The 247,848-nt window shown below is 44.5% G+C and overlaps 1 protein-coding gene and 2 long non-coding RNA genes across 3 annotated transcripts; 1 reads left to right on the top strand and 2 right to left on the bottom strand.

Moving 5' to 3' along the window:
- Positions 1 to 10,711: 10,711 nt before the first annotated feature.
- Positions 10,712 to 22,865, bottom strand: LOC122230011. The gene is made up of 4 exons (XR_006207247.1): positions 21,503 to 22,865; positions 16,085 to 16,317; positions 11,777 to 11,919; positions 10,712 to 11,674 (listed from the first exon to the last, which is right to left on the bottom strand). It is a non-coding gene; the product is annotated as an uncharacterized LOC122230011 (long non-coding RNA).
- Positions 22,866 to 22,968: 103 nt separating this feature from the next.
- On the bottom strand, positions 22,969 to 225,333 carry DGKG (diacylglycerol kinase gamma). The gene is made up of 25 exons (XM_042955649.1): positions 225,148 to 225,333; positions 181,260 to 181,568; positions 169,046 to 169,122; positions 160,787 to 160,949; positions 160,134 to 160,196; positions 152,015 to 152,185; positions 147,253 to 147,302; positions 143,259 to 143,333; positions 142,474 to 142,596; positions 137,714 to 137,831; positions 136,085 to 136,173; positions 132,959 to 133,075; positions 131,877 to 131,969; positions 130,073 to 130,132; positions 127,576 to 127,655; positions 126,356 to 126,430; positions 123,527 to 123,612; positions 119,019 to 119,108; positions 116,794 to 116,954; positions 108,053 to 108,117; positions 79,077 to 79,167; positions 58,497 to 58,674; positions 36,921 to 37,041; positions 34,354 to 34,414; positions 22,969 to 24,148 (listed from the first exon to the last, which is right to left on the bottom strand). Exons 2-25 carry the CDS (start codon positions 181,324 to 181,326, stop codon positions 24,050 to 24,052), a joined length of 2,373 nt encoding a protein of 790 aa, XP_042811583.1. The 5' UTR covers positions 181,327 to 181,568; positions 225,148 to 225,333; the 3' UTR covers positions 22,969 to 24,049.
- LOC122230012 lies at positions 125,122 to 126,723 on the top strand. The gene is made up of 2 exons (XR_006207248.1): positions 125,122 to 125,300; positions 126,112 to 126,723. It is a non-coding gene; the product is annotated as an uncharacterized LOC122230012 (long non-coding RNA).
- Positions 225,334 to 247,848: the final 22,515 nt, after the last annotated feature.

Here is a 247,848-nt window from a genome sequence, read left to right as displayed (position 1 = left end):
TGCCGCACCGAGTCGTTGGACTATTCAGTGAGATGGAGCATGAAGGTGTCCAGGGCCTAGTAGACATGGGCAGTGACACTGGTTTTGCATCATGGCTCTGCCACTTGCTGAGTGGGTGAATTTGAGCAAATTTAATCTCTCTGAGCCTTGGTTTTATCATCGCAAAATAGGGATACTAATGCAAGAAGGAGTAAATAGAATGTTCGAAAAGCATCTAGCAGAACGGGACAGATTCAATACATTGCCTCCCTCTTCTCTTCTCTGTATAAATTCAGGCACTAGGTGAACCTTTCATGACCACTACTGACCTTTGCAGTATTTCCTGGGAGGAATGACAGAGTTTCTAACATCTCGCTTCTCAAGGTAATATTTTCCTTTCTTGTAGATTTCACTAGTGTTTTCCTTGTAACTACTTTTCTCTGATGTCTAGTGTTTCTCTCCTCATCAATTTCTGAAGGCACTAAAGGAGATCTGCTGGATCTTAAGACAGAGCGCAGAATGCCTTGGCCAAGAATGTGTTCTTTGAATGGGACCTTGAAGAATGCCGAAGTATTCTTTGGCAGAGAAGGGGGTGTGTGAGATCACTGGGAGAATAGAATGATACAGGCACAAATATGCATGAATGTGTGACACGTTGTGGGGAAGGGGTGTAATGTGCCTGAAGCAATGGTTTGCAAAGCCACCCAGGTGTGCTGGCTCACAGCAATCATAAGTTTCTTATACAAAGAATACCATGATTTTTTCTGAAAAGGCAATCACGAAAGCATGTGGTATATAATTCTATCCACATGAACCCCAAAAATTTTATTAGTAGAAAATGGGAATTTATTTTTTGTGTACATATAAAACCGTAACATGAGCACGTTATCTGTCAAATAAACAAGTTACTGAAGGTGCATGATGGGCTGTTCCTGAGGCTTTTCCACAATTTTTCACCGGGGACTTGTTTTTTGGCTTTGCCGTCTGTCGGCTCTCACTAGAGATGGGCAGAGCTGCTGGTGCCAAAGGTTTAACAAAAGTTGATGGGAAAAAACTTAACATTGAGAAAATTGTATCTTTGAGCATAATTCGGACAAGACTCCATTATTCGATTTTAGTGAAGGAACATTTCTTTCCAAGTGATGGGACTTCTCAGGCTCCCCTGAAGTGTCGCCTGCAGGATGGGGAGAGCTGGGCTGGATGCTGGGGTGGGGGTAGGGAGAATGAGGTGGGGGGAGTGTGGAGGGGACGTAGGGCAGAGGAGGGCCAGTTTGGGGGGAGTTGGGTAGGGACTATATAGTGGACAGCTGAGGAGTGTGGATCGGATTCCTTGAGCAAGAGGGAGCTAAGGTAAGTTCTGGAGTAGAGGAGTGACAAGTGAAAAGGAGAGACTTGGAAAAGATACATCGAATGGGTGTGAAGGGTGGCTTGTAGTACATCAGAGCAGAGAGGAGAGAGAAAAATAGCTCAGAGGCCTGCTGAAGAGATGGGGGACAGGGAGGACCAAAAAAAACATTCGTTCTAGATGCCTCCTTGTCCTGGCCCAGAACCCTCCCAAGTGAAAATGAACAGGACTAGGTCTACCAGAAGAATGGGGAAGACTGGCTATGGGCTCCTGACACTCTGAATGTCTCCGAACGATTGGAATCAACCCAGCACGGCCTTCTGCTGCTGCTTTCTGCCTCTGCTAGCTTGCACAGTGGAGGGAGAACAGGGTTCTAAATTTCTCCAGTAAGTGACTAAGCTCACACAAGGCTGGGGAGGAGGCTCATATATGCTTACCTCCCTGACTCCCTCCCCCTCACACACCAGAAATTTCATCCAAGAGCCCTTCATCAAGCCTGACCGTGAATGGTAGAGGTCAGTTTTGAGCTCAAGTCCAGGGTTGACAAGGAACAGAATTCCGAAGGCTGTTACATTTGTTATTTTAAAAGATTTGGTACATTATTACTTGTAAGGGAGTAGGATCGGAAGTAGAAATTGTTCTTTCAACTGGCAGGCGTGCATTTCCCTCATGATACTTTAAAAAATTTTTAAATTTATGGCCTAATTCCAATCAGATATTTAATAGTCTCACTTTTTTACAGTTTCCCCCAAATTGTTTGTTTCTGTTAATTTTTAAATCAATCTTCTTAATTCACCAGATTGGGAATTTGGTCTTGGAAAAGTTTAAAAACCATTTCAAATTGTAAAATCATTATATACTCATTGTGTACAATTAGGAAAATACAAAAACGATTAAAAATTAACAGGCACCCATAATTCTAGAAATGAATACTGTTAACATTTAAACATATTTCTTCCCTGGCTTTTTTCTTCACTGTTTTACATAATGGAGATGTATTTTTTAATATATAACTTTGCATTTTGCCTAACATTATATTGGAGGCATGTCCCCAGGGCATTAAACACTCTTCATAAACTCCATTTTTAAGGTTTGCCTTGTATGCCTTCTTATGGCTATAGCATCATTTACTTGTTTCCCTCCTGTTGGAAATTAGGCTGTTTCCAAATTTTTGAGGTTAAAAACAACACTACCGTGACAATCACTCCCTCTCTCTCTCTCTCTGTCTCTCTCCCTGTGTGTGTGTGTGTGTGTGTATTTTAGTATAGGTATGACTGTTGGAGATCCAGCCAGACCTTGTTGCCTGGGGGTCCAGGACCACTTCCCACTGTGAATGACAGCTTCTGGCTGAAGGAAGGGGACACCAGGGGCATCCATCTGGCCCCCGGGAGAGGCAAGAATACCCAGAGCACAGGGCTGTTGTAAACACATCAGAGAGGTCTTGTAATTCCACTCTGTAATGGGGGAATCTAAAAGATAATTCATTTTCAAAGGAAACATAGAGGCTTTCAAAAAGTCTTTTGAATTGATTGGGTGAGTATTGTGTTGCTTTTACATGTGTTAAATTTTTAAAATTACATGTGTTAAAAAATAGAGGATCTAATGAGGTAGAGAATAGCAGTTGCTTTGAATAACAAACTAGTAGGAATAAGCAGACATTGGCTTCCTGAAGTTCTGTGCAGGCTGGCTTGCTTGGTGAAGCAGTACCCTGGGAAGCAGCTTTGGGGTCAGCAAATCAGAATTCTGATTCTAGCTGGGCTACCTTGGGCAAGTTGCTTGGCATCTCTGAGCCTTACATTCTCCACTTATGAAATGAAGCAGATGATGACACTAATATTTTTCACCCGCAGTTTGTTGAGAGGCTTAAAACACCAGCTAAGGGCCTATAAATGGCAGCTAAGACTGTGCCCTAAGAAGTGACTGAGGCTTGTTCTTGAACTGGAATTGTAGAAAGGTGTGCCTGACCTCAGGCCAGTTCAACCTGGAAGACTCACACTTACACAACATGGAGATGTAGCCGGGAGTCCTGGGTTATATTTTCAGAATCTGCTGCAGAGACTTAAGCCATCCCTCTTCAGGCATTTAATAAATGGTTTCATCTGTGTACCCTGGGTTTCCATAACTGATAGTTCGACGCTGTGTTGTTGTTGTTGTTTTTTGTCCCAGCCTGTAAGTAGGGACAGGGCTGGGCTAAGGGAACACTGAAACATTGCATTTCTGGGTCAGATGCCTCAAAACCCTGCAATCAAACCTGAGGCCATATTCGGAAACAACTGTATCCAATGACAGCTTATTATGGAAGGTTCTGAACTTCTAAGAATTCCTTAGTAGGAAACAAAATACAAAGATCTCTTCCTAATTTTCTGCCACTAGGAATTGTTTTTCTTCCTGACTTCTTCAATCATTCTGCATGTTTGTTAAAATGTAGGCACACTGATCCATGGTGTGTGTGATGCTTGAGTGGGCAGAAGGCTAGCTTCAGCAGGCCGGGGAGATGGAGGAAGTCTGGTTTAATGCACACACGTTTCTGGGAGGTATACTCTCCATTAATTAACCATGGAAATCAAGTAAAGTTTTCTGGTGTGAGTGTGCATCGATGTGTTTTCACAAGTTTGGCTCTTCCTAATCTCTGGAACGATGGTGAAGAGAATCTTATGATGACCTGGCATGTCTGGGATCCTGAGGCCCATGGGAGGGTTTTTTTGTTTTAAGATTTTATTTATTTAAAAAAAAAATTTTTTTTAACGTTTATTTATCTTTGAGAAGAGAGAGACAGAGCATGAGTGGGGGAGGAGAGAGAAAGAGGGAGACACAGAATCCGAAACAGGCTCCAGGCTCTGAGCTGTCAGCACAGAGCCCTACACGGTGCTCGAACTCACCGACCATGAGATCATGACCTGAGCAGAAGTCAGACGCTCAACCAACTGAGCCACCCAGGCACCTCTTAAGATTTTATTTTTAAGTAATCTCTACAACCAACATGGGGCTTGAATTCACAACCCCAAGATCACATGCTCTACCGATAGACACAGCCAGGCACCCCTGGAGGAGGAGGTTTTATTTAGAAATGTTTAAGGGGAATCTTAATATCCAGTCTTCATTTGCCCATGTCTCTGGGAAGGAAAGAGTTACACCTCCCGCCCCCACCATGGACATTTTATTTTTGCAGTTCTTTGAAGTGCCCTCAGAGAGCTAAGCATCAGGCTGAAGGCAGCTCTGTGTATCTTTGCAACAGATTAGAACATATTCACATTTTATTTGCTCACAGAACAAATATTTCCCTTGGAATGAAACCGAGGCAGTGAAGCAGGATCAGGCAGGACTAGCCACAAAAGACAGCACCCCCAACCCCCAGGGCCAGGCCGACTCAGGGCCTACACCCGTGGTTCTCCCTCTCACCTCATTGAGGCCCTATAGACCCATAGTGATTGATTAATTGAGTCATTTATTCATTTGGAAATAATGATTGAGCCCCCACCATGAACCAAGGACCGTGCAGGTTGCAGAAATAAAAAGAGAAACAGACTCTGTCCTCACGGGTCTCAGAGTCAAGTAGGGGAGATATGTTTGTATATGTATATCTCTAATCAAGGCGAAAGAGATACGTCTTCAGAACTCACGAGAGCCAATGTTTTGAGGTGGGTACTTATTCTGTTTGTGTGTTGGGGGTGCATAAGGGTTGGGGGACCAGTGGAAGGTGTGTGACACAGTTAGTGTGGTGTGTAGGTGCCTCTGTGTGTGCATGGGGGGGTATGTGTACATGCATGTGTTTGTGGTGTGGGGGTGCTGTGTATGTGTGCAAGGGAGTCAGTGTATATGTATGTGTTTAGTGATGGTGGTAAATATGGGTGTGAGTATGGGTGTGAATATGTATGCGGTAGTGGTGGTGATATGTATGCATGTGTGATGCTGCTGTGTATGTATGTGTATGTTGTGTGTGTGTGTGTGTGTGTGCACAGTCTACTTGTTTCTGTGGTGGTGGTAGGACTGAGAGAGGGAAGGCCTATTGTTAAAAGAAGGTGGGGAGGAGCTGGGTGGTGGTGACAGGGAGTGGGGAGGGCCCAGCAGGCAGAGGAACTGTGCCAGAAAAGGCCTGGGAATGAGAAGACTCTAGAAGGGATGTGTGAGGGGAGGGTGAACGGTCAGAAGTAAGCTAGAAGGGAGTATTTAATTCTGATAACTGCTTTTTGATCCAGACAATGGCAGTTTTGCTTTCCCCAGATGTCCCTTTTCCTGAGCTCACGCGAGGATCTTGGTTAAAGGAACCGTTTCCTTCCCTAAAGATCAACCCCAGCTAAGACTCAGTCCTCAGGACTGAATCTCTGAGCGCTGACTGGGCCCCTTCTCTACCTGGGCAGCTGCACTAGGCATGGTTCAGAGCTCTTCCAGCCTCCCGAGCTCTCAGAATAGCAAAAGCAGATTCTACTGGGCTTGGGGCTGAGGAGGTGTAAAGACTGGAATCCCTGAGGCAAAGGTCAGAAGAAGGTGCAGAGTCCATCTACCGACTGGAAAAGCAGGGGGATTGCTGGCTTCCTCCTAATTCACGGGCTACCCTGGCTAGATCTGCATTTTGTGGAGCTTTTTAAAGAACAAACAAGGAGGCAGATGGTAGGAGCTGGCTCCTTTTCTCAAATTTTGGTTTGCTTTTCATTACTTTTCCCTCTCTCGATAGGGACAAAGCTGCTGCATGATTAAAACTTGGCCAGATAAGAATGATTTCTTTCCATTTTATTAGGCAAGGAAAGCAAACCAACATTTACAGAAGATCTAATGTTTGCAAGATACATATCATCTTCATAGGTACTTCTGAGGTAAATATTATCATCCCCATCTTCTAGATGAGGAAGTCAGGGCTAAGAGAGGTAAGGTAACTAGCGCAAAATCACTCCAAAACCTCTGTGAGCTCCCCGTGACTGGTCACCTCGCTGACATTTGAATCCCAATCTGTTTGGCACTAACATTGGGCTCTTCTCATATGCTTGCGGAAGTTTAGGAGGAAGCAAGATACAGTGAAACGATGATGTGTTTTATTGTCAGATATGTAGGTTCAAACCCAAGGTCTTCCCTGTACTGCTTCCATATGTGAACTTCCATCCCTTCCTTCCTCATCAAATGTTCATCAAGGATCTATGCTATCTGTTGTCCAACACGGAGCCGGGAGCTGGGAACATGCTAGTTAACTCCACAGTCCCAGCCCTCCTAGACCTCCAGTCTGATGGCTAATGCAGACCATGAAACAGGCAATGACAACGTAGTCTGAGAAGGGCTATGATGGGGAAGCACCAGATTTGGTGGGAGCACCTAGAACTTCTACGTCTGCTACGGCAGCCACTCACCCCAGGCTAGTGCTGCCATATAAAATAAATACTGGGTTTTGAAGACTTGGGACAAAAAAATGATGTTAAGTATTTCATTAACTATTTCAGAGTATTTGAATTATTCATGTTATTTAAAATTATTTTAAGTATTTAAGTACTTGATTATTAAGTCATGAATACTTTTATATCGATTACGTGTTAAAATGATAATGTGTGGGAAATCCTGAATTAGATAAAGTAAGTTATTACAGTTCATTTCACCTGTTCCCTTTTACTCCTTTTATGTGCCTGCTAGAAAATTTAAGCTTACCTACGTGGCTCACATTATATTTCTATTGAACAGCTTTGTTCCAGAAGAATAAAAACATGGGATCAGATTTCTTATCTTAGCGCAACGATCCGAGAACATTTGCCATGTGACCTTCCCAGGAAGGTGCACAAGAGATGCAGAACATGTTCTCTCCCTTCTCATGTCATGGATGCCACTGTTCATTGTGGGACCCTTGGCCCTCTAACAACAGGGAGAAGGTATCTGGTGACAGCAGTAGGGCTTCTGGCTCAGCCTCCTTGAACATTTCTTAGTCTCTGGGTCCAGCATCTTGAGAAGTAACTGTTGTAATCCTTCCTTCCCCTCCCCTGCCCCCAAGCCCCAGGGCTGGCAATCAACTGAAATAGATGTTGCTTAACACCATGGCCCCCAGCTGTCTTTGCTTTTCTTTCTTGTAGCAAAAGAAAGCCATGTGAAATATATGGAGTGAAATCTGATGTTCAATATAGTCATTGGATTAAAAGAGAAGATGACCCATTGGATTAACAAGAAGGTCTTTTCCTACATTAGATTCAGGAAACTGGGAAAAGTCTTGGGAACGGACTAGTCCCACTCAGATGTGGGGCTATGAGAGATTAAGCGGTTTGCCTAGGGCAGCAGAGCCCCCAAGGTGGGTGGGGCCTGGAATCCAGTCTCCCCTTCCTTACCCACACCATGCTGCCCATTCTTCTCTGAGATGCTCCTTTTCCAGCTCCTTCCTCCCAGAGACTCCCCTTGTTCGGTGCTTCATCTTCTTCTGCTGTCTTCTCTCTCTGACCCAGTGTCTCCCCTTTAATGATACGGGGCGTCAGAAATAGGAGTCAAAAAGACCGAGACGGGGCTCAACGATGGGTGCACACTGACAAGACAAAATGGAACAGAAAAAAAAAAAGATTTTGAACAGACACTGGCAAACGAAGCCAGGGAGGCTGTCTTGGCCTTAACAGGAGTTCAAGTGAAAAGACAACATGGGTGTGTGTGGAGGAGCAAGGATTTGGAACCACAGACTCCGGGCTTGAGGCCTGGCCATGCGGCCTTGGAAAAACCTTAGCTTCCTCATCTCCAATCACCCTCCCTGGGCCGTGGTGAGGAGTCAATGAGACCGCGTTTCTGAAGGGACTTTGTGATCCGTGAAGCACCACCCCAATGGTAGTTACTAGCATTCGCTGGAAGGGAGAGATGTCAGCTGTGAGAGCAGGATGAATTAGCAGAGCCATTCGGCTGCCAAAGAAAGCGAATGCGGAGTCCAGAGCGAGGGACGTGGCTTTGCACTTGTCCGCCCTTTTCTGGGGCGCTGCGCTCAGCTCTGGGAATCACATTTTAAGAAGGATCTTTGGCAAACTGTTGTTGTTCTAGAGAAAGTTGTAAGAATAGCTTAGGGTCTGACAGTCACGACATATAAGGGATGATTTAAGGATTTAGAGGATGTTTAGTCTGGGTTGGGGGGAGAGAAAGAGTTAGGACTAGGTTACTGTTCTCAGATATCTGCACGCCGTCCCACAGAAGAGGTGACATGTATTTTGCATTGCCAGTGGCCAAGCCAGGGAGTCAATGGGATCGGAGTCAATGGGAGGCAGACTTCGGGTGCAATAGGAACCTATCCAAGTCTCAGAGAACTGCTCCTGAAGGGGCTTTCTGGGAAGATGGTGGGCTGCCTTTCAAAGAAGTCCTCAGGCAGAGGTGGCTGTGGGCAGGACAGGTGCTGTGGTGCGGGTCTTGCTCTGGCTGAGAGGTCAGACTCCCGGCTGTCTGCAAACCCTCCAATTCCCAGACCACCACTTTTCCTTCTAATCTCTCTGATGTTTTCTGATCTTCCATCACCACTCTGGCTGTCTTTGACTTTCTGTTGCCTCTGTGAATGCCTTTAGGGTTTTAGATTCAGAAATGTTTCTGTAATAATTGATAGGCTGGTTTAATGGAAGGTAGGAGGAAAGAGCATTTAAAAACAAAGGGAGTTTTGTTACTGTTAAAGGCACACAGTAACCTGTGAAGTGGGGGAAGGAGAGGAAACACAGTCCCATGTGTTAGAAAATCTTGTAAATGCGACAGCAAGTGGCTTATTCTTCGCTATTGTTTAAAATGCAAACACAAATGCTAAGGGCCTTTGTTCTTGAATGGACCAGCATTTTCCTTGTTTACACAATTCTTTCCCTAGCTACGGAGATTGGAGAGAATTCTCACTATAAGAGTTGTATATCATAAACCACTTTCCGGATTCATAACTTAAATGTTTTGCGGATTCGGTTATATCAAATTCTGGACAGGAGGGGTTTCCTTGATTTCTTGACTCCAGAAAAGCCATCCTCCTGGGGAAAATTTTTTCACGCATAGTTAGTGTTGCAGTGGGGAGGGTGAGAATGGAGCCGAATGTCCCCAGTTGAGCGGCTGTGGAGCTATTTCCAGTATTTCGTCCTGCCCCCGGGAGCAATTACGCATCTGTCTCACAGGGCCCCACCTCAAACATCCCAACCGTCATTTCAGAAACCTCCACCTAGACTCTAAGGCACAAAATAGAACTCGGGCAGATCCAGGTGGAAAGGGGAGGGGATGGGTAGGAGTGAGTAACATTTTGGTTAGGCTCCCTGAGGCCAGAGTCCTTGCCCAGCCCTGAGGGTGACAGCAGGGACGTGGAGAAGACAGACTTCAGGGCATGGGTTCTGGGTCTTTGGGAACACTGTTGGTCAACTGTGGCAGGAAGAACCTGGAGAGGCAAGGAGACAATGGCTCTTCAGATCCTGGGACTCCCCGGGAAGGCCAGGCTGGGCAGGGCAGTGGGGGCAGACAAGGCAGCCTCCTCCTGAGGCTGCTCCTTTGTAGCCTTTTACCGGAGGCTTCGGAGCTGAGCCCACACCTCCTTGCCTAGCCCCACCCGGGTGTGAGTCTGAACCCCTGGCTTGGGACCGCTCAGCCCGGAGACTAGCTGAAGGACTCTTCTCGGGGTCTACATTCTGGGGCGAGGGGCCGGCCACCTCTGATGTGAAGCCCATGGCCTCGCTTCATTCCAGACAGGCTTCCTTTCCAGATCTCTTCTATCTCACGGCGCTCTTCCACAGCCTCCAGTTTCTGAGTTGTTCCAAAGCCCTGGCTTGTCTCTGTCCTTCCAGTGGTCCTGTTCTCCCAGCAGGGTGCGGTGCGGTGGCCGCAAGGATGTATGTACCAACCCAGCTTATAAAAGATCAGATTTGAGGCTCCTACTCTCAGGATTTAGGAGGTCTGACAGGGGCCCAGGAATCTGGACCTCGGGTGTTTCTGAAGTAAGTAGTCCATGCCCCACCCCCTCCCTGCAGAAATACTAGTTTAAAGGAAAGAGCAAGAATATATGGGATATGAGACAAGAACTGGGTGACTTACTGTGTTACTTGTTGAGCAAGTTAACTACCGTTTCTGAGCCTTTGTTTCCTCATCTATAAAATGCTAATCACTTCAGAGGGGAGTTTTCAGATATCAGTGAAATGATGTGCATGAAATGTTTGGTAAAACCTTATTTAATAGGACTTTTGGCTTCCTCTCCCCCTTCTTCAGCACCAAGAAAGTGGTAACAGAGAGTTTCCATTCTTCCTAGTCCCGGCACATCAGTGGAACCCCTGGCAGTGCGCACCTGTGAATAGGCTACCCGGGAGTCTAGAGGACCATGCTCGTCTCCAGTGCTCTGTGGCTGATCAGACAACCCAGATTTCTCAAGCGGTGGCTTGAAAAGAAACCACCCCAGAGGTCAGAGGTCAGCTACCCGCTGTCACTTTTATTTGTAGTAAACCACAGAGTGAGGACACACATATATACGGTACATTACAGAACAATGTACGGCACTCAATGCAGGCAGACAGGCAGGCTCGAGCAGGCGGCCACCACTACGAACAGCATATCTATGGGTGGAAGAGGCTGTGGAGGTGGGTGGACCACGAGCGAAGGATCTGGACCCGGCACTGTGTTACCTAGTTACTGCCTCAGTCTCGGCTGGTAGAGTCTGCATTTATGGGCCGTGGTTGAGGTGCGTTAGGACCTTCTGCTTCAACCTATGCCCAGGGTCACCCCCAAACACTGAGGTTTAGCTAAGTTCTCTAAGAGGAAGTGGCGCTTTTCCACTGGTGGGAATGAGTTTTCTCCCAACATACTGGCAATGAGAAAGGGGAAGATAGGTCTGATACACAGAAGGGAAGATGTTTACACTTCAGGGATCAAGTATGTGTGTTTGTATATGTGTGTGTGTGTGTGTGTGTGTGTGTGCGTGTGTGTGTAAAGGTGGAGGGCTTATCAAAGAGTTTCCTCATAGAGTTTTTTTCATATTGGTCCCCCAAATCTGCTGATTTCTGAGCCTGATAAATCCTTAAGAAGGAAGAGAAGATTCTTGAAGCGGCCAGGAGTAGCCCTTCAGGGTAGCAGGGCTGGGGGAAACCTTGGGCCTGGTGGGAGACCCATAAGAACAAGGACCCTGCCCCCTCTCCTTTGGCCGCAGCATTTACCCCAGGTAAAGGCAAGATCAGTGAAGAGGGAAAGTCTTTGGAGCCCCCTTGTTTGGTAGACAGAGAAAGAGAGGCCCCAGAAGGCTAAAGGACATGCCCAAGGCCATGTGGCTGAGACAGGACTGTAGCCTACTCCCCATGTTGCGCTTGTTTCCCAGGCAGGGTTTCATCCCTCACACCATCCTGGCATGTGGAATGGCTCCCTTCCACAGCAGCCTCTATGGGACAGTTGCCAGACTTTTCCAAGACAGGAGGGTCTTGTTTTCTGTAGAGAAAGAAAAGCATCCATCAGAAACCGCACCTTAGCAGTGGCTTCTTTGGGATTATGATTTCTTGCTAACAATATCACTTTCTCTGAGGTATCTACCGAGTGTTGAGGGTGATGGTACACAGAGGCACAAAAGGTTGCTTCTTCTCATTCTGTGGAAGAGGGCAGCTGTGCTATAAGCTGGGTCAGCAACTTGCTGTAGGACCTTCTTCTCTTTAGTCGGATCTCCTGCCTCTTGTCATCTGGAGAAGAAAGGAAGGAAGAAAATGGTGCAGGTTTTGAAATCTGCCTCCTCGTCAGGCGACTCACCCGCTAGGCCCACTACCCACACTGCCTCTATCAGCTGCAAGCAATCTTGGCAGGTTTGTGCAGATCAAAAAGGGCAACATTTGGAGCATTAGGCCCTGTCCAAGTGTAGACCTGGGTTGCCTCCTAACCAGAGGCCTGGAAAAACGGCTCTGGAGAGGAATTCTGCATATAGTGGCATTGGAGCCAGAGCTGAATGACCACCATTTGTTATTCAACTACAATCGACAGAGCACTGACATTGTGCTATGCTAGCTACCAACTCTGTGTGCAAGGCTGAACTTGATGACATGGAAGGAAGAGCCTTTCCAACAATAGGGGGCTGACTCCAAAACTCCCTGCTCAATGGACTTTTTGTGTTAATTGAGGTAGTTGATCAGAAATCATGACTCCAGTAGGGTTATACTTGTGGGTTCTTTCTTATTCTCTTTTTGTTGATTTCACAGAAACTAAACCTACTTAATTGCTATGGTCTCTGGTCCTTTCTTTGTTCCTGGTTCTATTGTTTTCATACTGAAGCTCATATCCTCTGGTCTGGGATGTTTGGCTATGCTGTTTTGCATTAAACTCCTCAGTGGTTCTATACCCACAAAGGTGCTTTAGGCCTGAGACATGACCCAAAAGGAAAAGAAAAAGGAGCGTAGTATTGAACAGAGGGGTTTCAGTTAGGCATTGGAGATAATTTCTTGATGTGGAGAAGCTGTAAGACACTTGAATACATTCTGAAATTGGGCTCGGGATGATGTTCTCTGATCTTTCCTGGGCCTTTTCAGCACAGACTTGCCTGGAGATAACAAAGTGGGCAAATGTCCCCTTAAGATCCCTATGATCCTCTGATTTTATGTATGAAAGCTCTAAAAATAGAATCATAGGAGGAAAGGGAAGAGAAACATCATGAGAATAAAAGAAAAAGGAAAAAGTGGAAGAAGTGGGCATTGCAGGTGGGTGCAGGTTGCGAAAAGCAGCATGTGCTGGGAAATGGCTGAGAAAAAGCAAGACAGCCATGTTGAAATACGTTAAGAAGTTAGGATACAGTGCCTGGCAAATCAACATTGGTTAATAACACAGTATTTATGGATGAATAAATGAATAAATATGTGAACCGCCCTCTCTGGCCCCAACCCACAGGTGGGAAAACGGAGACATAATCTGACACTCGCTCAATTCCCTCCTGCTCCTTGGTGTCAGGTAGGAAGGGGTGCTGGCCCCAGGAGAGGAGTAGAATAATGCTGAGCAGGGAGAGGAGAGCGCATCTCCCCACCTGCCTGTGGGCAGGAAGCATCCTGGGGTTGGTCATAGCCTTGAAGCTCTGGAAGGAGAATGAGAAGGCACAGGCTGAGCTCCCTGTGTTGTCTGGCACTGCCCTGAGCTGTCCAGGCCTGGAGCCAGTGGGGAGGCACAGTGGAGCCCATCATGGCCAAGGGCCCCCTGGCTCCTCCCTCTCCTTTTCTTCCCTCAGCCACAAAAGAAGAACCAAATCCTTTCTCCTCTTGGGAGCCATGTAAAACACCCACTGAATTTGGAGGATGGACTCATGACCTTCCTTTACTTTCTCTCTCTCTCTCCTTGCTTCTCTTTGAGTTTCCAGAATGCAGTTCCCAAAAGTTTCCCCAAAGTTTCTTTCCTCCATCAAGAAAATGAAGTCTGGGGAAGGATAGGAGTTTTCGCCAAGTCCTCTGGAGGCAGGATCAATTTCCTGCCAATGAGAACACCTGAAAGATCTGCATAAATGTTTTATTTTTACCTTTGAGGGAAGACAGGAGTTTCCATCCATTCTGTCTCTCTCTGCTCTAGACCCTGCTCACAAACATCTCAGAAGGGACACCTGAGCTGTAGTCCTCAGAGATGTCGAGGAGGCTTCGGCCCTTATTGCTCTCATGGCTCCACTGCAGGGACGGAGGCCATACGGCCTCCTCATGGAAAAGAACTAAGACAAGGGGCTCAACACAAACAGGTGAGTTCTTTTAGATACTATTTCTCCCCCTCAGGAAAACTGTGCCAATTTGAATCACTGGGCTATAGGAAGGAACGCTGTGTTTCCTCCTCCCTGCTACAAAACTACTAATGAACAGGAGTACACATAGCCCTCTCTGTTCTGGGGAGATAGAGAAAAGAAAACTCACATTGCCTAGACAAGGCAAATGTGAGCATGCTCCCGGGAAGGCCTGCCAAGAGCTCTTATATAAGCTCCAGTGAGCTCATGTGTTTTCTCGCCCATCAGCGGATCCTGGGCTTCAGGGCCAGGGGTTAGGCTGGAGGAGGGAGCTCAGGAAAGACTGTGTTCTTCCAAAGAGGGGGCGCTCTGGGAAGAAAACATGTTCCTCCTCTCAGGAGGATGAAAACAATTTTCATTGCCGAGTCAGTCAACATAGACTTGCATTCCTTATGGCAGCAACGTCAGGACAGAAGAAGGTGGTGCTTGTTCTTATGAACCCCATGGGGGAAGCGGTGGTGTGGTGGGGTGTTTCATAAGTCAAAAGAAATGTAGATATGCACTGGGGCTATGGATGAGGAACCTTTTCCTCCCAATTTGTGGAAAGCCAGATGGGTGCTCAGTTTGGTCCACCAGCCACAGACTGGGTATCAGGCCTTAGTTTCCAGTCATTGCCACCATGTAGGCTGTTTTGAATTGGAAACGTATTTCACTTACTGAGACAGGCTGAACATTCTGGAACCTACTGTCACTCATTTTGCCTGCTTCCCTTTTGTTTGACGGAATCACTGAGCCGGCAGACTTTTGCAAGCAAACTACCCAACCACCTTGCCCACCCTCTTGCCCAGAACATCTGCAGGTAGCCTGCCCTGACCCCAGCACAGAGCAAATGGAATGATATCTGCTTCTTTTACTCTTTGCCTATTGAAAATGATATCTTACCCCACATAAGTGAGCCAACGCTTCTCAACCAAGCTTCCCAGACGTTCTCTCAGGAGTTGACACACTTCCAGTTCAGTTATGCCCCAGTGGAGGGGGAGGACCTGTCTGTGCATCTCAGCAGCTTACCCCACCCCCACCCCGCACCCACACCCAGTCTAGCGCCATGTTTCTCACAGGGTGAGGGCAATAACTACAGTTGTCTTTTATATGATTAAATGAATCTGCAGATACAGTGTTTTACCTGTCCCAAATAATACTGTGTGCCCAGTCTTTCTGTAACTATTAATGCTTTAAACAATTTTTATTTCAAAAATAAGAACACACATTGTTCAGGTAAATTTCTACCTCCCCCAAGTGCTTTGCATTTTCTCTCTGGCATCACTTAGTGCTTATAACACTTTCCCACTTTGTGTCTTTTGAGGATTTAGTTAATGTGCTGTTTCCTCTTTCCAGATCAATCGGGAACGATTTGAATACAGCTAAGACCTTCCTTGGGTTCCACCCAAAACTTTCTCTTCATGAGTGTGTGAGCGATGTCCTGATTAACTTCTTTTTTAGAATATTTATTTACTTTTGAGAGGGAGAGAGAGAGAACATGAGTTGGAGAGGGGTGGAGAGAGAGGGAGACAGAGAATTTCAAGCAGGCTCCAAGCTGCCAGCACAGAGCCTGGCATGGGGCTCGAACTCACAAGCCATGAAATCATGACCTGATCCGAAACCACGAATCGGATGCTTAACCAACGGAGCCACCCAGGGCCCCTGTCCTGATTAACTTCTATGTGTGACAACAGGATTCAGACAGTTGAGGAACAACCGAGCTTACCAGAGCACCCTGACATCTTCTGAGAGCAGAGTGTTTGATACACACAGCCTTTCACACGTAAGGAAGGATCCCTGATAATGATATATGCGTTGAGTATTTTGGTGTGAGATGTCATGACACCTGTAATTTACTTTCCAATACTTCAGTAAAAAAGTATGAAACAAATAAGGCAAAATGGTAAGAACTGTTGAATCTTAAGTGACAGGTAGAAGTGTTCTCATTATATTCATGACTCTATTTTTCTATGTGTTTGAAAATGTCCGTAATAAAGAGAAATTACTCCCAGATACCCTAATTCAAGGAAGTATGTTTAACCTGGGCAGGTGGTGGGAGCTTTAGGAGGCTGACAGGGAGATGGTGGGAGATGGGGATTACTTACTCTTCTTAGGTTTATTATCATTACCTTAATGCCTGGTGGGAGCAGAGAGTGATGACAGCAAACCCCAAACAGCAATTTTAATGATATCCTCTGTTCTTAACACCTTCCATGATGTATGTTGCTCTGAGTTAAAAGATCTAGTTAGTTCTCAATCCTTTCACCTCAAAGATGTTGGGGAGAGAGGAAATATTCATCAGGAAAATTTTTCTTTTCTTGAAGATCGTGCCATTTCCTGGTGACCTATTAGTACCAGTTTTCTTTAAAAAATAAAAAATAAAAAAGACAAAAAAGTCACTTCATTAATTACTTTGAAAGTACTGATGTTTAATCCCTCAGCAGAAAATGCACACTTCCTGGAATCTTTTTCTGGATTTCCATTTATATTGTGAGGTTTAGAAGTGCACTTCCTCTTGTCTCATCTAAGGTAAAAAGAAATGACCATTTTATCATCCCTCACCTCATAGTTCTTGCTAACGTTCCATTTTTAAAAACAATTTTTTTGTTTTTTTTGGAAAGGAAAAAGTTCAACATTTTTTTTTGCATCATTCCAGAAGCAGTCTTTTTACTCCAAATTATGATTCATCCAACAGATTTTTAAAAGGACATTTTGGATCTCTGTTCCACCTTTAGGTATCGGTTGCTAAATTCTGAGGCTTGACCACCTGACCTCATTTCACTTGCTCCTGATCTTTAATATGGTCTCTGTGTATCTTTTAAGATGATCTTTCATATTATGCGAACACCCTGATCTGGTGAGTTCTTTACCAGCTGTTCATTGTTGGCTGGATGCTGTCTGAGTAAGGTCCTAGGACACGGCCCAGCTGGCGCGTTGGAGAGAGGGCCTAAGAAGAAGGGAGGGTGAAGTGTGCACACACCTTCCACAGCCCAGGTCCACTCCTTCTCAATGAGCCTCTGTGGCTGGCCAAGTGAGTGCTGCTTCCCACCCCAGCTTCGTGGACTCAGATTTCCAGGTTGAGAAGGATGTCCGCTGAGTCGTGCACAAGGGATCGGTTTGGGGTGGTAAAATCCCTGCCACTACGCTTGAAGCTCAGAGTCATCAGCAGTGGCAGTGAGGTGCAAACATGGCTTTGAAGGCAGATACTGACAGATCTGAATCCTGGATCTGCTGCTATGAGATCTGCTCCGTTTCTCAGTCCTTGTTTGTCAAGTAGGGAACTGTATACCACCCACTTCAGGAGAGTTCCTGTGAAGTTTAGCAGTGGTCATAAAAGTAATAGGCTTTGGACTGCACAATAAATGATAGTATTTTAATAAGAGTTTCATTAATGCCTGGACATGTCCCACATATTACCATTAACTCAACTTTAAGCTGCTTTTTTTTTTAAAAGGATTTGTCAGTCCTTTCTTTCATTTTGAACTATAGTGCTCAGCTTCCTTGCCCAAATATCTGCTAAAAAACCCAGTTCTCCATGTCTTTTCATCTTCTGAATCTGTACCTTATTATGCTGATCTCTCACTGTGTTGTAACTCCGCTTCTGTGCTGCCTTTTTATTCTTTGTCCATTCTGACCTGATGGCTAAGAAGTAGATTGCAAATATTTCTGTCTTTCTGTCCAAGTTGAATTTCATATTTTCTGAATCATGAAACTGCCCTCCATGTGACCTAGAAAGCCCTTTGATGATCCATATTTAGCTGTGTCCATCATTCAACAGATGTCTGGGTAGTTAGAGGCCCCCATGACTCCCTCTACATCCTGTGGTTTCAAGTTCCTGAGCTGTTAGTTAAAAAGCTTTCATCACCTCTATCCCCCTTCCCCTATCCATTCCAGGATACAGGGACAGATACCCACTTTAGCTATTCATTCATTTAACAAATATTTACTCGTTACCTACTACGTGCTTGACACTGCGTTATATGTTCTCTTCTTTGCTTCCAAGTTGCATTTTCCTAACTTGACCAATTTACAGTTGTCCTCATGTTTTCTGATTATTTCTCTAGGATCTGCATTGAACATCCAGTCATATGGTCCCTCCTGGTTACAGTGTTTCCTGACCCTTGGGAGACTTGAAGGCTTAGCTGCAAACCCTGGTGCCTTGCTATGATGCACCTGCCACAGCATCCACAGATTTTAGGATAACGTAGGTTCATCGTGGGCTCCATCGAAGGGAGTTTAGCTAGCAGATGAGGCTGCAGGCCTTGGCTTGCCATTCTGCACCATGGACATGAAGAATAAAGTGGTAGCCAGGGTAGGTACCCAGCAAGTCAAGCAGCTTATTTCCAAAAACCCTTGGTTTTCTATGTCCCTGGATTCCTACAGAGATCCCCTTGAGGAAAGATGCCTGTCTGCTTTTTGAGCTCTCTGGATCTTCCCATTAGATAGCTTCTCTTGGCATCTGAAAGGCAGCCTGCCATTCTGTTCTCCTGTGGAATACAGATGGCCCAGCCCACGCCTATCACTAATGAGGATCACATGCAGAGCCTTCTTGCTGGAGGCTCCCTTCAACAACCCCAGCCCTCCTTCCTTGTGCAGGCCAGTCACCGTTGACCATGGCATTTATGTCTGAGAAGACAGCTTGCTGCTCTCCCACTCACAGAGTTGGGTAGAAAATCTATGAGGTAGCCCTGGGAAGTGCATCCCATTCACCTAGAATTGGAAACATTGAAGACTAAGTTTTGGCTGTCAATTTGATTGCAAAGTTGAGGTTTGAGGTTCCAGCTGTCCACAGAGGCTGTTGAGCTTAAATGTGAACAAGCACTGAGAGTTCTTCAGTAGGAACATGATTAGAGGGCTACACAGAGGTGGACCTGATAGATCAATTTGCCAACGCTGTGTAATCTCACCCAGAATGATAGTGGGATTGGAAACAGATAAGAATGTTAAAAGCACTAAAGTATAGTAGAAAAAACATACATTTTCGTGAGACAGATTCATGTCTTACTATCTGTTTGAACTTGGACAAGGTGGTTTACCTTTCTACGCACTAATACCTTTATCTGTGAAATAAGTACAATGCTCCTATCGTAGGCTGTTCTGAGGATTAAATGGGACAGCACATGGAGGCCTCAACGTGATGCCCTGTATCCAGTAAGCAATAAGTGGGCATTCCCTTTCCTGTCTCCATTTCCTGCTTTCTCTCTACAGTAAAAAAGTTGAAAGATACACTCCAGTATGATGGGACATCAAGGGGAGCTATAAACAATGGCTCCATGTGAAATTCTATACAATTCTGCTCTGTTGTTTTATGTAAAACTTGATTGCTATTTCACATGTGGGATAGTTTCTTTTTCCTTGTTATTGCAAGTCAGATGCAGGCCCGAAATTTGTGACTAGAACAGTTCCGCACTGCTACTATGGACCCCAACAGAAAAGCAAAATCTCTTTTAATTTGAATACTGAACCCCATTCCTTTAACACTCCAAGCTACTGAGAAGAGATAACTACCACTAGCTATCCTCGAGGATGTCAATGATTCTGGTCAATTTTGCCATGTATTAAGTGTGGTCTAACTGATCAGTACCCACCGATCCAGAAATCTCTCTAGGAGTCATTTTCATTCTTTCAGAAAACAAGGGACACTGAGGCATGCTGTTCAAAAGGAAGTAATAGATACTGTTTTAACATTGATGCTTACAAAAACAGTTCTGATTGCTTTTTGGACAAGGTAGATCAATCACTGCTAGTTCCCCACCCAACCAAGTCAAGGCCTATCCTATAAGAGCAGGTAACTCTTCTTCCCCCCAGAAAAAGCCCTTTCCATATTAGGCCAGTTCCAAGAGCAGTCATTCAATTGAATAAAAATCAACCTCTCTATAACTGCATTGTTTAGACCTGATTCTTTTCTCTGGAGCTACACAGATAAAGTCTGACCCCTGGAAGCTATCATGTTTCCCCCAATCCCTTCCTCACCCATGGGACAAAGAGTCCAGATCCTTGATTCTTACTTGAAGAATGTAGACGGGAACAATCACAGAGCAGAAACTAAACAGTGTCTTAAGAATGGAGACTACTTCTCCTAGAGAAGTACTTTTGGGAATATTATTACTGAGGATGGTTACTTGCATGTTCCTATCCCCACTGAGGACAAAAAGAAGAAATTGTGGGCATAAGGCAGTGTTTCTAATCTGTTGATGTTGACAGACAAGTAAAGGACTCTATGGTTCTTCATGGTGAGTTCTTAGTGTTAGGCCTCTCTCTGTCTCTCCCAGAAAGGGAGCTAGTACTTGATCACAGAATTCTGTTTTCATGGAGCATTTTATGGCTACTAGCATTTTGCAAAACACATCTTAGGAAATTATGGTCTCAGATATGCTGTGGGGACTTAGATGTTTGAAATAACTTCCTGATTGGTTATTGTTAGATCCTGGAACTGGTGGCCAGGGAACACTATGAAGTTTCCTTCCTTGGAGGTTTGGTAGACTCTTCCACCCTTCCTCCCTCCCCTCTCCCCTCCTCTCTACTTTTGATATTAGCATTAGGCACCCACTTGCCTGGGAGTGTTGAGATGTAGGCCTGGGACATAGGGAATCTGGAAGTCTAGATCCTTCCCATCCCCATGATTCTATTTTTATGGATCCAATTGTGGTGTGTTCCACGGAAGGTACAGCCTAGCTGGGACAGGAGGTAACTGAGGGTTTTGGCTAAGAGGAGAGGGGGCTAGAGATGGGAAAAGTTGATGCAATTATTTTTGTCAGGAATTGGAACCAAAGCAGCAGGAGAGAGTAAGTTTTAAGACTCTCTGGCAAAGTAACTTCCTAATCTGTCACTGAGTATGTGTAAAAAAGTGATTAGTGGGTCTCTATATTTATCATGATTACTCACAAATATGTAATTTGCATAATATATACAGCACATTAAGTACTATGTCACCTTATATAATGTGCATATGTATAATGTATATGCATGTTATGTAACGCCAGTCTGGAGGCTCTTCCAGATTCTGCCAAGTATTTCCTAATTTATTTGGCAATTTTAACATATCTTTTCCATCTGTGGAAAGAACTATCTTGAGAGGAGCTGGTCTCTGACCTGAAATATAATCATTCTACTAAGTCTATCTCCATTCTCAACTCACTGGAGGAAATCCACAAAGACCAAGCCATAATGAGATGCAACTCTTAGCTCAACAGTCCAGGGACAACACAATGTATTGAAGATTTTCTGTTTCATTATTTTTATTGCTGGTAGGGTAGAACTGTGGGGGCAGGTGAGAACATGTCTGTGGCATGGTCACAATTAGAATAAGATGAAGACTAAAGGACTGGATTTTGCCCTGCTTGCCTAACTGTGTGACTTTGAGAAGTCACTGAACCCTCATTAAGCTTAATTTTTCTCATTATTAAGATCGGGAGGGTAACACATTCTCTGTCAGCCTCTGAGGTTGCTGGGAAGATCACTAAGATGAGGTGCTCTACAGGAAAAAGCCATGGTCACAGTAGTTAAGGAATGAATTGCAACAGCACATTAAACAACACTGGACTTACCAAACTGGAAGTGCAATTCCACTGGTGTATTATACTGTGTGGTTCTAAGGAGGCCTTGGGACATGTCTCTCAAGCAACACTGCAAGTCTTATGCACTGGACTAGAGCAGGCCACGGCCACTCTGACTTGTGAATCACCGAGACTCAGTTCCACCTGTTGACAGTGCTATGTTTCAACAGCCTCAATCTTGGGGGATCAGACATGCAAAAATGTCTGTAAATGTCTCAGAATTAGTGAGCCCACACCTGCCTTTGTTTCGAAATCAAGTGGCTTCCAAGATAGTACCTGTTGTTATTCTGGAGCTTGCTGGTCCATCCCATCACCAAGGATCCCATCATTCAAGACATTCTCCAGACGGCCTGGTTTTCCCCTCACCCACTGTTTTGCACTATTAGGTCCAGCAGGATGGTCCTAGATGACTGCTTCCTTCACAGTTAGGATCAGGGTGTACACACAGTCTTAATTTCCCTTCCTTGTGCAAAGCTCCTGACCCAGTGCAAGATTAGAGAGAGCTCAGTGGAGCAATGTCTAGTGGGCCCACGTTTCCTCTTAAGAAATCTCAGAGGGGATGGCGGTCCAGTGGAGTGAAGGCGCCAAGGCAAATGTTTCTGTCTAGTAATGAAGTTCTACACAGACTTGCCCTCAGGAAAGGAGGGTGATGCTGGCACCAGGTGCAGGAAGCCCATTGGCCTCTGCCAAGATCCCTCTGGGTACTGGCTGGGAGCACCTTGAAGAAGGTGCCTCAGTCCATCTTGTGAGTCTCCACTGAGGTCATCCCTGCAGCCAGAGGTGTTTCCAGACTAGGAGGCCATGAGGACCATGATGAGTTGACAGGTGATAGAGTTTAATTTGATGATCTGTCTAGTGCCTTCAACCCAGACCAACTTCTTACCAGTTCAGGCCAGATAGAATCTCCGGGAAGCATCACGAGGCCCCTATTTTCTCACGTGGGCCTGTCCCATCCTCACATGGGCTACATGTTCATTCTTCCCTGGCAACCTGGACTCGAATGGAATCATTTCCCAGTGACCAGAAATGACCCTATTCTAAGATGTGTGGGTTCTTTTCCCTAATAAATATCCTCTTAGTGGCACTTATTCTCAAACCACATCAGCTAAGATACCACGGACAAGTCTATTAACTTTTCAGAGACTCGGTGCCTTTATCTGACAAATGAGAGAGTAAATTGTGTCTAGCGTATCTTTCATGGTTGTTTTGAGAATCCAGAATAGGAATTCTCAGTCTCTTTACAATAAAGAAGCTACTTTCACTTCCCTTAAATCTCATGATCACCATGGGGAAATGTGTCTTGACCATGAAATGGTGGAATGGGGGAGTGAAAACTTTCTTTTTCCTTCCCACTTTTCTGTTCCTATTCTACATATTTTTTTTTTTCAGTCAGGAGAAGTCCATCAGTAAATAAATATTTATATATATATATATATATATAAATATATATGCTACATATATGTACACACACATTAGATCATCAGAAGGGCCTTCAGCTCACACTCTGGGAGTGGTAGGTGCAAAGAGGCAGGTGGGAGCCACCTGATGGTTTGTCTCCTGGTCTTCTCAGCAAAGGGTCCTTCCTTCTCATCTTCTCTGCCTTCAGGAAATAGTCTGCCACCAGGGCTTGGAACTCAAACAGGAAACACGCTTTGGCTTGAAAAAGAAAGAAGCTGGGGGTGGTTTTTTTTCTTCCCTTTTTACACAATATTATGACACCAATTTGAAAAATAAATCCCAGTTTCTCTGCTTTCCCTCCCAGGTGTTCGCAGAACTAAGAAAATAAATACCACATCTAAGGTGTGCTGTACAGGCAGCTCTGGGGGCTCTTGGAGCCGTCTCCAAACAAACACACAGCCACCAGGAGAAGGCTTTGGGAAAATAACAAGTGCCCACTGACAGTGTGGAGAACCAAGAATGGAAACACAGCTTTCCACAGCCTTTCTGCCTCCTCAGCAAGTTCAGGCAGAAGTTGCTGCTTGAAGGACAACTAAGAAACCAACGTGCGCTTGCTGAGCCCTGCCAAGGGTTATGCTTTGAGAGTTGGAGGCCGTTTGTCTCTGTACAGAGGGACCTTTGTGTAAGTTCTCTGGAATGGGAGCGCTTTCCCTTGGCCACATCCGATCTCACCATAGGCAGGAAACCTGCAGCCTGCTTCCTTGTGAGCGTCCGTGAGGGACCTTGCAAGACTGGTTGGAAGAAAGGGGGACTTCTCCTTCAGTCTCAGAAAGTCCCACTCAAGGCCTTCTGGGAATGTGGAGGTTGCTGCAAGAGCCAACATCACCCTGGTGGGCCCTGGGTCCATTCAAAATTTTCTGGGGGTCCTGGCTCTGTTGGGGTGTGTCCTTTGTTGAAGAAGAGAGAATGAACGTATGGGAAGATGAAGATTTCTTCCTGAAGGGTGGCTTTGCTTCCACTGGTTAGAGATGAGTGTGCGTGTGTGCATGTGCGTGTGCGTGTGTGTGTGTGTGTGTGTGTGTGTATGTGTTACAGTTTCTTATTTTCTCTCTTGGTTTAACTGGCATTATGGCACGTTGTTTAGTCTTTTGAACGGCTCTTCCTCCTGAGTGAAAAGAAGCTGCTCTTCTGGGGAGGCCCCATCATCATAGGCGCTTGATTCTTGTGAGTAATTTTAATCTAAAAGCAAAGAGGCATAAATGAGTTAGTGACATGCAAATCCCAGTAGCCTATGAGAGAGTGAGTCGCAGAGGGAGGAAGGAAGGCCAGCTTTGGGTTGGAAGGAGCCCCATGCAGAAAGGACGACTGTCCTTGAACAGCTTCAAAATTGGCAACTGGACCCTCACTGGGCCTGGAGTTTGGCACTGCTGGAAGTGAGGGGCGGAAACACTGGGGAGAGACAGGTGTGAGCTTCCCACGTGGTGATCTGCTCGCACCTGTCTTGTGTCCTTGCTATTCATAGACTCTCAAAATGTCACAGCCGGAGGAGACCTCATGGTCCATCTCATTCAACCTTTCTGCAGGACAGACAAAGGAATGGAGGCCTGAGGCTCCCTTGAGCCTTGGATTAGCCTGGGGTCACACAGAGAGGGCAGTACAGCTAGAGCCCAGTTCTTCAGATTCCTAGCTTCCTCTGCTCCTGGCCCTTCCAGTCTAGGCACTGCAGAAATGTCAACTGGTAACTCATAGCCTAGAGGCTTCATTCTGACATCTGACCCAAGCAACATCATGTGGAAAGTTTCAAGTGACTCCCTTAGGTGTTTCCTCTTTTCTCAGCTTTCCAGGAAAAACCAACTTTCATTTTAAAAGCTTTTTTTTTTTTTTTAATTTTAGGTTTCTTTTTTCTTTCTTTTTTTTTTTTTTCCTCCTGCAAACTTTAAGTCAATGGGAAGTGAAAGACAGACACTGGTGAATTCTCATTTTTGCCTTTCTTCCCAACCTTATCCTCAGGGCATGGCTTCAGAACGTTAAATCTCTATCTGAATGTGGCCTGATGATGCTGCACATTACTGATCTGCATTATCAGTCCATCAGCATTTATCATGTGTGACACATGTCCAGGGTGGGAAGATGATATGGGAACAAGAGGCACTTAGGATTCAAGGACCTGGGTTTGGGTCCCAGATCTCCTGCTTCTTTCTTTGCTGTGAGACTCTGGACGAATCGTTTAACCTTCAAAGCCATGCTTGCTGAACTATACAATGAGGGTAGTAACGTTTGTCCCATTTTCCTCGCAAAGTTGCTGTGAAGATCAAATGGGGGACCGTCAACGAAATCCCACTTTAAGCTGTAAAATGGAATGTAATGCTTAAATAATTGTTATCTTACACTGGAGGAGAAAGATGTATATCAAAAGAAGCAATCTAGGAGCTCATTCTCGTGGTGTCTACATCATTGGAACTGACGGTGTGACCACAGATAACCAGAGAAGAATTCTTGCAGACAGAGACCCATCAATAAGTTTAAATTAATGTAGGATAGACCAAGTGGTGTCAAAAAGAAGTTAGATAAGGACTGAGAAGAGTCTGAAGGGAGCAACTGAGGAGGAATTCTAAGATTTGAAAGGAAGCGAAGGAAAATGTGTTGGTGAAAAGAGAAAGGGAAGGCACTGGATGAATGTATGACCTCGTTGAGTGTGGGGCAAAGGATGAGAAGGGAGGTCAGGGACACAGGTGGGGCAGTTACGCCAGGGCTTTAAAGGGGAGGGGGCAGAGGTTGGGTGTAATGTGAGGTAACAGGGAACCATGATAACTTTTAAGCTGGAGAATAACATGAGGAAGAAAAGAGTTCCAGGGAAATTATTCTACAGCTGTTGTCAGGGCAAGTTGGAGTGGGGGAGACTCTGGCTAAAAGGGTACTACTGCAAGCCAGGTTTAAATTTATAAGTCCCCAGGATATGGAAAGACAAGGATGAAACCAAAAGACATTGTGGATAATTAGCATAACCTGGGTGACAGAAGCTGAAGACGACTCTTAGGCTGGTTTTTACCACCCAGGAGCTCCAGAAGGGGAGGGTATCTTTATGTTTTGTGGCAGTTCCTAGACCAAGAATACATCAAGTACCATTTTGTGTTATGGGCTTTGTTACGGGCGCTATGTTTATTCCAGGATTCATGAAAGTGAGGCACAGACGAAGGACTCTCACAGAACTTGTCTGTGGCATGTAATTTAGCCCTAGCCGATCATGGTGACTTGGGGCACATGTCCTTGTGCTGCGGGAAGCCTTTTCTCATTCCAGAGCACCAGAGCCCCCTATGGGGAAGAACCCTATCACCGTGGTACTCCCTGAACCAGTGCACTGCCCTGGGAAGCACAGCACATGCCATGGAAGCGGTGATGGATGAGCACCAGGGGAGACTGAACTGGCAGTGGAGATGGCTATGCTTGGGGCAGACAGTGACAGCTGATGCACTGCCTACATTTCCCGCTGATAGAGCCCATTTTTTTTTTTTTTTTTTTTTTTTTTTTTTAGATAATGGAAGACCCTTACTTCTCCTTTTCCTTTCTCTAGCTGAGCAATTTATTTGCTTGTTAGCACCTCCAGGGCAAAGAGGAGGAAGTGAAACTCAGACCCCTCCCATTTGTTTTTTCAGCAGTTTTGACAAAGGTCTTGATGGGGTAGATCATCAACATGGAGATCCTGGCTAACATGAGATTTTGATGTGGCTTGCGGATTCTAGTGCTATATGTAACTGAGAATTCACTGTATGTACATGAACCAAAAGCAAGAAGTAGGAGATCATATTCTCATTTTGAGTTCAGGAGATGTCAGTTTTTATCCCCTTCTCCCCCATTTAGGAGAAGCTAGTGAGTTAACTTGTTCAGAGTCCACTGTAGGTAGTTGGATGTGGTGAAGCTTGCCTTTTCAACCCACGATAGAAAGACAGTATCCCATATCCCTGTAGTTAGAACCCAATTTTCTCTGCTAATTGGGCTGGTCAGGCAATTAACTGAAGTCTTCATGATTTTCTTAAAGACCTTTTATGAGATTTACAACATCTGACAAGCACAAGGAACAGCAGCCCCATTTTCTTAGTTTTCTGGTCTATTAGGGAGAGAACTGATACAGTAGGCACTTGTGTGATAGCTCGAAATTCACAAAACCACTGCAATATGTAATTTCTCCCTTAAAATGGGGTAAATTTAAAAATGTTACAGTGCCGGGTGTTGACTTTGTTTTGGGGGCCATTTCCTGCAAACCAGCACATTTTTATTACTTCAAGAGAAGAAATCAACTGAGGGACTCCTTCCATCAGGGCAGATGGTTCATATGATGTCCCACAAAATGTCCAATAACCGTAAGTATGGACTCATCCCAAATCATTTGGGAAACACTCCTGCCTAAAGAGAGGCTAGGGGAGATGGGTGGGGGCTTGCACAATCTTTCAGGTCTTAGCTGTTAACGGTTCTCTAAGTTCTTAGGATGCCTGGCTTCACAAGAATGTTTCCTGTCATCAGAGGCTTCCAGATGTAGCTGGAAAAACCTAGGTTTTGCTAGTGGTGGAGGAGAAATCTGGGATTTATTGGTAAGTCAGGAAGTTCGACTAGATTATTATTGATCCCGAGTGGGGTCCCTATGCCGGCAGCATCAGCATCCCCTGGGAACTTGCCAGAAATGCAAACTCTCAGGTATCCAGACTTACTGTATCAGAAACCCAGCAATCTGCATTTTAAACACCTTCTAGGTTATTTGGATGCACACTCAAGTTTGGGAATCACTGGACTAGATAACTAGAATCCCTTTCCACCTTGAGATCCTAACTGTGGGGGAATATTTTTAGCTTTAAGGTTCAAATTATGGTGTCTAACTATGATGGTAAAGAATGAGAGGTCATCTTACAGTACTGCAAGCACAAGGCAAGTTTTCTTAATAATACATATTTTATAGACATATATTTATATGCATGAACAAACATATGCTCATTTTGGAGAATTCAGGAAATATGAAAAATTTAAAAATCACCTAGGGGAAATTGCTGTTAATTTTGGGGTGTATTTTTTTCAATTTGTTTGTATGCTTGTATGTTTTTAGCAAATTGAAATCAGTTTCTTAATCTGTTTTCATTTATCATTATTTTACAAGCATTTCTGATATCATTAAATATTCATTAAATATGGTTTTCAGTGGCTGAAAATTATTCTATTTGATGAATCTCACTCACCTAGTTTTAATGTTTTCCTTAAATGTTGGGCTTCCCCACCCCCCACCCCCGTTTTTTTTGTTTTTGTTTTTTGTTTTTTTTACTGATAACCTGTATTTTACTTAAAATATATTCCTAAAAGAGTAATTGGGGGAAAAAAGGGTCAAAGGAAATGAACTGGACCAAATGCTTTCCAGAATGCTTTCCAGTTTATACTCTTATCTTACTCCTTGAGTGTGCTGGCCACACCACATCTCCACAGCAATGAATATTATCTTAAAAAAAACAACAACAAATTGTGCTCCTTTGACAAGTGAAACATGGCATGGTTTTCTCACTGTTTCAAGGTGAAATTCTTTCCTCCTTTTTTCTTAACTTATGATACTAAATTTTTAAAAAAGTCTTTTCAACGTTTATTTTTGACACAGAGAGAGAGAGAGAGAGGGAGAGAGAGAGAGCGCACGCATGAGTGGGGGAGGGGCAGAGAGAGAGGGAGACACAGAATCCGAAGCAGTCTCCAGGCTCTGAGCAGTCAGCACAGAGATGGACATGGGACTCGAACTCACAGACCACGAGATCAAGACCTGAGCTGAAGTCAGACGCTCAACCCACTGAGCCACCCAGGCGCCCAACGATACTAAATATTATTTCACAGCTTTGTTAGCCCATGGTATTACTTCTGTGAGCTGTCTGTTCACTATTGCATTGTTAGCATTTCCTCCTGGTTTCTAAGAGCTCTTTAGACATTATGGGAATTCACCTGCTCTCTGAGGTAGCCATTTAAAAAAGATCTTGTCCTTAGCCTTTAACATTTCTACACGAAGAGGCGTCTGGATAGCTTAGTTGGTTGAGCGTCGGACCCTTGATTTCAGCTTGGGTCATGATCCCAGCATCGTGGGATTGAGCCCTGGGTTGGGCTCTGCACTGAGTGTGGAGCCTGCTTCAGATTCTCTCTCTTCGTCCCTCTCCCTCACTGCATGCTCTCTCTCTAAAATAAAAATTAAAAAGAATAAAATTTCTACATTGATTCTTGACTTGTAGAATTTTAAATTTGTTAAAGTCTATGCTCACAGTGTCATTATAGTCATTTATGTGCCCCCTAGGTAGTCATAATTTTTAATTGGAATTTTTCTGTTTTTGTTTTTGGAGTATAGTTTGAGGTGAGAGGTTTCAGTGTATAAATAATGACATTTTCCCAAACAGGCAATTTTTTGGATACCGTTATGTTAAACAGTCCATTCCTTTCAAATTAATTTATGATCTTTCTTCTTTTTTTAATAGATTTTATGTGTACTGGGGTTTCTTAGGGCTCTCTTTGGCATTACTGATTTATCTGTCTAATATCATGCCAATTATTGTGGCTCTGTAACTATTTTAATACCTTGTGGGAAGTCCTTCCTTATAGCTGTTTCATAAAACACGTTAGCTATTGCATTGTTTGGTCAAGTTAAAAAAATAATTGCACTGGGATCTTGTTTGGGATCCCTGTTTAGAAACATGGGATGTTTTTAAATTTAAGTATATATTTTTTATATTAAGTCATAGTAGTATTCATCTTTTTTTTTACAATTCAATTTAATATTTTGTTTTGGTTGTTGCTATTATGATATCTTAATTTTTTTCTACTCTATTCTTGTGATTAGTTATTGCTAGAATATATAAAAGCTATTAACTTTTTGTCTATCTTTCCTTGTGGCTTCATTGAAATAATTTAATTTTTGGGGTTTTCAGTTGATTCTATTATCTTTCTATATTATCTGCATAGTATCATATTCGTATTATCATATGAATAATCATATTATATGCAAATAATGACAGTTTTGACTCTTTTCCAAATAGTTACATTTCTTTCTGTGGCATTTATATTGCATTGACAAAAACTTCCAAACAATATTAGCACACAATGTCTTGTCCAGGATTCTCTGATGTCTTACTAAGGGCTAAGTAAACATGTAAGTACAATGTTCATTATTAGTTTAAGATAAATATTTTTTATTATTTTGAGGGATTATTTTTCTGATTTTAGCTTTCTAAGGGTTTTTTTTTTCTTTAAAAATTGAAATTTTGGGGCGCCTGGGTGGCTCAGTCTGTTGGGTGTCTGACTTCAGCTAAGGTCATGATCTTGCAGTCTGTGGGTTTGAGCCCCTGTGAGTTTGAGCCCCATATCAGCTGTGCTGACAGCTCAGAGCCTGGAGCCTGCTTCAGATTCTGTTGTCTCTTTCTGCCCCTCCCCGACTCGTGCTCTGTCTTTCCCTCAAAAATAAACATTAAAAAAAAAACCCAAATAAAAATTTTTGTTCAGTTTTTGTATCTGTCCTAATTTCACAAAATGGACTGGGTGACTTTCTGTCTTGTTTATACTATGGAACAGTTTACACGAATATTTATTTCCTAATAGTATGGAAGAACTCACCAGTTAAGACCATGTTTTAAGATCATTTTGGATGTAATTCTTTGAAGACATTTTCTCTTTTATTAGTGGTTACCTAGAATTTTCATGAGATGTTCAAGCTTATTAGAATCAAGATGATTATATATTAAATAAGTCTTGTCTTATAATTAAAATAAACCATCACATTTATATTTATATTTTATATATTTTTATATTTTAATAACTCTGATCTCTGTTTTTCTCTTTAAAATCAGGCTTTCAAACATTTGGCATGTTTAAAGAACTAGTTCTCAATTTTCCTGCTTTTTAAATATGTCATTTCTACTTTTATCTTTATTATTTTCTTCCTTCTGCTTCTCCTCAGTTTGTGTTACTGTTGTTCTTCTAATATTGTAATTATTCATTACATGTCTTTCCTTTTTAAATGATGGAAGTATATGACACTTTGAATTTACTTCTAAATATAGTTCAGGCTACACTGTACAATTTTTGAATAGAACCTTCTGATTTTTATTATTTTTGAAACAGCCTATAATGGTGGTTTTGGTCTCCTTTTGAATCTATTATTCTTTAGGAGAATTTAAAAAAATCTCTGAGTGATTTGATTTCACTAATAATTTTACTAATAATTAGTTTGCTTCTATTACTAATATCTGGTTTTGTTGCCTTGTGGTCAAATAAAATAAGTTTTATGATTTTTCCTTCTGGATTTTACACAGATTTTTTTCTTTGTGAACTAAATACTCACTGGATCCTGGGGGGAAAAATGAGATAGTTAATTTGTTTATAGGCTACAGAGTTATTTCATCCACGAGTAGTGACATTTGTTTATTTTTGCTTCTTGACCTCAAAGGGCAAGCCAAAACAAATATTTTATTTTATTTTATTTTATTTTATTTTATTTTTATTTTATTTTATTTTAATTTTTTTTATTATATGAAATTTATTGTCAAATTAGTTTCCATACAACACCCAGTGCTCATCCCAAAAGATGCCCTCTTCCATGCCCATCACCTCCCCTCCCCTCCCTCCCACCCCCCCATCAACCCTCAGTTTGTTCTCAGTTTTTAAGAGTCTCTTATGCTTTGGCTCTCTCTCCCACTCTAATCTCTTTTTTTTTCTTTTTTTCCTTCCCCTCCCCCATGGGTTTCTGTTAAGTTTCTCAGGATCCACATAAGAGTGAAAACATATGGTATCTGTCTTTCTCTGTACGGCTTATTTCACTTAGCATAACACTTTCCAGTTCCATCCACATTGCTACAAAGGGTCATATTTCATTCTTTCTCATTGCCACGTAGTACTCCATTGTGTACATAAACCACAATTTCTTTATCCATTCATCAGTTGGTGGACATTTAGGCTTTTTCCACAATTTGGCTATTGTTGAGAGTGCTGCTATAAACATTGGGGTACAAGTGCTCCTATGCATCAGTACTCCTGTATCCCTCGAAACAAATATTTTAAAGACTCTCAATACTTGTCTCTCTGTCAACTTCTTATTCATCTATTTTTCTCAGAATATACATTTATACTGTTTTTCACAGTATATATTTTGATTCTGTTATTATACACCTAAAATTTTATGACTATTATATCTCAGAAATGAGTGTACCTTTTATCAAATAAAACGTGACTTTCTTTATTCCACTTCATGCTTTTGGCATGTTGGAAGGTTAGTTTTTCTAAAATTAATATACAAGTAATACATTGGTTTGTGAGCATAATTTGTTCTGAAAACATTCTTAGAATCCAAAGCACTCACGTATCAAAGCGAATTTCAAGAACCACTGGCTCAGTTGTGATCATGCGATGTTCGGTGTCATGTACCACTCGTATTGCAAGACATCACTTGCTTATCATGTTAAAATTTATTAGAAATGTTTGCTCGTCTTGCGGAACACTCACGGAACGAGTTACAATCCAAGGTTTTACTATAATTAATAATATCATTTCCTTACTTTTATTTTCTCTATGCTTGATAAAGGATAAAGTCAGAAGATATATATGTCCTTTTTTTTTTTGAGAGAGAGAGAGAGAGAGAGAGAGAGAGAGAGAGAGAAGGGCAGAGGGAGAAGGAGGGGGGGAGAGAGAATCTTAAGCAAGCTCCATGCTCAGTGTGGAGTCGGACATGGGGCTCGATCCCATGACCCAGGGATCTTGGCCTGAGCAGAAATCGAGAGTTGGATGCTCAACTGATTGAGCACCCAGGTGTCCCTGGCATCCTTATAATATGAAAAAGAGACACCAGGAGTGTGCACGCACAGAGAAAAAGCCATAGACATATGTCATATGAGGCCGTCTGCAAGTAAGGAAGAAAAGTCACACCAGAAGGCAACCTGGTCTTAGAGAACCAGCTCAAAGAACCTTGGTCTTAGACCTCCAGCTCCAGAGCCATGAGACAATACATTTCTGTCGTCGAAGCTGCCAGTCTGTGGTATTTTGTGACGGCAGCCTGAGCAGACGGATACATCTTTATGTGTGGATGTCCATGGACCGTACACCTTAAGATCACTGGGTCACAGTTTTTTTCACATGAGTTGAAATCTCTGAAGGGTGGCATGGAGAGAGGGTGGGGGTGGGGACAGGGGAAGCATTTGGCTATTTCAAAAACAAGTCCTTGCGGTAAGAGAAATGGCAGTCCAGTTTTCAGATATTGCTGAGTTAGGTGGGAGGGGGTTTGATTTCTTCCAGCCTTTTTTTAGAAGACAAGAGGAGTTTGGATAGATTTTTCTCAATTTAGCTCCATCAAAATTATAAGTAGTAGAAATTTCCTCCATCCTTTCTAATTCTAACAAAGTGGCAAGCTATTATTAGTTTTTGCTGTAGTGTGTTTTCATCTTTTTCTTAGTCTTCATAGAAGCCAGAAGACTGAGGTAAGGTTCTGCAGAAAAATTTCTCCTTTTGATACCCTTTTATAGAAGTTTGCCTTCCCTAGAGTCTGCCTCCAGGGGCCAGTTTTATAATCTGTAGAAGTCACATGGAAGAAAGAGTGATGGAAACACATCTACAATTCAGGCCTGGTAGGAATCTCATGCAACCCTTTCTCTAGTAGAAGAAAACTAGATGTTTTGAGGGCTCAGAATAGCAGGTTTTTGAGATGTCTGAATACTCCACAGTGAGGAGCTTAGAAACACTATTTTTGTCTCTTGAGGTTGGAGCATTCGTTATAGTACTGAAAGTGATATTAATGTAATATCCCAGTGAACGCCCTGGCCCTGAACACCAGGATGGTGGTTTCCCTTCACCATAGAGTTTTTAGCTGGGTTTTTAGCTAGGAAAGAAGGGCACACGGTCCCTGTGGGGCCATTATTATTGTGAGTGAGAACTCGCTGTCTCCGCTTGCAGTGGGGTTTCCAGGTAGGTGCACCTGTAGTGAAGCGTGTGCCCTGTAGGAATCTTCTCCCAGGGCCTCCAGTGGTCACAGCGGCTGGGCAGAAGTTCCAGCACAAGGGTGCAGATTTCGCTTCTACACAAGGAAGCCCTTTGTAACAATTTTGCTTCTTCCTCAACAAAGCAGGTCTCCTTTTGGGGTGGCAAGGCAAGTTCTCTGCCATTGCAATGACACAAGAGGAGACGCTCAAGGATACAGTAGATGAAGTCTTAGAATTCACCAACTACAAGTGTGAGCTCTCTGAAGACACCAACAGTGTCTCGTTCTGTTTTGGAACTGTTTTGGGTGTTCAATAAAGGCTTAGCAGGTACCTGAATGGGTGGATGAATAAAGTGGAAGACAGGCTATACTATCCCAAAGCCCCTGCAACTCTGAGAGTGAGTGATTTCATACTGTCGGTACCCAAATGGGGCCCAGGATAACACTTCTCCCCCTTAGTTCAATGATTGGCAGAACTCACTGTGCAAGGTGGCTGCATCCAGGGCTCTCCATCCACTTGCATTGGCAGCAACTTGCTTGTCCTGGAAAACCAAGAACCGAGAGAACACAGTGAGCTTTGCCTCTTCTGGAGGTGAAGAATTAGGGTGGTCCCCACAAAGGCAACAGATGTGGGAAGACCTTATCTGCCTACCTAGGAGTGGTTCGCTAAGACTCTGTTGGAGGGCTGGTTAAAAACAGATTTCTGAGCCCACTTCAGGAATTCCGACTAGGCACGTCTGGGGTCAGGCTCAGGGGCCTGCATTTTAATAAGCATCGTGGGCGATTCTGTTGCTTTGGTGTTCAGACTCCAGTTTGAGAAACACTGTCGTGGGTGAGCAGTGAAGTCCACGGAAGTCTGGGAAACAGTGGCCAACAAGTATGGCAGCACCACTGCTGAGCAGACCCTCAGTCAACAACCAGCCGGAGGGCCTGCAGATTGTGCCAGAAACTCCACAGTGAAGCGAAATGGGAAAGGGCCTGGTTTCTATGTTGAGTGAGAAGTTGCGTCATGTCAATGAGGTAACGTCTCCAACCTATACAAGGTACAGCTCAGGTCTGAGTGTTCTTGCCTTGCCCCTGCTCTTAACCATCCTCTCTTGTATGTCTTGAACAGCAGCACACTCTGTGCTGGCTCGGACTATGAACGTGGCTTAGCTGGGAAATGGGGTCATCAGGAATACTGTCCTCATGGGTAGGAGGGAAGGAGAGAAGACAGTGTTGCTTTCTTGCGTGGGGCAAAGCTTCTCTGGCATATGGATTCTTAAGAGGAGAGAGATGAGGTCTTTTGACTTCCTTCTGTAGAAGAGTTGTAAATTCGTACTACATCACCTCGAGGAGAAAAGGCAAGTCCTTTCGGAAGCCTCTGGTCTGGGCGAGCAGACAACAGTTGCCACCCACTGGCCAGGAAGCTCTCACCTGGGTTTGGCATCAGCCCTGTTCTTGAAGTTACAAAATGAGGGATATAGGCTATGTTTTGATGTAGACGATTCTCTCACTGATCCTGAGAATATTTAATAATAAAAAAAATAAGAAACCTAATAATAAAACAAATCACGAGAGGAGGGAGTGGCATTTTGGTTCTTGGGGCTGAGGAAGGTGTCTGGGAAATGCCCAGGAGGATGGGGATCCTGGCTCACCCCATCTGTTCCATCTAGAAATAGGCCTATTGAATATGAAGAAAAGATCCTCCCTCTTATACATGGCGTTTTTGATTCCTCTGGGACTAAGATGTTACATTCTCTGTGGCCTACGTCAGTTATGTCTTAGATGTGCTAACAGACTAGACCTACTCAGTGCTGGAGTCATGGACGGTGGACAGGGAAGGAAGTATGGGGATTTGTGTGGAAAACAGGGCCCCAGCACAGCAATAGCCCAGAGAAAAAAACAAACTAAGCTTTGGAGAATAATAGAAAAGACAAAGAAGACGCAGGGAGGGAATGAAGAAAAGAGTTTAGAGCTAAGGATGTCAGGGAACCAGCTCTCAGGGTCTTTTCTGAAGGATGTAGAGAGCAGCATTTCCCTAAAAGTGTGCTGAGGGTACTTGCCCAAGAGGTTTTGGGACAAAAGGGGTCTGTGGTCCAATAACTTTGGGAAGCCTGCATACTGTGGCCTTTCCAGGAGATCCCTAAGGCACACTAAAGGATTTGAACTGGAAAAACTGGATGGGAAAAGGAAGGGAATAAAGACTTCTGAAAGAATCAGGTGGGGAAGAATCTGATGAATTTTATTGATTAAACAGAAGTAACTGAAACCAAGGATCCCCTCTCTTAGACTCCATTTCTTCCAGGAGCCGGCAGTGACTGACCTGTGGGGTCCACACCCCACAGAAGCATCGCCTTCTTAGGCAATTAGGACAGATTTGCTGATGTTGATGGTTTGGCTCCACAAAGGTATACAGGAAATAGTATTCCTAATTTAAAAATTTTTTTTAACGTTTATTTATTTTTGAGACAGAGAGAGACAGAGCACGAACAGGGGAGGGGCAGAGAGAGAGGCAGACACAGAATCTGAAACAGGCTCCAGGCTCTGAGCTGTCAGCACAGAGCCCGACGCGGGGCTTGAACTCATGGACCGCGAGATCATGACCTGAGCCGAAGTCGGCCGCTTAACCGACTGAGCCACCCAGGTGTCCCAGGAAATAGTATTTCTAAGGCCACTATCCAAGAAAGGGCAAGCAGAAAACTGGTTTTTGTCACAGTGTGCCCTCTGCCATATATCTAGCATCTTAATTAGTGAAGATAAGAAAGGCAAAGAGTTGGACCTCTGGTTCTCTAGGCCTCATAATCCTCTATTAGCATTTAGAGAATTTCACCAATTCATTATAAGAGAATGGCAAACTGGTCGAGGTGGACCCTTTAATTGATGTCCTGCATGGTTGTATTGTACCTAGTTTGGGAAATGGTCTCTAAAGACATTCTTTATAAATGTTATCGAGCTTCTGTCCGTCACTCTCCCCGCACTGAAACCCAAAGATGGCTTCCTTGTCTTTGTAAGAATACGGAGGGAGGTGGGAAGACTCGGAGGCTGCTGGGTAATGAGGAAGCGTACCTGATGGTGACAGAGGAGCACTGGGCCAGCCTCCTGCCCGCACTCTTCAGGCCAGTGTAGATCTGCCCCATCTCCATGGCTCCCTCTAGCCCCACCACTTCGAGGAGCTGGTCACTGAGGTCTGCAGAGTGAGAAAAGCAGAAGCAGGGCATACATATCTCTCTGTTCCTCAGTATGGTTATGGTCAGAATGTCTGCACCTTAGATGACCAACTCACATCTGTCAATAACCCTTCCTCTCCCACCAAATAGCATTTTCGTACTCATTCTGAATAGGGAATTTCCCCAAAGGTCAATAAATGTACCATTTCATGAGCAGAAACCCAGTTCTAGCGAAAAAAGGTTTGGATTCGGAACATTAATATGCATCCGATGAAGAAGCTGGCATTTCAAGAAGCCTCTTCAAATGGAGGGTAATATAAATGATGAACCAGCTATTGCTGAAATGATTTTCAACCCCCCAGTGCAGCTAAAGACACACTGGTTTGGGATTAGGATAGGAAGGAATGTTGATGAAAGTCCTTATCCATAACTGGTTCAAGTTTCTTTTCTCTGAATGTCTGAATAACATCATGGCCCTACTGATGATGACTGATGATTAATTAACCTCAGATTTGGCCTGTGGTAAGCCAGTGGTGAGCCAACCTTCTTGGACATCCTTGGGGGAAATCAGTGACCTCCTTCAGGACACCAGGTGCCTAAGCTATGCCAAGGAAAAGAATATTTCACCTCAACCAAATTATTCTGAGGCCATGGTAGAAAAAGCGGGACAGAAAATATGTGTCTCAGGCTCAGAGTCACATAGGATTGATGGCCTCCCACAGTGGCAGTTACTTCTGATCCAGCACCTGGAAGAGGTCTTTTTCAGGGTTCCTGAGGTTTGGGCAGTGCCTGCCCGATTTCTTGTGAAAGCAATGGCAGGATCAAGGCTTGACGTTGGGAACAAGCCTCACTTTTACAACACAATTTTTATGTATTTAAAACAGAAGCAAAATAAAAAGGCAGATTGTTTAAAACCTTCCATTCTTTTCCCTACCGGGGCGAAGGTACTTTTCTCATAGATTGTAGCTAATTACCAATATCCTACTAATATCCACAAACTAGAAAATCAGCACTTTTATTTATTGCATAGATGGCTTTTGTCTAAGGTCCCTGCTGGTATTGTGTAATAGTGTTTGTTAAGATTGCCAAAGAGATGTTTAGGTTTGTCTATACTTTTTTGTTTAGAAGGTATTGTTTAAAAACATTCCCTTGATGGACGTTTTGCTAATGAAGACAGTTAAGCAAACCACTGAGCTGACCACAAATGTGTCAACACTGTTACAGTCTAACCTACTGATTATCACCGATGGACATTAGCTGCCAACAGATACACAGACGGTTCATCTTTCTGTCACAGGCACGTAAGCTTTCCCCTCTACTTCAGTCCATACTCCCATTCTCCTTCTCTGCTATCCCTTTTTTTCATATCTTGTGGAGATACTGTCTCCTTAAACTCTCCATCTCATGTGGGCTTGGAACAAGAAGCCATGAAAGGGCAGTGTTTGTTTAGGAGAACGCTGCAGGCTCTCTTAAGGAGTTTGGATCCAATAAACAACAAGTATCTAAACCTCTAGCCACGTAATTAGTTCCCTTCTTACCAAAGAACATTAAATAACCATTGGATAGTCTTAGCTTACTGTGTCATTTTAACACAGTGTCTGCAAAATCAGCATGGGCTATGAATGTGAGGTGGTGGTGGGGGGGGGGAGGGGGAGGAGGAGGAGGAGGAGGAGGAGGAGGAGGAGGAGGAGGAGGAGGGAAGAGAGAAACCAAGGAGTGTGTCTAGGGGTGAGGAGGGTGGGGAATTATACTGGGGTAGGAGAAAAAAGCAGCAGAACTTTTCAGAGGTTTCTCTAGTGGCAGAAAGACAGATGTCTTGTAAAATGTTGCTCTTTGTACCAGACTTTGGTATCTGACAGTGCTGTTATAGTTCAATGTTTTCCCTCCTTGAAACATTCCCTGGTAACAAAATGTTCTAAGAAGCAGGGGACTTAATAGACTCAAGTGTTTCAGCTTTTACAATGTCTTGGTCTTTTAACAAATTTTCCTGTTGAATGGCTTTAAGTTGTTATCACTTCCCACACATTACCTTGCAGCTATCACTTCCCACACATTACCTTGCTTCCTGGCTCTAGAAGAGAAGTAATGAAGGCTGATCTCATCCACATGGTGGGTGGGTGGGGGGGCGGGCAGAGGCTTACACACACGTGGGACTAAGGAGATAAATGCAGGGTAAGGGGCTAGGATCTCGGTATACACTTTGCCATTCTGATTTTGAATTTGTACTCTGAATCTTCCCTGGCATAAAGAGGCTAGGATGACTCCTGTCTACTACTGAAGAAAGCCTTGATTGCTTTTCTATTTCTCTGCCATTGCCTGGTTGATCTTTCTTTAAACTTCCTACAATGCCTACTAGGACGTTCTGAGATAAAGAAATCTATTTAACGTTGTTTCCCAAACTTATGGGACCATGAGGCTCTTCTTTTGTGTGATATCTATAAACAGTCTCTGGTAGTTTTCTTTGGAATACACTTTGGGATATTTTGGCATCGCTTAATTCCTTTTACTTCCTTTAGCACAGAGATACTTATGCACAAATTAAATTTGGAGTTAAAATGAAACAGAATAGAGTGTAAGTCAACATCTAAGCACATAGAACAATTAATGTTCAGAACTTAGAATCCAGGATCAGGACATCTGGTATACCAGGTGTCTGTTTTACCTGATACCCATGATTCTGAATGTGGTTTTGGCAATTCATATCATCTTCACATTGTCTTTACACTTTTAACTCATTAGTATTTAAGATGAAATGTCCATGCACTTTAGTAAAACAGGAATTCATTCATTCACTCACTCACTCACTCACTCACTCACTCACTCACTCACTCATAAGCTACTGAGTAGCAGCTGAATGCCAGACAAACACCAGGAATACAAAATGTTCTACTCCTAAAGGACTCTTGGCCAAGAGGGAGAAAATGTGTTAGGTGTAGAAAATGTTGTAATTGAACTATAGGGACAGAGAGGCCCGAGTAACCTATTCTGACTGGGCTAAGTGTGGGAGGAAGGTGTCACAGACATTTAAGGCACGTCTTGAAGGATGAATGCCAGGCAATTTGCTGGGTTGAGAAGGAGAAGGAGCAAAGATATTCCAGGGACAGAGGAACACATGTAGGGTTGGACAGTCACAGAATGCAGAAAGAAATTAATTTAGCAATAAGTCCGTTTGGTAATTTCACTGAAAAGTATAAAAAAATATTTCTACCTAAGGAGAATTACTATCTATCTATCTATCTATCTATCTATCTATCTATCTATCTAGATGACAGAACTGTAAACAGAGGGTCACTGGTCTGGTCACAAGTTTGTTGCAGCCACAGAGCTGGGCTTTTCAGCTTCGCTCTTGGTAACAAAGCCTTGTCATACACTCTCTGAGAAGGAAAAAAAAGATGGAGAATGGGAAAATGGAAAAAGGAGAATGTGGAAGCAAAGGAGGCACAGCAAGGACAACAACAGCAGCTCCAATCTGGCCCACTAGACTCAGCCTCCAGTATGTGATTTTATAAACGCAGATCTGCTCATGTCATCCCCATACCAAAAATCCTTCAGTGGCACCAATCATAACACCAAGTGCTGGCAAGAGAAGATGAAATGTGCATTCTTTCACACCTATAATGAAAGTGTAAATTGGCAAAAGCTTTTCAGAAAGAAATTTGACAATAAGAGTCTACAATTTTCATACTGTTGATTCATTAAATTCTTTTTTGGTATTGATCACAAGAAATCATTGACAGAATCCAAGTTCATACAAATATGAACATTGTGGCATCATTTATAACAGTGAAATCTCACCCTTTACTATTTCCATCTGTATGAGACTAGTTAAATAAAGTCTATGGTATCCATGACAATAGACTTATGCCACCATTAAGATATTTACAAAATCTCAAAAACATTAAATATGCATATAATGTTAAGTGTGAAGGTGACATATAAATGTATTTATGCACAGCATGCTTTCAGTTATGTAAGAATGTGCATAGGAGAAAAGGACAAATGCCCCTAAAATCTTAACAGTGGTGAGTTCTGGATAATTAGATTAAAGGTCATTGTTATTTTCTACTTGATTCTTTTCTACATTTTTCATATCTTCTCTACGTATGTATTAATGTTATAATTTAAAAGTCATTAAAAAAAAGTATCAGCTGACTGCTCTTCCTACTTGCAAATGTGATGTAAACTCCCTGGCTTCATGCCCCAGGCCTATCCCCTTCTGGCAAGAGGCTGCCTCTGCAGTTTGATTTCCTGACCCTGTGGGCTAGTACCTGCTCCAGACATACACAACATGTAGTTCTCCAGGTAAATCCTCCTGTTTCCCTCCTTTGTGCCTCTACACATGTCGTACCCCTGCCTGAAATGCCCTCTTCCACTCCTACTTGTTCATCGAAACTCAGCTCAAGTGTCATCAACTTCAAGAAGCCTCCCTTCACTCCCATGCCTGAAGTTTGGTTTAGATCCTTCTCCTCAAACTTTCCCAGCTAGACGTGGTCAAAGAAAGAACAAGGAGGTGTATTGGCAGTGGGTAAGAGATGGTTGTAATACTGACTGTAGCACAGGGTCTAGTTTGTTCTTTTTTTTTTTTTTTTTTTTTTTTTTTAATATATGAAATTTACTGTCAAATTGGTTTCCATACAACACCCAGTGCTCATCCCAAAAGGTGCCCTCCTCAATACCCATCACCCACCCTGTCCTCCCTCCCACCCTGCCCTCCCTCCCACCCCCCATCAACCCTCAGTTTGTTCTCAGTTTTTTAACAGTCTCTAATGCTTTGGCTCTCTCCCACTCTAACCTCTTTTTTTTTTTTTTTTTTTTTCCTTCCCCTCCCCCATGGGTTTCTGTTATGTTTCTCAGGATCCACATAAGAGTGAAACCATATGGTATCTGTCTTTCTTGCACAGGGTCTAGTTTGAACAGGACTAGAGACAAAGGACTGGAGGAAAAGGGAGAAGTGGGGTGAGAGGCATAAGGAGTTCTAGGAGCAGGTGTTCTGAGACAGCGGGAGACGGAGGGATGGAAAGAAGTGCTCTGAGCCATGCTAGTAGATCACAAGTCCCTCCTGTGGCCCCAGCTGGGCAGCTGAAGAAGATGGGCATTAGGGTCAAGGTGAAGTGAGGCTAGGTCAATGGTTCCCATACTTTGTCGCATGTTAACATTGCCTGGAGAGTTTTTATCAACAATGATGGCCTGATTGCATCTATTCCAGTTCAATCAGAATGTGTGGGCCTGGGAGGCCGGCATCAATGTTGGTTTTTAAAGATTCCCAGGTGATTCCAAAAGGCAGCACAGTTTGGGAACCACTGGGCTAGGTTGTTGGGTGGTTCTCAAAGTGTGGTCTTGTAGCAGCAGCAGCATCCGCGTCAACCAGGAACTTGTCAGAAACACAAATCCTCAGGCCCCACCCCAGACCTAATGAATCAGAAACTCCGGGGATTAGGCCCAGTGGTCTGTGTTCTAACAAGCCCTCTGGAAGATTCTGAGGCATGCTCAAGACTGAGAATCTGAGCCTTAGGCAATAAAAGTGCCCAAAATACATGCGAGAATTAGAGTGAAAAAGAATATCAACAAGTTACTTCCTGACTACTTTGATCTAGAGCTTTTTTCATTTGAAAATTAGGAGTTAGGAATAATAATAGTGACCTCAAGTGTGGTTATGAGATTAAATGGCAGAGTTGGACGTTAAAGTGCTTGGCCCTTTAGAGTGGGCACTAAAATCTATTAGTTTCACTTTCCTTTTCTGCCAGATTCAGCCTAACGACTCCCAATCGTCTGTTTATCTACCCTCTTAGAGCTGTGTACAAGTGTCCCCAAACCCTCACATTCAGGCTAAAACATTTAAAAAACCTTCAATGGTCCTCTGGTTTCACACCTCCACACAGAGACCTCAAATCCAGGTGAACTTTAGATTAAGTGGGCGACCCACTCAGTCTGTTTTTCCCTCCAATCTCTTCCCTCACTCTGCTCCTTTCCCTACTTCTTTGATCTCAACAGCCCCATTTTGCTTTTCTTTCCTTAGTCCTGCCCACTTTTGGGAGGAGGGGCTGGAGCTCAACACTGACAGGTAAAGCTGGCAGAACATTCAGAACTAAGGGGCACATCTGATCTGTCCACTCCCTTCTTCAGATGCATCAATGGCTCTGGAAGCCCAAGGAACGGTGTCTTGGCTCCTTAGTCAGGTGTGCAAGGTCATTTACTGGTTGGCCTTGTGTCATACACAGGTGTCTCTCTGCTTGGAGAACTCCTATTTGCCCTCTGGGGATGCGCCAGGCACCATGCTTCTTCCTTCTCCTATGCTCAGACAGTGGATCTCACCCAATGACAACTGTTTCTGAACATATTACTCTCCCAACTCCACTGAGAGTTGAATGCCAGGATGTTTTCCTGTTTTGTTTATCTTTGTAACCCTAGCAACTAGCCCAGCCCTTGGCATATAGAAGGTTCCCAATTAAATGTTTGTTGAATAGACTGAATAAGATACATGCTTTAGTGCCAAAGACCTTGACAGTTTGACCTGAAAGAAGAAAAAGATAGTGATTAAAAATAATAGTAACTACCTGTCTAGACTGAACTGGGTAACAGGTTTTCCATGAATTAATTTATTTCATCTGCATATATCAGGTAATGCTGACCCAGTCTGGTTTTTGCCTCTCTCTCTCTTTCTCTCTCTCTCTTTTAAATATTTTGAGAGAGGAGAGAGAGAAAGAACGAGTTGGGGAGGGACAGAGGGAGAGAGAGAATCCCAAGCAGGTTCCATGCATGCCTGGCGCAAAGCCTGACTCGGGGCTCAATCTGACTGTGAGATCATGACCTGAGCTGAAATCAAGAGTAGGATGCTTAATTGACGGAGTCACCCAGGAGGCCTTCCCCTCTCTTTCTTAATGCATAATTTTTATGATCATTCTCATCTTGGCTGCTGGCTCACATTAATGAAAGTTCAGTCGTTGAAAATGCAAGGGAAGCTCAGGATATATATACGTGTGTGGCATGATTCAGACTTCTAGCTTGCTGTGCCCTAGGGAAGCATGGGAGATCCTCAGCCTAACGGGATGCCTTGCTACCCTCAACCCCACTCCTACCTTGTTTCCCCTTCAGTCAGTACTCCGGGGTTCGGGTCTGAGAGCTGCAATGGGGAGCCCAGGGAGCCAAGCAACCCCCAGTGGATGTGCTGAAATCCTACATGATGGTACCCAGAGAGTTTCTGAACCATCCTGTCATATGGGCAAGGAAGCCTGCCCCACATCCTGGGGTACCTGTATAATCTAATAAAGCCTGTGGGTGCCATCCCTTTACCTGGGTCATAGTAGCACAGGTGAACTAGGATGTTAGGTATCATTTCTTTGGGCTGGATTCCTATCCACTTGGTGGGGTAACACTGGTTAGCTAATGCCCATCTGAAGCTCTTCCTGGCAGGGCTCTGTGTCTGACTAATTAGAAATGCAAAAAGGAGTTTGTCACTACTTAATAAATGGCTTCTGATAGACAACTAAGGAGTCCCAGGGTTCAAGGGAAATGGTGAGAAACACTACAGGGTCTTGAGTTTGGGGCTAACAGCTTCAGCTTAATCTCTGTGTCTACATAGGGCAGGTTATTTGTCTTTTCTGAGTCTGTTTGCTAAGCCTGCCATAACACAAGCCCATCGGGCTGGGTGGCTTAAAACAACACACATTTATTTTCTCACAGTTGTGTTGGCTGGACAGCTACGATCAAGGTGCTGGCAGAGTGGGTTTCCCCTGGGGCCTCTCTTCTAAACACGTGCATCCCCGATATGTCTGTCTGTGTGTCTAGACCTCCTCTTCTTTCAAGGACACCGGTCAGATTAGGTTAGGGCTGCCCTAACTGCCTCAGTCCATCTTAGTCACCTCTTTAAAGGTCCTGTCTCTGAATGCAGTCACCTTCTGAGGTAGAGGATTAGGGTTTCAACATAGGAATTCTGGGGGGGAGGCAAAATTCCCCCCAGGTCCCTGCCCATAGCAGACACAATAATAAAACCTACTTCATGAGTTATTTTGCGGACAAAAGAGGTACAGGATGTGAAGGAGCTCTGCAAACAGCAGGAAGAAATGTCCCTCCTCACTCTGTTAGGGAGAAGTTGACATGCAGTGGAGGGGGGGCGGGGGTGTGGGACTTTCTTACTCTCTTCAGAAGGAGAGGACACAAGTGGGGCTCTGCCTTGTGGTGGGGCCAGGTTCAGTCCCCACAGTCCAGACAGGTGAGTGGTAGCTGGTAGGCCTCTCTCAAACTTGGCCTGCCAAGGCGTGTCACGTGTCACCTTGGGCTCCTCTCCTGCCTCCAAATTTCCATGGAAATGGGCCACGTGCCCTTGGTGGTTCAGGCACCCAGAGCCTTAAAAGCTAAGCACTGAGCAGATTGCCTCAGCTTCCCACTGGGTCTGGTCTGTGCAGATGAAGGACTGCTCCTGGCGAAAGAGCTTCAAAGCCAACTTAGAAGCCTGGCAACCTGAAAATAGCCTGGGGGTGGGGAGATGGAGAGCCCCACAAGGCTGTTTCTTGATTTTTGGGAAGGGAGGGGCTCTGGGGTTTCCTTGGGCACCAAAGGGTGGGTAAGGAAAGAGGCTTTAAGTGACGTATAGGATCTTCACCTGGACACATTCCCACCTGGCCTCTCAAAGCACCAGGCCCTTAGGGATCCCAACCATACCTGACCTGAAGAATAATCTAGGGCCATGCTTTTCCTCACGATCTTAGCTCGGACATGGGGTAGAGGCAGAAGGACCTTTGCCAGAAAAATAAGCAGGCAGGAGGCCTCATTCCCTGGCATTCTGTAAACCCAACATGAAGAATGTGCTCCTGAGACTAGCTGTGGGGCAGAGACCTACATCGGATACTACTGCTGGGCACCCACAAGTGTCATTACCTCAGGAGAAGTCACTTAGCTTTTCTGAGTCTGTCTTTTATCTGGAAAATGTAGATACAGTAACCCACTGGCAGGGTTGTGGTGAGGTGTAGAAGTGATGCAATCAGAGGCCCTGCACAGAGAGCACACAGAAAGCCCTTAAGAAACAGCGGCTGTTACGGGGATTTTATGTTTCCTTAGAAAGGGGCGACCTCAGAATATCCTGTCTTTGCTACATGGTGAGTGGCCTTCTGTGGATGGTAATTGACATGACCCAGAGAAGGTATTGCAGGAGGCATAAGAAAGAGGGAGAGGAAGATATGGAAGGTGGGTAAGAGAGGAGAAGGTAGGGGGAGAATGAAGTGCTGAGGAGAAGAAAAGCAGATGTACCGTGAAGGCCAGAGGTACTGTGACCTTGAACTTTTAGGATGACTGTCCTTCCTGGCAAATGAAGCATCTCTATTACCACTCTTTGACTCTAAAGCAGGAGATTCAGCATTTTATTTGCAAATGAGTTCCTTTAGTTCCTTTTCTTCACGTGTGTGTGTGTGTGTGTGTGTGTGTGTGTGAGAGAGAGAGAGAGAGAGAGAGAGAGAGAGAGAGAAAGAGAGAGAGGAAGAGAGAGAGAGAGAGAGAGAGATGGAGGGAGGGGGAGAAAGAAAGAGAGAGAGAGAAAGAGAAAGATACGACCTCATAGTGATCCACTATTCCTGGCCTGAGCAAGGAAGAGTAGGGTTGGATCTGGAGATACTTCAGGCATAGTGTTGATACCCCTGCTAGTGAAGCACCTCCTTTGAGGGGAGTGTCCTTTGTGTCCTGCTGTTGTCATACTGGCTTGCAGGTTTCTTCTACTCCCAGGGGTCTGTTTAAAGCCCAATAAAAGTGTCCAGAGAGTGTTGAGTGGTCTTTGCCTCTGGAAAATCCAGATGGAAGCAGATCGGAAGGAGAAGCAGCCTAGAGCCTCTGCTTTCTAAAGAGGAGAGGCTGTAGGCTCGGAGGGAAAGGGAATGTGTTGATCTAGCAGGCAGGCGCTGGGATTTCTGTCTCTGCTCTGGCTGTCTAGTTGTGTGGCCCTGGGCAAGTCACTTTCCTCCTCAGGGCCTCTATTTTCCCTGATTTGGCATAGGGGCATTCTACCCTTCAAGTCTGTTGGAGCTGTTCCAACAAAAGTAGAGTCTGGATTTCCTGACTGTCTGGGTCAAGAACAGATTGGCAGCAATCTTTACCACTCCTTACACTGTGCAGAAGTCAGAACATTCTGTGCAACCCTACACTGAGGCGAGAGAAAGAGTAAGCGCGGGCACACGCGGGCTCACAATGGCCATTGTTGTTGGTTCCTGAAAGCCTGCTGTGTGGTGGGGTGGGGAGGGAAGAGTGGGGCCTCCATTCTGTGTGGCTTTCTCTTCCTGGGTGAGGCAGGGCTCTGAAGAAAGCTCTGTATTTTGTGGAAGGGGGCATCTAATCCTCTCTATGCATACGGGTCAGGTGCTTCAGAAGGGGAGAGGCAGTGTGCTGGAGAATTCCTCAGGAAGAAATGATCTCCTAGAAATGGCTCTGAAGCAAGCCTCTGACATCATCATGGAGTGAGAAGGTCTTTTAAGGTCTGGGAGGCAGTGGAGGTACAGGGAATCTTGACCTGGTGGTCCCAATGAAGTCATGAAGAAAATGACCATTACTGAGCACAGACTCTAGGCCAGGCAGGCCTAGAGCTTTACAAAGGTTATGCTTTTAACCCTCACGGCAACTCTGTTAGATAGCAACTATTATCTCGACATAAAAAACTCCTGAGGCTCAGTGGGGTTGAGAAGCTTGCCTAACGTCACAAAGCTGGCGTGTGGTACAGCTGGAATTCAAACCAAGGCTTGTTTGACTCCAAAAATAAGCTCTGAATAAAGAACTCAAGGCAGAGACAAAATACCTTAGAGTGACAGGGTGTCTGAGGGCAGGGAAGTGAGCATGGAGGGGGTGAGCCTCTTCTTGGCTCTTCTCAGGGAAGACTTCTTGGCTGCACAATCTTATTAAATGGAATGATGACTTTCTCGGCTTGAATGTCAAATGCTATTGTTGGTATGTTGTTGGTAATTGTTGGTGTATTGTCTGGCTTTACTTTGCTCATGGAGCTTGAGAAGCTCCAGGTACAGTGGATGTAATGAAATCAATCAATTAGTGGTGAGATTTTCCAGTTCAACTCAAACCTGATTCTCACGCATGACACATACAAGGTACGTTGCAGACATCTACACCCACCAGGCTAATCACAGCTCAGAGAGATAAGCACACCACCCACCTGCCCCAGAAAGGCAAAAGCAGAGAGTTGTGATCAGAGAGACTTTTTCTGGTTGTTGGGTCAGGATTGGCCAGAAACGGGGGGGTGGGGGTGGGTGGGGGAGGGTATTGTGGTGTATATGGAGAGAATGCCATGTTTGGAATACCAGGACTTGGCTCTAGTCCCAGATCCATCAATCAGTGTGGCCTTGGACAGGTCAATTGACCTCCCTGAGCCTCATTTTTCTAATTATAAAGTGTTTCTCAAGGGTGTTGTAAGGGATTAAGATGAGATGAGGAGTATAAAGTATTTCTCACATCTAGTGTTAAATTCAAATAGATGCTTAACAAGTATGGGGCAAATCGGCCTGAAAACGGATCAAGCGTGAGGGAGGTGGAAAAGACACAGGTTCCAGTGTAAGGCGTCCATTCTGTGAATGTGTTGGGGGCGGGGGCGGCGGTCTGCTGTGGAGGCTGACGGGAGAGGGCGGGGTGTGTGGGCAGAAGCTGGGATCCTGTTGGCTGGTTTGTGGGGAGGGAGGAACCACGCACGTGGCAGCGCCCCCTCTGTCTGACCCCTACTCCTGTTGGCTTTTGTTCCTTCTTCCTTTGGGCCACAGCCTCCCGGTTCCGGACCTGAGAGCTGTAAGCCTGCATCATGCATTAGCCTCTGAACAGGTCTCCTGCCACCAGTCCCCTTTCCTGTCCCCTAACCCAAACTGCATACTACTCTCCCATCCTATTGCTCCGGGCTTACACCCCGTCACCTCTTCCTCTCTTCCTATTATTCGAGGATCATGAACCAATTCTGTGGCACATTACTCCAGGGTCTCTATCTCTCTGGCCTTCCCTTGTGCTACCTCTACACGCTAGTGCTCCAGCCCCCCTTCCCCTCTTCTCCCTCACCGTCTTTTCAAATCCTTGCCAGCTTCAAGTACAGCACACACACATCGCACCTTGCTCATTCATTCATTCATGCATCCACTTATTCTTACATCAGATATTTCCCGATCACCTCCTAGATGCATGGCACAGTACTGACAGCTGGGGATCAAGTTCCTAAGGAAAGCCTTTTATTTTCTTGCCTCCCACACTCGTATGATACTGTTTATGCCACTCCATGGCACTTGCCTATCATACCAGTGTTAACACTACTGTTCTGCATAGATCTCCTGTAGGTAGACTGTGAACTACTGGAGGTCAGGACACATCCCACTCTTGGTTGCATCTTCCATAGCACCTGGAACACTGACAGTACTTGAAGGCAGGTTTGAATCCAGGCTCTATCATGTACACCTTTCTTGGGCCGCTTATCCCCATTAACCTCAGTGTCCTCAGCCGTAAAGTGGATTAAATACAGATGATGTCTGACTTGCAATTTTTTTGACTTTATAGAGACGCAAAAGCCATACATTCAGTAGAAACCATATCTCAAATTTTGAATCCCAGGCCAGTGATGTGAGGTACCATACTGTCTCATGATGCCGGGCAGGGGCAGCAAACCACAGCTCCCAGCCAGCCACACGATCACAGGGTACACAACTGATACATGACAACCCTTCCATACCCAAAGAGCCATTCTGGTTTTCAGTTTCAGTACAGGATTCATTACATTACAAGAGATAGTTCACACTTCATTATAAAATAGGCTTTGTGTGAGATGGTTTTGCCCAGCTGTAGGGTAATGTAAGTGTTCTAAGCACGTTTAAGGTAGGCTATGCTGCGATGTGGGTTAGGTAGGTTAGGTGTCGTTAACGCATTTTGAACTTACAGTATTTTCAGTTTACAATGGGATTACTAGGATGCAACCCTGTCGTAAGTCCAGGAAGATCTGTAATTAAATATGCAACCCCAGAAGTAAGTGCTCAGTAAAGAACACCTCAGTACGTATTTATCGATAAATTGAGGACATGAAACACTTCGTACCCAAATTAGGAACGGATCAAGGGCACCAGTGTTCAGGCTGTGTGGAATGTGTGGCCAGCATGGAGTTCTGCTGTCGGCTGGGTCTTAGGAGACACCTGATATTAAATGGCTAAAAAGCTGCTACAGAGAAACAGGGTCTGGTGTGTGGGCCAAGATGGGGCAAACAGAAGAGGAAAAAATCTAAGGTAGTCTAGGCCCTCTAGTCTAGAAGTTTCCTCTGCATGTGAAAAATGAAAGGTTCAATGGCTTTGTGGTTCTGTTTTGAGCAGCAAACTTCCTAAGGCAGGAATTAAGTAGAAGTTTGACTGCAGCTTGACCCTGTGTGAACAAGTTTCCCCCATCCTAGAGATGATGAGGCAGCCTCCAGAGGCACATTCTATCTTGCCAACCCCTCCCAGGTCTTGGTTGGGGATGGGGTGGGGAAGAGGAGGAGACACAGCTGGAGTCAGAGCCCTCTTGATTCAGAAGTCAGCTGAAGAAGAATAAAGGGTTGCTTTTGTTTAATTTCCAGTGAATTTAGTTGGGTCAGGGACAGCCAGAAATGAGGGGGCTGGGGCAGGTACTCTGGTGTGTGCAGAAAGAATTCCACCTTGAAAGACTAGGACTTGGGCTCTAGTTCCAGATCCACCAATTTGTGTGACCCATTGGGCAGGTCCATTAATCTCTCTGGGTCTCATTTTCCTAATCCATAAGGTTTCTTCTTGGCATTCTCAGGGGGGAGCCGCTAGGCTCACCAGTGCAGTGCTTCTCAAACTTCAACACACACATGATCACCAAAGGTTCTTGTGGAAACCCAGATTCGGCTCCAGCAGGTCTGGCCTAGGACCCGAGAGTCTACATTTCTGACACTGTCGGGTGATGCCCTTGCTGCCGGTTGTGGACCATATGAGGTTCTAGTGCAGAAATTGGGCAAATCCAGCCCGATGCTAGTTTGTGTAAATAAAGTTGTATTGCAGCACGGCCACGTCCATTCATTTGTGTATTGTCCATGGCTGCTTTCACACTAAGTGGACAGAGTCAGATAGTTGCATCAGAGACCTTATGGCCCACAAAGCCTAACTATTTTAATAGTTACTATGTGACCCTTTACAGGAAAAGTTTGCCGATCCCTGCTCTAGTGTACTGGGAACTGGCCCGTGTGAGCTAAAGGACCTGCACTTCAGTATGGGTTTCGCCAAGGGCAAGCCACTTTACCTTGCTGGTCCTCACTTTCCTTATCTAGAGGCACAATGATCTCTAGATTTCTAAGAGACCTGGGATTCTGGGATTTCAATGCTACATAGAAAACATTCTAGTTTCTATAGAAACGGGCTTCTGAGAACTAGGCTGTGTGGCCTTCATTTGGAAGCTGCAAAAAAGCATACCTGGTCCACCCCGCAGATCCCCCAGACAGCCCTGCCAGGTGCCCTGAGAGCCACACCTCATGTAGGGTCAGCGGGGAACAGACAGGGGCCTGGAGAAGGGAAGAGCGAGGATTGGAAGGTGGACCCCCCCACCCCCAGCCTCCTGTACAGGCTGATGCTGGCACAGGGGCCCTGGAACATCGTGCCCTAGCACCCACCACACACACAAATTCCACTTTGCTGAGGGATCAACTCAAACACTAACTCACCACTCCAGGTGCCCCTGACCCTGGGTGCTTCCAGTCAACTAATATTAACTAAGACCTTTTGAGGTCTCAGAGACTTTGTCAGGCACAAGAATGTAGAAGGAATTGCGACATCTGGAGCTGAAGAGCTCACGGTCAGGTGGCAGACACCATGTAAGGAGAGAATTGTAGGAGAGTTCCACAATCAGCCGTGAAGAGAAATGCGTGACTCTGGGTCTCCAGCTTGGGCCACAGGTGATGCCATTAACAAGGCAAGGAACATGGACAGGGGGCAGCAGGCTTTCAGAGAGATGGAAGGGTGTATAAAGAGGGAGAAGATAACACCTCATTTGGGGCATATTGATTCCGATGTGGACACCTGAAGGACTGAAGGACAATGCTGTAATTTCCTGTGAAAGGCAAAGCAGAGTTTCTCTGTAGGCCTGCAACGGGTTAAGAGGAATGACATGTATGTTGCCATGGTTACTTCCCAGCGCTGAGGGGAGTCCCACTACACACCCAAGTACCCCCGGCTCTTTAGGGATAACTCGCCTTGCTCTACCTCAGCCCCCAGGAGAGACCTTAGCCAGAAAGACCTCTGTGAAATGCACACTTGCTGGAAACATTTCTACTTTCTCTTAACCCCAGTGAGCAGTAAGTGGCTGACTACCGCTCATTATGACTATCTTTCCGGTCAGAGCTCCACCAAATTGGAAAATTGGGAACCTCCAACTCTGGACAGCTCCTGAACCCCACAGGCCACTTTCTGTCATGGTTTCATACAAGTGAAAAGGACGTGCTGAGAAACAAAGAACTCACAAGCTCACAATTATTTTCTTGGCTCATCTGAGCTCCGGCTCCTCACCTGGGAAAGTGAGTCTGAGATGGCTGGCTGGCGGCCCATGCCATCGCTTTGAGATTTAGGGGATGGTCCACACATCAGTGAAAATCTACACGGGCACAGCGTGGAGGCAGAGAGAACGATGTGTGCCTGTAAAGTAGTAGGGTCAACCAAAGTGACCCTTCCCAGGCAAGACCTCTGCATCTGGGCAGATCTATGATGAGGAACTTGCCAGGAGGGGGCCTGTGTGTTGCCTGCTCAGTTGGTTTGAATGAGGCATATCCGTGAGCTACACTGGCTGGCTGGTCTCGCTGGGGTTCGGGGTAGACATGTGACTCTCCTTCTTGGCATTTATCTCGGATCCTAATCACGTGCCTGTGGATTATTTTATTGAGGCCTGGCTCCCATACTCCCTAAGGGCTATAGGGACTGTGTTTTTGCTCATCATTGTTCCCTGGTGCCTGGCACTTGATAGGTACTCCGTAAGTGTGTGCTGAATAAATGATAGAAAGCCTGTCTCCACTGCTGGAAAACTGACGTGAAAGTCTGAGGAGATTTGCCCTCTCCGTTTGGAACCTTGTCTAGGATACCCTGTGTGCAGTTCAAGTGGGATGCACTAAGAAATCTCTGAGAAAAAATGTTGTTTTAATATCAGATAGACAGAGGAGCGTAGGTGTGGGTGATACAGCCTGAAGGCTATTGCTGGTTTAAGGCTAAAGGTTGGATTGGGGCAGACGTGAAGCTCAGTGAAGAATTGGGAGAAAATGTGTAGGAAGTCCCCTCATTCGTATATAGGGTGGGGCTAGAGGGAAACAATGGTGGAGCTCCCCAGGGCTTTGCACGGACTGATCCAGCTTTGTGTCATGCCCTTGGTGCTTCACCTGGATTCAAGACTTGGCACCCTTGTCTTTATCTTGATTCACTGGAGAGCCAACTCAGGGGTGACTTCCACACTGGAAGTAATAGCCATATGAACTCAAGCACAGTGCCAACAAATAACCCTAGAGTTATAGGTTGTCAGAGCCACAGGTAATTGAAAGATAATCTAGACCTCATTTCTGAAGCAGAGGTTAATAGAGTGAAGCTCTAAATCTGGCCCCTTTCTTATCACATACTAAATATTTATCACCCTCCATTTATCACTTAACAATAATTCTGATTACTATTGATCAAATGCTCACCATGTTCCAGGCATTCTCCTAAATGCTCTACATGGATGATCTCATTTAACTCTCAAAACAATGCTGAGGGAGAGAGACTGTAATTGTGTCCACTTTGTATGGATTGAAATGGAGGCTTGGAGAGGTTAAATGACTTAACCAATGTCACATGGCTGATGGTGGGAAGGCCTGGGTCTTTCAACTTCTAGTTCAGTGTTTAGTCCCTTATCCTACCTACACTGACTCCAAGTCCTCAAGATATATCTGAATTACTTATTTGCAGATCGCTTGCACATCTTACTTATTAACTGAGTTTCTAATGGTATCATGAGATGAAACTCTCAGCTTCACAAATACTCACATATAACTCTTTAAAATACATTCCTTTTTTTTTTTCCCTCCAAGATTGTCTATTAAGTGCCTGTTCCTGTCCAGCTCCAGAATCTACTGACTGCTGTGCTGGCAGACCAAAGGCAAGATTCCTTCCCCTTCTTCCCTACTCCCTCCCTCCAAAAAGCATTTCTGTAGAACAATGTGAGCCAGGTAGGTAGGATGTTAGGCTTTGAAGGGAACATAAAGATGAAGACCACATGCTCACCATTTTCCAGGCACTTGCAAGAGAAAGAAATGACAAGGCAACCCATAATCAGAGTACTGTCAAGACAGGAAGCTTAAGTGCTCTAGGAATTCAGAGGCTGGATTCACTTCCAGAGGTGCCACCAGAAAAGAGGCAGCCTTTGACACAGGCCTTAAAGGAGGAGCAGAATTTCCACAAGTATCTGTGGAGCTTTTCCTTGGACTGGCATATAAACATTTCCTGTTTTCTCAGTGCCTGGCTTGTACAATACACACAGTAGGACCTCAGAGAAATTTTCTGGTTGGACACTAGCCATTTGGGGCTAGCTAGGAATCATGGTCTTGGTTCTGATGCTACCACTGAACATAAATTGTATAAGTCCTACCCCTTCTCTGGGTCTTTGTTTTTCCCCAGCTATGAAATAGGGATGTGGAAGGGAGTGGGTATGACCTTACTCATGGGTTCTGGTTAGGATCACAATAAGCTAATATATGCAAAACTATTTGCAAGCCAAAATGAAAGATTTGACAAATGGAGGAGACTCTCTGTCACTATTCTTATTGGTGTTATAAAAACTAAAAAGAACCGATGTCCATGTACTGCTTATTATCCAACAACCTTTTTTTTTTGGACTAACTACACTGGGTCAAGCAGTGGGGATACAAAGAGGAAATAACAGCCAGCCTCCATGTTTGGAACATGAAAGGTCTAGGAGATGCTGGTACAGTTGATGGTATAAGTTTAATGTGCTAGGACAAAGGCTGGGCTGGACTCTGGCAGGAGCTCTGCTCCTTTTTAGTGATAGTAAAGGTAGATGGCAATGCTAAAGATAAGAACTTCAAAATCAGAAATTCAACTGGTATGCTCCAGAATAAAACTAGGATTAAGGGTGAGGGAATTTCTTTTTAAGAGCTTCTACTATGTTCCAGACACTTTCACATCTATTATCCTCATGACAAGTTAGGTATTTTTATGCCCATTTTACAGATGAGGAAGCTGAGACTCAAGGAAGTTGGCTTTATAAAACCAGAAAGTGTAAAGCCTAAATGTAAACCCAAGTCATTCAATTGCAAGCTTGGTGATTTTCCCAGGACTCATTGTGTTCTAAACTATGCAATGTTTTCATAGAACTCATCCCATGCTCATCTTGAATGACCTTATTTCTTGGATTACTTTTCTAAGGAGAAAGACTGATCTGTGATGACAGAGGTTTGACAGTAACCTCTTCTACTGTCATTTCCTCTTACACCTCCTAAGATAAGTTGCTTCCCTCTGATTGCGCTTTCCTGACTTTTTCTTCACCTCCAATCCCAATGAAATTGCCAAGGAGTAAAGAATCCCAGCAAATGAACAGCCTATATAGAGAGATACTTGCCTTCTCAGCGGCTGGCCTATAAAATGTGAAACAAAACACACTGAAAGATGAAAGGAACCTGCCATACAATTTCGCTCAAAGAGCCCACCTAGACCACAACCTGTCCATTCCTTAATTTTGCAAAGCCGTGAAGAACCCATGATCTATAGGAGTCTATGTGCTTGTCACACTTGTCCATTTTACAGATAACAAACTGAAACCCACAAGAGTGAAAGACCTGCCCAACGTCACACACTAGTGAGAGGCAGAGTATGGATTGGAACCCAGGTCTCTTGACTCTCAGGCCGATGCTTTTCTACTAAAATAGGTTGTCTCTTTAGCTTCCTGCCCCCTCCCCCCATTTAACATCTCAACGTAAATGAGATCATGGCCCTTTCAAAAGGAAGCTCAATGCTGCTGTCTCTGTAAAGCCCAGAAGCCAGGCTCCCCTTTGGACTCTGCTCTGATCAGCTTATGTCTTCATCTAAAGAACAGGAAGTAGCTTCAGTTTTAGCTCTGATAGCACATTCTGGGGGTGGGAAAAGGGGATTTGGGGAAGAGAGTTCCTGTAGATGATGGTCAAGAGCAATCAGCAGACACATTACCCTTGCTTAAAGGGGAAGATACACGATCAAATATGTAAGGAGAAGATAAGGGTTTTATCTTTGAGTCCTAAGCAGAACACATCCTCAGCAAGAGCTTCCCCATGCCGTGGATGGGGGTAAGGGGAGGATTCTCCCACGATTCTGTTCTAATGGAACGGGTTGTCAGGGTGGGAGTTAGGGTACGAGCACCAGGGTGGGAAAGTCTGCATAAACTTTCTATAACCTCCAGTGCTTCCCCCACCCTCTGCCAGCACCCACAACTTCCCCTGCCAAGGGAGGAAGGAGGAACACATTATTCAGTTTAATAATTTATACAAATTGAAAAGTTTACTGGGTAAAATAAAGGGGACTTAGGAGAGCAACGGAGAAATTAAAATTCCTGAGTCCTCTCTCAAAGGGTGGAGGTGTGGAGATGATACCCCTTGACGACCTTGACTTGGAATATAACAATCTGATTGTGTAACAGATGGGTCCCAAATAAGCAAGTAACTCCTCCCTTTGTTGGTCAGCCAAGTTTTGTCTCCTATGGTAAGATCACATCCAATCTGAGCATTTGCAGCCTGGGACATCAAAGAACACAGACCCAGATCCACTGATACTTTGTCTACGTTAGTGGTTCTCAAGTCTGGCAGCCCATCAGAGTTGTCTGGGGTGCTCATTACAAATTTAGATTCCCAGGAACCAACACAGAGACTATTGGGTAGATCTGGGCTAGGGCCCAGGCATCTTCATTTTCAACAAGCAGGCCTGGTCTAAGAACCAATGATCTGGTTCGACCCCATTCATTTAGCTACCAAAATTTTACATGAGATGCTGGTTTTACAGCAAAGAAAGCTGAGATGCCAAAAATAGGTTAGTGCCAGTACTTGGACTGGAACCCAGTCTCCTGGCTCTTGATGTGGTATCTCTGTCAACACCTCCACACATGGCTTTCCTCCCTCAGCTCACCAGTCCATTGAGAACCCCTGAGGATCAGGGTGGCCATTCATCCAATCCATAGAAGATTCAGAGCTGCCCAGGTACTCTGATTGAGTTCCTACCTGGTTCATTGGTGGAAATGGCTGGTAAGGGGTAGGGATATATATCCTGGTGGGTTAATAGGGGAAGGTCCAGCTGATGGCTTCTAAGGCATCTGACCATTGCTCTGGTCAGAAAGAACAGTCAGTCCATAGAAGCAACCTGCTGCATCAGAGGAGCCAGGGGGGCTGGGCTGACAGGGGAGAGTAGTGGCAGATGAAGTCGCTGAGGTAACATGAGGCCTGACCATCTAGGGCCCTTTAGGCCACATATAGATCTCTGGCTTTTGCTCTGAGCCACTGCAGGATTTTGAGCCAGAGAATGGCATAATCTGACATATTTTCCCAGGGGTACTCTGATGCAATAGTGAGAACAGACTCTACAGGGACGGGGTAGAAGCAAGGAATCCAGTTAGGGGGATTTGTAGTGATCCAGGGGACAGCAGATGGTGGCTCAGATCAAGGTGGCAGAAATGCAGTGGTGAGAAGCGACGGGACCCTGGATGTTTTTTAAAAGTAGAGCTAACAGGTTTTCTGATAGACTAGATATGAGATGTGAGATAAAAGGGTGCCGAGTGTTTCCGCTCGAGCAATGGGCAGGCTGGAGTTAACATCAACAGAAATGGAGAAGTCTCTGGGTGGAGAAGTTTTGTGGGAGGGACATCAGGAGTTCAGTTTTAGATATGCTGAGTCACTGACACTCACGTGGTATTTAAATAAAGTCTCACGCCTGGATGAGGTCATCAAGAGACTGAGTACAGACAGAAAAGAGGGTTGAGTCCCTTGCCTGTGGACCGCCGGCACCAAGAGGTTAGAGAGATGGGGAATCAGAGAAAGAGACTGAAAAGGGGTAACCAGTGGGGTAGCTGGAAAACAGGAAGATGTGGAATCCTGGAAGCCAAGTGAACAGTATTTTCAGGAACAAGGAGAGATTGGGTCAAATGCTGCTGATGAGTGAAGTAAGATCAAGTTTGAGAAGTGACCACTGGGTTTAGTTATGCGAGGACACGGGTAACCTAGAGAGCAGCATTTGACTCCTGACCTCACAGATCCCCAGTTTGATCACTGACTGTCATTTAGGGATCCCTTATTGTTATCTTCTCTTCTCAATTAGGTGGTAGATTTTGCAACAACAGGGATAAGTCAGCATGGCCCCAAATGGGTCCTTGTTGGGCTGTAGGACCTTCTAGAGCCTGCTGTTGGTCCTGATACAGTTTGCTAATAGGCCCACCTGAATACTCCTCTCACTGGGACACTGACCTAGAGCAATTTTCCTCATGCCTTGCTTACCTTGGATGCAGAATTTCAGTTCCTTGGGGTCAGTGACGACTTTCCTGCTTTCCCGTATTACAGCCCGGTTCTTCTTGGTTTCTCCCCAGAGATTGGTGCCTCCGTACATGCTGGGAATGTTGAGAATGGCAATGCCTTCAAGGAAGATGTTGCTCAGGTCTACCCCAACCCCGTCACACTGAGGGACAGAGAGAAAAGGTCACTTGTTAGTGTTCTCAGTGTATCCCAACCCAAGGCTGTGTGTGTGTGTGTGTGTGTGTGTGTGTGTGTGTCTCTGTGTGTGTATGTGTGTGTGTGTGTGTGTGTGTGTGTGTGTGTGTGTGTGTACACGTGTGTGTATGCACATGCGCATGTGTGGTGGGGGCTCTCGTGAAGGGCGTGACAGGCCCTCAGCTACCTGCCTGCCTCTGTCAGATGCTGAATCCTGGGCAAAGCTGACGAGCCCTAATGCTTTGGCCACTGTAGTGGACTGGGGGAGATGCGATCCTGGTCGGCTCTGAGGACTAGAAGGGCCCAGAGGTCTTCCATAGATCTAGGGGGGCTTCAGGGATGATTCACAAGAAAACTGCAAACCTGTTCTCATTATCATCTCATTATCATCAATTCTGTCTTTGCATAACCACTGTGAAGATATGGTGGGACGCTGAGCCCAGAACCTTAATGCACAGTAGATTTTCAACAAAGGACAGAGAAATTCACCTCACCCCCTCCCTTTTTATCCCCCCTGTGAGAAGCACAAGACTTTAAGACTTGGAAGGCTTTCAGATAGCATGGAGAATAAATACAGTCAACGGTATTGTAATAGCACTGTATGGTGACAGATGGTAGCTATGTTTGTGATGAACACAGCGTAAGGTACAGAGTTGTTGAATCACTATGTTGTACACCTGAAACTAATGTAACACTGTGTGTCAACCACACTTCAATAACAAAGGAAAAAAGATCTGGAAGCCTTTCAGAATTCGCCTGTCTCCTGTATCTGCATTTTAAGTGCAATTTTGGCATATGTGCTTGCTGACGCAGCAGAGTTTCTCTATCCAATCTCCACCACCCTCATCCCCCGCCAGGTACAAAAGGCCAGAAGGCTTGAATCTGCCTGTCTCACATATCTATAATCAGTCTACTTTTGGCATACTGTTTACCAATGCAGCAAGAAATATATTAGCTCTGATCTTTGTTCCTCAGGATTGGAGGTAGTTTACTTCATTTACAGAAGGAAAAAAAACTAGACCCAGAGAGGTGAGCTAAGTTATTCAAGGTTGTACAGCTGATGATATAAAAAAGCAGGGCTTCAAAGTTAGGGAATTTGACTGTAAAGCCCAAGGTCTTTATCTTACTTATTGTGAGGCAGGAAAAATGCAAAGTATGCAATAAAAATCCACTGTCTTTGAGGTTACCTACAAATCTAAACTTCCAGAGATTTCTCAACAGAGGAGGAACAGGAAGGCTTGGCTTGTTGCCATTTACATTTGCTTACCTCTTGATTTCTTCAAAACTCTAATTTATGGCACCCTATCATCTCCATGGCTTGTCCCCCAACTATGAAATGGAATGCAGTGAGCTTCTTTGGTAATCAGAAACTCACTTCTTCGCTGGGAAATTCTGATTATTTGAAAGGTTGCTTCGTTATGTTGAACCAGATTCTCTTCCTGCTTCTACCTATTGGTCCTATTCTCCCTGCTAAAGCCAGACAGATTGACCCTCCTTTCTCCTCCATGGGGACAGCCCACCAAATACAAGATGACAATCATCACCATCACTGTTCATACGTACTAAGCACTGCCATATGCCAGGTTAAGCTTTCGTACACATCTCACGTATTACCTTAATAATCTTGGCTATCCCCTGTTTATATGTGTGGAAATGGAGACAAACAAGTGGTTAAGTAACTTGCCCAAAGTCACACAACGTACAAATGTAAGCACATAGATTTGATGGCAGGCAGTCAGAGGCTAAGTCCTAAGGGCTCCACCATTAAGTTGTGCACCCTCTGGGTTGAACACTGTCAACTCTCTCAGCCCCTCCTGTGGGCTTTGGTTTTCAGACTCTCCCCATCCTGGTTGCCCCATTCTGCACAGACTGTTGTTTGCCACCCTCCTATTCTGTATGTCCTCCAACACTGAAAAATAACACCAACCACAAGATCTGATGGCACAGGAGGCCATGGCAGGATCACTTCCTGGGGCTGGGTTCCTCTAACACTATCATTTCCCAGAAATGAGATACTGAGGGAAGCCCAGGTAAGGGTGCAACACATGTCCCTCTTTATCATTATCCTTATGGTGAAATATGACCACAGTTGCACTAGCTCTTTTGTTAGCAGCTAGATGACAGCAGAATCACTTCAGCTTGAATGGTGGTTGTCTCAGACACTCGGACCCTCATCCCATTATCTACTTCTCAGCCAGCTCTTCCCTATTGTGAACGTGTATAGGTATTTTTTGGTAAGTTTATTTATTTATTTTGGGAAATAGTTGGGGGGGGGAGGCGGCGGGAGGAGAGGGGGAGAGAGAGAGAGAGAGAGAGAGAGAGAGAGAGAGAGAGAGAGAGAGAATCCAAGCAGTCTCCATGCTGTCAGTGCAGAGCCCGATGCAGGGCTCATGAACTGTGAGATCTCATGAACTGTGAGATCATGACCTGAGCTGAAACCAAGAGTCAGATGCTTAACCAACTGAGGCACCCTGTGCCCCATGTAGGTATTTTTAAAAATAACTTAGACATAGGGCTTTATATTGATGTCAATCAATTTCATCTGGTTCTTAGCCTAAGCCCCCTCTGTCCATCTGGTTTATTTTAAATCCTTATTCTATGACCCCTTGCCATAGCCTTTGTATCATTTGGGGGTTAAGTCATTAAAACATGTATGTAAAGGGCAAAAGCAGGGACCAAGCCCTCTCTCTGGTCAGTTTAAGACAGCAGACACTGCTTAAACAGCCCACGAGGTGTGGCTGCCCTACCGGGGCTACATCCTCTGGACTGTCAGTCTATTTTTCATTACAATGTAGAATCATGGATATTAAAAATGAGAATGCTTTAAAAGAACATGTCCCATCTTTCATAAATGAGGGCCAGAGAAGTTTAGGAACTTGCCTGTGGTCACTCAACTTACTAATGGTGGAGCCAGATTAGTATCTAGGTCTCCAGACCTAAATCCTGTATTTTCTCCATGAAAGCATAAGACTGTGCTGAGATCCAATGGCATTTCCTAAATGACCACCCTACAACCTCTACCAGAAAAGGAATAAGAGGACGCATATTAAATCACTAATACCTGTGTGCAAAGGGCAAAGAGTTGGTTAATAATTTATTCCAGAAACTTGCCAGGGACTGGCATGTCTCCTTTTCTACTTTTCTGAAAACTGGGACATCTGTCCATTTGCCTCTCATTGGATCAATCCCACTCTGTTTTCTAGATTTGTCAAAGTGGCCCCTGAATGACGTGTATATAGGTTTGTCCAGCAACTTGGATTCCAGTGTATGTATTTTCCAAGGCCAGTTAGTTCTCTACTGCTCTGTGTTGGGCTGTGGTATCCACCTTTAGCATCTGGCCTTCCATTTTTTGTTAGGGCTACTCTCTCTTGAAAAAGATAAAAACTCTTTTGGAGGCAAAGTCCTAATGAGCTATCCTTTCCATGTTCTTTTTTGCTTCAAACATCATCTAACATTCTGCTTGGCCTCCAACTTCAAGTTGAGTTGCTTTTGTGCATTCACACCTGGCTGCATGCCCACACTTTGCTTTTGCACGTATGTGTACAGTCCCCTGAAAGCATCAGCTCAACCCAGTGCTCCCTGCGACTGTCATGGTTATTTTTACAACTCTTTTCCTTTTTCTTCCCAATAGAATTAATGAATTGTTCAAAATTTATTTTGGAATATCCTCTATTCCTTCCATCCTTTACACACACATACACACACACACACACACACACGTATATATATATGGATATTAAAAAGTATGTGTGTATATATACATATATATATATATATATATATATATATATATATACATACACATACATACATACTCTGCACCCAACTGTGTCTTCCTATATCCATAACACCTCTGAGACAAAACGGCCACTTTCCTTCTTGGCTATAGTTACTTCCACATCATCTCAATCTACTTTTTGTTGGTTAAAATGTCCCTTCCCTTCCAGAGGTGATAATAATAGTATTAGCAGCTTATGTTTGGCAAGAGCTTCCTTGTGCACTGTGCTGGTCCCTCCCCTGCAGTCTCTCTCGAGACCCTCAGGGGCACCACTGCTACCCCCAAATGCCAGGGCCTTAAAGGAGGTAAGGTGCTTGCTCAAATCTACACAACTTGCCCCTCTATAGGCTGGCAGAGCTAGGATGCAAACCCAGGCAGTCAGATGCTATATCCCACTCTGGAGACGAAAGAGTCAATGAGGCAAATCGGGACTTTTGCTGATGCCAGACTTATAGCAAAATTAAACTCCAGCTGTTGTCTGAATAATTGAAATCTTCCCACCACTAAGTCTTGCAGAGTACTTAGAGCAGTGCCCGGCACATCGATGTTGGATACCAGCATTAGTTCTTGCCTCTGTGCCAGCTTTGTTAAAAAAAAAAAAAAAAAAAAAAGTATACCACTAGCACAGCCCTTGGCACATTGTATTCCAGAGTCATCTTTTTTTCCCTACTGCAGTTCTAAGTGTACCCTGTCCCCTCCATCGCCAGCCATAACCAGCTAGAAAGGTTAGCTATTAACTTGGTAAGTTGCTAACCTGTCTCCAGAAGAGCAAACAGTCCTCCCTCTGCTTTCTGATAGATTGCCCCCTTCCCCCATTATGTCTTGGGTCATGGGCAGACCGGGGCAAATAGAAGAGATGGGAGGAGCCTAGGGGCTGTTGGACAGTAGGTGCCCCCACCTTTGGAATGCACCTATTTGAAAAGTGAGAGGCAATGCAGTGTCTTGGAAAGAGCTCGCCTGGCCTTGAAGACAAAGAGATAATGGATTTAAATCTTGGCTCTGACTCTGGTGGCTGTGTGATCTCGCGATGGTTCCTTAACCTCTTGGAGCTTTAGTCTGTCATCTGTAAAATGGGGGTGGGGTGGTGGAGTAACTCTCACTTTAAGGGTTTGGTTGGTCTCTGGAAGGCAGTAGCATTCCATAACTGTCTACGTTGTTATTACAGTTAATAACAATATTAACTGTGCCACGAGGCATATTTCAGCCTGAAATCATTGTCCCCCTACCTGAGGCCTTGCTAGAAGAATTTTAATGGCCTCATGGCCCAACCCAAGCTTGTGAGGGCCTTGTCAGCCCATACCTGCATGTCCGTTCTCCGGGGTTCTTGGCCTAGACATCACACATTGATTTCTTTCAGAATCCCAAGCCCATGTAGGTCTTGGGAAAGTGGAAAGCTGCGGTGCCGGATTTGGGAAAGTGGAGCCGAGGGTGGTACACTGTCGGCTTAAATAGAACATCGGCCTGGGGCTGCTCCCGGGCGGGTTCCTGAGCTAAATCCTCCAACCAGTTCCATGACGTCATTGGGCCCCCTCCCCCTGCTCCGGCCCAGGGGATCCAGGGGAGAGCGCAAGGAGGGCGGCGGTCCCTGCGCGCACTTTAGCCTTCCCTAACCTAGGACTGGGCTACCAGGCTCCCCTCCAAGCCGAGGCTGCGCTGAACCCAGGTATTTATAGCCTGCTCTGGGGCCGAAACAGAGAGCTCTTGTCCCCGGCAGCGAGCGCACACACGCCCGAAGTCGTGCGCACAGTCACACTGCGACGGCGGGCCGCCTGGGTCCGAGGCGGCGATGCACGCACGGGGTGGGGCGGGGAGCTTCGAGTCCAGCTCAGCTCCTGCGCCCTTGGAAGCGGTTCAGGAATCTGCCGGAGCCCCGGCCCGGAGCGGTCCGCGCCCGCGCCCGCGCCCGCCTCCTCCCAGGCCGGACTGCGCCGTCCCGCAGCTGTCGGCGACGTTCAACACTGCCTCCCTTGCGAAGACAATACCCACAGTTCTGGTTTCTTTGTGAGCCGGGGTTGGTTTGTTTGGCGGGGGGCTGGCTAGTGCGTAAGCAACCAGAAGACTGGGTTAGGAAGCCGAAGCGCACGCTTCCGTACAAATGCAAGGCACTGCGAATACGTATTCATCTATCCCTCCCAACCGCGCTATGCCCCACTTCCCCCACCCCACCCCCCGGCCTTGATCTCTTGGATCCCTAAAATCCCCATCATTCTGGGCAGAACCAGCACCCGCCAGGATCTCCGTGCGCCCCGAGAGGGGCAGAGAGCCGAGGAGATGAGGGAGGCATTGATGCTTCCCTGCCCTGGCTGAGGGCTTTTCCGCGCCCCAGTGTCTGCCGGCCTCGTTGACCTGAAAAAGGCGGCGGATCTGAACCTCCTCCCTGCTGAGCGAGGCCGCCTCCATTTCAGCCCTGTCGATCCTATTTCTGAAGGTCCTCAGAGAAGGAGATCCCATAATTTACTTGATGACCTGTTTCAGTTTTTAGCAGCTAGGAAATTCTCCCTTCTTCTAACCTCGATTCACGGTGCCACGGATTTCGTCGAATTTTTCTGCTTTAGAACGCAGATTGTTTTTGTTTCATCCTCTTGCGGTTGGGCTGTGTCTGTCTGCTCTCTGGAATGACCCCTCCCAGGCCAGATAGGAGAGGTAACCCAGACCCCAAGGGCTCTGGGGCGTTATGTCCCCGTTAGACTTGACATTCTCTTTCTTGCTTTCCCTGCCACTGCCTTATCTTGATTTGTTCCTCCCATCTTTGAGGACTCCTTCTTAGTCTTTCTTTTTAAATCTTTTTTTATTATGGGTATTTTTAAGTCCTTAGGAAAGTAGAATGAGAAATCCCATGTACCCCAAATGTCACCTTCAGCAATTAGCAACTCACAGTTAATTTCCCCAGTTCATTTCCCCATCTCCATACTGAATTCTTTTATACGAAATTCTTGATAGTCTATCATTTCGTCTATACATACTTCTGTATTATGTTTAATGACGAGTCTTAAAAAAAAAGAATTACCCCAATATTATCATCACTCTTAAAAAGTAACAATTCCTTAATATCAATAAATCTCCGGTAGTTGTTCAAATTTCCTTGATAATCTCATTGTTAAAAATAATTGGTTTGCTAAAAGGTCTATAGATTTGTTTGATATGTCTCTTAGCTGTCTTTTGATCTATAAATTCCCTGTCCCTTTTTCCTTATATTTTAATATTTATTGAACGAAATGGGTCAATTGTGCATACAAGTCACTTCAGGATTATTGAAATGTAGATTCTGATTCTGGAGATCTGAGGTAAGGCCTGAGACTGCATCTGTGTGTGCTCCGGGGTGACCCTGATGCTGGTGTGAGGGACCACACTTTGAGAAGTAAGGCTGTAATGTTTCCCAGACTCTGGATTTTGCTGATTGCATATCTGAGATGTCTTTTAAACATATTCTCAGTTTATCTCCTGTAGGTCTGTTATATTGGTACTTCTAGGTTTAGAGGCTTGATCAGATTCAAGGTTGACATTTTACATCAAATGTAATCAATTAGTTAAATGTCTAAAGTTTGAGTACAGTTGACACTTGAGTTGACTTTTTGTCAAGACTACTTTATCAATGGGGGTATTTCCTAGTGCATCTCATTAGGAGGTTATAGTTTGCTTGTCTCTCTCTCTCTCTCTTTTTTTTTTTTTTTTTGTGATGTTCAGATTTTTAGTGGGTTCCAGTGTGGTCAACCTGAATCCTCCATTATAGAACTCTTAATTACTGGATGATGCTCTTTGTCTAGACCCATTATTATAGTCCCTTAGTGGAAGGATACCCTTGAGGACACCTAGTACCCCTTCTGTGCTTTTCTTTGGGATCTCTACAAATGTCATTTTCTCCATGAATTCTTCACCGTCCACTCTCAAAAAAAGGATCTCTCTCTCTTCCGAATCTGTGTTCTCATGGAATCAAAGTTTTAAAGGGTCATTCAGTCCAACCACTTCATTTTATAGATGAGAAAAATGGAAGTTAAATTGGAATGGCCCAATGTCACATAGCTAATCAGAATCAGCAGATCTGACATTAGACTTTTGGTCATTTGGATTGGCAACCAAGAGGTCATGAGTAATTTTTTAAAGAGCGATTTTGGCAGCTCGATGAGGGCCTAAGCATAGAATCTTAGCATGGTAAAACCAGATGGATATTAGATCTGGTAACCTCTAATTACCAAAATGAGAACAATGAGTCATACAGTTGGTAAGTGACCTTCCTAGATTACACAGCTAACTCTTGTAAGAGCTAGGGTTTAACTGGGGACTGCAGGGTGGGTAGGCATAGTAGTGAGGAAACAGAGTCAGAACAGCCATGTGGTTTGAGGGCAAATGGGGCTGGAGAGAGAAGATGGAATCTAAAGGGTAATATGATTGAGGAGAAGGGTTTTCATGGATGTTTGAGGCAGAGAAGATACTCAATGAATGAATACATGTTGGATAAATGCACAGAGGGAGGAGGACGTTGGGAGTACCTAGGGTAGAAGTAAATGGAGTGGAAAAGAAGTGGCGGACATTGGTCTGAGGAGGATACTGGAGTCCTTTCCTACTCTACTGAGTGAGAAATGGGGGCAGGGGTGTTTTTTGAAGAGTGAAGTAGGGAAGTACCGGGCAATGTCTAGGGAAAACAATATTTCAATTACAGTGGGGAGGAAGAGTGAGGGCTGAGGAAGAGGTGGATGATATCCAGACACACTTGAATAGGTTCTGAAGGGCTGAGAGGAGGATGAGCAGGAGGAGAGGGTGGCCTCACCTGATGCTGGGGCTCTATGTCAGAGCCTCAGATATACACTCAAGGTTGGCTGACATAAAGACCTGACCGAGATCCTCCACCCCCTTTTTTGAGGGAACAGGATGCTGAGGTATTAGGCAAAAAGAAAGCATCTGAACCACCCTGTACAGCCCCAGCCTCCTATAGGGCCCAGGTGAGAATGGGGGTGGTGCTCACTTACAGTGGGAAACATTACTGCGTTGGTAGGTAGGGAGGGTGTTCTCTGTGAATTGCCTTGGCAAGTTGGAATGTAAGTTATACTATGGGGAAGGCTAGGCACAGGTCCAAGGTGTCCTTTGGTTTGAAAAGAGGAAAGTTGCTGAGGAAGAGGGTGAGCTGGATCCTAGAAAAGGCCTGTCATGGTAGCTGAAACTGGTCTGCACATAGGCCACAGAGTTGGGCCTATCTGCTTTTATTTCTGGACTCATTCCCTAAACTGCCAGCCACCTCTTTTAAGCATGTTAAAATCCTACCTTTCCAGCTCAAAACCTATCTTTTCTATAAGGCTTTTCCCAATGCTCTCGGTAGAAACTGATCTTTTCCTTCTCTGAATTTTCATTGCTTTGCTTTTCTCTCAAATGTGGAATGCACATTCTGCTATGCATTATTCGCCTGTCCCCAGGAGACTTTCAGCTCCCAAAGGATAGGGCCCATATGTTACACAGCTCTATGTTTTCCATAGTACCTGGCATGCCTTATCCACATTAGATGTCCAATATAACTATTTGTTAATTGAAAGAAAGAATGCGTGGAGAAATCCCAAAATGGAAAGGTGTTCTTTAAAGAAACCTGACAAGGTTTCTTTCCTTCTAGATGAATTTCCACAACTTCCAAGGATGAATATATGGACCGAATAAAGTAGACATCTGAATGTCCAGGTTAGGGAGAGGGAAGGAAGGTTAATCCAAGTGTGAAAGAAGTAGTCCTCTGATCACAGCTAAGGGAAATCTATAGCTGAACAGCTTGTAACAAGAATAGGGCACATGGGGCCTGATTTACATGAGACATTAAGAAACAGAAGACAAAAGCATTTACTCATCTATCAAGAATGATGAAAACCTACTTACTCTGTGCTAGACCCTGGGGGATGGAGCAGAAATGGGACACAGTCCTTGTCTTCAAGGTGCTCACAGCAGGTCAATGCTAGAGGCAGTAGTGTGCTGCTAAGTGCTTAACAGCAGGATCTCCAGGAGAAAAAAAAAAAAAAAAAAGCAGCAGCAGCTCTGATCGTGGTGTTCATGGTACAAATACTCCCACTATGGCCAGTTTCAAGCTCCCAATGTGACATCACTGAAAGTTGGGTTGGAACTGATGCACCAGCAAGCAAGCTGAGAAGGAAGTAGATATCTACATATCTCCAGGGCCTATGGCCAGAACAGAGACATTTATTGGGAGTGAAAGAAAAGCAGCCAGGGCAAACAATGATGTCTGTTTTCCCCAGAGAAGAACTAAAGAGAATATTTTTAGTGTCAATAAGCTTATGTGTATCCCGAGGGAAGAGAAGGTGATAAATTGAGTGGTGTTACTGAGTGGTGATGGCATTATTGGAAACGTTGTCCAGTACTATCTATGTAAAAAAAAAAATAGCCTGGCATATGGGTAAATCTTACAAGATATGGCTTTCCCTGCACTCAGAGGGGCAGTGTTATGTAATATTAAGGTATATCGTTTATTGAGTAACTGTTATGAGCCAGGCACTTCATAAATCTTATGTCTAATCCTTACAACCCTGCAGTGTTGGTATTTGTAGCCTCATTTTTACAGATGAGGAAACATGGACTTAGTGAAACTAAGGAAGGTCCTTCTTTTCCGAATTTATCCAGGTTCATGGTAGCCTTCATGAGCCTGAAGATTCCTGCATGAAATGCAAATAATCAGCTCAAGAAGACAGTCCAACTTAGACACCATGTACCTGATGCCTGTTAACCTTGTGCTTTGTTACCTATGAGACCACTTTTTGAGTATTCTAGATACAAGGGAGTGGAGCCTTCATTTTAAGGAGGCCATTGAAAAAAATGGAGTCAATGGAGAGAAGAGTGGTCAGTATAGTCATGGGTCTGTATACTGAGTCACATGAGGAGCGGGGGATGTTTAGCTCAGTGAAAATAATAGATGATGTGGAAGATAGATCTTTAGCCCTATGTGGGGTACTTACATGTTCTGTAACTGGAGCAAGAAGGAATGTTCTATGTGCCGCCAGAGGGCATAAATAGGCCCAGTGGATGGGTGAGGAACTCAGTCATGCATCCCTCAAACACTTATTGTGCACCTGTTTTGTTCCAAGCACTGCGCTAAGCGCTGACAGGGGAAGGATATGGCGATGAACAGGACACACATCCTTGTTCAACACTGGGAAGAACTTTCTGAAAGTCCGAGCTGTCCAGCAATGGAACAGGGTTTTCAGGAAAAGTAGTGAGCTTCCTACCCTTGGAGTACCCAGGAAGAGGCTGGATGTGCACGTATCAGAATGTGCCAGAATGAATCTTTTTGTCGAGTGGTAAATAGGACTAAATCCCCTTCCAGTTTAGAGTCTACGTTCAGCCTTGCTTTGGCAGGCTGGAGCGCTGTACTGAAAATGTGTCATCGTGACCCCCCTCCCACCAGCTTCACCCACCCAGCTGCGTGCTCTGTGTTCTCTGACAGTGAGCTGTGGTGGGCCAGATAGACTGGAAAGTGGCTTCCAACTGTGACAGGGATGATGGAGTTTTGGCGGGTTTGTGTGGGCTCCAGGAATGCAGCATTGAAGCCATGTACACACAACCTGCTTAAGAACATCCCATGGGCAGAAAATGTTTTCTTCCTCTTCAGCCCTCCTCTGTTGCTGTGCCAGGCGGGCACAATGGTGCCTTTGAGAGGGGCAGCTGGAAGGGGGTGTTGGCAGGGAGGCTGGAAGTAGAACATTGCAGCTGGGGGGGGGGGGTACCAAATTCATTTCCAGGAGCGAGCCTGCGCTGGGTGCCAGTTTCCAAAACAAAACTGCTGTTTCTCAGAGCCCATGGTGGTGGGTTGCCTCAGAGTTGGACAGAAGGCAAAGCCATTTCCTATATACTGCTCCACCCTCCCCAAGTTAAAAAACAAAACAAAACAAAAAACCCCAAAACCGGTGTATTGAGGCATTCTGCTCTGGATGCAGATTAACAGGTTTCGCTGTCTGTCTGTGTTGCTCAGGCCAACTTGGGGTGAATAGAGCTTTCTGAAGGGTCCAGCTTTCTGGCGGACAGGGCAGGGCTGACTGCCATGGAGACAGGCAGGGCTCAGGGGCAGGTAGGCTTCTGGGCCGTAAGAGAGGGCTCCGAATGGAGACCCCTTCTTCTGCCTTTCAGGGTCACTTCCTCTGGTGCCACAGCTGCCTGGCACCATGACTCCCTCATGGGCTCTGCCCACTCACTGTCTTAACTCTCTTCGGTGGGAAAGAAGTGGGAGAACTCTGGCATTTCCTGCCCTGGGTTGACAGTTGTCTCAGACCCTCTGCTACTTTCAGAGGTCCCAGCAACCGCTCAGGGATGGGTGTGGGAGGACTTCCCACTCAAGGCAGTTAGAAGGCCCAAGTGCCAGGCGGCAAGCTCAGCCACCACCCTCTTTGTGTTTCAAATGCAGCAAGGTGGGTCCCTTTTATTTTGGTGGCTTTCAACAAGAGGGTATCGCTGGAGGCTGGTCAAGTGGTCATTTCCGTTAGTGTTTACGCTAATTATGGGACTTTTCACTCTTTGGTTCAATTTTATGATTAATAACTACAGAGCAATGACTTAATTTCAGGCACTGGGCTAGGCCTGGGGATACAGAATGGGTAAGACAGAGTCCTTGCTTCAGACAGCTGACTGCCTAATAGATATGCCAGATCCCGAATGGGAGCTCCACTCTCCAGGCATGTGCATTAGGCGGAAAGCAGAGTGTAATACAGAAGTCATTTCTTCCGGGGAATGCTGCGGCACTGTGGGGGCTCATCTAATCCTAGAGTTCTTAGTTATCTTTAGGAGACTCAGTTTCCTTGCATAAATAATGGCAATTATATACAACGTGTAGAGTTGTTTTAAGGATTAAATAAGGTGTGTATGAAGATGCCAGGATGGAGCTCGTTGCAAGGGTAAATGATTGCTGATCCTAATGGACTTGAGATATAACATGTATGTGTGCACATGGTATGTATCTGATCCTTTGTTAGATTATATACCCTTCCAGAAAGAGTCACTTCTTCTACCTTCTTAATTCCTCTTCTGTAGAAGACCAGGATCAGCCAATTTATGACCTCCCTAAGACAGATAAGGGCCAACAAGTCATACTTGTATATTCTCTGTCTGTTGCGATATTCTCTGTAATAGTCCCTGTCACATAACCCAGTTGTAGAAGCAGGAAAAGACTGGAATGCTTCTGTTCCCCGAGAACAGGCTCGAGGTTGTTGAATCTCCTGAGTGTGGAGAAGATGATGATTCTTTTCAATATTCTAAAAAGTCTAAGAGAAATGACACATATCCCACTGATAGAAACTCACAGTTGATCATTACTTAGATGATGCATGTGTTTGTAGATATGGCTTAGGGAAGTTATTCTTTCACTAAGGGACCTTGGTGGTGGAAAAATTAAGCTCACCGGGGCAGAGGTTAGCACAGCCATCTTCCAGGAACCTGTCGCGGGGGTGCCTCCTAACCTGACATACTGCCACCTGACCCCAACCCGGGTCATCTGAGACTGCTGAGGGCCTCATCTAGCCACCGTGCCTTGTATCTCCCACCGCTTTGTGAAAATACGCACATGAGAATTCATCCTTAAAAGTTATCCCAAGGTCCTTGGAAGACACAAAGTATGTGTAGCCAGGAGTCTGCAGACAAAGAAAATCAAAGCAATTCAAAAAGAACAAAGGAAATGGAAAAGAACAAGAGAATAAAAGCATATGGATGAATGGAGGCTTGGAGTGAAATATAGGGTACACATTTGTGGGATGAAAAAGAGGGGTTGTTTAAGAGAGGGAAAAAGTTATGTGGCTGAAACTGCAAGAAAACAGTGGGATTCTGTAAGAGAAAATTGACAGAAATCATTTCTTCTTATTCGGCTGAGAGATTTTAAGGATCAGTGAAGGAAACCTGTGGCCAGCACATGGCTGAAAGAGGCGGAGAGGGAGGATGGAGCTGTGTTGAAAAATGGGTAAAGATGTAAGGAATCAAAGAAACATAGAGGTCGTTCTAGAATCCTGATTTAAAAAAATCTTTTTAATGTTTACTTATTTTTGAGAGAGAGTGCGCAAGAGGAGGAAGGGCAGAGAGAGGAAGACACAGAATCCCAAGCAGGCTCCAGGCTCTGAGCTGTCAGCACACAGCCTGACATGGGGCTCAAACCCACGAACTGCGAGATCATGACCTGAGCCGAAGTCGGACGCTTAACCGACTGAGCCACTCAAGTGCCCCTAGAATCCTGATTTTAAAGAAACGAGAGCTAATATTACTACAGGGTTAAAACATGGCCTGCAGTATAACAGTGCTGAACTGACTGCTGAGATTGTGGGCTGCTTTTCTTTTCTGCTCCTCTATAGTTTAAAGTTCTACCATGAATTTGGGTTGCTTTTACAATCAGGAGAAGAGTTGCCCCTGTAGCAGGAGGGAGCAGGAAGGAACTGAGGTAGGGACACCAGCAGTGTTGAGGACAGGGTGATGGTCAGGAAGCAATGTGAGATGGTCAGAGCTGCCTTGGATGGTCTCACTGTGAGGATGGTGCCGGAGTGATGGAGCCACTGGCCTTGACCAAGGAAGGGAACAGACTAGAAGGAGGATGTCTTGCTAAGGCCCACCGCAGCCGTCCTTTGACTCTAAGGCTTAATGCGTAATCAGGTTACCACCTTTTTATTTTCCAGGAATTCGAAATCCATTTGAATGCTCTTCTCACCTCTCCTTTCCCTGGGAGCATGTTTTCATTTCATCTCCCTTGGATTTACAGCTGGGTCGATGGGCTGAGCGTTTGGCCAGTTCCCACCTTCACTACTCCAAGCTCTGAAGGGCTCTACTCGCCCAGACTGAGAAGGTTTCAATGCCAGAAGAGGCCACAGTGCTTGTAGATTTCTTCCCTCTCATTTAAGAGTGTGCGATATTGTAGGTGGATACTGAGGCAGAGTAAGAATGCCCCCAGTCGAAACTTGTGCCACCTAACTGGCCCGGGTGAGCTTGGCCAAGCTACTTAACCTGTAAAGTTCTTGATTTCACTCTTTTGAAAAATAATGGCCCTTGAATGGATTGGAGTAGCTAAAGGTATCTGCCCAATCCTAAAATAACCTGATGCATCATTTATTAACTCCTTTACATGTACATGGCTTGCCAAATGTTAGTTTTAGAATTTAGGATTCTCATAGACAAAGCCCATACCATGATGAGGATCAGCTATCCCTACCACAGTGCCCAGCACACTCCCTTTTGTAAAATTAAATGTTCAAAACTTCAGATGAAATTCGCATAAGACAGAATTAACCATTTTGAAGTGTATAATTCAGTGGCATTTAGTACTTCCACTCACACTGTCTTTTCAAAGTGTTAGAAGAACAGTCACTTGGGTGGGTTCCATTTTGTTGTAATAACGAAATGCTGCACTGCGCCTCCGTGCTTGCTTAGCCTCTTGTGAGCTCACGTGCAGGAAATTCTCTAGGTCTGGGTTCCTGGGTCACGTGATCTACAGATGTGCTTTCAGTTGAGTGTATATTGCTAAACCCCTCTGTCAAATGGTCACCACTTGCATTTCCATGGCGGCGGCTACGGTTCCCATTTCTGCTCCTCCTCCCCATATCTGGGGGCAGGGGCGATGAGGGGGTGGGGTGGGATGGGGTATGGATGCCACAGAACAGGTAAAAGTAGCGAACTAGCTCTATCAGCATCAGCATGGAGAGATCTCAGGAACATCATGGTGCATGAAAAAGGCAAGTTGTGGGGCACAAAAGGATTGCGGGGGAACTGAGTTCTATCTGTAATATTTTATTCCTTTGATTAAAACATACTTGAAGGGAATAAAACAAAATACTGACAAATATTTCTAAGTGTGGGGGGGAAATGGGAGTATTTGATATATCATTCCCAAGACTTTGTTGCATTAAAAAAATTCCTCAATTAAACGTTGTGGCGGGAGGGAGGAGGGGGAACCTGATGTGCGGATTCCCAAAATATACTGGATAACATTTTTTTTGAGCAGCTTCCAAATTTGGATTCACTTTTCCCCATGCAGAAATTCATATTAGTGGAGCCAGCTAGCCTTCCCTTGTGAACATTGTTTTAAAGTAGATAAAATATCAAGGAATTTTGGAAGTTCTTATTTTTAGCCAGGAAAATGAAAAATTTCCACAGCATGTAAAATAAGTGCTCGAGTTGAAGCCTGCCTGGTTGGCTCCACCTAGCTATGATCACGTCTAAGAACCTTTTTCCAAAGCTATTCTGGGCCTGGGGTGGGGGAGGTGACTCACTGGGTCCCTCCCTCACCCCAGCCCCTATCTGTTTATTCAGGTGAAATCAGATGAAAATGAACCTTAATGGCAGCTTTGGGAGGGAGGGAGAAGTCAGAGACTAAGAGACCCTGAGAGAAGCCTGAGACCAGGGATGATGACAGTCATGTGGGTGACATGCTGGCTTCTTAATTAGCGTCAACCACAATTTACGGAGCACCCATTTTCCAGGAACAACACTAGCGTTCATAGTTGCCAGAAAGGAAGCATTTAGAGCGAGCATTTGCAATATTTGTTATCTTCTTTTTTTGATAAAGGTAAAAATCTCATGCCTACTTTAAAGGCTATCTGAAATGTCAAAATAAATAAAAGCGTATGAATAAAAGGAGATCACACATGCCCCATACTTAGTTGAGAATCTGGGTTCTAAACTGAAGTGCCAGGACTTCCTTGAAAGTCCTGGGTCTTGGGCAAATCTGCATTTGAAGCCTGATCTGACCATACATAAGCTGTAGACCTCAAGGGAGCTCCTTGCCTTCTCTCAGCTTCAATCCCCTACTCTGGAAAGGTGATGACACCTGCCACTTAGGGCTGCTTTGCAGATTCTGTGAGGCAGTTAGTTCCATTGCTAGTTTAAAAAAAAAAAAAACAACAATCATGAAAACTTTAATCTGGATAACAGCCTTGGGAAGTAGCCTAACCCCTTCCCCCCCATTTTGTAGATAAGAATACTGAGGCCCAGACACACCGTTCAGCAAGTTACTTGACCTAATTACAGAGCTGGGCTAACCTCCTGGTCTTGTCTGGGCCAGGCGCCTTTCACTGCACCCGCCCTGGCCGAGTGTCCACGGCTGAGCAGGAGATCTAGCGTTACCTTCTCCCCTGCCTGAGTCTCTGAGCGGCTCAAAACAGCATCTAGAGTGATCTGCCTAATGCGGTTCCCCAGGACCCCTGGGTCTAATTTCCTTAGCACTAGTCAAGTGAGTATACTATATTAACCAGCTGTTGTGTGTTCTGTCGACTGGGCTGTAAGCTTTCCGAGAAGCAACCAAGTCTCCTAGTCCTTCTCAACAAGCCATTAGCCTCAGAGAAACAGGTGGTGTTTCCTGTGAGAGACTTTTAATGGAGACCTTTCCTGTGTAATCTCAGGTTAGCTTTTGAGTTTTACCACCCTGATTTTTACCAGCGTCTCTCTCTCTCTCTCTCTCTCTCTCTCTCTCTCTCTCTCTCTCTCTCTCTCTCTCTCACACACACACACACACACACACACAGAGCAACTACATAGACTTTACTATCTGTTCCCCTCAACCCCTTAGCAGTTTGTGCTCTCAAGTTACTGACCCTCTCAGCCTCAGCTTCCTGACCCATAAAGATGTGAATATTTGGCCTCAATGTTTGATGGATCAAAATAAAATGAGATGCCGCATGGGAAAGCGTTCTGCAAACTTTAAGGCATAACTCTGACTCCTATGGTCCAGCATGAACTGATTCCTTTCTCAAATGAGGTTAGGACTGTGTCTTCCGTTCTTTTAAAGCATTTCTCAGCAGACCCACCTGGCTGCCTCAGCAAAGACAGAACCAAATGGGCCCACATTCAACAAAGGAGGAAAAACCTGTGTATCCGTGCTGAAGCATTCACTGAGTTTCTAGCACTTTTAAGGTAAATCTCTATTGGGTTCAAACAAAACTCATTCCAGGAGACCTCGAATCTTCGCTCTCACAAGTTTCCAGCAATAGAATCTTAGTCAAGTTACTTGATGTATCTGAGCTTCGGTTTCTTTATTTAAAAAAATGTGACGAGGGGCACCTGGGTGGCTCAATTGGTTAAGTGTTTGACTTCGGCTCAGGTCACGATCTCACAGTTTGTTGAGTTTGAGCCCCGTGTTGAGCTCTGTGCTGACAGCTCAGAGCCTGGAGCCTGCTTCAGATTCTGTGTCTCCCACTGTCTGGCCCTTCCCTTCTTGTGCTGTCCCTCAAAAATAAATATATAAACATTTAAAAAAAATGTGATGATATTTGCCTCACTGGGTTATTGTGTCAAACGAGGACACATTACAGTAGGCAGCAGAAGCATGTGACCTTTTCCTCTCCCCTTTGCACTTTTCTTTGTTTTTACCCTCCTAAACTTCCGGGCCTCAACTTGCTTTTCCATGAAATGGGGATAATAATACCCAACCTACGCAGCTCATAGGGTTGCTGTGGGACAATGTAATAAAAGCCGAGCTAGGGGTTTGAAAGTGGTGACGTGTAGTATAAACACCTGTGTGGAGTTATTCTTGGGACCACTGACCTTGAACTGATGAGTGTGCTGGTCCTCGTGGGCCTGGGCTGTTGTGTGTAGCGGCCACATTTAGCAGGTCACTTAACCAGCTTCTCTTACTGCTCTGCCCGAGGCTCCTGATGCTCTCATAGCTACCTCTGGTGCCCTGCAACCCCTGTCACTCACATGCCTTGCTCCCTTCTGTCTCTCTGTCCCCCTCTGGATCACAAGTCTACCCACTGCTCTCTGGATGCAAAAAAAGGTGCCGGCCCCAATCCTGCGGGTGTTAGAAGCCGCCTGTCACAAGACCCCTCCCCCCCATTCCCCTCATGAATAAATACTAAAAAGACTCATTATGGGTAGATAAGGAAAACAGGAAATGCTCCCCAAAGTCCCCAACAACCCACAGCATGAACTATCCCACCCCCTCCAGAGGTCACCAGCATCTTTTGCAGGGAGGCCACTAGCCCCCCATGTGGTTGAGGAGGAGCCCTTGTTGTGTCTTGGCCCCAGAGGGAACCAGCAGCCGGGAGGGCGAGCTGCACAGGCAGGGGAGCCGAGCTGCTCTATTCTGGGCACAGTTTCAAGGCCAGCTGCAGGGAGAACAAGCAGTTGCTGTGTGCCTGCAGCTGGCAGTGGTTAGGCTGGGGCTGTCCCTCACTCGGGGTATATTTAAAGAGACCCCACCAGGCGATCATGCCAACGCGAGAAATGCACATACATTTCTGTTGGCCGGGCTCAGGCTCCGAGCCCAGCCCTGTCCTCCTCTGCAGCTCTCTCCCAGGCAGTGGATTCAGAGAGGTGGGCTAGCTCCTCAGCCTCTCCCCTGTGTAGCTGGTCCCACCTGGGGACACAGAGCCCTGGCTCCTGGGCCTTTCTGCCCTCCAACTGAGCCCTGAGCTGGCCAAAAGTTCTAGGGATTAGCCCTGACCAGATCCTCCCACTCTGGGATTGGTAACCCGGCAACGGAGGGGAGAGGCAGGCAGATGAGTCAAATAGAAGCCCAGAATCTCTGGCTTTGTGTTTTGTTTGTGAAAACTCCCTGTGCGCACAGGCTGCCTTCTGCAGGGAATGGTGGGGCTTTCCCACACTGCTTTAGGCCAAATGCTCCTCCTCAAAGTGGTGCCCAGGCCCAACTTGACTGCTAATTCAGGCTTAGGGACAAAGCTGGTGGGCCAGGGCGAGCCCACCCTGGCTGAACTCTTTGGCTGCCTCTTTCATTTGTTTTTCTCAAGTGAAAACAAGGCGACAGGCATGAATCCCACGAGAAGATGGTGTGGTAGCTGAGAACCATGGGCAAGGGAACCAACAGCCCGAGGACCCGCAGAGCAGAGGCAAGCTGCTGTGCATAGACCTTTGGCCTTTCAGGTGGCCAGAGACCAACGAAGCCCTCTCACAGTGGTGAAGAGACTTCTGAGGGGAACCCAGTAGGAGTAGGGTGAGCGGGTGGGAGGCGGGCAGCTTATCAACCAGGGGAGGGAAACCTCAGGCAAACTGTGTGAGGCAGGCTGCTAAAAGTGCCAGAAGAGTTAGCAACAGGATCAGCTACGTAATTTGAGGGGCCCGGTTCAAAATGAAAAGGCAGGGCCCTTTGTTAAAAAGTTTTCAAGAATTTCAAGATGGTGACAGAAGAGCATTGAGCTGAGGGCTCTTCTGAGCAGCTGCACAGTTTGCATGCCCACGAAGCCGACCCGGGGTACCTCTGAAGTCGGCTCCTTGAAGCAGCTGTGACAGTGGGGGCAGAGCAAGCTGGGGGGTGTCTGCTCCCAGGCTTTGACCAGCTTTGGGACATTGCCTCTCCCCACCAGCAGCTTGCCTTTCTGTGCTGGCGACAACTGAGTGTTCGCCTCTCTGCGAAGGGGCAACTGCAAGGCCACAGTGGGGGCAGGGCTGAGGACGGGAATGGACCTCTAGGCCCCAGAGCCCCAGGGGTTCTCTGGATGGGCCCAAAAGGGCAGGTCCAGTGGTTGGAACGGTGAGTGAGGCTGTAGCGGTGTTTGGGAATAGGATGGAGATATGACAAGTGGACTCCACTCTGGGTCACCTGTTCAGGACCCAGGGGATATGTCCTGAGGGTGTGTGTGACAGTCCAGGAGCAGAACTAAGCTCTGGAGAAGGCTTATTCCCACCTGAGGACTCACCTCCAACTCTATGTGGTCATGCAGCTTCTTGCAGGTGGCCGCAAAGGTCTCAGAGGTGCCAAATTCAAAGTACCACAGTTTGTTCTTCATCCTGCGCCACGAAGCAGAGAGCTGACTCAGTATCATGTGTTTGAAGTGGTCATGCAACACGGCTATGCTGTTGGGGCTGGGAGGCCCAAGCCCTCAGCTTTCCCCACTCCTGTGTTTTTAGCACTTGTTGATCAGATGATAGGGGTAGAGATTTTTCACCAACCGTTCCGGCAAAGAACTTAGAGAAAAACCCGTTCATTTCATAGACATCATGGCTACTCGGCTGAACCACCAACTGCTCTGAACTTCCTGGTCAGAGCAGGAGAAAGGTGTGTTTGCCTCTGGATCTGGATCAAGGGAAGGTTCTATGAAAATCAACCAGAGGCGACAAGTGACACCATTCTCTGATCATGGTCCTCTCTACTGCTAATGCAGAGGGACTTCAGGTAGAGCCCTCTCTTGAGTATAGCTGGGGTAGGAAGGGAAGATCAGACAGACTTTTGAGACTTGAGGTATATTCAGTCTTGGCACAGAGAAGAGATAGTCCCACACTAAACCCACCAACACATGTGCTACTTTGTCCATGCTCTGACTGAGGGAATCAGAATGGAGAGAATTAGACACAGATTTGCAGATAAAGTGAGAAGAGAAGAAAAAAACGGAGTTGTTTGGGAGCAAGAGTTCTCCCCCCACCACCTCTTCCTCAATTGTATTTGCTTAGGTTATGACAATATTTCATTTAGGGGTAGATCTTGTCATTTGCTTCAAAGTAAGAGCTCAACATTTAGAGCTTTACAATTTTTCAACATCTTCTTTAGTGGGGGAAGGAAAGGGATTCCCACGTAGCTGGGGGCTTTGCGAAGTCAGATGGTGTGTCCGGACACTTGATCATTTTGATCAGATCGTCTCAGCAAGTAGTGTGTCTGACTGAAGGTATTCTATTTCCATTCCCTCCCTCCCAACTGTCGTCCCATTATCAGGGGCTAGCTAAGAGAAGGGACACCTGTCCAGTTTATAAGATGGCAGATTTGGCCAGGGAAGGATTAAACAAAATCACATTTTTCTTGGCATGTTCTTCAGGAGAGAGGAAGCCACCTTGTGTGCTGGTGATCCTCTATCCTCAGATTTGTGAACTAAGAGGAAAAGAGCATTCTTTGAAGGGCAGAAGGCTCTTATTTCTTCCTCGTATTCCTTGGGGCATAGCAGATGACTCTTCAGAATAACAGACAACTTTTTATCTCTGCATTTCTCAAAGAGTCTGCCTGGAATGTGAAGATGCGACTGTGTTCTTCCATTGTATGATTCCTAAGGCCTAGTTGATGGAGCCTTTCTGACTCTACCTGTGCTTGAAAAGAAATGATAAATAATGAGGGAAATAAGAATAGGCAAGATTTAGGGAGTTACGCCTAATGTAGAAAGTCAACAGATTTGGGTATACTTGTAAGTAGACCAGTGCTACTCAACTAGTGTGCTGTAATCAGGCATGCCTGGAGTATCGATCCCCTCAGTCTTCGGGGTGGCCAAGTTGGAGCTGAGCCCCCACTGTCGTACTGGGCATTCTCATCTGTATGCTAACCAAGTGCTTTTGTTTTCCACGCGTGCCACGAAATGAAAAATATTGGGAAACACTGTTCTAGATCACTGGTTCTCTGTATGCACAGTAATGTGAATACAAATCACCTTCATTAAAATGCAACTTCTGATTCAGTTGTTCAGGACTGGGGCCTAAGAATTTTGTGTTTTCTAGCAAGCTGCTGGTGCTGGTCCAGGGAGCACACTTGGAGCTGTGAGGATGTGGAAACCACATTTGTGGTTCTGAAACATTGGTCTTCATAAGAATTGCCTGGAGAATGCAATTAAAATGCTGCTTCTTGGGCTTCTATCTGTAGAGAGTCTATGCGATAGATACGGGGCCCAGGAATATGCATTTTTATGAGTGGCCAGGGGATCATTATGTAGGTAGTCAGCTGTCAGGACTTTAAGAAACATTCCTCTAGATCTTAATGAAATGGCAGTCAAGGAACAGGACAGACGGATTAAGCCTGACAGGATTCTTCAGGGAGGATTAAATGAGGGCCAGTGCCTTTCAACAGACAATGATGGCGAAAGCCCCATGACAGGAAAAACACAGATTGTCATAAATGTCAAGGTTGAGCATTCCTCTCCAGCAGCGAAAGCATCTCTGTAGCCAAGAGACCTGCATTGTGATTCCATTTTCAAATATCATTTCTGGTCTGAATCATGACTTTTGAAAGTTATTGCCAGGAGATTTAGAGTTTTAATAAAAATTTCCGGAAGCCACCAGCTATTTTTGCCCAGAAGTGGCTCTTCTGATAATCTAATAAGGTTAAGAGGTCATGGTTAGGTCAGTGTAGCAGAATGACTGAGAGGATCAAACAGACTACTCATCTCCTGCTGGTAAGATGTCCATTGCTGCCTGTGTAATCTTTGGCAAGTGTTACGCCTTAGTTTCCTCATCTGTAAGATGGCAATACTAAAAAGATGTGCTTCAGAGGGTGAGAAGATTAAATCACTTTGCAAGTGATTGCAAAGCACTTCACATAATGCTTACTGCATAGCAAGCTCACCAAGAACGTTAGTCGCTTACATACTGGCTATTAATTCAGTGTCTTGAGTTGGCATGTTTGGATAACATAGTAGGGCAAAAATGACAGATCAGATTGGGTGGCTGTAGATATTATATGTGCAAATTTTTCTAGGACAAAAAAATGTGTGATCATATTTGTTGGATCATGTCTTGACGTTTAGTTATAAACATGTTCTCCACATGTTTATTCTGATAGATTTTTCTGGAGTTATAGACCATACTCTAATCCTTGGCTAATTATCTTGCCTGGTCCCACAACATCCAAAGACGTGATGTTGATTATGAATGTGCTTCTGAGAAAGTGAATGGTGTGACAAAATATTTATCAATTTGAGAAATTCATTGTGCTGGGGCACCCGGGTGGTTCAGTTGGGTAAGCATCCAACTCTTGATTTCTGCTCAGGTCATGATCTCATGGTTCGTGAGTTCGAGCCCTGGATCAGGCTCTGTGCCGATGGTGTGTAGCCTGCTTGGGATTCTCTGTCTCCCTCCCTTTCTCCCCCTCCCCCACTGGCTCTCGCTCTCTCTCAAAACAGATAAACATTAAAAAAAAGAGAGAGAGAGAGAATATAAGCTTCATGAAAGCAGGGATAAAAAAAAAAAAAAAAAGAAAGTCATTGTGCCAGAACTAGATGGGGGTGTACTAGGTACACTGAAGATAAAACACTGCACTTTGAGTGTTTTAGGTGAGCCAGGCACCTGGGAAGGACAGACAGGGAAAAAGCTCACACAGTTGTGGGCTAAGCCCTAAGCACTGGGAGTACCTAGGAAGAAGGACATCCGATTCTTGGGCCAGGGGCAATCAGAGAAAGCAATCCAGGGGCGTGATGGCAAGGTTGAGTTCTGAAGAATGTGGAAGAGAACAGGGAAGGTGGAGGAAGAGCACTCCAGGAAGAGGAAGAAGCCCAGGCAATGGCACAGGGCAAGAGAGAATATAAACTTGCTATAGATGCCCTGGAGCCCAAGGTGGGTGGGTTGGTGATTGGCCAGGTAAGGCTAGAGAGGCAGACAGGAGCACATTTGTGAAGGCTGAGAATGCCATGCTTAGGTGTTCGGGCTTTATCTTTAAGTCTACAGTGTGTCATGGAACATCCTTAACTGAGGCTGCTGGCGAGGGTTTGGGGGTGCAGGGTGGCAGTAATGACCTGATCAAATCTGTGCTTTTTAAAAATCACTCTGTCCCAAGTGTGGAGAGCGGCTTAGAAGGGCTGGGTACAGACTGGAGGCCTAGAGAGTAGTTTTCAGGTGGTGTAGAACAGAACAGAATTGGGAAGGTCAAGGAACAAAGGCAGTGACAGTAGAGTTATGGAGAAGAGAGTGCATTCACCAGCTAAAATTTAGGAGGTAGAACTGACAGAGCTGATTGGTTGTGAAGAGTGAATGAGAAAGAATGGTCACAGTGACGTCCAGATTTTTACCTTAGCATGAGATGGCAGGTGCCATTCACTGAGAGAGGGACGGAGGAAATCAATTCTCCGGTGGCAGCCCCCTTTGCAATTGAAGGACAGCACTTTTGTGTTTTGGCCTATCTATCCATGCATCCATCCATAGAACATCTGTTGAGCCATACTATGGGTGAGGCACTGTGTAAGCTTTGGAGGTAAGTGATGAATAAGGGTCTCTGGCCTCACAGAGCTTACATTCTTTGAATAGCTTCACCGAGACACTAACATTTGAACATTTAAACACAGAAGACTATGTGTCCTAAATTTAAGAGCTTTTACTTCTTTTTTAACTCAGGCACGGTTTAGTTAGAAGTGAATACATTCCATTCCCATGGCCTATACCCATGACCACTAAACATTTTACATATGCCATCTCTTTCAAGTCTCCGAAGAACCCTGTGGGGTAGATACTATTGCTACAAGTAAGGAAATTAAGATCCGGGGAAGATAAATAACTTGTCTACGGTTGCAAAGTGAGTTAGTGCAGAGTGGCACCCAACCCTGTCTGTGCCCCACTACCCTGCCCCTGTATCATAGCATGCTTTTGCAAACTCTGTGGTGTGGTGGCATGTGTTCCTGTTGCCCTTACTAGATTGCTGTGGTTCTCCTTCACCAGCTTGTTAAATGCATGTACTTGGGGACCTGGGGTGTTAGTGGTTACATTCCATCCTAGGAGATACTGCCTGATGCAGAGTGTCAGGCCCTCACAGCTCCCAGTGGCCAGGGGAGTTCTAGAGGAGTTTGAATTGAATCTGTCATAGGAAGCTCCTGGTTTTGAATCTACACAATCTCAGAGAGTCAGGGAGACCAGAACTGACCCTAGTAAAGCCACAAGCTCCTTGGACACCCTGTACATTTCCTTCTCTCAGCTCACCAGGAAATGGGGCAGGGGCAGTGCCCTTGAACCATCCCCAGCAGAGTGGAACAGGGAATGTTAGAAGGCAAACCAGTTTAGGAGACATGTAATATCATCTAGAACAGGTCTTGGTCTATGGAAGGCCCTCCTCCCCTAACCACATTAAGTTTGTTGACTGAATGTTGCCAATGTCCTCTCAGTAATCAAAACACTCTCTTCATAATGAAGCTCACTTATCTGGTTAATCAGAAAAATAGACACTAGCCTTCATTTGAGATCATCTAAAGGGAAATTATTTTGGTTGTCTCAATCCTAGCCACCAAAATGGTTGAAAGTATGAAGGCAGAGGCCATGGGGGTAGAGATGGAGAAAGGAAGAGCCTGCTACTGGGACAACGGTAAAGGTGCCTCCCAGAACCCTGCCTAATTGAGGTCAACCATTAATGGCGGGCCCTGAGGTGGAGCTTGGCTTCAAGCCAGGTGACATAACACAAAACTTTTCTTTATATATGTTGGTGTGTTGTTGCCAAGAATTTCACCGGTAGGCTTATCTGAGGCAGGGTTCCCTGCAGGTTCCTGGTTGCCCCTTTTCTCCACCTTCATAAGATCAGGAAGGAAACCAAACTCCCAGCCTATTTTCATTGCATACCAAGACACCAGGTGAGCAGTAACTAGGATTCTTAGGTTCTGTCTACACTGTCAGAGCAGATCTGTATAGCATGGAGGGCTGACAGGTTTCTTGTTGATCTGGAACCAGGCTTTGGCCTTTTGATTTTGTACTCTGCTAAGCATTTCACATATATTATCTCTTTTTGGTCTCAGGAGAACTCTATGAATAGGTACTGTTGCTCCCAATAAAAATTTCACAGATTGATGTATGCATTCTCCTTTGCCTCGTCTTCCCTTTTCTCCTTTTCCTTGATCAGCACCAGCACTTTCCCAAAGCCTTTGGTAAAACCCTGTAGGCATGTGATACTCTACAATTTGTAGCCCCTATCCCACCTTGCCAACCAGAGTCTGAATGCCAGTGTGCGGCCTTCTCTTTTGAAGATGTCTCCCCAGACACCTTACTGTCAGTTGGATGGTTATGGCACCGGTTTCTGTCTGTTTCACCTTCAGTTGTACAAGAACATGCATTTGGTGTTCTGCCACTTACTGGCTAGGTGAGTGACTTAAGTTCTTTGAAGCTTCATTTCTTGTATGAAATGGGAATATTGTTTTCTACCCAACAAAGTTGTGAAGCTCATGTGGCAAATATAGAGCACCAAGCAGTGTTTAATGCATGGTAAGTACTCACTAACTGTTCTTTCTTGTTGCTAGGAGATGCAATCACCGGGAGACTCATTCCCCTACTGCTGCAAGAGTAGGGGCAGGAGTAGGGTGGGGGGTGGGGGTCTACCCCAGGCAGCCACTATATTTGAAGAAAATGAAGCTAACCGTGTTTTTAATGACTTCTGGAATGTTTTTTCTGCATCTCTCTTCCTGAGTTTTTTTTGGCACATCATGTCTTTCCTTCTCATAATCACCTTTTAGCTGGAGATGACTAATCCTTAACCAGTTATCCTGAGGCTGGTTTCCATGTCCAAGAAATTCCTGGGTTCACTGTTGGGCTCTAAACTACCCAGCTGAGCCCGTGCTTGAGGCAGAAGAACCCTTGTCTGGGCTTCAGGGGCCTCTCAGTCACATGGAGGAGAGGCAAACAGCAGCAGTGACACCGTGGGTTGATTCTATTTTGGGGTTTTCTTAATCTCTCCCACCCCCCCGTTTTATAAGAAAATAACATCAATTGCACACTGGTAAGTTGAGTCTTTTCATTTGACAGATAAGGGCGAAATGAGACTAATTAAAAAATGTTCTTTAGTATTTGTCAGCAGTTTTGAGCTAGATTCAGTCATGATCCTGACAGCCTATGAATAGCCTGTTTTCAAGGATATCCACAAGTAAAACCAAGCTAGCTGCTGGGCATTTTTACCAGCAAAGGCAATGAGCTTCTGACGGCCCTTTTCTGATAATCTAGGAAGTTTTAAGGGCAATAGACTTTTGAAGTCATGAAAACATGAAAACATTTCTTTGGGCTTAGAAGGCTACAAAGAGGACACTACAGCTATTTCTAGAAATAGGAGCCCTTGAAGTGATGGTATTCCTCTTTGTGGTTTGGACTTTGATAATCAGGTTCCCTGAGTGGGTCATGACTCAAACAGTCAGTCAGGCCTTCTTTGTCAGTCTTGTGAAACAGATGCTACCCACAAGATGGTGTTCTGTGTTGTGTGGAGGGGGCGGACTGATGTGGTAGAGGGCGTGCTGGGCCAGTAGGCAGGAGGTCTGCCTTGCCGCCCTAGTTCTCATACACACTGGCACATGACACCATGGCTTACTCAGGATGTCCTGGCCTCAGTTTCCTCATTATAATGAAGGGCCTGGAATGGCTGATTTCTAAGGTTTCTCCAAGCTCCCTGAACAACGCAAGATGACACAACACGGGATAGGGTGAGAGAACCCAGGTGCTCCACGCTGTCGCCATGCAGGGGTGTGGACCCAAGTATTGACAGAACTGCCATCTTTTAAAGAGAAGCCAGAAATACGCGTTTTTATGTAAAATCTGATTATTAGAGGTGGCAATGAGTTCAATTTTTCAAAAGGCCAAAAACACACCTGGGGAAAACTATGCAATGTCAACAGGCTACTTTACTACATTCATTATAAATTTTCATAAGGTTCAGTTCAACTACAACACAAAGCAAATAATTTCAGTTAATTTACCCTTATGGGTCTGTTGAGTTACTGGTGGCATTATTGCTACCACTACTGAAGACAGTAGACTAGTGTCAGGTGACTAAAGCAAATGATAATCTAGCAAAATCAAGCAGATGGGATAGCCACACAGAAAGAGCAAATGCAATTTGAGTTGAATTATAATTGAATGATGAAGGTTAGTAATAATAGCGAGAATACTTTATCTGTTAACATTTTACACTATTTGAATTCCAAGTTTAGTAATGGTGTTAACTAAAGTTTAGATCAAAGGAAGGTTGAAAAAAAAAAAAAAAAGGAGCCGAGGCAGGTGGGCTTGGTTCTAAGGCCAGGATATTAAGTCCTATAAGGGGCCCGTGACCGTTACCTCACAGGTGCTGCAGAGGCCATCTGTGTCACCCGCACACCCAGCTGCCCTGGCCCATCAGAAAGCTTGTCACCACATCTAATCCAGCCTGCATGCTGTCCCCTGTTCTCACTGCTCACTGGAATGGGTACTCCATGACCCTCAGGCACGGAGCTGTGGATGGAAGAATCTTTTCTAAGAGGGGGCAGTGGCCCCTCTGGTATAAGGGAAAGTGAGCCCCCAGCAATCAGGAAGGAGGCTTTATAAATAGCTGTTTTTGTTCTCTGAGTGTGACTCTTGTGCCCACTGTTCCTGCCAACAGATTTGTCTTGGCTCAGTGTATTTCAGCTTCAAGGGGCAAGGTATTTGCTGGCTATTATCCACACTGGGGATCATGGCACTCAGAAAAATCTAGGGTGGTGAACAGATTGGAGCACTGGTGACCAGAGACCAGGAGGGGGTGGGCAGAAATGTGGGGAAAAAAAAGAGTGAAGAGCTCAAGAAAGGAGCTAAAGAAAACAGAAAGGCCAACAAAGGAGGAAGAACTTGCCTGGAATGTATTTTATAATACAAATATGGAATCCTCTTAATAACCTCTGAAGACACTTCTTAACTCATTTTCATGTGTAAAAAATTACCTGTAAAATCACAGATGACAGATCGTTTGCACTTAAGGGGTCTTTGGGGTCCGGGGATTCCCAGCCAGAAGATCACAGGTTCCAAGGAATCTTCCAAAGTATGAAAGGAGTCCATGAGTTGCTGTCAACATTTCTTAATGTGAAATAGTATTTGTGCATTTACTCATAATAAAGACTGCACAGGCTCACCAGTGGGTTAAAATTTTTTGCCATGGAATGGAAATAAACCAATTACATTGGTCACCTCTTGGTAACCAGAGGCACTGATTGAATAGTAAATGGATGTTGCCAAATAAAAATGGGAAAACAAATTATTACTTGAAACAGCTTTATGGCTGACAGAAATCTTATTCAATATGGCACCCATGGTGAAGAGTGATGAGGAATGAATAGGAATCGTGCACTATGTGATGGTAAAAGGGTACATGCAGAACTGCTAGTCCATACCAGCTCTGGATGGTGGTTCTCTTCTAAGCCAGAGCAGCCTTCTCATGGTACAGATTAGGAAGCTGAGACCAGTCCTTGGTAATCCACTGGCTGGAATCCAAGGCCCAGCTCCCAACTTCTAGTCCTTGTTTGTCCCTTACCTTTCCACCTGCCCTGGCTTCTGTTGCTGTGCCCCGGATACATCTGAGAGAAGTGGAAAAGTCAGCCAGAGGCACAGGGGCTCACGACTGCAAAGCTGCTGACCATTCTCCGTTGTGTTTGTGGACTGGCTTTATTCACATCTGGCACGGCCAAGAGACTGCAACTCTCTGGTTGCTCAGAGCCCCGTGGCATTCTTCGCCACAGAGTCTCTGGTCTGGGCCTCCTTATTGGCCTCCTCTCTCCATTCTTGTCCTAGCATAACAAAGGGCCAAACCCACTGGGCAGCCTCTCCACCATTTCAATGGAGTCTGGGGTCCAGAGCATCTACCCCTTCTGTACAGAGACCCTTCTCTTTCACACAAGACATTGTGTTTCCATGGAGTATGGACATATTTTCCTTTGGTAAGCTCTCCCCATTTCTGTCTGGCACCTGACAAAGTCTCTGCCTAAGGGCAGGACTCCAGCACGAAGCCTGACAAAGTCTGGGATCTGATCCTCCCCCAGTGCAGACCCAAGGACACACGTGTGTGTGTGTGTGTGCGCGCGCGCGTGCGCACGCGTGTGCAGGCATACACCCAGGCCAAGACAGGGAGACTTCTCTGATACTGTTACTGAGCACGCTCACAGTCATGGCCTCTCTGATGCAGCGGGGTCTCTAGAAGACCCAGAGCCCTACTTGAGATCTGCCACAGTGATGTGAATGCCACCATGTGGTCCTGCCACTTTGGGGGTGACCCTCAGGAGCGACAGCTGGTGAGGCAGCTAGGGTTTTTCTCCCCTGAGGGGCCTGACTCTCTGGAGTGTTTTTCCAATCAGTATCTGGCCTTGCCAAGAGAACATTGCTCCCTTCCCCCCTCCAAAAAATAAAATAAAATATTAAAAATTGCACAGAGTTTGGCTGTTTTTAGCAATCCTTTCTTCCTTTGAAGATTTATTCGTGGAATGAAAATCCCCCTCAGGCTTATTTGGCTGGCGCTAGAGGGCTCTAAATAAGCTTGCCCTCTCAGAAAGCAAAGTCAAATACCTGGACAAAAAGAAATCGTGCACCCGGAGGGAAAGGGGCAAAGGCAGGTGGGGATGTGTGTGTCTAAGGTTCTGTAATGATTGCTTTGCTGTTGTGTGCCTTTTTGACTCCGAACTATGCTTTACTAGCATTCACACATCCATCAGCAAGGGAAGCTGGTCTTTGAAGGCTGGGTGAGGACAGTTAAGGCCCAGGTGGGCAAGGATGGCTGGTTACAACATAAGCCCCCAACACCTAGAAAAGGCAGGCCACTTTGCCTCTGAGCTTGTGCTGAGGAAGGCCACTTCCTGGGTCCCCACCAACTAAGGCTAGAAACTAGAAACCATCCGGGTGAGCAGAGGAAGGCCCCAGAAACAGGTCCACCCCCACACCCTACTATGATTACCAGGTGGGTCCCTGAGAGAGACAGCAGAACTCTGCCTTGAGAATCATCTCCATCTGTTGAGAATCATCTCTGTCTCCACTTTCCCAGTGTTTATTGTGTGCTGGAACTGTGCTTGCTGTTTTACAAACCAAAGGGTCCCTCATGTGGTCCTCCCATCTACCCTCTGTGGTGGGTACTCTGGTGGTTGTTCTGAAGATGCGTTTGAGACTGTAGTTCCTTGAAAATACAAAGCTACACTGGAATGGCATCCTAGTATCTAAAGTGATGAATGCGCCTGCTCGCCCCTCTCTCTCCCACAACCAGCCTTTCTGAACATGAGGCCGTGCCAGATTTCTGATAGGTCAGGTTACAAAAGTTCCTTGGTTAAGCCAGTTGTTTGTCACTCTGAGCACATTTCCCCATAGAAACAATGTTATGTTGAGATTGGGTTCCCAGGCTAAGCTACAAGAGCCAATTAACCCATTATGTATCTAGCTTTGGGAGACAGCTTGCCAGAACAGACGCAGCTTTGGTTAGAAGCCAGAAAGGCCTGAGTTCAAGCCCCAGGTCAGTCACTCACTTGCCATGTAGTCTGGGGCAAGTCATTTCGTCTCTGTGCCATCGTTGCTTCATCTTGCATCGGGATGATATTGTCTACCTTGCAGGGCTGTTGGGAATATTGACTGAGAACGGGTCATATGATAACGCCGTCGAATAATGGCACAACTGAACTCCACGGCCACGTATAAAACTGGCTTTGTGGCCTCGTGAGTTCGGAGTTCCAACTTGAAATATAAGTGGTGCACCTTTCTTGTCAAATTTGGATTGGAGGACCCTTTCCTGGGAAAGGGACATGGTGACTCTTGTGCCCTCAAATCCCTGGTGACCACCCTAGAGTTCTTATCGGAATGAGGCTGGAGGTGCCAGAGGGAAGTGGGAAATAGCAGAGGTAGGGAGGTGAGTCGGGGCACAGCGTAAGTATGCATCGTATTTCTTCCTTCTGTTATAAAACTACATGATGATCTGGTTACTTCTTCCTAAGTTTCCTGTGCCTTCCATACCACCAACCAGCTGGACACCTCCTGGTCAGAGTTAAATACGGACTAACTAGTTCCCTCCTGGCTTCCTCTACCTTTTAAGTCATGAAATTGTTAGCAAGGCAAGCCAACGATTCATTAGATGGGGCAGATGCCTGGATAAATACCCCCTTCCCATCCCTATTTCTTCTTCTTCCTGTGCCAGTTTTCAAAATCTTAACTAGGAAAGCATCAGCCAGAGCCTCACTCTGCCTGAGAAGACTGTAGTATATACACTGCCAGCAAAATCCTTTCTATTTTGCCCTTTAGAAAAGCTCATCCATATGCTCTCGGCTTTGCTTCCACTCTGATGTTTGTGACTTCTGATACTTGTGTATGCACTCCTAACACCCACTGCAGTGGCTGTGATCATGTGAACCTGTCACCCTCACAAGCATAGCATTCTGCTTGCATGTTCGATCCTAATGAATCTCCATGGTCTCGGAGATCATGCCCGCTCCCCTGAGACACCCAACCTGCTTGCTCTGCCCCCTCACTGTGCAATTGGCAAATGTGTCCCCACTGTGGATGTGACCCCGCTGCTCCTCCCTGCCAGTTCCTCGGGAGAACTGCTTGGCACCTCCTCTGCCAGGCTTCTTATTTCTAGCTCACACCTGCTGCCCCTCCGTGGGCTGTGATTTTAGAGTTTCATTTGAACATTCTACTTTATCCCCTTTAAATCGCATTTGAAAGCACTCCTGTTTGGTCCTCAAGTCTCTGGCCAAAAATATTCCTCTTGGTTTATGTGACAAGCTCCTGATTCCTGGCCAGGGGCCTGTCATTCCAGCATTGAGATCCATGGTCCAGGAGAACAGTCATTCTCAGATCGGCTACAGAGCAGCTCTGTGTTCCCCATACATGCCTGTTTCTTCTAAAATTATGACTCATGGCTGAGGAAGAGACTTCAGCATCACCTCTGCCCCACATCCCTTAGTTTCCTACCTGAGACACCAAAGTCACTAGCAATACTGACCAGGATTCTTCTGGATGTGTTATTTGCTTCCCACACCCACAGGCATGAGGGAGAAACAGTCTATGGGTTATGTGAGTATGTGCACTCCTTTTGGTCTCTAATGCAGGGGTTTCACCGAAGTGAATTCAGCAAAATACTGATTTCAGATGATGCTCTGGGGTAGGGGAGTTCTATGGTCACATAAATTTGGGAAACTAAATATCTTGCTTTTGCAGGGTCTCAGTAGGTTATAATCTATATTAAAGGCTCTGTAATATCATACAGAAAAGAAATACAATAAACCTGGAATTTCCCAAGTGTATTTGATGATCATCCTCCTTTGAGTTTCCTTTTCACATCCCATGGAATGCACGTTAATCAATGCTACTTTGATACATGCTTGAAGCAGACAACCTGAGAAGCTACTTTATCGGCTCTCGTGAAACCTCATGATGAGTCTGTTGGCTGCCCTGCTTTCTCTTATCCGTAAGGTCCAAGTCTATTCTCCTTGGGTACAGTCTCATGCTTTAATTTTTTCTCCCAAATAGGGATGGGGCATTTCCTCTTTATTTCCATATCATATCTATCTATTGGTCAGACTCTGACTTTGCTTTATGTTCTCTTTGACCTTCTGAGTCCCTTTTCTTTCTGGATCATTTCTTTTAGGGCATCTAGAAACCCTTCATCAATGCAAAGACACTGATCTCTTAAGCTTCCTGAAGCCCATTCATTTGCTCCTGTGGTAGGAGACCAATTTATATGTGCAGTACCAGTAATTTGTGACCAAGGTCAAGCAAGAAAAATAAATAATAATTGTCCTCCACCACATCCCTAGGTATATTTCTTGAGCATCACTGTGACAACTTGGAGGCCCATGGATCTTATGAGGCCAGGAAAGGTGTTCATTTGACTTGCACTGTGGCTTTTAAAATTAGAAGCTTTAAAGATTATACACACACCTGGAGCCCAGCTTCTCTTGAGAAATCAGATTTATTAATACTTGGGTAGCTTTCCAACCTAGCAGCAATTGGCTGGAGCTGAGTGCTGGCTGCTTCCATTATACAGGGCACATACTCTCCAGTTTGCCAGAGTCCCCACCACTCCTGACAGCCTCACGCTCTCTCAATTCCCTCACTTACATTAACTGCCTGGCCTCTGCTGCCATTTGGATTTGTGACACCTCACAGAGACCTTTGTAGTTTCCTCCTGGACATTTTCCTAAGAGCTGCCTCAAATCTGTCTTCCCCACTTCCTTCCCCACCTGATTCTTCACACCTGAGCTGCTCGTGCCTTTGGTTATGAGTCCTAATATGTATCTAATGCCAAGGACTGAGGCTTGGTATTTGCACTGATCATGTATGCAGAAATAAAATATCATCCCAAGTCCACCTCTTCTGGAGAAAAACTATTTCCAGTTGTTTTGTGTTTATAGGTCAGGCACAACATGGTAGGTTTATCAACTATTTGAAAATCACAGAACATCAGGTAATGAACTTGTCCTTTAACTACTGAAGAAGGAGCTTAAGCTCATGTTTACCTTTCCCCTTAATTTTCCACTTTGCACAAATGATGGTTATTATGAATGCTACCATTCTATCAAGTCTTGATTATTAAGGGACAAATTACCCAGTCCTCAAATCTCTTTTTTTCTAACTCATTGGCTTATTGTTAACTGCTTCATTTTTCTTTAGTGTAGTTATCGCTAGTTTGGTGGAGAGCAAGATTGTAAGTACAAATCATGAACCAGGCCATTACTCAAATCAGAGGGTGTCCTGTTGTATTATCTTTACCTCAACCCTGCACATGTCTGCAGAAAGTCTGATGATGAGCAACCTCTATTCTCCTCCCTGCTCAAGTCCAGGGACAAGGTGATATAGAAGAGGAAAGGAACAACCTGATTACTTAGAATGCTAATTAATAGGACTGTATTGATAGCTCCAATAAAGGTTTCACTAAGACTTAACAGTTTGGGGTTTTAATTCACCCACAGTGTTCTTACCACCTCTTGCCCAGTGGTAATCCCAAGCTAGAAATTACAGACACACTTTCAGCCCATTGAGTTCAAAGGCAAGGTAAGGCACTTGGCTTGATTGGCACTTTGGAATGCTCTCCAAAAAGGTCCACTTTCGAGATTAAAGGGACTCTTCATTCAACAGAATAGAAGACATCTCGTTACTAGACAATGAGGAATTTCAATCTAAGTGTAGGTTCAATAAACATGACTATTTAGCAATTATTTAAGTCCCTGATGCTTTAGCAATCTGAGGGTATAAGTGCCTTCTTGGAATGAGGAGAGCCTCTCTTTCATTGAAGAGCATTAGAAGCTAGGGAAAATACTTTCTTAGTGAAAGGTGAAGTGGTAAAGCCAAAAGAAAAAGGAAATTAAACACTCCTACAATCTTCAAAGTAGAGATCTATAATCTTCAAAGCAGAGATGTGATGATCCCTCTCGCAGGGGTGTTTACAGAAGGATGCTTACGTTGGGAAGAGGGTAAAACCTCAAGTTCTGTCCAAAGCTTGGAGTCTGTAAGTTATTATTACAGATAAGAGTCTTTATCACTATACAGTGGAATGAGAGAGTCTACAGTGTACTTGCTTATGTACCGCTGCATGTTCTTACAAATTCCCATCATAATCAACAGCATGACACCAACACCTTGAAGATTTCAAATCCATTCATTTATCTACTCTAATTCTCAAAAGCATCACCTGAGATAATTGTAATTTCCATTTTACACACCGGGAAGTTAAAGAATCAGAGAAGTGCGTGAGTGACCTTCCCAAGGACAAAGAATAAGTAAGAGAAAGGGTGGGAGCTAAAACTCAGTCCTTCCGACTTTGGATGCAGTAAAAGAAGCCTAGTTATTAGTATCTACATTTCATGGAAGGGGAATACAGCCTAACATATGGAGTTGTAAAGCCATTTGCCCAGGGTTTCTGAAGAGATAATATACTTATTTCATCAGAGAGTTACTGAGTTTCCTGAGGAGTACAGAAAAAGGCTGCTTTCACAATTTCATCTGGCCAAGTAACAGATGCATTAGAATTGTCTTTAGTAAATGTTGATTTAAATGACGGATTAAAATTAATCACTCAAATATTTCTTGAGAATACCTATTGTTTTTCAATGGCTTTTTAATAAAACAGGTGCAAATATGAAAAGTTTAAGGAAAATATATCAGACTGAATATGCTAATCACATCAGCTGTACATATAAAGATGGATGCTGGTTTATCACAGAAATGCCCCTAATGCAAAAGGACGATAATTCTCCAAAGTTCTAATTAGTCAGTATAACAGAGGGATAATAAACTCTGATATTTTTTTCTTTGGAGATAAAAACAAAAAGCATTCCAAGCTAAATTAAAAATAATTTTTTAATGTTTATTTATTTTTGAGAGAGAGAGAGAGAGAGCGCGCACAAGCAGGGGAAGGGCAGAGAGAGAGGGAGACAAAGAATCTGTAGCAGGCTCCAGGCTCCAAGCTGTTAGCACAGAGCTGACGCAGGGCTCGAACCCACAAACCATGAGATCATGACCTGAGCCTAAGTCTGACACTTAACCGACTGAGCCACCTATGCTAAATTTAAAGGCCACCCGGGCCAACGTCTGCATGAGAGAATCTGAGGAACAGAGAATGACATCTGGAATTTTCGTCAATATGGATTTCTACTTCCACAACCTAACAGCGTGCTTCACCGTTCAGGGCTTGTGACACAAAGCTCCGTGGTTGGTTTCCACAGTTTTCCGGGCCCTTTTATGTACAAACTCCCTCAGATTAGCAGAACTGATTCTTGTTCCCTCTCTCCTGACAGCCCTCCTCCTTCTGTCTCCCTGAGGGTTACCTTCTCTGTCTCTGGGTCTCTCTCTGACACCCTGTACACCCATACATTTCAGTATAAAGTTCCCCCTGTTTCTAGGAGCCCTGAAATTTTGGCTCTGGAAATACTTCAAAAGATAATTCACTCCCTCACTGACCTATTCAAAAAGTATTTGCTGACTGACTCCCTTCCCATCCACTCACTCACCTGTAGGATAAAGTGCAAACTCCTGTGCAGAGTGTTGAGATCCTGCCACAGCGGTCTCCCACCTGCCTTTCCACCTCACCTCAGAACCATCAGCCCCTCTCCTCACATCCAGGGTCCTCTCACCCCTTTGCCCAGCCTGCATCTCTCCTCCTAGCATGCACCCAGCTCCTTCTTTACTCAGGGCATTCCCATTTCTCTCTCAATCTCACACTCAAATAGAACCTTCCTTCTGAAGTCTAATCCCACTTTCTTAGTTAGGTGCTTTCACAACACTCATTATTCTTATCTCCATGTTAAAACAAAGCCCGCCATATTAGATTTCCTTCTTTTGTGAGGGCTTGAGGGAGGGTTAGTGTGGTTGGTTAAACTGTCTTCTCCAGGAAGCTTTGTTGAAGTCCTAACCCCAGCACTTGTGAATGTGACTGTATTTGAAAATAGGGTCTTTGCAGATGTAATCAAGTTAAGATGATGTCATACTGGATTAGGGTGGGCCAAATCCAATGACTGGTGTCCTTATAAGAAGAGAGGAATCTGACAGAGACACAGAGATACAGAAGGAGGATGCATGTGAAGACGAAGGCAGAGACTGGAGTTTTGCAGCTACAAGCCAAGGAATGCCAAGAATTCCTGGCAACCACCAGAAGCAAGAAGAGAGGTATGGAACAGATTCTCCCTCAGAGCCTGGGAAGGAACCAATCCTGCTGACGCCTTGATTTCAGACTTTTAGCCTCCAGAATTGTGGAAGAATCAATTTCTGTTGTTGGAAGCCGCCCAGTTTGTGGTCATATGTCATGGCAGCCTTAGGAAACGAATACAGTTGGTGATAGCTTCTGTACAAGCTCATCTTCCCAACTAGCCCATGGGCTGCTGGAAATAGGGGCTGTGGTAATCCATATTTCCTCAGTCCCTACACAATACTGACACCAAATAGATGCTCAACACGTTTGGGCCAAATGAGGGAACATGCGCAGCAGCATTCTTCTGCTTTTTAGGTCAGTGGATCCCCAAAAACGGTTCACTTCTCTGAGTGAGCAAGCTTAGGAATGAGGTGGAGAAAGAACAGTGTAGCCTCAGAACAATGACGGATAGAAGACAAGGAGGAAAAAATCAAAGTGGGAAAAAATGTATCAAAAACCTTGTAGGTGGATTGTAAGAGAAAGTGGAGGCCAGGGCTGGGGTTGGTCAGGGAGGGAGTGTTTCGAATATTTTGGACTGTATTTGGAAACAAGCCATAGGTGATGATTAGGCCCCAGAAGGAGATGCCATACTAGACTGAGGAGTTAAGGGCAGAGTGGGCTAGGGGAGATCAGTGAAGCAAGCAAACGATAAGGCTGGACTGGTGTTTGGGAGATGTTTATAAAGGGTCCCAAAGGCAAGGCAGGCGACTTTAAATTCTATAAAATGGATTTTTATAGAATGGATAGCATGGATTGTGACAGCAGGTGCTTGTGCAACAGAAACAGGATAGACACATGGGCAGCTACCAAACTGGGGGCCTGAGAAGAAAGAGCATCGAGATGGCCAGGGGGCTGCTGAGGCAATCCTTAGCGGGGGCATCATGGGGACCAGCTGGGAGCTGAGGAACAATAGGAGGCAAAGGTCTCCTAGGGGACACCCCAGTTGCTTTTTGGGCGGGAAGCAGAGGACTCTCGTTTGGTGGGTACAATACGCTCACCCCTGGGGCTCAGAGAAGATGGTGCGTTTGTCATCCCAGATGAATGAGTCTGGCTTCTGTTTTTAGAAACCCTTTGCAAGATACTCCATAACTTCTCTCAATAACTCATTTTAGCCTTTAATGGGTCTCCAGGCCAGGAGATTCTTCCTTTCATCCAAAATAGCAATTCCTCACTTGAGAAGCACATTTCCCCCCCTCTCATTCTTTTCTGAGCCGAGATGAAAAGTAAGAAGGTGTGGTATTTCCTGTTGTGAGTCCTTCGCACACTTGAGGCCAAGTCCCAACACATTCTCTGCTCCTCCTCTCCAAAAAACAAAACAAAACAAAATATATTTTGGCTTATTTAAGGTTTTCTCATGGGGCCACTCATTGTCTCCGTGGTTCTTCTCTAGTCTCTTGCTTGGGTGCTTCCTTGGTCACGGGCACCAACCTGGGCATGCAGAGATGCAGGGAAGAGCAGCAGTATAAACGGAGGCTTCAGAGTCAGACGGAGGTTTTAATAGCAGCTCCCCTGTTACCTAGTTGTATGTTCTTGAGCAAGCTGCATCACCTCCCTGAGCCTCCATTTTCTCATCTGTACAATGGATCCATAATATTTACCTTACACTTGGAGAGCTGTGCCAGTTAAAAGTAAAGTACATGAAATGCCTGAAAACATTCAATAAACGATGGCTCCCACTGTCGGTGTAGGCTGGAGCCATCCTGATAACGTCGGGAAAAACCACCCTTCAAGGACTTTAATAAACACACTGAGAGTCTGTGTACTTAAACAACAACTCCACCATTACATAGTTCAGACGGCCACGCCTACTACCTCTGCTGGTCACGGAAAACACAAACTGGTCTTACTCTAGCACAGGAAAACGGAGCACAGGAGGAGGAACTGTGCTAAGAGATTCGCATTTTCAAATTTCCCTTCCACAAAAGTACAGCTGCAGAACAGATCAAGTGGTTCCTTCACCTGCAAAGGGACTTGAGTAGTGATGGCTTTAAAACTCTCATACTGACTGAACAAAATCATTGGGATTTTTTTTCTAATCAGAGAAGACTCTCCCTGCAGATAAACTCCCTCTAATCGGCTCCCTTATATCCACCTCCCTCCATAACCTGTAAATGCTACTGTGTTAACAGTGTTTTCAACCAGTGTATACAGTATGTTCTCAAGTAAGTAAAATTGTGCAGTGGGAGCAGAAAGAAATATGTTACAATGCTAACAGTGTTTATTTCCTGGGGGACAATATTATTTGTTTTTCCACACTAAGCCTTAATTACTTGTATAAAGAAAAACTGCTTAAGGAATGGTACGTGTAACTTTATAAAAACCTGTTATCACAAATATTTAAAAATATGTTTATCAAGTCAACTGCTGAAATGTGCCAAAATGATAATATTGTTTCTCAGTGATCGTGCTACGAGTGATTGGTTTTTCTTCAACTTTTCTAAATTTTACAAATTATTTACAATGCGATTTCAATGTATTATGTAATGGTACTTTATGATATAGTATTAAACTCCATAATGCTAAATGCATGCAAAAAATTTTATCAAGGTAAGTGAAGAGAAAAAAAGCATGTCATATATTGCTACAGTGATGATTCATATCCTATGACCAACAGATATTTATCTGTCCCTCTCAGAGAGTCATTAAATCGCAGAATTTTAAGGGTTTCTGAGTCATCTAAAATGACTATTGTTTGATGTAGGCTCTGTCTTTGTAATAAAGAGAATATTAATAATAATCTAGCATCAATGTGCCAAGCCTCTGTAATAAGCACTTTAAATGAACTGCTTCATTGAAACTTCAAAATAATGCTATGGTACTTAGGTAAGGTACTTGTAGTAGGCAGAATGATGTCCTGAAAATGCCCATGTTCTAATGCCTGGAAGCTGTGAATATGAATATGTTAGTTTATATGGCAAAAGGCAATCAAAGTTACAGGCGGAATTGAAATTGGTGGTCGGCTGATGTTGAGATGGATTTATCTGAGTACATTCAGTATCATCACAAGGATCATTTTAAGTGGAAGAGGGAGGCAGAAGGAGACTATAAGAAGGATGCCATGTCGAGAACAATTGGACTGGCCACTGCTGGCTTTAAAGATGGAAGGGGAGGCGGTGCCTGAGTGGCTTAGTCGGTTAAGCGTCCACCTTCAGCTCAGGTCATGATCTCACAGTTTGTGGGTTCGAGCCCCACATCGGGCTTTGTGCTGACAGCTTAGAGCCTGGACCCTACTTTGGATTCTGCGTCGCCCTCTCTCTGCCCCTCCCCCACTCACACTCTGTCTCTCAAAAATCAATAAACATTAAAAAATTTAAAAAAAAGATGCAAGGGGGCCACAGCTAAGGAATGCAGGCAACTTCTAGATACAAGAAAAGGTAAGGAAATGGATTCTCCCCTTAGAGCCTCCAGGAAGGAATGTAGCCCTGATGATGCCTTGAGTTTAGCCCAGTGAGACCTACTTCAGATTTCTGACCTCCAGCACTTAATATAATATGTTGTTTTAAGCCACAAAAATTGTGGTAATTTGCTACAGCATCCATAGGAAACAAATATAGTATTACATTCCAATTTTACAGGTGAGTAGACTGAGGCTTAGATGAGCAACTTGATTGAAGTGACATGTAATTCCAGCATTTATATCCAGATTGTTTGACAATAGCACCTGCACGCTTCGGCACTTGGCCCCACTGGAGCCCCAGATGTTTGTCCAGCACCTGCCTGAACATTTGATACCTGAAAATGCACTCCCTGGTGGTCCCCTGCACTTGAGGATGGTTCTAACTGGTAGAACTGATGTCCTATGTTTGGTGCTTAAAGGTCTTTCCAGTTATTTCCCCCATTGATCTATCATGCAAAATAACCTAATTCCTCCTTCATGAGAAATACTTTTTTAAATATTTGAGGTCAATAATCACTTCTCCCGAAGTCATCTCTTCTTTGGATGAAATAATCCCAGATTCAGCCTTTCCTTATAAGACATTAAATTCCAGCACTTTCCTGACCTCTTCCCTCTGGAAAGCATCCAGACTGTCAACACCCATTTGAGGACCTAGCCAGTTCTTACCTTGCTTTGAATTTGTGTGCTTTGATTTTCTTCCATGAGGTTATCACTCTGACCTTAACCCTTCTGAACTTGAGTATATATTACATCTTGAGCCCTTTGATGGAAATATTTCTAAAAATCAATCAATCAATCAATACTGATAATTTTTGGATTATCTGGCCTAAAGACTTGAAAACATAGCCTGCTTTCAAGTTCCTTTTGATATTATCACAAACTGATTCCACTCTTTGTTGACATGAATCATACCTTTCTTGTTTTAGCCTAGCAAGGGCTAGAAGAAAATGCCTGTTAAGCTATAATAAGGAACTGTTCTGGCAAAGCAGCAACTTTGTAAGGAGCCTCGAGATATCATAGGCTGCTCCTGTGTATCAGTCTGAGAAGTTGTGCTATCTGTTCCAATGCACGGGGGAGACAGGAGGAAAATGAAGGAAATGTGAAGATTCAATGTGATTTCATCAGATTATTTAAAATACTGTGAATTTTTTTAGGGCAGAGAGACCTGCTCACAAATATTCATAACAGCCTCCTCGAATCTTTGACCATTCACAGCTCTAAATGACCCATGTTGCTATTCCCTTGTTTCTGCAAAGAATCAAGAGCTGACTGTAAACAAATAAGACAGCCAAAAAACAAACAAACAAACAAAAACCCCAAAACCAAACCAAATCAAAACCCTGAACTTACGCAACTGCATAATGACGAATGCTTGGTGAAAAAAACATGAACCCATATTTCACTCATTTCACTCCCTGCATCTCTTCCAAGGAAGGGTGTGGGGAGGGTGGGGAATAAAACATTTTTGTGGGCTAGTATATAAACATTCCAGTAATTAAGTACGCTGCTCTGTCAGAACTGACTTGAAGAGTCAAAGGCACTTGAACACAAGACACAAGGTTTGCATTTCCTTTATAAATACTTATGGGAGTAAGAATAAAAATAGAAATGCCACAATCAACTTCATTTGGGGCTTTTCTGAATTCCAAATGTTTGAAAAAATCGTGTGATATATTGAGGGAAACAGGTGCAGACAGTTTGAACCTCCAGGTACTTAGGGCAGGTCTCTCTTGGGGTGCCAAGTAGTAGATAAGGAGGAGCAAAACCAAATTCAGGGCACAGAATGAAGCCGCCAATGGTGAGGATTTTCCACGCTGCTGTGTCACTGCTGTTGTACCTTTATGCTTTGGGAAAGTCAAACATCTGGGCTGTAACACTGGGCTACCTCACAGGGCTCCTGGAAAGGATAACTTAGAATGGTTTCATTTTTTTAGCTAAAAAAAGAAAATCTTATGTAAATGGTGATACAGTCTATGCTTGTGACTACAGAGCATACTACAGGTATTCAAGAGAGGAGGCCCTTTCATTTCCAGAATTGTATGATTTGAGCTTTGCCTGCCTCTATTTTCCCTCCCACAGAATATCTCTGTTAAATCCAAAGTAGGAGAAGAGGTGCTCAGTGGATGAGGCAAGAGTCAGCATGAATGGAGGATCATCACGTCTCCAGTGTCTGACTGCCCTTGGCCAACCCCCTACCCACCAATGGTGCACTCCATGGTTCCAGCTGGTAAGCCCTAGGTATCCGTGGAGTCCATGGCACCTGCAACTTCCCCTTACTCACTCCCACCCTGTTTCTCCTGTTACCATGTCAGCTGGGGGCCGTGACCCCAGTCTTGATCCTGTCTCTAGCCTGAACTTGGAATCTCTGGTATTCAGACCCCACACCTCTGCCTCTTGAACACTCATGGAGCCTGTAAAGGGAATTTTCTCTACAGATCCAATCCTATAGAACCCAAATCAATCCTGGGCAATTGATGCCATCCTCCCATCCCCTAGGAGAGGGATTTGGACAGATTCGATGTATCACAGATGGGGTCTCCTCCAACTTTTAGTTGGCCTCCAACTTTTCAGTTCAAGGGCCATTCCAATAAAGCAAAGACCACTGATCGAATCCCACTAGCCACTGTATCAGAAAAGCCTTTTATTGGCAATTTTTGGCGATGCTTTCCTCATGCTTGTCATTCAACAATTTTCAATAACATGTTTATTGATTACCTACTGTGTGCCATGAACTTACACATGATCTCATTATGCTTACAGCAAACTTGCAAGATTTTCAGGGGAGGAAGCAAAGGATTAAAGAGATTAAGTAACTTGCCCAAGGTCACACAGCTAGTAAGTGCCAGGGCCAAGTTTTGATGCCAATGTAGACTATACCCCGCTGCCTCATTCTATAAATATCTGTTAAGTGCTTAGTTATTTGCAAGATGTATTTCCAACCTCTTAAGGTCTCAGGCTACATTAGGGCTTCTGAGGGAACCCCTCATCAACTACTCCATGGGCCTGGTTCCAAGAAAGCTAACACTCCAGAATCTATTAATTACCCGAGGGCTTTTGGGAAAGGTGGTCAGCTTTTGGTAGGAATGAAGCACTGTTTCGGCCCCTTTGAAGGGCCTAACAGGAAATATCTTGCTTCAGCCTAAACTGCTGAGGGACATATTCAAGTGGATGGCACTCAACAGGTTTGGAATAACACATTCCTCAAGTGCTCTGAGTTTCTGACCAACAACGAAAAAATTCCACAGTTAGACTTCTCTTTCTGGATGCTCAACCACAGTGACATCGCAATTTGGTAGCTTTCATGTATATATCATATGTACACACATATAAAATGCCTCACAGAGAGTTAATCCAGAAACTTCATGGAGGACTGGTTCTTGGATATCAGGAAGACTTTAGTGGTATCATCAGCTCATCTGCTAATACTGACTACTGCCTGATTGAGGTACTGATAATCCCTTTCCTACTCCCTAGTTGAAGCCCTCTTTCCCCCATTCTTTTACCTTTATTGCAAACTTCCCCCATCCCTGTGAGTCCTAGCAAATGTGAGGTTACTGAAAAAATAAATTCTTCTCTCCTTGCCAGGGCCAGCTCATGGGAGTGAAATCTGCATAGCTGCAAGGAGCCCCACACTTAGAAGGGCTCTGTACTTGTTTTAATTAATGCTCTGCTGTCACTGACTTGGAATTCTTAATAATTTTGAACAAGGGATCCTGTATTTAACATTGCACTGGGTCACACAAATCACATAATCGGTGCTGCTCTGTGCTGTGGACATTGAGATAGGGAGAAGAGTCATACCACATAAGTTAAGAATGGATGGTGTACCTGTTGTCCCCTTTGGCACTCAGCAGGCATTTTCCCACGAGAGGCAATCCTCAGGTGGATAGAGTTGATAAAAGCTCTATCCTCCTTACCCTAATATTTTCATCTCTAAAATGGGGATAGCAGCACTTAATTTGCATGTTATTCTGTTGAGTGGGATCATGCATATAGTACCAATCAGAGTGTTTGATATTTGATAAATGAAATCCATGGGAGATATCAGGTACAGAAAACAGAGTTTGAACTCTGGAGGAGCTAACTTAGAATTGCATCAGCTCTGGCGCTTAAAAAGATGCATGACTTGGGGCGCCTGGGTGGCTCAGTTAGTTAAGTGTCTGACTTTGGCTCAGGTCATGATTTCATGGTTTGTGAGTTCAAGCCCCACAGTGGGCTCTCTGCTGTCAGCACAGGGCTGGCTTTGGATCCTCTGTCTCCCTATCTCTGCCCCTCCCCTTCTCAAGAATAAATAAACACTGGGGCACCTGGGTGGCTCAGTCGGTTAAGCGTCCAACTTTGGCTCAGGTCACGATCTTACGGTTTGTGAGTTCGAGCCCCGCATCGCATCAGGCTCCGTGCTGATGGCTCAGAGCCTGGAGCCTGCTTCAGATTCTGTGTCTCATTCTCTCTCTGCCCCTCCCCCACTTATGTTCTGCCTCTCTCCATCTCTCAAAAGTAAGTAAATGTAAAAAAAGTTTTTTAAAATAATAAATAAACATTTATTAAAAAAAAAAAAGATGTGACTTCAGGTGGGTGGCTTCTCCCAGCCTCAGTGTCTTTATCTGTAAAATGCCTTAATCTAATATTTGCCTTGTAGGGTGATCATGGGATTTCAGTAATCTAATGTATTTAAAGAGCCTAGTTTATCACCTGGCACCTGGTAAGAGCTCAAAAAATAGTTGGTTTGGTTCCCTTATAACACCATTTCTGTACTCTAAATTCATTTACAGGTGATGTAGGGATACAACCATTAATTAGTGTCTTATACTATCCAAATTCTTTTATGCTATGTGACCTACAAAATGGGACCTCCTTGTATGTGAAAATCACTTTGTAAAAAATATTTGAAGATTATTCTTCCTTCTTTGCTAGACTGTGAATTCCCTGAAGGCAAGAACCGGGTCTTATTTACCCTTGTAGCCTAGAACACCTTCTAACACATGTTAGAATCCTCATTTAAATCAAATCTGTCTTCTGTACGTGTATGCCAACTACAAGATGATAATTTTCATAATATTCCTAAGTTAACAATTAATTATTAGCCTGTCGATGATTAGGATGTACAGTGTACCAAATACAGCCCCATCTCTGCCGTTAAAGGCTTTTCTTTTCCTTGCCCATCACACATGGCTCATGTTCCTGCATCCTTGGGTCCGGTTCTTGCTCCGTTAACAAAGCTATTTCCAAGAGGGACATAACTCCGTTTTGTACAACCAGCTACCTTCTCTGGCAACAACCTGTGGGGAGAAGCCACTGGAGGAAGAATTTCCTAAAACCCCAACCAAAACTCAACCCCCATTTAAGATTCAAAGAAGCCTCAGAATGGTGACTTTTAGCCATTTGAAGGCTATGGGTCCCTGTGAGAGCCTTCTCATTGTTATGGACTTTCTCTCCTGAAAATTGTACTCAATGTCTTACATATAATTTCAAAGTGTTTTCAGAGCTCCTGCAGCCTTTGTACCTCAGGTTAAAAATTCTTGTGAGAAGAAAACTGAATGAGCAATGTGAAAAATTCGAGCTTCCTGATAAATGCTAGCCCTGTTCAAAACACACTGCCAAGTTCAAAACAAAACAAAGCAAAACAAAACAAGTTACAACACCCTAGATTGAACCTCAGGGTTATCCCTGAGGGCCCAGTCCTGCACCTTAATGGTAAGGGCATCCAGCCAAGCAGTGACTACTCTCTGGAAAACCTAAGTTCAGCCGAGTAAAATGAAGCCTTGTTTGATAATATCGTTTACATTTCCAAATCCCGGGTATCAAGCTTTCTTCCTATCCCTTGTGGCCCTTCCTAAGTTTAGCCGCTGGTGTAATGGGGTAACCATGGCAACAACCACCTGCCTATTTAAAACCATCTCCAAAGCTAAATAAGGAAGCCTGGGGAAAATGGCTGCTCGCCTGCCTCTCAGTGGACAAACTGGGCACTCCTGAGTATTTTCAACATGAGCAAGCAGGCACAGGAGAAGCAGCATGGACTCAAAGTTCTTACTGGGAAGGGTTCTAGGACCTGTGAAACAGGGCCCACCTCTATGCCACTATGTTTCCGCTTACTTGCAGATACATAGATTTGCACACAAATCTGGGTGCCTGGCATCCCAGGCCACCACACCACCTTGACCTCGACCAGGGCAAGGGTGTGCACCTCACTACAGAGTAGTCTTATTAATGGAACTGGGGGAGTGGGAAGGAAAAACGGTCACCAGATCACCAGGAAACGTGCAATTACAACTGTTTTTTCTCCCCTGATAGAAGTATCTTCCTAATTGTGTTAATCATGTGAATAACTGAAGATGACTCTATTTATGTCATATGTTGACCTATTGATTTCTGGGATATGGAGAAACTTCTCCCTTCCTCTGCTTCCTCACTCTCTACAAACTATAGGGGCTTTGCTTCCTCCCTGCCAAGAGACCAGCACAGCTTGCTCTACCCCAAGCATTCTGCCTTCTCTCACTCCTTGTTATCTTTTTGTACATTTGGTTCTTTTGGCCTGGACAGCCCTTCTCTTTTTTGTCCACCTGGCAAATACATCCTTGTTTTCTGGTCTTTGCATCTGTATGGTTGGAAGCCCCACCACACCAAATTCCGTGCCCTTGCTTTGTGTTCCTTCCCATAGGTTACCTCGATTCATATCACTTAACACAAGTCACTATGCATGTCTGCAGCACTGGATGGTCAGTCCCTACACATGGCTCTCCAAAACACCTACAGAACAGTGCCTGGCATAGAGTATATTTTCAAAAGCTAGTGTTGAATGGATGCATGAACAGAGCCCTTATGGATTTCACAAGCATATGGCATCTTAACAAGTACGTGTGTATGACTATGCATAAGGATACCCCTGTGAAAAGAGGACCCAAAAAGTCTACAGTGGACAGAAGAGAAAGAAGATTTAGTGTGGATGTGAGAGTGACACAGAAGGTCAGTTGATCTGTGAGTCTGTGTTTGCAATAAGAGTGGGGCTGGACCCACTCTTAACAATCACCTGTTAATAGTGATTTGTGAGTTGGGCACAAGCTGTGTGAGACAGCCAGATGGAATATTCCTGGGACAGAATGCCCACCCTAAGGAGACGATGAGTTCAGCTATTGGATCCCACAGATCACTTTTCCTGAAGCTGAAGTATGTTACATTAAAGACTTTCTTTTTCCCAGTTAACCTCCCAGGCATTGAGGTCAGGGGAAAGGAGTAGGGATGAAAATCGTGGCGCTCTTTGGGGGTGTGAGGCTTTAAATAGATGTCTTCAGACAAGGCTGGGCCTCTGCTGTGAAGAGGATCCTATCTGCTAACTAAGTCACTCCCTTCAGGCTCAGTCTGCATTCTTCCTACCCACCTGCTTGAGGGTGGGATGGGATCCAATGGTCATCTTGAAATGGCACAACAAAGAGGAAAAAAGATGGAGAACCAAAGAGAAGAAATAAAGAAGGAAGAATGGAGAAAGGTATTGCAACAATCCCAGGGGTAGCTATATGCCAGTCAAACTCACTTCTTGCAAATTCGCTCCTGCCAGCAAGAAGGGCTTAGTTTTGTTTGCAAAAGATCTGGTTTTCTCTCTTCTTGTATTTTTGGACCTAACATCCAGGCTACACACAGGGTGCACAGGCTGAGGCTGGAATGTGCTGGGCTCCAGGTCTCACAGCGCCAGCAGGGGCCTCCCTCTGCTGCCCCCTGCTGTCAGGGGACGCAGAGGCGCCGCCCTCCCGGCCCTCCGGGCTACCTCCCTTTGAGACCGAGAGAAGCTGAGGCCCCTGCCCTTCTGCTTGCCCCTCCCCAGAGAAATTCCAGGGGGCTGGGGCTGCAGGAGCTTTCCGTCTAGAGAAAGCAGCCAAGCCCCCGAAGAGGGTTCCAGTTAGCCAAGAGCAGATCCCCACCCCTCAAGGCGGGCACGCCACGCCCTCCTTGCCAGCCCCGCAATCCCTCCCTCTGCACAGCATCCTCTGGGAGGGGAGGGCAGGTTTCTGACAGTGTTTTCTGCTTGGAAATGGAAACCCTCCTTCCGGCGACAGCAACGTGGCAGGAAAGCGAAGTCCTTGGGCGGCCGGGCCAAGAACGTTTGGGTGAGAGCAGGTGGAGGCCTCTGTCTGGCCAGCGCCTCCAGGGGCGGGGAGGGGCCAGCGGGCAGTGCAGCCGGGGATGCAGCCTTAGGGCACTCTTACCTGCTGTTGAATTTTTCAGGGTGCTTCTCTCTCATCACGTGGAATCTGTGTGCAATGGAAGCATCCTGAAAGGGAAAGAGAGGAAAGCAGACACCTGGTTAGTGGTCATGACCCTGCAATGCGGAAAGGAAAGGAAGCACACAGGCTCTCACTAAAATCCCCCAAACCTGAGAGTCCATGTCAGAGAGCAGAACATGAGGCTCCCACAAAGGGTGAACACCAGGTCCAAGGTTAGGGGCTAAGGCCACCAATGCTGGTAGAGCCTATGTCAGGTGACTCCTTGCAGCTTCCCCTCTCTGCCACAGTTCAGGGTGAATGAAGGGGACAGCCGCTGCCCTTTGAGGAGAGGGAGGGTGTCTGGGTGTGGGGGCAGCTGCAGTGCAGAAGCCCGCGTGTGGAGCTGAGTGTGAATTTCTGGAAATGCCTTGCCATATTAACTCTTTTAAAAAAATACTTTTTATTTTGGAATATTTTAAGACTCACAAGAAGTTGCAAAAATAGTACAGAGAGTTCCTGTATCCCTTTCACCCAGCTTCCCCCAATAACATCTTATGTAACTACAGTACATTGTCAAAACCAGAAAACTGACGTCGGTAGGTGCTGTTATATATTAACTCTAATCATCCATATCAGTAGAAATAATTAGTGGCATTGAATAACAGGCTTTGTGGATAATAAAAATATGTTTAAACTTCTGGCTTCTGTTTCTTGATCTCCACAGAAAGGACTTTCCCCAAGGTCAAGAGGAGTCTCACTACCACACTCGATGGACACTTTGCTGTCCTCCTATTTGCACACGCCTTTGCTTTGCTACTGGCCACCTGCACCTCAGAGCTCAGTTAGGAAGACTCCCATGATGCCATGCTTCCAGGCTCTCCATCCCCTGACCAGAACTTCTCAACCCTGAGTCCATCTGCGGCCTACATTCATGGGCCATCTCGAGTTCTCATGCTTGTTTTTAGCATCTCTGATCCCTAGAACCAACCCTGAGCTTCGGACCTAAAATTGAGCTCATCTTTCCACCTCACACTTGGTCTTTCACCCTCATTAAGAGTCTCATCTTCCCGCAGGAGAATGTGTTCCGCCCCTTCGCCACTCAGTCCTCGTGTGAACACGCTGGGTGCAGGCGGTGGGCTTTAGAAATAAACAGGCGAATTGGGCTGGGGTGGGGAGTGACACAGAAACAAGGGAGCTGACTCAGACACGTGCAGGAAAAATGCTACAGAAACTCATTTACTGGACCGCGTGGCTAAAACAGAACTGAAATTCCATTTCAGTGGATGTGTATTAATTCCGTTTCTTGATGCAGACTCACAAAAGATAATTTCTGACTGTTGTCATTATTCTTTTCACATCAGGAGGTAGAGTTCAGTGAAGAAGCTTTTTTGGAGCATGCGCTGTGTGTGGTGAAGAAACTACAGGCTAATGGTGAAGACAGAAAGTCCAGAAGCAAGTTAGGGGGCAAAGAGGGGCTTCTGTAATACTTAGCAGAGGAGCCCAGCCAGCTAGGAGCCCACTACAGAGGCAAGTTGAAGATACGGGCTTGGTTTGTGGTTGGCAAACACTGCCTGCTGAAATAATGTTCTGGGAATTTAACATTCAAGCTCTAGTTATGGTTTCGTTTTTCCTTTAAGTCCCATGGAGGGTTGCAGGTCCTGGTTAGGCACCCACTGTGGACACGAGGTGGGCGATGCACAAAGGCCCTGAAGCGTCTATCCCTGGGGTGGGGGGTGGGGGGCGGCCTGTGCTCCTCCCCCAGGCAGCAAGGGCTTCGCTCTCCCTCCCGCGCTCTGAGCAAGTTTGTGAACACCCTGAATAAGATTCATGTGACATCTGTCAAATGCTTCTCTGGGATTCAAGAAAACATTTCATCTACTTGTGTTCCTTTGAAGCACTAATTTTCTTCTGTCAGGAAAAAAGAAAAGAAAGAAGGAAAACGAAAGAAAAAAGCCATCACATGTTGCCTGGCATGATTTGTACTTCACGACCCCCGCACCCCCCCCCCCCCCCCCTCCAACCCTCTGCCAGGACTGTTGTGACTGGCTCCTGATTTTCTTATTCTCCAGAATCTGTGCACAGGCTTCCTACTCTCTGCATAGTTCTGATTATTCGGAGTTGTTTTTTTTTTTTTTTTTTTTTTTTTTTTTTTTTAACTATGTTTTGCAAAGCTGTTTTTCACAGAGACCAGCCTTTACCATATTATTAGTTAAGCATGTGGTTCCAATATAATCGCTTGACAAATACACAGAGTAGCAGGGGAGAGCTGAGCAGTTCCTTTGCTGTTCAGTCTTGAAAAGGCCATGCTAATAAAGACTCTGACTCTGACCATGTTTCTCTACTTGGAGATTTACCTGTGCCTTCTGTTGAGTTCTGTGCCGGGCACTGAGCTGGGTGTATTTACATTCAATCGTGATTTCTTTTAAATTTTGGAAGCCAGTGCTACAATGAGTCAAAACCTTTCTTGGTAATAATGACAGCAAAATGAGACTTCTGTTCTGAAGGGACAAGGGGACCAGCATTGCAATGATGGCATTTCTGAAGGCCACACGCTCTGGGGGTCTTTCTACGAAGTTTTGGGTACAGAAAAGAAGATGGGTAGTGCTCTCCTGAGGTAAAACTAAAAATCCAAAAGATTTTTGCGCCCCTTCCAAATATAAGCAGCAGTCATTTGGACTCTGAGACATTTGGATGTCTGGGCCAGTGCTGTCCAAAAGAAATAAATAGAAAATTTCCCAGTAGCCACATTAAAAAAGTGAAAAGAAAAGGGTGAAATTAATTTTAATGATATATTTCATCAACAAATATTATCACTGCAACATGTAGTTAATATAAAAATTATTGAGATATTGGGACACTCGAGTCGGTTAAGTGTCTGACTCTTGATTTCAGCTCAGATCAGGATCTCACAGTGCATGAGTTCGAGCCCCACATCAGGCTCTGTGCCGACAGCGCAGATCCTGCTTGGGATTCTTCCTCTCTCTCTGTCCTTCCCCTGCCTGTACTCTCTCAAAATAAATAAACAAAACCTTAAAAAATGGAGATATTTAAAATTCTTTCCTACTACATTTTTGAAATTTGGTGTATGTTTTGTATTTATAGCATCTCTCAACTTAGACTAGGACCATTGCAAGCACACCATTGCCTCATGTGGCTGACGGCTACCATACCGGACAAATGCAGGTCTAAGTCACTTTGGCAGCTTACGTTGATAAAAAGACAAAGAAGATAATAAAAACACATGATTTGGAACCTGGATTGTTCTGAAAACTTACGGCATGTTGCAGGATGAAAAAGAGTGCAGACCCCTTGTCCAAGACATCTCTCAGTGAGTCCCGTTGTCTTAGTACCTGCATGGCTCTCACAGGTGACAGACAAGAACATGACACTGAGGAAACCCAAAAAGTTGCAGGGAAAATGATAACGTTTTGGTAAATTCCCCAATGGGGAGGAGGCTCATCATGGTGGAGACTTAGCTGGTGAAGCCTGAGAAATACAATCTGGAAGGTGGAAGATGGTGTGTGGGTTAGCGTGATGCCTGTGGCCTCTCCTTGGCCCCTGGGTTCCCCTAGCATCAGAAATAGATTTCATTGAATCAAGGGATTAGCTGTTCACTCCTCCTGTTAAGGCCCAGTGAAAGCAAAGCCTTTGAGGTATTTGGAGTTACACATACCCCAGGCATTATTTCACAGTCCCCAACTTCCTGTCACTGATACCTGGCCATCCTGACATTTCTGCAAATCCAAAAATAAAGACCAGGGACGAGGAGGCCAGAGAAGCCAGAGGAAGTAGCAGCCTGAATGACTATGTTTAAAATCTCCTGCCAATGGATGTTATCAGTTAGGGGGACTGAGAGGGCCAACTATCCCAGTTCTTCACTGGGAGTGGGCCGGCATGTAAGTAGGTGATAGAAATGTGGTGGCACTGAGGTCACAGTCACTCTCTAGATGGGCCAGGAGAGTGTGTGTCCTGTTTATCCCTCCATGTACTACATGGATTCTGTTGGCACCAAGGGGACCAGGTGAACTTGTCAGGGCAAAATCTTTACCACCTGGGGCCACCACAGCAGCAGTCATTGTCATTGCCTTCATACACACAAGGCAACAGACATCTGTTATCAGTTAAGATATTCCAGGTCCTTCAAAAGAGGCAAAGACTTTGCAAGGCTCTCTTTGCCAAAGGAATCTGACTCTAATTATCACAAGGAAGTAAATTGTGGGTTGGTTTACATACCTACTTCTCCTCTTACAAAGTTTGGGAAGTCAAACAGGGAGGAAGAGCTTCTGCAAATGTCAGCTCCAGATTCTGTTAGGGTTGCGTGTTGGCTACTTGTTTTCTCAAGAATTTCCCTTTCCAACTTTTAAAGAGCGAGCATACAAACCCAGCAAACATTTTATTGAGAGAAGCCTAAGGGTATACCAAGGAGATAAAAAACAGTCCTGGTTCCTCACTGATTCGCAATAGAATGTTAAATACACACAGGCTAAAGGTGTATGAAAACAATCATGAGGAAGATACCGTGAAGTTCTTTATAACTTGAAAGATGAACAGATTGGATTATTATAAGTCAGCCCCAGGCAAATAAATACCCTGCCCACTGAGTGTGATGGAGAATCTGTTTGTATGCATTTCCTTGGGGGACAATAAGATGGTCTTCTTTTCCTTCCTCCTGTCCCTCAACTTCCTTCCTTCCTACTTATTTGTAAGAATGAATTAAAACCATCATCATCATGACTCTTGGGATTACGGCTAGGTTATCTAGTTAATGTGAAGCTGTTTATTCCTTTTTGTTGTGTTTATCCATCTGGTCAGGAAATACTAAGTGAGTGAAATTTCTTGCATATGGCACCGTGTAGAGACAGACCAAGAGGTATCAGGAATCATGTTTTGGCAGCCAGAGTTGAGTGTGTTAAGAAAGAGAAGATGTGGGGCTAAAGACTCTGAAGGCAGCCATGGCTGTAAGCTGCCATCTAGAAGTTTCTAGTCAGGGCACCCAGCCCTGCTACTCAGCTCTCCCGTTTGTCTGGCTGCTTATAGAGCCTGGGTCCCCTCCTTTCTATCATTTTTCCCCTTCATCCAGCTCAGTTCCGGTTTCTGCTCCTGTGTAGGTCCACTTCCTTTGGCCATTCTTCTCTGTTCTGATGGGGTGTCTCCACTCACTGAAGACTTTGTTGGGACCATCCACATCAGAATTCTCTCAGAGGCCTGTTAAAAATGCCAACTCGAAGACCTGGCTCAAACCAACCAAATCAGAATACAAACTAGGATGTGTCATGGGGGCGGAATTTACATTTCTGACAAAGGGCACTGGTGAGCCCTCACACATTGGATGTTGAGACTCCCCCCACGGTGTTGCTGTGAGGGGAAGCATTTGAAGACAGAGGGGGCTGTGCAGAGGCCCCATGGCTCGTGGTCCACAGCTCAGTGAGCTCTGGTGCTCGACACTCACTCATGGTTCCAGCTCCACTCACCAGCTGCTACCTGTCTCCTTATTGTTCTAAGCTACAGTTCCTCCTGACAAAGTGCCAAAGGATAATGCCTATACCTACCAACAGGGAGCTGTACCTGCCATGCAGTAGGCACTCAATACCTGTTAGCAAGCTATGCCCTGGTTACTACAGGAAAAAGACACAAGTGTTGGTGAAACTGTAATGATGGGAAGCCCACACTCCAGAAGGCTCCTGAACGCCAGATCTGTCAGGCAGGTCCCACTGGCAACAGCTGAAGGCTGCGTGTTCCCACTGGGGGAAGTGGCGCCTGAGCTGGTGGTCCACAAAGGAGAGAGGCCTTTAAGCCAAGAAAAGGAGCGAGGGGTCCGCCTAGGTCACTGAGGGGACAGCTGGAAGAGGCCTAGGGAAAGGTGTCTCCCCCACCTGATGCCAGGAGAACTGCGGAGATAAACCCGATTGGGGCACAGAGTCCCCTTAATATGCTGCCAGTCCAATCATCCATCCTCTCAGACCCTGACCGTGGGTACAGCGATACCTCTGTCTTCTGTTGTAGTCACAGAAAACTAGTGCTGACTTAGGAGTCAGAAAATGAAAGCAAACCCCTCCATTTGACTCTCTGTTTCCTCACCCACAAAATGGAGAGAATACTGCCCTTCAGTGTAGTTGTAAGAATAAAAAAAAATCTATAAATATGGTAAATTTGAAATCCAGTAAATACAACATATTTTAAAACATCCTTCCCTCTGCCGTGGCTCCTCTCTTAGTCTTTTTTTTTTTAATTTTTTTACATTTATTTATTTTTGAGAGATAGAGTGAGACAAAGTGAGAGCAGGGGAGGGGCAGAGAGTGAGGGAGACAGAATCCGAAGGAGGCTCCAGGCTCTGAGCTGTCAGCACAGACGTGGGGCTTGAACCCATAAACCGTGAGATCGTGACCTGAGCCAAAGTCAGACACTCAACCTACTGAGCCACCCAGGTGCCATTCTCTTAGTCTTCTTATTAAAAAACAAAATCCTGGGGCTCCTGGGTGGCTCAGTCGGTTAAGCGTCCGACTTCGGCTCAGGTCACGATCTCATGGTCCGTGAGTTCGAGCCCCGCGTCAGGCTCTGTGCTGACAGCTCAGAGCCTGGAGCCTGCTTTGGATTCTGTGTCTCCCTCTCTCTCTCTGCTCCTCCCCCGTTCATGCTCTCTCTCTGTCTCAAAAATAAATAAACATTTTTAAAAAAAAGCATTAAAAAAAATAAAAAATAAAATAAAATAAAAATCCTTTCCTTAAACCTGCTCTTCCCCCAAGCTACCTATTATTTTCCCCTTCTACTTCCTTTTTCTTTTAAAGCCACCAACAATTTCAAAGGAGGCACAGGTGAGGATGGCTGACAAGCAAAGGTATCACACAATCTGGGCCTAGGTGGTTGGTTTGGAGGGACTCATTTGCATATGAAAGTGGGCAGCGTAACTGCAAAGGTGGGGAAACAGAGGAAAGACTGTAAGGCACGGGGTGCCTGTGTCATTCCCAGCCCTCACTAGTCGAGTGTCCTGAGGCCCCATCTGTAAAATGGGGACTGTGGGGACAATGATACCCACAAGACTGTGATGAGGATTGCAATATATAAGGTCTAGCGTAGAGGAGAGCACATAATAGGTGCTCAATAAATGCTAGTATCTTTGTTGCATCCCCCTCCGAAACCCCAGCTCTATCTATGGAATGGATGGTTCTCTTTTCTCCCCGATCCCATTCTCAACAGTTTGGGAAACAGTGTCCACACCAGTCCTCTTAGGCCCAGAAGCTGAGTTCAGTAAAACAAACTAACTGAGTTGTGCTAGATGTGCTGGGGGCTGGAGGAAGAAAGAGGAGTGTGGCACTGTTCTTGTGCTCTGTGTGTGTGTGTGTTGTGTGTGTGTGTGTGCTGGGGGTTGTGTTAGAGGGGTGTGTTGGGTGTATGTGTGTCAGGGGTGTTAGGGGTGTGTGTTGGGTGTATGTGTGTTGTGTGTGTGTTGTGTATACGTGTATTGGGTGTGTGTGTTAGGGGCATGTTTTGCGTGTAATGTGTGTTGGATGTGTGTGTGTGTGTGGGGTGTTAGGTATATGTGTGTTGTGTGTGTGTGTTTTGGGGGTATGTGTTAGAGGAGTGTGTTTGGTGTAAGCGTATCAGGAGTGTGTGTTAGGGGTGTATGCTGGGAGTATGTGTGTTGGGTGTGTTGGGGGGTGTGTATGTGTGTTGAGGATGTGTTAGGGGTGTGTGTTGGGTGTATGTGTGTTATGTGTGTGTATGTATGGTGTGTGTGTGTGTATGTACCTTGCAGGTGTGTGTGTGTGTGTGTGTGTGTGTGTGTGTGTGTGTGTGTTGGGGATGTGTGTTGGGAGTATACTAGGTGTATGTGTTAGGCGTGTGTGTTAGTGGGGTATATTGCGTATATGTGTGTTGGGTGTGTGTGGGGGGGTTGGGGTGTGTGTTGGGGGGTGTGTTGGGTGTATTATGTTGGGGTGTGTTTGTGTTGGGAGTGTGTGTTAGGGCAGTGTGTGTGTATTGGGTGTGTATGTGGGTGTGTGTTTGTGGGGGGTGTCTGTGTGTTGGGGGTGTTAGGGCAGTGTGTGTACATGTGTGTATTGGGTGTGTGTGGGGGGTGTCTGTGTGTTGGTTGTGTGTGTATGTGTTGGGGGTGTGTGTTAGGGCACAGTAAACCAATCCCTTCAACTTAGTGCAGAGACTGCACTGATGGGGTGAATGCAAAAGGCTATGGAAGCACCAAGGAGGAGCATGGAGCTCAGCTGAGAGGTCAGCTGGGAGGAGACACCCCCAGAGGTTCATGAGCACCTGGAGTGCAGGAATTCAGTTGAGCCCAGGTGAAAGAACAGAAGAGAAGGAATTCTGACAGCTAAGCCAGCCAAGCCAGCTTGGGACCACATGGTTCTCCTTGGAGGATCAGAATTCTCAATTCTGGAAGCTTGCATGAGAGTCTTCTCCTGACCTTGCCCCTTGGTTATTTCCTGGTGTTGCTTTTTTAAAACTGTTTCAAATCATCCTAAGGGTAAGTTTGTTTTTCAAAAAATTCCTTATTTTCTTTTGTTAGTTAAAATTATAGGGAAAATAATTTTCTCCATAACCTAGGGTTTGGGACCTTCAAGGTGTCTATGCCTAGGCCAGATGCAAGGATGCTTGGACCCAAGTTAAGACTGGGGGCAGCTGACAGAGGTAAAGAGCAGGGACTCAGAGGGGGACAACAGAAGACCAGAACCTTTTTGCCACCCAAACATTTCTCTTCCATGCAGAAAGGCAATCCTTGACCAACTCACCACACCAATGGAGAAATAGTTGTTCATGATGTTGTACGGGACCTGGTCCCCATTCTCCACCTCTTCTCTGGGGCTGACTTCCAGATGCCAGCGGTCTAGCATCACCAAGGGGCTCTGCTCGATGTCCTTCAGGATTTTTGTCAAGCTGCCCCCTTCATAACCTGTGGAGCATGGCATTACATTTGTCTCCAGAGCAAAAAGGCTAAGTTGTTGTTGATGTACAGGCAGCTGTCAGGGCAGGGAACCCTGTGGGCATCTGTGATCAGGAGACCCTCCCCCACCAACCAGTGTGTCTGGGGGCCAGAGAGAGTTATGTTCCCTGAGCCATGGAAAAGGACAGAACAATAGGGCATAGAAAGAAAATGGGAGATTTGGAAGCCAAAGTAGTCAGGGTAGTGGTGGGAGCTGGCCAAAGTTGGGCAGGCTTATGTAGCTAAAAGAAACCCTAGAGAATTATTGGGCTGGGTGGGAGAACACAGGACAACAAACGGTTCATTCCAGGACTTTGTCATGTTGCAGATGGACAGTATGATAGAGTTTTAAGATGGACCCCACTATCCCTTCCTACCCCAGCCCCTAGGTATATACCCTGCAAAAGTCCCAGGACTTATAAATAAGATAGGACAGTCACTGCCATGATTAGGCATCTTATATGGCACAGTTGACTTTAAGCAAGGGAGATTACCTGAGTGGGCCTGACCTAATCAACTGAGTCCTTAGAAAGGACTGGGCTGTTCCTTAAGAAATAGATTCAAAGCTTGAGAGGAATTCTCAAGGGAGAATTCTCTGATGCTGGCTTTGAAAATGGAGTAATTCATCTGTCAAGGAAAAAGGAAGCCGCAGGGATGTGATAGTGGTCCCAGCTAACAACCAGCAAGGAAATAGGGACTTCAGTCCTACAACCAAAAGACTCAATTCTGCCAACAACCTGAATGAGCTTAGCAAACTCTCTGTCCAGAAATTCCAGAGAAGAGCACAGCCTGTCCAACACCCTCATTTCAGGCTGGGAGGCCCTGAGCAGAGAACCCAGTCACGCTGTCACAGGCCTTCTGACTGACAGGACCATGAGCTGACAAATGGCTGTTTTAAGCCTCTATATTTATGATAATTTTTATGCAATAGAAAAGTCATATAGAAAGAGAATTGTAAGTCATGAGAGGTTAGTGGGAGAGTCAGTCTTTCCTTTCAGATAACACTTCTGTGTTCCTGCTTACCTTCAGGGCAACTTTGAAGAGTATTTCCACGTTGCTAGTTTGGTCAGCTCCCTAGGGATGCCTCACAAGATAGCAATGGTAGTCACCATGTAGTTAAGGGCCTGGGGGCTCTCTGGGAGCACAGGGCTGTGCTTACTGAATGAAATTTGTGCTGAGCTATGCTGCCTAGATGCACAGAGCATGGGGCTATATTCTGCTTCCTCCCCTGGAACAGAGGGGCTCTTCCCTAGCCTCAGTGTGTGGCTGAAGACATCAGTTCCTGCCGACTTCCTTTTGGGCTGGCTTCTGCTTGATCTACCCCTGCCACCAGGCATATACCCAGCTCCGAACACTGACCGCTGCCTGGCCTGGCCTTGAATTCTCTCTGAACGCATCAGCCATCTGGAATCCCACCCCTGTTCTGCCTGCCAGACTGCTCGGTCCCTTCCATGTGCTGCCCTGGCCTCCTCTGTTCTCTGGAGCATTCCCAGATCTATGGGTTCTGTTGCAGTTTACAGAGTTCTCTGTAGCTCTTGCCTCTTGTCCCATAAGCTGGTCACTAGTTTGAGATCCCCCACAGGGGGATTTCAAAAGGAGCGCCAATGGACGTGGAGCCTACGATGATCTGGATGCCCCTGGTAGCTGGCAATGTAGCTTTTCAGTTTGCATTCTGAATCCTAGTTCAGAAGAATAGCAATAATTTGCAGAGGAGGGAATTTTATTCAGAAAATGCCTAAGTGTGCCCCTACTCAAGCGAGTACTGTGGGGGGAGATAGATGAGACTATCCTAAAGCCAAGTATGTCCTTCCAGGGTAGGCAGGCTCTTCGCTGATAAGTTTCAGGGAGATAGTAGACATATTGAGGGGTAAATGCAGATCTCGGCAGGATGCGGAAGGCAAGGGAATGGTCACGGAGTAGATATGACTCTGTGGAATGTAATTATTAAAAGGGAAGTTGAGCCTAGCTCTGCAGAGCATCCCTTGAAATTGGAGTGCTTGTCCCCAGGATAGTGCCACCTGCATGCACACTCACCTCCTCCCCAGCGGAGACAGCGGGCCAGGTCATTTCCTGTTCCAAGAGGCAGGACAGCCACCGGTGGATGCTTTGCGAAGTTGGCCTTATCTGCAGCCCATGCAGAGGAAGAGAAAATCATATGCCACTGGATTACAGAAACTTTGGGTTATCTATCCTTGATCTTATGCTTCAACCCTTCCATAGCATTCTTTGCTTGAATAGCTCCATGATGGAGAGAGAACACACTACCTCCTAAAGCTGTCTCTTCCATCTGCAGCGTGTGAACCACTACTAAGGATTCTTTCATATTGAGCTGACGGTCTCCCTGTAACTTGCACCTGCTTATCCTCATTTCATCCAAATTCTGTCCTTTGGGGTGACAGCATACACCTTGAAAACAGTAGTTCCGTAATCATAACTAACACTTTCTCCATTTATCCCTCAGACCAACTCTGCAAGGTATTATTATTCTCCTCATAGATGAAGAAGCTGAGGTTCAGAGGGGGAAAGTAAGTCCAGAGTCAGGATCCAAATCCAGATCTCTGTGTTCCCAAGCCCAGTCCCCTCCTTGCTTCAGGGGCTAGGCAGGTGCATGGGCAGTAGAACAGCTGAGTCTGAGAAATCAGGGAATAGTGGGGCCTTTTGGAAAACTGAAGCTGCCTCAGGTAAAGTCACGCAGGTTCAAAGTTTAAAAATAATATTGCGTCTGACAAACAAAACCTCAAGGTGTCATTTGGCACCCAGGTACCAGTTTGTCACTTCCACCCACCCTACCCCAGACTTGAAAATACACAATTCCTAACCTTATCTCCCATGCTGGTTGTGAGGGAGCATCAGACTGAAACATCAGAGAAAACACAGCAGAACACGTGTGGCCTAATCTGGCTGCAGGTCTACAGCAACACGTTGGCCACCCTGAGAAAGCTGGAGCAGGCCCGGGCACCCACTGGGCTCCAGGGGGCGCCACTGACATAAACTGCGGCACGCTTTGGGGCCTGGGGATGTGAGTAACGCTGATTGAGCAGTGTGGGTGGGGGGAGGGGTGATGCAGGAATCAGCAAGTGAGGCTAATGCTAGGGCTGCCCCAGCAAAAGGGGAGTTCATAGGTCCCCCGCGTTCTCTGACTTATGCTGGAAATGGCGGAGCTCAGGCAAGACCTGGGGCTGAGATCATCACCTGGAGGTCTAAGTTGGGGGACAGAGCAAAGCGATGGACTCTGCCATGGTTCCCAGAACACACGGTCTGCATTTATGCCTCCCTGCCTTTGTACGAGCTGTGCCTTTTACTTGGAAGGCCCTTGTTTCCTTATGTCTGCTCCTTCTGTGGTCCCCATCTCAACAGGTCCCCATCTTCATGCATTGAGGCTAGAAACCCAGATGTCATCCTAGGTTTTTCCCTCTTCCTCACCCTGCTCAGTTTCCACATGCTCTTTCCTTAATAGATCTGTCCACCGTCTCTTCTAGCTATTCCTATGGCGATGCCTGAGCTCCCCGACATGATTCCTTCCTACTGGTCTTGAAGCAACTGCCTCCTCTCTGCCTTCTCAGCCTCAGTTCCCCCAGTGGCTCTCCACACCTTTAAGGCAGGCTGTCCCTGAGCTGGAGCCTGAGCACTGCAGTCCCCTGCTCTCTGCTTTCCTTCTGTCGTGGCTGCTCCCATCATCTCCAACATGGTACTGGGGTCTGCCTTCCACTCTAGCCTCCTCCTGCTTGACATGTCAACCATGCTTAAGTATTTTCAGTGCCTTAAGTCATAAGCTCTCTGTTGCTTAGGTGCTGCCTCTGGGGGACCCTCCCTGCTTGCCCTAGTCTGGGCTAGGTGCCTCTCCAGAGTGTTTCTTCAGCACCAGGAACAATCTCCCAATTGACTCTTGTAATTGATTACTCACTTCTTGCCTCAATGTGCTGTATCCTCCCTGGGGGAACTATATCTCATCCACCACAAGTATCTCTGCATACATTACAGAAGGCCTACTATGTACTGGTGCTGTGTTGGATGCTATGACTCTAATAGTGGGTCAAAGTGCCAAGACACAGGCTCTCATGATGCTTACAGTTGAGAGGGAGAGACAGATATTAATGAGGTCTTCATATAAATGAGGCATAATTTCACATTCATACTGGAAAGGGAAAAAGTGTGATCATATAATAAGGTGACTGAGGTTGGATCCTCTGAGGAAGCTACACTTTGGCTGAGATCTGAAGTAGAAGTTGACCAAGGAATGGCCAGGGAGCATACCAGACAGGAGGAACCACTTGTGCAAAGGCCCTGTGGTAGAAGGGAGACTGGTATATTCAAGGGTCCGAGAGAGGGACTGAGTGGCTGGAGTCCAGAGAGAGAAGAATGGAGGTAGGAAGTAAGACTGGAAGTAAGCAGCTGCTGCAGCAGCTTATAGACCATTACAGACCATTTGAAAGGTTTTTGTCCTTATCCTAAGAGTATTGGGAAGACACTGATGTACTTTACACACATCATGAACCCACTGACATTCAGGAAAGACCACTCTGGCTATAGAGTATAAACAGATCAATGGGAGGACCAACACAGGGTGGCAGAAGGCACTAAATAAGTAATTTAACATTCCTGAATGAATGAATGAATGAGCATCATGCAGTTATTCCTTCCATGACTGTTTCTTCTCTTCAGGTTGCCAGCCTGTTACATGACCTTTCTTCTTCCAGTTTTGGGCATAGACTTTCCCCCGTGTTCTCTGGAATAGCTATCTCATAGGAATAGCTAGAAGAGACAGTGATGAGATGGTGATGAGATGGTGAAGAGACAGTGAAGACAGATGAATTTTATAAAGTCACCAAAGCCTACATTCTCCTTCGTGATGGAGAGGGAACCATGTGAGCGGCTCCCAGGACTGTGGCCATCCACCCTTTGCTGATCAGCTTTTCCATCCTTGGCTCCCAGAGGATGCTTCCCCACTCCCACAAACAACTCCAGAGCCGGAGGTGACAGGAGAGCGTGGGTGCCTGTTTGGCAGGGTTGTGTCCATGGAAACTGAAGCCCCTGTGGGGAGCATAAGGCAGCAGGTGGGCCGGGTGTGGTCCCACCCTTCCTGGTGGTCTGCTTACGACCCCCAGAGGCACAGCCTTCCCTGCCCCAGTCAGGGTCTACCCATGCCCATCCCTGACTCCTCTCTTCCTCTCATCCTGATGGCTCCATCTTCCAATGCTATCCAGAAGCCAGCCGACCACTCCTCACCACTTCCTCTGTGTCTCCTGTTGTCCAAGCCTTGGTCACTTCTCACTTGGGTTGCTGCAGGTGCCTCCTGCAGGTCTCCCTGCTTCTGCCCTTTTCTCACGACCCGCTGTGTACTTTTGCTCGAAACCGTCCAGCATCTTGGGACATTTCTGGTATGAAAGCCGTATTCTGTTTACTGCCCTCCACGTCCTAGTGACCTGGCCCTGTGCTATCCCAGTTTCATCCTCTGCCATTCTTCCCTCACACGCTCCGTTCCAAGCACGCTCTGCAGTCCTGCTGCCTTCAGCAGCCTGGCTTTGCTCCTACCTCAGGGCCTTTGTATTTGCTGTTCCTCCTGCAGGCACTGCTATTTCCTCAAGTATCTGCATGGCTCACCTCTCCTCCAGGTTTCCATGCAAACATCATCTGCTATGTGATGTCTTCCCCAAACACTCAGTCTTAGATCGTAGACCACCCCCAACCTTACCCCCACTGGGCTCCTTGCCCCATCCCTGCTGTGTTTTTATCACCTTCTGCATGCTGTATGTTTCTCTTGTGTTTTGGTTTTTGTTTGTTTGTTTGCTTATTGCCTGTCTCTTCCGTCTAGAAAGGAAGCTCCGCAAGGGTGGGATTTCCATCTGTTTGTTCACTGTTGCATCTCCAGGGCCTGGACAGAGCATGGTACATGGAGGTGCATAGGCAGTATTTGTGGAAGGAGTGACAGACAATTCCACAGTTAGCCCCCATCATCTGCAGAGGATGAGATGTCCACGGACCCACAGATCCAGGCAGAGCTGGACTGAAACCCAGGCCTCCGGATTCCCAGCCTGGGCCCTCCCCACTGCCCTTCTAATCTAAGCATATTGGACACAGCCCAGTATGACCTTTCTTTGCTTGTACTGATCTGCACTTTCTAGACATGCTTTCTGGACTCAGGCTGCACGTGCTCAGCTCAAGGTGATTTGGCCAGGCTATGCACCTATGCTTGATTCTCTGGCCTTTATCCACTAACCCGGGTCTGCTTGGAGACCTAGTCCTGCCCTCCCTCTCCCCCTACCAGCTCCCCAATTTGGCCTGTCCTACCACCGTCCAAACCCCAGCCATGTTTATGAGGCAAGACCTGAAACTAAACAGTTAATCTGTACTTGTCCTTCCATTTCTTTTTTTCACCCAAGGTAGATACAATGGTCAAGCACTGTAGTCAAGCAATGGTCCAAGAGTGGAAACAAGGATGAACCAGACATGGCTCCGTTTCTCTTTCCTGTGTATTACCTTCCTCTGACTTTAAACATGCCTACAATAAATAAACTCTAAAGCCCCTCCCAGCCCTTTCTTACCAATGCAATCCAGAATCCAGCCAACTGTCCCATCTCCTCCACAGGCTAAAACACGGAAGTCTGGAGTATCACGGAAAAAGTTCAACCTGGGAAGTAAAAGGCCAAAGCGGTCTTATTTACTAGGTTGTGGTGGACATTTGACACTGCTTGAGTCAGGGTCTCCCCTGTTCCCTGGGAGTATGTTACGGCCCTGATTCCTTTTGGGGTTGAAAGGGTCACTTAGCATTCTAAAACCAGAACTTACAAGGGAAGCAGTACCACATAGAGAAGAATCCTGGGGAGCCGTCCTTGTATAAGGAGAATGTGACTCAACATTCAACACAAACAAATTGGTTTTCTAGAAAGTCTTTACTATTTGTGCAGAGGCAGCCATAGTTTGCTTATTTGGGCACCAATACAACCGACCCCCAACGATTGGACTCCTCTCTGGCTTTCCTGCCTGTTCTGTCCTCACAAACTGTCCTCTAATTCAGGTGCCCTGAACCAGTAGATATTCAGCCCACTGTCCTGAGGGCCCGGACCCAAGGGGAGTGAGCACCATCCTTCCGAGGCCTTCACCTTTTAGAGTAGGGCTCTTTTTTTTATGTTAATTTATTTTTGAGAGAGAGGGAAAGTGCAAGGGAGGGGCAGAGAGAGAAGGAACCAGAGGATCCAAAGCGGGCCCTGTGCTGTCAGCAGAGCCTGATATGGGGCTTGCACTCACAAACCATGAGATCATGACCTGAGCCAAAGTTGGACGCTTAACCGACTGAGCCACCCGGGCGCCCCTAGAGCAGGGCTCTTTACCTGGGGCCCAGAGGTCTGTAGATAGAAACCAGAGTGCCACGAACATGGAGGAGAAAATGTTACACTCTTACCTTTCCTAAGCCCTGAGATTTAGCCTCTCCTTCAATTATGAAAGTGGCCAACAAATCACAGAGGTATTAACACTACCTGCGACTTTGTTAGAAAGTCAAAACCACAGGTATTTTAATGTTTTATCACAGTTGTGGCAGCTGCCCCCTACTATCACTTATGCTCATCTCTGCTTTTAATTAATAATAGTTATTAGACCGGTCTCTGGATCTTGCCAAAAATGTGTTAGTAGATCACATATGTTCCCATGTCACATACTTGTGTTTTTAATAATTTTGATGACTGTCTTTTCAGTAGCATTAGTTTCCCTGGCAATCCTCTACGTTTCATTTTATACCCTAACAAGTATTCGGAGAAGAGGTCCATTGGCTTCATCAAACTGCCAGATGGGTTTCTGGCACAAAAAGGCACAAAATCTTTGCTTTAGAACAAGTGTCACCTGTGAGCACACCGGGGTGGGACTCGGGAACTGAAGATCAGAGGTTCCCCTTTTGCCCGGCCTGGCGGTCTGAAAAGACCCCTGGCTTTCTGAGTCACTGATGCGTCTGTGGGCGAATCAACATTTCCTCCCCTCCCCATCCCTTGCACAACTCTGCTCTCCTTTAGGAAACGAATTCTGGACGGAGGCTCCTTTCAGTTAAACAGCCTGCCTGGTGACAGACTGACCCAGCAAAGACACTCAGGGCACAGCAGCCCTGGAAGTAGCCACTGGGTTTGTCATGAGGGGCAAAAGCAATTTAGGGTGGATGAGGTGAAGCTAGAGTACTGCATTCAAGCATCACAATGCCCTAAAAGAGAGGGGGCTGGTAAAGGTACTTGCAGGCTGCCCTTCAGTCACAGGTCAGTAACTGCAATCGCAGTGACTATGATGGCACCCAGAGCAGCATAGGTGGGCCCTGTTTTGCAATTAGTTTTGCAGGTAAGTCATGGCTGACGTGCTGCACTTGAATTCATGTTACTTTCCCTCTTTTAACTGGGTATTGCCCCATCACAGCCATATAAATAACAGCTTTGTGGCAAACAACTGAAGACAGGGACACAGTCCCTTTTTATAGTCCCTCCCCGCCCCCACCCACTGAGGGTCTTGCCGAACTGTGAGTGGAAACGCAGGTTAGGAGGCTGGGCAAAGCAGCTGTCTTCTGGGAAGCCCAGCCCGGCCTGTACAGATCTGAGCACCTGGCATGGAGACAGGCTCGGGCTGGCCAGCAGATGTCTCTAGCGCACCAGTTCTGTCTGGGAAGAAGCCCTGTCTGGGTGCCTTCCAGCCCCAGGCCGGAGGGGCCTCTGATTACAGGGACCGCAGCCATCACATCCGTGCTGACACTAGGCCCAGCTCCTCCCACCAGAGCTGCACTCAGGCTGCCTGCCTCCTCTTATCACTCTCCCGCTCTGCTGGGCAGTGAAACAGCCAAGAGACACATTGCGGGAGAAGGGCCAGGGGCAGCTTAACAACCTCTAAACTGGATAATCCTGGAAAAAAAGTGATTTCACTGAATAACTAATTGCCCTGATCCTAAAATGCTCCCCCAACAGAACTTGCAGCAGAACTCTGAGTCAGCAGTATGGATTTCTGAGCTGCTGACAGTGACAGGAAAACTCTTTCCCCCTCCCTGATGACTCAGTATGAAGACACCAGCTAACACAGCCTTGCAGATAAGTTAACATAATTCACCAGCCCGCTCTTTCTGTCAATCAAATGAATGGCATATGTGCTTTTTTCTCTTTTACAGAAACAACAACTTTTCTCCGGGGTGGAGTAAAAGGAGGCGACTTCCCAGACTTAGCCATAAGGGGTGTTCCTGAGTATCTCCAGGAGCAAGTAAGAGTAGGTGGGAGGAAAAGAAGATGAAAAGGGTAAAATGGCAGGAAGGATAAGTCCACAGATGAAAGAGACACAAAGGGTGACCAAAGATAGGTATCTTCTTCAGAAATGAAGGGTGGAGGAGGAGAGATAAGAAGATTGCTTCTCCATACCCTGGAGTGGGCCCCCCATTGTCCAGGTTGAAAACTTGTTTGGGGTTGAGCAGATAGTGGAATTTCCGAAGGATTCTATGGGAAAAAAAAAAGAAAGAGGGAAAGAGAAACAGAGAAGAAGAATGTCATTGTGAGAAGTCACAGTAGGGCAAACACCTCTGGAGCCCACCCGTGGTGGGAATCTGGGTCCACTTAAACCCAAGAGGGGAGAAGACTGCATATAGGCCCTGCAGACCCTGAAGTCCCAGGTCCAGCCAGCATCATCCACATTCTCACGCCTTGGCTCAAGGCCTCCCCACCACGCAAGATCGTAGCATTCAACCCCGGACCTCTTGCCGAGAATAAAACCTCTATTCTTCTTAAAGCTTTATCCTTCTCCCAAACATTCTGGATGTTCTAGGTAGTGTGATTCTGCTCTTTGTGGACTACACAGGGGTATCAAGGAACTCTCTATGGAAAGCTCCCCCAAATCTTCGGATCAGGAGGACATGCAGGAGGTGGGGCTGGGCAGGGAAAGGCTAGGGGCAGGGACAGTGACCACCTCTGGGCTGGGTGTCAAGGTTGCAGCGAATCAGGTCAGCTCAGCAGGTGCCTTGCTCCTTGGACTAGGTAGGGGTTCTCACAGTTCTTGCTTCAACCCTACTTATTGTTTTTGTAAACCTGGATTCCAGATCACTGCATTGTCTGTCCATCATCTTGAGCTGAACAGGACAGGGTGTCAGAGCTGCCTTGCCCCTTTTCCCTCTCTCCTCTCACTCCCTTAGTGCTTCCAGGAGACTGGGCATTTTCTTCACTGATGAGGTGGTGCCCTGTTTTCTCAGGAGATGGACAGGCCAGGAGGTCCCAGTCAAGGGAGTCCCGCCCCACCTCTTAAATCAAGAAAGGACCTGGGAGGCTGAGAAGGAAACAGGCGTCTCAGAACTTGGTCCGACCCTGGGAGCCATGATAATGGCTGTGATGGGCCCTCGGCCAAGCATATGTCTACTTTAATCCTCACAATGCAGCTATGACAGGAGAAATTATTATCTCCAGTTACAGAGGAGGGAACCAAGGCACAGGGATGTTAAGCAGTCAGTTGAACCAGGTCATAAAGTGGTAAGTGGTAGGGCTGGGACTGAAACCCAGATCTGCCGGTCTCTGCAGTCCACCCTGTTGAGGGGAAGAAAAACCCTGAGTGAGGTGGTCTCAGCCTCTCCATTTTGAAAAAGAAGAGAACATACCTTTCTCCTTGTCTCCCTCCACTCTTGGGGTTCACCAAGACCAGCAGGGGGTGGGTACCCGGGGTGGGGATGATCTTATACTTAAAAGGTAAAAGAAAAAGAAATTAGCTCTTTTTCAGCCAGTAGGATGAATGAGAGGAGAGTTGACGCTAAGATGGCTTCCAGGAAAGGTGGATGGGAAGCACTTCCAGCATGGAGGAGAGGTAGTTGGGAGGTAGGTCTTTGTCCAGTGGCTGAGTTTTCTGAGGGGTGAAGCAGTTAAGTGTCTTTGACTCGAGTAGCCTTAAGTAGTGTTAATGGCGACAAGAGTTTGAGGCTGGGATCAGAGATGTGGCAATGGCACTGTAATTTCAGATCATTGAACGATGAATGGTATTGTGGCTATAAACACAAGATTATATATATATATTTTGTTTTAATTTATTTTTTAAGTAGGCTCTATGCCTAATGTGGGGCTTGAAATCACAACCCTGAGATCAAGAGTCTCACACTTCACTGACTGAGCCAGCCAGGCGCCCTACAAGCACAAGATTATATTTTGTGATGGATACAACTGAATATAATTTTAGAAGTTGTGGTCCTCTGGTCCTATACATCAATCAAATAACACTCATGAAGTTAACCATCATTTCCACCAGCACCTTCCAAATCCACATTCCCAGCCCCAGTTTTCCTCTTGAGCCCTAGTTCTACATTTCCTACTGTCCAATGGGTACCTTCAACCAAATGTCTCACCATCACTGCAAACTCACATGCCGGAACCTGACCTATCTTTCTTCCCCACAGAACTAGTCCTCTCTCCTGGCTCACTGTTTCTCTTAAACATACTATTTTCATTAATCTAGTCATCTAGGGAAGACCCTGCCCTGCCAATTATTTCCCTGGCTGTCCTTTTATCTCTGACAGCTGCCATGGTACCTACCCAGCCCAGACCTTTCCCATCTCAGGTAAGTCCCATACGTGGTTTCCTTCCTGGGCCATCAGTCATGCCACTCCTGCTCGGAAACCTTTAATGACACCTTGTTTCCCAGAGGATATAATCCAAATTTCCCAACCCGGCATCCAAGACATTTCAGCATAGCCCCAATCTACTGTTGCCCCCTATAACCCTCAGCTGTGTCCCAGCCAAGCCTGGCTTTTATCCTCAAGTGAGTGTATCTCCTGACTTCCCACTCTGTGGGGCTGCTCACTCTGGTTTCTCCTCCTCCTTGGTGTCCCGAAGAGCCCACTTCCTTCTTAAAAAGAACTTTTCATTCTCGGGGCCCAATTCAAGAGCTACTTCCTCTATGAAGCTTTCCTCGATCATTGCAACTGAAACCATTGCACTTGAAGTATGTAGTATCATCTGGGCTTCTCTTGTTGCCCATTCACATGGGTTTTGTTTCATGTTTTCTTAGGTAAATGTCTCAAAATATCAACTGGATTTGAAATGTCTCAGGAGCAGGGTGTGTGTGTGTGTATAACCCTCCCACCAAGCTCCCCATGACACCAGATATGGGAATGGGTACTTAATAAACGTTTGTGGATTCAGCTGAAGGACAGACTGATATGGAGATGTAGCCATATTCCATATTCAATGTGTGATGTCTACTTTTCCAGATCTCAAGCTAAAATTTCAGCAAACACAGCACCATGTTGTTTCAAATGGACAGTAGCATTCTTAGGATTTTTAAGAATCTTATCATCTGCCCAGATGACTGTATGATACCCAGAAGCATCTTGGAGCCTGAGGAGTAATTCTTTACCTCCGGGGATGATATTCAAAATACTTAACAACTTGTACAGCATGGGCATTCCCAATCAAAGCAGATGCAGGGTAACGAGATGGACGCCAGCTGTAAACAACTGGCTTACCTGCATTGTGTGTGTGTGTGTGTGTGTGTGTGTGTGTGTGCGTGTGCATGCACTCCAGCTGCCTTTCTGCCTTTCTAGGCATCTACAGCTCTCCCATTTATTAAAGTTTCTCCATCATTATTGTTTATCTTTTAATTTTCAAGACACATGAATCTGCATGTTCTCATTTAATCTTAGAGCATCTCTAGGAGGTGGGCAGTGCAGGGATTGCTACGCCCCTCCCTTTTCAAGGATAAAGAAGATCTTCTGAATCTGGTTAACTTTGTCTTGGCAGATCACATTCTAGACACAGCTTGAAAGTCTTGGAAAACCCACTGTATATTTCTTGGTCCACACTGCTGTTAGTATTGAGGTGTGCATATTGAAGTTTTATGTAACTTGTTCCTAAAAGGGTGATAAAATTTATTTGACCAGCAGTAGGATCAACCAACCTCCCCTTTTCACCACTTGCCAACAGTATGGTACTCAAAGATATTTACAGAAGCTGGAAATAAAGTGTCCTGCTGTGTGATGTAATAGATCAGATGAGAAAGCAAATGTTGAGATATACTTCTCTAGAATGCAAACCCTGTCCTCCCCCATCTCCCCAACAGCCTTGAACCCACTCAGAATGAGAGATGGGACTTGAGGCTTGTGGAGGTACCTGCATCACAAGTTCACCCTTGGCTGACACGCTGCCATCAGACTTCCCACCTTGCCTGTCCTGTGATGAGAGGAAAGACAAACACATTTTGGAAAAAAAAAAGTCAAATATAAAAAAAAAGTGATCAGAAGAAAAACAAATAGTTAATATAAAGAGAGAATACAAAACCAGTATAGAGTAGGGAGGAGTTTTTCAAAACAGGGCTTTGGATCGAAAAAAAAGAAATGCTTCCCTACGGGATTCTCTAAGACTCCCCAGGCCTCTATCATCGTTTGTTCTGACTTTAACTTCAAAACACTGGAACAGACCTAGGGAGAAGAAACGCTGAAATTGGCAGAAATCTACTTTGTTGATTTAGACGCTTGAGCTCTGGGAAGCAAGGTCTTAGATCTGGCTTCTCTGCTCAGCACTATCTAACTGATGTGATACTGAAGTAAGTTGTTTTGTTTAGTTTTGTATATCCTGGTTTTTTTTTTTTTTTTGTTTTCTTCAGTGTTTACTATTTATTTTATGGAGGTTTATTTCGTATGATATAGTAAAATGTTCCAATCTAAATCTCTGGCTTGATGAATTTCTGCATCCTTACATGCCTTGATAACTACTGCCTCTTCAGGCATCACTCCTGCCTTTTAAATTTCATAAATGAAATCCTAGGGAGTGTCTTTTTTTTGAGTCTAGCCTCTTTTGTTCAGCATTGTATCTTTGAGATTATCCATGTTTTTGCAGCTCAGCAGAGCTCTTCCCCACTGCAATGCAGTATTCCATTACACCGATATGCCTCAAATCCCTCTGTCAGCAGTCATTTAGATGGTTTCTAGTTTTTGACTGTTACGAACAAAACCAATATGAACATTCTTGTGCAGGTCTTTTGGTGGAATAAATGCTCATCTTCCGTTCTTCCTCCCTCCCTTTCTTCGAGCAAGTGGTGCAATTGGGTGGAGGAAGGGCAGAAGAGGGAGAGAGAATCCCGGGCAGGCTCCACAACCAGCACTGAGCCTGACCAGGGGCTTGATCTCATGACCATGAGATCATGACCTGAGCCAAAATCAAGAGTTGGACGCTTAACCGACTGAGCCACCTAGGTGCCCCTAAATGCGCACATTTCTCAGGCAAATACACAGGAGGACGTGTTGGGTCACAGAGTTTGTGTATTTCCAACCTACAAGATACTGCCAACTGGTTTTCCAAAGCGGTGTTTTTCCTTCAGCCTTTTAATGAAAAAGGAGTAGCAAGTCAAGTCAGGGATGAAATATGAGGGATCAGTGAGCCTCGGCAACATCTTCAAGACAGAAGGGGACAGTTAAGGTGTTTGGGGTTTGGTTTGGAAAGAGGAGTCTTCAACATAAGAGACAAAGTTTCAGATGGAGATAAGTGGACTTGAATTTTCCTGCTTTCATCTCCAAACAGGGTTGGGCCCCCCAAGTAGGAATCCTCAAGGCAGAGGAATTTCCACGTTTAGACATAAGAGACAGGCTGACAGGGACAAGGGGGACCCAGGAGGCCTCGCCATGTGCAGGTGGTGGCAGAAAGTCCTGTAACTGTGCTTTGCTGGAGAGGTGCTTAGAATGCATGCGCTTCCCTTGATGGGCCATTTCAGAGCATTCTAGGTGGCCAAGTTGCTTGGAACCAGTCAGAGGAGTTTTCTCTCATAATCTGATGAGTGTGGCAATGACCTTTCAAACTTGTAGTGAAAACACAAACCCTAGGAGTTGGGAGGAAGCCCTCGGAGGGATGCGACCCGCCTGAATGCCACCTACATCTGAAATGTGAACCCAGAGAAACCTGCTGGGGCAGCAACACTTACCCGGGTGACAGGGCATATTGAAGTGGGCAGCAAAATATGGTCTCTCAGTTCCCCACCATCACACAACGTTGATAATTCACATTTGCGATGAAACTAGAGGGGACAATGAAGATGAGAGTGAATGAAAGTGATCAAGGAAATATCAAGGGTGAGGGTTCAGAGGTTTGCTGGGGAGGCAGTTATGCAACACTCCCCCAAATCCTTATGCACTGCTGGCTTTGGCAGTATAGGGGTGTGTGTGTGTGTGTGTGTGTGTGTGTGTGTGTGTGTGTGTGTGTGGTGTGGCTAGGGGTGCCAAGTTGGCTACAGGCAGAGAAAGAAGACCAAGTGTTATACACGACTGCTGGAGTGAAATGGTCATGGGCAGGCCTGTGACCCTTCAGCAGGGCACCACTGTGTGGATTTCAGAACCCCCCTTGGACATTTGCTCCCCAGGCTCTGAGACTCTGTAAGGAAGGAGATCTTACTGAACAAACTCCCAGGAGCCTGGAAGTAAAACCCAAGATTCAACCTGTGTATTTTAAGAGATCTGCAGTCTGGTTTGGAGGCACATCCTTTTTGAAGCTGATACCTGGTCAAGGGGACAAGACATGGCACAGAGTTTGCTTTGGCGGGCAGGTCGGGCAGCTTGGGCAGCTCCAGGTGCCCAGAAGTTTGCGGACAATTGTGACCGGCAGAAGCAGGTGCAGGACCGTGGCCCCAGCAGTGGGGCTGCTGTAAGGAGTGTGCCATTCTCTGATGTCTTGAGGAGCAGGGGCCCTGCTGTCTCATTCCACCCCTACTCTGTGCTCCCAGCCCCAGATGACACCCAGAGGAAAATGTTAATGGTCTGGCTTGCTGCTCACAGCTGCCTGCTTCTTCCTAAGCAGCTTTCGCTTCCCTGGTTCTGGGGCTGGCCTCTCTCTGGGAAGCTTGGTGATTCACTGGAGGCACTGTTAGAGCATTGAACGGGGGCTCTGGGCCCCCAGTCTTGCTCCCCTAGCTCTGCTCATGCCCTCTGGTGGGATGTCCACTGCTCCCTGGCTGCGGCTTGAGCAAAAACACACTGGAAAGAAACAGGGCCACCCTGCTCGCCAACCCACCGTCATCCGGCACCACACGCAGTGCCGCGCGGTGACGCTCTGGTAGCACTTGATACTTTTGTGGCACCGGTCACACTTGACAGAAGAGTTCCCTTCCACCCACGCGTGCTGCATCACCTGCAGGAGGGAAGGGAAGGATACCAGGGAAGGCTGCAGAGCCACATCCCTGGGCCCTGAGCCTGAGGAGAAGGGTCTGGGAGGAGTGGGGACAGGGCGGAGGGGTTGCTTTCCCTTCAGTGGATGCACTTAGTGGATATGGGGCTGCTCTGCTGAAGTGCACTGACGTGGTCCCTCCCTGCTTAACCACCATCATCCTAATCAAAGTAGACAAAAAGCACCTGGCCTGCACTTTGAATAGCTCATTCACCCTGGTAGGTTAGCCTCTGAGCAGCATCCTGTCTGGCAGTCCATCTGTCTGTCTTGCAGAATGGTCTGCAAGTGTGATGTGCTTGTGCGCGCCCTCTTCTGGAAGGCAGTGTGATGCAGGGACGCGTGAAAGGGCTTGGGCTGCAGACAGAACTGGTTGGAGTCACCGATCTTCCACTTTGCTGCCAGGTGACCTTGGGCCAGTTCCTGCACCTCTCTGAGTCTCAGGACCCTCATCTGTAGAATTTGGCATGATAAGCCCACCTCTGGGTTTGCTGGGAGCATTTAAAAAGATAGCACACTTGGAAGAGCCTCTCTGGCACAATTCTGGCCCTTTGGAGGTGTTCAGTGAAGGATAAGACTCCCTCCCCGCTCCAGTCTTCTATAAGCCAGTGGCTCTCAGCTCATTAGAACCACCTGGGAGCTTCTAGAAGTCCTACTTACCCGCCCTCACTCCAGACCAAATCAATCAGAGTCTCTGAAGACCAGATTCATCAGTTTATTTTAAAGCACCCTGAATGATTATGAATAATGTGCAGCTAAGGTTGAGAAGCACTCTAGAAGGAAGTTAGAGAAAAGTCCAAAGAAATTAGTGTGGTTCAGCAGCCAGCGGCTTGCACATCTGCTTCCTGGACAGCTGGCTGTACCTGCACGCTGACCAGGAAATGCCACTAGGGCAACCCAGGAACGTGGGAAGCAGGCGGGGAAAATACGTGTTTGTGTGTGGATGTAAGTGGAGTCACAGTGGCCTATGACACCAGATTCTGGGAGCCTAAGCCCTCAGTTATCTCTGTCCAGCATTTCTACAGAGCTTCTCAAAATTGTCCTCGAGGGCACTCCAAACAGCAGATGTGGCCTCTGGAGGAATGTGAGGGCATAGCCTGAAGTGCCAACTACAAACAATATTAAAAACACATGGCGTATCTGCATAATACCATCCATATCTGCACTAAATAAAAGTTTTAAATTCCTTATCAATTAAGTTACTACATCCTCCCCCCGCCCAAAGGTTTTTGGTAAAATTGTTGCTCTAGAAGCTATGTCATGTTTTATTCTACAGCCTCTCACCTGCCACTGTGTACCCCTGAAGGTATAAAGAACCCAGTTTCCTAATCAATTTGTCATCTATCTGGTCACACTGAATTTGCTCTAAGAGTCCTATGATCTCCATTTTGGAGAGAAACATATGAGGCTTCAGAGAGGTTAAGGGACCGGCCTTAGGTTCCAAGGCTGGTAAGTGGCCAAGTAGGAGCCCATGGCTGTGTCCCATCACTACGCTGCCTTCTCCATCCTCTGTTGGGATCAGAAGAGTTGGCAATCTGGGTTGCCCTGGAGACTCAGGAGTTTGTGACTATGCCCTACTGGCCCGTCAGGGGCCTCCCTCTGTTTCGTATGTGGCAAGTGGCCAGAGTGTAGGCATAGGGCATGAGCTCAGGAGGTACACAGTGCATCCTGGTGAAAGGTATGAACATGAAAAGGGAGCGGTGTATGGAGTAGACAAGAGACCATGCGGTGTCTCATGGGGCATGCATGTGTATCCTGGAGGTGCCCTTCTCTCTCCCGAGTCCTTTTGTGGAGGGCTGGATGCCACTCCCTGCTGCTAATCATCTCCTGACTCAGGTTCAATGGTCTCTTCCCTCTACAGGAACTTAGAGTGCCCTTCCCTTACTAATACTAAGGAGAGTGTATTTCTACACTCTGTGAATGGCATCACCCAATGGCCAAGCTCAAAACTGGGAAGCCACTTCTGACCTCTTCTTCTCTCCCTCTCATCCCCTACATCCCCATCACCAAGTCCTGGTGGCGGTACCCCAAAATTATGTCTCAAACTCTCCCTTCATCTCCTCTACCTCAGCCAGGGAGACAGTCAAAATATCCAATAATCGGCATAACCAGGGGATACTCAGTAGAGACAGCCACCACGGTGCGACTGCGAATGTATTGAGTGTAGTGAGTGCAGAGTGCCCCCCACACCCTGTCAGGCCCTCAGTGAGGCACTGCCTCTTGCCTGAACTGTTGGAGGAGCTCTTTTCCCTCCTCTGATGTCTCTCTTGCACCATGGTGCCAGAGCAGTTAACCTAATTTGCAAACCCAATCATTTCTTCATGTGCTTAAAGCTCTTCAGTGGCCCCTTCATTGTGTAAGTGACCCCTTTCCAACTCCTCGGTTGGCCTCATAAGAACTTGCCCAGGCTGGACCTACCACTTTCAGAGCCCATCTCCTACCACGTCCCTACAAGCATCCTCTGTCCCAGTCCCACCAAACTGACTACAGGGTCTGGAATATGCCATGTCTCCATGCCTTGCACTCGAGGCTTCTTCTGCCTAGGGTGCCTTGAACTCCTTGATGCCTTGTGAAGTCCTCATGATGTGGGCTCAAGACACAACTCAAATGCCACTTCCTTTGTGGAAACTCCCCTGGCCTCCTCCTTGGTGCCTCCACTGTATGTCCCATATGGACCTACCGTTATCATATAGCTCACTTCTTTGTACTTTGCTTACATGTCTGTCTCTCTCCCACTAGCCTTCACAGTTCTGGAACAGGCTGGGGACCATCTTGTAACCTGCGAACCCCCTAGCACAGTGCTTGGAACATGGTGGGCACTGCGGAGATGCTGATGGATTGATGGATGAATGGGATGATTTAAGGGTGGTCCTTGAGGCAGAGAAGGGACTTGATAAAGCTTCCTGCTCAGGAATCTGTGGTGATGGACGTGTTGGCCAGGATGCAGCATGCAGTAGAACAACAGGTATCACTAACCTCACCGCCCCTTTTGGTTTTTGAGTATGTTTTGACACATCCAGGAATGTTTTTGGATACACAGCGTTCGTGGACAGTGTATTTACAATCTGAAAACAAAAAAAAACAAAAAGGAAAGTGCTTGTGAGTGTCCACTTTAGGGAGGGCTAGCCGTCTGCCCACCTCCACTCCAGCCCAGGCCCATGCCTCCCTCTGAGTGGCCAGTCAGAGGCAGGGGACATATGGAGTTGGCCTTCCTCATGGAAATCTGGCATAGTCTCCAGTTGCTTATTGAGAAGAGAGTCCACATTTCTCTCCCAGGCGCGTTTCTATACCCTCTATTCCAACACACTGCTTTCCATTGCAGAGAGTGAACGCAGCAAGAAAACATTCTCAGAAAGGCATTTTCTGCTAAGGAGAACATGAGGAGTCCACCTTCTCAGTATGCCAGTGCCATGTATGTTGGAAGTGCTGGAGAGGAAAGAGAAAGGCTGGGGTGTTCTAATTTTGGAGATTTGGAGTTAGGCAGGCCTAGGCCTGAACTCTGGCTCTGCCATTGGTAACCACACACATAATCTTGGGTAACTTTCTTCACGTGTCTGAAATTCAGGGTTTGGGGGACCAAACTGCCTTTCTCTTTGCAAGGCTTTTACAGCATTAACTGAGATAAGGTGTGTAAAGCACTATGTGTCTTGGTCAGAATAGCTATTCCACACATTATTATTGTGGTTGTTACTACTCTTTACTACTATGCAAACCATAGAGGCCCAGAGGCCTCGAACCCACCAGGAATAAGATGGGGTTCTTCTGTAAGAAGAGTGTCAGAGCTGGAAGGCCCGGGGGCCCCTCCACTAGCCCACTGATGCTGGCTCTCAGTTGGCACAGGGCCCTGCTTTGCTAAGGTGACTTTTGTGGCTGGGTCACTTGCTGCCTAGCTCATGTGTGCATGTTTAGATGAAACACTTTGGTGGCCCGAACAGCACCCAAGCGGCAGCTCACCAGGCTCTTGTGGGTCCAGGCGGAGTGTTCGCTACCTGTATGGTAAGGTGGCTGCACCCACAGGCCCTGGCCCCAAAAAGCCTTTGTACTGTAGCCTCTTCCCCTCTCCCTCTGCTCCCCTACTCCCTGTCTCCCTTCTCCTTCCTCCATCACCCCTTCTCCCTCCTTCCCCTCCATCTTTCTCCACTTCTTCTCTCCAGTCCCCTCCCCTCTTTTTTCGCCTTTGTTTTTTTCTCCTCTCCTGACTTTACTAAATGGATTATAAAGACAAACCAAAGGAGAGTCGTAAGTTCCATGCATTTACACAATACAGTCTTATGCTATTTATTAATGACCACCCCCTAGCTTCAGCAAAATAAACATTCACTAGCAAAACCCAATTAAAATCACTATGAGATGTTTTAAAATTGTGCGTGAACATTAATGATTTTTTTCTAGGGCTCAGCGGCCCATGACAGGACTCCACTAACAGGACATTATTTGTTCATTTGACTTGGGTAAGATGGAAATAGGACACAGAGCTCTTGCTTTATTTCCTGCTGTTGGACAATATAGGTGGTCCCTCAAGCCGAGAGGCAGAAGCACTTAGACTCTGCCTGGAATGGCTCAAGACGCTTCCTGGGGAAAGGGGCTTGAAGGAAGTTTACTCACAAACACAGCACAGGCCTTGCTTCCGAACGCCCATCAGCATGATGTGGCAGAAGTTGCAGTAGGTGGGTTTCTTGAAGTGTTTCATGGTCCAGGCATGTCTCCCGTCCCCCTTGGAGCCCTGCAGGGATACGAGGAATGAGATGCTGAGCAGGCAGCTCCATGCGAATGAAAGCCAGGGAGCGGCTCCTGTAGGTTTTTCTTTTTTCTAAGACTCTTCTCCTGTATGGGAAACAAGCTATTCACTTGTTTAACTGTTTTAGGGACTCTTTCAAAAGAAGCACAAATCAAAACAAAGTCCTTTGTTTTTAAAATGAGCAAATATTACACATTAGGAATGTGTGACTAGGAGTGTAGGTATGGGGGATAAAATAAGACCTCTCCTACATGGTTGGCCGAAGTGTAAGTCAGAAGAGACTTTTTATCTGTCTTCTATCTCTCCCTCTCTATCCATCCATCCATCCATCCATCCATCCATCATCATCCTTTAAATGTTTGTAACTTTTGACTTAAAAATTCCCCTTCTTGAGTTTTATCCTAAAGAAATAATTTTTGAAAGTCAGATGAACATTTCTGTGCTCTGCCAGATGTTTAATCCAGCCTTATTGGAAATTGGGGGCGGCTGGGGAGCTCAGTCCATTAAGCGCCCAACTCCTGATTTCAACTCATGTTGTGATCTCACGGTTCATGAGATTGGGCCCCATGTCGGGCTCTGTGCTGACAGTGTGGAGCCTGCTTGGGATTCCCTCTCTCCTTCTCTCTCTCTCTCAAAATAAATAAGTAAGCATTAAAAAAAATCTTTAATGAAAAATTGGAAATATCCTGAAGGTCTCAAAATTACCTGGAGGTTAGTTGTACATCCATATCATTTATCAGCCATCAAAAAGATACTAGTAAGAGTATCTAATGGCATGGGAATATGCTCATGATACAATGCTAAATGAAGAAACTAGAATGCAAAGTGGACAATATAATCTCAGTTTCATGCAATAAGATCTTTGATGAGAAGAAATGTCACTGGGCTGTCAACAGAGGTTAGCCACTGTTAGTACTACAGGTTTATTTTAATCTCTAATTTCTCCTTTCTTCTGCATTTTTCACATTTTCTACCATGAGCATGCACCAGTTTTATAATCAGGCAAAAGTAGTTTAGTGAAAACAACATGCTTCTCTCAACTTTCTGTACACAGATAAAATAGTAAAGAGGCAGAAATAGAGAGGGTTAAACCACTTCCTCCTGAACAGACAAATCCATCCTTACCCACTAGATAAGCCGAGCCTCACATAATCACACACCCTCCCTGAGACACCAGTTCTTCCAGCTTCTAGCTCTAGGAGCACAGTCTCATTGGAGGCCGTGGCTTCAGGAGTATGTCTCCATGTATGCTGTCCCTAAACTTTTCTCATGGGCTCCATCAAAAGACTAACACCCCTGGGCTGGTCTTAAGGGCAGTCAGAACTACTGTTATAAGGTGGGGAGGGCTGGCAGTCAGGGTGCCAGACTCATACCCCAGTTCCTACTTCTGGGCACCTCTGGTTTGGGCTGGTCACAGCAGCCAGATTCATTCCTGTGCCCAGATTGTGCTCCTTATGGTCCCTAGAAAAGCCCATCTGCCTTTCCAAATGCTGGTCTCCTCCTGGGGGAAGGCTAAGCATTTTTCATCTCACCACCTCAAAATCCTGCTTGGTTCAAGATCTGAGTTTTACAGAATTACAGTCTTTTTATCTAATGATTTCCACTTTTAGTAAACAGTTTTACTAATTGATTAAATGTTTCATAAAAAGATTGATTCATCTGCTCATTTGATAAACATCTAATTCAGAGAATTTTTGTATGAATTAAATGAAATAATGTAAGTAAAGCTACTAATCCAGTGCTTACCACAGTGTGAATTAAAACTTTTATTAAGGGGTGCCTGGGTGGCTCAGCTGGTTAAGTGTCCGACTTCGGCTCAGGTCATGATCTCGCAGTCTGTGGGTTCAAACCCTGTGTCGGGCTCTGTGCTAACAGCTCAGAGCCCAGAGCCTGCTTTGGATTCTATGTCTCCTCCTCTCTCTGCCCCTCCCATGCTCATGCTCTGTCTCTCTCTGTCTCTCCATAATAAATAAACATTAAAAAACTAAAAAAAAACCAAAAAACCCTTTTATTAAGTTTCTCTCAGTGTTAGACACTAGGGAACACAAAACAAGTGAAGTACCCATTTACCTGTCAGGAGGTAGACTTCTACCTATACAAGAAAGAAAAGAGAGAAAAAGAAAAGAAAGAAAAGAAAGAAAGAGGCCTTGGAAAAGTTGTATAAATAATCCAAGACCATAAAAAAACAAGCAACTGATTTAATAACTGGGGGTCTTGCTGGCCTGAGCCCTTTAGTCCCTCTCCCCTGCCTCTACAATCCAGGGTTTTCTTTCCTGGGCAGAAAGGAGATTACAGCACTCTTCAGCGGACCCCACTGCGCCTTCCTGTAGCCTGAATGATGGTCATTTTACCTGAAAATACCTTCATTAACTAAGCCAGCTGACTTTCCTTTTCTCAGATACTGTTTTCCTAGATACAGGATTAGAAGCGAAAGGACGGAGGGGAAGGCTAAAGCAACATTTCTGCTTGGGTTATAGCACCATCATGTGGCCTTTTCATTTCTACAGGCTGTGGGAGTAACCTCCCCGCGGTGAACCAGGGGCGAGGGTGTGGCTGCAACTTCCCCCGGACACAGCCTCTTTCTCACATGCATGTGTGCCATTCAGACATTTTCAGTGTCCACAAGTGGGTTTGGAAAGAGCCAAAGGAGCCATGTGATTTTTAAGACATTGAGGGATGCTTTCTTCAGAGTCCTGAGTATTAGATGCAAAAACTTACAATTTAGTGCATGTTTAGAATCAGATGCATAAAACTTTTGATCAATAAAAACCACATTGGCATTTGCTTTTGTCTGTCAATTTATTGATGTAAATTATGGTCTTCTACATGGCTGTTTTGGCATTTGGGGGAGATACTGGGGACAGTGTTGAAGAAATAGTCTGTCTCTCCCTCTTCCAGCCCTAAGACAGCGGCTCCATGCAGAGTCGTGTGGTGCCTTGGACTTACCAAGTCCAAAACAGAATAGAGAACAGAAATTGCTTCCTTGTGATTAAAGTGTTTCATTTTCATTCCCACATTTCAGAGAAAAAACCAGGTATGCTGGAACAACACCCAGGCAGGACTTCTACTTTGATCCACGTATTGATAGCAGAAAGTATGTCTTCCTTATCTGAGCACCTCATGTCCTAGCTCACGTGGGTTCTTGCCCATGGAATGTTCTTGGTAAAGAGTCACTGAATGACGTGTGCTCCTCCGAAATATGGAGGTTAGCCTCTGGTATTAACTAGGTGTGTGTCCTTGGCAAAATCCCTTTACCTCTCTGGCCCTCAGTTTGTAAAATGAAGGGATTAGACCACGGATCACCAGGATCTTCTCCAGCTCTGACTTTTTGGGTCCTAAGGAATAAGAAGGGAGTTGCATAGCTCCTGGGTCCTTGATTTCTAGTTAGCACTTGGAAAGACCTGGACGTGCCAAGATGACTGCAGGATTCTTTGTTCTTGAGTGTTGGGAACAGAGGCTCAGGTTCTGAACTGCAGTCCTGAATTGCAGAACTGTCACCTGGAGACATTATAGGTAGTGGCAGCCAGCTATAGGCTGACCCAGCTGAATGTGCCATTCTTCTCTCTGACATTTCAATAACCTCCAAGAAGTGTTGTCCACAACTGATGCGATGGTCCTGGTAAATGCTCAATGTCACGATGTGTACTTCTGGTTTTTATCCTTCCTACCTTGTGTATGGGTATCCTTCCTACCTTTTGCATTTCCCTTGCAAAATAAGCAGACTAGGTCAGATGCAGGCGTACATTATGCCTCTATATGTATCCCCTACTCAGATCAAACTGGGAGGTTTCTCTAATACACTCCGAACTTTGTCATTTAGGTCTTTGACCAAGCTTTTCTCCCAGCCATAAACTCTCTCTTCTATCATCTTCCATCTGCCAAATCATATCCATCCTTGAGAACCAGATCCAACATCCTCTAAAGTCTTTCTACCTGATCTTTACACTCAAGGATGAGATACTAGAATCCCACATGTACTTCCGGCCAGGGCAAACAACCTCCAAGGCTTCTCCCTCTTTCTCACTTCTAAGTGTGGGAGGTTTAGCAAGCGTGGGATCTTTGGAGTCAAGTGCAAATAAACTCTGCTTCCTCCTTTGCTCTTTAGGCCCCAAATCTCACTTTTCCATCTACATAAATTGGGGGAAAATATCTATCTTATCTGGTTGATTTGGTGGTTGAATAAGATACCATCACTGAATGTCCTCCACCTTCTGACAGATCGGTAGTTTTCCTTCCCTTCCTTCTCCTTTTCTTCCTTCCTCAACTCTCTTAGCATGTTTTAACCTAACTTGTGGAAAAGATGGTATTATCCCTTGATTTCTGCCCCCCCCCTTCCCGGTTGGGTATAAGCTTCTGGTGGATGAATACTATATCTGTGTCCCCTCCCAGCATTCAGAACAGTATCTTTACTTAGTTATAATTTAGAAAATGTCCTCTGTGAAATGAATGAATTATATGCCAGGCACTAATCAGTAAAAAGAGAGGACTTTTGGGCTGGTCTAGAGTATCTGGTGTGTCCATGGGGGTCTGGGGCAGAAGCCAAGGCCGTATACAGATGTTAACTTCCACGTGGAGCCTGATGCTTCTGAAAGGCAAGAGCTCTTTGAACTCAGGCTTGCTGACTTACAGAGTCATCCATGCCCAGCAGGACCAGCAGTGGGATGGTGGTCATCCCTCCGTGGACCCATTCCTCTAGAGACACAAAGCCGTCCCGGTCGTAGTCCATTCCTTGCAACATCTCCTTCAGTATCTGCAGAACCCAGAGAGCAACAATTGTCCACTTTCATCCTGCACTTCCCTGCCTCCCTCTGTCTCCTTCTTTCTCGTTTGCTCTGCCTTATCTTTGCCCTCTAATTCACAGTGAGCAGAGCAGTGAGGGGGCAAAAAGGGGTGAGGAGGCCAGTGTTCAGTGCCTGGCCCTGCCCTTCCCTGACTGTGTGGCCTTGTGCAAGCCACTCCTTTCTGGGTTCTGCTTTGCTCATCTGTAAAATGAAAATAACACTGCTATGCTTGGAGCACCGTAGTGAGGGCAAGAGAAAATGAATATAAAATGTCTAATCTAATATCTGACTCATAGGAGCCCCCCCAGTGTAATTATTATTATTAATATTACCTGGTGATTGAGAAAATCTTTAAAATTCTTTCTAGCTCTAAGTTCCTTGAACTCCTGTTATAAAAATTTAACTCCGGTGGAAAGGTTAGGGAGTATTATTAGGTATTACTATTTGAATTATGTCTTCAATTTTTCCTGTCAGAGAAGTGGAAGGTCAAGGTATAGGACCCTAGAGAAGTTGCCTATAAGAAACTAAGTCTGGGAGAGCATGCACAGTAAACATTTGTATCCAAGTCCTGAATCCTGCTTTTCATTTTGGAGGCTCACGTGGACGTCACCCCTTGCTTCTGGAAACTCACAGGCCTCAGCTCCGTGGGATCCCACTCCAGATACTGGGCAACGTGAAGCATCTGGCTGACAATACGATCCATCTCCTGGAAAACATCAAGAGGAGAGAACCACTGAAGATGTGTTTTCGAGAGCAAGTCTCAAAATCCAACCCCCAGCGAAGCTCCTGGGCAGGGGCGGAGCACAAGAAGCAACAGTGTAACTGTTCTGCTCTTTATTTATGCCTTGACTACAAAGGTCTATGGAGAGTAGATGCTCAAAGAAGCACAGAACATGGACATGTCAGAGGTATGGAGAAAGCTCACTGAACACCGACCTCCTCCTGGACCCACCTGGACTCACCTTTTTCCCCAATCCTGTGCTTTGACCCAGCATAGAGGGTACCCATGTTTTCCCCTTCTTTGTGACTGTAGCTCCCTAAATATTTATAAGCCAACACAATTCTCTCCTGTCTATTTTATCCCTCCTCATTCCCATAGCTTTAAAAAAAATTTTTTTTAACGTTTATTTATTTTTGAGACAGAGAGACAGAGCATGAACAGGGGAGGGCAGAGAGAGAGGGAGACACAGAATCTGAAGGAGGCTCCAGGCTCTGAGCTGTCAGCACAGAGCCCGACGCGGGGCTCGAACTCATGGACCGTGAGATCATGACCTGAGCCGAAGTCGGACGCTTACCCGACCAAGCCACCCAGGTGCCCATCCCATAGCTTTAGCAACTTGGGATCCATCTATACCCCTCAAGGGTCGGTTTCAGTTGGATATAGGGCCACTATGTTGGTTGTAGCTCAGGCACTATGATTTAGGTCACTTGGGGCATCTCCTCTGTTTCCTTTGCATCACATCCAGCCCTAATCCCAGGGCTCTGTGAATAGGAAATTTATAAGGGCTACATTTGCCTGGTGAGTGAGCCTTTTGTTTAGTACCAAGACCAGGCTTTATTTAAAACCTCACAGAATTGTTGGACGCTAATGAATTAGTACACCCAGTGTTGCACAGAAACACAGTGGACTGAGGAGGGGTTTGCATCTCTTGGGCACCATCGAAGATATTCAAAGTAAGATTGATCTGGGGAGACACATTGGTGAACCGAAGCAAAGTTCAAAAGTGTTACCTCTAGGGGTGCCTGGGTGGCTCAGTCATTTAAGTGTCTGACTTCAGCTCGGTCATGATCTCATGGTTCTTGAGTTTGAGCCCCACTTCAGGCTCTGGGCTGACAGCTCAGAGCCTGGAGCCTGCTTCAGATTCTGTGTCTCCCTCTCTCTCTGCCCCTCCCCTACTCGTTCTCTCTCTCTCTCTCACACACACAAATAAACATTAAAAAAAAAAATAAAAGTGCTACCTCCACCAGGTAGAATGCTGGGTCAAAATAAGCCATCTAAAGCCCAGCAGGGTTTTTAAAAATTGTATTTTATTTAAATTAAAAAAAATCCATCACAAAACTGCAGATGAGGCAGTAAATTGGGATAAGGAAGTGGGCAGAACAGTGGAGACAGGGCTCAGCAAAATTTCCAAAGAAAAAGAGCTTGCAGATCTAGCTGGCTCCAAGATTCATTGATTAATAAAACAATGTGATTCAGGAATCTAATTCAGAGAATTAGATTCAGTCTCGGCCTGTGTGAATGGGTGGGCATTTTCAGGAAGCATAGTAGGTAGATTTTAGGAAGACCTTGTTCCCCTGATGTCTACCCTGGTCAGGCCACATGTGGATACTTAAAGAGTCATGGAGGAGTGGGTTAAGTTCTGTGCCACACTTTAAGAAAGGCACTGACAGAGGCACCTGGGTGGCTCAGTCAGTTGGGCATCTGACTTCGGCTTAGGTCATGATCTTGCTGTTCACAAGTTTGAGCCCCATGTCAGGCTCCGTGCTTACAGCTCAGAGCCTGGAGCCTGCTTTGGATTCGTTGTTCCCCTCTCTCTTTCCCCCTCCCCCACCTGTCCACTCTCTCTCTTTCTCTCTCAAAGATAAATAAACATTAAAAAAAAAATGAATAGCACTGACAATCCAGAGCTTGGTCAGAGTGGTTATTTAAGCCTGCCTTATGAGAAACAGTGTGGAAATTGTGGAATTTGAGCTTAGAGAAGATCTTCGGGTAGATATGACAGTATCTTCAGAAACTGAAAGGCCTATTGTATAGGACTGGTATTCCACTGGTCAGCTGTCTTGGTCAGCTACCCAGGGCAGAAGTAAGCAGAGGGCTGTAGGGAAGGAGTTGAAGGCTGGCCTGTTTTGACCTCCCTGCTGGGTTGGGGGAAGGGGAGGGGAGCAAAGAATCCTGTTTTGTGTAGAAAATTTCTCTGGCAGACTAGAGGTGCCTTTTGTGCAGAAAGGACGCCCTCTCTAACAGTGCCCCCAGCAGTGCAATGGCTGTCCCAAGGGAGAAGGTGAACTCGCCATTCCTATGAGCTTTCACACACAGCCTGAGTATCCATCTTCCAAGGATCCTCCGTGGGAAGTTGAATCAGATATTTCTATTGGGACTCACTTCCATCTACCAATGCTGCCTTCTAAATAGATCTGGAACTTCACCACTTCTTACCAGCTGCAATGCTTCTACCCTGGTGCAAGCTACCATCATTTCTTGTCTTGTCTATTCCAACAGCCTGCTCACTGATATCTCTGCTTGAGTCCATACAGTCCGGTCTCAACAGAGCAGCTGGAGTGACCTGGTAAAACTGAAGTCATGTCACCCCTCTGCTCAAAATCTCCAGTGGTTCTCCACCTCTCCAGAGTAAAAAGACAAACTTTCCCAGTCACCTATATGGCTTGGTATGTTTTACAGACTCTCCCCGCAAGCACCCCTGGCCATCACTTGTCTGATCTCATCCCCTACTATTTCTCACTTTGACCTCCTCACTCTTCTGCTCCATCACTCTGGCCTCCTCATTAATCCACCTACATTCCAAGCCCCCTGAGGACCCCTGCACTGAGGCTCCCTCTGCCTGGAAGGTGTTTCATCTGGATATCTCCAGGACTTACTTCCTCACCTCCTACCAGTCCCTGTTCAAATGCTCCCTGGTGGAGACCTTCCTTGGCTCCTCAAGCTAAACCTGCAGCCCCTTCCCCCCAGTACTTCCTTCCCTCCTTTATCTGTCTTCCAGTACACACATCTCTCTAACACGTATCTTGCTATGCTTTGTAGTGTATGTGCTTGCACGATGATGAAAGTTTCACGAGGGCATGGATTTCTGTCCATTGGCTTCACCGATGTATCCCGGTGCTCGACGTGTGGCAGACACTCAACAAACGTGTGTCGATCCAATGCCTGAGTGTCTGTGATTCTCTGGCTGTTCCCTGGCAGGACACAACCCACAGCATTGCGATGTGGCTGCAGGAATGTCTTAAAGGCACCCTGGGGTTTAGAGGATGTTAGGATGATTTAGGTGGTCTAACGGACTTGTTTCCTTCCTTCCCCGCGGGACTGGTCTGACTCAGCCCCATGCCCCTCGCCCTCACAGCCTTTCTGTTAAGGAGTCCTGTCTCTGACACTGCTGGCCGTGAGCATGAGGCCTGTCTGATTCTTTTTGCCTTCTCTCCTCTCTGCTTTCTTCCTTCTCCATCCTTCCTTTCACCCCATGATCCTGTCCTATCCCTGCCTATTCCCGAGGGAGAGTGGGGGCGGGGCTCAGGCTTTCCCAGGTTCAATGGGATGGGACCATGTGCTCCGATCAGGAAGAACCAGACTCGTTGAGCTAATACCCCGGGCACAAGAGGAAGACTAGGAAGTTAAACTAGATAAGACACTAAAGCATCTCCCCATTTTGAGATTTTGTGATCCTGGGCTTCTAAAATGAAAAGGCCAGGTGGAGTTCACTCCCCCTCAGGCTGCTGCTATTCGAAGTGGTAGTGTGTGTGGGGGAGGAGTTCTACCATGACTTCTGTAGCCCATATTGACACACTGCTATTTCCATAAATATGGAACTGGGAATTTTTACTCTTCCTCTACTCGCTCCCCTCTCCCTGAGATTTTCTTGGTTTCAGGAGGGACATTTGGAGGGAGAACTTACCGCCTGGTCCAGGAGACCGTTCTCATCTGAATCATAGAGACGAAACATGACTGCAAGAGACACAGAGGTGAGGCTCGAGGTGTCCTCTGGGCACCAGGGACGAGCTGAGACTCTGATGCTGTCAGTCTTTAGATGAGTTCTGTCACTGGGGCGAAGGCTATTGCAGCCAGGTTACCCACCCTCCCAGGCGCAGAGTTTGACTTCTTACAGACAGGGTGGGAAGAGGGTGGAGAACCAAGCCGTCTGGCTTCCGGACCTGTCTAACCAATAACTGTGGCTGATGAGATCCAGGTCACGGTATGATTCCTGGTCGAGCATGCGTATCTCGCAGTATCACTGGAACATGACTCAAAGCAAATGCTCAGCTGATGGTGGGTAGAGGCACCCAAATTATAAATGGGATACTGCTTCCGTTGCACACGGAAAGGGTGTGGATTTAGGCAGACTCACATCTTGGCCTTGTCCTACCATCCCGGGCATCAAACAAGTCATTTAACTTTGTTTGGCCATGTTTGTTTATTTGTAAGATGGAGACTGTGATGTTTTCTTTCTCCTAGGTTGTTTTTTTTTTTTTTTAAATGAGGATTAACATGTAAACGATAGGCCAATTTTTGTCTCCATAATAATTTTTAGTTTTTCTAAATAAGATATAAACATAAAGTGTAAAGATATATACAAAACAATAAATATCTTAAAACCTTTAAAATGTTCATAAAAGAAACATGCCAAGTAAGACTACATACATAAAGTAAATATTTTTGCTGGCCTTTTCAATACTTAGAAAGGCTTTAGGAGAAGATTTTTGACAACGTAGCTCTCCTTAAAAAGATACCCAGAGAAGTTTAAATTGACGTGTTCTTTCTCTTAACATCCCCATAGCAAGCAGAGAAGTTCAACATTATTTTATTAACCTCATGATTTCAGGCCAGCTATGATTACTCCAAAAATCGATATTATGACATCTAAATGTTTTTGACCTCATTAAAGATTTTAGAAAGATTGAGCTTATATAATACAGACTTCTATTCCTGTGCCCTATTCCTAAGTCTCACAGTGCTTGGAATGTAGAAAGCACTCAACAGATATTATTCATTTTTCTTTCAATAATGAACATTTATATATGGCATTTAATAAGTACGATGTACTCTCCTATGCAGTTTATCGTTACTACTCATTTAATCCTCATTACCACCACTACAGAAGCTACTGTATTTATTTTTCTGAAACGTCAACATGTTATTCAGAAATATCCTCTATCATGTTCTAGCTGTAGGGAGGTGATGCAGGATAAGGAAGATCTGAGAGAGAAATTTGGGCAAAGTACTAAATTTTCATTTATTTTGGTCATCTAAAAGGTAGGGATCCTGTCTGTGATCTCAGAAGTAAGCAGAGTGGGGAGCACAGCTGAACACGTCTTCATTTTCCTCCAGTTCTAACTTCATCAGGCCTGCTTTCTCTGTGGAGCCTCCCCTAACTGCCCCTTCCTCCACATACCCACTCTGGACCTCTCAGCATGTACCCAAAGGTGACAACACTCCTGCTAAGTTGTCTGTGTGTTGCTACATCTTTCTGTATGTTTTAATATCCCTGCACTTTGTGCTTGTTCAGCTGTGTGATCCTGGTAGGAGCTGAGGTTCTTTAAAAGTAGGATCGTGGCCTTGGGATTCTCCGTGAAACTTCAGAATGTCCTGGTCAGAGGAACTCGGCATATGAGGCTGACTCACCAAGCAGATAAAGAAGGACAGACCTTCCCACGACTGTTGCTCCCAGACCCTGGGCAGGGGCAACTCTTAACACAGAGCTCTCTTGGTCCTAATATGCACTGATAGTAGAACTAGAAAGTGTAAGCACTCAGTTTTTCAGCAGCATGGCCTTGGGCAAGTCATTTACACTTTCTGCGCTTTCTGACATGTCAAATGAAAACAATCACACTGACCTAGGGTTATTGTGAGGTTAAAATGAGATAATGTATTTAAAATGATTAGCAGAGGGGTGCCTGAGTGGCTCAGTCAGTTAAGCGTCTGACTTCAACTCAGGTCATGATATCATGGTTGGTGGGTTTGAGCCCCGTGTCTCAGGCTCAGTGCTGACAGCTCAGAGCCTGGAGCCTGCTTCCAATTCTGTGTCTCTCTCTCTGCCCCTCTCCCACTCATGCTGTCTCTCTCTCTCTGTGTGTCTCAAAAATAAATAAATGTTGAAATAATTAAAAAAATAATAAAGTGATTAACAGATATAAGGTGTTCAACAATGAAAATTATTATTGTTAATGTATTGATAAAAGGTATGAGTTCAGGCTATAATTTCCAAAAAGATACATGTTTGGTTATTAAAAAGGAAAGCGTAAGTTGTTTTCAGTCATTAAAATCAGGGGAAGATTTGAATTTATTTGGTTTCATTAAAAAAACACAAGTAAGATTAAAAACTCAACAGGCCAAATGATCTGCAACAAAAAATTACAAGGAAAAAAATAAGCAGAAGATTAAAACAGAAGAAACATAAGAAGCAATGGCAATGTATAGACCAAGTTTGGATCCTGAGTCAAACAACTAAAAATATATAAGATAACTGGGAAAATGTGAACACTGGCAATATTTGATATATAAACGGTGAAATGAAATCAAGTCACTTATGTCAAAGGGTTTTAAAATGGAGCTGGGAGGTCATCAAGTAGATGGGCCCTACCCACATCCTAACTGGGTGGAACTGTGAACTCTGACTTGGGCCAAACTTCAAATATTCCAAGGACTCAATTCTAATACCTGTAACTTACTACAGTAAGAGTCTGCTTAGTGACAGCCTTAGTAACCAATTATATTCAGTCAAGATTCGTCTTCTGCCATCAACACCAATAAAAAAATTCTCTGTAAACAACATATACAAGCATTCCCTTTTGTCTTTAAAAACCCTCAACTTCTGTTCCCTCGGAAGGGCACTATTTGGCTTGCTGCCCAAATCTGTGTTCCCTGAACTGCTATTCTGAGGCCCTAAATAAGTGCTTTTGCTCTTATACTGGCCCTGCCTCTTTTCTCTCTGAACAGACAATAGTAAGGAGTCATTGTCTTTCAATGTGATAATGGTGCCGTGGTTATATTTAAGAAAAAGTCATATTTTTTGAATACTGAAATATTCATAGGTGAAATTATGTGATGTCTGAAATTTGCTTCGACATTTCCTGGGGCAGAGGGAATGCATGGGAGGTATAAATAAAGCATGATTGATTATAAATCAGTAATTACTGAAGGTGGCTGATGGGTACATGGAAGCTCATTGTACTTTATACTTTTATCTACGTTGGAAATTTTCTATAATAAAAAGTTTTTTAAAATGCAGTTTCTTGGGGTGCCTGGGTGGCTCAGTTGGTTAAGCGTCTGACTTCGGCTCAGGTCATGATCTCGCTGTTTCCGAGTTCCAGCCTTGCATTGGGCTCTGTGCTGACAGCTCAGAGCCTGGAGCCTGCTTTGGATCCTGTGTCTCCCTCTCTCTCTGCCCCTCCTACACTCATGCTCTGTCTCTATCGCACTCAAAAATAAATATTATCGAAAGAAAAAAATATATATAAAATAAAATAAAATAAAATGCAGTTTCTTTCTATTGCCATTACAAAGACCCAGTCTGAGAGCCACTAGTATGAAAACATCTTTCACATCCTCTCTGGTAACTATGAACAAATATAAGGCCTCAAAGTCCAGCTGAATCTCAGAAATAATTGGACATTTCACTTTAAACACTAGCCAAAAGAGACATAAATCTGCTATATTTGCTACCAAATTGGCACTTAAGGCTTGCAATTGTTAACACCTCAAAACCGTGGGTGGTTAGTGAACTGTTTCACTTTGGTTTGGGCGAGGGTTAACCTTTGCCAGATACTTCCCTGTTAATGTTTCAGTTTTGTTGACTCATCTTATTATTAACTGGAATTTTGACTTTTGCTATGATGTATTATGTTTTTCCCTTTAATGTCTACTAAAGTCCCAAAAAGAGCCAAAACAATACATCTTTTTTAACGAGGTCCTATTGTCTTCTGTTTTTAAAAGTCTGCCTGTAGGCTGATGGAGGCCAGTGAGCCCAACCCTGCAGTGAGTCTTACTAGGAGCCCACAGGCTGTTTCAGCTGCTGTGGGCTTTCCTTTCTGCTGCTGTGGGCCTTCCTTTCTGCCACCAGATATTATTCCCTCCCTGAAACCAACTTTAAGGAGCATTGTGAAACCAAGATCAACTCCCTTACCTAACTAGCTGTTTCTCTCTAGAGGCCAAAAAAATGTGGCGTAGGGGTGGGTGAAGAAATGAAAATAAGTTTTAATGAGATAGAGACTGATTAATTCTCAAGAAAAAAAAAAAGATTCCCTCATAAAGAGTTGTTTGGGCACAGAACAGGAGAAGGAAGACAAATACTGAATATCCTCCCTTGAAAAATAAGAGAAGGTGGCAGCTTTTTGGTTGGAGGCTTTCAGGAAGTTCCTTCAGCAAAGAAGGGGAGTCTTGACCCCTTGTAGAGACTTCTCCCCTTTCCAAATCCTGGTTCTCAATACCAAGGTCTCAGATGCGCTTCCCACTCTCCATACAACTGGTTCTGGTCCCAACGTGGATTCCAGGAAATGTTCAGATCACTGTTGGTGACAGGACAGAAACATCTTCCCCAAGCAGGCATCACCAGTACCCATGATCCCAGATCAATCTCCGTCTGACATGTTTAGAAGGAAGAACAAGACACTACATCTTCCTCTAGGAAAAACTTGATGCCCTTTGACAGGGTGGACACTTACATTCCAGCTTATCCTGAGGTCTCCCCGTCTCTAGCAGGGACAGGTAACACACGACATCCTTCAGGTACACTATAGGGGATTCTGAGCCTGGAGATGGAACAACAGGATTTCCCAGGAGGGTTGCAGCCACTTGGTCTTTTGCTGGCACCTGCTTCTCGGTGATCTTTGATTCTGCAATAGGCAAAAGGAAACCATCCAACGGCACTTAACGTTTAGTAAATATTAAACCTTGTTTGTTGCTCCATCATTTTCTTGGTAGAGAAAGTGTTGGTTACTTAAATATGATCAAATCAGTGGTCCTAGAAATCCAGTTTGTAGCATTCATACTCTATGAATGGAGCCCATTCTGACACTTTTAAGAATCTCTATCATTGTAAGAAATTCACCTATACCCTGTGAATTTTCAGAAAAGATGAGAATGATTTTTAGTAATATCAATACCCAACAGGTAAATGTCATTTTGCCTAATTTTTTGGGAACACTTACTCAATTTGTAGAGTTACTTTTGGCTGGGATTCCAAAATCCAGACAATTGGTCACATACCAGTACACCTTTTTACGGTTTTCTTCTCAAATACATTCAAAGATAAAGAAAAAGATGAACATTCAAAAGAGAAAACTGGGATCAACAATCGACAAATTTCCAGGCACTCGGAAGAATTCTGACTAGCCGCAAGCCTAATCTATTGGATTAAGAAAATGCAGAAAGTGGTTTATCATACCACAGGAATACGGTAAGTTATCCCTCTGGAGTTTTCCTTCTTTTAGGTTGGAAAACTCTGTCTTTCTTGTCTTCTAATCCAGAAATATGAGGTTATTGTTAATGAGAAAACTGGGCACCTATATTTTACTGTGTGAATTATACTTTTCTCAAGGCACTTTAAGGGATATCTCTCTTCCCCCCAGCCTCTCTAGATCCATGCCCATAAGAAATGATCTCTTAATAATTTCCAGAACGAGGGTAAATTTGCAGAAAACACAGGGAAAAGTAAGAGGAAGACTGGTAGTGAAAAATCCACTTAGGTGTTGTGCCACTAAGTGGTGGAGGTCTGAAGATATAGACAGAGGGAAAGACAGCCCTGATGTAATGGCTGCTTCCAGTAATGGAAGGCAATGCAACCGGTATACTTTTTATTCAGAAAGCCAAAGTGCCAAGCAAAGGCAAACAGTTCCTATCAGTCCAGTAGAGCTGTGCAACATGAAAGCCTACCTTATGAAACAGAGCTATAAAACAAGGACAGGAAACTCCATCTTGAAGTCTCAGAAAACCAGATCTTCAGAAACAATTTCCTACTGGACAAGAAAGACCCTCAGGAGGTTGAGAGAAGATATGTTAAATTGGAGCAGAGAGCCTCAGGGGTGAGCAAGGTGGGATAAAAATACAATAGGGTGAAATAAAAATAAGGATAGTAAGATGGGGGAAACTGCAATAAAATTACATATGCAACACAAGTATTAAAATCAGCACTGGAGGAAAAGTTATGAAAAAACATAACCTATAAGACAACTGTGAGAAATCCTTTGCACTAGGTAGCCCATTATACCTCAAGTTACTGTTACATCCTCAGATTATCCATCCATGAAAACACTATTATAATGACTTCTGTTTTGACTAAATTGGAGTAACACGACCAAATTTATCCTTCTACTGAAACAAAAAACTGGACAAAAGATATGAAACAATGGGCACTGAATGTGGTAGCACCAAATGGTGATCCCAAGAGACAGAATACAAATGAGATGATCCCCATAATTGCCACATCATACTGTTCAGAAAGAGTTTCTAGGCTGTAGCACTGGTAGGTGGAACCCAGGAAGATTCTGGAAGTCTCTCTGAGCTGAAGAGATAGAGCTTGAAGCCTGGGGAGCCCAAGGTGGCTAGAGTTCACAGAGCAGAGCACCAAAGAGGAAGAAGCTGCACAGAGAGAACTCCAGAGGTCTACAAAGGGTACTCTGTGAATAATCAGTGGAGAGTTCCGTTCCATTATTCAGCTGAGTAACAATGAGTACAGATGTGCGAGGAGACTACTGGAGGCTGGAGAAAGAGTCAGTATTAGAGGGAACAGTCCCTGGAATGCACAGAGAGCCAGGAATAGTGTCTATTCTCACCAACTAAGGTAGAAACCCCCATAACTCATGAATCATTGAGTACAGTACTCAGAAGAGTTTTGTTTTGATTGTTGGGTAAAATTAGCAAATGCCTTTCTGGTCCTGGCTAACAAACCTTTAAAAGCTTGACCTGAAAAGGTCAAACTATTTCCAAGTAGCCTAACTGTGCCCCAAAACAAAGCTCAAGAATTTTTATGGGAATATCAAAATATCCAATACCCAATGATGTAACATTTTCAATGGCTGGCATTTAATAAAAAACTGACAGGTATGCAAAGAAGAAAGGAAATATAAACAATAATAATGAGAAAAAGCAATTGAAATGACACAGATGATATAACAGACAAAAGCTGTAAAATAATTATTACAACTGTATTCCATATGTCCAAGAGGCTAGAGGAAAGATAGTACACTTTAAGTAGGAATATAAAAGATATTTAAAAATGCCTGTCTATATCAAGTGTCTAGATATGATGCGTGAAATGAAAAAAAAATGCACTGAATAGGACTTAGAGTGGATTAGACATTGCAGAAGAAAAGATTAGTCAATTTGAAGCACAGCAAAAGAAACCATCCAAAAAGACTAAAAAAAGAAAGAAAAAGAGCATCATATTGTGAGCTGTGGGACAACTTCAAGTAGTCAAATAAACATGTAGTTGGAATACCTAAAGAGGAAAGAAAGAAGTAGGAAAAAATTGAAGAAATAATGGCTAAAATTTTTCCAAATGTGTCGATATTTGATAAAAGCAATAGAACCTCAGATCCAAGATTCTCAATGAACCCCAAACACAATAAATATAAATAAAACTACATCAAGGTGGGTTGCCTAGGTGGCCCAGTTGGTTAAATGTCCGACTCTTGAACTTAGCTTAGGTCTTGATCTCATGGTCGTGAGTTCAAGCCCTGTGTTGAGCTCTGCACTGAGCATAAAGCCTACTTTAAAAACAACAACAACAAAAACCCCCAAAGCTACACCAAAAACATCATAATCAAACTGATTAAGATCAATGATAAAAAAAATCATAAAGGAAGCCAGAGGAAAAAAGGCACATTATGTAGAGAGAAACAAAGATAAGAATGACAGTAATTTTCTCATTGGAAAGAAAGTAAGCTGAAAGTCAGTGGAACAACATCTTTAAAACACTAAAGGAAAAAAAATTGTCAACCTAAAATTCCTTACTCAGTGAAATATCTTTAGAAAAAAAAGGCAAAATAAAATTTTTTCAGATGTACAAAACTGTATAGAGCTGCACTACAAGAAGTGGTAAAGAACATCTTTTTTGTAGAATTATATCATACAGAAACTTAGATTTACACACAAGAATAAAGAGCACTGAAACCGGTAACCACATGGGAAAATATAAAAAAATATTTTTCTTATTAGTTAAATCTCCTTAAAAGATAATTAACTATTAAAGCAAAAATAATAACAATGTGTTGTGCAGTTTATAATTTAACATATGTAGAAGTAAAATGTATGACAACAATAGCACAAAGGCCTAGATAAGAAATGGAGATATACTGCAATACATTTCTTATAGTATATGCAAAGTGGAATAATATTACTTGAATGTAGACTATGATAGTTAAAACAGTCACTATCTTAAACTATATTTAACATAGTTAAAATAATATAACAAAGTTATAGCTAATAAGATCAAAAAGGAGGCAAAATGAAATCATAAATAATTCAATTAATTAAAAGAAAACAGAAAAAGAACAAAAGGGGAAGAAAGGACAGATAGGAAAAGAAGAAAACAGATAGCAAGATGGTCCCTTTAAACCTAACCATATCAATTATCACAGTAAATGTAAACATTCTAAAACTCTAACTAAAAGGCAGAGATTGTCAGATTAGATAAACAACAACAACAAGAAGAACAACAACAAGACCCAACTACATGCTTCCAATAAGAAAGGCAGTTTAAATATAAAGCCAGGGGCGCCTGGGTGGCTCAGTCGGTAAAGCATCCGACTTCAGCTCAGGTCATGATCTTATGGCGTGAGTTTAAGCCTGGTGTCAGGCTCTGTGCTGACAGCTCAGAGCCTGGAGCCTGCTTTGGATTCTGTGTCTCCCTTTCTCTCTCTGACCCTTCCCCACTCATGCTCTGTCTCTCTCTCAAAAATAAATAAACATTAAAAAAATTTTAAGTATAAAGACACAAATACATGAAAAGAATGGAGAAAGATACCATTTTAACTATAGTTAACTAGAGTTGCTACATCAATTATGAACATAATTCTAATAAAGTAGATTTCAAAGCAAAGAGTATTACCAGGAATAAAGAGAATCATTTCATAATGCAGAAGTCAAATTATCATGAGAACATAACAATCCTAAACATTCCACTCCTAGATCTTTACCTAAAAGGAATGAAAGCTGCCCACACAAAGAGTTGTACAAGAATATTCACGTTGTATATGAAATAGTCTCAAACTGGAATCAACCCAAATGTCCATTAATAGATGAATGAATAAACAAACTGTGGAATATCTACTTATATACTAAAATACTAATCAGCATTAAAAATGTGTTAATTGTTGATGCACATGACAACATGGATACATTTAAAAATTATTACGCTGAGTGAAAGAAGCCACACCAAAAAGTGTACACACTGTATGATTCTACGTATATAAAATATGGAAAATGCAGTCCGATCTATGGTGACAGCAAGCAGATCAGTGATTGTATGGATCTAGGGGTGGGTGGCTAGGGAGGGTGGGAGAAAGAGACTATAAAGAAACTTTTGGGGATGACACGGTACTAGTTTTATAGATGTATACATATGCAAAAACTTACTAATTATACACTTGAAACATGTGCAATTAATTTTATGCCAATTAGAGCTCACCAAAGCTGTTTTAAAACATTATTACAGCCTTTTACAAAGATCTTTGGGTTACTAGGACTGTGATTGGATCTGGAGCCACTGTTCTAGTCTATGAGGTGTACTGTTCATTCCAGTCATGGAAATGCTGGGGAGCAGAACGACTGAGAGGCACATAGTCCTACTAACGTTTTCCTCCTCAAGCTACCTTATATGAAATACCCCTAACCCACAGTCATCTAAGTACATCCCTCAAGGGCCATCAGTAGTCAAAGACTAACACCCTCTTCCGGATTACATAGGTTCTGTCTAGGTGCCATGTCATAAACCCTTTTGCTTGAGTGTTCTTAGGCAGACCTGACTTATTCCACCTTTTGTCTTAGTCTCTGTATTACTTCTTGCCTTCCAGTTGGGCATAGTGGAAAGAACACCAACCTAGAGGCAGAGGACTAGGTTTCTCACTCTGGGTTTGTGTTAATGGGTGTGTGACCTTGCACAAGTGGGCTTACTCCCCACATCCAACCTCAGATTTTCATCTGTTGAAAGAGGGACTTGTATTAAAATGGGTGTTTACCAAAAGTCTTGAAGGACATGAAAAATGTTTGTGAGTATAATGGTAAGTGAAAAACAAAGCTGGTTCCAAAATTATATATATAGTCTGATTCCAATTCTGTAAAAAATTATAGAAAAAAATACATGTGTGTGTATGCATGTGTGTAATTGCACTGGTAAGTTATGGATGGTTTTGTTGTTTCCTTCTTTTTTTTTTGTATTCTTCAATTTTTTTTTTTTTTTTTTTTTTTTTTTTTTTTTTTTTTTTTTTTTTTTTTTTTACAATATGAATGTGTTACTTTTATAAACGGGAAAAACTAAGAAAAAAATTCCAAGGACAATATTCTGAGTTGCTGAAACATCTTAGGAGCCTGAGGAACTAAATTAAAACCAGGAGACTAAAGTTCACGTTGTTTATCCCAACTAGGCCTGGCCATTCATGGAAAGGTGCATTCAGGCCTTCCTAGCTGACGTCCTGACAATGACAGACAGATTGCTCAAGGTTCTGAGTCCATATCTGGACTCAGTGAAAGCCCCTCTCTGCTGTGTTTACAGACCCAACCATTAACCCACCTGGCTCTGGAAATGAATAACTTGAAGTGGGCTGTTCGAGATCCAAGCTTGGATATTGCTCTGATAAGCCTAAATAGGCCATATCAAATCAGAATTTAGTTTCCTCTGGCTTCTGCCTGGGCAACAGGAAAAGGCTGGGATTTTCAACAGATGGCCTGATCTAAGGTGATGCCAGAACTTGGCTCTTCCTTACTGGCAGAGGCTTCTCTCTGTGGTATCTGTCTGTCCCTACATTCCTGTTTCTCGCGAACAGGGGCATCTAATTAAGACATCCACGCAAAGTAGCCCCATAGGAAACGGATTTTCTACTTTAAATCTCAAGTCACTAAAAAAGATGAAAAGATGCTATATACCTCCTTGGGCCAGCAGTCAGATCATTACCCTTTCATTATTTGACCCCAGGAAACTGATACTCTCCATAAACAAGGAAAGTGGTACATCATAAATCACTTCTCCAGGTGTAAATCTCTGGAAGTTGCTCTCAGACCCAGAATGATACGAATGTTGCAAATTAACGTGGTGGTCAAATAAGACAGCCAAGTTCCATTATTACCACCTTTTCTCAAATATCATATAATGACAGTAGCTCTAATACATCCTTCCTTGGGGCCTCAGAAACCTCAGCCACTAAAACAAATCCTGTCCAGACAATTTGGAACCTCAGAAAATGAAGTATAGCTTCTCTCAGGTTCATCTTGAAGTTCCAGATACTCAGACTAAGAAAGCCTCTGGGTAAAGAGTTTGGGTCCAAACGCTTTTCATGGTTGTTTTAGCTGCTCAGAGTTTAGAATCCCAAGGTTTCACCCTTCTCTTCCCATCATGAGAATAAGCTATGTCATAACACGCCCCTGCTATTATTCCACATAAGATTTAAGACTTATTTATAACTTAAACCCATTTTACCAAGGGGTCATGAACCTAGCATGGCTGGGTGAGATGCTGGGGAGGGAGGGTGGGTGAGCCATACTTTGCAGAGTCTTGCCCTGATGCTGCCCCTGAAGGCCTCAGGAAGGCACCGACGCTTGTCATCCTTGCTTTGTGCAGTTCTGGGAAGACTGGAATTTGCTGAACTTACGGTTCAACGGCAACTCTCCTTTCCCAACCACGTTCTGCTTTTTATCCACAGTAAATTTTTGATCTCACCAGTCCTTCAGTTACACACTGAAAAATCCTTAATCCTTCTAGTTGCCCTTCTTGCCATGACTGGAAAAAAGATTAGAACTACATCTAATATCCACTTGAAATTCTCTCATCGTACCAAGTCCCTGGGAAATAAATCAAACTAATTTTAGCCGGCTTCCCCTTGCTCCTCCTCCTGACTTCCTTAAGCCGGTGCACACAAATACCTCCAATTCTCCCATCCAGGCCTTTGTGCTACAGTTATACATTTGATTTCTACATAAGTTATATTATAAACTGCACAACACAATGTCATTTAGTTTTTTTTGCTTCAATAGTTAATTACCTTTTAAGGAGATTTAACTAAGAAGACACATATTCTTTACATTTACCCATGTGGTTACCAGTTTCTCTTCATTCTCATGTGTAAACCCAGGTTTCCATCTGGAATAATTCTACTAAAAAGATGTTCTTTGCCATTTCTTATAGTGCATCTGGGCACACCCTTACCATCCACTGGTAGAGTCATCTGTACCTCAGCCCTACAGCTGCCTCTTTATACACACACACACACACACACACACACACACACTCTCTCTCTCTCTCTCTCTCTCTCTCTCTCTCTCAAACCCTCATCATATACTTTCTCCTGAGAAGGCTCCCCTTCTCCCCCTTCTGGCCAGGCAGACCCATCAGAAGTAAATATTGAATGAGCTTTCCTGTTTCAGGGCTAGTGAAGCATGAACCCGCATCAAGACTCAGAATCCCAGCACAGTTGAGTGGTGGGGGCCTCCAAGATGGAGGCAGACAAGATCTGCTCAAAGGACATACAATGACATGAAGACATGCTGCTGGGTATATCTCTCCCTCCTCCCAAGGATGAGGTATTCCCCAGTCCCCCTCAACACTGCAAATCATGTATTACAGAGACTTACCTGTATCAGGGGCACACGCCTCATCTGCTTTGGCACCATTATCCACATTCTGTATGTTGGCATCTGGGGAGTAAAAACAAGATTTAAGGACCAGCCTACGTTCTCCAGCTTCTTACAGAGGCAGGCAGGGGACCTTCCCATGGGGCCTGGATCACTAGACTTGTGTGTCTCTTTGAGTATCAGCTGGGTTCATGCTGATTTGTTGGGGCTGACTGTGTCTCCCTCACTATAGCCCAAACTCCAAGAAGACAGTGACCACAATTTACCTTCCTCTGGTCTCTGACACTCCTGGGTTCTTCCAGCCTGGGTACATGAGCTGAATGTGCTCCATCCAAAGGCTTCTTGCAGCCTTTGCAGAAGACTCTCTACCCCCTGCCACACATTACTTGATGCCTCCTCTCCCCCCCTCCACCCTCCCTTTTGAGCCTGGGTGCAGGAATTCTGCTCCTCTTTATTCCTCTGAGAAAGCGATTAGACAGCACTTCCTGTGAGACCCCATGGGGAAAGGAGTCCTGGAGTCCTGGTTCTCATTTCCACCCCGTAAGGAAGTTACTCTGCACAGGGTACCCCCTAGGAGTTCAGCCTGTGGCTGTGGCAAGTGCATTACAGCTGCAGCATCTCCCTTCCATCTTGGGGAATGTTGGTCTGTGTACCTGGGCCACTGGCCTCATTGCTGGCCCCCTCCGTTGGGTGGTCAGGGGTCTCCTGTCTGGGCTTCTGGCTGAAGGCCAGGAAGAGGTGCGTGCTCAGTGGCTGAGGAAGGTCCACCTCCAGGTATGCCCTCATGAACAGCTTGAAGACATCATAGCTAATTGGCTGAGGAAGAACAAAGAGGGAAAAAGTCAGTGCAGAGAAGCAAAGGGACAGAGAAGAAGGAGAGAAGAGAAACTTGGGGCCGGCGGCGGGGGTGGGGGGGGGGGGGCGCTGGCAGGTGAAAGAAATGAAAGGAAAGCAGAAAGAAGTGCAGTGATGGGTAAATGCTGGAATGAAAAGGTCAGTGGGTGATGGAGGATGACAGGCACAGGGAGCAGGGAACAGGATACAAGAAAGAGAAAACACTGATGGTTGCATGTTGGTGCTCACAGGAGGCTTCTGTAACAAGACGTGTCTAAAACTAAGTAGAAAGGGGTGATGGGGAGCAAGCACTGGGTGTGGAGGGTTCTGCCCACAAGCCGGACTTGGTCAGTGCCCTGGAATCCTAGTTAAGATGAAGGATGTAGCTGAAAACACGGTAGAAAGATGGGTCTTCTGTGGTATTTCCATTTGTTTGTGTTGTGAGGGATGGGATTCCTGAGTATTTGAGTCTCAGAAAACAGGAAAAGACAGGCTCCATCCTTCATTAGTTTCATAACTGACCTTCCCTGGATGAACCTCAAGATTAACAGGCGAGGGTATGTGTCTGGCTCAACTGCTCTCTAAACATGTCCTTGCGAAGGTTTTAGGCACTAGGAGAAGAGCAGGAAGCCAAGGACAGAAGGTAGAATCAAGAAATGTGCCAAAAACTAGAAGCTCTCCCTGCTGTATCTCTCCCACTACTGCCTGGCTTATGGTCCCAGGCTGGAAGCAACCATGCCAGAAAGGGCTGCTGTGCTCAGCAAACACTCAACAAAGACAGTTTGCAGTGAATCATCACTGGCTTGTGCCCTGATGGCATCAGATTCTTCATCAAATCGGCAGATGCTCCTGGAAATCACTGAGGAAGCTCTACTCTAAGATCTGCTGTGCAGGCTTTTGTAAATAACAACAGCCATGAGAATAAAATCCCTTTCTGGGAGCCTATTTGGTTCTCCTTTCAAAATGTTGATAGCATTTAACCCCTTGTCTCTTCTAGAAAATCTGAGAGCCTTCCCAGAACTACGAGCCACCTTGAATATACACAATTAGGTTTGGGATACAAAGTTTTGGCTCTAAAAACAGGGGATGCTCTCATGGTCCCAATGGGAGGGAGCTCACACAGCAGTTTCTACTTGTCCCAGGTGGGGCTATTCTACACATCTTCTTTACAGAGTGGAGGAAGCCTGATTTGGCCGGACAGAGGAAAACGCAGGCTCTTAGCAAGTTAAGGGATCTCAAACCAAATGGTGAACTCACATTTCTTGTGACAACTACCAATCAGTCTCTATCTCTCTGTCTTTTCTGCCCCTGAGTCTCTGGGTCTCTCTTTTATACTTTTTTGGTCCCTCTCTGTCTCCACAGCATCACCTCAGAATGTCTCTTCCTTACACATCCTCCTCTTTTTTACCAGTCTGTGACAGCAAAATCTTTTCCTCCTACTTTCCAAGTGGAGCCCACCCACTATGACCCTTGATTCCAGCCTCCCTGCATCTGGAGGCATCTCCCAGCATCTGCTTCTCTACCTGCAAGCACGTTCAAGGGCACTGCTCCAAAGAAATGGTTGGTTACTCGAATTACTGTCCTGTCTTTCTTCCCTTCCCCTTCAACGTTCTCCAGCCAGACCACACTAGCCTCGTCACCTCCTTAGTCCCATTTGCTCTGGGCTCTAGCCCATCACCTCTGAACCCACTCTCTTGAAGGTCATAGGTTCAGTTGTCTCTTTTCAGACTTGCTCATCTTCGGCTTCTCTGTAGCATTCCATCCTCTCTTCTTAAAACTTTCTGTTTTCTGTGGTGTTGTGCTATTTTGGTTCTCCTCATTCTCTGCTTTGATTTGACTATTTGCTGATGTTACTGTCCTTATTTTAAAAGGCTCTTTTTGCACTGTCTTTTCCTTCATACTATTTTAATTGGCAAGTACTGTTTCCAACATCCAGTTGACCCTTGAGCAACACAGGTTTGAACTGTGCAAGCCCACTTACATGCAGAATTTTTTCAATAAATACAGAACAATACTGTAAATGTATTTTCTCTTCCTTATGATTTCCTTAATGACATCTTCCATTCTTTAGCTTCCTTTATTGTACAATATAATACACTATATACAATACAAATAACATAGAAAATGTGTGTTAATCAATGTTTATGTTAAAAGTAGGGCTTCCAGTCAACAGGAGGCTATTTATAGTTAAGCTTTCAGGGAGTCAAAAGTTATACATGGATTTTCAACTGTGTGTGTGTGTGGGGGGGGGTCAGTGACCCTAACCCCCACATTACTCAAGGGTTAACTGTAGTTTTGAGCTCCAAAGTACCCTGTTAATCTTTTTTGGTTAGCATCAAACTGAGAACTATCAACATAAAATATTTCTGGAAAACAGACTATCCTAAATGATTTTTAAAAAGAGAAAGTTTAACTAAACAAAGTCTAACATAATGCTCTTAAAAAACCAAAGCTGAAAGGTCATCAAACAAGATCAGAGTGGGATTTAGGAGACTTCGTGACTGGTCTCAGCTCTACCACATTTCCTCTGCTTTGTGAACCTCAGTTTCTTTGACAGCAAATTGTGAGGGATGAACTAAAAGGTCTCAAGTTCTAAACTTTTATTATATTCCTCTCTGAACCAGCTCCTCTTCCTAACCCTGCTGTTTGTTAATGTCAACAATACCATCATTCTCCCGATATTCCAGGCTCAGCTTTGAACCCCCAGTCATCTGAGATTAGGTCTTGTCCCTTACTTCTGTTCATGGTTCTTCTGTAACATCAGTCACATTCAGTCTTTTCTGTGTGTCCACTGCCGATCTGCCACCACTCTGACAAGAAGGTCATTGAAGGCTCAATGTTCCTGGTTTCAGACTTCTGTTTCGGGCATCCTGCCTGGACCACTGTAATACTTCTCGAAGGCTTCCTTGCTTCCACCCCATCTGTCAGTCCTCTCATCTTATCCATCCTTGCCAAACTGATCTTACCAAAGCACAGTTCTGATCAGATTGCTTCTCTACTCAAAAACTTTCCATACCTTCTTATCACCACAGGAGAGGTTAGATCAGTTTTAAAATCATGTGCCCTTCTATAACATTTAAACATGCATCCCCATTTATCTTTACTTATAAATTATATACATGTACTATTGTGTTCCTCTAATACATTATAAAACATACACAAAAGAAGAAATTAGAAAATAGAAGTTAGATGAGATAAAAATCAATGCAAATAGAAAATCTAATTTGTAGTGTTCCCATATTCCAGTGGATCATCCTGTATACTCCTTGAGTCCTCTGGGATTCACAGCCCTCCCATAATTCCACTCCAACCTAGATTTGTAGCTACTTTAAGTACTGAGACCATTCTGGTATGTTCTCCTATAATTCCCTACGTGTACCTCCACATTCTATCCACACTGATCTCCATGTTCTTTCCTGATCAAGCATCCATGCATAACACATAATCTGCTTCCTTCTCTACCCTTTAAGAGGTTAAAATTCTAGCTACCCTTTAAGGTCCTGCCCACATGTCACCTCCTCTAGGAAGCCTAGTATGATCTCCTATACCTGAATTTCTGTACTTTTCCTCTTTGGTTCCTATCCTATCACACTTATATCTGCTGCCCTCTATTAATATATAGTTGTTTGTGACATATGTATCCTTAGTCCCTCAACTAGATCTGGAGCTCTAGGAAGGTAGTAAAATATCTTATTTCATCTAAGTATCTGCCACACCATCTACAATAGTGTTGCCTGAGAGGTATTTTAGTGGATGTTGGGTTTCTCATTGGTACACTTGGCTGTCACCAATTATTGTGGGTTCTATTCAGTAATTATATATATATATATATATATATATGCCTTTTAGATACAAGAAACACCTTGGGGAACACACCGAAGAAATACACATGGGTCCATACCTTCAAAGAGACTCAGGTATTAAAATAATTCTAGTACAGAATCAATAGTGGTGAGTGCCATAGGAAAAGAACAAACTGTTATGAGAACTTAGAAAACAATGATTGAACACATGTCCAACCATTCATGATCATATTCTGGGCAACAGGATGGCACAGAATAAGCCCAGAAACAAAGGTCTTTCATACCAGAACAGCCTAGATGTCCTCATGTCACTGAGGCTCTGAAAGTTCAGGGACTTGCCCCAGCCACCTAGCAGTAAAGGAAAACCAGAAGCCCAATCTTCTGACTCCCAGTTTAGAGCTCCTGTTACCATATCTGTTCGGGTCCCAGTGTTAACATACGGCTCCCTGCCACCCTCTCCGGGAACCTCAAGTACAGTAGGCAAAGAAATGTGACTGTGTGCCACTCTCAAAGTTATACCTGGGTTATGAGTAAGTTCTTTATGAGCATAAGCCAGGCTCAGAGTAGTTGCTAGTGAATGTGTGATAGGTAGAAAGTGGTGTTCTATGTCAAAACCAGATAAACAAACACTATGAGGCAGGTTAGCAATTCTCTGGGCTCTGGAATAACATGCTAGGCACTGTCATGGCACAGGCCTGGTTTTTTTTCCCCCCAGAAACTGCAACTTTCATGTAGGAGATAGCTGGACAATTGCTGTTTCTGCAATCTGTTTAAAGTGTTAATTCCTATACAGGTTAAGAAGGGAGGGGAACTAGATGGACAGCTTACTCTGCATTGGGCAGTTTACATACATGATCTCAAGTCTTAAAATAACAGTATGAGGTGGGACTATTACTGCCATTTTGTGGATGAAAAAAATTCTGAAAAGATAAATAACTTGTTCAAAGTCATAAAGCAAGTGATAGAGCTGGGTTTTGTGCTTAGATGTGTCTTGAGTCTAAGATCATAGGGCCACCAAGCCACCTTGCCCCTTCTGTTCCACTGTTCTTGTCTACTTTCTGGCTGTCTTCTGTTATACTCAGTTCTCCAGAGAATCACTCAGTGCTGATGGGCAAGGGCATGGCCAGATGCAGTGCTCCACTCTGCAAACTTTTTAAAAAAAAAATGTTTATTTGAGAGAGAGAGAGCAGAGGAGGGACAGAGAAAGAGGGAGGGAAAGAATCCCAAGCAGCCTCTGTGCTGACTTGGGGCTCAATCCCACAAACCGTGAGATCATGACCTGAGCCGAAATCAAGAGTACGATGCTTAACCGACTGAGCCAGCCAGGTGCCCCCAACCCCCAACTCTGCAAACTTTTATTCCTCGCCTTGCTTTCCTAGCCACCTGCCCCTTCCCACAACTAACTCATTCCTCCTTGAGACATTTTGGCAGCAGTAGGCCATCAAGCTCAAGAGAAATTAAATTCTTTTTGTTTCCCCAACCCCGTGCCGGGACATTACACCTACTAGAAGCCAGCCGTACTGTGAGGGAGAATAAAATCAGAATGACAGAACTTCCCTGGGACACAGCAGTGCCAGGCATACAAAGAGTGGGGGCCAGCATGATGGAGGCGGGGGTGGCAGCAGACTCCTAACAGCCAACCGCTCTCTGCTTCTGAAAGCTCCCTGTGGCCTTCACACCCTCTGTGGCCCTGACCAAATTGTTCCCCTCCCACTCGTCAGCCACATGGCTGACGGCTGATTAGCAGCCTCCACCCTTCTTTGTTCCTGTGTTTTGGAGCTGGGGGCTGGAGAGGTGGGTGGGAGGGGCAAGGAGTTTTTTGCTGGCTCCACCATCTTCTCCTCAGGAACGTTCTTTGCAAGGGTTCATTCTCAGTCTAGCCCCTGTGCTGGCAACCTTCTTCCTGCTTCATTCTCCTAATGATTGGTGCATTTTATCCAAAGCCCCTGCTCCGGTGTACTTTGAGGACATGTACTTTGTTGATTCACTGCCAGTGCCCAGCAGAGAAGGGGTTGACTCAAGGTTTGTTGAAAGGATGACAATACAAATAAATAAGTGGCCAGCATCATCCCAAGTTTGTCCTGCTGATCAGTCAGTTTTCTGCAATTAGCCTTCATAAAAGGACCCAGGAGCAGGGAAAAGGAAGTTGAGTTTAAAACATTCTGGGGAAAGGAGCCAGAAAGGAAATAATAGTAAGTACCCTTTTTTAAGTGTCCCATAAAGTATTAGATATTTCACAAAAATTATCTCATTCAATCCACTCTTCTGTAAATTTCAACATTTTTGTTTGGTTGTTGTTATCTTCAGGTCACAGAAAAGGAAACTAAGGTTCAGAAACGTGAAATATTATTTCAGGCCACATACTGGTTGGCAGCAAAGGTAGAAGTCTAACCTAAGACCATGTAACTCCAGGGTCATGGCTCTTAAACTTAAGCCTGCCAATAGGAAGTAAGTTCTGGAGGGCAGTAATCATGCTTTCTCATCTTTGTATCTTCTATAGTGCCCAACACAGTGCCTCGATGCTCAAGAAACATTAGATGAGTTGAATTTGAAAGTTGGGGATGTCTTCCATTCATTTGCTCATTCAACAAATATTTCTTCAGTGCCTGCTATGAGCCAGATATTCTTCTGGGCACTGGGGATACTGAAATGAACAAAAGTGCTCTAATGGGAGAAACAGACAATTAAAAAGTTATATAGCATGACAGATGGCGAGAAATACTAAGAAAGACAATAACATAGAATGGAAAGATAAGAAAGGAAAGAGGGCTTAAATTTTAAATACAGTAGGTGACATTCATTAAGAAGGTGACTTGAGCAAACGCTTGAAGGAGGTGAGGAAATAACGTGGATACTGAGGGAGAAACATTCCAGGAAAAGGCAAAGGCAAATGCAAAAGTACTGAGGTTACAGCAACCTTGGCTTGTTTGACGGCATCAAAGAGGCTAATATGGCTGGAAACCAATGAGGAGGAGAATAGCAAGAGATGAGGTTAGATGGTAATGACCTTGATTTTAACTCTGAGTAGGGGGTAGAGGGACCATGAGGGATTGTAGAGCAGAGCAGTGAGATGATCTGACTTAAGTGCTAACAGATTGCTCAGGATGTGTGCAAAGAATAGACTTTGAAGGTCAAGAGCAGAAGCAGGGAGCCTAGTTAGGTGACTATTACAATAATCTAGGCAAAATATGGTGGTGTCTCAGGTAAGTGGTGAGATGTGACTAGATTTTGGATATATTTTGAAGGTAGAAGTTAGGGTTTGCTGATAAACTGGATGTGGGATGTGAGAGGAAAAGTCAATGATGACTCCATAGTTGTAGACTGAAGAACTTGAAGAATGGAGTTATTTGCTGAAATGGGGAAGATTGCTGGCAAAATCAGCTTTACAGGGTAAGATCAACAGGCTCAGTTTAGCTCATGTTATTCTGAGATACCGATTTGATTGTTAAGTGGAAATGTCAAGTCAGAGGAGTAAAGGGAGAACCAGTGTCCTGAAATCCAAGTGAAGAAAGTGGAGGAGAATATGACCAACTGTGTCCAATGCTGTTAGGTAAAATGACTATTGAGTTTTAGCCACATGGAGTTCCTTCGCTATCTTCAGTAGTGGTTTTAGTGGAGAAGTGGGGGTTACACTCTGATTGAAGGGCTCTCAAAAAGTGGGAAGAAGAGAAATTGGAGGCAGTGACTATAGACAAATATCTCCAGTTGGAGAGAGAACTGGAATTGGAAGAATATTTTTTATATTGGACAAATAATAGTATGTTTATATGTTGATGAGAAAAACCTAACAAATAGTGGAAAGTTGATGTGAACAAGATATATAAACAGAGAAAGCAATGCCTGTCAATAGACCAGAAAAGGATGGGAATTAGTGTACACATGGAGGAGCTGAACTTAACTAGGAGCATGGAGAGTTCATCCCTAGTTTCAGGAAAAAAGATACAGAGGTAGGTGAGGGTCTCATGGAAGATCTCTTCTGATTGTTTCTATTTTCTCAGTGAAGGAGAAAGCATGGTTGATAACTGACAATGAAGACAGGAAAGTGGAAAGATTTGAAGAGAGAGGAGAAAGTATGAGGTAGTCTTCTAGGACAATGAGAGGGTGATTAAACTTGGCAAACATATAATTCCAGGGAGCACCAATACCTCACTTAAGATTTAAGATAAAATATGTTGAGAAGCAAGTTCTTCAAGATGAGTTAAACTTCTAAGAGGGGAACAAATTATGGAAAGGCTGGAAAATAGAGCTAAAGGCTTGAAATACAAACATTCTTACCTCATGTGGATCATATTGTTTGAGGCTCCCACCCTCATTAAACTCAGCCAAGACATCCTTTATCTTCTTGGAAGAATCTGGAGAGACATAATCCACATGTGAAATATTGGGAGCTGGGCCAAGTAAATTCTCTCTGTCTAACCTTGGTTATGATGGAGTAATCCCTCATTCCCAGGACTATACGGAAAAATGTCACCCTTATCTGTCTTTCTGCCCTCTTCTTTTTTCAGTATAGTCTCTCTCCTGCTGTATGAATTATCTTTCTAAAACACAAATGTGATCAGATCATGTTCCTGTTCAACATACTTCAGTGACTCTCAATTTTCCCGGGATTAAGCTTAACTCCCTTAGCTTGGTATACAAGTATGTAGGGATCTGTCTTAGTCTATTCTTTATCTCTTAATTTAACCTTCCACTCACCCCAATTTTCAAACACAAAACCACATTTCCAGAAATCCTTGAATACACTATGTACTCACTCATTCATTCTTGGAGTCTTTTCTCTATACTGTAAACTTCTTGGTACTCAGCTCAAATGTCAAATCCTCTGTAAAGTCTTCCTTTATCAGTTAGAATGGATTATTCCCTCTCCAGGCTCCCACATGACTTGTACATAATTTTGTAAGAGTACTTGTCATATACTGTTCTATTATTTATTAACTTGCCTTTCTTATACATCTCCTGCCTCAGTTCTGCCTTGAGAGCTGTATTTGGCTAGTGAGTCTCTCTACATCACACAATGTATTACACATAACTAGTGTTCAGGAAACCAATATACTAGATGATTGCATAAAATCTGAGCAGAAATTTTAAAACATTTAAAATGTTGTTGATTATAGAGGGTGAGATAGGCATTAAACCCAGTGATGCTCTGTCCTTGGTGCTGAAACAGAGACTCGGGATTCATGAAGCACGGTGATTTAGAAAATTCTGCTTTCCATAGGAAACAATAAACTCCCAAAGAAAATTTTGGCTTCTTCTTATTCTTTTGGGCTTTATTAGGAAATTGGGAGTCTAGAGAATGGAGTCAATAACTGTCATTACAAACACATTCTGAGTGTATCCTGTGTAGTTACCAGAAGTCAAGACATCAGAGAAACTAGGGTCTCTGTGCTCTCCTCGTCTTACAGTATTGTGGATAATGAAGAGCTTCCCAAGCTCCATTACTGCCACAATTTGAACATATGAGCAAAGGGCAATGTCATTAAAAACTGACATAATGTTCCGCGGTGTTCAGACTCTATGTACAGAGGGCTACACTCTCATAGGCCTATGTAAAGTAGATATGCTCATGCGCTGGGCTGTTCTCCGTGGCTCTGCTGACTTGGATTCAATCAAGCACAAGTTATAATCATTTCAGGACTGAGAAATACTGAAATGCCACAGGAAAATGTTGATGCTGCCTAAAAATGGACATTTCTTCCTGAAATTCAAAACAGATGTTGAAAAACTAATAGCTCAGTGAGATCCAGGCAGCTGATGTCATCAATTTGGGCTGTTTCCATTCAATTCAGAAAATGCTGTGGAGGGTGAGATGTTGCAAGGTACTGCTGATGAACTAGCTGGGGAGATGATCTGAATAATTGTCGTAATGATAGCTACTTCTTATTAGAAGCCTTTACTGCACATTCTCATATTCTCCCCTGCCAATCCATGCACATTTGGTTCAATTTTCTTCAGTTTACACATAAAGAAGCTGAAATTCAGAAAAATTAAGTGACTTGCCTAAGAGGGTTTTAATTCAGGTCTAGTTTGGTCCAAAGTCTATATTACTTTCCCTTAAGCACTATTTACTATTACTCCCCAAACACTTGCTAACACAAGGAAACGTGTAATTAATGCTGTAGCAGTAATACGAAGCTCTAGGAAGCAGAGAGAAGAGAAGTAGAATTAGCAGGAAAAAAGCAAAATTAGGATAACAGTAAGTTTGGGTGGGGACCAGGGATGTCCCATACAGAAGGCAGCATCTAATCTGTGGTGTAAAGAATGAGTGAGGTTTTGAAAGGCAGACATGAAATGAAAAGGATATTTTAAGAAGCGACAGGGTGAACAAAGATGCAGAGATGGGCATCACAAGACATGCAGGAAAAGTCAGAACCAGAGAGTAGTTTGGGGCCAGATTTGTGGGAGTCTTGAGTGCCAAGCTAAAGACATTGATTTGAAATTGTTGAAGATTTTCTGAATAGTGGAGTAACATAACCAAGTCTCTGTTTTCCTAAAGGCCACTCTGGCAACAGAATGGAAGAGAACTTAGAATTAAGCCAGAGCTCAGTTAACATTACCCATAAATTATATTCAAACATCCTATGGGCAGCTCAATTATTTAGAAAATACTACATTTTAGAATCTATTTTAATGGTAGATTTTAAGGTCAGCTAGAGTGGCCAAATCTGGGTGGCACTTCAAAGTGCAAATTGGGAAGCGTGGGTATCCCTGGTGTGGCTTATGCAAGAGTAGTATAGAGCCAGCATTTTGATTGAGAATCAGGGGGATGATTTCACTTGAATGTATACTCCTGGTATTATTGTCACATTTTGGAGATTCCACAGTTCACCCTAACAGAAATCCTTTGGTTCTAAAGTGCTATGGATCTATTTAGCAAACCCTGATTTATATTTAAATGAATGCTATACACACACATATATGTATATATACATGTATTTTCATCATATGTTCACATTCAAATAGACAGGTTTTAAAAAGAAAAACAGAGAAAGCATTTATTTTAAAATCTCTGATTAATAGCCTAAAATTAAATAGAAAAAAACAATCGAAGAGATTACTGGTTCTTAGATTTCCATGACAAGTGTTCTTTACCACACATTTACTTCAATTTTTCCATGGGCTTTAATGAGCTCATAGTATCAACACCTGTCTTGTTTTAAAAAGGGACACAATCTAATTCTCAAAGTTGAGACCCATTACTTTCGCCTGGGATATCCTTTGATATTTTATTAGTCTTATTCTCTACAGGTTTCTGGGCTGGGTTTCTATTTGCCTGAGGACCAAAAGGCTACTGCTCCATTCTGTTTCATCTTAAGACAGCTAAAAACAATGACAGACCTCTTCAGAGCATTCCTTGATCTTACTTTAGGCACCATCTGTGGGTCCAACTGCACAGCCTCAGGAGAGAGCTCCCTGTCAAAGCCTGTATGGTAACACTACCACCTGACTCAGAGGAGATCCAGTTCTGTTCCTAGTGTCTTTAATAGGGCCATGTCCACAATTCTTTGCAAGAACTCCTATTTTGTTGAGTGCTGACTGCATGTTAGGCACTGCTGTAATCATCTTATGTGTTTTATTTAAATCTCCACAACTATCCTTGAACGTAGTAATGGTCCTTATTTTAGAGAAGAAAAAACTGAGTCTTAAAAAATTTAAAAGATTATTTGAAGGGCACACAGCTAGTGAGTGAGTGACTCTGATATTTAGCATATCTGATAATGTGACACAGCTATTAGATTCACTGGCTACATGAACACTGGTCAATCAGAAGATAAGGCCCTCCATGACAATGATTATCAAACCTGGCTACATGTCAGAATCACCTGAGGAGCCCTATAAACATTGAAACACAGGCCTCACCTCAAAACAATTAAATCAGTATCTCTTTGGAAACTGAGGAATCAATATATTTTAAAGCTTCCTGGGGGTTCAAATGTACAGTCAAGGTTAAGAACTACTGTTCCATGAATGTAATTCTATTGTTAGAAATGAAGATTACCTTAAGAAGCAGCTAAACTCATTGGATAATTATTGCAAAAGGAAAAAAGTTTGTAACCCTGCTAAATCTGAAATCACCACACTTGGCAGACATTCTCCATTGTTCAAGTGGACAATGCTAAAGAACTTTACCCAACAGGTCAAGTTCTTCAGCTTCATGGCAAGGCAGGGATACCTTTTGCATTAACCCACACTGGCAGAACCATCAGCATGAAGTTTTACCCCAAGTCAGGGGTTAAGAAGGCTCTTTTCTGTGATCAAGGTCGTTAGTAGTAACAACTACCCTAAAAAGTTTCAATCCAAAATTGTCTCTTCATGCTTTATGTGCCAGAAGTTCTGGGACCATAACCAAACACTTGTTCCTAGTGTTTGAGCACATTCGAAGTCTTTTTAAGGAGAAAATTTGGCCCAACTCACAGGCACCTTCACTGCCACATTTGTGTGGGAGAGGGATGCCCTCCAACAGAACAAGCAGACAAATTAGGAGCTTTAGTGTTTACAGCAGAACGTCAGCTGTGCTGCCTGAACCAGAACCCAAAGTTTATGGACCATCTTCTCTTTAAGAACACTGAGTATTTGAAAACTAGTCAGGCTATTAAATTTTGAAATAACTATGAATCAACATTTTCAACTGTGAATCTGAAAACCCATAGATGAGAGTGAAATTCTGAGGTGCATAATAACTTTCCATTCCTCAAAGTTCCCTAAGAGCATCTCAGACTGAACATGCATAGGAACTGCCTGGGGATCTGATTCAGTAGGTCTGAGTCAGGGCCCAAAATTATACATTTCAAATAATACTCTAAGTGACACCAATTATGCAGATGCATGGACCTCACTTTTGAAGAGCAGGCCTTAAGCAACATTCTTGTATATTTGTGGCTAACTGGTCAGGCTTGCCTGTCACAACATAGACAAAAACATGATGCTGAACCTAGAGGAATATATTCCATAGATTCAGAAGACCTACATGACTCAACCCAGGGAAGGAAAGACACAGAGAGGGGAAAAGGGAAAGTTGGCAAATGAAAAGGAAAAAAAAAAAACAAAAAACCCAACAACCTAAATTTTCCTTCTTTCGAAGAAGGCAGGGATGTATGAGTAAGTTTTCTAAGTATTTCAAGGAGTCAAGAATACAGTGAGATGAACAAAAGCAAGAGCGGAGTTTCCCAAGCGTTCTGGAAAGATGGAGGATGATGTCAGAACAGATATGTCAGATCCAGGAGCATTGTATCAAAAGGCCCACATTTTTAGCCAAGAGGAACCAGGCCCCAAAGTAGAATGTGAGAAGCATGCGTAAGAAGCCCAGCTTCCTAAACATTGACAATCTCCCAGCTATACTTCTTCTCCTGTGCACTGTTTCTGCTCAGCATATAGCCCACTGCCTGGCATAAAATCAATGTTCAATACAGATTCATTGAATAAAAGAGGACTAGGAAAGGGATTAGGGTTATTGTGCTTTTCCCATACATCCCATATTTCTAGGGGAATATGGAGAAAAGCTAGACCAGTGGTTGTCAGCCCTGGCTGCATGGTGGAATCACCTGGGGAGCTTTAAACACTACTGATGCCCAGATCCTGGGATGGGGTATGGGTGGACAGGGCACTGGAAGAGTTCAAAGTCTCCCAAGTATTTCCATTGTGCAACCCAGGCTGAGGACCCCTGAGGCCCACCAAGCCAACTACTGAGGGGAACCAGTGGAAGTGATAACTCTGCTACAGTGCTACATACAGAATAAGAGAAACAGACTTTACATTGAAGCAGAGGGAATTTGGGCTGATATAAGAAAACCAGCTTTAGGATATGGAGATTTTCTGACATCATAAATGATCTGAATGACTGGTATGGCTTAGTTGTATAAGTAAAGTTGGTATTGCTAACAAAACTTACCATTTTTTCTCCAAGTAATTTGGCCTTATAAGTCATAGCCCAAATGAAGGTGGAGGAATGGATCAGACAGCCTGTACCTTCTTAACTAAAGGTACTAGAAGTGTGGTCCCTGGACCAGCAGCATCAGCATCACCTGAAAACTTGTCAGAAACCCAGCATGTCTGAACTATCCTAGACCTGCTGAGTCAGAATTGGCATTTTAAGAAGATCCCCAGGAGATTCAGATGCATATTTGAATCTGAGAGCCATTGTTCCACAGAAGTCTCTCCCTATCCATAATTCTGTGACTGCTTGTGGGTAGAATCTCAGTCATCATGAGGAAAAGAAGGCCAGTTATGCTGCAAGAGATGTGGGTAAGAAATAGCTGTGGTTTTCCTTCCAAGATGGAAGCAATGAGACATGACCCTCTACGGGCCCAGGACTCCATGAACATTTGATTAACTTTCACTCCTGTAGCCCATATAAATAGTAAGGTTTCAATGCAGCTTACTTAGAGCCTTACATTGTTCTATAAACCAGCCCTAAACATTTTCTCTGACTCCCACATTAACACTGACAGATTTGAATTTTGAGCTATAATTTACCTACATCTTAAAGTCAGAAACTTTGAGTTGATCTGATTATAATAAAATATATTTCTGAAGAGCACAATTTACTGATTCATTCTCTTTAAATGTACTTATTTTTTCTTTAAATGTACGTTAAAATTATATACCTTGGGCAAGTCACTGAGCTCTTCTGGACTCAGTGTGCTCATTCATAAAATGGGTAGGAGTTGCATTTGAGAATGGCTTAAAATTTCTCCCAGGTATAAAAAGTCTGCAACATCTAACAACCACGGGCTGATGTCTAACATTTTGGTATGATTTCTTGAAGAATTAAAAGTTAAAATTGATAGTTTAATTTTTTTTCCTTTTTTCCCTTTCTGAAAAAGCTGACAGCTTCTGTCCTTGACAAATCATGGAAAAATAATTGCCTCTCCCCAAATATCAGATTAAAAGGACAATAAGCCCATTATTATCTCTAGCTGAAGTTGTTAGGGGTCAGTAGGAGGCCTCCCCACATGCTCATGCCCTCTGAGGTTGAGAAGAAACCTGTTTCAACAGAGACTAAGTATTAGAAGGGCTAATGATGGTCATTTAGTCAAGTGGACACCCAGGGAAAGGAAACCCAATTGTTTTCAAGTCAATTCTATTCCATTTTGGGCAGGTTTGACCATTAGCCATCAATAAATTCCTTGCTTTAAGTCTTTCTTTGATAAATTTCTTCCCATTAGTCCTAGGGCTACTTTTGGAAGCCATTCAAAACTAAACACCTCCTCCCCACAACAGCACTTTTTATTTATTTTATTTCTTCCGTTCTCTTGCAAATAGGCATAGTACCTTCAGGCATTTCTTCATAACCCTGCTGGGAGGCCCCTCACCATGCTGGCGCCACTTCTCAAATAAGTTCCGGTTCATCCATATATCCATTGTAAACTGTGATGCCCAGGCATAAATTCAGCTCTCAAAGAGGTCTGATCAGGGTAGGATAGAATGTGGGTATCAGTTTGCCTTACTAGAAACTGTGAGTCTATTAGTACATTTTAAATTCACAATCAGTGGTTTGGTTAAATAAAATAATGTGTCAAAAGAAATCTCTGCAACCCCTGAAAACCACGCTTCTGAAAAGTACTGAACAATACGGGAACACCCCATGGCATACTGTGCGCTGGCTAGTGTCCAACGATCTCCCTGCTCCCGTGTGAACCACTCTCCCATGAGGCATGCAGTCCATTTCCCGGCCCTATTGCATCTGGGACAGGCCTGGGAGTGCTCTGACCAATGGAATGTGGAGACAGCTCTGTTCTAGGACCTCGGAGTCCAGGTGTTAAGAAGACCTTGGAGTGCTTTTATGCTCTTGGGAGTCCTGGGCCACATGTAAGAAGTCCAGGCCAGCCTGCTGGAAAAAGAGGCCACATGGAGAGGCCCTGGGAGAGGACAAAGCACTTGGAGGAAGAAATTCCAATGGGGAACACTGAGGTAACAGTATGGGAGTGAATAAGCCATGCTGGATCATGTGAGGCATCCCACCTGAAGCCCCAAACATCAGGGAGCAGGGACCAGTTATCCCAGCTGTGCCCTGTCCAGATTCCTGAGCCACAGAATGGGAAAAATAAACTGGCTGCTTCAACCCACCAAGTTTTGAAGTTGTTTTGATATAGCAGTAGATAACAGCACTGGATAGATAATTGTTAGGGTGAAGAGAACAGCATATGAAATAGGCTACCATGTCTGTTTTACACAGACACACACACACACACACACACACACACACACACACACGAGTAGTGGTTATCATTGGGAGACAGAATCATGGGTAGCTTTAAATGTCATCATTTTGTTTTTCATTTTTATGCTTGTTCTTATTTCATAACAAAAATAGTCTTAACATCACATTATTGTTTTTTTACAAACACTTTACACTACTGACTCACATTAATCTTACTATAGGTATGTTTCAACTATGTATGTGTGTGCCTGTGTACATATAAAATAAATATATACATATCCAAGGGCAGTTGTAACCTGGCTTCACCCCCAGAAGAAGGCCACCAGGGAAGGTACAGGGTTTACGTTGTATAAACAGAATATACAGGAGCCTCTCCTCCTGAAATCCTTGGCCTCTTGTACCTGGTAACCCCACTGGGGAAAGTTCTCAATTCTCAGGCTATGCACTTCAGATATTCCACCACTGCAAAGCTCCTGTTTATGTAGTTATGGAAGAGCAGTTGCTATGGCGATGTGATCTGACTGAACACCAGCATGTATCTAAAATTGGTAGAAATGCCTTTTTCAGGGTTTCCTCTGAGGATTAATCATTTTCCAAGAACTGTGGCTTTTTTCCCCTCTCCTGTTAGAACAACAGTGCCAGAGCACCTTGTCCGGTCCTGGCACAGGAACAAAAGGAGGAAGGGTCAAAGAAGAACAAAACGATGGTTGGGAAAAAAAGACCCAAACCACAAAGGAACCCCTTCCTACTAAACACTCTGGTGCCTTTTTACCCCCTGCCTCCCCTACTGCTTTGCCACATGTGGACTCCTCTGTCCCTCAACTCCCTCCACCCACTACTCTTTTCACCTTGTCATCTTTCCAGTTCTTCTGCCTTCTTCTGACTCCTTTCCCTTCTCTGACCCCTGGTTGTAGGCAGAGCCATGGCCCTGTTTCCCACCTTCTCACCTCTCTCCTCATGTTCTTGCTCTCTGAAGTGCCTTCACTCCTGTTGCTGCCTCCACACGATGATTCCAAGTCAGAGCTGTAGCCCAGCCCTCCTTCCCACTCGCTTCCCACTACCTCCCCTCCCAGGCCCACAGGACACTGCACTTGGAAAGCAGTGTCCTCCATGATGGGATCTTATTTACCATTCCAGTTCTTGCCCCAAATCCTCTCTCACCACCACCACCACCACCATGTGCTCTAGGTTCCCACTGTGGAACTTGCTTGCAGTTCTCTGAAGCTCCCATGATGACTCTCTCTCCTTCCTGCCTTCCCAAGCCACTTCCCCTGCCTGCAATGCCCTCCCCTTCCTCCCTCCTGCTAGTGTTTCTGGTGTTGGGAAACAGCACCTGCATCGGGAAGCCTCCCACCAGGCTAGGCTAGGTCTACTCCTCTGTGCTCCCCCCTGCTTAGCACCTGTCATACTGAATATCATTGTTTCAGGCCTACCTATCTTTCCCTCCTAGGCTGGGAGCTCTTTGAGGGCCGGGATTGTGTCTCACTCATTTGCTGGTTCCCTGCAGCCTAGCATGTATGAATACAAAAGTGGATGCGTCATCACCATCCCCAAATCACACTCCCCAACTGTCCCCACTAGCCTTGAATATGAATTCTCGTATTTTCCACAGATTCACAGTCTTCAGGGGTATCTTTTCTGGCTTCCTTTCATTCTGTAAATTTTGGTGATACCTTCTACCACAGTTTTCTACAGATCAGCATTTGTTCGTTGCCACATTCACTATCCGAGCCCCACTCCTCAGCTCAGACAAGATTTCCTCCAGAGGACCCTCCCCTATCTCCCTGATCTGGCAGATTCTATATTCAGGCTACCCCACACACAGCCACCAGATTCACGTTCTAAATGTTGCCACCTTGGTTCAAAACCCACACTCTGACCCAAGGCCTCCTGCTATCCCCATCCTTCCTATGGCCTCCTCCCCACCTTCCTCTCCTTCTTTCCATGTGATCCAGAAGTTCTCCTTACCACCCATACACACTTTCTCTCTTTGTGCCTCTCCCCTTCTGTTTCCATTGTTTCTACACCCTCCCTCACCATCTACTACTCACATTTTATTTTATTTATTTTTTTAATGTTTATTTATTTTTAGACAGAGAGAGACGGAGCATGAATGGGGGAGGGGCAGAGAGAGAGGGAGACACAGAATCCGAGGCAGGCTCCAGGCTCTGAGCTGTCAGCACAGAGCCTGATGTGGGGCTTGAACTCACGGATGGTGAGATCATGACCTGAGCTGAAGTCGGACGCACAACCGACTGAGCCACCAGGCGCCCCTACTACTCACATTTTAAAACTTCTGTCCTCCACAGAGTCCACCCAGCTAAATCCTCTGTGTGGGTTAAATTGTATCCCCTCCCCCCGCCCAGATTCATATGTTGAAGTCTTGACCCCCAGCACCTCAAAATGTGACCTTATCTGAAAATAACTACAGATGTAGTTAGTTAAAATGAAGTCATACTGGAATGGGGCAGGTCCAATCCAAGATGACGGTGTCCATAAAAAAAGGAAATTTGGATATGGAGACACACACACAGGGAGAACATCATGGAAAGACAGAGAGAAGACCGCTTTCTGCAAGCCAAGGAAAGAAGCCTAGAACACATTCTTCCCTCACAGCCCTCAGGAGGAATCAACCCTGCTGATATTTTGATTTTGCACTTGTAGCCTCCAGAACCATTAGGCACTTTCTATTGTCCTAAGCCACCCAGATTGTGGTACTCTGTCACAGTAGCCTAGAAACTAATACGCTCCCCATACCAATTTCCCCTAGCTTTAAATTCCCTTTTCATTTATACACTCAGTTCAGCCAGCTCTGCACCAGAGGTATTTGCCTGCTGCCCTAAACCTGCTCTCTGTTTGTGTTATGAGCACATTTCTGATTCTCTAACAAGATTCTGATTCCTCAAAAGCAAGCCTTTTCTTTGCGCTTCTTTTTCATTCCTGACAGGGCTGGTACTTTGCTGACCTACAGAACACGCTGAATTAAATGGAATGTACTCTGGAAGGTGATTCCTTGCTCCTTGTCAATACATTACAGAGTTTCTCTAAATCCACCAAGGTCAGACAAGAGGCCAGGGACTCCAGGCAGCCAGGTGGGAGACTGACCAGCAGTCCCACGGGGCCCCTGTTGGCCGTGGGGAACACATAGAGTCATGGGTGTTAGGCGTAGGAGGAACAACAGGAAGAGATAGTCTAGTCCAACCCTCTGATTTTAACGAAGAAGATACAGGCTCTGGGGGTTAAGGGCTGTCACATCAGAGAGAGCAAGAGATAGAGCTGGCACTTGAGCCCAACTTGTAGACTCCCAGACCAGTGCTGTGGGCCAGGGCTGCTTGCCCTGTGGGAGGTGGGGGGGGGGGCAGGCTGCCAAAGGACATACAAGGGCTACCCGGCAAAACCCTGTAGGGCAGGTCAACCTGCCATTGGCCTAGTGATTTACAAAAGCAGCCAATACAATTAATAAATGTGATGGGAGAGGTGACTGGAACAAAGGGGCAGGGCAGGTAGCACAGCCGAGAGTTCTGCAAAGCAAAGGGTCCTGTACAAAGCTGGTGCCACTGCATAATCACCACGGCGGCCATGTGTGTACAGAGCACAGTGGTCAGTTGATGCTCCAGCCTTGGCAAATCCCTGTCATGTCAGGATTAGGATTTGGAGGGCACAGCCCACACGTGAGCATGAGTCTCACTACCAATGTATCTTGATGCATTCCAATTGTTCCTGGGTGTAACTAATGAGAAACCAAGAACCCCAGTTAGTTGCAAGGCTAGGCTTATTCAGAACAAAGTCAGGAAAGAGACACACGTTGGAGTTCTGCATCTTACTGAAAAAAGGCATTGGGTCCAAGCACAAGAGGATGATAGGGCCAGTGATCAAGTAACAATGTAACCATACAGCCTGCGGCCTTTCAAAAATTATGCTACAACCAGGTTTTAATCACTTGAGAAAATACAATATTATGTTAAGCAGAAAATGTAGGGTAAAAAAAAAAGTTACTGTACACTCAGGAACTCAACCATGTAAAGCAATATGCACAGGAGGGGATTGTTCCAAAATGTTCATAGAGTTTGGCTGGGATTTTTAACCTACTCTTTATTTTTTCCCCTGTATATTCCAAATTTCTATGGCGAGTGTGTATCATTTATAGAGTGTAAAGATAATTGTTTTTATGTTTAAAGACACCGATCCTGTGTTTATAAGGAAATATAATCTGTCAGGCCCACTCTCATTCTCTGTGGCTTTGCAATGATTACACCACTCTGCCCTCCAGAAATGGTCTCCCCAACCAAGAGGAAATCCTGCCCCAGGTGGGTCCATCCATTTACTCACATTCTGAGTATTTCTGGAGTTGGTCAAATTCTTCTGGAGTAAGGGAGACCCACCGTTCTTCACTCATCTTTAACCTGGGTGTGAGTGCTTCAGGCCAGGGATGTTTTGTTCACCAGGGTGAAGCTGAGGCCCAGCCCAGGGCCTGGCTCACTGCAGGTACACGGTGGACAGGCCCTTCAGGAACTACAGAGGATGCACGTTGTCTATGGCAGTAGTGGGCACGTTTGAGCAGATGAGAGAAGGCCTGTGCTACTCTTCCAACAGCATGCTTCTATCCATAGTCAAGGTCTTCAGAAATCCTTGCTCCTCCTGGGCAGAAGTAGAAAAGACATCGTGAATGGGAGGGAATACGTAAGTTGCCCTTTCTTATAAAAGAAATCCCCAGTTGTTCTCTGGGGAAAGACCTATGAGAGGCAGTGGTTCCCACGGTGGGGTGGGGGTGGATGTCTCCTCAGGGAAGTCTGAAGAGGGCTTACAGACCAGACCAGCATAACTCCAGTTGGGTGGTCTGTGTGGACAGGTGGCCATACCCTCAACTCAGGAAATTTTAAATGTCTCCCAAGAGAGGCAATAGTAGGACCCCCTGAGGGCATCCTCAAGGCATGAAAACGCCTCAGGCTGTCAGATGCCTCATGAGCAAGTAGGGACAGTACATACGTGCATGATTTGAAAGGTAACTAGTCTCTCCACCATTACTGTGGACATTCAAATATCCCCACGGCTGGCTAACATCCTAGTAACTAAAGTGGTTTTCTTTCCTCTCAGAACCATACAAAAGTGGTTAGAGAGAAGACCTGCCACTGGCCCCTGTGCAGGGGAGCCTGAAGGAGGGAAAAGGGATGGGTTCAGACAGACACTTAGCATGTTTTCTTTTGGGCCCCTCCTAGCACAGTTGCTCTGGCAGTCATAACACCAGCCTCTAAGTCAGTTCAGCAGGGTGTGAAATTAATGCGATGGGCGAAGGCCAGCATTTAAAAACACAAAATAGAATAGGATAGAGTAGAATGGCATGAAATGGAGCTGAAAACAGGAATGTCTCCTTTCAGTTATACGTACACGTATATTGAGGTTTAAAAAATGTTGGAAAGCCACCAACCTAATAGGAGGAGAAATACAGATTGATGCTACCAAAGAAGAAGCTCAGTTTTAATAAAACTGGATCCATGGTGAAGGACTGGACATTGAGGCAAGTCTGGAAGCCTGGAGCCCATGAGGGACGGTGGAGGGTCTGGATGAGACGACCCAGTGAGGAGGTGGGTTTGTGCAGCTCTCTGGAGAAACTATAGACTTGGTTGGTGTGGACTGGAGGGCTAGCCAGGAACTAAGGGAAGACACCGGAAGGAGATTGTGGCTCTGGAAGGATGACCTTCCACCAATCAGAGCTCTCCGCCAGTAGGTCGGCAGGCATGGCAAGGAAGTAAGATGCCTGCATCCCCAGGAGCATCCAAGTTCCAGCTTCTCTCCTTAAAACATCCAATTCTCTCCTTAATTAATCCACTGCTCAACTAGATTCTGCTCCTTGGCACCTGCTCTTGCTAGGGTCCCTAGTAACACAATTGTTAAATCCACCAGTCATTTTTCAGGCCTTCCTTGCTTCATCCGCTTCTCTTTGCAGCCTTCGCCATGGCAGGAAACAGCCCCCTGGAAACAATCTTATCTTTCTGAGTCTTCCTCTTCAGTCTCCTTCCACTTCTCTTGCCGTTGTTAAATACTGGCATTTCCAAAATCCCAACCTCCGCCCTCTCCTTGTTCTGTGCCCCTTCCAGGAGGTACCCATTGCCGTGGCCTCAGCGACCACAGGCATGCTGCTCCAGCCCTACACTCTCCCCTCAATCCAGATCTGAATATCCAACTGTCCACTGTGACTCCCTCATGTGTCCCAAACCACCCCAAACCAGCACCTTCCCATGCCCCCAACTTGCCCTTCCTCTATATTCTGGTCATGCACTGAGAGGAGCCAGAACACAGGCCAGAAGCCTGGGGCTCAGCCTAAGCTTCTTTCCCATCCTCTCCTGCCAAACCCAGGTGCCGCGCTCAAGTGTGACTGTCCATTGTGTGTCCCCTCCCCTCTGTCAGGCCAGCTTCATTAACTCAGACCCTCATTTTCTCTTGCCCAGTCTCTACCAACAGCCTCCTGATGGACGCCGTGGTTTGGGTTTTACTCTCCTGCCCTTGGTACGTGCTAAATTGTCAACCAGATCACATCTCTCCCAGTAATAGAATTCTTCAGTGGCTTTCTATTGCCTATAGAATAAAACATGATCTTCTTTTTATGATACACAAAGCTTTTTATGATCTGCCCTCTGATTATCAGTTCAGTCCAAACGTGAGGGGTGACCTTTAGAAACATTTTCTGTAACACCAGGGAGTTCAATGTTACAACTGGTGTTACTACTGCTGCAGTTGTCATTTAGTGGACGCTTACTCCACACTATATGCTTTACATGTATTTGCCCATTTAGCCCTCCTAACAACCATGTAAATTAAGCATTGCCTTCCCTATTTTTAGAGGGGGAAAAATGAGACCAGGTGTTCAGTAATAAGTATGGTGAGAAGAAAGAAGGAACCCCCAAGGCTTTTAAGAATGCCTCTCTGGCCGTACCATTCTGCACACTTCTAGAAGCACAGAGTTAGCTCTAAGAGGATCGAGAGACGCGCTGCCCAATAGAACACTGTGGAACTCCAAGTCAGAAGGCAGGGCTTTGAATCTTGCTCCTCCTCCTATCAGCTATTTGACATTAGACAAATTTTGTGTTTCTTGACCCCTCGTTCCTTCACCTCAAAAATGGGGGTACTAATAAAAATCTCACTGAGCTAGTGTTGACATACGCAAAAACCAAACAAACAGAAAATCCCAAAACCTCACCTAACACAACGCCTAACACACAGTGAACTCTCAATATTTGGTTATCATTATCCTGTTGCAAACACAACACTTAGTAATATGATTTAAACAATCAGCTGATAGTAGTTGGGTACAAAGTCTTTGTGTTGTGCCATAGATTTCTGAGCTTGGCTTCTGATCTTCTCCTGCTTGAAGCTGTTGTAATTTTGTAATTACTCATCAAACTTTTACCCACTAGTTTGAGCATCCACTGATGATTCCTGCCTGAATTAATTATTATTATGATAGAAAACTTCTAATTCTATCATTCCTTCTATATTTATTAGTTTGGATTCTACTATAAAGAAGAGCTTTCTCTTCTCTATTTCTCCATACCAGTTTACTTATAGATATTTATTTATACTACAAACAATATAAATATATATAATATAAATATGTAAATATTTATATAAATAACTTTGAATGTATGTTATATTTACATATAATACAAACTTGTTTATATTAATGGATTCTTATTTTATTCAGAGGGTTATAATCCATTACAATCTTTATTTGTTTTGATTCAAATTGTCCCAGATTTGGCCAGTAGAGACTCATTCAAGTTGATTCCCTGTTCTTTAGACATAGTCCCATCATTCTTTGAGCACATCTTTATTTTCTGTTACTACAAAATGTTTCAGTCTCACCCTGTACTAACTGAGTTCTCGTCCTGAAATCAGTCCCCAAAGTACATACTTCTCCAAAGTACGGATTCCTTTCAGAGGAGAATGGAATTTGAAGCCAAATTTTGGGCACTAAGTGTGCTCATTGCTACTGGGTGTCTTTGCTTTTAGGCTTTATCAAGGCCAGAGCCAAGAAATATATGCAGGTATATATACATATCTCATCTCAGGCCAGCTGGCTGGCTGGCCATCCATGTTAAAAAAACCAAGTTGATCCTCAGACCTCCAACTATAGTCCAATTTTACATTATCAACTGTAGCCTCCCTCTCATTCTGTATTTTTGAGCTCCCTTCTCCAACAAACTTTGTTTCCATTATCTACAATATATTTATTTGCTCACTCTAAAAATATACAGAAAGTGGTTTCAGAATGTTAGCTACAACACTGTGAAAAACAAAAAAGAATTTAAGATTTCTTGACACTTCTTTTCAGCCAACAAAGCACGTCCTCAAAATACTATTTTCAAAAGTTACTTAGATTAGTTCTTACACACTCCTATTCATTTTTGTTTGTATTTCACTCTAAGGTTTTTTCCTCCATTCCCAATTGATTCTTTGTTTCCAAAGTCAGAATTATATAAAAGGTATCTTCAGAGAAGCCTTGCTTCCCCCATTTCTTTTACTGTATCCATCCCTCTCCTTTCCATCTTATTCCCACTCAACCCTTACAGTTTCTAACTCATCCTTCCTGTTTATTTTTGCACCGGTGAGCAGATACATGGATATTTTTTATTGCCCCTTCTTTATTACACAAAAGGTAGCATATTAACAATTGTCTTTTGCACACTTTTTTTTCACTTAACAATATATCCCATGAATCATCCCATATCTGGTCATAGAGATTTTCCTCATTTAGAACCAAATTTGATCCCAACACTTCACTTGCCTGAAAACCTTTGGTGGCTTCTCTTGGACCCTTTTGGGTAGGCTTTTCAGCCAGCTCCAGAAAAACCTTTACCTGTGGTACAGCTCACCTCCTCATCTTCACTCGAATTCTCTCCTGCCCCACATGCTCCATGTTCCTTCCAGCAAAATCATCCTGTGTCCTCCTAGCACCTAGCAAAGTACCCGGCACATGGCAGCATCTCATAAACATTAGCTAATGGACTGACAAACACACCATGCCTTTAATCTACCTGGAATGACCCTCTTTCCTTCCCATAACAAACTACTACCCATACCCGGTTCTAGATTAAAAGTTCCCTTCTCTTCTATAGCTTTTTCTGACTCTTTGAGCAAACTCCGCTGTTCTTCCAGCTGTGTTCCCTTAGAACATGCAGGTCCTCGGGGCGCCTGGGTGGCGCAGTCGGTTAAGCGTCCGACTTCAGCCAGGTCACGATCTCACGGTCCGTGAGTTTGAGCCCCGCGTCAGGCTCTGGGCTGATGGCTCAGAGCCTGGAGCCTGTTTCCGATTCTGTGTCTCCCTCTCTCTCTGCCCCTCCCCCGTTCATGCTCTGTCTCTCTCTGTCCCAAAAATAAATAAACGTTGAAAAAAAAAAAAAATTTAAAAAAAAAAAAAAAAAAAAAAAAAAAAAAGAACATGCAGGTCCTCTAACTTCTCTGTTGTGGTGGCTGGTGGGCCCGTGCAGGAGACAGACACTCAAACAGATAATTAACACACATGATGGGAAGTGTAGTGGTATGGACATGTACAAGGAACCGGGGGGCCATCTGGTAGTAGGCATGCCAGGTGGGGGTGGAAGAGACTCCTGAAGGAGCTGAGGAGGAGTAACGAGACAAAGGTGTATTTTGCAACAATTCCACAAATAACTCATGATCACTGTTGTTCCACGGTAGCTCAGCGCTTGGCTTCGTGGTGGAAGAAGCTGTACCATTTACCTCCACCAGGATAAGTCAGGGGCCTGGCACATGGCCTGACTCCCCAGACGGTCACTGCCGACCACCACGTTCGCTCAGGACGGCCCCTCTGGCTTTCCGCCTTTGGCAGAGATGGCAGCTCCCTCACATGAGGTTTGCTCCAGCTGACATCACTCAGCATTTCCCTTTCAGCAGCCCACTCAACACGCCCCTCTCAGAGGCTCTTTACAGTATGCACAGTCTTCTTATTACCACCCTGAATATCCTTCCTGAGAGGAAAAGAAAAGGTACTAGGGTTTTCTAAATAATGCTCAGATTGGGTGTTGTCAGCCTTGGATGGGAGAAGAGTGTGTTTTATGTCCCTATGGCTATGTCACTCTGAGCGCTTGCTTCGGCTCCCCGGGCCTCAGTTACCTTGTCTGTAAAATGAGGGGGTGGGGAGAACACACCTTCTAGCTCTGCAATTTCATATCCCGGATCAAATTCTATTTGTTCTGTACAGATGTCAGCATGGAAATCACAAGTCAGAAGGAAGACAGCACATTCAATGGATGTTGACTTGCACCCCAGGTCTCTCTATTCATCAGAATGAATCAGCCATAGCCAATTACCCAGAACAAACACCTCTTCATCTCCTCCCTGCTCTCATAAAAGCATTAATTCATGAATATGGCATCAGATTGGGGGAGCTTATTTATGTGCACACGATGAGCTATAACAAAACCATAATGAGTACTTTTTTCTAAGGGAAGAATGACTAAAAGCTAGAAAGATAAGAACTCCTCTCTCTTCCCAGACTTGTGACAAGTCACATTTTGGTAACTGTCCTATGTCTGGGCTTGTGCGCCTGCGGATCCTTCTTAAACTCTGTGACTCCTACGCTGCCTCTGGAGTTCAGTTCTAGTGTCACCTGCTCTAAGAAGCTCCCTTTAACTGCCTGGCCTGGGCTTGGCATGTCTTCTCTGCCCTTCAGTAGCTCCTCGGGCTTTTCTCCATTATGGCACTTGTCACACTGCAGTAGACTTGCCAACCCTTCCCTGTGAGACTCTGAACTCCATCGGGGCATAAACAGTGTCTGCCTGTCAGCTTTGTGGCTCTAGCTACTATAAGATTTCTTGGGGCTCATTTCTTGACCAGTAGAAAAGATGTTCTCAACCTTTTTTGACTGAGACCATTTGCACAAAGCAAAATATCCTACCATACCTGTTTGCATTCCCAATGGGAAAATAATTTTAATATTGAAATTCTAATTTTAACATTGAAATTGCAATTTCAATATTAAACTCTAAATTCAATATTAAAATTCTAATTTCAATATTAAAATTCTAAATTCAATATTAAAATTATAATTTTAATACTAAATAATGCATGCAATTTTAATCTTAAAATAATGACCTGTAAATTTGTAACTATAATCTATAAACTTACAATAGTCACTTTATTCAGCCTAGCCAATTTAGGAGTTTTTTTTTTTTTAACATTTATTTATTTTTGAGAGAGAGAGGGTGGTGGAGAGAGAGAGAGAGAGAGAGAGAGAGAGAGAGCGAGCAGAGGAGGGGCAGAAAGAGAAGGAGGCACAGAATCCGAAGCAGGCTCCGGGCTCTGAGATGTCAGCACAGAGCCTGACAAAGGGTTCGAAATCACGAACCGTGAGATCATGACCTGAGTCGAAGTAAGATGCTTGATGGACTGAGTCACCCATGTTAGGAGCTTTTAAAGTTGTTTGAATTCATTAATGAATTGCCACTTTCACAGTATAGTTTATCACATGGGGGTCCCTCCAAAACTCATGCCCATTTTGGTCCCTTCTCCTTGAGTCTGGGCTGTGCCTACGATTTGCTTTAACCGAAGGAATGCAGAAGTGACATTGTGCCAGAGTCAGGTCCAAGCCTGAAGAAGGCCCAACAGCTTCCACTTTTGTGTGCTTGGGAGCATTGAACACTGTGCTTGGGAACACAGTGGAAGGCTTCACATTACCTGGAGGAGAAGTGAGCCACCTAGCTGATGGTAAAAACTAAAGCCCCCCCTGGGCAATCCCATTGAAGCCATTCCAGCCAGCATGCAGTCACTTACGCTGTCCTTGCTGTGCTGCCGGACATGGAAGACAAGAAGCTGTTTTGGATTTTGCTGCCTTAATAGACATGATGTGGAGCAGAGATAAGCTGTCCCTGATGAGCTCTGTCTGAATTCCTGATGCACAGAATCATTCAGAACAGTAAAATGATTGTTGAGCCATTAGATTTGGAAGCAGTTAGTTATGTGGTCACAGATAACCAGGGCAACTACAGAAGCACTTTTGGGTGCAGAGTACATATGTACCTGTTTAGCAAGAGAATACACATGATTCAAGCTTGAACTGCAACCTGTTCATGTCTTAAAATCTAGTAATTGGGAAATTATAGGCCTAAAATATTTTTGAGGCAAGTGTATGTCACTACATGCTGTGAGGTTAACCAAATATCCTCCAAAAGCTAATATGATAATGATGAAGTTAAATGAACCCTAATTTCTAATTAAAAGGCAAGAATAGCAGTAGCTGAACACCACAACCAACTCAACGCAAGTCTGACACTGCAGGAAAGCAATGTCACTTTCCCGTAGGTCACAGGGTTCTAACCATCAAGCTGAGTGAGGAGGCAGTAAGTCGCTGAGTATTTAGAAGCAGCCAGACTCCACAGATAACCGAATTAGAGCTCCCTGGGGAACATAGTAACGGGATAATTTGAGTTTATGAACAGCAAATATGAGTAATCCCTAATAACTCATTTAATAAATTACCAGTGTATATTCCTTGTACAAACATAAAAATAGAAGTCTTGGGATTGTGTGCTATCTGTAACAACTTAGAGAGGACTTGCATTTAAGGACTTTGCACCTCATCTGCACCCTCAGACTACACATAAGAATCCCTGCTCTGGGGGCAGTGTGAAAATGTCAAGCTGGACAAAGCTGTCCAGGTGGTGGGGGGCGGGGGGGGGGTGCCGTGCAGGCTCCTGGGAGAAGCTGAGACCTGATACTCAAGGGGGGCTGCCTTTAGCACAGGCAGGCAGTGTCAGGCTGGGAGGCATTTACAGCCCAGGGGTATCATAGCTTGTGTGTGGGACACTCGTTCATTTAATTGTCCACCCATTCCACACTTCACTCCAACAGTATGCCATAGCAGCAACCTCCATTTATAGACTACCACACATCTGGTGCTTTGCATGCTTCATGCACAATAGCTACCAAACCCCGTGAGGGAGCTATTTTTTTATGCCCATTTTACAGCCCTAACAACAGTCCCAGAGTGATTCTCCCAAGTTCATCCATCAATAAGTGCCAGAACTATTATTTGTACCCAAGTCTGTTTGGTCCCGAAGCCCATGGTCTTTCCTTTCATTATGAGACAATAAAACAAGTAAGTGCCGGGCCCTGTGTTAGGTGCTGATACCATCAATAAGCCAACCATGGAGGACATAAACCCTCATCCTCAAATTGGAAGGTAAACTGGAAGCCAGAGGAAAAACCTTGGCCTGCTCCTGGGAAGCCAATAAATAGTATTTGAGGAAAATAACTACATTATATTAAACATGAACACAGAATAGAACAGAATGTAAACTATGCAGGAAGCTTGAAGTAAAACATGAGACTTCAAAAAAACTTGCTCTGGCACTTGGGTCATCTCTGTTCTTTCCACGTAGGAGAATGTAGTCTTGGCTTTGCTGCTGGGGGAGCTACAGTGGAAATGCTGAAGAAATGGCCTCACAAATAGCAACACCAAGACCTGATGTAGCTCCAGAGCTAAGGGATGTGAGGGGTGCTGGGGTGACGCAGGGAAAGGATCATGAGGGGAAATTACTACTTAGGGAAAATGACTCCTATCCAGTCTCAGGGGGCCTTCTTCCCAAAGCATTAAACACAAGTATGGCATTGAAATTAGACCAGAATTTAAATCCTGGCTCTACCACTTGCAATTATGTGACATTAAACAAGTTGTTCTTCATTTCTAAATGAAAATAATAGGGGCGCCTGGGTGGCTCAATTGGTTAAGCATCCAACTTCAGCTCAGGTCACAATTTCATGGCTTGTGAGTTTGAGTACCACGTTGGGCTCTGTGCCGACAGCTCAGAGCCTGGAGTCTGCTTTGGATTCTGTCTCCCTCTCTCTCTGCCCCTCCCCCACTCACATTCTGCCTCTCTCTCTCCCTCTCTCTCTCTCTCTCAAAAATAAATAAACATTTTTAAAAAAGAAAATAATAATGATAGTAACACATGTTTCACAGGGGGTTGGTATGAGAATTATTTGTATAATGTTTATGAGAGTCATAGCAAGTAAAATTTCCTGATAGTGGTTCTTCAGGCATGATCCTCACACAAGCAGTTACTGGCACTGCTGGGAACATGTAAAAAAAGAAAATTATTCGCACATACCATAGACCTACAGAAATTTAGGGTGGCCCCGTAATCTGTGTTTTACAGAGCCCTGGAGATTCCGACGCATGCCAGTGTTTTGTAACCACTGCTTTACTTTAATGTAATGGACAGGACTGAGAGGAGAAGCTTGGGATACCAGGAGCTATTCCTTCTTAAGAGAGACCTAAAGTAAAGCAGTCAGATCTCTCGGTTCTACTTTCCTGAGATAGGAAAACATCATAGGGAAGCCAGAGCCCCATGATTGCCAGATGCCTGTTATCCTGCCTTAGTTACTAAAATTCTCATGTTATGATTTATATTCCCTGCAGAATTTTCCCTTCTTTGCAATCTGGATCTATGTTTCATATTCCTCCATTTTGTGCCAAATGTATCATCTGGAGAGGGCACAGAACAGATAACAGGCGTTCCCTACCATAAAGTGAAGGGCAAAACCCAACAAACAGAAAATCCTGAGAGGGTGAGAATATGACAACTCTATTTCATGGTGCAGTTCACTGCTGTGTCAGAAAGGAAACTGTCAAGAGCTGGGACACCACAAGGCATGAGTATGCAGCTTGGCAGGTCTAGAAAAAGACAGCCTGTAAAAACACACTATGGTGTGCTGCATGCTTATGTTGGTGTGTGTTAACAATAACCACGGACAAAACCACACCAAAGAGACAACATTTGTATTTGGAACAGTGTGTGAAACCACATTTAGCTTGGAAAGGCCCAGCATACCAGGAGGAACTTGTGGTGAGCTGGGCCATGAGCATCCTCTATTTCATTCTCCTCTCCCTCCTCTGCTACTTACTGCCTCCCATTCTCTAATTCTCCTTTCTGTTTCTTTCCTCCCACTTCTTGCTCCCCAAGAAGCAAGAAACAACAGCTAAACAACAGCTGAACAACAGCTACTATTTATTGAGAATCTAATGCCTGTTCTACATGAACATAATCATCAAAATAATCTTTCAGAGGAAGAATTAGTATTGCCACCATATGTAGGATCAGACTCCTTGCAGGCAGCTGAGCCATCATTCAACCAAGTCGGCCTGAATGCAAAGCACATACTTCTGGTTTTCAGATGTAGGAAGATAATTAAAACCATTTCTAGATTGTAAACTGCCTGAGGATCAATTTTCTGGCTCATCTGAGGAGGCCAGGATTTTGTTTGTGGAAGGGTCTTCCTCCACCAACTTCATAGAATAACAATAAATGCATGGATAATCATGCAATAATAATTAAGCACCATGGACAACGGCACCCGGGGGCGCTTACACCTCATTCTGACTCCAGACTACATGTCCCTGCGTGGCCCTCTTCATCCCAGAGGTATCTAGGCCCCAGTTTAAGAAACACCTCATATATAATAGCTAACCTTTACAACATGCCAGACTGTTGCAACTAATTTATGTGAATTATCTGGTTGACTACTCATAACAACCCTATGAGGAAGATACAAATATCCTGCCTATTTTAAAGATGAGGAAACTGAAGCACAGAGTTTTAAGTAGCTTATCCTAGGTCATGTGGTTATTAACTGATGGGTGCACGACTCAAATCCAGGTAATTTGATGCTGGAGGTTGTTTTTCACCAGTATGCCACGTGACACAAGATAACAGGGGCACTAAAATCACACAGCAGTAATTGATGTCAGTCATCAAGAAAATACAAACACATCTATAACAAATATATTTTAAAATATAAATAGTCTTATTTGAATAAAGCACAGAATCTAAAACATTTCATAGGGGACTCATGAATTCCAGTTTCAGAAATACCACAGTTTGATGGAGTTTTGGAAACTAGGAAGAAAGACACATTAATTTCCCAAGAAAATCAGAGAAGGTGGAGTGGTATGGCCTGGAACCCTGGGGTCTACTGCTGGTTCTGACATTTAGTAGCCAGGTCACTTTGGTCAACTGACTTCTACTCTCTAGACCTCAAGTTCCTCATCTAGCAATTGCAGATAGTGGAGTCGTAATACTTAGGGTTCCTTCCAAGAGTAACTCCATTTTCCTTCCAGAAATGTTAGACACCAACTCTTTGCCATGACAGCATCTGTTGCCATCATTTTAGGCTGGGAGATGTCACTTGTTTTTATATTCATTTAAATTATACTTCATTGGATAGACACAATAGTAAGATACTACTGCCACAGTATCAAAACCAGGTAATATCCTTGTTGGTGAGAAAGCAAGAAAATGGAAACTCTCCAGCAGGGTTGGTATGGAAGTAAATTAGCCAATATAGCCCTATGTATCAATAGCCTCAAAATGTCCATTTCCCTGTAATTTTATTTGTGGCCGAACTGTTCATAATAACAGAAATTCCAAACAATTTAAATGTCTCACAGTATGGGACTGCTAAATACATTTTGGTACATGCATCTAATTAAATACTCTGAAATCACTGAAATGCAGTAAAGAATTTTAAAAAATCAAATCCATGGAGAAATGTCTCATACAGATTAAATATCAATAGCCAAAATTTAGTTAAACTATTAAAACTATAACTATTTGTAATAGGTGCTGAGCTGTGCCAACCAGATCTTCTTTCGGAAAGAAGGATTTATTGCCCCAGCTATTTGAGAGTGCTGCTGGCACACAGCTCTTAGCTGTCAAACCTTTTTAGGAATTGCCTTAGCTGGAAAGAGTTGCCTTGCCTGAGGTCATGCCCCCTCTCTGGACAACCCACATCCAATTCCTGAATGATACGAAGGGGAGGGGTATGAAGGCCCAGTCTTCTCAGCCAAAGGAAAACAACCCAGCAGGGCCTTCCCAGTCCAATTTCTTCCTTTGCCAAATCCTGCTCTGTCCCTTCCCCTCCTCAAGTGGTGATCCCAAGAGCACTCCCTTTGAAACTAATAGCCCTCCTGCACTGCAAGCTGCATCTCAGAATCTGTTCCCCAGGAAACTGGATCCACAACAACATGGAAATTAAGGGGAAAAAGCCCACATATTAAGTAACTTCTTGCTTAAAAAGAAAATGAAAACATGGAAGTATTACATGTCAATTTAGGAAATATGCCATTTGGTTATAACAATGCTTAAAGGACATGTGTGGCCTTAAATGGATTTCTTATAAAACCAGAAAGATGGAAAAAGGTGAACTAAACCTCAGCCCAAGAAGCCAGAAAAGGAAGAAAAGAAATCTAAATAAAGCTGAGGAGGGCAGTACTAAAGGCTGAAAGTAATGGGCTTGTACCCAAAACAAGACAACTGGACAGTTCGGAAATAAGAGCTCTTTTGGGGCCCCTGGGCGGCTCAGTCGGTTAAGCACCTGACTTCGGCTCAGGTCATGATCTCGCAGTTCATGAGTCCGAGCCCTGCATTGGGCTCTGTGCTGACAGCTCAGAGCCTGGAGGCTGTTTTGGATTCTGTGTCTCCTTCTCTCTCTGCCCCTCCCCTGCTCATGCTCTGTCTCTCTCAAAAATAAAATAAACATAAAAAATGCTTTTTAAAAAAGCTCTTTTATTGTTTTGAAAAAAACCCAATAAAATAAATCATTCTTTAGGGGGAGAGAAAGAGAGAGGTAGAGAGAGAAAGACTGAGGTAGAGGATGGGGAAGGAAAGGGGAAGGAAGGAAGGGCGGAGAAGAAAGAGAAAAACTGGCAATATTAGGAATGCAAAAGGGGGGGGGGCGCCTGGGTGGCTCAGTCGGTTGAGCAGCCGGCTTCGGCTCAGGTCATGATCTCGCAGTCTGTGAGTTCGAGCCCCGCGTAGGGCTCTGTGCTGACAGCTCAGAGCCTGGAGCCTGCTTTGGATTCTGTGTCCCCCTCTCTCTCTGCCCCTCCCCCACTCATGCTCTGTCTCTGTCTCAGAAATAAACAGGAATGCAAAAGGGGGCATAACTGTAAGTTAAAGAGATTTTATTAAATTATGAAAAAATAAGACAGCAACTTTATAGCACTACATGTGAAAAACAAGATGAGAAAATTCTGAGAAAACATAAATTATCAAAAGTGACTCAAAAAGTAGAAAAACCTGGGGCGTCTGGGTGGCTCTAGTCGGTTAAGCCTCTGACTTTGGCTCAGGTCATGATCTCACAGCTCATGAGTTCAAGCCCTGTGTCGGGCCCTGTGCTGACAGCTCAGAGCCTGGAGCCTGCTTCAGATTCTGTGTCTCCCTCACTCTCTGCCCTCCCCCCCCTTCTCAAAAATAAATAAACATTTTAAAAAAATTTTAAAAAAAGAGGTACAAAATCCCGACTAGTCAATAACAGATGAAACTGAATCAATATTCAAAGGTCTACTTGCCCCACTCTCCTGGTCTAGACAATATTACAGGCAAGTTCTAAGAATCATCAAGGAACAGATGATTAATTATCTTACATAAGTTGTTCCAGATGTTAAGTTACAGTTTATTTTATGAGGCCAGTATAACCCAGTTAACAAAAATGGAATAAGGAGAGCACAAATAAAAAATAAATTATAGACCAACCTCCTTACTAAATTAAGCAACTCCCACCATAAACCCCCCAGATTTGGTATACTATTAAAAGGACAATGCATGGAGTTTATTTCAGGAAAGCAACAAGATAGATCCAAATTATAAAGCCTATATAATTCACTATATTAACACAATGAAAGAGAAATTCATATGAACATCTTAATAAATTCAGAAAAAATATTTGATAAAATTCAATACCTAAGTATGATGGAAAAGCAAATACACACACACACACACACACACACACGAGGCACCTGGGTTGCTCACTCAGTTAAGCATCTGACTCTTAATTTCAGCTCAGGTTATGATCTCAGGGTCATGAGACTGAGCCCTGTTTGAGATTCTCTCTCTCTCTCTCTCTCTCTCTCTCTCTCTCAACCCCTCCCTCTGCCCCTGCCTCTAAAAAAAAAAAAAACAAAGAAAAGAAGAGGAAAGGAAAGGAGAGGAAAGGAAAGGAAAGGAAAGGAAAGGGAAGGAAAGGAAAGGAAAGGAAAGGAAAAGGAAAGGAAAGGAAAGAAAAAAAGACATCTCTAAGTGCATGAGAAGGTAAATGGAACATCCTTTACTTCACAATAGCTACTACCAAAACCCCACAGCAAACATCATACTTAAACGGCAAAGTATTAGAAACACTGCCATTAAAATCAAGGACAAGATAAGGATGCACGTTATGATATCTACTATTCAACAAACTACTAGAGGTCCTAGGCAATGCAATTAAATAAGAAATAAGAGGTGTACATATTAGAACAGAAAAGAGGAAGCTGTCATAATTTTTAAATGATAGGATAGTATAAAAACCAAGAGAATGAAACAAACTATTAAGGAATTTCAACAAAGTAATTGTATATAAAATCAATATTTAAAAAATGAATTGCTTTCCTTCACATGAGCAATAGCCATTTAGAAAATATAGCATAATAGAAAAAGATCTCTTTCAGACTGTTAAAAACTGAGAACAAACTGAGGGTTGATGGGGGGTGGGAGGGAGGGCAGGGTGGGAGGGAGGGCAGGGTGGGTGATGGGTATTGAGGAGGGCACCTTTTGGGATGAGCACTGGGTGTTGTATGGAAACCAATTTGACAGTAAATTTCATATATTAAAAAAAATAATAAAATAAAAAAAAAAAAATAGAATGAGTCTCTTGCAGACAGCAAAAAAAAAAAAAAAAAAAAAAAAAAAGAAAAAGATCTCTTTCAAAATTTTAATGAAAAGTGGAATGTTCTCAGAAATTAACAAGAAATGTGCAAGACCTTTATGAAAAAAAATCTATAAAAATTTACTGAAGGACATAAAGGAAAATCTGAATAAATGGAGAAATCTATTATTCGTAGAAAGGAAGGTTCAAGTTAGATCTGGTACTTACTATGTATGTGACCTTGGAAAAATTTTTAAATCTTAATCTATCTGAGCCCTAGAGTCCTCATGTGTAAAATGAGAATAATGGAATCTCCCTTATAGTTATTGTGACTATCAGAAGTAACAATAGAAGTAAAAAAAATTAAAAAATCTCAGAATCTTCTGCAACATTTTTAATAGTCAAATATATGTATGCAATCTCAAAAAAGACATATGAAAGGATGCACACAAAATATCATAATTAATACCTACAAGGCACATATAAAAATTAGAAGTTGAGTTTCCAGTATCTGTAATGTTGTAATTATTTTAAAAAGGGGGATATATTATTTGTATAATTTTTAAAATATAAAGGAGATTCCTCTTTTCCCCACTATTTTGGTCGGCTTCTTTCTCTTTTCTCTGGCATAACCCAAATCAATCTTCTCAAAGTTTTCTTACATTGGTTAGAGATTGGAGAACATTGACTTGAAGGTAGATGTACTTGAAGGTATTCATTCATACTACATATGGACATGTATTGTGTGTGGGCTTATAGTATGAACAACGTGCATTGTATGTCTTTTTGTACTTTATGAGTACTGTATGTGTATATGTGAATTTCAGTGTTTGTGAACTATGCATAGATGTATATACCACAAATACCCCTGAAATTTTCCTACACCAGAACTGTTATTCTGTACATCACAGTGTATTGTTTTTCAACTTGAAGTCCTGTTCTATCTTCTATTTATCTTTCCTACAAAGTTTGGTTAAAATAATGATGTTCAAAAGGCAATTATACTTGTACATTCACTCATCTCTTAGTATGTGTAAAATACTCTGCTAGGAGCTGTGGGGGCTTCAGAGATGAATAAGGAGTGATCTCAGTCTTCAGTGAGCTGACGGTCCAAGGGGGATGCCACAAAGCTGCCATAAAAGGTATAGTACCAGGCTGTATGAGCTAAGGGCTGTGGAGTTCAGAGACAGAAGAGCTCAGGGTACAATGATGCTCATGTGGTTGATTAGGAAGAATGAATGGAGGAAAAGACTCTCATTTACTAAACACACCTGTCATGCTTAGATTAGGGACAGGAATGGCTGAAATCAAAATGTCAAGACTCCTTTTTGTTTGCTCGTTTGCTTATTTTTGAGAGAGAGAGAGAGAGAGAGAGGTAGAGGGGAACAGAGGATCTGAAGCAGGCTCTTCACTGACAGCCCAGAGCCCAATGTGGGGCTCATAATCACAAACCGCAAGATCATGACCTGTGCTGAAGCTAGATGCTTAGCCAACTGAGCCACCCAGGCACCGCAAAATGTCAAGACTCCTAAACTAGGTCTAATTTAAGAGTTTCTTCATGCTATGAGATTATTTCTTACATTTTCAATTTCAATAAAAATTACAGTTAATGGATGCCTTAGCTCAAACTAATTAGGAGTGTACCATTTCATTTCCCCCATATCTTCCAAACTCATGAGTTGTCTTCATTTGTGTGTGTGTACGGGTTGGCAGTGGGTGAGATGTCAAGGGGCAAGTCCTGTGGGCTGTAAAGGGCTTCTCCTCCTGTTTTTTCACAATACAGGTTTCTGATGAGGAAAACAACGTGCCAACAGTATCCTACACCTGGAAATCTACATCCGTCAGAAAACAGAAAAGACTATCACCCTGGAGTCCAACAAACCCAAGTCCATACCTCACCCATGACATTTCCTGGATCTGTGGTCTTGAGCACATTAGTTACTCCTCCTTAATCTCTCTGAGCCCAAGTTTTCCTAGCTGGAAAATGGAAATAGTGGTATCACCTTATAGAGTAGGATTAGACATCATGAATAGAGACTTCCTAGCACACTGCCTGGCACATAATGCTCGATGGATGCCAACTGCCTTCCCTTCTTTATCAAATGCAGGCAATTGTGCCAACATTCCCTGATATCTTAAAACAAGTGCCCTCATATAGTGGAGAAAGGGGTTTAAGATGAGAGAAGGTATGAATTTAGGGATGGAAGGGAAAGATGATGCTTTCAGAGCTAGCTGTTTTAAAAGATGAAACATTATGGGGCGCCTGGGTGGCTCAGTTGGTTAAGTGTCCAACTCTTGATTCTGGCTCAGGTCATGATCTCACAGTTTGTGAGACTGAGCCCCACATCAGGCTCTGCACTGTTAATGCAGTTAGTGAGTGTTGCTTGGGATTCTCTCTCCCTCTCTCTCTGCCTCTCCCCGACTTGTGTATGTTCACTTGCTCTCTCTCTCTCGCTCTCTCTCTCAAAATAAATAAACTTAACAAAAAGATAAAACATTATAAATTTTACCTTCACCGCTAAAAGCAATTAGTCAATAAAGCAGAAGACTATGACATAGGCATTTTGTGGCAACTTTTGCTTGCAATGATTAGGAGTGACTGGATACATGAGCTGGATTGGGACACTGGGGGGGTTTGGAGAGAGCACAGAATTAGTCTTTTGGCTGAATGTATTTAATAAATCATCGGCTGGCCTCCCTGGGTGAATCACTCAACTAGACAAAAATACCCGACAGAAATCAGCCCCCACTAAAGAAGAAGAAGAAAGAAAAAAAATCATTTGATTTGATTGACATTGTTTTGAACAGAGCGTGAAATAACACACTGAGCTTAGTTTGGTCAGAAAGACATCCTGTTGCTGATGAAATCACATGCATTTATTCAGTCCTCCAACCATTTCCTAGGTGTGACTTTTAAATATATAAATAGATCTACTCTCAAACTTATCTTCCTCCTACCTCCACCTCCAAAATGAAATAACACAGACTTTCTTCACTTTTTCAATGGAAATGTCATTCTCCACATTCAGTGGGCTTGATAATGGGTATTATTTACCTTCGACCTCCTTCCTCCTCCCAAAATTTCAATACCAAATCAGAAACCAACTTAGCAATTCTTTTATATTATTTCTCAGCTCTGTTCCTTTCTTGTGATGGTACCCCCAATTTCTGACTAATTGGCTCCATCTTTGATCTTTATAATTGCCTCCCTCCATTTCAGCCCTCTCTGCACTTGAGTCCTTTACCCTACAAAACCCACCAGTTTCAATTATTTACTTTCTCAAGAACCAATACTTGCCTCTTACTGACTACCAGTTTGTGTTCAACTGCTTTTTCCAAGCATTCAAAGTCCTTTCTCATCTAATCTGAACTGATCTCCCACTAGTTTTAGGCAGACAGTGAAAAACCTGGGAATAGAGATGATGATGTCATCCACTCTTTCTGCTAACAGTCGGGATTCTGGGACAAAAAGGAAGCAAACAGTGTCAATACTGGCTATCACTTTCTGGGCTACGATTCACCATATGCTCAATCTTCTACCTCCTCAGTGCGGGGGGCATGGATCTCCCTACAGGCTGACGGGGAAGGGGATTGAAGAGCCAGGATAATACCATGAATATGTCCAAAGTGTGGAACTACTGGTAAAACAAAAACAAGCAGGAGAGGGGACATGCTTGGTGACAAATACACCAAGTGTTGTACTTGGTGTACTTGTATACCTGTGCTGTATACAACACAGGCACATGTGGTTACAAAGAGTACTAGAAGCTGTATTTATGCACTGACATGTATCCATGGTCACATGGCTTTGGATCCAAAATTGGTTTATAATGGGGATTCATGTCTCTGAAGACAGAGCACCTAGGATATCTCATGACTGAGCAGAAAAGATGAGGAACATATGTTATATCATTGTGAGGATTTTCGACAGGCCACTTGGCCACAAGAAGGAAATGGAGGGTGCATTCCTAGCCACCACTGTTCTGGCACAAGGGAAGCTGGAGCACAGAAAGGGAACCTGTACTAGCTGAATGTCTGCGGAAAGGCTCATTTGGCTAAAAGCAGAGAATCAGACTGGTGTTTTTTTATTTCCCTTGTTGACATGGAGTAAAGAAATTTAATTGAATAATGTCCTCTGGACCTCATTCTGACCAACAGATTTTCCTCGCGTTTTCAACAGAAACGTCATTCGCCACATTCAGGGGGCTTGATAATTGGTATTATTTACCTTTGACCTCCTTTCTCCTCCCAAAATTTCAATACCAAATCAGAAATGAACTTGCTAGGTGAAGTAGGCATAAGAGACATCTTGAGAGAAAGAAATACTCCTCACTCAGAGGTCATGATTGTCAAAGAGAAATCTGGTTGTAAAAAAATTAAAAAAAAAAAAAAGCCAAGAATGCTAAATTTACACGAGAGGAAAAAGGAATGATTCTTAAATAAATAAAAGTGCCTGTAAGACTAATGCATGGGTTCATATCTGAAAAGGACATTTACAAATAAAGAAAATGCATACAATCATGGAATATATAGGGGGTAGGAGTCAACATGGGGGAGAAACAGGAGGACCCAAAGTTCCCTCATCCCTCAAACACAGCAGTATTGAGGCCAGAAGACTTGGAATTCTAGGAATCTGGGCTACAGAGTGACAGAAACATCTCTAGGAGCCCACGGGGACAACTTGGGGGGCCATAGGTGCATGACTACAAACTGGGAGAGATAAAACGGGAAGCCTAGGCATGGCAGGGAGGGATCCCCTTCTGTGGAGAGACAAAAGGAAGAGAAAGAGAGGCTGTGGAAGGGTAGGATTATATTTGGACAAGAGAAAAACCATGGACTGGGGAATGGAAAAAACAGAGAAAGAACAATTTCTACCTCATTCTAGGCTTACAAGGCTTTCCCAGGACTAGGGCCAGCCACCCTGTTTGCGTGCCTGGGGAGGAGGGGAGCCAGCCCAGGGCTCAGCAGCAAGCTCAGAGGTGCAGTCAGAGAGAGCAGTCCCCTCCTTTGAGTGTGGTGGGAAGAAGGCATATAGCCGCTCCAAGGACAAAGGACCCTGCAGGTGCCCGCCAGCCAGAGGCCCTTTGTCAGCTGGCTGGGTGAAGTGGCACTACTCCAGAATTGGGGTGCTCAGAGTGGGATCCTTTAAGACATCCGGGTTTGAATCCATCAGAGCGCCTGGGAGGTGCGGGAGACTGTGGACCAGGTAAAACCGGCCCACTCGTGCCTGCGCAGCACTGTGAGGTTGGTCTGAAGACAGTGGTATGGGACACCCGATCCAGGTAGGAGAGACTGGGGTGTTGCCAGTTTTCTTCCCATCACCAACAAGATGGGGCTTCAGGGGACAGGACAATGGTCCACAGTGGAGGCAGAACCTGTCTACACCAAACCACACCCCTCCATGCCTGGTAACTGCTATCTACCAGAATGAGACTGACACTGCCTGAACCAGACAGTCCCTCCTCCAGACCAGTGCAGCCACTGGTTCCTAGGCACCATCAAATATCAGTAAAGCAGTTTTGCATTTTTCTGATTTGGTTCTTGGTCCATTCTTATTTGGGGTGTGTGTGTGTGTGTGTGTGTGTATTCCTTCCCTTTTTTCCTCTCATTTCTTCCCTTCTCTATTCTGGTTGTTTGGTTTGTTTAAGCAGACATTTTTTAATCTATTCTTTTTACCCCTTTTCTGTATCTCTTTCTTCTTTATTTTCCTCTCTCCCTCTCTCTGGATTAAGCAGTATAGTTTCTCTGATTCTCTGCCTGGTCAATTTTTTTTCTTCTTTTCTTTTTTTCCACTCCTGTCATTTTTCTCTTTGTATGGGATAAGGCTTCTTCCACCACCCCCTCCTTCTTATATTTTTTCCAGGGTTACTTCAATGAGCAAATCAAAGCACATCTGGTGGAAGGTCCAAACCACCATTAAGACTAGGGAGATAAAGCAACCAGAGTCACAACAGAGAACACACAACACATTCCAAAACACCTCCTGAAGGGCCAGGCCCTGGACAGTGTATGACCCCTTTTTCATATAGTAGTGCTCACAGATGCAGGACACATAACAAGCTATTAAAACACATAAAGGACAGAAAACTAGCCAAAATAACAAAAGGGAAGAATTCTCCTCAAAAGAAATTCCAGGAAGAAACGACAGCTAGAGAGTTGACCAAAACAGATATAAACAATATATCTGATCAAGAATTTAGAATAATGGTCATATGATTAATAACTGGGATTGAAAAAAGCATAGAAGACAACATAGAATCTATTGCTGCAGAGATCAAGGAACTAAGAAATAGTCACAACAAATTAAGAATGTTGTAAATGAGGTGTAAAATAAACTAGATGCAGTGACAGCAAAGATGGAGGAAGCAGGGGGGGAATAAGTGAAATAGAAGATAAAATTATGGAAAATGAAGTTAAGAAAAAGATAAGAAAATACTAGACCACAAGAAGAGAAGTATAGAACTAAGTGATTCAATGAAATGTAATATCTGTATCATAGGAGTTTCAGAAGAAGAAGAAGAGAGAGAAAGAGGTAGAAGGTTTACTTGAACAAATTACAGCTGAGAACTTCCCTAATCTGAGGAAGGAAGCAGACATTCAAATCTGGGAGGCACAGAGAACTCCCTTCAGATTCAACAAAAATAGGTCTTCTCCTGGCATATCATGGTGAAACTGGCAAAAGACAAAGATAAAGAGAAAATTCTGAAAGCAGCTAGGGACAAATGGGCCTTAACCTAACAAGGGCAGACACATAAGGGTAGTAGCAGAACTGTCCACTGAAACTTGGCAGGCCAGAAAGGAGTGGCAGGAAATCTCCAATGTGATGAATAGGAAAAATACGCAGCCAAGAATCCTTTAGCCAGCAAGGCCGTCATTCAGAATAGAAGGAGAGATAAAAGCTTTCCCAGACAAACAAAAACTGAAGCAGTTAATGACCACTAAACCAGCCATGCAAGGGAGACTCTGTGAGTGAAATGCTGCAAAGACTACAAAGGTCCAGAGACATCACCACAAACATGAAACCTACAGATAACACAATGACACTAAATCCTTATCTTTCAATAATAACTCTGAATATAAATGGACTAAATGCCCCAACCAAAAGACATAGGGTATTAGAATGGATTAAAAAATAAGATCCATCTATACGCTGTCTACAAGAGACTCACTTTAGACCTGACGACAACTTCAGATTGAAAGCGAGGGGATAGAGAACCATTTATCATGTTACTGGAAGTCAAAAGAAAGTTGGAGTAGCCATTTTTATATCAGACAAACTAGATTTTAAAATAAATACTGTAACAAGAGATGAAGAAGGGTATTATATCATAATTAAGGGGTCTATCCACCAAGAAGAGCTAACAATTATAAATGTTGAGGACCCCAATGTGGAAGGAAGCATCCAAATGTATAAATCAATTAATCACAAACATTAGCAATCTTATTAATAAGAATATGGTAACTGCAGGGGACTCCATTTACAGCAATGTACAGATCACCTAGGCAGAAAATCAATAAAGAAACAATGGCCTTGAATGATACACTGGACCAGATGGACTTGACAGATATATTCAAAACTTTTCATCCAAAAGCAGCAGAATACACATCCTTCTTGAGTGACACGGAACATTGTCCAACACAGATCACAAGCTGGGTCACAAAACAGCCCTCAATAAATATAAAAGAATTGAGATCATGCCGCGCATATTTTCAGATCACAATGCGATGAAACTTTAAATCAACCACAAGAAAAAATTTGGAAAGCCTCCAAATGCATGGAGGTTAAAGAACATCCTACTAAAGAATGAATGGGCCACCAGGCAATTAAAGAAGAAATTAATAAATATATGGAAGCAAATGAAAATGAAAACATGACAATCCAAACCCTTTGGAATGCAGCAAGGCAATCCTAAGAGGAAAATACATTGCAATCCAGGCCTATCTTAAGAAACAAGAAAAACCCCAAAACTTAACAGCACACCTAAAGGAACTAGATGAAGAACAGCAAAGAAACCCCAAGTCCAGCAGAAGAAGAGAAATAATAAAGATAAGAGCAGAAATAAACAATATAGAATCTATAAAAACCCCCACAGTAGAACAGATCAATGAAACCAAGAGCTGGTTTTTTGAAAAAATAAACAAAATTGATAAAGTCCTAGCCAGACTTCTCAAAAAGAAAAGAGAGAGGACGCAAACAGATAAAATCACAAATGAAAATGGACTTATCACAACCATTCCCCAGAAATACAATAATCAGAGAATACTATGAAAAATTAAATGACAACAAACTGGACAAATTCTTAGACACCCACACACTACCAAAACTCAAATGAGAAGAAATAGAAAATTTGAACAGACCCATAACTAGTGAAGAAATTGAATCAGTTATCAAAAATCTCCCAACAAATGAGTTCTGGGCCAGATGGCTTCCCAGGGGAATTCTACCAGACATTTAAAGTAGAGTTCATACCACCCCTTCTCAAGCTATTCCAAAAAATAGAAACAGAAGGAAAGCTTCCGGACTCATTCTATGAAGCCAATATTACCTTGATTCGCAAACCAGATAGAGACCCCATAAAAAAAGGCCAATATCCCTGATGAACATGGATGCAAAAATTCTCAACAAGATACTAGCAAATCGAATTCAACAGTATATTAAAAGAATTACTCACCATGATCAAATGGGATTCATTCCTGAGGTGCAGGGCTGGTTCAACATTTGCAAATCAATCAATGTGATACATCACATTAATAGAAGAAAGGATAAGAACCATATGATCCTGTCAATAGATGCAGAAAAAAGCATTTGACAAAATACAACATTTTTCTTAATAAAAACCCTCAAGAAAGTTGGGATAGAAGGAACATACCTTAACATTATAAAAGCCATATATGAAAACCCCATAGCTAATACCATTTTCAATGAGGAAAAACTGAGAGTTTTTCGCCCTGAGATCAGGAACATGACAGGGATGTCTACTATCACCACTGTTGTTTAACATAGTGTTGGAACTCCTAATCTTGGCAAAAAAATGACAAAAAAAATGAAATAAAAGGCATCCAAATTGGCAAAGAAGAAATCAACCTTCCACTTTTTGCAGATGACATAATACTTTACATGGAAAACCCGAAAGACTCCATCAAAAAGCTGCTAGAACTGATAGATGAATTCAGCAAAGTCACAGGATACAAAATCAATGTACACAAATCAGTTGCATTTCTATACATCAAAAATGAAGCAACAGAAAGAGAAATCATGAAATTGATCCCGTTTACAATTGCACCGAGAACCATAAACTACCTAGGAATAAACCTAACCAAAGATGTAAAATATCTGTATACCGAAAACTGTAGAAAACTTATGAAAGGAATTGAAGAAGACACAAAGAAATGGAAAAACATTCCATGCTCATGGATTGGAAGAACAAACATTGTTAAAATGCCAATGCTACCCAAAGCAATCTACACATTCAACACAATCACAATCAAAATCGCACTGGCATTTTTCTGAGACCTAGAACAAACAAGCCTAAAATTTGTATGGAATCACAAAAGACCCCGAATAGGCAATGTAATGTTGAAAAAGAAAACCAAAGTGGGAGGCATCACAATCCCAGCCTTTAGCCTCTACGACAAAGCTGTAGTCATCAAGGCAGTATGGTATTGGCACAAAAACAGACACATAAGCCAATGGAATGAGTACAGAACTCACAACTAGACTCACAAATGTATAGCCAACTAATCTTTGACAAAGCAGGAAAGAGTATCCAATGGAAAAAAGACAATCTCTTTAGCAAATGGTGCTGGGAGAACTGGACAGCAACATGAAGAAAAATGAAACTGGACCACTTTCTTACACCATACACAAAAGTAAACTCAAAATGGATAAAATACCTAAATATGAGACAGTAAACCAAACCCTAGAGGAGAAAACAGGCAACAACCTCTTTGACCTCAGCCACAGCAACTTCTTACTTGACATGTCTCCAAAGGCAAGGGAAATAAAAGCAAAAATGAACTATTGGAACCTTGTCAAGATAAAAAGCAAAGGAAACAATCAACAAAAATAAAAACAACCAATGGAATGGGAGAAGATATTTGCAAATGACATACTGGATAAAGGGTTAGTATCCAAAATCTATAAAGAACTTACCAAACTCAACACCCAAAAAACAAATAATCCAGTGAAGAAATGGGCAGAAGACATGCATAGACACTTTTCAAAAGAAGACACCCAGATGGTCAACAGACACATGAGAAGATGCTCAACATCACTCATCATCAGGGAAATACAAATCAAAACCACAATGAGATACCACCTCACACCTTTCAGAATGGCTAAAATTGACAACTCAGGAAACAAGAGATGTTGGTGAGGATGTGGAGAAACAGCAACCCTCTTGCACCATTGGTGGGAATGCAAACTGGTGCAGCCACTCTGGAGAACAGTGTGGAGGTTCCTCAAAAAATTAAAAATAGAATTACCCTATGATCCAGCAATAGCACTATTAGAAATTTATCCAAAGGATACAGGAGTACTGATTTATAGGGGCACATGTACCCTAATGTTTATAGCAGTGCTTTCAATGATAGCCAAATTATGGAAAGAGCCCAAATGTCCATCAGCTAACGAACGGATAAAGAAGATGTGGCTTATATATACAATGGAATACTACTTGGCAATGAGACAGAATGAAATCTTGCCATTTGCAACAACGTGGATGGAGCTGGAAGGTATTATGCTAAGTGAAGTAAGTCAGAGAAAGACAGATGTCATATGTTTTCACTCAAATGTGGAACTTGAGAAACTTAACAGTGTCGCAGACTATGAGTCTGGAGTTCTCTCTTGTCCAGCAAGAGAGCGGACACAGAATTGAATATGAGAGAGCTAATGTCCAGGAGGAAACAAGAGCCCCGAACAGGGGTTTCGTCTCCTTATTTATTGAGCTCACAAGATATTACCCACATGGTGAATGTGAAGAAAACAAGACCTTACATACGTGAACGTGGAGACAACAATCAGAGAGTAATCATTAACTTGTGTAAAAAGCAAAAGGTCGGGGAGACAAGTGGAGTTTGTGATCAAAGTACAATAGTATATTGGCATCAGATGGAAAGTACTTGTGATCCCATTACAGTATCTCGCTAGCTAACCTCGGGTGTTTTTGCCCCATGGTGGCGGCTTTCCACCCTAAGCTTTTTTCCAACTCATTTATGTAAGTAGAACCTATTTCCCCACAAACAGAAGACCATGGGGGAAGGGAAGGGGAAAAAATAGTTTCAAACAGAGTGGAAGGCAAACCATAAGACTCTTAAATATAGAGAACAAACTGATGGTTCATGGGGGGGCGGGGAGGGTGGGGAAGAGGGGAAAATGGGTGATGGGCATTGAGGAAGGCACTTGTTGGTATGAGCACTGGGTGTTGTATGTAAGCGATGAATCATGGGAAACTACTCCTGAAGCCAAGAGCACACTGTATACACTGTATGTTAGTTAACTTGACAATAAATTAAATTAAAAATAATAAACAATAAAATATATTAAAAATCATGCAACATATAGGAAGATGGCACAAATTTATACAAATTACATCATGAAAAAATAGCTCAGAATGATCTGAAATTACTAATACAAACAGCAACAACAAAAACCACCATATTGGCAAAAAAAAAAAAAAATTTGGACGAAGTTTGGGAAGTGGACTGAGTGGACTGGTTAATTTCTGAACGATAAGAGCAAAGAACAGTTTGGTCTATTGCTTAGGAACAAGGATGACCAGAAGAACTTTCAGTGATTACTGAACCACTCTTATTGATCTCTGAAGAATTTTGGAGAACAACAACAGCAATAATAAGCAATAATAATAATAAACAGCAATAATAAGAAGGTCTAAAAACAAGCTTATTTAATCTTATTTTCATTAGCAAAAAAGTGGAAGAATACAGATTCTACAAACTACAAATAGTGTGACCATAATATTAATCTTAGCCAAGAATCCAAATCATATTTTAAAATGATTTTAAAATAAAAATCACAAATAATTCCACTACCAACTACAACCAAAATTAACATTTTGCTGTAAATTCTTTCTAGAATTTCCCCGTGAATAGATGCATGCCCTTCTTTTGTTTTTAGGTTTTGACCTTTTTATCTCTTTTTTACTCCTTTCACTTAACAGAATATGGTGACTATTATTTGGTGTTACTAAACATTCTCTTACATATAATATCGTTTTCCATGGCTACATAGTACATTCTACACATACATATTTCATTATATAAATGAACCATAATTTATGAATTGTCCCCCATTTTATTTTCTATTACTCATTTCTAATATTTAGATACTATGACCGTTATTATTTCTGCTTTGAGGAATTTCCTGAGGTTTTATCTGTAACCTAATATACAACTGACTTTTGTAAATGTTCTTTGAACCCTGAAAAAAATTTTCATTCTCTGTATTTTGGATATTATGCAGCATATATTCAATGTCTTTTTTTCCTTAATTTTTTTAATGTGTATTTTTGAGAGACAGAGAAAGACAGAGCATAAGCAGGGGAGGGTCAGAGAGAGGGAGACACAGAATCTGAAGCAGGCTCCAGGCTCTGAGCTGTCAGCACAGAGCCCAACGCCAGGCTCGAACTGAAGGACTGCAAGATCATAACCTAAGCCAAAGTCAGACGCTTAACCGACTGAGCCACCCAGGCACCCCTCAATCTCTTTTTTTTTTTTACATGTTTATTTATTATTATTTTTTTTTTTTTGAGAGAGACAGAACACAAGCAGGGGAAGGGTAGAGAGAAAGGGAGACACAGAATCTGAAGCAGGCTCCAGACTCTAAGCTGTTAGCACAGAGCCCAACGTGGGTCTTGAACCTACAAACTGCAAGATTATGACCTGAGCCGAAGTCGGACGCTTAACCCACTGAGCCACCCAGGCACCCTGTAACTATTCAATCTTCATTCAGTATTCATTATATTACACAATTCCTGTATTTATATTATTTCTTGTTTGGTTGGTTGGTATATGAAAGCCTGAGCGTGGCATTTTAAAATCTTTCACCACTAGTATAGTTTGGGTGCAATATCAGTTAATGCAATCAACATTTATTAATGCATATATTTCCATGACAGTATATCTGCACTGCGAATTGGACTCTTTGTTTAGATAAAACAACCCTCATTGCCTTATTTAATGATCCTTGTCTTAGCTGCATTTTGTCTTCTATCAATGTCATGGTTTCTGCTTTCATGTTTGTTGCATCTGCCTGCTACCCTGTCTCAGCATTTTATTTTTAATCTTTGCACATCATTGTATTTCGGGGATGAACATGGTAAATAACATATGGTTGAATTTTATTTTCTGATACAAGATGAAGACCTTTATTAAAAATGGGTTATTTAGGGGCACCTGGGTGGCTCAGTCAGTTGGGCGTCTGACTCTTGATTTCAGCTCAGGTCATGATCCCAGGGTCACAGGATCAAGCTCCCCCATCCCCATTGGACTCCACACTGAGCCTGCTTAAGATTCTCTATCTCCCTCTCCCCAGTTCACACTCTTTTTCTCTAAAAAATTTTTAAAAATATATTTTAAAGCGACCACTTGTAAGCTGTTGTAAATAGGTATTGAAGTTCATCATTTTCATGGCCCTTTTAATTTTCAATGCTTCCTTGCCATCTCCTTTATTTTCTGTCTTGTTTCATATGCAATATGTTTTCTTAGACCCCTGGGTTTGGAAGACAGATTAGTGGAAAAAGAAATTCTATAACTATTATTTTTTAAAATTAAATGTCAAGAACAGAATGACTCTCATAGTTGAACCAAGGATTTCAGAACATTTTATTGTCATTGTCCCATCCTTTTCCATAGACTCCAGACAAACACCAGTCTTTTCAGGCTTTTAAAGTTGTCATCTGGGGCTTTAAATCCCAACTTGTTGTCTCATAAATTTTTGTGACAATGCATACCTTCTCTTTGAATATATTTTACTTTTGCATAAAGTTTTATTTTTTCTTTTTTGAGAGACAGCATATGCACGCATTTGAGCAGGTGAGAAGCAGAGGGAGGAGAAAGAGAATATTAATCAGGCTCCACAACTTGGGCTCGATCTCATGACCATGAGATCATGACCTACACCAAAATCTAGAGTTGGAGGCTTAACTGACTGAGTCACGCAGGCGCCCCTGCGTACAATTTTAAAACTGGATTCACAACAATAATTTAGACATCTCTTTTTAAATTGGCTTCAGTGCTAATTGCCTATCTTTTATAACATTACTTTCTCCAAATACTTGATTTGATTTTCAGTAAAACAAACTGTGCTCATTGGTTGCACCTAACAGGTTTTAACCTTATTGGGTTTTAGTTTCCTTGCAATCCCTCCATATTTCATTTGCATTTTTGCATACCATATTTCATTTTCATCTCTGCCTGTTCTCATTCTCTTCTGATTTGTAAAAGCCATGGTTCCTTGCCCTCTTCAGAGCATTCCAGTCTCCTAAAATATTTTTTTAGATCCAGCTGGAAGAGTTCATTTATTTTCATTCTGTATGCTATTCTTTGCACCCTTCTCTTGCATTTTCCTTAGTTCCTTTCTGTTTTACTCTTTACTCATTCTCAGAGAAGGAAGCATTCTACAGATTTGATGCTTGTCAAATAACACGTCCTGGATCTGATTCTCACCGAATGCTAAATTAACAGTGGCAGGTAGATATGCACACGTCTCAGGTGACATCAGGTTTCCAGAATATATTATCCTAGGGTAACTCTACTTGAATTTTATTTTCCTCTTAGTGCTAAGACAATTTCTACTTTTTGGAATTATCACAATACTTCACAAAATGATCAAAACTTCTCAACATTTCATAAGCATCTTAATAGATCTATATTCTTTATTCATCAATGTGAAATCCAATATATATCCATTGCATCAATTCCTTATATCCTTAAAATTCTTTACATACTCACTTGTTGTCGTCACTCAACAAGTGACATACTCACTTGTTGTTGAAGATTGATAGAGATACATTTGCCACTGCAGTTGTTTTGACAACTTTTATTTATTTTAGTATTTATGTTTTAGAATAAAAATATTCATGGGTGATATGCCTTCTAACAAATTATATCTCTTAGCGACAGTTAATGCATCATTTAATGTTTCCTGCATTAAATTCTATTTTGTCTAATCTTAATATTGCTCTCCTTTCTTTCTTTGGTTTGCATTTTCCTGGTATATTTATACTCTTTCCTTTTTTTTTTTTTTTAATCCTTTCTGTCCCACTTTGTCTTAAACAGCATATATTTAGAATCAGTTTTTGCCCGATCCATGTCTCTTTGTCTTTTAATAGAAATGATTAAGCCATTCACACTTAATGTGATAACATATTTGACCTCACTTCCATCATCTTATTTTGTACTTTCTTTTTTTATATACCCTTGCTATTTTCTTTATTAGTTGTTATCTTGGCCATACCATTCCAAATCTTTCTCCTAATTTTAAAGTTAAACACCCCATTTGTAGTCCTATATTCATCTACTCTCTTACTTAAAAATGTATTTAGTAATTGATACCTCTCACAGCACAAAATGAGAACTTTAGTATTTCAAGTGCTTTTTCCCCCTGGAGTAATCTCAGTTTTTAGACCCAGATTATTACCATTAAATTTTTCATCTATTTTTTAATTAAGAATTATTTTATATTTTGCATGTTTCATAATCATATTCATAACATTTAAACATTAAATTTGCTCAACTGGTTTCATTATTCACCTCCTATCTTTTATATCACATCAAATCCATCCCCAAATATTAATATTCATTAATTTCCCCGTTGATCAGAATATTTTGAATAAATGCTTTTTTCCCTAAAGGATTTCAGTGGTCTACTTTCTGTGAACTTCTTTTGTCTGACAATATCTTTTTTCCCCTCACATAATACTGACACAGTTCTGGGTCACAATCTTATTACCTCAAAACTCTGTACCTACACATCAACTTCCTTCTGACATTTAGTGTTACAAAATGTTTGACACACGCTTATTTTTTTAAATACTGGGTTTTTTTTCTGATTGCATACCAATAGATTTTTTTATCTTATAAATTAGCAACTTCTACCAGAATATATGTTTAATTTTCCCCAGTACACAATGAATATTTTGAATTGAAATCATAAAAATAGTCTTCTATACTTTTTATAACTCATCTTCCATTTTCTCTTCTCCTGAAAAATTCTATATTTTAATGTTTAATCTGTTGAATTATAGCTTCCATTTTTTTCACTCATTAGTTCGTTTATGTGTTTTCTATCCGAAGTGGAAGAATTTACAGTCATCTTTAGTGGTCTGCTTCCAGTTTAATTCTGCAAAACATTTTTCATTTTATTTTTACTTTTTTAATATTTATTTTATTTTTGAGAGAGAGAGACAGAGTACGAGCGGGGGAGGTGCAGAGAGAGAGGGAGACACAGAACTCGAAGCAGGCTCCAGGCTCCTAGCTGTCAGCACAGAGCCCGACATGAGGCTGGAACTCACAGACTCAGGGACCGTGAGACCATGACCTGAGCCGAAATCGGCTGCCCACCCAACTGAGCCACCCAGGTGCCTCACATTTTTCGTTTTAAAGGACGAAAAGTTTCCTAATCTCAGATTGCTCTCTTTTGATAGCTCCTGTTACATTCTTTTCAGTCTCTAAATAGAACTTGGAACTGTTTTAAAAACGTTTTCTCCTATTTTTTCAATAGTGTCTATTTTACATGGAGAAATTAGTTTTACATTCTCAGAGGTCTTCCTTATTCTGAACTGCTAAATACTGTTTTCATGAGCTTTGACCATGTGTTGACTGCGAGTGAGTCCCACAGCCCATAGCCATGTGTGCTGGCCAAAGTGTGTCTGAGGAGGCACAGACATGATTGAGATGCTGAGGTGGTGTTTCCCATCACCAACCTGCCTAGTACTATTATAGTCCCCTGCCACTTAAATACATATATACTTAAATACATATATACTATATGTATATATTAATATATATTATATACATTGTATGTTATATGTATTATGTATATAACATATTATTATATATCTTTTTTTTAAGTTTATTTATTTATTTTGAGAGAGTGAGAGGCAGAGAGAGAGAGAGAGAGAGAGATGGAGAGACAATCCCAAGCAGGCTCCAAGCTGTCAGCACAGAGCCCAACATGGGGCTTGAACCCACAAACCATGAGATCATGACCTGAGCCGAAATCAAAAGTCAGATGCTTAACCGACTGAGCCACCCAGGCACCCCCATATATATACCTTTTTAAATGGTGGTAAAATATACATAACATACAATTTATGTTTATTTCTGGTAGTAAAATATACGTGACATAAAATTTACCATTTAACTATTTTCAGGTATACAGCTCAGTGGCATTAAGTACATTCACACTTTTGTGCAACTACCCCCACCATCCATTCACAGAACTTTTTTCATCTTACAAAACTGAAACTCTGTACCGCTACATGAGAACACCTCATTCTTCCCTGGAAACTACCATTTTTAATGGAAACTCCACAGCCCATGGAAACTACCATTCTCTGTACTTTTGACTATACTAAATACCTCCTATGAGTGGAAAAGTACAGTATTTGTCCTTTTGTGACTGGTTTATTTCACTTAGCATAATGTCTTCAAGGTTCATCCATGTTGTAGCATACATGAGAATTCCATTCCCCTTTAAGGATGAACAACATTCCATTGTAGACACATACAACACTTTGCTTATCCATTTGTTCACTGATAGACACTTGGTTGCTTCCACCTTTTGGCTTGTGTGAACAATGCTGCTATAAATTTAGGTGTGCAAGTAACTCTTCATGTCCTTGCTTTCAATTCTTTTAGGTATATATCCAGAAGTGGAAATGATAGCTATATGGTATTCCTATTTTTAATTTTTTGAAGAATCATCGTACTGTTTTCCATAGTGGTTTCACCATTTTACAATCTCACCAATAGTGCACAAGGGTTCCAATTCTCACATCTTCATCAACATTTGCTATATTCTTTTCTTTTCTTTTCTTTTTTTTGACAATAGCTATCCTAATGGATATGAAGTAATATCTCATTATGGTTTGATTTGCATTTTCTTAATGATTGGTGATGTCGAGCATCTTTTCATGTACTTATTGGCCATTTGTGTGTCTCCTTTGGAGAAATGCTTTTCAAATCCTTTCTGAAGCGCATTTTTTAATTGGATTATTTGACTTTGTGTTGAGTTTGGGGAGTTCTCTATATATTCTGAATATCAACCCACTTTCAGATATGTGATTTGCAAATAATTTTCTCCCATTGTTTATAGTCCCCGTCACTTTACCCTCAAGAGTTGCTATTGAAATTCTTCTACTAGTTTCCTCTTTTTCATCTCCAGGCCAACTTTTCCTTCCACCCTCGTGACTTATGGGTTGGTTGAGCTTTCCCTTGATTCACTCTCACATATACTCTTTATAATGGACTGTCACATTTTTTTTAAGTATACTTATTTATTTTGAGAAAGAGAGAGCAAGCACAAGGGAGGGGCAGAAAGCGAGGGAAAGAGAGAATCCCAAGAAGTCTCTGCACTATTGTCACAGAGCCCGACATGGGGCTCAGTCTCATGAAATGTGAGATCACGACCTGAGCAGAAATCAAGAGTCGGACTCTCAACTGACTGAGCCGCCCAGGTGCCAAAATTTTCTGTTGTCAAAATTTTTGACATGTGGGTTACATGGTATCCTTTTTTGGCTGTCAGTACTATAATAAATATCCTCAAATACTTATATATTAATTTGGTCATTTCAATAAACAATTATGGGAGTAGGCATGAGTTAAATGGGTATTCTTCATTTCTTATTTTCAAGGCAGTATTTCTCAAAGGTAGTAAACCTGCACCAGAATCACTCTGAGCCTGAGCATTGGTAAAAAAAAAAAAAAAAAAAAAAATTGCTGGTTCTGGGCCCCTACTCCACATCTCTGAATCAGAATCTCTGATGGATAGTCTCCAGGCAAAAATAAAAATTCAAGAACTGCTAGGTTGATGGCTGCCATGTGAGCACTTGGAAGAGAAAGCAATGATTCCCTGGAACAAACCAAAGTTCACTCAGAAGTCATAGCAGGTGATTCTTACGTCTTTTTGACAGGTATATTAATTATGCAACTCAGAGACAGGATATTTGACAAAGCTTCCCATGAGCCTTGCAGGCATGAAGGAGAAACTGTTGAATGCAAAGACAGGGATAATGTGCATGCGAGATCATGACCGGAGTGCAGTGTCCACCGTGGGTTCTGACATGCCAAAGTAGGTTTTTAGAGAAAGTGTAATGCACCACAGGAGGTTTGCCAGAGAAGTTAAGGAATTAAAAACCCTATAGCAGAATCACTGAGAGAACTTCTTTAGCAATGATTTTTAACCCCGTTGAACACTCGTGTCACTTGAGGGTCCTTAAAAATACTCAGGCCCAGGTCCTAACGCCAGACGAATTAAATTAGCATCTCCAGGAGTAGAACCCAGAACTGACAGGTCTGCAATTCTCTCCAGTTGATTTTAATGTTCAACCGAAGTTGAGAACCACTGATCTAGAGAAAAGGACCTTGATTACAAATTTGTGGCGCTCCAATGTGGAAGAGGAAGACAAAAAAAAAAAAAAAAATCCATGCTTGATAATTCACCTGGCAGAAGTGACACTGAGAGTCTAGATGAGTCAGCAAATGGCTACTGGCATAGCTCACCTACCAAGCCCAGACTCTCAGTGCTGTGAGAAACTTCCTTCCCTTATCGAAGAGGCATGGATCTCTTTGACAGGAATCTTTCAGATATTGGCAATACGTATACCAAGATAAATGAAAACCGACTCCCACGATCTCATCAGCTCTTGTGGTTTCACTTGCCACTTATACTGATGATTCCCTAATCTGGGTCTCTAGCCACATAGCTCATCTGTCAACTACATCTCCACCTGGATCTCTCACTGACTCTTAAAATGGAACGTGCTCCAAACTGAATCATTATTAACCCTGTCTTTTCCCCTGCTCCTTGGTTCTCATGGTCACTGGAACCACTACCCTTCCAGGCACACAAGGTAGAAGCCCGAGAGCTACACTTGACTCATGTGCCTCCCTCACTCCCTCCACATCCACTTAATTACAAGTTCTTTCCTGATTCCTTCCTTCCATCTGTCCCACCTTGTTCAGTCCTCATATTACCTAAACTCCCATGGAAGCCTCCCAATGGGCAGCCCTGCTTCCTGTCTTCTCCCCTCCCAACACTGCAGCTAGAAGGATTGCTCTAATGTTAAAATCTGAGCACGTCAGTTCCCACTTAAATTTTCCCAGTGGCCCTCCACTTTCTATGAGAAAAGATCTACATTCTCTTGGTTGACAGACAAGACCCAAGTGCCCACATTTCCAGTCTCACCTCCCATCACTTCTTGAATCACAGTGTGCTCCAGCAACACGGAGCTGCAGACAAGAACTGCCTCTGAGCCATTGCTTACAGTTTCCTCTATTATCCACATTCACTTCTTCACTTCTACCCATCCTTTGAATTTCAAGTGAAGCTCATCTACTCCAGAGAGTAACGCCTGACCTCCTTGGTCTAATACTTTCCTAGGCTTGGGAGGTGACCCCTCCTCTAGAATCGCATCTAAAGATAATGGTACACAATTTCTGGCTCTGTTCCATCCAGTTCCCAGAAAACTGGTTGGTCTTATCCCCAGCAACTACTCCTACGCCTAGCACAGAGGGGATGTTCAGTATATATTTGCTGATCTAATGTTAGTCAAGTGATTGGGCGAATTTCCTCAGGAATGCACTTGCCAATAATTTGCATGATTTAAGAATTAGGAACAATGGAAGCTTTGGGGTAGAGAGGGAATTTCCCCAGCTACAGGAACATGTAACTACTGATTCCTAATGATTGATCAAAATCACTCTGTGATCAGCCAAAGGCTGCTGGACATCCTGGCATGAGAAAAAGGAGGGGACCAACTTCCACAGTGGGTGTCCTGGGGTCAGATTCTGAGGATCATGGACATATTTGCTGATGAAACTTTGGGTTGACAAAAGTGGGAAACTGGATGCGAACACCCACCCCACTTTGCATAGACCTCAAGGATTCTGGAAGGAATCTTCTAGTCCTTGCAGAGACTAAAACAGCTTTCTGTAGCTCTACTTTAACTGAAATACAGGGACACTGAGGCAGCTAGTAAAATGCTATGGGCCACCATACAAGAGCAGAGAAGTGGAGAAATACAGCAAGGAATGAAAACATCTGGGCCAAACATTTCAAGCATGTCAGCATCTAAGGGTCAAAGTGGCCTTGCTGACCTCTGGCTACTTGGAACTTTCATACCAGATCAGCCATGAGGGAAGCAACAACTCAGTTTCTGTGTAGATGACACTGTTTATGCCTTAAGTGAGGAGAGAACTGTCTATGCAGACCACCCAGAAAAGCAAGGTGCGCCCAAATGGCCAGCTGCACAGATGGGTCTGGAGTTTGTCAGCTGTGTGCCATTGAGTTTTACCTGTCCTCCCTTTTCTTGCCATAGTACACTCTTCGAGATCCATCCCATGGCCTCTGCTTTGACAAAATCATACTACTGAAATATGGTGGGTGATGTCTGTGCTGATTGTCTCACACTTGTGATTGGAATCAGGAGAGCTCATGGATATCAGCACAGTGTTTTCTCCTAAGTGTGGTACACATGCAAAGAACGGTTACTATTATTATGAGTTTTATTATTTCTTTTAAAAAGTCTTTTCTTACATGAACTTTTCTCTCTGTGCCCCTGTTCTGCCTTGAAGACCTTGTACAACTTGGAAAACAAGAGCCCTTAATCTCTCCCTTACTTTCTCCTTTTAAATCACAATGCCAGGAAAGAAAGATTTTCACTGAGGTATCAATGACTTACAAGGTTAATTCCAAGAGCAAAGTGGACACTTCCTATCAAAAACAAAGGCTGTGTGCTCCTTCAGAAATGAAGATGAGGAGAAGCTGTGCCCTGGGAAAAGCACTGGGGAAGAGTGGGAGACCTCAGCTCATGTTCCTGTCTTGGATGTGTGACCCCAAGCAGGATACTTCCTCTCTCGATGCAGGATTCCTCACTTTAAGATGAAAGCCTGGGATCAGGTTCTCTCTAGTCTCCTTCCCTGAGTTCATCTTCTATGATACTAGAGACTCTTAGATCTGCCTCAAATGAATACAAGTCTTTTGGCCTAACTGAATAATATCCTAGGGTTCTAAGACAACATGCAATTGAGACCACTGGACCACTCTCCTTAACCTATTCAGAATCATAAAGTTAGCCACTATCACCACCACCACCATTACCTCCAGAGCAAAGAAAGTTCTATTTTTTAAATACGAAATACAATGTGTTTCTTAAGTTGAGGGGCTGACGTTAAACCCCAGGGAATATTCTAGAATAGGATGTGTAATTATATTTTAGGACTGAAGTTGTGATCTCTAAGAACTAACAAGGGTTAACTGAAATTTAGGTTATGTCAGAATAACAAAATAACTTCTTTGACAAAGTTATTGGCAGGCAGATCAGGGAAATACCAGTGATAAGGAGTATCTGGACTTTATCAAAACCTTGTAAGATTCCTTTGATAATTTCTTGAAAAAGATGAAGAAATATGGGCTGGGTAATAGTATAAAAAGTTGCATAAACTTTCTGAAAGAGTGCTGGTTACTTATTGAATTAACATCTATCTTTAGGGAGCATATAGTAGAATGCCTCAGATCCTATAATATTCATCATTTTTATCGATGACTTAGTTGAAGAGGTCATGCTCATCAGATTTGGGGATGACAGGAAGCCAGCTGGAAGGAACAGCAAATACACTGGGTAACAGATTCAAAGCAGGAAATATTTGGGCTAGTTGGCACGGAAGACAAAATTGAACAAGATAAAATGAGTAATAAATGCAAGGGCTCCAGCTTCAGATCCCAGGGAGCCTCTGCACGAGCATGGGGGTGTGGGGCAGGTGATACACTTCAAGAGGAAGTTTAAAAGAGAGTTGTTGTTTTTTTTTTCAGTTGGTACTAAGCCCAACAGGTTATTATGGATATAGATCCCTAATTCAACCTTACAAAGTTTTAACAGAAATATGAAATGTGAAATGAAGGAGGTAATCATCTCTATTTGGTATTAATTAAGCCTCCCTTGAAATTTTGTATTTTATTCCTTAAGAACAAAGACAGGAAAACTGGAGCAAGGATGGTAACTATAGTTAAGACACTGAAGCCAATGGCCTATGAGGCAGGTGGAGCTGTGCAAAGGGCACAGGGAGGCTGGGGCCGGATCGTGCCATGAATTGGCTGTGAGATCCTAGCCAAGCCAATATTTCCCTCAGAGCTGGTGAGAGAACTCCCTAGGGAGAAGCATGGATGCTGGTGGTGGGTTCATTTGCTCTCCTCGGTTTTGCCCTCTGGTCAGATTATGCTATAGGTGGGTTCTTTTCTCCCTTGTCACTCATCCAGGGACAAGACCCTTAAGCCCCAAACCCCAAAATTTTACACTTAATATTCTATTAACATTTGTAAATTATACCAATTTCTTCCCTTGGGAAACCTTCAAAAATACCCCTCTTTGGGGGCACCTGGGTGGCTCAGTTGGTGAAGCGTCTGACTTCAGCTCCGGTCATGATCTCACAGTTTATGAGTTTGAGCCCTGCGTGGGGCTCTGTGCTGACAGCTCAGATCCTGGAGCCTGCTTCAGATTCTGTGTCTCCCTCTCTCTCTGCCCCTCTTCCCCCCTAAAATAAATAAACAGTAAAAAGTATTTTAAAAAATACCCTTCCTTTGGCTTCCAGGGAAGTCAAGCTGATGGCAGTTCACATCTACATTACCCCACACAACATTTACTGAGGTAAGCAAAAGGCTTAAGGCAAAAGGCTCTGAAATCACAGGACCCTGAGTTAAAACTCAGCCTCTCCTATTAGCTTCGTGAGTGCTTACCTAGACTTCCCTGAGACTTAGTTTTCCTGTCTGTAGAACAGGGTTAATACCAGGCTCATAATGATACGAAGATTAAGTGAGACAACGCATGTACAAAATATAGCACAATGTAGAGCACAGAGTAGGTGCCCAATAAATAGTATTCCAATATTACTACTACATTTACTACCACTATCCCTCCTCTTTCTTTCTCCCTACTCCCATTCTCCTTTGGAAGCCAGGAATTTCCAGATGAACATTCTATAGGAAATGTTCTATATGAGCATTTTCTTTCCTTTTAAAAAAATGTTTCTTTATTTTGAGAGACAGCATGCTACACGAGCGAGGGAGGGGCAGAGAGGCAGAGAGAGAATCCCAAGCAGGTTCCACTCTGTCAGCACAGAGCCTAATGCGGGGCTCGATCCCATGAACTATAAGATCATGACCTGAGCTGATACCTAGTCAGTCGCTTAACTGACTGACCACCCAGGTGCCCCATACATGCATTTTCTATTATGGTAGCCAGAAGGTATATGTACGTACTACGAATATGACTCATGTGATTGAAAAATGGAATTTTAAATTTTGTTTAATTTTAATGAATTAACTGCAAATGGAAATACTCCCATGTGGAAATAGCACAGCTCAAGACACCTTGCTGGTATGTTTCTGAGACTGCCTGGCCAGAGCAAATAAAGATGCATGGAATAAGAAATGCACATAAAGCACCCAGTACAGTCCCTGGAAATCTCTCTTATTTCTTCATTTACCACATTTAATTGTCTATAGCGCATAAGTTCTACCTCAGGTGCTGGCGGTACAGTGAGAGCTGTACCTTCAAAGAGCTCACAATTTAGAGAGGGGTATGCAGGTAAGTGATTTCGCCATAGCGAGGCAAGTGTGTGCACAGGTGCTATGGGTGAAGGGGGGACAGGTCTCTACCTCAGATGAGCAGTCAGGGGAGCCTTCCCAGAAGGATGGTTTAAGATCTGAGCAGTCTTATGTAGATTTCATAGTGGGGACTCAGTTAATATTTATGCAATTTACAACAACAGACTATATTCCAGGGCTATGAAACCCAGTGCTGGAGGTGGTGGCTATGAGGCAAACATTGTCTTATGGAAAACTCATACCTAGGGCCAACTTGTTGTCTTCAAAAATGTCCCCTTTGTGTCTTTTTGTATTGTCTAATTCTGTTTCTCTTCTGCAGCCATATCTTCTTCAACTGAGGACATTTTTTCAGATGATGAATATAACCTTATTTTTTATTGCTTTATTTGTAGTCACTAACCATAACTGATTTGGTAGGGGGCAGGGGGGCAGATGCACTCTGTTACATATAAGATAACATCAACTCCTACTGTGGTTTTGTTCTGGAATTCTGATACTTGGTACAAACAAATGGCTCTCTGAACATGGCCAGTATGTGAAGAAACTGTTACAGATTGGTTGGACTGGCTGAATCTGGCTGTGACAGTGACACACATTAACAGAAGTAAGAGTTATTCTAATTACTTCTACAGAGAAGTAGGATCTTTTGCACATTTCCACATTTTACACAGTTTGATTTGCCCAAGTCTAATATATGACCTCTAGCCAGAGAATTCTGCAACTGACAGCGGCTCACATAAAAGCAGGTAGAGCTTTATACTGTATGGTTTCCATAATCACATGTGTGAGTATAAGGCTGGATGATACCTGTGATTCCTTCTCCCAGGAGGCCAGGGGGATGCTCGTGTGGGGTGGTTTGGTCATGTGAGGCCCTTGGTCTGTTTGAGTCTCTAGAGGTCACCTGCTTTGACTGTGGCCGAGTTGCCTCTGATGGATGAAAGTGTAAATTAGTGTAGCCTTTTCAAAAAGCAGCTTGTCCTGTATATCAGGAGTCTCGAAACATTCATGCCCTTTGGCCCAGTGATTCTGCTTCTGGGAATCTATCCAAAGAAAGTATTTGGAAACGTGTGCAGCAGGGATGTTGTGCAGAGTTATTCGTAGCTGCTAAATGACTAACAGTGTAATAATATACAGCCATGAAAATGATGTTCACGAAGGACTTTTGCTATAACACTAATGGGGGTGTGTGTGTAGAGAAGCAATAGTTACAGAGGTTAAGCAACCACCCAGGACCCAGACAGCCTGGATTTAAATCTTGGGTCTGCCTCTTACTAGTGATGTGGTGTGGGCAAGTCTCCTGAACTCTATGGGGTTGATTATAATACTTGCCTCAGAAAGTCTTCTGAGGATTAAATGACACAATGAATATAAAACACTCAGCACCTAAAATATACAGTTACTAGATACTCAATGTTGGCTCACTATAGATTATATGATTTCAAGGCATAAAAATGGCTAGTAAAGAAATATGCCAATATAGTAACAGTGTGGAAATGGGTGGTGGAATCATGAGTGGTTTGACCCTTTGCACACTTTCCAACTTCCCAAACTTTCTGCATCCAACATGAATTACTTTCACACTGAAAGGGTATATCATAAAAGATGTAATACAATAAGATTTTTTCAAAAGAATTTATCACAACAAAATTGTACTTCTCTCTTCCTACCCACCCCTTCCAAGGCAGGAGCTGGGGGCAGCCTCCTCCCCCAGGGATTAGCAGGAGAGGGAAAGCCTGCTGATGTGTGGGTTCTTCCTCCCGCAGAGCCTCAGGCGTGCACAGCTGGGACCTCTGAGTGGCACCTGTTGAAAGTGCTCCATGTAGTGGGGGGGAAGGGGGGAGAGTTGGAACTGGTGTCCTTAGTAGTTCCTCCTATTTCTGAGAGTCTAGATTCCAAGATGCTCTGATATTTATCATTTTCATCTCATGTCTTGATTGATCTGAACCAAACACTGAACTGAAAGTGTAAGGTGGGAAAGACTCATCTACTTGCATCCCATCCCCAGACCCCTCCTAGAAAAATACCTGAAATAATGCCTACCGTGCTACACATAAACTAAGGGTGGCAAAGGAAAGACTTAGATCAGAGATACAACAGGGAAGTTAGCTTAGTTCCTGCTGCTTTATTTAATGAGTATAATTTATATTCAGAACGGAATCTCTGCCAAATACAGCCCTTTCAACAAGACAAACGGCAAAATCCCTCCCACGTTCGGACATATCCCTGGAACGAGGGGGTAGGTTATGAAGCACAAAGTAGGGGTGTGAGAGGGTATGCGTGTGTATGTGTGTATGTGTGTGTATGTGTGTGTGTGTGTGTGTGTGTGTGTGTACGTGACCAAACTGCGATGACATCTGCCCCTTCGATCTAACGTCCTTCACTGACAACGAGGGTGCCCTGTGCTCCAGCAAATGGGCCGTATTCTACACAAAGCATCTCAGGCACGGAAATCGCGAATTCGTTCTCCCCATTGGAACCTGAGGGGCAGTTCCCAGCCCTAGGTCCTGACCGCTGTCCCTCATCAGTGACTACCCCCGGTCCACATCTCCAGACCCAAGGCGCGCGGCCCCCAGACCCCGAAATGAAAGAATGACCAACAGCGCTCCCCGGCCCTCCCGGGACAGCGAGGTCATCGTATGCTAATGAAGCCAGAGGAGCGGGCCGCGCCTGCCCGGGAGCGCGTCGCGTCGGCGGGTTCTCAGCTCTCCCGCGCGCCACTGCGGCGCAGCCACAAATCACCGCGCGCTGCCGCTGCCGCAGACCCTCGGCCGCGGGGAGGGGGCGTCGTGGCCGCCACTGTGAGTGCCGCAGCTGGATCACTCACATCTGGGGACGCCTCCTCGCTCCCTTCGCAGGCTTTCCACTGCAGTGATGGCGGGGGTGCGGGCGGCGCCTCAGAGTCACCTGTAGGGCTTTTCGGAACTCCGCCGCCCCCTCCGCAAATTCTAGTTCATCCGTCCAGAGAAAGAAAATGTCAGAATATGCAAGGTGAGATGGACCAGTGGAGTTCTGCAAAGCCCCACAGGTGCTACGAGATGCGCGCCCTTCAGGACGCAAACACACACACGGACACACATGTGGTGACTCAGAGACTAAACAGGTCGGCTTTATATTCTCTCCCATCCCTCCTCTCCCTCCCTAGCTTGTATTTGTCAAGGTGTCCGCGCGCTCTCCAGCCTCCCTTCAAGCTCCCCTAGCCCAGAGGCTCTGCGGACTGTCCCAAAGTCCTGGAACCCCGCGGGACGGCCAGAGGCTTTGGCGACCAGACGTCAGTAAAAGTATCCCCGCTCCTGGCCGCCCTTGGGCACCCTGGCGCGCGAAGTGGCTACCAACGAAGCAAAGTACACCTAGAAGGGGGGAATCTGGCCAGCTGCTGGAGCCAAGTGCCCGGAGCAACGCTGCCTCCCGCCCGCACACCTTTGGGGCGTGCAAGCTCTTCCCAGTCGAAGCGAGAGGCGATGCCCCCGTGCCGCTCCCGCGCCCTCAGCCTCCCAGGGGTGCATCTCCTCCTGCAGGGGCTTTGCTGCAGGTGGCATCACCAGGGTGGGCGCAGTGGCCTCCCCCGCCGCTCCCTTCCCGGGCCGCGCGACCGGCGCCCGCTCCGCGCTCCTTTTCCAAGTTGTGGCCGCCCGCGCCCGCGAGCCCGAGCCCCCTCTGCCGCGCCGGCCGCCGTCTTACCTCACCATGCAACACTTGGTTGCGCGGTTCCCCGGGGCGCTCCTTCCTCGGGGCTTATTCCCTTACTTGGGAGGAAAGAGGAACCGAGAGGCAGGAAGGGGGACCGGGGCTGTGGTCTGGGCGCCTTCCCGCCAGCGCAGCCCTCTCGGGGAAGGGGACGGCCCGAGCGGGCGCCGCGGGGCTGGGGCGGCGGGACGGGGGCTATGCAGCGCCGGGTCCTGCGCCTGCTCGCGTATCCGCGGCTCCAAAGCAGTGCGTCCCGGCTGCCCGCTACTACGGCACTGCGGCGCCCCGCCCCTAGCCGCTCCGCGAGTCCGGCTGCCACTCTCCCGCGGAGCCCTGCCCCCGGGCGCAGAGCCCGCCCCGCACCCCCGCGCGCGCGCGCACACACACACGCGCCACACACAAACACGCGCGCACGCGCGCGCCACGCACACACGTGAATGCGGATCGGCTCGCTGCGACCCCGAGTCCCTTTGGCGCAACTTGGGCGCGCGCGCCGTTGGGGCTCTTCTCTCCGAGAGGGCTTAGGTCGGGGAAGACCAGTTAGAAGCTTAGGGGTTCCGGGAGGATGCAGCAGAGGTGGGCTGCGCGGGGCGCCAGAGGCCAGCTGACTCCGGGCACCGAGGACAACCGTTCGACAAATCGAATACCCACTGGGCATTTCCACATCCCAACCAAAGTCTAGGCTGCCTTAATATCCGACCAAATCAGAGAGGGGGAAATGCAAATTAAAAGTTCTCTCCGTTTCCTGGGAACTCAGTGTCTCTAACCTGCAAATCCCTGCCCCGGCCCGGAGCACGTTTTCTGACAGCTCTGGCCGTTGGTGGCAGCAGATTGATCGGTGCCTGTTCAATCTGAAAAGATTTCCCCCTCTGCGACTATTGTGGGGACCACCGCAGCCCGCCAGCGCTGACCTCTGATGGCCAGATCAGGTTTCAGGACTCAGAGTTGTTAATTCCCTTTCTCCTTTGCTTTTGGTTGACTGCGGACTGTTTTCCCGCACACCAAACAGACTGCTTCTCCTTTTAAAAATGTAGGAAAGTACAGAAAAGGGGCAGGGAGTGAGGGGTAAGGGATAACGGCCAGCACTGGCCACGGCACCCCGAGTTCTTGCTTCTTTTTCCATGACGTGCATGTCCGCATGGGGTGGTGGTGGTGGTAGTGACACTATCTTAGGCATGTCACGCCAGCAGGATGACTTCTGTCCATTTCACACCACATTTAGAGTCATCGGGAGGTTGGACTCTCATTTGTAAAATATGTAGAGTTTACCATTTTCCACAGCTGAGAATTCTTTTCCGCCAGCAGGCAGTGAAGGTCCTGGGGTCAGGACTGCAGCCAAGAAAAGCTTTCTGCAGATGCAGAGGCGCCAAGGGGCCTTGGGTGTCTGGGCATTTGGGGTAGAAGCCTCAGACATGAACGTCAAACAGCTCTGAGGACCCTGATGATCAGTGTCCATATTAGACCATCTGCAGGCAGGCTGATGGGACAGATGAGGAAGTGAGGTTCAGAGATTTCCCTGCAAGGTTCCACGGGGCAGTGAAGGCAGAGCCAATACCAGAACCCCATGTTCACACTTCATCCTATCATTCACCAGTCACACTTCATTCTATCACCCTGTTTGGTTCTCAATGCTCCCTTTTAGCTAGACTGATCTAATCCTAGTGAGGGTGCTCTTGGAGTTTTTCTTTTATCTTTTCTTGTTTCCCTTTCACTCACTGACTCATTCATTTCACAACTATGTATTAAGCTCCTACTGTGACTTCAGGCACTTTCCCTTGACTCTAATCCTGGGCTTTCCTTTGGAAGAAAGGAGAACCTAAAGACAGAAAAGGCTTAGAACTGTCCCTGTCCCTGGTAGAGGAGAAGGCTGGTCACAGGCTTACTGTGTATATTTTCACAGTGCTAGGTTGGAGGGATGTGAAAGACACGATCCTTGCCTTCTGAACTGCATTATTTGTGGAGGAAAACACTCACATGCATGTCACAAATAAAAATATTCTTGCTCTGTCTATTCCTGACTCCTTCTAAAGAAGGCACAACTGAGGGAGAGCTTATATTTGGCCGAGCATCATGATGAATTTGGGGATGCATTCTTTCAGGTAGAGGGTTTGCCTATTAGAGCAGGAAGGGAATACACTGGATGGGAAGAATGGAGAAGACATGAAAAGATAGTATGGAGGCCTGAATTGATCTGGGAGCTCACTGAGGAAGACTCAGGAGAAGAACTCCCTGAACAAAGATTTGGAGAACAGAAGTGCTTATGCTTACAGAGATTGGTAAATAGTTTGCTGAGAGAGGGGGATAGTGGGGTGGGGGAGGGGCGCTATGAAGTCTCTGCTGTGCACCCTTCTCATAACACAAATCATTTGTAGAGGCAATATTGTTCCACAATTTGTGAGTAGGCCCCTTTGGGGAACTCAGGGTGGAGCTGAGTTCAGCATCTGGGTTGATGCAGGGTGAGCACAGAGAAGCCTGTGTTGGACAGAGGGCTTGAAGGCAGCTGGCCACTAGGCTGCACGCTAATAAAATGTGGGGGAAGGGTTGTAACACAGGTCAAAGCAATGTGGAAGGCAGGGAGGGCTGGGGGTAGGAAGAAGCACCAAGAAGAATGGTTATCTTCACTGAGACATCAGGAAGAAGGTAAGATTTGTGTTTGAAGGGGTAGTGGGAATCTGACACAAAGATCAGCAGGACAAGGGCATCCTAGGCCGAGGGCAAGCAAAAGCATAGGAGAAGGACAATCCATGGGGAGTTCTGGGCCTTCAGTACAGGAAAGGAAAGTTGGGACCCTATTGTAGAGGGCCCCCAAGTGCCCTGCCCATGAGGTAGACTTCAGGCCATGAGTAATGAGGAGCTCTCAAAGGGCGACATTTTTTGTTGTTCTTGTTTGGTTTTGATAGGGAAGGGGCTGGGAAGTAAGCTGGGAAGCCTCTGATGCCAGCTGTCCCAAGAAGGGCCTTCCCCGTCAAAATAGAGAGTAGGGGAGGGCCTGGGCAAGGGAGATCCCATTGCTGCCCTCATGAGGAACCGGAGCCCGGGTGGTACCTGGGGCTCACAGCACAGGACACCCAGATGAGGGGCTAAAGTCCAGCCATGCTCCACTGGCCCAGCCTTACACCCTGGCAGGGCTGTGTCTGCCTGGAGAAAGGGATGCCTTCTCCCTCATTTGCACAGAGGCTTGGTGTGGGCTGACAGAGGCCCTGGTTGCTGAACTGTCTTTGCAAAGGCTGAAGCCACAGGGAAACAAGGGAGGATTTTTTGAGCATTTGCTGTGTGTGCAAATGCAAGGTAAAGTGGAAAGAGTCTTGAAGGCAGGAGTAGCCACGAGCCAGATCATGTCTCTGCTCTGCAGTGACACTCCAAGATGTGCCACAGGATAGAGGAAGAAGGTTGCTTCTTCCCCTCAGAGCATCTGCAATCTGTGCAGCTATAAAACAAACACTCAAAATGATTAAGAAGGAACAGAAGACAGTATAAAATCAAGTGCTAAGTTACACAGAGCAGATTCTCAGGGCTTGAGAAAGGAGATCTTCTCTAGGCTGGAACAGTCAAGTCTTCAGGGAGGAGGAGGTCTAGGCTTCCTGGTGGAGGTGTTTTGGCTGTAGGTTGGAGGAGAGAGCTGTGAGCGAGGGGCCAGGGGCAGGAAAGCTGGAGGCTTATGAGCGTGGGTTTTTAGCTCCTGTGGCCACTGTAATGCCATTCCCAGTCATAGCCCAAGCACTCAGATGAGTCACCCTCATTTCTGAGAGACAGGGCATTTTTGGATGTTTAACTGGCTCAACACTTAACGTTCCCTGAGACTTCAATGTTGGCAGTTCACACTTGCCGTGTTGCTCGGGGAACACATCATTCAAGCCGTCAGCTGATGCCTGATCTCCATTGCCAAGGCAAAGCCAGGGCCGAATCAGGTACCTGTGTCTGGAAATGTTTAAGCTGGACTGTCTCTGACAAGCTAAGTGAACAGCACATGACACTACACACAGCTGAGGCTGTGGAGGTGGGGTCCGTAACTGGGGCCTCGGAGACATGGGTGGGAACTGGTATTAGCCAAGTCCTGACCTTAGCTTTCCTCTTTGACTGTAAGGGCTGTGCTCGAGAGAGACTGTGGGAAGGATGGGGATGGAGGAACCAGGAGGCTCTGTTCCTGGTCACAGTTTATCATGTATGGGATTCGTGGATCCAGCCCTGGGAATGTAGGCAGGTCAGGCCCCTCTGTGGGCCTCAGCTTCCTTACTGGTAAAATAAGGAGGTTGGAAATGGTCTCTACAACCCCCTCTGACTCTGATATCCTAAGTACTGTCAACTGAACAACCTTTAAATCCTGCCCCATCCGCAGGCTGGGAACCCCTTCACAAGGCAAGCTGGGAAAATTCCCATGATGCGAACTGACAAGTTTGGGGGAAAGCAGAGGCAATAACCCACCAGGTGAAGAGTAATAAATAGACCATTTAGATGGAGCTGGAAAACCTGGGTCTGTGTCTAAGCCTCAGGCCCCTTTTCTATAAAGTGGGGTTATTAAGACTTGCACCACTGAGTGGGGTATTGATGAAATGAAGAAGCACGTGTGAAAATGCGTTATATATTTAGAATGCTCTGCAGAAAATGTATAGTTAATATAGTCTGTTCCCCTAAGACAGTCGTTTAAAAAAGAAAAAAAGCCTAGTTCTATCACTTACGCACTTGTCTGACTCCTAGGAAGCAACAATTTGGGTCAGCAGCTGTCTCTATGCTCCTAAGGATAGTATTATTTTAACATTAAAACGTAAGAAAGCTGCTGGGGAGGGGCGCCTAGGTGGCTCAGTTAGTTTAGCATCGGACTTCTGATCTGGTTCAGGTCGCGATCTCACAGTCTGTGAGTTCAAGTTCTGTGTCAGGCTCTGCGTTAACAGAGCGGAGCCTGCCTGGAATTCTCTCTCCCTCTCACTCTGCCCTATCCCACTCATGGTGTCTTTCTCTCTCTCAAAATAAATAAACTTAAAAAAAAAAAAAAAAGCTGCTGGAGGACTTCAGGGCTGAGTTAACAAGGCGGTGGTGAGTCTGCCCCCTACCTAAGAATTCCACACTGTCACTTGAGCCGCTCAGGTGGATTTCTCAGGAATTTTGACTGGATTTACCTGAATATAAAAAAGATACTCACCCATCCAAAATCCCGCTTTCATTATTGCCTGTCAGGAGAGAGATGGTGGGAAGAAGGGAAAGGAAGTGTGAATAAGCAGAGAGAAAAAGAAAGAGAAGAGCCTTTCTCCTTCCTGTTATATTTTGGGCACTGGATGCTAAACTTTATGCCTTAATGAGCTTGTAAAGAGGCTAATTTTGGTTCACACACATTACTCTGGGTCTGTTTTCCTCTATTCCCAGTCAGGAGACACTGCTGTAGAATTCTTCACTGTGTTCCCTGGAGGGGAAGCTTTCTGGGGGCCCCTGGGAAAAACCTCAGGGAGGAGAAGGTTCTCATTCCATAAATGACCATATGCTGCAAAGCATGCCCAACTCACAAAACTTTTGAGAGCATCAGTCCATTTATAGAAGTATTGGCCACTTCTTTATCTCTGTTAACCAGTTTAGGGGGGACAAAATGTCACAAGATGTTAGAAATGAAGGGAGGCCCCTAAGTGCTGGCATCTATCTCATCCATTCTTCCCATTTGCTGCTGCCAGAATTACTTTCTGAGAATATAAACCCCACAGCCCTCCCTTCACTGAAAAGCCTTTAAGGCTTCAGATTCTTCATCCCTAAAATGTACTAATGATACTTGTCATGCATACGTTTTTGTGGGGTTTAGAAGAAACATGTATAAGAAACTGAGTAGAGTGTCAGTCACCTAGTAAGCTCTCAATAAATGGAATTACTGTTATTATTGCTTTAGAATAAAATTGATATTACCTACAATGGCATTCAAGGCCTTCCGTGATGTGGTCCCAGCTTTTCCACCTACTCACACATCCGACAAGCCCTACAAGGACCCAGTATACCAACTGACTGACTTCATCATCCAAACCTACCTTGTACTCACCCCTCTGTGCATTCTACTCAGGCTGCTCCCATGGCCAAGAGAACTGCCTTTTTTCTTTCTGGCTCTTTCTATAGTGCCAAGTCTTACACCCACCCTACAGAAGTTGATTGTCCTGTTTCCTATCCATTGAAATTTGTTTATAATTTGTTCTGGCCCTTACAACAGGCTATCCCTCCCTATTCCTGGGCTCAGATCATCCTTAGACTACATCTTCATCATCTTCCTCATCCACAGGGTATTGTACATAATAGGGGATCAATAATATTGGATTGGATTTAAAGAAGGCAATTAAATGACCCTGTTGGCCCTGAGATTCTACCACCAAGGGAAGGTTTATTCTGGCTTCGAAATCTTCTAAAGAGCTACCACTCCCTGAGAACCTCCCATGTGCCAGCCACCAGATCAGCCTCACTTTACACGGACGATCGCTCAAGGTCTCCCGGCCAGTAAGCGGGGGAGCCCGTATTAGAAACCAGAAGCCTCAGCGTGCCGTCTCCACTTTCTCTAAGAGAGCTTCTCCCACTCTGAACCTGCCTTAATTCTCATTCTATCGCATTGTGAACAAATTGGACTGTATTATATAAAACTGGTTTATATAACCCTAAATACTGCCTGGCTGTATTTTTGGATATTTTTGTTTTGATTCTCCAAGTGGTTGTACAGCAATATAATCATAAATAAATAACCATTTATTAAGTGCATATGTGTTTAGCACTTTACACACACACACACACACACACACACACACACACATTATTTCTGCAAAGAAGATGTTATTAATCTCATTCTATAGAGAGTTTAATCGAGGCAGCTGCTGGCAGGGGAGGGCTAGGGGTATGGAATACTCAGGGTAGAGGCTATTTTCCAAGAGGTATAAAGTGGTTTTATGTTGTTTGTTTGTTTGTTGCTATTTTAATCACCAGCATAGCAGCTGAATCTCAGCCCTGAATGTCTGATGAATGAGTGATGGGGCTTCTTTCATGTCTCCAACCTACACTCTTAACCCTAAATCCCCCATGCAGACATATCCTGTGGAGTGACAGATAGTCACTGCTGCCTTCTCCCACCACTGAAAGAAAATGGGTGAAGGAAGGAGGGCCATGGTGCTGCACCAAGCAGAGAAAGGCTCAGCTGGTGACACCTCAGCCCCGTGGAGGTGATATGATGTCCCCTCCAGGAAGGCAAAGCTGTGGTCCTTTTATATCCCCTGGGTCAGACTCTACTGAGTGCTTGTTTAAAAAGACTTCCCTGGGGGGCACCTGGGGGGCTCAGTCAGTTGAGCTTGAGCTCCTGACTGGCTCAGGTGGTGGTTTCACGGTTCATGAGTTCAAGCTCCGCATAGGGCTCTCTGTTTTCATCATGGAGCCCGCTTCGGATCCTCTGTTCCCGCCCCCTTCTCTGTTCTTCCCCGCCCCCTACTCAAAAATAAATAAACATTAAAAACAAATTAAAAAGGGGTGCCTGGGTGGCTCAGTCGATTGAGCAACCGACTTTGGGTCAGGTCATGATCTCACGGTTTGTGAGTTCGAGCCCCGCATCAGGCTCTGTGCTGACAGCTCAGAGCCTGGATGCTGCTTCTGATTCTGTGTCTCCCTCTCTCTCTGCCCTTCCCCCATTCATGCTCTGTCTCAGAAATAAATAAACATAAAAAAAATTTATAAAAAAAAAAAAAACCACACCCCTGGGTTATCCCTACCTAGGACTCACTGAATCTACCTCCCTGGGGGCAGAGGCCAGAAACTTGCATTTCTAAAAAGCCCTGCAGGTGACTCACCGGGACCCTAAAGGCTGAGCACCAGAGCCTGTGCTGCTCCCCTGAAGGATCCCTTGTAACCTCTACAACCGGTCCTCACAAAATTGACTTTTTCTCAAGTATCAGCATCCATAATGAGTAAAAAGAAACCATTTATAATTTCACTTGATTGCTTCCCAGTGTTACCTCCTGTCCAAAAGCTACTGTGTAGTTTGGTACATTCCATATATTCCATATGTGTATTTTATGATGTTTAAAAGAAAAGCTGCCTTCCCGGTATGGCTTTATTGTTTCCTATTATTTTCCTGTGCAAATGTCTCAAGTTAGAGCCACATTGTCAGTTACTCTTCTTAACACGGTTCTGTGAGAGAGACGATGTATTCTGAATTTCAGACAACAATTTCATAAATAGACTTTTGGAACACAGCATGTTCCTAAGTAGGGAACTGTCTGATTTTAAAGTTTTTGTAGTTATTTGTCTCTAAGAAAAAAGGTTTTTTACAATTGGCCCTAGAAGGATGTGGGTTGGGGGGACTCTGAGTTTTTCCAAATCGACTTCTCACAGAGCTCTGACTATAGCTTGGGAGTTTATTTGATCTGTAAATTGTTTCTGTGTGTTTCTGGGAGCTTTGCCAATTTGGGACATGTACACTGAAGGTGTAGGAAGTGGATATTTTTTTCTCATTTGTGAATTTGTTCATTTAACAAATGCTTCTTGGGCACCTCCAATGTACCAGATGCTGTGCTGGGGATGCAGACACAGTAGTCTCATTCCCGAGAGACTCAGAGTCTAGTAGGTGGAGCAAACATTACAGACCATGCAGGGAAAGGAGTTGGTGGTAAGAAGGGTGCTGTGGAGTTAAACTCTAAAGGGAGAGGGAGTCAAGGCAGTCAGTGGAGGAAGGGGAGAGACAAATCCAGAACACCCACCAGGAGTTCTTTTTATTCATTTGTATACTGGGAGGAGATACTCAGGACTGTGACTTTGTTACTTTGAGTAATCCCAGCCTCTGCTGGGCTAGGCACACACACCCAGCTGGCCATGTTCCCTCAATACTTGCGGCAATACCTGAAACTCCTTTCCCTGTGCTGGGGTGTGGGGCAGGGCTAGAAACTGGGGGAATAGACTGGAGCTATTTTTCAAGTGGGTGAGGGCCAGGAGATGCCAACTGAGAGGTGGAAGACGGGATGGGCCCCGCATTCTATCACTTTGTCGGGACTAGGAGCTCTATTTATTTTTTCAAAGAGACCCTAAACCTGCTTTTCTGCTACTTGCTCTTGTTGGTTCTGGCTTTGCCCACTAGTATCCATAAGATTAGAGTACATCTATCTCTCTTTTTTTAATTACACATCTCTGCAGCTGCCTAATGGCAGCTCCTATATTCTTCCTCCTCTCCTCCCCAGAACATTCACCCATTCATTCTGGTGGCCATCCAATAAACAATGATTTACCAAATGTTCTTTAGGAACCTACTTGTCTCGGGCACTCTGCTGGGCGCTGGGGATATGGAGATGAATATGGGGCCCTGTGTTTAATGGGAGGCCTGGTGTGTGGACAAAAGATAACACCAGGGCTTTACAAGTGATCTGGGAGAGAAAGAGGCACAGGGGATCCAGCTGGGGTGGGTGGGTGGAGGGGGGCTACTGGGAGACATCTCAGAGGCAGGTGACAATCCCTCATCTGTGTCTTGAAGGCTAGTCAGGGCCGTCCACATGAGACCTATTGATGAGTGTAGGCAGTGGTGGTCCCAGAGCCCTACCCTGGACACAATGTGCTCTTCCCAGTTTTGCCTTATATGACATCATGTTGGTAGTTTGAAATCAGCCATGGGGGGAACGTTTACACCACTGCACTCTGCAAATTCTGTAAATCAGGTCTCCCAGCTCCACTCCCACCAGAGCTGGTTGTCAAATATTTACTAGCACAACACTGGTCCTACCACACCACCCCATACCTCATGCCGTGGTAGAAACTATCACAAGAACAATGAAAAGATATAATTTAGCTTCTGGTTCTAATGTGAGTGGTCTGCCTACCTGCCTACTGCAACCTCTCCCTGGCTCCTGGAGAAACACTTCCTGGGGACCCTCACAGTGACCCCTGCCCTTCACTGGTTCCTTCAACAGAAGCCCTAGCAAGTCTCTAGGAGTCATGGAGTGTGCCACTGTAACGTGAATTCACGAGGTGGTTTCTGATGGTGGGTCTAAAGGTGGGTCTAAAGATGAAGGTAAGAAGGTAGAGACTGTTGGCCACGCAACTATTGTCAAACATTTCCCCTAGAAATATCACCGTTTTTGGAACGTAAACTTGTGTCTTCCTCCTCAGGTCTTGAGACAAAGCTTGAAATGCATCACTGCAAGCTTAGATTACTGCCCCATGTTTGGTCATTAAAATGTATATGAATTTGGACTTCAACTCCATGATCTTTTCGTGATTGTTTATACAGAAATAAGCAGCAGAAATGTGCTGCTTATCTTACTTTTGAGTGGTTAGGGGGAATAGGGAAGAGTCCCCAAACTGAGCTCCAGAAGCTGAGCTGCTGTATAAGTGCAAAGCATCACTGGGCTACTGAGTTCTAGATGACTTGTCTGTTTCTCGTATTTGAAAAGATTACACTGAAAACATAAATACACGGAGACATTTCCTCCTGCAGCTTGGGCATTGGTGTTACCTCATCTCTGCAGCATCAGAAAAAGGGAGGACCAGGAACTGGGCCAGTTTGCCATCAATCTACAAAATCAGAGTCAGCTTATTTTGTTGGATTCTGGATGCTTGTTTTTCTGTTCTCTTCTGCTGACAATTACATTTAATAGTCATTTAAGAGATTGATTTGTATCATTTAGCCCAGTGCAGTTTTATACTTAATTTCTAATCTCCGGAATCTCAAAGATCTTGAGAAGAAGAGAATGGAAAGAAGTAGAACAGTGCCATGTAGGCCCTCACTCTCTTTGAGATTACGTCACTTCGTTCTTATAATAACCGTCGAGGGAGCAACAAGGAGGGACAAGGATCCTGAAATTCAGGGGAATGAGGTGAGTTGCCTAAGGTCACATGGCTCAGTGACAGCGATGTGGTAACAACTAGCGAAGTTAAAGCAGAGCACCTCCCCGGCCCTGGACTCTTTGCTGGGCCAATTCTCACCCTGACCCTGCAAGGAAGGTATCATCCTAAATATTCTGCAGATTAAGAAGCCAAGTCTAGGGGGTGCCTGGGTGGCTCAGATGGTTAAGCATCCGACTTTGGATCAGGTCATGATCCTATGGTTCATGAGTTAGAGCCCTACATCGGGCTGTCTGCTGTCAGCACAGAGCCCACATCGATCCACGGTCTTCTGTCCTCTCTGTCCCTTCCCCGCTCGCATTCTCCCTCTCTCTCGCAAAAGTAAATAAACATTGAAAATATATTTAAAAAATTAAAAAGAAAAGAAACTGAATCTAAGAAAGCTTCCATGAGTTGGCCACTGTCACACAGCCAGGCTAAAATTTGAACGCTTAGAGCTCTAAAACACATGCTCTTTTTGTTAATGCCAAGGCATCCTCTGCAGCCAACTCTGAGCTCTAGTTTCTTTTCCTCTCTTATTGTAGATCACCCTGGGGCTTCCTTTGTCTATAGGTTGTTTGCCACCTTTTGTCCTGTGTCATTGTTCCTGCTTATCACCCACTCTTCTGTTTCGCCCTGACAGTCATCCCACCATTGTGACTTTCTCGAGGTAGCAGCAACCACCTGAGTCTGAGTGTCTTTGACCAGCTTCTCTGTTGCTAATGTCCTCCAGCTGAAGCTGCTGTCCTCCTCTCCCACACCCAGGGTGAGCAGAGAAAGGGAATATTCACAATGAGGGTAAGGGCAAAATAAGAATGGTAGGTTTTGGTGTTCTGCATTTCCAGACCCAGCCATGGCTGCTTACAGCTTCCAAAAGGACTTCCCAGGGAAACTTTCAGATTGGTGTTAGGTCGTCTGGTGGTTCATCTTCCTGAAAATAGGGCCTGGGGGAAGATAGGGCCTGGGGAGGTGACCTCTTCAGACAGGGTCTAATTGTATACCCTCGTGGTTGGATTCTAAGCCATGGAAAGAAACATTTGTAACATTACCTTGAATTCAACAGGTCCCACACTCAACCTGACTCCTTGTGTTGCTTTTCAGTCCCTCAGCAGCAACAACTTGCTTTGCTTTCTCGCTGATTTCCAAATCTGAGGCAAATTCCTCATTACTCCACTTCCTGCCTCATTTAGACTCCTATCATGTCTCCTGGGGTAACGGCCCAGGTCATTCTCCCTCCCCAGTCCAGTGTCGTCCGGTCCATGCCTTCTGCCCTGTGGCCAGAGTGAGCTTCCCCAAATGCAGATCTTAGCACTCTTCTGCAAGTTTGTCTTTTTTACAGGCTGCCCCATACCTTCAATATAAAATCAAAAATTAAAAGTTTGCCCAGCCTATAAAATCTTTTGTGATTTGGCCCTGTTTACTTGTTCTGACTCATTTCTCACCTCTGCCCACTCCTGCCTATACTCCAGACATTTCGACCCACTGCATTTGGAGCTTTAAGTAGTTATTAGTCCTTACGATACTCTAAAATATGTATTTGTAGACACTCCTTTAGGTGAAAAGTGTGAGCCTCGAAGCATACAGCTGATAAGTGGCAAAATCTGACTTTAAAGATGAATCTTGCCATCTCTGGAGCCCTGGGTTTTCCTGACAGACTCAGGAAGTCTGGCATACTTTGTGGAGTCCACCAGGCCTGCAGTGAGGGAGACAGGGGAGATTGGACCACTTCTACCCAGAAAGTCCTGGCATTTTCTCACCATGGCCCTGTCCTTTCTCTCTGCCTCACATGATTTTGCAGATGTGAGGGGTGACTGAGCCCCACAATTAAAAATCACTGCAAAATTCACTGTGCCAAGGAGAAGGCACACCATTCATCATGTGAACTGTGTTCAGATTCCACTGCTTGAGTTTAATCAGACTAATGAACCAGCTGGCTTCCTTTCTAAAGTGATTTCTGCTGTTTCCATTACTGGGTAACAGCACAGCAGGATTTGAAAGGGACTAAGAAGAAAATTCAGTTGGGGGAAAAGGACATCCTCCAAGTTAGCCAGCTGAAGAGTTGGCTGTACTGGGGGAGATACAGCAGGGTAGCTGGGGTATGGAGGAGGAACTGGCAGAGATGTTGGTGGGGTCCAGGCCCCTCCTAGCAGATGATCCCAAGGAAGGGAGGAAATTTTTAAAGTTTTGATGAAGACAGCTCCAGCTGACTTAGAGGCCAAAGTCCCCCTCCCCCACCAAGGGAGTCCCCACCCACAGGCCTTGCTTCACTGAGCGGCCATGTACTGGACCATGGGGCAGTCATATTGGCACTCCTGACTAGCCCAGCCTGGTCACCTGACATAGGAGAGCCAACCAATCTGGAGGCTGGCCAGGGGCCAGGATGACCTGGGACAAACAAATTTTCCAATTCTCAATCTCTGAAAACCTGAACCAAGAGATAGAGAGAGAAGTTTCCGGCTAGCTCTGGAGAAGAGAGAGAGAAAAACTCATGTACATTTGGCATCTGGGATGGCCATTATGAATTGAATGACCATACATTTGAGTTTGCCCTGGGGAGCCCCAGTTTATCCCAGTATAATTATGACTAGGGCCTTCTTTCACTTGCATAAGTATTCTGGTTTGGATGAACAAAAATATTCAGTCACTTTAATTACGGATCATAATGGGATGTGGAGTAGGGAAAGGGAAGGGAGGAGAGAGAAGACTGGGGTCCGGCCTTGAAGAGCCCATGCGTTGGGCTGGAGAATTTGATTTTATGCTGAAAGCAAAGGGGTTTTTTTTTACAAGATAGCTCTGATAAAGTGTGGCCAGTGGACGAGAGGTGGGCTGAAGTGGAGGCAGGGAGATCGGCTGGGAGGCTGATTGAACAGCCGGGACAAGAGAGGCCTGCCCTGCATTAAACCAGGTGACTGTAGAGGATGGAAAAGCAGATGTATTCAAAGACCGTGCAGGAGGCAGCTCTGAAAGGATCTGGAGATTGATTACATTGGGGGGATGAGGGAGAGAAAGATGTTAAGGGTGAGCCTTTCACCTGGAAGGATATGCTGGTGGCAGGAAGATGGCAAGTGTAGCTTTGAACGTGTTGGTCTCCAAGGCCATCAAAATGGCAGCTGAATGATTAGGACTTGATTAGGGAGAGAGGCCTGGGCTGGAGATGCTGCAGGGAAGGTAGCTTCATTCATGGGAATGGAGAGACCACACAGAGAAGAGGGGTAAGGTGAGGAGAAGGAAGGAGAGATGGTCGGTGAGAATGGCACTCAGAGATGCCCATGCTTCTGTGTCTCATACTCTGCCTTGTATTGTGATATTTCGTCTTGCTTCTCCACTGCAGACTGTAGTCCGTTGGAGGCCTGGCACCTTTATAAATGTTGAATCACCTACCACAGTGCCTTTGTGTAGCAGAATTGTCAGGATATGTTTGATACTAAATGATGGAAGAATTTTTTAAGTTTATTTCTTTTGAGAGAAAGAGAGTGGGAGCAGGGGAGGGGCAAAGAGAGGGAGACAGAGAACCCCAAGCAGACTCTGCACTGATAGCATGGAGCCTGATGTGGGACTAGAACCCACAAACCGAGGGATCGTGACCTGAGCCAAGACCTAGAGTCAGATCCTTAACTGACTGAGCCACTCTGGTGACCCTGAAAAAAACTCTAAAGGCCCATGGTTTGACCACAAGGAGATCCCCGAGGACCTTAGGAGAGCATCTTCCCATGGTGTGTTGGGGCAGACGTCAGACTGCAGGGGCACACAGAATAGGGAATGAAGTTAAAACAAACCAGTAACTCAAGCCGCAGTCTGCGCTGTCTCACTTTCCACCAGCCCAACCTCTTCCTCCTCACCTTGAAGGCACTATTCTTTTTAATTACTCTTGAAAGAAGGGGTTGAGATACTTAGTCACTTGGGAGGGGACAAGTGCAAATGGGGGAATCAGTACATCTGTTTCTCCCCCTTAGGTTCAGTGCCCCTAGAAAAATGACAGCACCACTATGTGAACAGGAAGCACCGTACTGTTTCCCAGCTTTGCACTTGGGAAAGGCACCACCGAGATAGCTCAGAATAGTGGGAAGAGCTCTGGAATTTGAAAGCAGATCGACCTGGGACCAGTATCTGGCTCTGTTACTTACTTAACCTGATAGCTTTGTAAACTTGCAAAGTTGCAATATCTCAGACTCTTCATCTACTCAGCAGAAAAATGGGGACAATGATGAATATTTTTCAGTTTGCATAGTTAATTCACGGGTGGTAGGAAACTGGAGCTCACAGAAATTTTATGTAACATTCCCAAGTCTAATAAGTGATGGGGTTGGGGTTCCAGCCCAGGGCTCATCAACTTTGTTGTTCATATTTTCTGGGGCATTTTGCTACCGGGCACATGAATGGCGTGCAGGTGCCCTCAACTCTTTTTGAGTCAAGCAAGGCATAAATAACTAGTTAGATGCCAAATCAAGAATATGCAAAGTTCCCTCGCTTACCCCCATTTTTCTTGGGACTGAGGAAAGCCCCCCACCCCCCGTTTTTTAATCTATAAATAGTTGGGAAATTACTTGACTTACTCCATAAGCTAATTGTGAGAGCTAGACTAGTCAACGTCAGCAAAAGTACCCAGCAGAGTGTTCACATAGTAGGTGCTAATTAAATGGCAGCTAAGGCTGATTGTAAATTTGAGGTTTGAGATTACCTCTTCCAATGGGCTTTGTTGATAGTGACAGTGATTGTTGTAGCGGTGGAGGTAGTGGTAGTAAGAGCAGCATTAGCTAACATAGAACTGGGAAGTCTTCAAATGCCAGAAATAACCCTCATTTAAATAATCTCATTTAAATTCACAACAAGCCTCTTAAATAGATACCATTATTTACTTCCGTTTTTTACAGATTAAGATAGCAAGGCATACAGAAAGAGAGTAAATCACTTGTCCAAAGTCATCTAACTAGTATGGGGAATAATACGGATCAAATCCAGGGCTCAGGGCTTAGTGAAGTCTCCACCCCCAGTGGATGCCAACATATGAAGCCCAAGTTCTGTTGGAATTTGTTCCCATGCAGAATATCGTGAGCCAAAGTGGAAATAAGAAGACATCTTCCAGGAGGCACTATGACTGCTAAAGAGGCAGACCCCGTTGGCCTTCTGGCTCTGATTCCAGAGCTGACCCTGGGCTTTCAAGAACAGTGCAAACAGCTGGGACAGAGATGACTTATCGTCACCAAGTCTCTCTCTCTCTGTGACTCCCCAGCCTACAGTTCCATGGCCCCCTTGCCAGCCAGTCCCCTCCAGAGACCCTGTCAGCCTTGCTGAGGCCAGTGGTATGGAGAAAGAGACTCGGGCTAACAGCTGGCAAGAGACTCACACAGTCACAAGGGAGAGGAGTGGAGCAAGGAAACCTGCTAAGAGGGGCTGGCAGGGCGGCCACCAGCCCGCTCATCTGTATGCTCTGGGGGCTGTAATGGAAGACACTATCTGCGTAGTCATTTGTATGTGGGCCGTGAATCAACCAAAGCTCATGGGTACCAGTCTGGGCTTCTGGGGGCTCTGACATCCCACTCCCTGCTTGTCCTTGTCTTCTCCCCCAATAATGGGATTGGTGTGTGTGTGTGTGTGTGTGTGTGTGTGTGTGTGTGTTGCATTTCCATATTAAAGAGGCAGAAGAGATGAAAGCCCTAAGGTCTATCCTCATCGGGGAGCTCAAGCCTAGAGGACACTGTAAGAGACGGTGTCCTCTCACTCTCCCTGTAGCTGCTCTGGAGTCCTCTCCCCCAGATTGTTGGCAGAGCTGCTGAGCTTCTGATTCAGTGACATTTTATAGGATCACTGTGTTCTTTCTTCAGAGCCATTTGACATAGAACTGGGAACAGGAAGCCCACTGTCTCAGAGGACTGGTTCAAGACTGATGCTCCCCAAACAACTAACTGAAGGCTGCAGGATCTCAGAACAGTGGGGGAGAGGAAGGAACCAACGCCCCTTGTGTTCCAGGCTGGCATCTCGTATTGTCACAAATATGTGACAATAGTCTTTTCTTTTCGTCCCCTCAGGAATACTAGCAAGTAGGTAAAATTGTTCCACTTATGGGGAGAGGAAATTGAAAGTAAGGGATATCAAAGTGACTCACCTAAGGTCACTCAGTGAGCAAGAGCCCTGAAAGATCCTTAATACCAGTCTTCTAACGCTGTGATAACTCTTCCTTATGTCACGCACCTTCCAATCTTTGCCACAAGCCAGGATTTCTGGGTAGCATCACTGGTCACCACCACCATAAGGCAATAATGAATGGCGTGAGCTTGGAGGGGCTTACACATGCACAGTGGGTCATTGTGCCTTGTCTCCTTCTAGGCATTCTGAATCTAGACTCTATGAGAAATTCTCATGGAAAGTCAGATGAATGCCAGACCGAATTGGCAGCCTCCATGCACATGGGCATGGACAGGGGTGGACTTAATCAGACATAGACACACACACACACCTAGCAAAGGATCTTGGAGCTGGAAGAGAAGTTGTAGGTCATTTCATGCAAATCCCTGATTCATAGATTAAAGTTTCAGGAGTACAACTGAGCAGTTTTCTACTCTGTGCTCGGAGATTTATTGACTAAGCGTTTTTACAAAAGGAGAAATTGTGGTAACACATCGTAACAAGAGACGGGTAGCCCCAACAATGCACAGGCTTACACCGTGATTATGTGACGGTAATGAGGTGGTGTGGTATTGGTAACAGTGGTGGCAGTTATGGAGGTCGTGATGGATGTGGTGGTGGCACTGGTGACAGAGGCGGAGGGGGCGGTGGTGCTGGTGGCAGAGGAGGTGATGGCAGCCAGTGATGGTGGAAGTGGTGGAATGTGTTGGAGCTGAAGGTGATGGTGGAGAAGGGGTGGAGGCGATAGGATGGTGGTAGAGGCAGTGATGGCGGTTAGACACGGAGGTGAGGTGTCGCTAGAGGAGGAGGTAAGGATACAGGTGGAAGTGCTTGTGGTAGTGGTCTTGGAGGGAACAGGGTTCTACCCTCTACGATTTAGGATGAGTTGAGTTCTGTGAAGCGTAAGGAGCCAGCGCGCACAGGGGGAGCCCCAGGCCCAGTATTGGCGGAGGGCCAGCTCCTTTCTAGGACACCAAACGACTGCCCCAATTGTCGCAAAGTAGCTCGCTGCTGTGAGGACAACGAGAAGTCCATAGGTCTCATCGGGCCCGTCCGGTTCAGGGTGCCATACGGCTCTGCTGGCTGCCCAGGTGCAGCCAATATCCTCCATTCCCAGGTAGCCACACGACAGAGCCCTGAGGACTGGCAGACTCTTCAAGGCTTCTGTGGAAATGGTTATGATGGAGACATCGTTGGGCCCTCTGGTAAGGACACACACGTCTGTACCCAACACACATACTCACACACCCTCACACTTATACACAGTCTCTGCGAAGCTCGTGCTAGTTGTCTTTAAAGCCGGGAGATGCAGAATGGAGCGTGTGCTTGGCGTGCCCCATGCCCACCTCCGCCGTCCTGCTCGGGGCTGGTGACACAGCGCTGGAAGCTATGCTACTGGCTTAGTCACTGAGACACCACTAGCGAAGAAAATCAATATGTCGTTTGCCTCTGTGAAGTGAGGGCACACCAGATGAAGAGTCACAAAGGGTGGCCCTGACAACAGCTATCTGTGGTCCCCAAACTGCCTCTTGTTGAGTTTTAGCATCTCTCTCACCTGTCAGGAGTGACGTATGGGGTACTTGACAGAGAAAGCCCCCACTCTGTATCGTTTATCTTAACTGGTGTGATTTATTGGCTTCCCTTGGCGAGTAAATATTTTCAAGGCTGGTTCAGCATGGCCTCGACCCACGATGACTCCTGCCATTCCTGTGCGCCACAGCACCCCTTCCCCACAAAAGCATGTGCGGTTCATACTCCATGCACTCCTCGTCCATCACCCCTGTTCTCCCCCACAGTACCACTCAGATCAGACTCCCTAAAATGCCTCCTTTAATATGATCCCTTATTTCCTCACATGGGTGAGTAATAATTGCGAGGGCAAGGAGGTGGGAGAATGTGCAAATACCATTCCTTCTTGGTGCCTCGTTCGTGGGAGGTGCTTAGAAAATGAGCATTCACTGATGAGAAGCAGGGCTGGGGGGCACAGATGTGGAAGCTCTTCAGTTTTTTTCAAGGCCATGGTAACTGTAGTGCAGGGAGTCAGCTCAAAGCTTCAACAGCCTTTAGGAAGCAGAGGGCCCAACTCGGCATCACCAGACCACAAATCCAGCTTCCTAGGACTTCCTAGGACAGCCAGCAGGCAAAATCTCTGCCTGGACAGGTTTGCACAAGACAATGGCACGCGTCGATACCTGGTCATTCTCCAGAGACCCAATTTTAAGGGTTTCTTCTGTTTCCTGGTTACCTCCTTGAGGACAGGGTCAGCCCTCAGCAGCTACAGCCCCTTGAAACTCTGGACAGTGACTCAGAGATTAGCCATAAACAACAATTCATCCGTGGGCATAGGCTTAGGCACTGTGTGTACCTGGCAGCAATGTCCCTGCCACCCCAGCTGGCTCCTAGCCCAGATACAAGGATTGGCCCCCAAATTCTGGCCAACTAAAGAAGCAAAGGCCAGTTTTAAGGAAATGGTCACTTTCCTTGACAAAATAGTACCGAGCTTCTCTGCAACAGATTGTATTGGTTGCCGATCGAACTTCCCAGCTGAGTCCTGATGTTATTCAGGCATCCACCTATTAGCAGCTTGTGGTATTCCACTGGAATCTATTACTGGTCCAGGTGTTGCATGTGGAAAATGTTTCATCCAGGCTAAGGAATTATAGCCCATGCTTGAGAAAACATCATACTTCTTGATATGCACAAAACACACGTAGCCCTGACAACCATTAGCAGTTATCTTAAAACCACAATGGAAGCCAGCTCTTGGTAGATTCTGACACTGAGGGCAGCCAGGTGGAACATCAGAAAGAGCCTGTGTATTTGGTGCCATCAATGATACACAGATTAAATCGTGCCTACGGCTGCTCTATCTTGGCCAATAAGACATTGTCTTATTGGGGCATCTGCGTGGCTCAGTTGGTTAAGCATCTGACTCTTGATTTTAGCTCAGGTCATGATCTCACAGGTTGTGAGATCAAGCCCCGCATCAGGCTCTGCACAGAGACTGCTTGGAATTCTCTGTCTCACCCTCTCTCTGCCCCTCCTCTGCTTGTATGCACATGCTGTCTCTCTCTCTCTCTCTCTCTCAAAAATAAATAGGTAGACATTAAAAACATATATATATATATATATATATATATATATATATATATATATATATATTAACAAAAAGACATTGCTTTATTGTTTATATCAGTTTGATTCAACATGCTCTGTTCCTTGCAACCCAAAGGATCCTAAGTGATAGTCACTGCAAGACTGGCCAGGGAAGAAGACCCTCCATGTGGAGAGAGGCAGAAAAACAATGCAGGCCAATTCTTGTTTCCAAAGATTCACCTTCCATGGTAACCTCAGAGGGCACCTTTTAATGCCTTAACCACAACCTTTCTCTTAAAAGTTCTTCTGTAGAGCAGAGGTCAGGGTAGGGTATTTAAACAATCTTTCACGCAATCTTTAGAGATCATAGCAGGAAAATAAGCAAAGGGAATAATTTGTAGTTAGATAGTCTTGTTCCCAGATATGGTTTAGTCTTCTTCAGACTGTGGCTTTAGGTGTCAGTCAGTGTTCACTTGCTGGGCACCATCTAGCATCCCAGAATCACGCCTTAGAAATCCATGCTTTCTGATGTCTAATCTTGGAGCAAAGGAAAGACCCCAACAAGAAAAGGGAATCCTCTCTCCTACCTTTTTAGTTTTCTGTATCAGGTCCTGCCTCTTGTTAGAGTGATTGACTCAGAAAAGGCCACATTTCTCAACTCTAAGAAGAGGCCCTACTTGAGGCCACAATAGCTACAATGAATAATGTTACTGAATAATGAATGAGAAGGAAATTCCACCCCAGCAGGATGCATTGATAAAAGCATTGATACAAGAGCCAGACATCAGCCAGAAGGGGGACACAGGGATTACTTCTTTATAAGATATGCATTGGATCATGCCTCCTCACCTAGCATGGATCCCCAGGTCAGCTGGCCCCATGCCTCTTCAGCCCATGCTGAGTACAACATAGAAGAGACATTTCAGCACATACCCTCCATTCCCATGTTGGCAGTGGAGCACAGTAGGAGCAGAAGACTGGGACTCACTGTCTGGGTTTGGCCCCATTTCTGTCACTTGCTGACTGTGTGACCTAAAGTAAGTCACTTAGTCCTTTGAGCCTCAGTTTCCTTTTGTATGAGCCTACTACATAGGTTGTCATGGTGATTCAAAGGCTAAAGTATATAATGTGCCTCGCATATTAGTAGTTTCCCAATGCATGGTAGTTTTAGTTATGAGTAACCATTCAGCCAGTTTCCCACTTCCTTCTGTGGCCTGTCTATTTTCAACTCCTACCTATGTCTTTACAGCTCTTTCTTCTGCTGGCTTCCAAGTCACCCTCAGATTTGACACACGGCTTTTTCTTTCCTGAGTTACTCCATCCTGACAATGTCCCACAGTCATTCTTTAAATTTTTTTTTAATGTTTTTATTTATTTTTGAGACAGTGAGAGACAGAGCATGAACGGGGGAGGGTCAGAGAGAGAGGGAGACACGGAATCTGAAGCAGGCTCCAGGCTCTGAGCTGTCAGCACAGAGCCTGATGCGGGGCTCAAACTCATGAACAGTGAGATCATGACCTGAGCCGAAGTCGGCCGCTTAACCCACTGACCCACCCAAGCTCCCCTGTCCCACGGTCATTCTTGAAGAATGGACTCTGGCATCACCAGGCCCAGGACCCTTCTTGTCTCCACGTGTCTCCCTGGGTTGTACTCCCATCCATCACATCTAAACAGGTCCAACACCAAAGCTTTTGAAAGACTCTAGATATAGCCAGAGAAGACTGTCCCCAGGAAGATGAACCCATGAAGCCGTCCTCTTGGAAATGTTGGAGAGGCGCAAGGCTCTCACTGAGCCTTCGCCATTTCGATGATATGATGGCGTTGAATGGCAAAACATACCAGCTTGGGAGGGAAGCAAGTCTGGGCATTGCCAGCATAGTAAACAGTCTGATCTCTCTTAATAAGGCCCATCTGCCTGGGGTGGACCAGAGCCGACAGAATCTCCTGGGGCTACTAAAGCCAGATGTCTTTCAATGGGTTTTGCCATCGATCTTAATAAATACAAGGAGGCAGAAACTGGCATGATAAATCCAAAACAATCCCAGCCTGAAAGGCTTATGTTCAGAAACCCTCACCATTTCAAATCGATTCAATCAATATTTCCAGGGTATCTCCCATGAGCCGGTCACTGCACTAGGCACTGGGATTACAAAGATGAGTAAGGGGTATCTCTTATTATCTTGAAGAGGCTTAGAGCTGGAAAGAGAGGTGAAAGGGGGCCCAGTGGGGGCTGAGTAGGATAATAAAGTATTATAGGTTCTAAGACATGGGTATAAATAGGGTGTAAAAGGCATACTCTAAAAGGAAGGGTCAGTCCTCCTTGGAGTAGGAGGTAAGAAAAGTCTTTACAGAGGAAGTGACCCAGGTATCAGTTCTTCAAATATTTATGACTATCAACTGGCACTAATTTCTGTGCTAGAGGCATTATCTCATTTATGCATTACAAAACCCCTGTGAAGTAGATAGTGTCGTCCCTGTCATTTTCAAAGATGAGGAAACATAAGTCCAAAAGCCACATGCTAATAAATGACTTTGGAACTTTGGTACAGTTCCAACAGTCTGATCACCCAGGTATTGGATGTCCTATTTTTGAGGATCTATTTTATTCATGCATATAAGCTTCTACTCAGCAATTATATAAGTAGATGCCCAGATATCTACTCATCATTC

The sequence above is a fragment of the Panthera leo genome, chromosome C2 (genome assembly GCF_018350215.1).
Source record: "Panthera leo isolate Ple1 chromosome C2, P.leo_Ple1_pat1.1, whole genome shotgun sequence".
In the NCBI taxonomy this organism is placed as follows: domain Eukaryota; kingdom Metazoa; phylum Chordata; class Mammalia; order Carnivora; family Felidae; genus Panthera; species Panthera leo.
The sequence above is the reverse complement of the archived record's forward strand: the minus strand, read 5'-3'. Positions and strand labels throughout refer to the sequence as shown.

Excerpts from the sequence above, each read along its gene's own strand:
- DGKG (XM_042955649.1), bottom strand. The coding sequence starts at position 181,326 with ATGAGTGAAGAACGGTGGGTCTCCCTTACTCCAGAAGAATTTGACCAA. Across the intron at positions 142,597-143,258 it reads ATCCCACGGAGCTGAGGCCT|ATACTGAAGGAGATGTTGCA; the intron begins GTGAGTTTCCAG and ends TGGGTTCTGCAG. Across the intron at positions 126,431-127,575 it reads GGAGGGAGACAAGGAGAAAG|AATCCTTCGGAAATTCCACT; the intron begins GTATGTTCTCTT and ends TTTTTCCCATAG.